A 275119-nucleotide genomic window follows, 5' to 3' on the forward strand; every position below is an offset into this window, starting at 1 on the left:
CCTATAGGCAGCATCATTTTGCAAGATAAAGCGATACCTGCAAACACCCGCGTGTGTTGGTGGCGCTTCCCCACTCTTCCTGTGCCTCAGCCCATTCCATCATATTAGGAACTATGTAGCTGCCGCCTTATTTGCCACGCCTGCTATGCAATTCTCTCGCTCAAATTTTCACTTGGCGGCCAACTACGCAAAGCTACACACAAATATAACTACTCTCCGAGTGCAGTGTCATAGCCAGGCAGCTAGCTTCCAACCCCATCCCAACTTCCTCAACTCACTAGAATTAGACAGAATTTAAAGGTACCTCTGATCATCCCTCCACGAGACAGATAGGAACTAATTAAGCACAGACACCACATGGGAGCCTCTCAACAGCGGGATACCACAATGCCTAGCAGTGCTTTCCCTCTACTGGTAAACCGCCGTGGAAGCGCCCGAGTTTCTTTTCGAAACGCGCGCAAAGGCATGAGGTCGGGGGTGTTTCTAGGGATCTCTTGGTGTGTGTGTGCTGTTTTGCTGATGTTCGGCAGGTGTTTGGCTACCGGAAAGCTTCAGGTTGGGATCTCCGAGAGTGGCAAGAATATCGGGGGTGCCGACACTGCCGAGAAAACCGACACCGCCGGAAACACTGACACCGCCGAGAACACTATCCCAGACTCCACCCCGTACGCGGAAGACGCCGACACCGAAGAGAGTGCTATCGCAGAGACAAAACTCCGTTCCAAGACAGTAGTCCAAGAGCCCACCCTACCACCCAGTTTAACAAACACCCCCCCTCCCTCTCCCACGGCCCTCAGCCTCCTCCGGAAAGGGCCACACACTAGTGGTAGATACAGAGTCTCAAAGCGGAGCACACGTAGAGATGATCTTGCCGAGATGGAGAAGATACTGAGGTCGTTGGAGGCGAAGATTGATCGAATGATGGCGATGCTGGAGGAGGTGCGGGATAACCCCGGTGTTACTAATGTGATTAATAGTTATTTGTCGATTTTTTGCGTTGACCCACCGAGCGGGGGGGTGTAGCGGGGAGGTGTAGTGGGGGTTGGGTGGGCGCCTTTGCCGACGGGTAAGGGGGGGGGCGCATTGGATCATATGGCGAACGTGTCAGGAAGGTTGCAGATGTGGTGGAGGTTATCTATTTTGAAATAAACATATTTTAGGATGAGGTTTCACGAATATAAGAAATTACAAGACCTAGGAAATATGAATATGAGAGACCGTGAATATGTAACTCAACTTGCTGGGACCCACAATATGTTCATTTGCAATCAGTCAACCTTTGGCATGCCATTCCTCTTGGACCAGGAGAAGTAGCGGTTTGCCTCGCTAGACAACTAGCATTAAAATGCGTTTAGGTGATTTATCTGGATTATCTGATTTCGGGTGTCCGCAGGGGTCGCCAATTCCACCGTTTATTCGGGTCAGATCAGATGACTTTGAGTTTCCGTCAATGTCCGGGGAAAGGCTTCACAAATAATAGAAGCCGAGTATTCCATTGAAAAAAGAAAACGGCTTTTAAGAGATTAGGGTAACCGAGATTTCTTCTTGCATACTTTATAGCGTGCGGGTGTGGGAAGAACTCCAGCTTTGAAGTCTCAGAAACATCTTGAGATCGAGAGCTAAAGCTTGGAAGATGCCAAAGATCATCACTCCTTAGCGGGTTGAGGGTTATTCTTTGCCATGACTGAACACCCGGGACGTATCGCTGTCCGCAGTTGATTTAGCAAACCTCAGTCCAGTGGAATGAGATCGGGACCAGACCACAACTAGCACCGACCATTCCACCCCCCATGATCTCCATCCCCACCTCTCCCAGTCCGCCCGTGTCCAGAGCTTCTGCTCAAACGTGGCCGCTACACCCCAATGTGGTTGAAAACGATATTTCCCTATGCGGAGATATGCTCTAGGTCACGATTCTAGGGCTGTGTGGTGTGTGTGGGAGTGGAAGTTGTGTCCGCGGGTGACCGAGGTGGGTTGTCGCGCGGGGTCTGTTGACGTCACATATCTGTCTATCCCTGCTGGGGATCACTTTAGCGCTACTGGAATGCAGGAACGCCTTGGCAACGGTTTTGGTGGTGAGTGCGACGGGGATTACCGTCGTCTTCAAAGATCACGTCTCCACTGGTATTCTCCACCGGCGTGACCGTACACTGGTGCTATTCCTTAATTACAGCAGATTGCGACACAGTACCCCCCCTCCACACACACAAATGAAAGAGAGGAAAAACATCTTCGTGGTCGCCCTAGATCATCGACAAAGCAGGCGCCACCCTGGTAGAATAGAATGAACTTACACGGTCAAGGGTAAGTACAAGTGTAAAGGAACTTTGTCTGCGTGCTTGCCACACGGCGATCAGGCGTCCATGAAGCTGCAGCTGTGTAGCGTTTGAAACGCCATGGGGCCATGGCCATACCACAAGTGTCGTACATTTAACGGCTGAACGAAGCAATAAAGTCGAATAGTTAGGAGTAGTATCATTCATAATTTCATATATAACGAGACCGGAAAACCTACCTACCGGTACAATCTGGTGTAACCCCCCCCCTTGTCCAAAAACACCGCCGGGCAAAAAAGGTCGATACCGAATTGCGCCCCCCCCCCCGAACTTTCACCTCGTCGAAAGTCCGGCCCTACATCTATGCCCTAGTGCTTCCGCATGAGGTAGTATCGCCTTTAACGTAGGCGCATTCTCCGCGCCGAGTGCGGTGCGTCTTGGCGTCTTGGCACTGCTCTTATCTTCGCCCTTACCTCCCGTCGATCGTTGTCCGCGCCTGCAGCATAGAAAGCGCCGGGCGGATAAAAGACGGAAATGGTAGCGCTTGAGCCAAGAGGACGAGGGTCGCTTGCCTTTGTCATCTTTTGAGAAAGCATCGGATGGAGGGTGGAGATAGCAGCAGGTTTCGCTACTTATCGGTTTTGGGACAATAACGGGTATGGACGTTTCGGTATGTTTCTCTAATCCACTCTTCTGTAGGTGCGAGTGTGGGGGTCAGAACTCAGAAAGCCACGCCGGGAGCTTCGAGCTTGGCCGGGGCAGCTGGAACGCCTAAGGATCGATTTTCCTGCAGCTGGCTCTACCAGCCATGGAAATGAATCATTTGATTCGTTTCCCACCAAGCGCATTTTAGGAAACGAATCAATTGATTCATTTCCCAGGGACGCTTGTGGAAAAGGCACAAAATTTTCATTTCCACAGCCAAAAACCCATTTTATTGATTCGTTTGCACAGCTTCGCCGCTTACACACACCCATTTTTGTAAGTAAAGTACTTGTATATGTATACATGATATGCCTTTTATAATGCCGAATTTTATAATGCCTTTTCTCATACAGAAGTCTTCTACCTGTGACGGCGGGTACTCCGCTGCTCGTAGCAGTCTTTAATTACTAGCTTTTTCAATGCCGTTTTCAATGCCTTTTTTAATACTTTTTTTAATACCTTTTAATGACTTTCAAGCCTCGGTTCCCTCTGATATTCTGGGAGTACAGAGCTTAGTATATTAATCAATAGTGTAGGTGATAGGATCTGGACTGTGTAATCACAGTCCTCCAGGTTCAACCCCGACCTGAACCATTTTTTATTTTTATTTTTTAGGAATATAAACTTATATATAATGTTCAGGTACTGGTAATGTGTTCATGAAAGTAACATACGAGATTTAAGATTCATTTCGGGATCCATTTCCTTGGTCACTTAATAAACACATTTCCGATGATTCATTTCACACCAAAGTTTTACATGAGTATAAAATTCATTTTTTGATTCATTTCAATAATTGGTAAAGTAGGGGGGGGGGGGGATACTTGACCGCCGCCACGTCCGCTGGTATATATACATCACTCGAAAACGACCTCTCTAGCATTCACCAGCGAGAACAGACATTCCACCTCACCAGCCCTGAACCGCAACCTTACGCGGCCAGTGAGACCGTCGCCTTAGCTATTACAAGCCGGGAGTAGAAGCACCAATGTGACAGAAGAGGGAATGTCAAGCTCGGCGGCAGATAACGGCAGATTCTCCGAGTCCACGGGCATTATTATAGACTTTACTTTCAGGCGCGCGCGGAGGCGCTTCCATGTCTGCGATGGGTAGAAACGCCGCAGGGGCTGGGGTGATCTGTGGGGGTTTTCAAGTCGGTCGGCTCCACTTGTCGCCGGAAAAGGTAGTAGCGTATACCTGAGTCTGACGCGAATCCCGCAGATGAGGGGATAAGGACAGTGATGTGCTGGCGTCAGATGGCCTGTGGCTGATTTGACTTGTCCGGGCAGGGTGTATTGTGGGCTGGGCGGAATGGTGGTTCATTGTGTTAAGGGAAAATGGCCAGTGCTAAGCGATAATTCTGTAGCGTTTAAACTGATGATATTGTAAACCGGATTCCCTTGACTTGATGGTTGATGATACCCTCAAGTCTTCGCAGAATCAAGCCCTATTTATACATGTTGGGACCTATGCCAAGGCCCGCTTTCTAATACTAACTGATACAACGATAATAGAATAAGATAACGCTCCCGAAGATAACCCAGATAGAAAAGCGCCCCCGCATAGTCCCGTCCTCCATTCTAATTCCGACACGTAACTATGGACCTTGCAATTGCCAGTCATCGGGTTGTACCATACTATTATCCTAGACCTACTTCTCTAAGTAGAACAGCCTACAGCCGTAAGCCCCGCTTACTATTCTATTTTGGGTGAGACACCCAACAGTAAGCGTGCCGTCATAATAGTATGGTCTAGCGTGGTGACACCGCGTGCCCCCACACTACCCGATACCTTTCTATGCTTGCCCTTCCGTTACCCGACCGGCCTTACATCACAACCCGTCACTCGTATTTCTCACTGTCCTAAGCCTGTAGAACAGTGCTTCCGTAGTTCCTGTAACACTACTCCCCCTTCCTAGACGTCGCCCTCGACCGTTAAAACCCTTTCTATGATAAAAACCCTGTGGGAAAAGTCGTAGAGTAGGGAAAGGTATCGAGCTTAGTCTCGCCTGTTCCGTTGTCGTTTATGAGCCCGGTCATTATCGATCGCTGGGTCTTGACTTCGCGTATGGGGTCGTATGTTCGAGGTTGGCTGGAAGTTCTTGTCTGCCAATGCCTCCTGTGGCTCGGGTGTTGCCAGTCGCTTTCGTGTATTCTGTTTTCGGGTGGGGTCTGGGTCCTCACGATAGGGTCGCAGCAACATCTCGTGAAAAACATCATGAACCTTCCATTCTACTGGAAGCTCCAGGCGGTAAGCCCGATTGCCCACCACTGCCGACACTGTGAATGGCCCTGTAAACTTGTCTGACCACTTGGAGTACCCCCCGAGGTTCCGAGTATCCAGCAAGACTTTCTGACCGATAGTGAACCGCTGTACTGCCGGTCCTAGCTTTGACGCCATCCTATCAAAGGTCTTCTGTAGCGTATCTCTCGCTAACTCATGAGCCGTAATGATCTCATCCAAGTAGTTGTTCCCGTTGGCGTCTAATCGTTCGATCTCTGCATCCGTGGGCCAATCCGTTCGAGGGTGGAAGCCATAATTGCAGTAGAACGGCGATTGCCCCGTCGACGTATGCTTCGCATTGTTGTAGGCGTATTCACAGATAGGTAACAGGTCCTTCCATTTCTTGCCTGTTCCTGCCGTATATGCCCGAATATAACCTTCCATGTGTTGGTTGGTCCGCTCTGTTTGGCCGTCGGTTTGGGGGTGGAATGAGGTGGAGAGTCTTCTACGAATCCCCAGTCTGTCCGTAATTGCCGCCCAGAATGCTGACACGAACTGCGTTCCTCTGTCTGAGACGATGCTCCTAGGAAGTCCGTGGAAACGCCAGATGTCTTTGACGAATGCGTTGGCGGTTTGTTCCGCGTTGATTCCCGTCATTGGAATGAAGTGAGCCATCTTCGTAAAACGGTCCACGACTACCAATACGTTGCGGAATCCTGATTTCTCCTTAGGCATTTCTACTACGAAATCCATTGAGATATCAGTCCAAGGTGTGGTGGCTAACTCTAGGGGTTGAGGGAGCGACAAGTGTCTCCGACGTTGCTTGGCTCTCTGGCATACATGGCAAGTCTTGACGAAGTTGGCTACATCCGTGGACATTCCTGGCCACCAGTAGTTCCTATCAATCAACTCGAGGGTTTTATCCCTTCCTAGATGCCCCGCTACGGGTCGATCATGATGTTCCTCAATGACCTGCTTGACCGCGTAGCCCGGTACTACCCATCGACCATCGTGGGTGGGGTCATTCGAATCGGGACTCCATTCAGCGGCAGGCTCTAACTTTACGATAGCAGCCTCCGGTGGTCCAAAGATCTCCAGGTTTGAGTCAGGGAGGTGTTCATCCGGAACCGTCCTCCGAACCCAGCGTCTTTCCTGTTCATACCAACCCTGTAGTGGCTGAGGCAGCTCTACGCTTGGTATGTTGTACCACTGATCCAACTGATTCCATTCCTCTTCGGGGTTGCCAACCACTTCGGACCCAGTTTCTACGCTGGTCCGTGATTTTCTGACAAACTGTTCTGCGCTGAGTAGCTGTTTTACGGGCTGCTCACGCATTACTCCCCCTTCCATTGCGAACTCCGGACGCCTTGTAAGTGCATCTGGCTTGCCGTTCTTTTCGCCTGGTCGGTAATGGATCTTGAAGCGAAAAGGTGCTATCTTCTCGGCCCATCTGGCTTGTCTTCTCGACAACTTCTTGGTCGTTGTGAAATACTGCAGGTTTTGGTGATCCGAATGTATCTGGATAGGGATGTCCGTCCCTTCCAGCCAATGTCTCCAAGTCAAGAGGGCAGAAACTATTGCGAGCATCTCCTTGTCGTAGATCTCATAGTTAACCTCTGCTTCGTTGAACTTGCGAGAGTGGTAAGCTACCGGATGTAGAATACCGTCCTCGAACACCTGAGAGAGTACTGCGGCCTCAGCCCAGTCACTCGCATCAGTTTCCACGATTGCTTCGCGGTGTTCGTCATAGTGTCGGAGTATTGGAGCAGACGTAAATCTCCTTTTGAGCTCGTCGAACGCATCTTGCTGTTCCCTGCCCCATTTCCATACGGAACCTTTCTTCAGGAGGTCGGTCATAGGTCTGCAAACCTCGGAGTATCGGTGGATGAACCGTCTTAGGAAATTGGCGAAGCCGAGGAAGCATTGAAGTTCCTTGACCTTGGTTGGGGCTAACCAACCTTCGATCGCCTGGACTTTCTTGGGTGATACTCGGTTCCCTTTTCCTGATAGTATAAATCCCAGGAATTCTACCTCCTGTTGATACCATTCCGTTTTCTCGAGGTTTCCGTATAGATGGTGTCGTCGCAGTCGCTCCAAAACTTCCCGTACAAGAGTCGTATGCTCTTCTCTAGTCTTCGAATACATTAAGATGTCATCCAAGTAGACTACTACGCCTTGATCTAGAAGATCCTTGAATATGGTATTGACCATGACCTGAAACGACGCAGGAGCGTTGGTCAAGCCAAAAGGCATTACCCTATATTCGAAGAGGCCGTATTTCGTTCGGAAAGCGGTTTTCCATTCTTCGCCCTTAGCAATCCTAATCAGATTATAGCCATTTTTCAGGTCTATTTTCGTGAAGTAGAGTGCTCCTTTCGTTGCGTCGGCCAGCTCGTTCATGAGCGGCAGTGGATAACGGTTCTTGATTGTGATTCCATTCAAGCCGCGAAAATCGACACATAACCGAAGTTTACCATTAGCTTTCGGAACGAACAGGACGGGTGCCGCTGCTGGGCTAGTGGAGGGAACTACTTTGCCGGAGGGCAAGTTCTCGTCCAAATACTCCCGGAGTGCCTTATCCTCAGGTGGGGAGAGCGAATAGATTGGTCCCCACGGCGGCTGCTTTCCTTCCATAAGAGGAATGGTATGATCCCATTCAGAGTGATCAGGTAGTCGAGCGGCTCCTTCCTTGGAGAACACGTCGGCATATTCCTGAAACTCCACCGGTATAGCACTAACGAGAGCCTCGTTTACCGATGCTCTTGCCCAAAAGGGGTGTTGCTCGATCGTCATCTGCTTCTTGGGTGACGCCCTCAACAGCCTAATGACCAGCTCTTCTGGGTCTTGATCGTATATGTCTTCGATTGATACGAAGCATCCATGAACTATACAGTTGTTGCTATGGAAGCTGACACTGTTGCGTCCCCAATGGATGGTTGGTTGATGCTCTTTGAGCCATCGATGTGGTATGACGAGGTCCTCTCCTGCAAACGAGCCAACCTCACAGGTGATAGCCCTGTCTAGATGGTTGCCGATGCGGAGGGTAAGGGGTTGAGTGATGTGAGTGCCGGAATTGGGCATAGGGGTACCGTCGGCCTGTCTGATGATGAGAGGCTTTGGTCGTGGTTGAGTGGGTATTTTCGCGCGGTGGATACAGTCCCAGGACATGATCCAGTCCTCTGTGCCACTGTCCAAGAGTGCGTTGAGTGTTGCGACATGTTTGGTACTAGTTGCGGGGTGATCCCAAGAGATCTCGATCTCGAGGCGGGTTTCTTGTGTGTTGGAAGACATGTTTGTATGTTGGTTTGATAAAGGTTTTGTATTGGTTCTGGGTGTGGTTTTCGATGGTTTTCTTTGTTGAGCGCAGGGTGAGGGGGTTTATATAGAGAGTTCGAGTGTTTGATGAAGATCATGGTACAACACTTACGCACCAGGCGTTTCGGGGTGTAACCCCATCCTCAGAGTGTGTGTAAAGAGAATTGAATTTCCGCGCGTATAACGAAACAAATATAGAAAATCTCGTGGCCAACCCATAAAATAACCTTAATACATAAAACCCTTGTTTCCATAACCCAAAGTAGAAAGAAACCCGTAATCGCAACATGAGATACCGAAAAATAGAAATACCCAATCAATTTTGATCTTCCAAAGTTGTAATCCTTGCCCTAAATGCCTCATTCTGGGGGCCCAATTTCCGCTTCTTTTCACCCTCCCTTCCGTGGTCCTTTCCTCCGGAAGGATACCGTTTCCTCTTCAGGTCGGTTAACCTGACCTTACTCGTCGCCACGCAATCTTTCGCGAAGTGGTTATCTCTACCACAACGGAAACACTTTCCTTCCTTTTGCCACTTCTCCTTTTCGTCCTTGGTGACACCTAAGTCATCCGAGGCCTTGGAGTTGTGTGCTGGCGCGCAAAAAGTTTTCCGAGGTGCGGGGTTGCGCGATTTTCGCCGTTCCGATTTTTCCTCACGAGGTTTCACGACATCCTTGCCACGTAAGATCTCTTTCCGGGCCTTCACCTCGTGATCCTTACGTCCGACCTTCCTAACCCAGGCTAGCCATTCCGCGAAATCTCCTGGTTCCTCGATCGCATTCGAGAGGCGTTGTTCCAGCGAGGAGTTTATTCCTGTTAGGATCATGGATTTCATTACGATGGGTCCGACCTTCGCGTCCCATTCCAGATTCTGCATCTCATTGATGTAGTCATCGATCATGCCAGTTTGACGGAGCTTATCCATCTTCTGTTTGGCTTGTTCTTGACTTGTTCGATTGCCGTACTGAATCCGTAATTCGTTTTTGAAATTCTCCCATGTTCCGATGCTGGGGTCTACCGATAGTCGCTCCACGAAGTTTCGCCAGAATTTTGCCGCACTCCCGGTAAGTTCGAGGGATGCCCACAGGATCTTAGTTTGGTCGTCCCACCGGACTTTCCTCTGAAGTTCAATTAAGACTTCCATTTGGTCGATCCAGTGTCGTACGTCTTCGTCGGCTTTTCCGGAGAAGGGGATTTTTGCCTGTTTTGGCGTATCTCCCAGGGTGGCGCGAGGGGGGTGCATGAGGTCTACCTCTTGCTGCCTGTTACGGCGTCTTCGCTCCTCCCGTTTTCTCTGCCTTCGTTCGCGTGCTCGGCGATCGTCCTCTGAATCGGAGGAGCTGGATGAGTCTGAGGGGGATGGGTCTCGTGGTTTTGCGCGGTTTCCGCCGTTGCCGTTATTGCCATCGCCTCCCCTGCCTCCTTGCTCACTTTGCTGGCTTCTTGCTTCGGAGCGAGGGGGTACGGGGGGTTGGTTCCCTGATCCTTCCGGTCTCTCTCCGGAATTGCTAGGGGGGTTCTGAGGGGGTTGGGGGGGTACTACGCCTCCGCCTCCTGAGCCTTCGGGGGCTGTTGCCGTTCTATTGGCTGCTACCCGCATCTGCTCAATTATCTCCTCCAGGTTCTTTTTCGTACCTGCGAACTGGTCTTCCATCGCAGCTTGTCTGTCCCGTTCCATCCTCTCGAGGGCAGCCATAACCTCCGCGGGTATCTGTACTGGGCCATCCTTTGGGAGTTGCTGGACGAAGTTGGTCAACGCGTTTATGTGCTGATCCTGTCGTTCCTGCCTTTCCTGATGTGCCCTAGTTGCTTCGACGATCTGCCCAAGAACCTGACCGAGGTTGCTGGTAGCGGCGGTGGATTCCGCCCGCAGTTGAGCCATGACCTGGTTGAGCTGATTGTCGCGCTCGGCTCTGTCCCCAGCGAACTTGGCGTGGAGGTCCTCGACGATCTTGTTGGTATACTCCTGCTGTTGCCGGGTGAGTTCCCTGAGTATGGGGATATCCCGCACGTGCATGCTGAGTTCCTCGATCCCGCGGCTGAGCTGTTGTACCACGGGGGCCCCTTGTCGCTGGACTTCTTGCCCAATAAGGTCGCCAAAAGGATTCTCCACCCGCCGTTCCTCTACGTCCATGTTGGTGTCCTCGTCGTCGTCCATTACCCGAGGCACCGAGGGCCTCTGAGTAGAGGATCTCTCTCTGATTGGGGTGACGTATGGGGAGAACTCCCGGTGGTCTACCTGCCGCCTCCTCGCCTGCCCATAGGATTCTTCCTGCCTCGTCGATGTGAAGAGGGAGCCTATCGGCACATCTCTCTCTTTCCTGTGGCGCCTCTTCGCCTGGGTTTCTAATATACCTCGATCTCTCAAGGCGATTGAACTCTCCATGTTGTAGTCTTCCTCCGACCGTTGCTGATGAGCCCTTGACATTGCTAAGTTGCTCGAGTTTGAGCTGTGGTTGCCTTATGCACCAGGGTTGAGCAATGAACCAGGGGGCCGGGTGGGCAAGTCCGAAAGATCGTTGGGAGAGAGTGATCTTGATCGGGAAGAGTTCTGGGTAGTTGAGGATTTCGGGGTCGTGTTCTTCGAAAGTAGTGGTAGTTCCTGCTTCCGCGAAGAAACCTGAGTAGTGAAGGTATCCGCAGTATAGATGTTCGGCGCTTCCTCTTCGAACGATGAAGGATGTAGCGCAAAGGTAGTTATTGATGGCTGCGGTTGCTGCTCGGGGGTGCATATAGTACTTTGGTCTTTCTAATAGACTAAGCGCTTATCCTTCTACTGAGAGCACGGTGACTATCCGCCACTAAGCAAAATACTCAGAGTATTGGTTTAAGCGAGTAGCTGTCTTATCGAGACTTCTGGTAGTGTATGCGATAGGTAAAGAGTAAAAGCTAGGGATAAGGTACAATATAGTGTTACATTCCTATAAGCCATACATTTGAAAAAATTACCGCCGATTACAACAGTAACTATGTAAAGCGTACTTAAGAAATATAATCTGGCTTTGCTCTTCAAGTATTTCAAGGATCTCTAGTGTTTCCAGTAGCGTAGAGTAAGTAGTAAATACCTCGCTAAGAAACCCGCCAGGTCCAACTTGCAACTCATCAAACAGATATTACTCAGAAATCGGCGGTCTCTACAGGTCTTAGCGAGTCGCTGTTCTGTAGTCCCCTATTCCTTTCGGATTCTTGACTTGATGGTTGATGATACCCTCAAGTCTTCGCAGAATCAAGCCCTATTTATACATGTTGGGACCTATGCCAAGGCCCGCTTTCTAATACTAACTGATACAACGATAATAGAATAAGATAACGCTCCCGAAGATAACCCAGATAGAAAAGCGCCCCCGCATAGTCCCGTCCTCCATTCTAATTCCGACACGTAACCATGGACCTTGCAATTGCCAGTCATCGGGTTGTACCATACTATTATCCTAGACCTACTTCTCTAAGTAGAACAGCCTACAGCCGTAAGCCCCGCTTACTATTCTATTTTGGGTGAGACACCCAACAGTAAGCGTGCCGTCATAATAGTATGGTCTAGCGTGGTGACACCGCGTGCCCCCACACTACCCGATACCTTTCTATGCTTGCCCTTCCGTTACCCGACCGGCCTTACATCACAACCCGTCACTCGTATTTCTCACTGTCCTAAGCCTGTAGAACAGTGCTTCCGTAGTTCCTGTAACACATTGCACATGAGCTAGGCAACTTTGCGGAGCACAAACGTTCTGCGGGTATACTATAATACCTAACGCTCCTTTACTTCATTCAGAGTTGTGAGAGGGGAGCTTATATCACTCCCCGGCTGGGTACCAACAACCTAACCCCATACAAGGCCAATATTAATATTCCAATTATTACAGCCAGACCAGGAGAGAGAGACTAGACTCCCGCGCTCGTGGTTAGGGCATGCGACCAGCTGCGGGGAAGTAGTGTCCAGTACTGAGTTTAGTAGGAATATAATTTGTGTTTGACTGCGTTTTGGATACTTTTCTTTTTACCACACCCTGGCGGTCGAAAGTTCGCTTTCTGTGGCAGGGGCGCTGATTGGCTCCCCCGGCTAATCACCCCCACACGTCCCCACCAACAACATCAACATGTCCTTCCAACCGCACCTCAACCCTTACTACGGCCGCATCCCCCCCGCCGACACAACCTACCCGCCACAACTCCCCTTCATGCCCACCCTCGACCCGTCCACCGCACAGCTAACCCTTCACACCCCCTTCACCCCCCACACCCTCATCACGCTCACCCCCTCCCGCCACACACACCCCCTCTCCCACCACCCTCCGCCCCGCCGTCACCCCATCCGCACCCTCCCCGCCCGCGCAACCCCCCCTCCACCACATCTCTCTTCGTAACCCACCGCCTCACACGCACCGTCGCCGTCGCGCTCGACCCCACCCGCCCCCCACCGACCCCGCGCGCTACGTGCTAAAATGCTACTACACCACGCCCCACGCGCTCTGGCGCCGCGAACACGAGCTCGACGCGTACACCCACCTGGCATGTCTACAGGGCGGCGAGCTACCGTGGTGCTACGGTGAGTGCGACGCGTCGGGTATGCCGCGTGGGGCGTGCAGTGTGCTGGTTCTCGAGATGGTGTTGCCGGGGACGACGATAAGTGATGTGATGGCGGAGGTTATCGCGCTGCCTATTGCGGTTGGGGACACGGTTGAGGATCGGCAGATGCGGTGGCAGCGGGCGCGGGCGCGGCTAAGGCTGATGGGGCTGCATGGGAGTGCGGTGCGGGCGGTGGATCGGGTGGGGGCGTGTGGCGCGGGGCATAATGGCGTGGGAGGGGGGAAGATGGTGGTGGGTGGGACGGGGAGGGGCGGGGAGGAGGAGGTGGTGGTGTTGGTGGGGTGGGGGAGTGCGATGGTTGTGGGGGTGAGGGGCGGGTGGAGGGGGGATGGGTGGAGTGGGTTGCATGCGGCGTTTTTGGAGGGGGGCGGGGTGGGGGAGGGGTGGGGGTGATGGGGGGGTTCATGTCATATTATAATGTTTATACCCCGCCGGTCCACCGCGTGCGGGTGTTCTCGCTACTGTTAATGCATATATTCTGGAGCGGTTGAATAAAAATATATTCACGTGTAGCCCTCTCTCTCTCTCTCACAGAGTCCTAAACACACAGCCTTCAAATGACCACCGGATTATACCCTCTACATGCTAGCAGGCGCATAGTTGAGCTTCCACTTTAAAGCAGTCTCTAGACTGTCGGTTCATCAATTCTAGCCCCGTTTTCTACCCCGCTCAGCAAAGGAGCTCGGTTCAGCTTGATTTTACCGCTAAAAAAGAGTAAAATCATCTTACGTCGCTTGTTATCAGTAGTAATTGCCCTAACTGTAGGGTTGTAAAGCCTTAGGAAGTTGAAATTGTGTATTTCTGTATGTAAAATGCGCCAAGACTGAACAAAGTGGAACAGTATTATACCCATTTATACCCCAGAAAAGCAAATCTGACTGATCCATGGCAGTCATGCAGCAGAATTGCTAGAAATGGCCCTCTTATTGGCTTATGAAGCCCTATTACAGCCACAATTGTTCCACTTCCGTATGCCATCATATCCCCTTTAAGTGTGTGCGCACCATACAGGGTGTCACGTTAAATACCGAGAACCTTGATTGATTGAATTGATTTCGTACGAGTGCTACAGATGGCAGAAGACGACAACCAGTGATATTTGATGATTTTCGAGCTCACATTCAGCCAAGCCAAATTATTTGTATGTAGGAAAAAAGTCTGAACAATATATTCGGGTAGGCGAATATGGGGTCGCACTCCCGCCAGCAGCAATTACTGTGTCTAGTCTATAGGGTATTCCCCTAATCAAACTATTTAATTTATCTAATTAATATCGTTCCAGGCATTTCTTATGACTTTTAATACTTCTGTGTCCTCCACTCGCCCAACTGTTTCTCCTAACTCAGTCTCTACCCCAACCTATAATGTTTCTATTAAATTAATATCTGATGATTGTTCGGGCCAAGAGATAGTTTCCAGCTCATTGATCTGTCTGCACCTGTTTTGTGAACCTTGCATCGACAGAGCTCCACGTTTACATTAGTATCGCCTGGAATGGCCTAATAAAAAGAATCATTGAGTAAGGAAAGAGTGAGTTATCAGAAGTTTCCGGAGGATTCATTTGTATTAATCAGTGGTTGTCATTTTCTTTACTTATAAGGATTTCCTACCCCTTGTTGTCTACTTTTCATTTCTTCTCTATACAAAATCTTGTTTTATACTTTTGGTTATTACCTTTGGGGACTTACTTTGCTTCAGTATAAACTTTATCCAATGCTACATTATATCTGCTGTTTACCATGACTCTCCTCATCGTAATCCTCATTATCCTGGTCCTCGCTAACTTTGCTGTCCCCTTTCCAGCATTTGCTGCTCTTGCTGTACTCCTTTCAGTCACTCTGATATTAGTTGGACCCGCTGCTTCTATCATTCTAATACGAGCTATTATCTGCACTCTAGTGTATACTGCTGCCTTCATCCTCATGCGAACCCTCCTAATATCGCTCACCCCTTATGCCTATGCCTCGCCCATGATTTTTTACAATCCATTTGTCCCCTCTTTATGCCTAAGGGCATTGTCCTCCATCACCTATATCTACCCATATTCTTCAAAATTAGTATGCTAGGAGAGGATAAAATTTGAATCTGGTATCTGATTCACGTAAACTCTACAGTGGATAGTCACACTATAAGGGGTGAAGACCAGCTCTGTTTTCAAGTTTCCACAGGAAGCACCCCATACCAGCACACCTTTCCTATCTGACTGACAGGTCTCTTCTATACAGTTTTGTTGCTACTCTTTTTGAGCTGTTCTGATTAACCACAGTCTATAGCCAAAGCTTAAAGTATTAAACGTAGCCTCATCTGACCAGTCAGTTTTGTTTCAGTCTTTATATATCTAATGCAGTCTGTCTTGATACCATTTCATCCATTGGAGGAGATTCTGTACTTTTATATACAATATAGTAAATGTGTTAGTAATCCAGCAGTGTATCTAGAGTGAGGATAGTAGGCTTGCTGTTTACGAGGGAGTTTTTTCAGTGTAACCTATGGAAGACATTCAACCTTTTAGAGTATGAGCAGAAGAGGCATATCCCATCTCCTGTATAATACCCCTTCAAAACAGCATTCCTGTTCTTTTATTTCTTGTAACAAACTATTCTCGTCTTTCTTTCCCTACCTTATTGAAGATATGTGATTCACCTTGTCTTCTCCTATTGGTAAGTGTGCCATTTGCTTTTGCCCTTCGATAAATTCCTAGACAGGTCATACCAGAGTCTCTTAAAGTGATGATCCTAAGTCTCTCATCCCTTGTAAGCTCCCTGCCCCATGCCTGATCACCAAAGTTATCAGAACGCCTACCTTTTTGCCTGATAGGCGTCGAACGGGTACTTCACAGCTTTGAACGGGGTCGAACAGGTATTTCACGAGGCCGAACGGGTATTAAAACGGGTTTTACGAGGTTGAACGGGCACTTCACGGTGTTAAAACTGGTCTCACAGCGTCGAACAGTCAAAAGTTCCCAACTAAAACGGAGTTCACAACCTTTTGACGTGACAGTGGCAGTGTCCTGTCTTGGCCCCAATATCAGCGAATCAGCTCTTGCATTTCAGTCTATCAGTAAAAACGGGTTCTTCACAATTACCGTTACCACCCTGTACTTCGGTATCAGGAGTAAGTGAGTAGAACGTGGCGGTTCATATTCGCGAGCAAAACAGGAAAACTACAGCTTTAGCCATGCTGCCCCGTTCTACTCACTTAGCCTTGATACCGAAGTACATAGTAAGATCAACCAGGGTTAGGGTCTTGATATTTATAGGTATTATGAGGGTTAGGGTTATTGTTAGAAAAAGGATCTTACAAAAAGTCTCATCTTGTTTGTGATGTTCAGAACCTCGAGATGGTGTGTTGATATGTTTTATCTCATATTTATCACTATATAGGAGTATGCCGCAGTTCAGTTTGTCATCCGGAACTGGGAGACGTGTTTGAAATTTGGAGTTTACTTGTAACTTTCACCCGTTTAGTTTTGATTGTTGATCGTGAGTAAGTGTAGAGTGTCGATTAGACAAGCGCACCCATACTTTGTACTGCATTAAGGTGACCAGCATATTTGATTCTAGCTGATAGTATAGAAAAACCCAGATCTAAAACGACCTGAAAAGCGCAGAGGACAAAATAAGACGCAAAGCACTGCAACAATTCCACAAAAACATAAAGCAACACATACACCACCCGCTACTTACTCGCCATCCATATCACCATCACCCCTCTCTTCCACCAAGACCATCACCTCCGGCAGCTCACCAACTACACAGCCCCGCCCCCCCACCCGAACATTCTTTGATCTCGCCATACATACAACAATCTTGCTCCTCCGTCCCTATCGTAACACACCCCATGACATTACATTAGCAAAATCTCCATCACTATGCACTGGACACAACTTAAAAAACATACCGCATTCAAACACCCGATTCCTGTAGTCGCCCTCTACTCCGCTCAGGTCGCCGGGGTAGGTCACGGCGCCGCAGCCCCAGCAGTACATGCCCGGCTTGATGCCCTTCGCGCAGCGGCAGTCTTGGTCGCATTGGCGCTTGCCGAGGGCGTCCCCGGGAGCGGGGGTGGGAGTGGCGAGGGTGAGGTGTACGGTCAGGAGGAGGAGGGTCATGGAGAGGAGGGTGGCGGGGTGCATGGTGCGTTGGTGGGTCGGTTTTGGTGTTTTAGGGGTATTTGTGGAGAGATAAGTCGCTTTTTGGTCGTGGAAAGGGCAAAGAGGTGATGGTGAGGAAGAAGATGTTGGGAGGTGGATAGAGTTTAAAAGTGAATGGAGCACGGAAGAGAAATGAAAGAGGAAGAAGACAAGCTTGTATTAAGAATGCCCTCCCCCGAGCTGCTGCCTAGCAGCTGAAAAGGAGAACCTGGGAGGTCCACCTTGGCCGGACGTTATTTTAACTGTGTCCCAGCTGGAGATAAATGTTTTCTAACACCATAATTCCATGGCAGCTGCTTATTTCGTTTCGTTTCGTTTGTCGCAGCTAGTTATTACACATGTAGAAACAAACAAACAAAATCCTACCTCTCGTAGCGCGGCGATTGGTGGTGAGGTCAGATTAGTAGAGCGAGAAGGATGGAGGTAGCAACGACGGGGGGAGGGGGCGGGGCGGGGAACAGGGTTTATATCGATGGTAGGGTTACTTCCGTGGTTTTGACAGGAAGCTTCTTTGATTACCAGTTGATGTGCGGTGCGACGACGGGATTACCCCAGGGCGTTTTGACCTATCAGGGTGCGTAGGGGTTCGCAACGGGCGCGAGCGGTAGGTACGACGAGACTACTGCCTGATTTGGACTTCACATGTGCCTTACAGCGAGAAGTAGATTAGTGACTTTGCACTGGATGCATCCAGCTTCCTTGTAGCTTGGCATTATATTTGGGAGGGTCAAAAATGGAGCCGGGTGTTGCTTGCCACTGATCAGCGTTACCCAGTTTTTGGTGATAGAGAAAGCTCAACCCCAAAGTAAATCGATTATTTTTACCATTAACGCTGTTGCTAAATTCTTGAAGATTTTATAGAAGGTGTATTTGCATAAGAACTTTACCACCAGAAAGTCCCCAGGAAAAAAATATCTCCATTTGGAGTGGAGGTCTCATTTCGCGATTAGCCCTCTCTCTGGGAGTCAAATGCAAGGCTGGATCTATAATTCCTTGGCTAATTAATGCCAAGTCTGTCAAAAAAGACTCCGGATCGCTCAGCGCAAAGTCTCAAATGATTGTGAAAGAAGGACCCCACGGCAGAGTTTGTAATATGGTGGGTTGGGCCAATGGTACAGGCCCCATATTTCGGGGGCGGGCATGAAACCCACAAAAGGCGAGCGACGATACAAAATTCTTTTTACGCTGTGACGCCGCTCTGTCCTACATATTGCCGTATCCTATTGCATTTCCTGGTTCTTTTCCGAGCTGGACTAGGAGTATGTATTTGGCTTTTAATTGCTAAGATGCATGTTGAGCCTCGATCCGAGAGATCCCAAGCGCAGCTTTTAGTTGTCTTCACAATTGGTGGTATTTCAGCGCTGCCAAGCTCGTTATTCACGGAGTTCTGCGATCATCCACACACCACTTGGTTGTACGACGACGGGATTACCCCAGAGCATTACGGCCTATCGGGCTACTATCCCTTGCCGTATGTAGGCACCAAGATACCCCCTCCTGATTTGGTGATGTCGCCGGTGGCGATCTGTGGAATTCTCTCAACGTCTATCAACCACAGCTTTCAGGCCCCCAACAGGCATAGATTGAAGCCTCACCTAATCAACCTGCATTATGAATGAGCTATCACCCATACCCAACCCAATCCAACATATACCCGGCTCCCCATTATATAAATGGATAGGCACAAAACGAAGAGAATTGGCCTCTCGAGGTGATGGGCCAGGGTGGTGGGTTAGGGTTCTGACATGTACCACTTCTATGTGATCATATATTATCACTCGAACAAGAACTACCTAGGTAAATGTTTCCTTGCAGCCAACCCAACCTAAGGTAATTTACCCGGGTTCACCCAAATATGCCCATAAGTCTAAGAATCTCCTGAGCGGTACACTTCACATCTGGTCTGCGCATAAAAAGCACCTCTCCCCCGCCTGGTGCGTGATCTCATGTACGTTTTTTATTTCAGTAGAATATTTAGCGTTTAGCGCATCAACACTTTGTAAAGTTGTGCAACCATGACAAGTAGAGGGAAAGACAGAAGTCCTGAATCGAAATCGGGATGGTGGAGATAGGCACGAGGGGAAAGGTCTCGGGCCTGAAAGAGAGAGTAAAGGAATACATGGCTAACCCCCTGGCCAAGTAGTTTACTAGGAAGAGCATATGAAACGCAGTGTACTGCGATGACTATCCAACAGACCACGCATATTGACCAGTTATTCTCAATAGAAAAAGGGAACACTCTCCGCACTCAGATAGAAGCTTCCCTCCAATCTCTCAGGCGCCGCAACGCCCCTTGGCACCGTCAAAACAATCCGTCGCCCGGCCATAGCTACAGCAAGTACCGGGATTTCCACCTAAGATCGCCCTTCTTATCAGCATTCTATCTAATATAAGAATCAAAGGTATGACTTACCGCACTGGAACACCCAGTCTCTATAGTCGCCTGTACCTCGGCCCGCGCTTCTAACTTCATCACACCCATAACAATAGACGCCGACTGCCCCTTGAGAGCATGTGCAATCATTCTCATAGGGACAAAAGGCAGCCGGTTGCTGGCGCTTCGAGAGGGCAATGAGATCGTCAATAGGGAGGGGCTCCGCCAAGGGGTTTGGGGCAGGATTGGCCGCGGCGAGATGGGCGATGATGAAGAGAAGAGCAACAGGGAGAAAGCTGAGGAGACGCATATTTGACGGTTATGATTTTTTTTTACTTTATGTGTTAATGTGGGATGCGGAGCGAGTTGGTGGTGAGAATTAGGTGGGGGAGAGTAGGACTGTATTTATAGGTTTTGAGGGGAAGTCGGAGAGCGGGAGGATGTGTCAATTGGGGTCAAGTATTGTAGCTACCCTTGGTGAGGTGGAAGCATTGGCTGGGGTGACTCTACTCGCCGAAGGTTCACGATTTTTGATGTCATATTTTCTTTGCACATCTACTCGTACCAACAGATCTCCTCGTATCGCCATTCCACCATTTCCAATAGGCCCACAAAGTGTTGCACCTTTTTACAATGTGGTATGGCCTGGTAGGCCCAGACCTGCTTAGAATCTGGTGCCCCGCAGCCTTGGCAAATTTGGCCAAAGGTTACTGTTTGTGGGAGTTTCTTATTAAAATCTCAACTGTATTATTATATTATCCGACATGGCAGGCAAACATAGGGTGTGTACAGTATGCAGAGCACCAGATTCTGAGCATGTTTCGGTTCACCAGACGATAAATGACCTCACCCATTCCTAACCCAATCCAACCTGCAAATAGATCGAGACAAAATTAAGAAAAACTATTCCAATAGTCGATGAAGGGGTCTTTCGGGCTCGTGGGCTGGGGCGGTGTCTGGGTAGTGGGTTGAGGCGTGGGTTAGGGTTATGCCAAGTATCATTTTTGTGATCATATAGTATCACTCGACCAGGGTTACCAAGGTAAAGGTTTGCTTGCGCGCCACAAAAGATACGTCTAGGATTATTCTGAGTGGTATAGAAAGACCATGCGAAACACAGTGTGTACCGCGATAGCTTCCTAATGGATCACGCTTATTGGCCAGCTATCTACAACAGAAAAAGGCGCTTCCTCCGCACTCAGATAAAAGCTTCTATCCCATTGCTCTCAGTCGCCGCACCGTCCCGTGCCACCGTCCAGACAATCCGTCGCCCGGCCAAAGCTACAGCAGTTATCAAACCTACTGCCTAAATTTTCCCCCTTATCAGCGTTCTATTAGATACTAGTACTTCACGAAGGGTATGCCTTACCGCACTGGAACACCCAGCCTTTGTAGTCGCCTGAACCATGTCCCACGCCTGTGACATAATGGGTGCCATCCCCACGCTTACATCCCCAACAATAGATTCCTGGTTTTGTCCCTGTAAGGCATGTGCAATCATTCTCAGCGGGGCATTTGACAGACTGGCGCTTCTCGAGGGGAATGAGCTCGCCAATAGAGAGGGGCTCCGCGAAGGGGTTTGGGGCAGGCTTGGCCGTGGTGAGATGGGCAATGATGACGAAAAGAGCAACAGGGAGAAAACTGAGGAGACGCATATTGATTACTTATTTATGACTTTATGTACCAATGTGGGATGCAGAGCGAGTTGGTGAGAGTTAAGTGGGAGGATTGGGGCAGTATCGATACATTTCGAGGGGAATTTTGAAGGACGGTCCAATTCTTAGTAGAGGTGTAGGAGCTATCTTTGGTGAGGTATCTGCGGGTCGTCTCGTATCGCTATTGCACCACTCACAATAGGTCCACGAGGTGCTGCACTTTTCTCAAGTATCTTTCAGCCCTCCACCGCCACCCCTCGAGTTCTCCGGTTGACGAACAGTGTTATTAGAGCTAATTGAAATTGGTAGCATGTCACGTCTTGGCGTCTTCTCCCATATTTCTACCTGTTCGCCAAGAGGCAGCTTCGTCGAGTGACGGTTAGTGGCTTTAAAGTGCAACACAGGTGCCGTCAGAGAGGGGTCCTTCTTGGATAATAGCCTGCCAGTTGGCTTTGAGCACTTTCTATGTACACTGTGGTATCGTACTGAACAGTAAACATCTGCTTTAATGAACCGGGCCGAATGAAATCCACCAGTGGGCCGTCCAATATGCAATGTAAGTACTTAGCACAAACGTGAGTCAAGGGTGATAGAGATTTCCCCGTTAAAGAGGATCTCGAACTTCTTCGCCGCTACGGTAGCTCGCCCTCACCCCCCGGGCGCTACCCTACAACAAACAAGGGTCTCTATGACCTGGCAGGCCGACACCGGCTTATAATCTGGTGTTTTAGAGATCCATAGTCTTGGTGGCAAAATTCTCGGTTTATGTAGGATGTTTTGTTGAAAACTCAATTTAATCATCACCGTACATGGCAAGATAAGCGCCAAGTCTATACAATATACACCGCACCAGATTCTAAATATATTTCGTCCTACAATAGTAAATAACGTGTAGAGCCCCCATTCACAACACATTTCTCTTTTCTGAAAAATACTATCCCTTGGACCGATGAAAGTTGTCAAATTCGCGACCACACTCTTTCAGCTATCACTAGCCTGATGTAGTAGTTGTTGGAAATTCTTGATTGGCTCTGTCGTTGTTGCCAACCGTAAAAAGCAAGATAATTCCCTTACTAAGTTGTGCACGGTCCAGGTCGCGAATTTGAGAACTTTCATCCGTCCAAGGGATAGTCTTTGAAACAGTAGAACGCCTCCTCTCAACCTGATTGGCTGATTTAATTCACGGGTTAGGGGCCAGTGGAACTTTATATCTACCTGCCCATAAACGGCTGCCGGTACACTTATTGATTGGATCTGTTCCTGCAAGCGAAGTGACGAATGTCTTTGACCAATAATTAATTTCTGATAGTTGACATGTGGGACTTGCGTCTGAGGTAGCTGGACTGGCGCATGGCGTGGATTGGTAGACCTTAGTCATGAAGTTTTCTCACTCTAGGACAACAACACAGCTCTTTCCCCTCTTTGTGGCGCCGATCACGGCTAGCTGATCGGTAGTGAATACGAGTAGTGCACTTTGTAAATTTTTCAAAAGTGTACCTTTTAGTACCGGACAACAGGAGGGGGTGCCAAGCATGCAATCTGCAGCAACAGCAGCATGAGCGCCTGCGGGCATGGATCCGATCTTATAGAGATCCAGGATCTGCTTGGCTTATTGGGAGTTTAGAAATGGCGAATAGGGGCCAAAGGCCAGTTTTCACGGGGGCGTAAAACAATGTGGAGCGGTGTGGTTGTGTACGGTCATTCATTGGGTGGCGATAGAGCCTGGGCGTTTACGGAGCAAACCAAAAAGAGAAATATAGCGCATGCGCAGTGACCAACACCCCGTGTGTATCATCGTAGTGAACCGTTCAACAGGCGGCAGATATGAGCTTAATTAGAGGGTTTTAGCTAACAGAGAGTCGAGCACTTGGGCAGAAGGTCCTGTACCTACTATTGGCTGAATTCTTGCAAATCTTTGCCTAAACCCGTTAGACATTTTGTTCAAACTGCCTGGCTTTCACTTTAACTGGTGCTAAGATTGCAAAAGGCAGCCATATCATCAAATTTGATGTGGGTTGCTTTACAGTTCTTGAAGCTAGTCTCGTTGCTCACGAGACTCTCAATCTCATAGGATAAATCTCGACCTGAACTGAAAGGCGTTTTGCCTTTTCTAAGTATACTATTTTGTGCTGGGAATGCGATAATAGGTAGAAAACGTGGTCATTATTATCGCCACCACGTAGGATAAAATATACGAAATGGTGCCGGTAAAATATCGTGATGCAATTGGACTGTAAAGTGAACTTATAATGATTTAGAAACCTGTACTTATGAGGAGGGCTTTATTGCTATCTGGGCGAGTAAAGATTCCCTTCTTATTTTAGACCTGCAGTAATTCTGCCACGCATTTCATCATCATCATCATGCAGTACGCTCAACGGTCCTAGGCCGGACGAGACTGATTGACAAAGACTGGGAGTCCGCCGTCCTACTATAGTCGACTACAGACTGTGGACGGATGATGGATTGCATCATGATAACTACTGCATTATGACTACTACAGCAGGGCTCTCAGGGGTGTCCCCTAGGTCGCTTTCTTACTAGGTTGGGGTAGCTCTCAGCCTGGAGCTCGTAGACAATATGTATCACCACTATTGGATAATAGTAAAAAGGTCTTGTCTTGTGCTTCTCACACTGCTGAAGGATTGAGATTAATTCAATCACCGTAATATTATCATAAACAACTTACAAAACCCTTTTGGGTAGTCATGCAGTCCATAGTCCTTGCAGTCCGTCCACTTTTTGGATGGACTGATCCTCCTACAGGACTGTAGTCGACTGCAGTCCTTGTCCTTTTTTTTTTTTTTTTTTTGTTTAATTCATTAATTGCATGCAACCTTACAGTTATGGCAATCTGCAGTCCTTGTCAGTCCATTTCAGTCCGTCGCACACTTTAAATGCCTGGCTTGGCATAGTCGACTGCCAGTCGGACGGGCCTGTTGGCGGCGCTGGTTTCATGTAATATTCTAAAGTCAAGCTTTTACAAAACAAGTACTGTAGGCTGGATACATGCGACTACATCAACACTTGAAAACATTGCTCCCTACTAGTTGGCACTATCTCGGCTGAACGATTGGTAAATATAATCGACATGCATGATCACATGAGCATGTCCTCATAAAGCAATTTTGACTCGGCGCTAGCCAGACAGCTTTCGAGTTTTGCGGTAGACCGCAAGGTATGCAGAATGCAGGGCGTTAGAGAAAGAGTCAAAACATGGGAATGCTGAGGATAAGGGTCCTTTATATGGTAGAACGAAATTTGAAATCGGGTGTGGCCGAAAAATCCATTCACGCAACTGCTCACCGGGAGTGCATCACGGGCTATCACTCGGTTTCCACAAGTTAATCTTGTCGCTTTGAAGCCTGGGATATAGCGCTAAGATCTCCCCCCAGTGCATAGGGAGGCAGTAATAATGGTAGAGTGTACTTCCTCTAGTATCCTACGAAACCGTCATGTCGGGGAAACCTCTGGTCAATCCCTCGCATAGGCACCCGACTACACCTTGTCACCACTCTACCACGTACCACCCACACAGACGTATGCTCTCATTGCATCCTTCCGTAACAAGGTTTACCCAGTCCGAACCACCATTTTCTCACTCCTTTATCTGTAAGATAGATCTAGAATCAAATCCCCTCGACTTAGAGAAAGGTATAGTACCAATGGCTCGGAAACCGCGAGAGAATGATATATTGGTGAGTGATAGACGAATCTTGGCACATGTGCGTTGTACACCTGTTTTGATTCGCCAGTGACATTAACCCATGAAGAGAAACATGTCGTACTAGAGTATCATCTTCGATCTGTGTCGTTATCACTCAATTTCCTTCCCTTCGCCACGATATTCGGAAGATGTGATTACAAACTTCGCGTTGGGAGGTGAAGAGTCTTTTTTTGGCCGGGCTGCGAAAAAGTAACAGGGCTAGCTGTCGACTCAACTCTCGACTGGGAGTTTAATCATGAGATTTGACCCTGCCCCCACTACTTCTAATCAATGCTGAATACCCAAACTGGCTCTTTTTTTTCACAGATCCCTTCCTAAACTTCAGGCTCAAAATTACCTGCTATAAATTCCTCACAGATTTAGCGGTAATGGTAGTCATGGTGGTGTAGATTCTTTCTCTATGGGGTTTCGGCGATTAGTGGCAAATAGTATATATCTCGGCTCCATTGGTGACCACCGGGAACTAGCGCAAATTCAATAATGCCAAGCTTTAAGTGATTCGGAAAAACACAAGCATGATTTTCTGGCTTGGCGAGAATACCCTGGTTTGTACCTTGACATCACGACACGCGGATCAGCCTTATGAGACATTCACGAACCAAAGAGATGAGAACGAACACTTTGAATATAAGTCATAACTACGTAGCATCAAAGTATTGGGATCGATATCTGTAACGTAAAAGCGAACGCCAAAAGCAAGTATTGATCAACGGATCACTATTGGCCAATGAGAGAGGAAGTGTAGGCTAGCGGTCTATGATTAGCTAATTAACTATTTGGCGTCAGGAGATCGAAGAATACGGGGAAATTGACACTTAAGAATTACCAAACACTAATACTACTGCGGGTGAGGCACCCGGATCAGTCACGCATTGGAACCAAATAATCACCCGCGGTAATAGAATCAAATACAAAGCTGTCTCACCACCGCAAGACTTCTTTCCTCATATGGTAGAAGCCACCATGTCCGTTATTAGGCCTTCCTACATATCGATTCCCTAGACTAAACCACGTGCTAAATTATAGATGGACAGGCGAATATCAGCCCTCAGTAAGTGCATAAATAGGCCAGAAAGATTTTCTCTGGCGGATCTTCATCAATGACCAGCTCAATAATTAAAGCCCTTCCTCTGCATAGGTACAGTCCAATATCCCTATAAGGGTACCTCTTATAAGGGTAATCGCCTTATAAGGGTATGGATTCTGGGGCTATAATCGCCTTCGTAGGCACAAATTCACCCTGTGTATAAGGGTACACGGCCTATACGGGTACGACTTCGCGCCACTTTTGTACCTTTATAGGGAGATTCGACTGTAGTAAGATTTCTATTATCTATTATAACGATTTGTCAAAACCCTCTGGCATCTGATTGGTCGAGGGATGTGACCCTAACCCTGACATACTCCTGCATGGCAACCGGTCTACCCCACCAAATCCTATGACATTGCTGAGCAACGGAAGCTCTACGGTTCACGCCCGAATATTCATTTAAAAAGGTCTCTGTATAGTTATATTTATTTAAAAGGATCTATGTATAATTGTAATTAAATTAATGATATGATATGATATGACTCCCTCCTCCCCTACCTCTTCCACTTTCCACCGCCTTCCACCTCCTCCAGCTCCTCCAGCTCCTCCACCTCGACCACCTCGACCACCGCCTTCCACCTCCTCCACCTCCTCCACCTCCTCCACCTAGTGCTCCCAGGTGGAGGAGCTGGAGGAGCTGGATCGAGGGGTGGAACACGGTGGAGGGGGGGGGGGGGTTGGAGGATTTGGAGGGGGGTAGGTGGAAAGAGTCCACTCCATCGAATACCTTCCAGTATTTTCAGTCCTCAGAATCCAACAGCTCGCGGTCGCGAGGTGGCACACCCCTAGTATGATGTACTTGAACACCGCTGTAACAGCAACATCAGTGTAAATTGATGTCGCACCCAGCCACTACTCAAAAATGAGTGGGGGAAAAAGCGCATTGTTCTTCATTGCAAGATAGTAAAGCTTAGTGCAATGATTCAAAATCTAATGTAGGTAGGGGAACTTGTGCCTAACTAATCACTTGGCGCCAAGAATCCTTACTCTATATAATCTCCAATGGCCGTGTCACCGTCAGCCATTAATGGCTTCTCCAGCCACACCTTGAATTATTCCTCGCTCCGTTAAGTGACAGTTCCGGTTCTTCTCCATAATGTGATAGGTAAGATTAATTTTATTTTTTTGTTTTGGTGGAGCTCAAAGTTGGGTTTCGGTGATCCAGCGAATGTCACATCTATAATTGCGAGTTTCTGACCATAGGGAGGTGTTATACACTCTCAATCGGGTATGTGACTGAGGTCAATCGGACCAAGACCCTGCTCTTCCTGTGTAAAGACGCTCCCAAGACCTTCTTTTTGTTATAGCAACTGTCCAGGTGAGGGGCTTTGTCAGGCGAGTGGTGGAAACATCTGTTCTATCTCTAGGTTGCCATGACAACCAGTGCGTGAACTAAACATCCGAGAACTGTAGCCCAATCACTTCCGAAAGTCAAGCGGAAAACTTGGCAAAGGACGGGCAAAAGCTGAAACCTCTTCACGCCGCTGGCGGTTGCGCTATTGTTGGGTGGTGCGTGTTCCCATCGCACAATGGGTAGGATGTGGGCCCTCTGGGGCACAAAGATAATTCAAAGTATGATAATTCTTTGTAGAAGAGCTGCAAGGATTTATCTTCATACTACGGGCAATTAGTGTGGTTAGCCTAGTCGTGTTAGATATCACCAATTAGGACACCGTCACATGACGTATACCTCAAACTTTCAGTCAAAATCAAAATCGTACCTAAATATGTTTATTTTCGCGAGGTTCATATCCAAGGCTAAAGAGTGAACTTCACCTGCTCGACTGGAAATAAATAGAAAATGCACAGTTCAAAGAAACAAAAATTATCGTATCGTGTTCGGTAATGACTTCGTTTTAGATAACCGCCTAAGGATATCTTATTACTCATGAGGTCATGGGACTCAAACTTCAGAATTGTACTTATAGACAAGTTCTAATTAATATGCGTAATTAATTACGCACTTTCTAAATTGATCCTTTTCAATAGTTTCGAGAGGTAGGCTAATATCAAATCGACGATCAGCCCGCTTCTTTCTAGCTTGCCAAGCGCGACGTTCTTAAATCATAATATGTCACTCGGCCTGTGATAAGAACCCTAACCCTCACCGATTCGGCCACCTGATATACAACGTTAAAACGTCCCCACCCTTAATCACTTGGATCAATCTTCTTAGTTTTCATTAATTTTCAGAATATAATGGATATTGCAGGGCTTGCTGACCTTGCCTGACCAATTCCTGGTTGTGAAATTACACTTGAGGAAGTCTGTGCTCAAATTCTAGGGCGAAGAGCTGCAGAAAAACAGCAGTGGGAGAACACGGAATACCATTCGGCTAGAATCTATTCATAACGCAGTGTTCCCAGATGGGCGTAAACTGGGTAGGATCAGGATTTCTCACACGTGTGGCGGTGGCTACGGTGTGGTGGCTTGGCACACTCAATGCTGTATGTTTTCAAATGATCCTCTCGACAGGAATAATAGAAACAGTGGATATAGATTAAGACTAAATGAAAGTTACATCTGGACGGAAACTAAACTCATGATCATGAATATAAATGATAACCTTTCAACACCACCCCCAACTCACCAAGACCTCCAACCACACTGAAAGGTTGCATGCGAGTATGAATTAAACAAAAACAAAACCAAAAAAAACCCTCCAACCACATTTCACCCCCGCCTCAACCACACAAATTCTTCGCCTCATTCTGACAACTATCTCTTGGGCCATAGTTGTGGCACACGTCCTTCCCATTCCACCGCCCTATATCACCACCCGCCAGATCACGAACACTCTCACAAACCTAAGAAAGGGTACAACATACTGCATTCAGACACCAACATCCCCTGAGCCTCTCTCGCCAATATATTCCGCCTGGTCACACCGAAAGCAGTACTGCCCACGCTTGGTACCAGGCGTACACCTGCAGCCGTTAGGGCCGCAATCGCGTCTCCAGGGTGTCTTGTCGCTCATGGGGGCAGTGCTGGCGATCGTATGATGGGCTGCTATGAGAAGGAGAACAATGGGGAGAAGCGATGGCGGACGCATGGTGAGCTTTGAGTGTTGTTTGTAGATGGTAGATGGGAGGTATGGATGAAAGGATTATAAACATAGATCTAAGAGGAGCGGCATAAGCGGATGGAGGGAAAGGATCTCTCTTCACACTAGAATCATTAAAGTTGGGGGGGAGCGGCGAAGCTATGCTGAATGTCCTTTGCTTATTGTTGGGTCTTGCATTCTGGGATGGCGTATCTTGTCACGCATGCTGCTCGTATTCTCACAGACTTGACACACACATCCACCCGTCAATTGGTATCCAACATATCGCCAAATCTCGAATTACTCGGGGGTTGCCAAGGCCAACTGCTAAATTCGTTTTGGTTTGTTCTGCTGTAGAGGGCATGATCGACTCCCATCTATATCCCTTCCGTCGTTTTCTAGGGTTTCTATTTGATAGAATTACTGTAGTACGATTAAAGGTTTTACTATCGCCACTTTAAGTACTGCTATCACCTCTCCAAGTCTACCCGTTGAGCGCTGGTATGTGACCTCCCGTTGAGCGCTGTGGCCTGAACTAACCTCCTCCGGTAGTCGTACGTTCCTGCTTGGGCCGATCAACAGGCCTAAACACCCGGGAAGATTCGGGACAAAAGGAGCGATGCGTCGGTAGTGGTGTAAGGTGGCGACTGCGGATTTTGTGGCTGAATCGATTCTATTTACGGACACAACCCATTGAACCTTTCAGAAGTGCAACTCCCAGGAGACATGCTTAGACGTGCTTTCAACGCCACTGCGGGGAAGCCGCAGTGGTTTTTACTTATCTAGCTGAGAGAAGCGAGCTACTACACGCCGCAGAGCTATTATTGGTAGATAAGGGAGTTGAGGAAAGTGTACATATCGATCATGATGCTTAGGAGACCGTTTTACGCTTGTGGATGTTCTTCCCTTCTGTGTATGTGAGGGCTAAAAATACTGTTTCTATCCCCATCAAAATCTCCGAAATCACAGTAGGCGCGACTCCCGAGGCCAAACCAAAGCCACAACCCTCTATACTCCTCCCACTGTTAGGTGGCGTACTGATCCTCACCAGAGAATCTTATCGAGTGAGCTAACCCATCATGGGAGTGGGGGAGCAATCCTTCGGAAGGGGTAGCACCCCGCGGACAGCCCGAGGAAAGCCTTCTACTGAACAAAGACGCGGCAGGGGGTCCATCAGCCAGCTCCCGTTCGGGTGCCGTAAAGTTCATAACCGAGCCCGTAGTGCATCATGGTTTATCACTCGGTCTCTTCTGGCTTAACCCTTTAGATTAGTCCAAGAGATATAGCTCTGGGTGCCGGGCGAGATTCGTTATTATGAAGGCCCACTGGCATCGATGTAATATTGCGTGTTTGTTTGGTTAATGTTCGGCGCGGATGTCTGACAACATCCATGAGGAATCGAGGGGTTTGCAACTACCGAGCTTACCCAAGGCCAGTGCAGGACTTCACTACCCAGCATACGTAAACAACCAGTACCCTAGGATATATGAAACATCCCGAAGACCTACTTAACCGCCTTTTTCCCATGAACTATAACGCTGATTTAGTGCTCTGGGCCGTATTAAAAGTTATCATAATGCTTATACACTAGTAGAAACAAAAACAAGCCCGCTCCGGGCAAAAGCATGACATTTACTTAATATTACGACCAAATAAGGATCTTCTAAGGCCTTTTCTAATATCAGAATTACCAAATAAATAAGAATTAGGGAAATCTGTCGGACTACGCTCTACTAAGGCGGGCTCATCCCCGGACGTTCTGTAGATACTAGTATACTATATCCCTTGGTGTGTTCGGATACACGCTCTGTTTTTTTTTTTTTTTTTGTTTAATTCATTAATTGCTCGGATACACGCTCCGTAGTCAGTCAAATACATGCCGCGCTCAATGTGAGCAAATAAAAGGAGGGAGAACAATCTTCCCAGGTAGTCAAATAGCGTCGTCGTCGTCGTGGTGGTATTCGGACTGACACTCTGAATTGCTGGGCAGGGGAGCTTGTTGCCAAGACATCGAGTACATCCCCGGGGGGGGGGGGGGGTTGGTTACCGTTGTGCGGAGGTGGTGGGCAATTCCCAATGCCTCTAATGAGCCTAGTGGACGCGTACATAGTCGCTTTAGTCTCCGGACCGTTAACATCTCTGGCCCCTACTTCCACCGGCCGCTGCCCGCACCACCGAACATCCCCTCCGCCTCTCGCCGCCGCCATCAAACCCCACTACCTCCCGATCATCACCATCTCCCGCCAATGGTCCACTAGCAGCGACATGCCCAACATTAACACCTACTAACCCTCAAATTCATGAATTAAACGGAAAGAAAAAAAAACCCAAATTCACTCAGCATCAAAAACCATCACTCGCCCACCAAATTCCGTGCTGCACGCCAAGATGTCTGCGCTCGCGCGCCGTGGGGCTCCGCACTGCTAGGTCGGGTGCGAAATCGCACGCACGGCAGCCTGGTGCCTGGTCATATATATGGGCGCACGCTTCGCACCCACCAGTGGCGCAACAGATACATACACCCTCAACACCGATCCTCCTCACGAGAACCACAAGCCACAGCACACAGTGCGAGAGAACCGCTATCGTGGGGGGAGCCTTGACACGGAGTGCCGCCACATTGATTTTGCTTACTAACATACAAATTACGTGCCAAGAGTGGTCTAGGACGAGGAAAAGTACTTTTTTTGACCATACAAGCGACATTGTCCCAGCTAAAATACTTTTATAATTCAACAACGAAGAATGATTTCAAAAATCTGAGGGGATAAAATGATAGAGCAGGTAAAACTAAGTAGATCTATCTAATAAAATTAAAAATCTGTGTGGTTGTTGATGAGCTATAAGCGGCCAAAGTTGAGGTGTCCAAACTACTCCGTGACAAGGCTTCCCCCACCATAGGTCAAATAACCGACACAAGCCCATCAGCACCAGCCATTATTAGGCCGCCACACTGTGCGATACCGCATTATCTAACCAAGCCCAGCGTGGTGCTAGTATCGAACCATACGCAAACTCAACCTTCCTGTGGCTTTCGCGGAGAGCCAGGTTTTTTTCGTTTCTAGCTCTATGGCTACCTGCCTTGGATCCGTCGCCGGAGGAGGCCTGGTAGGCGTCTAACTAACACATATCCTCCGCCTAGCTACAACCACTTAACCCTTGCAACTTGACACCGAGTCCGCCAAGCTCCCCACCGCTTCTATCCCAAAAACTAAAAACACCCAAGACCATTGCGCATACATTAGAGGGAATATCTTGACGGCGTAATCCTCAATATCGGGGACTCAAAGTGTCTTCAAGCGTATTTCTAAGTCTTGTGATTGAAAATGACATATCACACCTACGGTCGGTGTTAAAAGACTCTGTTGTTGTCCCTACTCCCCATCCAACCCCCCCCTCCAACCCGGGGTTCCCTGCCCCCGACTGCCCGCCTGCGCAGGTCAACACACCCAACACACTTATTGCCCAGTCCCCAGAACACACTCCCCCGGGGCGGACTCCCCAAATGTGGGGATCACCCACAAGCACCCTTTAGTAAATAGAGAACAACTAGTTTAATAGAACTAGTGGCGGAAGAATTTAACAGGATCTTGGAGGGGTGGCGCTGTGTAGGTAGCGGGGGTGTGGTACATACCTATGTGTGGGGGGGGTGTGTTGTGCTGGATCAGATTGATAAGATAAGCGAATTTAAACTGCGCTAGGAGACCCGCTCGCGGGACGGCCCGACCCGCCGCCTGGTGCAGGGGTGCTGACGTATGTTGTCACGTAGGGGCTCGTGACGAAGTTTCAAACTGAGTTGCTGACAGACAGTTTTAAACTGGTTGAAGAAACTGGCTTGAGGGAAGCTGGGTGTCATAGCCGTGAACTAGTCGGTGGTAGAAAATTCTTGGGATGGGTTAGGGTAATTTGGGGTGTAAAAATCGGAATTTAAATAAAAAAAATGGAGTAAGGGTGGGTTAGGGTAAAATTGGGGCGGACATCAGGGCTAGTTCATGACGCTGACAGTTAAAACTGCTGTTTATGACAGGCTGAGTTCACAACGCTGTTTTTGACTCGAGATCTGAGTTCGTTATGGGCCACTAATGTTGTAGCTACGGATGACGGCTGTTGAGGTTGGGTGAGAGGGTAGGCAGCTATAAGGAGAGGGTGCGATGGACAAGTGTTGGTCGTAAATCATCGTTTGTTCATGATCACCTGGCAAATAACAAACTAGGTATTGGGTGCGAATCAGCACGGATTCACTCCTTCCCACCCAAAAATCGCGTTCCATGGCATCCACCATATCACCCAGTGAGGCTCATTATGGCTATACCGCAACTGATATAATTATTATAGAAACATATCTAAGGGCTGCTCCTCCTCTTCCTCCTCCTCAAGCTGTATAAATCATTGCTTTGGACACTGATCACAATGTCACCACAGGGGATAGACCGCTCAAAGCACATAGAAGTATAAACATAAAGAACGAATAAATTAACTTTCCAACGAATATCGCAGAAATGACAAGGCGCTGGGTATGGATTCTAACCCGTAACACCATGACAATAAAGATCCCGGTATTGTTCAGTTGATCGGCACGTCGAGCTTCGTCTTTAGAAGCTTCTTCCCCCTCTGAATGATATCTGGGTGGACCTCTGGATACACCTCATCCCAAATGGCTGGCGAAAACTCCCACTCTGTACCATTAAACTGCATCTTCATCTCTTTTTCGTTCTATTACCCAATAGCCCACCCAATAGCTTCCCCCGTGGAATCTTTACCGTGGTTGCCTCCATGTCGAAAGTAATGAGTCGGAGTTTTGCATCTACCGCATTCGTGGACTTGTCATATATATACACAGTAGCAAGGATAGAAAGTCTAGGAATGTCGCTCTGCGAATCTTTCATGCTTCTCACCATAGACTGAAAACACCCTCTAGAGACTGAGTAATTTCCTCCAGCACCGGGGGTCCCTGGAACGCCGGAGCGAAGACGACCTTATGCAGGTGTGGAGTTGAAGTGGGGTAGTTTTTAATATGCATGGAATTAATAGTACTGCTCAGGCACACTGTTCGAGTGCTCAGCACGGCTTCGAGGACAGTGTTGCGGTAACGTGATATCTCGGTGTTGTATTTTCGTGACCCGGGTGTGGATTTGAAGGCGTCGGTTTTGATCATCTCGTCGACAGTTTGATCGGTTAAGCCGCTGGCCCACATTTGGAAGGTACCCATGCTCTTTTTCATCTTTTCAAGCTTGGGCGCGAGCTCGTCTCTTACGCAGGGGTCGAAACCGATGAAGTAGAGTGTTTTCAGGCTTCCCCCCCCCGTGCCGACGCCACCAACTCTGTCTCTTCCGCCTCCACCACCACCACCACCGCTACCATGATCACCACCACCACCACCATCGCCTCCTCTTCATCCTCCCCTCCTCATTGTTCTCCGTGTGAGCATGGCTTCTATAGTCCCCATTAGCACCTCCCCATGGCACAATCTAGAGCCTAATGAAGTCCAAAACAACTTCCCCACAAACATGCCCGAACGGAATGTTCAGCAACTTTCGCTCCTCCGCGAAAACCTCCGCCTCACCATCTTTTGGGCACGTAACATAGCGCAGAAGCGTGTCAGCGAGAGGCTTACCAGCGGAGAGCCTCTGGCAGGGGACGTACATGGTAAAGATATCCACTTCTCCAAGGTTATGAGCGCTGTCTTCGAGAAGCGTGCGACATGGCTCATTCCTTCGGTCCAAACGAACATGTCTAAATCATTCAATATACCCAGAGATATCTCAGCCCCCGAGAGACTTCTCACCCACCTGGAAGTGCCCCATACCCTTGGCCTAAGAGCTTTTGCCCAGAGTACCATTCAGAAGATCAGTAACTTTAGAAATAGCAAGACGGTTTGTTATCGGGACTCCGTCGTCTTTCTCAACTTTGATCCGTACACGAAGAGCTTTGAGGCAAGGCTGCAGACTCTGGAATTGTCATTGAAAGTGACTTATTCTGTGTATGGGGGCATGATTCGGGACATGGTTGAATTTATACGCAGGGCTGCCCGTCGTTGGCATATTCTCCTGCAGTTCGTGGACCGGATATTGTCCCTGATTCTGGTATGGGTGGATGTAATATATGTGGAGCCTGAGATAGCGACGGTCCAGTATGAGTTCCTGAATGATACATTCATGGAGATGGAGGATACAGTGAGGGAGACGGTGCAAGGGATGGGAATAGACCAGTCTGTGAATGATTGAGGTCTTGATTAGGGTTGATCCTCTTTGTCTTCAGTGTTTTTCTTCTTATGAATAATGACGTCAAGTTAACACTTATCACCCAGCTTGCCTCTTGCAGTTTACTGTGACCTGCTATTCCTGCCCTGTAGCAATATGAAATATCCATTCTTCAAGCAAGACATCACTATTAGGTAGCGAAAACCAACAGCAAAAAACCAAAAGGTATCAATGATAAACCTTGCTTATCTATCTCACCATTATGAAAGGAATCTGCGCGCTTAAATTGACCTTAAGATCAACTTGCGGGAAGATTAATTCTCTCGTGGGTGAGGTGTCACCAAATGTGAAATCACTTTCCGACACCCTGAGTACATTGCTGGGTTTGGCAGCCCGATCGATAAGTAGGAATATAACTACATTCATTAGTATCTATAGGCTATCATGTATGGGGCCCGGTATCCCTTGGAAGGATGAACGTTGTCAAATTCGCGATGTTCAGAGACTCACTCCGTAGACACTCACATACATGCTGCGCTTAATGTGAGCAAAGAAATCCAGGGAATACGGTGTGCCCAGGTAAGAATAAAATAGCGTGGTCCTGATATTCGAACTGGCACTCGGGTCCTGATTATTGCCTGATGTGAAGAGTCAGCGATTGGTAAATGTAGGGGGCAGACGGGGATGTTCACACCCTGGGAGTTAATCGACTCCCCATCCGGCGAGGTCTTCGCCCGCTTCCGCACAACGGCATGAGATGTTAGACCGCTTGACAATCCCGTCTCTAACGAACTTCGCCATCCCGTTCCTGCGCCATCAATACCGACTACTGCCAATCCAAAACGAGCAGCGTCATGCCCAATAATAACTGCCACTCATCACGCCCCAGGTTCTCGCGGGCATCACAAACGATCACTCGCCCACCCCAAATGAATGCTGCATGCCAAGACATCGTGCGTTCACACACCGTGCGGTTTCGCACAGTTAGGTCGGGCGCGAAACCGCACGACAAGCTGGTGCCAGATTTGCAGCCTTCGCACCTGCCTACCTGTGCAGCAAAGTTTACCCCATCAACCCTACCCCATCTTCACGGGACACATAAGCCACAGTACACCGCGGGAGAGTCGTGAGGTCAAATGGGCGGTGCACGTAACCGAGTTGGGGCTAGGGTTACTGGTTTCATTTCTTAGGTTCCCATTTACACTTGAGTGTCAAGCTTTTGTTTAAAGGCAAAGCAGGCTCCTAGAGTTAGAGCTGACCTATTGGCTATCTCTTCAAGAATCTTTACCCCGCCGGAGTGGGTGGGTGGCGCGGGATCCACCTCTTTGGTCTATGGCGGGACCAAAGGGTCCAAACATAAAAAAGAAAGAAGGAAAAAAAGAAATACAGGTAACCCTATATCAAATAACTAGCGCTTGGGAGAAATGTTATGGAACTCTCTCTTATCCCCTATGTTCTCCTTATATAGCGTATTTCGTACCCAAGCCCTTCTCGGAGATCCAAGCGGAGAACCTCTCAAGGCGTTGAGGTGCCAGCTTGTACGGTCTCTTTCTGGGAATGTATTACTTTTCATCGTTACCCTCCATGACTCCATATCCTATTAACATTCTCTACATGATTTAACGCCGGTCGGGCTGGGCATTACGCTGCACTTCTGGGCTCATGATTCAATACTTATGAGATGTGATTTTCACCCATGCGGTCTCTGCAATAAACTGATACTTCAATGTCATCTCTAGACCTCTCGGGACTAATAATCGTGGTATGGCAGACTGATTGTAGGCCATGCATATCGAAGTGCGAGTGGTGAACCGTAACCCTAACCCTAGCTCAGAAAATGCTTCAAACGAATCAATCTAACCCCTGTCTTTCTGGGGATCTGGTCATAGAAAATCGCTCTTGAATAATGAGGGGTTTGAGTGACAAGCCAGGGTTACGGAAATATGAGCATAATTTTGGCTGTTGCTCGATATGAAATTTTGATTGGCACCCCATCATCTCATTTATCCCTTAGTCCGGCGAAAAATGCGGACCCCCCCAATAGTAGGAATAATATCATCTGGCGGGTGGTGTTGGCCAACTGAGACAGGTTGTAGTGGTCCGTGCAATATCAGAAATATCCGCGTTTGCTAATGTTGAGGATCTCGCACATCAGTGTAAATAGGAGTGAAGAAGTATTTTGACCGTATTCATGACAACTACATCAATGTCAGACTCTGAAGATTCGGATTATGCGCAGCTTTCTGGTGAGATGGATTCAGATGAGGAGGATACTTCGGACTGTGAAAGTATTTGCTTGGGCGAGGAGATTTCAAATGAGGAAGTGGATTTGGAACCTGTAGTGACATTTGGTCGGGTACAGAGGTCAGAGATGTATGAGGATTCGGAAGCGGAGGTATCAGATAATACCTATATTCCTCCTTCTGTGGATAATGTACCGGAATTTAAGCCCTTGCGTTCTGAGTTTTCTTCTCACACTGCAGAGGCAAAAAACCTGCCTATCGGCCCCGGGTCCAACTTTAGTTTGGCCAGCCCGCTTTCCTTCTTTAAACTCTTCGTTTCCGATCAGGAATTTGATCTTTTTGCTGTCAATACGAATGAGTATGCAAAAGCAAAGGGTGTTGGATACAGACATGATAAAGGACAACCCCGCTTACCCCGGCAACAAAAGGCATCGCGGCCATAGAACAATACCAATGGCCAGGATTGATACTGCGCAACTCACGCAGCTAGCCATATCGGAGGCCAGAATCGAGATCAACCCATCTGATCCACAGCTACATAACTTGCCCCTACTCATTGCAGTGGCCGAAGGAGATCATACAAAGGTTAAAGGTCTGTTGGCCCGGGAGCCAAAATCAACCAATGCCATCCTATATCTGGGCACTACGCATTGCAGCTTGCTGCTAACAAAGGCGATCTTGGGATGGTTGACATTCTTTTAAGTCACGGGGCAGTAAAGTACAAGTGCCAACCAGTGACTGGTGACTTCATTATCAAGAGTGCTATCATCGGTGGGAATCCGGCTATTGCTAATATGCTTTCCGAAACTAGGTCGAGCTTAGTAAATATAGACAGCGAACTCAATGCTTTGCACTACGCTATTGAGCTGAACAAAGAGTCTATTGTTGATTTATTTCTCGATACTGCGGCTGAAAGAGGGGAAGGCGATCAGACCCAGATAACTGCGGCTTTACATCAAGCAACCCTCCTCCGCCATGTGGATATTATTGCCAACTTGTTAAGACGAGGTGCCTTACCGGACGAGACTGCAATACGGTTGACACTTGCGAATGGAAGGATAGATATCCTCAAACTCTTAACAGGTGGCGACTGGGAGAACACTGATGCTTTTTTCGGTGGTTATACCCTACTATGTATCGCAGTGTCGTTTGCAGACAGCTTTGTCGTACGGAAACTTCTCGAGGCGGGCGCTTATGCCAAGGAGCCTAAACACATACGGGACTCTTTGGAAGATAATGCCGAGGTTGGCGGCGACCTAGAGATTTATAATCTCCTCCGAGCGGAGCGTGTAGAAATAGGGCATTGCGACATCGGTTATGTATGGAATTACTCATGTATCAGGGATGACTCATAGAAGGAACGGGGGATTCAGACAAGGCTTAGTGTCAGGGATTATGTAATCTGGAGATCACGTGTTATTAAAATATCTGTATATATAGAACGCTCAAACATCAATATTAACGCTGGGACTTCAGCGGCACAATAGTATCTCCTTCGCACCACAAAAACACATCTTCATTTAAGGTCACATGTTCAAATCACACTCAAGTCATTTTCTCCTACACTCCAAACTTCAGAGCGCACTCAAGTAATCGAATGATTTTCAGGATGGAGGTGAACAAAGATGCAGAAAGTGTGGACCATTTGCTGCAAGTCAGCTGTGAGATAAAATGAAAATTTCGGGGTAGGGATGTTGGTTGTGTTGTGGGTAGTGCATGGTAGGAAATGTTTTTTTTTTAAATTTGTTTTGTTTAATCCATTGATCTGTTAGGAAATTCTTATTAAAACGGAGGAATCTTTTTCAATCTAAAGAATTTAGTAAGTTCACTGGCCTTTATTTTCTACTGAGACGAAAGTTCTTTCCTAAAGTATGGCTTCCTTAATCTCAAACCTACACGCTATATATCGGGAGGTTTCTATAAGTGATACAACGATCATATAATCATATTTTCCGGCAAAAAGACTAACCAACGAGATGCGAAGTGAATTTATAATAATTTGTTATCCGAAGATTATAGGCTTGGGAAGGGATAGTATTATCAGTGCTCATTGACTATTCTTTATGCTATTTGTTGATCGGAGGTTGTTCCTTTTGTAGTACAAGAAATCGAAGTTTATGACTTGAGAAATGCAGATTAAAGACCTGCCACATGCGTATTCTCAGAATAGCTATCCTATTCAAGTTCAAGCGTTATGTTGTGATGAAATATTGCAGGTGGGGTGCCTTTTGCCAGTGGTCAAATGTGCCGTTACTTTCAAGGATTTCCGGGTACAAACCAAAATGGTATATATTTCCCTTGGGTGGAGAGGTTGCCGGTTGGCCCACGTTTCCTTATTTCCTGACTGCACAAAACCTCAAGAATTCTACATTTTAGAAGAGTTTCAGTTGGATGTTCATAGGAACGGTTTCGGTACCTAAATTAGTCTTTGCCTAGGATATTTAGATAAAGTGTAAGTATATGTACATGATATATGTAAAGCAGTAGGTAATAAGTCATGGAATACAGCGATACTTGTTTTGACAAAACGCCAACAACATTTCATGTTTTTATTCTCATGCGTTCCATAACTTATTAACTATTGCTTTACATGTGTGTAGAATTAATCATGTTTCTAAAAAACTGTTCTTGGAAATGAAAATACGCTACTGAGTTCGTGGTTATCAGCCACTAGATGATGTGTCATTTCAGACACTCTTATGACATACCTGTAAACTAGAGCACTACACTACCTACTCTACTCTTTTCATCAGCAAAATTATACATATTCATAAGTCTCCCAACAGTCTCGCTGGTCTCCTGAGGTTCTCCTGAGTCATCACAATGGATTTGATTCTCTGGAGACACAGGAGACACTTTACAGAAATTGTTAAGCTTGCTGATATTTTTTTTTTTTGTTTTAAATCATATAAATTGTTTCCAGGTCCAATTACTGCATGTGGTCATAGACTATGGCATAAAGACTCATCCCCAATGCCAGATCACCTTGTTATAATAATTATGGTATGCTACCAACTGCACTCCTCTTACAAGGTTAATGACTAAGGAACTCCCCGAATAAGCAAAAGGGAAAAAAGTTCCGGATAACCCAAAAGGATAGAGTAATCAAAGAAAACATGCATTTTCCAAACCCAACTGTAATGACTATGTGTTTGGGGAAATGGTCAGTGGTAAGCGATAGTTCTATAGCGTTTAAACTGATGATATTGTAAACCGGATTCCCTTGAGTTGATGGTTGATGATACCCTCAAGTCTTCGGAGAATCATGCCCTATTTATACATGTTGGAACCTATGCCAAGGCCCGCTTTCTAATACTAACTGATACAACTATAATAGAATAAGATAACGCCTCCGAAGATAACCCAGATAGAAAAGCGCCCCCCGCATAGTTCCGTATTTGTACCATCCTTCAATTCCATATCTGTATCACTGTCCAACCTTTATAGAACCTGCAATTCCTAGTCATCGGGTAGACACTAGTACGTGCCTCCTAGATTCTAGTGAACAGCCTGCAGCCTAACCCCCTTTCTATGCTGTTTCGTCAGACGTCCCGCATACAACTATCGTATTCCTCACTGTCAGATTTTAGAACTGTCTCGTGTCGTAACACACCTCGCGTCGCCCTCGACTTACCCTATGATACCATGTGATCTAGTAGGGAAAGTTCCTAGTCCGCCTATTCCTGTCTGTGAGCCCGCATCACACCCTCACTCGTATTCGTCGAGCTGCAATTCCTCGCCAATCTTGTGCTCGTGTCTAGCTCTGTGACATAACCCGCCTTCCAAGGTCGTCGACCGTTAAAACCCTTCTAGAGTGCGGTAATAGCCCGATTGCCTATCCACCGCTGAGATCGGGAATGGTCCTGGTAAAATTATCTGATCCACGTTGGAGTATCCTCCTAGGTTCCGAGTATCTAGCAAGAACTTTCTGACCGGAGTTAAGGGAACCGATGCTATCGCTGGTCTGTTTATTGACACGAGTATCCTAGGTCGAACGACTTTCTGACGATAGTGGACCGCTGTATTGCTGTCCTGGCTTTGCCGCCATCCTATCGAACGTCTTTTGTAGCGTATCTCTCGTTAACTCATGAGCCGTTATGATCTCGTCCAAGTAGTTGTTCCCATTGGCATCTAAACGTTCAATCTCTGCATCCGTAGGCCAATCCGTTCGCGGGTGGAAGCCATAATTGCAGTAGAACGGCGATTGTCCCGTCGACGTGTGCTTCGCATTATTGTAGGCGTATTCGCAGATGGGTAACAGGTCTTTCCACTTCTTGCCTGTTCCTCCCGTATATGCCCGAATATAACCTTCCATGTGCTGGTTGGTTCGTTCCGTTTGGCCATCGGTCTGCGGGTGGAATGATGTCGAGAGTCTCCTACGAATCCCCAAACTTTCCGTGATTGCCGTCCAGAATGCTGACACGAACTGTGTTCCTCTGTCTGAGACGATACTCCTAGGAAGTCCGTGGAAGCGCCAGATGTCTTTGACAAATGCGTTAGCGGTCTGCTCCGCATTGATTCCCGTCATTGGAATGAAGTCAGCCATTTTCGTAAAACGATCCACGACTACCAATACGTTACGGAATCCTGATTTCTCCTTAGGCATTTCTACTACGAAATCCATCGAGATATCAGTCCAAGGTATGGTGGCTAACTCTACGGGTTGAGGGAGTGACAAGTGTCTCCGATGTTGCTTGGCTCTCTGTCATACATCGCAAGTCTTGACGAAATTGGCTACGTCCGTGGACATTCCTGGCCACCAGTAGTTCCTATCGATCAACTCAAGGGTTTTATCCCTTCCTAGATGCCCCGCTACGGGTCGTTCATGATGTTCCTCAATGACCTGCTTGACCGCGTAGCCCGGTACTACCCATCGACCATCGTGGGTGGGGTCATTCGAATCGGGACTCCATTCAGCGGCAGGCTCTACCTTTACGATAGCAGCCTCCGGTGCTCCGAGGATCTCAAGCTTTGAGTCAGGGAGGTGTTCATCCGGAACCATCCTCTGAACCCATCGTCTTTCCTGTTCATACCAACCCTGTAGTGGCTGAGGCAGCTCTACGCTTGGTATGTCATACCACTGATCCAACTGAATCCATTCCTCTTCGGGGTTGCCAATCACCTCAGACCCAGTTTCTACGCTGGTCCGTGATTTTCTGACAAACTGTTCTGCGTTGAGTAGCTGTTTTACGGGCTGCTCACGCATTACTCCCCCTTCAATCGCGAACTCCGGACGTCTTGTAAGTGCATCTGGCTTGCCGTTCTTCTCGCCTGGTCGGTAATAAATCTTGAAGCGAAAAGGTGCTATCTTCTCGGCCCATCTGGCTTGTCTTCTCGATAACTTCTTGGTCGTTGTGAAATATTGCGGGTTTGGGGATCCGAATGTATCTGGATAGGGATGTCCGTCCCTTCCAGCCAATGTCTCCAAGTCAGGAGGGCAGAAACTATTGCGAGCATCTCCTTCTCATAGATCTCATAGTTGACTTCTGCCTCATTGAACTTGCGAGAGTGGTAAGCTACCGGATGTAGAATACCATCTTCGAACACCTGAGAGAGTACTCCGGCCTCGGCCCAGTCACTTGCGTCAGTTTCCACAATTGCTTCGCGGTGTTTGTCATAGTGTCGGAGTATTGGAGCTGACGTAAATCTCCTCTTGAGTCCGTCGAACGCATCTTGCTGTTCCCTGCCCCATTTCCATACGGCACCTTTCTTCAGGAGATCGGTCATAGGTCTGCAAACCTCGGAGTATCTGTGGATGAACCGTTTTAGGAAATTGGCGAAGCCGAGGAAGCACTAAAGTTCCTTGATCTTGGTTGGGGCTAATCATCCCTCGATCGCCTGGACTTTCTTCGGTGATACTTGGTCCCCTTTTCCTGATATTAGGAATCCCAGGAATTCTACCTCTTGTTGATACCATTCCGTTTTCTCGAGGTTTCCGTATAGATGGTGTCATCGCAGTCGCTCCAAAACCTTCCGTACGAGAGTCGTATGCTCTTCTCTAGTCTTCGAATACATTAAGATGTCATCCAGATAGACTACTACGCCTTGATCTAGAAGATCCTTGAATATGGTATTGACCATCACCTGAAACGACGCAGGAGCATTGGTCAAGCCGAAAGGCATTACCCTATATTCGAACTGGCCGTACTTTGTTAGGAAAGCGGTTTTCCATTCTTCGCCCTTAGCAATCCTAATCAGATTATAGCCATTTTTCAGGTCTATCTTCGTGAAGTAGAGTGCTCCTTTCGTTGCGTCGACCAGCTCTGTCATGAGCGGCAGTGGGTAGCGGTTCTTGAACGTGATTTCATTCAACCCACGATAGTCGACACATAACCGAAGCTCGCCATTAGCTTTCGGAACGAACAGGATGGGTGCCGCTGCTGGGCTGGTGGAGGGAACTACTTTGCCGGAGGGCAACTTTTCGTTCAAATACTCCCGGAGTGCCTTCTGTTTAGGTGGGGAGAGCGCATAGATTGGTCCCCACGGAGGCTGCTTTCCTTCCATAAGAGGAATGCTATGTCCATTCAGAGTCCGGTATCGGCTCCTTCCTTGGAGAACACATTGGCGTATTCCTGAAACTCCACCGGTTATAACACTAACGAGAGCCTCGTTAGTGCTATGCTCTTGCCCAAAAGGGGTGTTGCTCGATCGTCATCTGTTTCTTGGGTGACGCCCTCAACAGCCTGATGACCAGCTCTCCTGGGTCTTGATCGTATATGCTTCGACTGATACGAAGCATCCATTGACTATACAGTTGTTGCTATGGAAGCTAACACTGTTGCGTCCCCAATGGATGGTTGATTGATGCTCCTTGAGCCATCGATGTGGTATGACGAGGTCCTCTCCTGCAAACGAGCCAACCTCACAGGTGATAGCCCTGCCGAGATGGTTGCCGATGCGGAGGGTGAGAGGTTGAGTGATGTGAGTGCCAATTTGGGCATCAGGGATGATTTTTGGGATCAGCCGTTGTGATGAGAGGCTTTGGTCGAGTGGTGGGTATTTCGCACGGTGGATACAGTCCCAGGACATAATCCAGTCCTCAGTGCCACTGTCTAGGAGTGCGTTGACTGTTGCGACATGTTTGGTACTAGTTGCGGGGTGATCCCAGGAGATCTCGATCTCAAGGCGAGTTTCTTGTGTGTTGGAAGACATGTTGATATGTTGGTTTGATAGAAGGTCTGGTATTGGTCTTGGATGTGGGTTGGTTCGATAGTTTTCTGTTGAGCGCGGGTGAGGGGGTTTATATAGAGAGTTCGAGTGTTTGTTTGATGAAGATCATAGTACAACACTTACGCACCAGGCATTCGGGGTATAACCCCATCCTCAGAGTGTGTGTAAAGAGAATTGAATTCTGCGCGTGTAATGAAACAAATATAGAAAGCTCATAGCCGACCGATTAAAAATAACCATAATACATAGAAAACCTTGTCCTTGTGGCCCAGCATAGAAAGAAACCGTAACATAACATAAGATACCGAAAAAATAGAAATACCCAATCAATTTTGATACTCCAAAGCTGTAATTCTTGCCCTAAATGCCTCATTCTGGGGGTGCAATTTTCGCTTCTTTTCACCCCTCGCCAATTCTCCCTCCCTCCGTGATCTTTCTCCGAAGGATTCCTCTTCAGGTCGGTTAACCTGACCTTACTCGTCGCTATGCAATTTTTTCGCAAAATGGTTATCTCTACCACAACGGAAACATTTTCCTTCCCTTTGCCACTTTTCCTTTTCGTCCTTGGTGACACCTAAGTCATCCGAGGGCTTGGAATTGTGCGCTGGCGCGGAGAAAGTTTTCCGAGGTGCGGGGTTGCGTGATTTTCGCCGTTCCGATTTTTCCTCCCGAGGTTTCACGACATCCTTGCCACGTAAAATTTCTTTTCGTGCTTTTACCTCGTGATCCTTGCGTCCAATCTTTCTTACCCATGCTAGCCATTCCGCGAAATCTTCTGGTTCCTCGATCGCATTCGAGAGGCGTTGTTCCAGCGAGGAGTCTATTCCTGTGAGGATCATGGATTTCATTACGATGGGTCCGACCCTTGCATCCCATTCTAGATTCTGCATTTCGTTGATATAGTCATCGATCATGCCAGTTTGACGGAGCTTATCCATCTTCTGCTTAGCTTGCTCTTGACTGGTTCGATTGCCATATTGAATCCGTAATTCGTTTTTGAAATTCTCCCATGTCCCGATGCTGGGGTCCACTGATAGTCGCTCCACGAAGTTTCGCCAGAATTTTGCCGCACTTCCGGTAAGTTCCAGGGATCCCCACAAGATTTTCGTTTGGTCGTCCCACCGGACCTTCCTCTGAAGTTCAATTAATGCTTCCATTTGGTCGATCCAGTGCCGTACGTCTTCGTCGGCTTTTCCGGAGAAGGGGATTTTTGCCTGTTTTGGCGTATCTCCTAGGGTGGCGCGAGGGGATTGCACGAGGTCTACCTCTTGCTGCCTGTTACGGCGTCTTCGCTCCTCCCGTCTTCTCTGCCTTCGTTTGTGTGACCGACGATCTTCCTCGGAATCGGAGGAGCTGGATGAGTCGGAGGGGGATGGGTCTCGAGGCCTTGCGCGGTTCCCGCCATTGCCATTATTGCCATTGCCTCCTCTGCCTCCCTGCTCACTTTCCTGGCTTCCTCTCGCTTCAGAGCGAGGGGGTATTGGGGGTTGGTTCCCTGATCCTTCCGGTATCTCTCCGGAATTGCTAGGGGGGTTCTGTGGAGGTTGGGGGGGTACTATGCCTCCGCCTCCTGAACCTTCAGGGGCTGCTCCCGTTCTACTGGCTGCCACCCGCATTTGCTCGATGATTTCCTCCAAGGTTTTCTTCGTGCCTGCGAACTGGTCCTCCATTGAGGCTTGCCTGTCACGTTCCATCCTTTCCAGGGTGGCCGTAACCTCTACGGGTAGCTGTACCGGGCCATCTTTTGGAAGTTGCTGGACGAAGTTGGTCAGCGCGTTTATGTGCTGATCCTGTCGTTCCTGCCTTTCCTGATGAGCCCTAGTTACCTCGACGATCTGCCCAAGGACTTGTCCGAGGTTGTTGGTGGCGGTGGTGGATTCCGCTCGTAGCTGAGCCATAACCTGGTTGAGCTGATTGTCGCGTTCGGCTCTGTCCCCAGCGAACTTGGCGTGGAGGTCCTCGACAATCTTGTTGGTATACTCCTGCTGCTGCCGGGTGAGTTCCCTGAGTATGGGGATATCCCGCACGTGCATGCTGAGTTCCTCGATCCCGCGGCTGAGCTGCTGGACCACTGGGGCCCCTTGCCGCTGGACTTCTTGCCCAATGAGATCGCCGAAAGGATTCTCCACCCGTCGTTCCTCTACGTCCATGTTGGTGTCCTCGTCGTCGTCCATTACCCGAGGCACCGAGGGCCTCTGAGTAGAGGATCTCTCTCTGATTGGGGTGACGTATGGGGAGAACTCCCGGTGGTCTACCTGCCGCCTCCTCGCCTGCCCATAGGATTCTTCCTGCCTCGTCGATGTGAAGAGGGAGCCTATCGGCACATCTCTCTCTTTCCTGTGGCGCCTCTTCGCCTGAGTTTCTAATATACCTCGATCTCTCAAGGCGATTGAACTCTCCATGTTGTAGTCTTCCTCCGACCGTTGCTGATGAGCCCTTGACATTACTAAGTTGCTCGAGTTTGAGCTGTGGATGCCTTCTGCACCAGGGTTGGGCAATGAACCAGGGGGCTGGATGAGCAAGTCCGAAAGATCGTTGGGAGAGAGTGATCTTGATCGGGAAGAGTTCTGGGTAGTTGAGGATTTCGGGGTCGTGTTCCTCGAAAGTAGCGGTAGTTCCTGCTTCTGCGAAGAAACCTGTGTAGTGGAGGTATCCGCAGTATAGATGTTCGGCGCTTCCTCTTCGTACGATGAAGGATGTAGCGCAAAGGTAGTTATTGATGGCTGCTGTTGTCACTCGGGGGTGCATATAGTACCTTGGTCTTTATAATAGACTAAGCGCTTATTCTTCTACTGAGAGCACGGTGACTATCCGCCACTAAGCAAAATACTCAGAGTATTGGTTTAAGCGAGTAGTTGTCTTATCGGGACTTTTGGTAGTTTGTGCGATAGGTAAAGGGTAAAAGTTAGGGATAAGGTACAATATAGTGTTTGGGGAAATGGCCAGTGCTAAGCGATAATTCTGTAGTGTTTAAACTGATGATATTTTAAACCGGATTCCCTTGACTTGATGGTTGATGATACCCTCAAGTCTTCGGAGAATCATGCCCTATTTATACATGTTGGAACCTATGCCAAGGCCCGCTTTCTAATACTAACTGATACAACGATAATAGAATAAGATAACGCCTCCGAAGATAACCCAGATAGAAAAGCGCCCCCGCATAGTTCCGTCCTCCATTCTAAATCTGACACGTAACCATGAACCTTGCAATTGCCAGTCATCGGGTTGTATCATACTATTGTCCTATACCTACTTCCCTAAGTAGAACAGCCTGCAGCCGTAAGCCCCGCTTCCTATTCTATTTCGGGTGAGACACCCAATAGTAAGCGTGCCGTCACAATAGTATAATACTAGTGTGGTAACACCGCGTGCCCCCACACTACCCAATACCTTTCTATGCTTGTCCTTCCGTCACCCGACCGTCCTCGCATCACAACCCATCACTCGTATTCCTCACTGTCCTATACCTTTTAGAACTGTGCTCCATAGCTCCTGTAACATAGTGGTGTTTTGGTTTCAGGTTGGCGTGTTTCCTGATATATGTGGTGGCTTTGGCGCCTTTATTGCTTGCTGTAAATAGGTAGAATAGAGGGGATTCCGGTGGGTGGCCATCCTTGTTATTCCATGGTTCTTATAACAAAAGAAAAAGTATGTTGTGGTCCTGTTCTGCTTCCTCCACTATTGACTTTGTTGTGAGCTCATTTTTCGCGCAGTTTAGTTGCTGTGCGATAGCCGTCGTCCTTTTGTTGTAACTCATTGGGAGTTATCCATGGCGGCGTCTTCTTGTGGGGGGTCTTGGGCCGGGACAACTACCGGAATTGGTAGCGTGCTTGGGTTTGTATCTGGTCCGAGTTTGTTTGTGATTCGGAATTTGGTTCATTCTGGGCAGTTGGTGTCTGTTGCTTTGTGGGAGGCCTTGCAATGATAGCATCGGATGGGTGTGTGTGAGCATCTGAGGCCTCCGGCGAATTCTGTGCATGGGTGGTCTTTGGTTTGGTGTTCCTCGGCACAGTGTCCGCATCTTCCATTGGTTTGGAAGCAGCGCTCTTGCCTGTGGCCGTATTCAAGGCATTTGGCACATTGGGTTTCCGGGTTTGCTGGTAGGTAACTGTCAATTTTGCAGTTTCTGTCGAAAAGGGTGAGGTATCGGAGACCGAGGTTCTCTTTGGTGAATTGTCCGGGGAGGGCGATAATCATGGAGGAGTGGGATTTTCCGATTCTAGCTTCTGGTTTTGATAGCCATCTCGGGATTTGTGCCAGTTCGAAAGTGTTGCCGTAATTATTTCTGATTTCGGAGGCTAGGAATTGTCCTGCATCGAAGGCTTCGCCTATAGAGGTAGGGATGCCGTGGAGGATGAATTTCGACCATCTGGAGTTAACCCGGATGTCGACGAAAGGTACTTTTAGTTCATTTAGGGCGGTTTCGATTTCCTTTTTATATTCGAGAACCTTTGTTGCTGGGGTTGCGAATTTTGATTCAAGGATAATGTTGTTTTTAGTTGTTTTTCGGGCGGCAATTAGCTGACAGTCAGGGTCTTGGATTTTTGCATTAATCTTGGCTCTGATGTCCAATGGGGTAACTGGAAATTGCTTGTTTGTTTCAATTACGATTTCCCGGTTGAGTTTGGTGATTTCAGGTTTGAACAGGGGGTCTGCTTTGGGTTTAGTTTTCCTCTTGTTCATGACGGTTGTGAATTCGGGGTTGGTGTTTCCTGCCGTTGCGGATGCGTAGGATTTCGGTGCCAGTGGGGTCAAGGTTTCTTTGGCTTTCCCTCTTGATTGTTGAGTGTGGTTGGCATTGTTGGCGGGTGTGGTGGGGCCGGTGGTGGTGGTGGTGTATTGGCGACGGCGGCGATTGCGGCAACTCTTCCTTCAGTAACTGCTTGATTACTGGTCCTGTTGGCGGAGAGGTTGGTAAGCTGTTGTTGGAGGCGATGGAGTTCTTCGGATGTTTTGTCTTGGTTCTTTGTCATTTCAATCATTTGTTTGGCCAGGATGTCGACGGTGTGTTTGAGGGATTCGTTTTGGGCGGATAGGAATTCGATAGTGGCTTTTAAGTCCTTGTTGATTTGCTCGGTTGTTTGGTTGAGGGGTTCAAGTGCTACAGTGAGGGCATTTCTAACTACCCAGGAGACGTAGTTTAGGTCCATTCTGGCGTGGGTTTCTTGGGGGACGATGCTGGAGTGAATATAGTCGTATTTTGGTACATATGGCTCGTTGTATTGGGTATGTTCAGCGAAGATGGAGAAAGGTTCGTTGCTGAGTTGGGTCTGTTCTACCGTGGTGGACTGTATTTGTTGAGTCGATTGGGTATCAGGGAAGCCGGGGGGGGGCCGGGGTTCCTGGTGGGGGGGCTCCTGCGAACCAGGAGCTCAGAGAAGGTTGCTGGGACATCACTGATGTTCCGGTTCAGATTGGGTTAGGAAAGACTTCTGATAGGGTTCTCTTTCTGCCCGCGATGTTTGGTGGGTTGTCTGGTTTTGATGAGGCCAGGTTTGTTGTTGTTTTCGCTGTGGTCGCGAGACTTAAGCGAGGGTTTGAGGGGTGGAGAGTTCACAACTCAGGAACCAGAGCGTGAATGACTTGCCGTACGAACAGATGTGCGATAAGATACCAATAGATTACGCGGTCTATTGACATGCACGATCGTGTTCGAGTAAAAGTTTTATCGGGAATGCAGACCAAAAGTATTGTTTGATCGAAAGTTTTGGTGTTGCAAGGGTACAAAGAAGATAGATAGATAGATAGTTTTATATTGCTTTGAAGTACAGGACTTGTCGCACGCCGGATCCACCGCCATAGACATAGGAAAAACAAAGGAGACAAAAGGAAAGAAGACGAAAGGAAAGAAGACGAAAAGCAACGAAGATCAAAGGAAGGTACAGAAAAGGAAAGAGAGTAAGCCAAAGAAACCTTTCATCATTCCTCCGGGTCCTCCTCGTTCGTTTCGTACCAGTCGAGTAGGTTGGTTTTTGATGCGAATTGTAGAATCAGGTCTACATTGAGGTTGGTGAATAACCAGTTTTCCCAGGTGTGCGGTCCTGGGATTTTGTCCATAAGTGGCCTTCGTATTTGAGCCCATCGCGGGCAGTCGATCATAGTATGTTTGGAGGATTGTTCCGAGCCACATTGGCAGGGTTCAGGTTCCGTGAATGCTGCGTGTCTGTCTATTCTGGTGGCTTGGCATCGTATGCGGTGTATGAGTTTCGCTTTGGATCGGGGGAGTTTTGCTCGTTTGGGGTAGATTTTAAGGGTTCCTGGCTCATGGTAGTTGGTGCATGGGATGGAGTTCCATTCTTCCAGCATGCGTTTGGTGAGGGTGTCGTTTTGGATCCATCGCTCTCTACGGTTGCCTGGTTCTTGGAAGGGTAGCATGAGTGATGCTATTCGGTGTAGGCCTGTGCCTTTTATGTTTTTTATTTTGGTGGGAAGGAGCTGGATAAGTCCTTCGTTGAGTGGGTGGTCGGCGGGGTGGCAAAGGATGCGCGTCCCGTATTTTCGTGATTTGTGGTTGAGGAGATGTTCAAGTGGGGGGAGTGCTGCCTCTTTCAGCAGTCTTTCGGTTTTTGTCCAGCGGGGTAGGCCTGTTATTATTCTGGCAGCTTCGTTATAAAGTGGGTATAGTGATCGGAGGATGTGATCGGCTCCCGTCCACCATGCCTCTGAACCCCATAGGATGGTGGGGAGGAAGCCTTGGACGATGAGGTGGTGGATGGATTTTATTGTTGTTCCAGGGAGGTGTGCGATGTTTCTGATTCTGCTTAGGGCTTTAAGGCCTTTGGCAATGGTTGCTTCGATGTGGGGTCGGAAGGAGAGGTTTGAGTCCAGCCAGACTCCGACGTATTTGAGTCTATCTTTGGGTTTGATTTCTTCTTTTGCGATTATTACCGAGTTTCTGGGGGTTGGAGTGTTTGACGATGTGGGTTTGAAGAAGACCAAGTCGGATTTTTGAGGTTCGTATTTGATATTGAGGGGTGTTGCTTTCTTGACCCTTTCCGCCATTCTTTCGTTGAGTCTTTTAGTGATGAAGAGGGGGGACTTTGCGAGTTGTACGAGTGCATCATCATCGATGTAGGTGGTGTTGGTTTCTTTGGGGGAGTTGGTGGGGTCTGTTATCACCCCGGCGTATATCATAAATAATACTGGGGAGAGGGGGGAGCCTTGGGGTAGTCCTGAGGCATATGGTTGTGGCGGTTCCAGTTCGTGGTTGAATTGGAATTGGAGTTTTCGATTGGTGTTGAATTCCTTACACCATGTCGTTCGGTATGTTGGGAATCTTTGTTGGGTCATGATCTCGGCGAGTAGGAGGTGGTCGACGCAGTTGAAGGCTCCTTGTATGTCGTTTGTGAGGAGTGCTGGTCTGTCTGGGGTGGCGGTTCCTGTGGTCCGTTTGATCAGGAGGTTCTGTTGGATGGGCGTGAGGGTACGGAGTAAGGCATCGATTGCCGAGATTGTTGGTCTGCCTCCGAATTGGTCTTTGCTAAGGGTTTCCAGGATGGTTCCGGCGGTGCATAGTCTTGTTGCCACTATCTTTTCCAGTACTTTGCTAAAGCATTGCAACAGGGAGATGGGTCGGTAGGCTTTGGCCGAGGAGTAGTCGGGTTTTCCTGGTTTCGGGATTGGTATGCATTTCGCCACTTTCCATCGGTCCGGTTGGACTCCATGTCGGAGCATGGCCGAGAACATATCTTGGAAGAGTTGGGTGTTTGCCTTGATTGTTGCCTGTATGAATGGATATGGGATGCCGTCTGGTCCGGTGGCCGAGTGTGTTGGGCATGATCTGATTGCGGATGTAATTTCTTCTGTTGTTACTTCCTGAAAATCGTCACTAAGGTCAAAGGAGGGGGGTCTGATTTGGAGTGGAGGGTTATCGGGGGACGTCCAATTTGTGGGGAAGAGTTGGGCTCTTAGAGCTTGGCACTTCCCCGCAAACGTTTCTTCACCTTGTATAGTTGGGATTGTAATATCCCTCTTTTCCCCTTTATTAACTAGTTTCCAGATGGCGCTTCCCTTGGCCTCTGTGAGTTCTTTCTCCCTTTGTTCTGCCTTGGCTTTGCGGATCGCTGCGGTCCATTTCCTGCTTGTTTTCCTGAAGTTTTCTCTGTCTTCGTTCTTTTGGGTGTTTCTGGCTTTCCTTTCTAGGATGTTGAGGGAGGATTTGAGTTTTTTGAGCTCTGGGGTCCACCACTTCTTGGACTTGAGGTGTCCTTGGCTCCATGGGGTGACCTGATCTATTAGGTTATCTATATGTTCGAGGATGAAGTCGACCGATTGTTTTGTATGGTTCTGGCTTTCCCATGCTTCGGGGGGGAAGTGGAGGCCTGAGATATTCTCTTCCAGTTTCTCCCATTTCGTTCGGTGCCATAGTCTCCTGGGGATGTGTGGGGGTTTCTCTATTCGTAGTTGCAGGATTGTTTTTCCATGGTCAGATCCTGCTCCATGTCGGTCTATGTTCCAGCGGACATCATGGTCCAGTACTGGTCCTTTTATGAGTGTCAGATCGATGATGGTCGGTCTGTTGTTGTTCCTGGGAAAATGTGTGAATTCGCCTGGTTCGTTGAGTAGGGATAACTTTTGTCGGTCTATCCATCTTTTCAGTTTTTTGGATCCCGATTTGTCTGCTCTAATTGTCTTGGTGTAGTCGTGGGATCTGTGTCCATATCAGAGTTGGTGGTGGCTGTTGAAGTCTCCCATGACGAGACAATTTTGGATGGTAGTTATTAGTTGGGAGATTTCTGCGAAGGGTCCGCTTCATCCTGGTGAGTATATGTTGAGGATTTGTGTTTTTTGGCGTTGGATTTCCACCGTGACGGAGACGATGAAGTTATTGTGTGTGTAATGGTGTTTTGGTTTTAGATTGGCATGTTTTCTGATATATGTGGCAGCTTTAGTGCCCTTGTTGCTGGCTGTGAATAGATAGAAAAGAGGGGATTCCGGTGGGTGGCCGTCCTTATTGTTCCATGGTTCTTGTAACAAAAGAAAAAGTATGTTGTGGTCCTGTTCTGCTTCCTCCACTACTGACTTTGTTGTTAGCTCGTTTTTCGCACAGTTCAGTTGCTGTGCGATAGCCGTGGTTCTTTTGGTGTGACTCATTGGGTGTTATCCATGGCTGCATCTTCCTGTGGGGGGTTTGGGCCGGAATAATATGGGTATTGGTAGCGGGCTTGGGTTTGTGTCTGGTCCGAGTCTGTTTGCGATTCGGACTTTGGTTCGTTCTGGGCAGTTGCTGTCTGTTGCTTTGTGGGGGGCCTTGCAATGGTAGCATCGGATGGGTGTGTGTGAACATCTAAGGCCTCCGGCGCATTCTGTGCATGGATGGTCCTTGGTTTGGTGTTCTTCGGCACAGGTCCACATCTTCCGTTGGTATGGGAGCAGCGTTCTTGCCTATGTCCATATTCAAGGCATTTGGCGCATTGGGTTTCTGGGTTTGCGGGGAGGTAGCTGTCGATTTTGCAGTTTCTGTCAAAGAGGGTGAGGTACCGGAGACCGAGGTTTTCTTTGGTGAATTGACCGGGGAGGGCGATGATCATGGAGGAGTGGGATTTTCCAATTCTGGCTTCTGGTTTTGATAACCATCTCGGGATTTGTGCCAGTTCGAAGGTGTTGCCGTAGTTGTTTCTGATTTCCGATGCCAGAAATTGTCCTGCTTCAAATGCTTCCCCTATGGAGGTAGGGATGCCATGGAGAATGAATTTCGACCACCTGGAGTTAACCCGGATGTCGACGAAGGGTACTTTTAGTTCATTTAGGGCGGTTTCAATTTCCTTTTTATATTCGAGGACCTTTGTTGCTGGGGTTGCGAATTTTGATTCCAGGATTATGTTGTTCTTAGTTGTTTTCCGGGCGGCAATTAGTTGACAGTCGGGGTCTTGGATTTTTGCGTTTATCTTGGCTCTGATGTCCGACGGGGTAACTGGGAGTTCCTTGTTTGTTTCGATAACAATTTCCCGGTTGAGTTTGGTGATTTCCGGTTTGAAGAGGGGGTCTGCTTTGGGTTTAGTTTTCCTCTTGTTTGTGACAGTCGTGAATTCGGGGTTCGTGTTTCTGCCGCGACGGCCGCATAAGATTTTTGTGCCGGTGGAGTCAATGCTTTCCCTTTTGGCTGTTGGGGGTAGTTGGGGTTGTTGGCGGGTGTGGTGGGGGCGGTGATAGTGGCCGCAGCGACGGCAGCAGTTGCGGAGGCTCTTCCTTCGGTAGTTGCTTGGTTGCTGGGCCTGTTGACGGAGGGTTGGTGAGCTGGTGTTGTAGGCGGTGGAGTTTTTCGGAGGTTTTGTCCTGGTTTTTTGTCATTTGAAACATTTGTTTAGCCAGGATGTCGACGGTGTGTTTGAGGGATTCGTTTTGGACAGATAGGACTTCGATGGTGGCTTTTAGGCCCTTGTTGATTTGCTCGGTTGTTTGGTTGATGGGTTCGAGCGCTACAGTGAGTGCGTTTCTAACTACCCAGGATATATAGTTTAGGTCCATCCTGGCGTGGGTTTCGTCAGGGACGATGCTGGGGTGAATGTAGTCGTATTTTGGTGCGTATGGCTCGTTGTATTGGGTATGTTCGGCGAAGATAGAAAAAGGTTCATTGCCGAGTTGGGTTTGTTCGATGGTGGTGGACTGGGTTTGTTGGGTTGACTGGGTGTCGGGGAAGCGGGGGGGTGCCGGTGTTCCTGGTGGGGGAGCTCCTGCGAACCAGGAGCTCAATGAGGCTTGTTGGGACATTACTGATGTTCCAGTTCGGGTTGGGTTGGGAAAGACTTCTGATAAGGTTCTCTTTCTTCCCGCGATGTTTGGTGGATTAGGTGGGTTTGGTGAGGCCAGGTTGTTGTTTTTCGCTGCGGTCGCGAGGCTTAAGCGAGGGTTGAGGGGTGAGGAGATCACAACTCGGGGACTAGAGCGTGAATAACTTCGCGTACGAACAGATGTGCGATGAGATACCAATAGATTACGCGGTCTATTGACATACAGGATCGTGTTCGAGTAAAAGTTTTATCGGAAAGGCGGGCCAAAAGTTATTGTTGTTCGAAAGTTTTGGTGTTGCGAGGAGTACAGAAGATAGATAGATTTTTTATATTGCTTTGAAGTACAGGACTTATCGCACGCCGGATCCTCCGCCATAAACATAGGAAAAAACAAAGAAACAAAGAACAAAGAGACAAAGGAAAGAAACGGAAAGCGGAACGCAACGAAGATCAAAGAAGGTACAGAAAGGAAAGAGAAATCAAAGAAACCTATCGTCATTCCTCCGGGTCCTCCTCGTCCATTTCGTACCAGTCGAGTAGGTTGGTTTTTGATGCGAATTGTAGAATCAGTTCTACGTTGAGGTTGGTAAATAGCCAGTTTTCCCAGGTGTCGGTCCTGGGATTTTATCCATAAGTGGCCTTCGTATTTGGGCCCATCGCGGGCAGTCGATCATGGTGTGTTTGGAGGATTGTTCCGAGCCACATTGGCAGGGTTCAGGTTCCGTGAATGCTGCGTGTCTGTCTAATCTGGTGGCTTGGCATCGTATGCGGTGTATGAGTTTCGCTTTGGATCGGGGGAGTTTTGCTCGTTTGGGGTGAATTTTAAGGGTTCCTGGCTCATGGTAATTGGTGCATGGGATGGATTCCATTCTTCCAGCATGCGTTTGGTAAGGGTGTCGTTTTGGATCCATCGCTCTCTGCGGTTGCCTGGTTCTTGGAAGGGTAGCATGAGTGATGCTATTCGGTGTAGGCCTGTGCCTTTTATGTTTTTTATCTTGGTGGGGAGGAGCTGTATAAGTCCTTCGTTGAGTGGGTGGTCGGCAGGATGGCAAAGGATGCGCGTCCCGTATTTTCGTGATTTGTGGTTGAGGAGGTGTTCAAGTGGGGGGAGTGCTGCCTCTTTCAGCAGTCTTTCGGTTTTTGTCCAGCGGGGTAGGCCTGTTACTATTCTGGCGGCTTCGTTGTAGAGTGGGGATAGTGATCGGAGGATGTGGTCGGCTCCGTCCACCATGCCTCTGATCCCCAAGGATGGTGGGGAGGAAGCCTTGGACGATGAGGTGGTGGATGGATTTTACGTTGTCCCAGGGAGGTGTGCGATGTTTCTGATTCTGCTTAGGGCTTTCAGGCCTTTGGCGATGATTTCTTCGATGTGGGGTCGGAAGGAGAGGTTTGAGTCCAGCCAGACTCCAACGTATTTGAGTCTATCTTTAGGTTGGATTTCTTCTTTTGCGATTGTTACCGAGTTTCTGGGAGTTGGAATGTTCGATGATGTGGGTTTGAAGAAGACCAGGTCGGATTTCTGAGGTTCGTATTTGATATTGAGGGGTGCTGCTTTCTTGACCCTCTCCGCCATTCTTTCATTGAGTCTTTTGGTGATGAAGAGGGGGGATTTGCGAGTTGTACGAGTGCATCATCGTCGATATAGGTGGTGTTGGTTTCTTTGGGGGAGTTGGTGGGGTCTGTTATCACCCCGGCGTATATCATGAATAATACTGGGGAGAGGGGGGAGCCTTGGGGTAGTCCTGAGGCATATGGTTGTGGTGGTTCCAGTTCGTGGTTGAATTGGAATTGGAGTGTTCGGTTGGTGTTGAATTCCTTGCACCAGTTGGTTAGGTATGTTGGGAATTTTTGTTGGGTCATGATTTCTGCGAGTAGGAGGTGGTTGACGCAGTTGAAAGCTCCTTGTATATCATTTGTGAGGAGGGCTGGTCTGTCTGGGGTGGTTCCTGAGTTCGTTTGATTAGGAGGTTTTGTTGTATGGGCGTGAGAGTCCGTAGTAGGGCATCGATCGCTGAGATTGTTGGTCTTCCTCCAAACTGGTCTTTGCTGAGGGTCTCCAGGATGGATCCGGCGGTGCATAGTCTTGTTGCCACTATCTTTTCCAGTACTTTGCTGAAGCATTGTAATAGGGAGATAGGTCGGTAGGCTTTGGCTGACGAATAGTCAGATTTTCCTGGTTTCGGGATCGGTATGCATTTTGCCGCTTTCCATCGATCCGGCTGGACTCCATATCGGAGCATGGCCGAGAACATGTCTTGGAGAGTTGGGTGTTTGCCTTGATTGTTGCCTGTATAAACGGGTATGGGATGTTATCGGGTCCGGTGGCCGAGTGTGTCGGGCATGATCTGATTGCGGATGTAATTTCTTCTGTTGTTACTTCCTGAAAATCGTCACTAAGGTCAAAAGAGGGGGGTCTGATTTGGAGTGGGGGGTTGTCGGGGGACGTCCAATTTGTGGGGAAGAGTTGGGCTCTTAGAGCTTGGCACTTCCCCGCAAACGTTTCTTCACCTTGTATAATTGGGATTGTAGAGTCCCTTCTTTTCCCTGTGTTGACTAGTTTCCAAATGGCGCTTCCCTTGGCTTCCATGAGTTCTTTTTCCCTTTGTTCTGTCTTGGCTTTCCGGATTGCTGCCGTCCATTTCCTGCTGGTCTTCCTGAAAGATTCCCTATCTTCGTCCTTTTGGGTGTTCCTGGCTTTCCTTTCTAGTGTGTTGAGGGTTGATTTAATTTCCTTCAGCTCTGGGGTCCACCATTTTTTGGATTTAAGGTGTCCTTGGCTCCATGGGGTTACTTGATCTATCAGATTGTCTATATGATCGAGTATGAAGTCGACCGATTGCTTTGTGTGGTTCTGGCTTTCCCATGCTTCGGGGGGGAAGTGAAGGCCTGAGATGTTTTTTTCCAGTTTCTCCCAGTTCGTTCGGTGCCATAGTCTTCTGGGGATGTGGGGGGTTTCTCTATTCGTAGTTGCAGGATCGTTTTCCCATGATCAGAACCTGCTCCATATCGGTCGATGTTCCAGCGGACGTCATGGTCCAGTACTGGTCCTTTTACGAGTGTCAGATCGATGATGGTCGGTCTATTGTTGTTCCTGGGGAAATGTGTGAATTCGCCTGGTTCGTTGAGTAGGGATAACTTTTGTCGGTCTATCCATCTTTTAAGCTTCTTGGATCCCGATTTGTCTGCTCTTATCGTATTGGTGTAGTCGTGGGATCTGTGTCCATACCAGAATTGGTGGTGGCTATTGAAGTCTCCCATGACGAGGCAGTTTTGGATGGTGATTATTTGGTGGGAGATTTCTGCAAAAGGTCCGCTTCGCCCTGGTGAGTATATGTTGAGTATTTGTGTTTTTTGGTTCTGAATTTCCACCGTGACGGAGACGATGAAGTTGTTGTGCGTGTAATGGTGTTTTGGTTTTAGGTTGGCATGTTTTCTGATGTATGTGGCGGCTTTGGTGCCCTTGTTGCTGGCTGTGAATAGATAAAAAAGAGGGGATTCCGGTGGGTGGCCGTCCTTATTGTTCCATGGTTCTTGTAACAAAAGAAATAGTATGTTGTGGTCTTGTTCTGCTTCCTCCACTACTGACTTTGTTGTTAGCTCGTTTTTCGCACAGTTCAGTTGCTGTGCGATAGCCGTGGTTCTTTTGATGTGACTCATTGGGTGTTGTCCATGGCTGCGTCTTCTTGTTGGTGTTCTTGGGCCGGGATAACTACGGGAATTGGTAGCGGGCTTGGGTTTGTGTCTGGTCCGAGTCTGTTTGTGATTCGGACTTTGGTTCGTTCCGGGCAGTTGGCGTCTGTTGCTTTGTGGGGGGCTTTGCAGTGGTAGCATCGGATAGGTGTGTGTGAGCATCTGAGGCCTCCGGCGCATTCTGTGCATGGGTGGTCTTTGGTTTGGTGTTCCTCGGCACAGTGTCCGCATCTTCCGCTGTTGGAGCAGCGTTCCTGTCTGTGGCCATATTCGAGGCATTTGGCACACTGGGTTTCTGGGTTTGCTGGGAGGTAACTGTCGATTTTACAGTTCCTATCGAAGAGGGTAAGGTATCGGAGGCCGAGGTTTTCTTTGGTGAATTGTCCGGGGAGGGCGATGATCATGGAGGAGTGGGACTTTCCGATTCGGGCTTCTGGTTTTGATAGCCATCTCGGGATTTGTGCCAGTTCGAAGGTGTTGCCGTAATTGTTTCTTATTTCCGATGCTAGACATTGTCCTGCGTCGAAGGCTTCGCCTATGGATGTGGGGATGCCATGGATGATGAATTTTGACCATCTAGAGTTAATTCGGATGTCGACGAAGGGTACCTTTAGTTCGTTCAGGGCAGTTTCAATTTCCTTTTTGTATTCAAGGACCTTAGTTGCTGGGGTTGCGAATTTTGATTCTAGGATTATGTTGTTCTTGGTTGTTTTCCGGGCGGCAATTAGCTGGCAATCGGGGTCCTGGATTTTTGCATTTATCTTGGTTCTGATGTCCGATGGGGTGATTGTGAGTTCCTTATTGGTTTCGATCACGATTTCCCGGTTAAGTTTGGTGATTTCTGGTTTAAACAGGGGGTCTGCTTTGGCTTTGGTTTTCCTCTTGTTCGTGACAGTCGTGAATTCGGGTTTGTATTTCCTGCCGCGGCGGACGCATATGATTTCGGTGCCGGTGGGGCCAGAGTTTCCTTTGCTTTCCCTTTTTGCTGTTGGGCATGGTTGTGGTGGTTGGGGTTGTTGGCGGGTGTGGTGTGGGCGGTGATGGTGGCAGCCGCGACGGCGGCAATTGCCCCAGTTCTACCTTCAGCGATTGCTTGATTGCTGGGCCTGTTGGTAGAGAGGTTAGTGAGCTGTTGTTGGAGGCGGTGGAGTTTTTCCGATGTTTTGTCCTGGTTCTTTGTCATTTCAAACATTTGTTTGGCCAGGACGTCGACGGTGTGCTTGAGGGAATCGTTTTGGGTGGATAGGACTTCGATAGTGGCTTTTAGGTCCCTGTTGATTTGTTCGGTCGTTTGGTTGAGGGGTTCGAGTGCTACGGTGAGGGCGTTTCTAACTACCCAAGAGATGTAGTTCAAGTCCATTCTGGCGTGGGTTTCTTCAGGAACGATGCTGGGGTGGATATAGTCATATTTTGGGGCGTATGGTTCGTTGTACTGAGTATGTTCGGCGAAGATGGAAAAAGGTTCGTTACCGAGTTGGGTCTGTTCCACTGTGGTGGATTGTGTTTGTTGGGTCGATTGGGTGTCGGGGAAGCGGGGGGTGCCGGGGTTCCTGGAGGGGGAGCCCCTGCGAACCAGGAGCTCAACGAGGCTTGCTGGGACATCACTGATGATCCGGATCGGATTGGGTTTGGGAAGACTTCTGATAGAGTTCTCTTCCTGCCCGCGGTGTTTGGAGGGTTGGGTGGGTTTGGTGAGGCCAGGTTTGTTGTTTTTCGCTACGGTCGCGAGGCTTTAAGCGAGGGTTGAGGGGTGAGGAGATCACAACTCAGGGACTAGAGCGTGAATAACTTCGCGTACGAACAGATGTGCGATAAGATACCAATAGATTACGCGGTCTATTGACATACAGGATCGTGTTCGAGTAAAAGTTTTATCGGAAGGCAGGCCAAAAGTTATTGTTGTTCGAAAGTTTTGGTGTTGCGAGGAGTACAGAAGACGTTGCGTAAGGAAGGAAGAAGAGAAAGGAAACAGGAACGAAGCAAGGGAGAGCCCTCTAATATACCCAAGGAAATCCTGCGATGACTAATCCAGAGTGACTCACACCCCACAACCGGACGGAAACCCATAGAAACCCATAGAAACCTCATTACTAATCCAACTCCGAATAACCTAACGACCCCATCCACCGACCCATGAAACTTCCCTACTGTCGACAATTTTACCAGCAATTTTACCTACGAAGTATATGATTTCGACCGTTTTCCTTGCGCCATTAGTTCGTACATACAGCTTTCATTATTGATTGACAATGTTCTACATGAAAATCATAGGCCCCTGGGAAGGTGTTGGTGAAATTGTCGACAGTACTTCAAAGTAGTACGTATAGGTGCTGGTAAAATTATCAACAATAGGGAAAGAGGTAGGTAAAATCGATTGGAAAAGGGACACTTACCGCTACATCACAAGTATCAACCCCGACCTTCTCACCCCCTCACCACCTCCTTCTCCTACACATCCCTATCCCCTGTAGACTCCGGCAACTCTTTGCAAGCGCAAAAACAACTGGCACCTCCTTCAAGGAAGCTCAATCATTTTGCGACGTTTATTGCAAGCTACAATCAGCATCAGTGCACCTCATTTTGCAGGTTGGCAATACTCACTCCTTTTCAGTCTTCACTTGGTCTTTAATAGCAACACTGCCGAATGCCTCTCTTTTTTTGGGTACCCTGTTACCCTCTCGAATGACAGTTGCGGGAACCTTTACCAACGATGGCGGTGGATCATACTTCCCCGCGGTCCCATTGCCATGACCCCATTAGTTGTCGGGAACACTCGGCTTATTGCCGGTGACAGGTACGTGCGCTGTCTCAAGAGGATGACCGTCCCTTGTACCCTCCAGCACACTATTACTCAACGGGCACGGACGCGGGAGCAATTGTCGTGCCTGAAGGGTAGTGCTAGGAACTGCACTAGACATAGTACCGTACTGTTGTGATTCCTGCTGTGCATGTCCCACGGCCGATTGAGTGGCAGTGAGAATTGTCTTTGATTCCTGCGCCATAAGCTGTGCCAATGTCCTATTTACATACGGTACTTGAGGCTCAGGGATGCTTGAGCACTCAGCCACAAGAGGCAGGTTCATATTTGGTGTACGTTCTTTAGTAACACTAAGTGTCCTGATAGATGTCTGCAATGGGAACGTCACCTTTTTGAACAATGTACAAGGTATTGGGGGTACTGGAAACTGTGACTCACACAAGCCACCGAGAGACTCTGGCGCCCGTGCTGTAGACTGGCCTTTAAACACTGGATATTGTGAGCTTAAATCATCAAACAATAACGTGGCATCATCAGGGGACTACTCTATTACAACTTTTGTTTTCATAACTTGAGATAGAGTTATGTGTCGCTCAACGACCTGAGAGGCAACCTTGTCTATTTCTTCTTGTAACTTGGCCTCAGCTGTTTTGACAAAAGATCTCTCTTCCGCCTCCTCCTCCGAAGACTCTTTCATAAGGTTCTTATATGTATGCTTCCACAGCACCGATAGCATTCTTTTGCCTTTGTTCTGTGAAGCAACCATGTATTGATCGTACTTGTCCTTGTCGCTCAGATGATTTTGAGGGCCTCCCGGAAACTCGTAACGTAAATTGCTATCCTGCCACTGCGCCCGGAACCCCTCATACGACCATACTTTGCAGAAGACGCACATCTTTCCATCACATTTCACATTGTACAGCGCCATGCCATAAGTCATGGGAATCATGATCGTCCCAGAACAAACCCACGCTAGAATGGACTTAAATTACAGCTCCTGGGTCATCAAAGATGCATTGACTGTCGCTATCGAAACCCTCAAGCAATATATCGAACAAAACAACAGCAAAATCAATAGCAGTATCACGGGGCTATGGGCGATGAACTCTAATGCCAAGGAATACAACCAGGACAAGGGCAAGGTGTATAAGTATTCGGAGCTATGGACTATTGGGTAGTTCAACCTGATCAGGGATCAAGGTAAACCCTATAAGGTGACATAGGACCAAGTTATATTCGTAGTGTAAAGTACAGAGTTTGCGTGAGAAGAAAAGGAAAGGAAAGGAAAAAAGAAATGGCACGAGACAATACCCCTTTATATATCCAATACCCTTGTCCGATGATGACTCATACCTTCGCCTAACAGAAACTGAAAGAACATAATAGAAATCCCATTACAAATCCTAAACCCCCTGCGCAATACCTCCTCTTCCTATTCCAATATATTACCTAACTGAACTACGTAGCTGCCATTACAGATTAGGCCCTCCTCTAAGGCCTACCTCCTGGTAGGCTTAGGCTTCTGTGGATAGCGCTCATGGAATCGCTTAACAATATCAGGTGAGTGTTCAAGGTCCGATAGTGGTTGCCAGGATGCTTCGTCATATCCTGTATATCGTACCAAATATTCGAATCTCCCCCTTCGTTTCCTTGAATCTAAAATATCTTCAACTTCCTATTCTTCCTCCCCTTCGATTTCAACCAGGGGGGGCGGCGACTGTTGTTGCACAGGTAAGGGGTTACCTACTTCGGGTGACAATAATGAGACATGAAATACTGGATCTATTTTCATCGACCGGGGGAGCTCTAATTCATAGGGATAGGGATTAATAATCCGCTTAACGCTATACGGTCCAATGCATTTCCAATCGAATTTTTTTGAAGGCCGTTTAGTTAGGATATAGCACGTTGATAGGAAAACCTTGTCTCCTAAGTGATAACGGGGAGCCGGAGTTCGATTTCTATTGGCTGACTCTTCTTGTATCCTTTGCGCCCGAAATATCTCTTCCTTTAGAAAATCCACTATATCTTTCATTTCTCGGGCGATCCGATTAGCTTGATCCTCCGCTGTGGTCTTACCATGTTCCAAAGGACCAAAAGTTATCCTTGGATTTCTCCCCGAATTGGCATAGAAAGGGGAGACTCTTGTTGTCTCCGAAGCATTGTTATTTGTTGCAAACTCAGCCATTGGTAGCAATCAAGCCCAATCGTACTGTTGATAAGATACATAGCTTCGAAGATACTGCTCCATTACGGCATTAATTCTCTCCGTCTGTCCATCCGTCTAGGGATGAAATGCGGTAGAAAACTTCGACGATATCTGTAACCGGTTACACAACGACTTCCAGAATTCCGCAACAAACTGCGTTCCCCGGTCGGATACAATGATGTTAGGTAGTCCATGCAGCTTCCAAACATTATTGATATAAAGCCTTGCCAATTCCTTTGAGTCTGCCTCTTTAGTTGTTGGTATTAGATGTCACATTTTGCTTAATCTATCTACCACAACTAGGATTGCATTGTATCCATCACTCTCAGGGAGGTCTGTAACAAAATGCATCAATATGTCTGTCCACAGTCTATCAGGTGTTCGGATAGGATGGAGTACTCTGTACGGTGTATTGCGTGGTGCTTTGCTACGGGTACACACATTGCAATTCATAACTTACTGGTCGACGTATTTTCGCATTTGTGGCCAGTAATATTCTCGATTCAGAAGTTCCAATGTCTTTGCCCTGCCGGGATGTCCTGCCGCCGGCTTGTCATGATGATCTTTTGGAAGCCTTATCCAAAGGTCATTGTCATCTGGTACATATAGTGCGCCTCGATAGAGTAGTCGACCGTTATCATCTTCCGTGCATTCAGCAAGCGACATTTTATTCGAGTGACGGATGCCATTCCGAAGCATACTAAAAACTGTATTTGGGAAACTATCGACTTGGTAAGCTTTTGAAAATAACTCCTCTACAGTGGACATTCCTTCAGCGGATTCATTTGACAAAGAACCCGCGAACAAACTTAGCTTTTCATCCAAATTTTTCCGTTTCAGAACGACTTGACTCTGATGCACCAGCGTTTCATCCCCCTCTATAGGTAGGTAACCCGACCCTCTAGTCAATGTATCCGGTTTCGCTCCTTGCTTTCCTGGTCGGAATTTTATAAGGAAGTCGAAACGTGAAAGGAATTCGGACCAACGGGCTTGCCGGCGATTTAGTCCCTTTGTGATCATAAAATATTCAAGGTTTCGATGGTCGCTAAAAACTTGGATTGGGAATTGGGCTGCTTCAAGATGATGTCGCCATTCCTCAAAGCATCGTATGATTGCTAAAAGTTCCTTGTCATAGATTTCATAATTACATTCTGCTGGAGAATGTTTTTTGGAAAAGAAAGTGACTGGATGTAAGTCTCCTTCGTTGTCGCGTTGCGATAGGATTCCTGCAGAAACATAATCAGATTCATCAGTTTCTACAACGATCCTCCGATCGGGGTCAAAGTGGGCTAGTATCGCTGCAGTAGTGAACATTCTTTTTAAAGTTTGAAATGCTTCTTCTCTTTCTTCAGTCCATTCGAATTTGATATTCTTTTTGGTTAGGGCTGTGAGTGGGGCAACGATCTTTGAATATCCTAGGGTGAATCGCCGGTAGAAATTAGCAAATCCTAGAAATACTTGGACATCATGAAGATTTTTAGGCGTCGACCATTCTAAAACATCAAGAACTTTCTTCATATCCATTCTATTTTCATTCGGAGTTAGGATAAGACCAAGATATTTAGTTTCTTGAACCATGAATTAACACTTTTCGGAGTTAAGGTGAACATGATTCTCATCAAGCACCTTGAGCACTTTTCGAATGTGTTCTTTGTGTTCCACTAAGGTCTCGGAATAGATGAGAATATCATCTAAGTATGCCGTTATGAACTGGTCGAGATAAGGACGTAGGATATCATTAATACAATGTTGAAACGTAGCAGGGGCATTAGCTAATCCAAACGGTATTACTATATATTCAAAATGTCCATATCTAGTTCGGAATTCCGTTTTCCATTCATCACCCTCCGCTATCCTGATTTGATTATACCCCCAACGCAAATCTAACTTGGTATAGTATCGTGCTCTCGACAACTTACCTAGTCTTTCTTTTAACAATGGTAAAGGATATCGATTTTTGATTGTGATTGCATTTAGGCCTCGATAATCAACGCAGAGTCGAAGGATTCCATCATTTTTCTTTACAAACAGTTTAGGTGCTCCCGCCGGTGATTCACAGGCCCGAATAAATCCTTTGGGTAGATTTTCGTCAAGATAGTCTCGTAGTGCTTTCAGCTCGATTTGAGAAAACCCATATGTAGGTCCATATGGTGGTCGTTTGCCATCTTCTAGTACTATTTCGATGTCATGGGCTGGCCAGTGTGGTGGAAGGACTGAAGCATCATATTCTTTGAACATATGGAGACGGTGATGAAATTCTTTTGGTACTAACTGTTCAATATCAAGGATAGGTTTATCATTTGTTGAATCAATAATCGTATGCTGTTCCGGTAAGGGAATCGATGTAGCATGAACAGTAATTGCCGTTCCGCTAAGTGAACAATGTTGACAACAGTTCTTAGAATTAAAAACGAGTAGGTTTTCCTTTGGTCGAATAGTAACATCATGGTGCCGCATCCAAGGTATCCCCATCACGATTGGGTAGTGTCCTAACTTTGTCACAAAACATGGCGTGATTTCTCGATGACCGTGAATGTCTAGCGAGATATCGACGATGTGGGTAATTTTTCCCGACTTGATAGGTCTGCCGTCTATGACGTCTACATGGCGTGGTATTTTGAGGGGGGTCGTTGTAAGATTATTGTAGCATACAAAGGATTCGTCAATGAAAGCATATCCTGATGCTCCAGTATCAATAAGAGCGTAGGTGGGGATAAAAGAACTTTTATTCTATGAAATCGAACAAGTCACTACACGTTGATTCCCATCTATTTCCTCCTCTGATACCAAAAAACCAGAAACAGACATCTTAGGAAAATCCTTAAATGGTACCTGGGCTAAACCACTTAGTGCAAGGACAAATCTTTTGCCGACTCGTTATCGCTTCAATCATTTTCTTCCACCCTCAATGCCGATCCTCTCATCACCGGCCTTCTTGGTTGATTTCCCATTGCCCTTGCTGGTGGACAATCCCTAACCATATGTCCAACACCTCCACAATAGAAACATGGGCCCTCAGCTAAACGGGCATTTCTTTTGGCAGGGGTTGGACGACGACGTCCCCCAGATAAGTCCATTGGTACATCTCCTCCCGGGCGGAACGAAGAATGATTCTCAGCAGCAGGTGTATTGACAGCAGGGGCGGCAGCACGGGAAGTAGGAACAGGATTCGTTGGTAGGGGACGAGGAACCAGGGTAGGGTTCCAAGGTTTTTTATTCCCTCGCTTGACTTCTGCTGCTCGACGACGATTATCCAACCGTTGCAAAAGTATCGCACAGGCATCTACGGTTGCAGGAGTTTCATGATGTATCATTGATTCATCGAGTTCTGCATTAATAACTTCCATTAAAGCTTCAATCCGAGAGACCTCATCCATCCCTGACTCGACAGCATGCCTTTGAAATTCGGCGAAATAATCATCAAACGTTCGATTTCGTTGACGGATGTTCCTAAGATTCCTCCTAGCCGTGCGCATTTGATCAGGGTCCCCGAAAGCAGTATGCAAGATTTCATAGAATCGTAACATAGAGGGCAGAGGGATGCCCTCTTCCACAACATATTGCAAAAACTGATTAGCGGCAACGCCCTCCAGTCGGCTGAATGCATAGGATAGCTTAGACTGTAGTTTGGGGAAGTGGTCAGCATTTCCCAATAGCTTAATCCTCATCTGTTGCTTAAATAGGTGTAATCTTTCTCGATCGCGATCTCCCCTAAACACCTCAGGATCTGGGAGCTTTTCCGATCGATGGGTAGGAACAATGACAGGTGGTACTGGGGGAAATTAGAATAAAACATTTTGGGCCTCCATTTCCTCCCCGAAGAATGTGAAAGTCAAATTCATACAAAACAGTCTTTCGACTTCATACTAGAACATATAGATAACCTAGTGTAACCTCATGGAGCCAAAGACACGTCAAATCCAAGAAATGGTGGACCCCAGAGCTCAAAAAGCTGAAAGCATCCTTCAAAACAGTAAAATGGAAAGCTAGAAACACCCAAAAGTATCAGGATAGAGAAACACACAGGAAAGCCGGCAGGAAATCGAGCACGGCAATCCGCAAAGCCAAAGCAGAACAGAGAGAGAAGGAATTCACAAAAGCCAAAGGAAGTCTCATATGTAATATGGTCAATGCAGGGAAAAGAAGAGACACTACGATCGCAAATATACAAGGTGAATAAATGTTTGAGGGGAAGTGCCAAGGTTTAAAAGCCCAAATCTTCCCCACAAATTGGACATCTTCCAACAATCCCACCCTCCAAACATGACCCCCCTCCTTCGACCTCAGTGATACTTTTCACGAAGTAACACTAGAAAAACTAATATCTGCAGTCAAATCATATCTAGCAAACTCAGCTACCGGCACTAATAACATCCCATACCCATTTACACAAGCTACAGGAAATGCCAACAATCAACTCTTCCGCAATATATTCTCAGCTATGCTTCGACAGTCAATCCAACCAGAACAATGGGAACTCATGAAATATATCCCAATCCTTAAACCGGGAAAATCATACTACTCCCTAGCTAAAGCCTACTGATCAATTTCGCTCCTCCCAATCTTCAGCAACTTATTGGAGAAAATAGTGGCAACAAGACTCTACACAGCAGGCTCCATACTAGAAACTCTCAACAAGAACCAATATCGGAGGTAGAACCACCGTTTCGGCAATCGATGCACTCCTAAACACCCTCATTCCCACACAACAAAATCTCCTAATTACAAAAATCACGGGAACTACTCCAGACCGACCAGCGTTTCTCACCAATGACATATAGGGAGCTTTCAACTGTGTAAACTACTATTAGCTCACCGAAATAATAACATGAAAGAAATTCCCACTCCACTTATCAAATAGTTTAAGGAATTCAACTCAAACCTAATTCTCCAATTCAAGTTCAATCACGAACTGGGAACCCCTGAACCAGACAACTCAGGCCTACCACAAGAATCTCCACTATTATCACTTTTATTCATGATATATGCCGGATTAGTAATTGATCGCACTAACAACACTGGCACCACTTACATCAATGATGATTATCAGCAAAAAACGGGTTTTGCCAGGATGAGTCCGCATGTCCAGATGTCCAAATTCGTCTTCCGTGCCCAAAACCCCATCTGTTGCTCACAAAACCTCATCCCGCTGCCCTAAAATGTGACACGTCATCTTTTGATGCATAATAAGGATTTAAATTTTGCAGATCATCTTTTAGCACCTATCAAGCGTCCAAAATATGCCCTCTCACCTTCCAATCTCTAGTGGGCTTCTCAGATATCATACGTCACCTCTTGACACCCCACCGCCTTCCAAAATGTGACTCACTATGGCTAATCTCCCTAAATCCTGATGCTAGCCCTAACCTCCCTATCAAATGGTGTCAGGTTTGACATCTCGTGGATCTCCACCTGCTTACCTACCTGCCTATCCTCCTCTCAACCCCTATCTCAACACTTATTTTCTACCTGCATCGACACCTACCTCATACCAGCAGCGATGCCCTCTTTGACACCTACCTCCTACCAGCAACAATGCCTACCTCCTATAAGCAGCGATGCCCACATTGACACCTACCCTGTATCAGCAGCGATGCATACCTCGATACCTACCTCCTACCAGCAACGATGCCTACCTCCTACCTGCAACAATACCTCCCTCAAACCAGCAGTGATGACTACCTCGATACCTACCTCTTAACAGCATGGACACCTACCTCCTACCAGCAGGGATGCCTATCTCGACGCCTACCTCCTACCAGCAATGATGTCTAGATATGTATTTACCGACCTCTGTATTTTGACAACTGTACTGAGAACACTACAGACTGCTAAACGATACCAAATTGCTAGGTAATTGCATCAAATTAGCAGCAAATCGAGGCCCAAAACGACACCAAGACATCGACCAATTGCGCCAAGTTGAAACTTAAATCAGCATCAAATCTATGCTCAAATCTACGCCGAATTAACGATTGATGTTGCACTCAATCGACGTTGATTAAGCTCCGAATTGGCTTACAGGCAGGCATTCAGGCAGGCAAGCAGGCAGTCAGGCAGGCATTCAGGCAGGCAAGCAGGCAGTCAGGCAGGCAGTCAGACAGGGAGTCAGGCAGCCAATTGGGCAGGCAGTCGGGTACAGAGATAGGCAATCGGGCACGGGGGTGGGCAGGCACGTGTGGGGTAGGTAGGGCACTCGCAAATATGTACATAGAGAATTACATAGACAGATAGACGAATATGTGTGACAGTCGTAGGGAGAACATATCCTGGTCGATGTACCTTTTGCCGAGTGATCTCATTCTGCCAGTAAAAATTGCTAGCAAAAGCCATTAACCATGTCAATGATACTAATGTGGAGATGCCAGCAGGCGACTTTGCATCTACACCTGTCGTGACGATGTCACTTGACAAAGGGACGGAAAGCTCTTGTCGCGGGGCATACAGGTGTTGGTATGCAGGTAAGAAATCGCTTTATGTTGTCCGGAGTGTCTGGGGCGTCTGGGGTGCTCAGGCGTCATAAGACAAGACTTCATTTTTTGCTGATGATGCACTTATCCAAATAGGAAAAACTCTCACCTTCATCACTAAAAAACTAAACGAAAGAATGGCAGAGAGTGTCCAAAAATCCATGTCTCTTAACATCAAATAGGAAACACCAAAATACGATCCCATCTTCTTCAAACCCACAATATCATGCATCCCCACAGCAAAGAATTCAGTAACAATCACAACAGAGAAAATCTTCTCAAAAGTCAGACTGAAATATGTAGGAGTCTGGCTTGACTCAAACCTCTCTTTCTGACCCCAAATCAAAGAAACTATCGCTAAAGGCCTAACAGTCCTGGACAAAATCATAAATATAGCATACCTCCACGGAACTACCGTTATAGACATGCACCACCTCATGGTACAAGACTTCATCCCAACAATACTTTGGGAATCATAAGCTTGGTGGATAGGAGCTGACCATATCATCCCTTCATTCTCCACACTTTACTATCAAGCCGCCCGAATCATCATTGGCCTTCAAGTTCCCCCATTGTACCTAAACGGAAAGCCTGCTAAAAGAGGCAGCACTACTCCCTCTCGAAAACCTTCTCATTCGAAAATCTAGGAAATATCGTAAAAGAATTCTATGCTACGCAGCCAACCATCCTCTAAATTGAGCACTAATACAACTCCTCCCAGCCAAAACAAGTAATATCAAAAGAATCAGCCCAAAGCGAATCACATCCCTCATGCTTCCCTTCTAAGGACTGGATACCCACAGAGAAAGATGGATACAAAATGACCTTTTCACCAAACCAATGTTGGAGGAATGGAAGACTCGAACCACTGTCAGCTATCACCACTCGGGATAACTCAAACCCCAAACGAAACTGTTAAAACTCCCACTATCCAAGGTGAAAATCATAAACCGGATACGCTGTCAAGCTATCAGATTAGGCAAACACGCAACATAGACCAACCCTGCACAATGCCAATACGGGATGGAACAATCGGTCAAATACACCATACTTGAATGCCCTCAATCGGCACAACTACAGAGTCCACCCACTGACAAGATCCCAAGACCGGCCACCTGGGAAAACTGGCTCATTACTTCTGTCGCCACTTCTACAACTGAAGTGGATTACATGGCTCTCCGACACCAGTCAACAACTGATCTGTTTACGGAACACGATATAGGACTTGAAACGAAAACTGAATTTCTCTTTTATTCTCCATAGAGATAAAAACAGCTCTCTCTTTGGTTAAAAATCCTGTCTTTCATAAAGGTTTTAATATATTGATGTACATTTTCATTTTGTTTCGGAATGGTTTGAGGATGCATTATTTGAACTGGAATATATTGCTATGAACGGCAACGTGGTGGATTTACTCACGAAGGCATTGGATACAGGCAAACATGTTTTATTTTCTTCTACTATTCACTGTTGCTTACGAGGGCAAGTATTAAAATAGGACGCTCGGCATGCTCCATAGCATTAGAGGATCCTTATTATTTTATTATAGTATTTGTCATCAGTGTATGACTCACTCATGACTCTCTTTCCTATTAGTGATTTTATTATTCATACATCTATGACTCATTGTATCTCTTTTATACTACCTCTCTTTAGTAAAAATACGGGGCATTCCCCCTTAGCTAGAACAATAACACCATGAATTACTATACTTCTCTTACAAACTTTCTCTAGTTTCTCATTTTTGTAAGAGGTAAACCCCATCTGATCCCATACAGCAGACTGGTAAGCATCATCAAGCAGGGCTACAACATTCTTTTCGGTAATAGTCCTGTGTTCTGCATCATCAAGCTCTTCTTCCTCACTGTCATTGCCATCATTGGAAAAGCCATCATCGTTTTCATCATCATTTTCATTAGAATCGTTAGAATTATCATCGTTGGAATCGTTTCCAACGGATTCAGCAACAACACCTCTCTTTCTGCTTGTAGCAGCAGCAGCAGCAGTGTTTTTTTTGGCTCAGCCTGTTACATTTCATCACATTCCAATCAGTATCCATCAATAGAAACGTGGACTTCCTCACAGTTACAGCTTGCTGTACTTTCTTGTTGTATTGTTGAAAAAGCTTCATTTGTTCAGGTATCAAAGTAGATAAAAAAGTCTGGCATTATTGTGTCCTCTTGGGCCTGACCCTCTTATCAGCAGACACCAGCAGACATCAGCGGAAAGTAGCAGAAAACAGCAGGAAACAGAGCTTCATCAAGAGACGTACGATAACAGACCAAAATCCAGATAAGGGCTGAAGTATTGTGCGTGGTGGTGAAAAATACTGCTGTTGTGAAATGTTGAGCCACAGGTGATAGACGATTGTCAGTATCCGTGTATTGAGATTGGCTGTGGGTTGTAACATGTTGTGAAACGTGTCCTCGTAAGTGCGGCACAATAGCTGCATTGACAGGGTCCACAATGCAGCTCAACGGGCTGGACTGGAGTGTCAGACTCAATATGCAGGTACTAATGTGGCCTGTTGAAGCTTTATTCGTGCCCCACCTTTTGGCAGGTACCCACCCGACAATAGCTTTTTTTATTCTTAATTCCTTAACAAACCCCACAATTTCGGTACTTTCATATATAGAGAGTACGTATATGGTTTCCTGGTCACCATCGAGATACAACAAAGATATCTGTTATAGCGCTTACTATTCAAAAAAGCTCTCACTCAGGATCATTCCTCCAATTTAGACATCGGAACCCGTACTACTACTCTAATCCCACCCCATTTTCCGCCATTGTAACTACACTACCCGTTTGATGATCTAATGTGCACTTGGTACCCTTTTCATGGAGAACACAAGGCGTCAACCAGCTGACGCCGGACATAAATACCATGGTCTAGTTTCGAAGAAAAACACAGGGCATATATTTTATCCAGTGTATAAAATCATTACAATCACACACTCATGATACTATAGCACATAGTATTCACAAGGACCTAATGTCACCCAAAAGCTCTCACTCAAGCCCCCTCTAACAGGGACATCGCATCTCTCCTCAACTGCACTAAGTGCCCCAAATAGGTTCCCAGGTTCTCTCCCCGCATCAGATCCAGTCCTCTATTCTGACCCCAAACATTTAAGCAGCTCTTCACGAATGTCACATAATTTCTGCCCATCGACCGGTAAACCCTCGTGATTGCTTTCTCCATGCCGAGCTCCGGCGCGCCCGCTGCCACCTGAAGCTCATCCACACACAATCCTCCCAGCTGGAGCAAAAGATACCCTAGCCTATAGACATCACGATTGCGATCACCTATATCGCTGTCACCTGACCGCAGTACTAGATATGGCGTCCACCGCCCGAATTCCGCGTCATCTTGCGCCGTGAAGTAGTGTATCGTTCCGATGCCCCAGTCTCGTATCCATGAGGAGCAGTACAGATGAAGCAGCGATTGAGCAAGAGATACCGTCATCAACAAGCGGTCGTGAACTGTCAACTCACTGGGACGCGTCGTGATGACCTGCTGAAGTGAGATATAGCCGCCACTGCCGCCACCTCCGAGTTTGTGCGGTAACGATGGGGCTAGCCGAAGACGAAAGCCGCCGCTGGTATCGTGCAAGTACCGCTCGTAGCCCTCACCCGCCCCCGCTACCTCCGTGCAGATGTTGGCGTGCCCGCTCCTACCTGGCAGAGAGGCAGCCACCGCACCGCCGCTGCCGTCGGGTTGGAAACAGACCAGTGCGGTTCCCTGTCTAATAGATTGCCCGCTCCCGTGCGTAAATAGGAACGAGAACTGGGCCAGTATTTCATCAGCTGGGGTTTGTAACTGCTTTGATTTCCCCTTCCGATCGACGACCACCGGGGACGAGCTGCCAATCTGCCCGTCGAGACATAGATGTACAGTGTGGCACTGACATATCAGTGCATTGGAGATAGCTTTGTGGAGCCGGACACCAGCTGCATGGACGAACTCTGTATTCCGGCGCGCTTTCGCTATGTCCGAGGCGGAGGTCGCAGGACGTGATACGTGTTCGTCTTCCGCGCTGCCAGGGCGCAGTGATATCTTGATTAGGTTGAAGATCGATTCTAGGTCAGTGATATAATCCCGGAGTTCTCGGCAGAGACTCTGAACCTCTTCAACAAGCCCTTTGACGAGGCTCGAAAATCGCTCGAGTGGGGACGGGTGCTCGGTGCGTGGGCCAATGCATGGCATAGTCGAGAGGACGGACTGGAGTGCGCGAGTCCGCTTCCTCATGGGGGCCCCTGCCGGTATTGGTGGGGGAACTGGTTCTCCCGCTTCTGCCAGCTTTGTTTGCGAGAGGAGCTGTGACTTGTGGATCCTGTCTAGTGTGCGTGAACAGTTTTGGATGGCGCTCTTGACCGGTTCGACGTACTCGCCTAACTTTTCCTCGAGGCGGGCATTGAGGTCCTTCTCATTCCACTGCGTGCTATTGAGGTCGTCCAACATTGCACGGCGTACCTTCCTCTCGACAAGGCTCCTAAGAAAGAGTTCTAGGTTCTGCTTCAGGACCGATTCGAGAACGATGACCCTACGCATTGCCTGCTGCGAGTCCTCATCGTAGGATTTATAGTTGGACACAAAAGTGGTGACTTGCTGGTAGCCTTTAAAGACCGCGGCGACGAGGGGAAGAACCCCAATGACACCAAGGGTGAGTTCGGCCATGCCAGCGGAGGTATCGGTTTCTCAGCTGGGGTAGAGATAGAACTGCCAGCGAGCCCGGGCCGCTTTAGCTAAGGTACGAGGAAAGGGGACTGCTGTTGCTGTTGGGGGCCAGGTAACTGAAGTGCGCTCGTCCTGCGATCACCGTCGAATGAGGGGACCAATCAAGATCTGGCACATCAGCATTTTCTGTTAGCCGTGATGAGTGCTTACGTAAGTATTACCGTCCAAGGTCGCTTGAAACTTTCCCCACACCAAGGTTTTCCTTAAAATCATCGTCAATCCCATCAATCTCATTGAATCTGTTGCTTCATCTGATTAAGTTTGTCAAATCTTGAAAGAGTCACATCGTCACCTCCCAACTGTCTGCCTCCTGTCACGCTGTGTATTCGCGAATATGTCTTCCCCGGAAACACCTCCCATTATTGCTAGTGGCCTCATCACCGCATGCACCACCCACATCCGCGAGCTTTCCAAACTCTCCGGCAAAAGCATTAAAAATGACTACCGAACACCGCTTTGTCACGAGTTTGGGCGCTTCCGTCTGTGGACGCGCGCCTTCGACAATACACCCCCAGCGGATGGTAATATACTGGAGGAAGTGCTGGAGGACGCTATATACCTTAAGGAGCCTATAGTCCTACTCCTGGCGTCATTTGCTAGTTGTCTCCTTGATGACTGCCTCCGGAAAGGTATGATCGCGCTCTGTGACATTGGCGAGCAGTGCTGACATCATCTACAGTTGGCAACGACTACACCCGCACGCTCCTGCGGCTATCCCTCAGCGAGGTGGCTAAGGCGTATCCACAGTTGGACAGCAAATTGAAACGTGAGTGGAAAACACAGGATGCTGCCATTGGGGAGCTGCGCGAGTGTATCGATGCGCTTTTTGACGTACTATCTACCCTTGACAAAGTCATGGAGGAGATGAAGGAGGATGAGACGACGGGGGTAAGTCACATGGAACGACCCATAACTAGGACAAATGCTCCACAACCTAGCGAACACACCACCTCCCCAGAGACTTCTCCTTTTGGAAAGGGGCAGGAGATACCGGAAGGACTCGGATTTGAATATCCACTCACAATGGTGGGAGGGGGTGCCTTAGCGGAGGGTGAGTCGGCCGCTATGACCGGATCTCTGGAGAGGCAGGCGTCGTCGGACAGATGGTGCTCCTCATCCATCAGTGGTGACATGGAGGATCAGGAGGCCTTGGAGAAGGCTTTTTGGGAAGAGAAACCAGCACCCCGAGCGATGTGATGGGTAAGCACTGGGAGATATACCAGCAATATATCCGGGACAGATTCCCTCACGCAATTGAACAGCTGGATATTGAAGGGTTTTCAAAGGGGAATGTGGACTGTTACGACAGGTTGGTGAGGCTGGACGAGGATAGGGGGAAGGAGAGGGAGGAGAAGAAGGAAGAGCAGAAGGAGGAGCTGAAAGAGGAGAAGTTGGTATTCGAGAATGTCGGACAAAGGTTAGTGCGCCCCCAGTGCATATATTAATCAACAGCACTTACTATTTCTTCTTGACAGTGCCCATCTGCCCCCCGTGCTCGAGGAGTCTGAGATGCACATTCAAACAGCCCAGGATATGCTGGAAGGAATGAAAGATTTACCAACGGCAGGTGTCGCCACCACGTTCAAAGACTCCGGACTCGGTAGCTCCGCTCCTCACAGCCTCCCACCAGTCTCAATCCACACTCCGGACCCACTGCCAGCTATTATCATTCCCCAGCCTACGGTCCCCCACGCCTACACGTTCCTTGCCCCACCCCCTTCCGTCTCCGGCTTGACGCACTCAACCATCTGCTCAGTGTCGTCGGAACCAGGCAAGAGACGCCTCCTTCCCCGGGTCCCCGAACATTCACGATACGGGACCGGTTTCGAATGCACATTTTGCGGATTGAATCAACGCCCCACTACCCAAGGCCACACGTGGAGGTATGGTCCCATCTTTCCCTGACATTCCCCGCCTGCAGTGTCCAAGCCTGACTCGTCATCGCGACTGGCGCCGAAATGTCCAGAAAACATGTCTTTGCCGACCTGTCGCCATACATGTGTATTCGCACCCGGTGTTCCAGCTCGGGCAGGTTCTATAGCTCAAAGAAGGCCTGGGTCGCGCATGATATGGCCTGCATACGGAGCCCACGAGAAGGCGGCGAGGCGTTTACGACAAGGGAGTGTCCGTTCTGCGCGAAGAACTTCGATGGAAACACTGGAAGGTTTTACAGCCATGTCGCGCACCACATGGAGGACATACGCTTGTTCGCGCTGCCGCCGGCTTACCGTGAGTATGAGGAAGAAGAATACGGAAATGGCTCAGAGTCAGGAAGTACAGACGGGGCGAGAAGCATTGGGGGGGACAAAAGCGTGCTGGGACAGTATCTTGCGGTGAATAGCGCGGTACATACCGTGTCCACAAGTGAGTGGGCCTTAAGGACGCAGGCCGAGACCGATGGTGAGTGATCCTTCGGACCGGGTTTTCCCATGCTGTGACCATCCGTCAATTGACAAAGAAAACCTTGTAGTCGAGCCTTGGTACCACAGTGTCGAACCTCTAGCTGCTCCTACACCATCTGGGCTTGCTGGAGGGGAGCATGCATTATTGGATACTGAAGAGCAACGTCGAAGCAGGCTTGCGAAGTCTCGATGGCTTATTCTGACGGGGACCTTCAAGGCCGTCATGAAGTTTCTTAAACCACTGCTTGCTGAGAAGCAGCGCCGAAGCAGGCTTGCGAGGCATCGATTGCTTATTCTCGCGGGGACCTTCAAGGCCGTCATGAAGTTTCTTAGACCACTGCTTGCTGACGAGCAGCGCCGAAGCAGGCTTGCGAGGCATCGATTGCTTATTCTGACAGGGACCTTCAAGGCCGTCATGAAGTTTCTTAGACCACTGCTTGCTGAGAAGCAGCGCCGAAGCAGGCTTGCGAGGCATCGATTGCTGATTCTGACAGGGACCTTCAAGGCCGTCATGAAGTTTCTTAGACCACTGCTTGCTGACGAGCAGCGCCGACGCAGGCTTGCGAGGCATCGATTGCTTATCCTGACAGGGACCTTCAAGGCCGTCATGAAGTTTCTTAGACCATTGCTTGCTGACGAGCAGCGCCGACGCAGGCTTGCGAGGCATCGATTGCTTATCCTGACAGGGACCTTCAAGGCCGTCATGAAGTTTCTTAGACCATTGCTTGCTGTCGAGCAGCGCCGAAGCAGGCTTGCGACGTCTCCACTATTTATGCTTGCTGAAGCGCAGCACCGAGGCAGGCTTGCGAGGCATCGATTGGGTATTCTGACGATGACCATCAAGGCCTTACTCATGTTTCGTAGACTATCGTTTTCCGCGCGACAGAGGCTTGCGTGGTCTCGATGGCTTATTTTGAGGGGGACCTTCAAGGCCGTGAGGAGGTTTCGTGGACTGGTTCCAGACCCTCTAACGGTTACTGAGCGAAAACGGGAACGGGATCGTCCTGACCCCACGAGGTTTACTTCTGCCAACACGATGCCCCAGAGGGTCACCAGATCAATCCCACCGAGTCAACGCCCTGAAACGGTTACCGCTGAGGGGGGGAAATACCTCGGCAACGATCATGCGTCGACTGAAAGGCCTTCCCCAAGCGATAGTGAAAGGGATCGGCTTTTCACCAGACTGCTTCGACTGAGATCAAACCCTCCAAAGGTTACCAATGAGGGGAAGGGAGGACCTCAAGAACGATGATCCGTTGATTGATGACCCTGCCCAAAGCAAGCTTGCAAGGGCTCGGATCCTTGGCCCCAGGAAAGGGGGTTACTCAGGGCCACCAAGAGCTGAGTCTATTATTCATACGTCTATAACTTTCATTATATTTCTGTACTACCTTTCTTTAGTATAAATACGGGGTTGTGCCGCCTTAGCTAGAATCAACACGTGCAATATCTGCATTCCTTTGCGTTTATCCTTTCTAGATTTAAATTCTGTTATGCGTGTGGGGGAGTCTACTGTGTACTGCACTTGGATATGTACTGCAATACCCTATGTTTTAAATGTTGGGAAACGAGTGTTCTGGTCCGTTGAGCAAGACGCGGATTTGGCCAAATGATCACCAGGGTTTCGAATGGTACGAACCGGTTTATATTTGGGACGGAACCATACCAACTGCTCAATATGTACAGTACGATGCCAGTCGTGAGGGTCAGGCGCGGCGTCGCAACGCCCCCAGAACCATCACGGGTACCAGCACAGCAACCACAATTGATCCTTTGGAGAGCTGTATAGTTGTTAAATATTAGATAAATAACAATGATTTGACATTTAATATCTTGTGTACCAACCCACCGTGAAAAGGTTGTGGAAATCTGGTTGCGCCTGACCCTCACGACTGGCGTCGTACTGTAAGAATAAACTGTACCGACTGTACCAACTAGATAAGTGCACGGTTTGTACTGGTTTAACCAAGTAAACTGAAAGGGTCTATGGCCCGTGACTAATGATATTTAAACATGACTGACATATAGTTCTCAAAGACAAGAGTATGAGATAAAATAGAAAGCGTAGAGTATTTACAATCGGACAGAAGTATTAGATTTCTTAACAGAGATATGGCGAAGCCTATTCCAGTCACCATCTTCCTAATTGATACATTACAAGCCTGTTGCCCGATCCCACGACTTCAGGTATTCTTGTGCTTCAATGGTTTCAGTACCAAAACGGTTCTAGAGTGTTCCAATGGTAAGCTTTACGGACGAGAATAACCACTCTGGTTCAGCAGAAATCGCCGGAATTGAATGAGTATCAATAGCCATCTTGCTCAGACTAGGATAATGCTGGCGCACCCGGATATCCATCCACTATAACCTGGAGTCTGCAATTGCTAGTTCGGGTGATGTGCTACCATATTGAGTGAGCTCGTCCGTCTCAACTGAATCGCCGTTGGCATTTGCACTAGTACCAACAGTCATCCATGATTCAAAATCATCTGCTTGTGGCTGTTCTTCATTTCGAGCCCGTTCCAGTTGTGTTAGTGAGGAAGGACCCAAAGCCTTGTATTTGGCTATCCAAAATGACTCCAATATCTCCCTTGCTTGCTTTACATCTGCTTCACTCCACCGCTCTTCAAAGTAATGCGACTTGAATTTGGGATTGAGAACCACGGCAGTAATATAAGGTGGTGATGATTTTGCGAAGATATAATATTTGTTAAGTTCTGAAAAGATTAGGGAAAAAACATAGTCCGAATGCAAATGCGGTAAAGGCGAACAAAGTGTAACCCACATACTTACTGAACGCGACGCAACGGCGGAGACCCGGGCGAACTACAATGAACACACTGGCAGTTCAGCCATCAAACTCCTCTGGAAGGCCAGCGGTATTGAAGCAGTGACGAAGATATAGAAGCAGTTTATAATTTGGAGATATGAGAGAAACAGACAGGACTAGATCGTGGAAGAGGAAAGAAGAGAACTGGATATGGGCGGGGAACTTTGAAGGACGCTAGAGACGAGGAGTACTTCAAGAGTATTTATGCGATTCTTTTTCATTTGTCTAAATACTACGTAAGCGACGGTGGATGAGATAGGGTAGTGCAGAAGTCATTGCCATAACTATAATGTTGCGAGCAATTAATCAATTAAACAAAAAAAGACAATATTTGTTGAATTTGGCTTTTCCATTGAGGACCATAATAGCGAATACAACATTATGCGTGAGTTATGCATTGTTGTAATGAGACATCAAAAAATCAATTACAGGCAGTACCTTCCCGAGTGTCGCATTATGTCCTTCAGTGGCAAGTGTACCTTTGAATCATCAGTGGTATATCCCACTCAGGTTTTGATAATCGATACTCCTATGGTACATGTTCATAGATGTAAAGATCAATCACTACCCGAACTGCTGAGCATAACATTGATATAAGGAGAGAATACCACGGATTCCATTTTTTACTATTGTTTCTGTACGAGATCAGTACATATCTTCTTGACGATGTTATTCGCTTTGCCTAATGGCCTTTCCTTACGACAGTTATCAATGCCTTCAGCGGTCTTTTAGTAAATATCCCATCCTCCACCATATCGCTACCAGAGCCAAATAGAAAATCGTTGACACTAAAGTTAATTATGTGTCCTTTATAACGGAGTCGGCACTGTTCATGGTTCAGTTGCATTCTGGCTTCTTGTAGGAACGAACGAAGATGTTGAAACGGTGTATCATTGTTGGATGCATAGTCCATCATACCATATCCGAACTGTGATTTGATACTGTAATCCTCGATAATAGTACCAATAATGTGTGCCATATTCTGATCCATATTTGATACCTTAATACCCTTTAGTCTGTAAACTGACTCCCGTAGCACCCTATCTTCGTCGGTAAAGTTAGCAATAATACCAAGTAGCGTCTGGTTATTTGGTGATGTCCCACTTGAACCGCCTAAAGTAAAACGGATTTTGGATTGAGCGTGTTGTAAGGACACTATGATTTTCATTTTCTGTTTAGTAAATGCTCGTAGTTCGCATGCCTGTATCATAGTCCATGAGGTTGGGAGGTATGTTACTGCCTCCATTCAGAAGTATGGAGCGGTGTCGTGGGGTTGGCTCCGGGTTCAGAATGTAAATGGTAAGCTATGTTGGGAAATCAATCCAATCTGTATACACGGTTAGAACTTATGAACAACTGCGGTTGATACATGTTTCTCACTATAAGATCTGAAATTACCTCCGAGTTTAACTGAATTTGTAGCCCTTACTCCTTTGCATTTTCTCTCTGATGTTCTCCTGAATGCCAACTCTTTTCATTGACTGCTGTATAGCCCTATTCTTGTTGGTAAGCCTTGCGTTCTAACAAGCAACCCATTAATCTTATGAGCTTTATTCACGTGGTTTGAACACGGTTTAATGCCCCTTGTATGTTGCTTGTTAGGATTGCTGGTTTGTCAGGCGTGACACCTCTGACCTTTTTATACGAAGATTTTGTTGTATTGGGATTATGGTGTGGAGAAGTGTGTTAATAGCAGAAATCGAGTGTCGCCCTCTGAACAGGTTTTAGGAAAGTGTTCATGGATTGCACCAGGCTGTAGAGTCTGTATGCAACATTTTTCTCTAGTACCATGCTGAAACGTAGTCCAGCTTTCCTAGCGTTGGTATCTGGATGCATCTGACAGCCCCTCATCTGTTTGGGTGTGTTAAATGTTTTAAAATAGTGAAGAATATATTCTGGATTAGTAGGTGATTTGACTTAATAACTGCTTGAATGAACGTATATAGGAAGCCGTCCATGCCGGTTCCTGACTGCTTGGGGTAGCGGTTCGGTGCCACAAGTAGTTCTTCTAGGGATAGTTTCTGGAAGGTGTTACTAATGTCAAAGGAAGGGGTTTGATTTGGATCTGGGGGAGGGGTTGGGAATGTTCGATTTGTTGGGAAAAGTTGGACTGTTAGAGCTTGGAACCTACCTGCAGACGTTTCTTCAACTTGTATGGTAGGGAGGATGGTATCCCTCATGGATGGATTGGGTAACACATTGGGTTACGAGGAGTTTTATTAGTCAGCATCAGCAACAAATGGATTTAGACTGGACGAATCCGTGCGCTCAGATGTCCAAATTCGTCTTCCGCGCCCAAAACCTCGTCTGTCGCTCAAAAAACCTTGTCCCGCTGCTACCAAAATGTGACACGTTGTCTTTTAGCGCCTAGTAAGCATACAAAATGCGACCACTCGCCTTTTAACGCCTAGTAGGCCTCCCAAATATGACACCTCGTCTCTTGACGTCCCACTGCTTCCCAAAACGTGACCCACCGTGGCGAATCTGCCTAAGACCTGGCGCTAGCCCTGACCTCGCTAGCAAATGACGTCAGATTTAACATCTCGAGGATCCCCACCTGCTTACCTACCTGCCTACCTGCCTCCTTCCTCTCGATGTCTACCTCGACACCTACCTCGACACCTACTACCTACCTGCATCAACACCTACCTCGACACCTACCTCCTACCTGCAGCGATGCCTACCTCAACACCTACCTGCTACCTGCATCGACGCCTACCTCCTACCTGTAGCGATGCCTGGATACGTATTTACCTACCTGTATTTTGATGCCTGTACTGACACCGCTACAGACTGCTCAATAGCAGCAAATCGACGCCCAAATTGACACCTAGATTGACGCCCAAAACGATACCAAACGTCGACTAATTGCACCAAGTTGACACCTAAATCAGCATCAAATCTACGCTCAAATCTACGCTCAAATCGAAGACTAACGGTGCACGAAATCAACGTCAATTAAGCTCCCAATAAGTAGGCAGGTGAGCAGGCAGGTGAGGGGGTAGGCCATCGGGCACGTGGGTAGGCAGGCAGGTGCGGGGGAGTCAGGCAGGCAGGCAGCGGGCGGAGGTAACAAATATGTACAGTACGATGCCAGTCGTGAGCGTCAGGCGCGGCGTCACAAGGCCCCCCGAACCATCACGGGTACCAACACAGCAACCACAATTGATCCTTTGGAGAGCTGAATTTTTGTATAGTTGTTAAATATTAGATAAATAGCAATGATTTGACATTTAATATCTTGTGTACCAACCCGCCGTGAAAAGGTTGTGGAAATCTGGTTGCGCCTGACACTCATGACTGGCATCGTACTGTACATACCACCCGGAATGACGTCCGTGATATCATAGGCGCGGATGGACTCTGTGAGACCTGCCATCCCCCACCGTTGATAGTGGTATGCCGCAATCCGTTTGGTAAAAGGCTACTGTGGTATGGGTGCGACGGCCCCCATATATCTAGAGAACGGCAGTAGTAGCAAGCGGTGGTGAAGTCCCGTGGCTTGACGCCCTCCACACAGCTGTAACATCATGTAAGATATACTTCCCGAGGATTCAGTACCCCGCAGTTGATTTGTAAAAGTTAGTGTTCCGTGTCTGAATGAAACTCACCCAGCTACATACCCCTTGATTGTACCACAGCTTCGGCAGATTTAAAAGCCACTCCCCGCCACCAGAGTCCTCCCATTCTTCACCCACTTGACGAAAGCTCAGCAGCTACTGCTCCAGCCCCCAAGCCCCAACACACAAGCCCAGATATCCCAAAACGCACTTCCGCACCATGCATTGCCGTCCCCACCCGCTCCTCCCGCTGCTCCTGCTTGTCTTAGCCATCACCACCCCCACCCTCGCCACAGACCTTTTCCCAAGCAGTCTCATAGGAGTCCCCAGCATCCTCCCGAACCCCACAGACCTCATCCCCATACCTACGATCCTTATCCCCAACCCCACCAAGATCATTTCTCCCGTCCTCCCCAAGCCCTTTGCCGGCGCTGCGGTCGGTATGACACCTGAAGTCGGAACCGATGCAGACATGCGGCTCGAGAGCGGCGCGGTGGCGGGCGAGACGGCGTTGGGCTCTGCTGCATAAGTGGGTGGGTAGGTTGCTGAGTCGATATGGAGGGGCGGGGGGGATGTCAAACTCTGAAGGCCCTGTCAACAGGTGGCGAGAGGTACTCCGGGGCGTCGGGGATCATGTGGTTGTATGGTACGAGCGGGAGATACAGGCCAGGAGGGAGAGAGATTGCTGTAGCTAGCTGGACTAGAATACAATGTGACCTTCATTACCCCCTGTCCGTAAGTCAGTGTTGCAGAGCTAGTAGATTGTGCAGACGGGGATGTAGATACCTGCAAGTACCTGGTGGTATGAAATAATGAAACATCGCCTGTACCGCGTTGCCGGAACGGATGAGATCTGAAATCCCCCCAGTTGGCCATAATGGCTAACCGTTGATATCCGTCGGGTGTCGGTAGAAAGCCCCCTCCCCCCCGTTCTCTGCATGATGGCCACTATGCGTGGTAAGGATCTTTAAGTTTGGTGTGATGTCTTACATATACCCTCACACTCCCGCTCTTTCAACTGCCAGATATGCTTCCCGTTGTTCCACCGCCCCAGCGGGTGATATGTGGGGGTGTTTTTGGAAGCCTGATTGAGTAGATTAGGTTTCATTGAGTTGTGCTACCAGGAACGTCAGTAAGCTTGATCTCGGGTGGGTTTCGTAGGTAGTGTGGTATGAGTCACTATCTGGACTGTAATAGGCATTGTAGCGTCGTCTTGTCGCCCGATAGGGTTATCTAAGGACGTCAAGATGATGATTTGATAATTTCGTTTTGGTATTGATCCGGCCTCCATGTATGATGATGCCCCAACTTGAAACCTCCATCCCGTCCCGCGGCTGCGAGTAGAGTTCCCACTGATCCACCACCCTGCTATTTGAGAGCATCCATACTCCACTCTTCGCTCAGGCACACCTGCCCAGCTTAAACCTTCTTGCACTATATAACACAGCGCTGCAGCACCTACAGCACAAGCTGCTCACCAACAGGTCCTATAGCTACTCCTCCACTCAGTCCACACCCTCACTCTTCCAATATCATATCAACAGAGATACCCAACGCCCCACTCCCAGCACCTCGTAACCAACCAATGCACCAGCACCACCTCACCCTAACTCTCCTCCTCACTCCCTTCCTCCTCCTCCGCCTCAGTCCGTCCCTTGCACTCCCGCAGCCGCTATCTCTATTCCTATACACACCGGGAATCGCCACCTCTGTTCCGCAGCTAAACAAGCACTCCCACCACAACCCTCGACCTCGCCGCTATCGCGGCGGGTGCCTGAACCGCCATCCCGGGTCTGGGGCCGGCGAGTACACCTGCCAAGTTCGGTGATGAAAAAGAAAAAGCAGGTGGAAAGCCCGTGGGTGATGCTGTGTGTACGCATGTCGACGGTGTCAAAGGATGTGACGCTTTGGGAGACGTGGGTCTTGAGATAGTACGTGCCCATAGGAAACGGGGGGTGCATTGCTATATTGGTCATCATGCCGACTGTGAGTCATTTCTGTTGGCCAGAGTGTTTGTCGTAGATCTGGTTCTTTATGCTTTTGTATCAGTTTTCCTTGGGCATAAATATGGGACCACTCCCCTTTAGCTACTCGCAGTAAAACATACACAACTACTACAGTTCTCTACATACATTTTCTCTCGTCAGGTTTCGTCCGGGACCAGGCCGGGAAAGTAAATCTGTTCTCCCTATGGTACAAAAATCACCTATTTAATTTAAACAACACCTAGGCCGGTATTTAGGATAAACATCACATATCCGGGTACTAAACTGTAGAAAGGTAGTAGATAACCTTCTGAATGTATGGCATAAATCCTGTGCTGTTTCTTATTTTGGCCCAGGGGAGCAAGCAAGTAATTGCAATTCATCGCAGAAAATCGACCGCGCTTAGTGTCTGGTGCAGCATCACGAACTAGTATCTTCGTAGATAACCGAGGCAACCTGGGAGCATCCTGAGTGTGCAGTCTGATAGAACTAACGGTGGGTGTACCCAGGCCTCACAAACAACAAATGCTATCCATCTTGATTGGGTAAACTGTGAGCGAGTGATACCTTGTGATGTACCCCTGGTTCATTGCACCCTCTGCTTGGCATCCGGATTAGATTTATCCCGGGAATGAGGTTGTGCAGTTCGACTCTTGAGCTAGGGAATTCTGCTGCTAGGACATTTGTTACGGTCACTCCGTTATCTCATGTAGGTGCGGGATCGGGAGTTGTGTCGGATTCCAATTCAGTAGTGCGACAGATAAAGGTTTCTTTCGCTTCCGGCGTGTGTATTAGACTTTATTCTACCCTGATATCCGTCAATCAAGCCCTCAGCACCGGGATCAAAGAGCAGAAGCCACCAAGAGTGGTCAGAAAGTTAATGTTCCAGACGCTACCATGTTTGCGCTGCGCGGCTTGCTCTCCGGCAACGACACTTCCGCGCAGTCCCCACCTGCCAAACATACTTCCCGATGCTCCACTACCGCCCTGCGTGGCATGGTATCTACACCCATACCCGGAAGCAGATCTTGTATGCACTATCGCCCCCTGCGTTAAAAATCAAACTCAAAACTCCATCCCTCAAACGACCAACAAGGCGGCCAACCAGTCGGCGACGTACCATCTATGCCCTCTCCTCCCCCTGTTTCACCGGGGCTTCTCTACTACCGCGAATGCATTCCCCTAAATAGCGGGCGACTCCATAGCGAAGGCATGCCAGCCCACCGGGTTTCTTCGCTGCCGCAAAAACTATCATTGTGATTCTCAGTGCTGTGGTGGGGGGGCTGTCTGGTGATGGAAGTGGCTGCCGGGCAGAGTAGGTTGAGTGCACGGTGGTGGACAGGGGGAGGGGGGGGGGTAGTGTGTGTTGGGATACCCGGGGGGTGGAAGATGGTGGGTTCGGTGGTTGACCCGGCGCGATGTTTTTCTTCTCTATGCTGCGGCGGAACCGCGATACTGACGGGGTCGGGGCGGTTTGTTTTGGTTTCTATCTTCTGTTAACCCCCCATGTGAACCACACCCCTAATGCAGGGGATTCGGATACTAAACCCCCGTTGCGCGCGCTACATTGCATGTCTTTTTCGTGCGGTGTTTAGAGGTGAAGTGCCGCCATATCTGTTTGAAACGTTACCAGGGATATCGGCTTTTGTTTCTAAAGTTACTTCCCATCTACCGCTTACCTAAGGAGAACGACGGGATTGTGGATAAAGGTAGTTCATCTTGCTATGGATAGTTTTCTCCGTAAACGCAGGTATGGAAGCGGGGATGCGTCATGGCGGATCACTCGGTATCTGAAATATTTGGAAGGGGAATGCGCGGTGAGCAGAGAGTATCTGCTGCGTAATGATGGGAGATAGATGTCTTTTATATAGCCCTGAACTTGGAACTGTTAACCCTGCTGGAAGGTGGGGTGTTGGTGTGAATAGTGAATTTCCGGTTCAACGGTGTCGAAGGTCTTGGTTTGTTGTGTTTTGATACCGGGCCCGAAGCGGTAATTCTCAGGTTATCTACATACTTTTAGGAATAGTGGATCGTTATGTAACTATAGGGAGTCGGGATGATGACAGGTTTCTCGATAATCAGTCGCGTCTGTCGTCTCCCGTGTCGTCTTATACCTATAGCTAACTCGCGAAGTCGGTAGAAACCACACCCACACCGCGTCTCTGAACATGCACCCGAAGACACCTCCCCGCGACGATGTTTCCCATAGTCATCTAACCACCGCTATTGTATCTTCGGACTTTGAAACAACAATATCTTTTTCCACCGCCGCCGCCGCCGCCGCCGCCGCCGCCATGGACCCGGAAGCCGTTGAAATAGGTCGCGCAGGGTGATGGCGCGATACATGCGGTATTTTGCTATGTCTCGGGCCCGGGAGGAGATTGTAAATGCGACAAGTGATTGAACATTCAAACAGGATTAAGCCAGAATCCTCCGATTGGACCCCGAGAGAAGGTCGCATGCAAAACTTAGAGGTAGAGAGGGTGGCTCATAACCTTTCGATAATTCCAGTACGGTTTTGTGTTTTAGGGGCGGCAGAGCATGTTGTCGCGATGTAATGTGAAGGAATCAACGAGTTGGGTGTGGACATCCCAGCGGCGCACAGACTAGCCGTCACACTTGGCGCTTGGCAGGAACAGTGACGGTCGGGAGATAAGCGAGTGGACAGGACCCCTGCAGCTGATCATCGCTTATCTCACGCCAACCAATGCGGCCCGCAAGATCTGTGGGGGTCTTGGCAGCGGGGATCTCCGCGTGTTGTTCATGCGACATCATGCGGCGAGCTTGCGGGATCTTTCGGTCTCGTTCGTTCAACCAACCACATGTTCAGTCGACAACAGCACCGGAGTTAGTCCAACGGCGTTTGATGTATGATTCTTCGCATTGCATCTATCGTATAGGAAGAGGATGCTGACAAAGCCACAGGATTCATTCACTCATGACCGATAGGCTTCGTTAGGATGGATAGCTCCTAGTTATTGGGCACTATTATACCCCCGGCAAAAAGGGTGGGTACTTCGGCGTTGTCGCAGTCTTCCTCCAATTGCATGTGATCAATAACCTAGGCCAAGAAACCGGGATACCGGCGATCTCACGGCCAGAGAGCGGGAGAGAGCGGACCAGTAACCAGTTCTATCTCCGACTGCTGGCGATGACCCGAGCATAGTCGGTGCGTCCAATCTATCCATAGCGACGAAGCATAGGTGGTTGTATCATCCGGCGGAGATCTTCTCAGTCTCCACCAGCGGGGGTGATGGGTTGTATTTCATCAGCAGGGCCTATCAGCACTACGGCTGACGTTCTGTGCCTTTTGGTCTTGAGAGCGCCGCTTGTCTTCCCTGTGGGGCGTTATAATAAAAGTTTCTATCATCCACGGTTTGAATTTGATGCGGTATGATACCTCCTTAAAATATGGCCCCGGAATCCGCACTGATAACTGTGCAGTTTACTCCCGACACCTCCAAAGTGAGGACTGGACCGAGCCAGAAAACGACTAACTAACCTATCGGCCACCCGCACCAGCAGCGATGGGTCTCGCATTATGATTACTGGCTATTATCATAATGCGAGACCCAACTGAGGTGGTAGCTCTCTCATTGACCTCGTAACACCGGCCCCTTTGCCGCCGACAAGATCTATTCTCCACAACGGTGCTTTCGAAGCAATTCCAAACAGGATATATCACTACCACCGCTGGGCCTTACGGAGAGACAGCAAGGTGCCCGAGCGTAAGACACTCCCGCGCCTTGGCCAACTTACTTTCCATGTGGCGGGCTATGGGAGCATACGCGCCAATAGGCACCGGAATGATAATTGAGTGGACTAAAAATGCATACACGATGAACTACCAATCAATCAACTAGTATATATGAGCTAAGGTTGTGTTATGGGATATAACTGGGTTGCGATGGGGTGTTGGAACGGTGAAATATAACAGCACGCGCGGGCGCCTTGGCTTCGATCAATCGCGTGGTTATCAGGCAGAGGCGTATATCAAAACACTATTGTCGTATTGCCAATGAGGGTGTCGCCTTGACATATGGTATTGTGATCTGCTCCAAAAAATATCGCCATCCTCCGGACAAGACAGGGCTAACCGCTTGTTCTCAGAATAGTTTAACATGGGATAACGGGTCATTGGTTGACAAAGCTAAGACAGATCTCATGGATTCAATAACCTGATTTCCGCCCTCGAAGCCCGGGGACGAAATCTAATGTGCCCGGCCCCCGGCCACATCGGATTGAAGTTATAATTATGCATGGGCTATATTGCACTGTATCCCGCCCGTCTCCGGCAATGGTGAACTAATATACCTCGGTTTTCCTTCACCGCAGTTGCGCATGTGTCAAAGTAGCCACCAGCTGTAGAGATGATGCCAGAGCGGCATTCGTGAGCCCTACATATCCCGGTCGTCGACCGCTAGATAGGACCGGTCGTCCGCAGCGGTCTAACACCCATGTATAGTATGCCGTCTTTATCTGATTTCTCGCTTGGAAGGCAATCACTGCAGTAAGTAGTTCATCATTCTATCGAACCCGCTGTTGTCCGGGAATAGGTTGGAGAGTACGCTGGTAGTGCTCAATTTATACATAAGTAGGAGTTTGTTTTCCCTCTTGAGAGGAGGAGGGATGATGGTGTAAAGAAAGCATTGTCCACTGATCGTAGCAACGCCATGAAGACTTATTCCCCAGCCGGCTCAGGGGTGGTGAACATTCCGGCAAAACAAAAGAACAACCATCCATGCTCGGGATAGCATGCGGCCGGTGAGGAAATCCCCCGATAGCCCCTTATTTGTCGACCACCGGAAGAGCTAAGCCACTAGGCAAAAGAGGAGATTGCTGGAAGGGGGCCTGGGCTTGAGGAGAGCGCGTAGGGCTGTTGATGATTTAAAGCTGCATATACCAAACCCACCGCCTATCTCTTCTATCATACGTATCCAACGTGCGCTCTCCTTAGATCGCACGGAGATACTAGTCGGTCGGAACGGCTTGGCGCCAAGGATACTATTACATCTGTACATAAAGTATCACTCGACCCCCCTCCTTCCCCACCCTGACCCCCGACAGGGTCCCCTCTCACACACGCCTCCTCCGTGGCCGCCCCAACCCACCCAAAAAGTGGAACTCAACGGCAACGAAGGGTGTGGCCTACCTCCCCATCGAACATCTCTGCTCCCTCCTTCAACACCCAGTCACAAGAGGAACAGACCACAAGCTCCTCCCAAAACTAGCAAAGTAACAAATGCTAGACAATTGGGCACACGACTTTCCAACACCCCCCTACTACACTTTCCCCCTTACCTCAAGCCCTGAACCCTTCATGGACCTACACAAATTCACAGCTACTCGAATCCATCAAATGAGAGCCCAAAAAAGCTACCTCAGAGGCCACAAATCCTGGCTCAACCTCCACCTCTCCGATAAATGCGACAGATGCGGCGAAGGCCCTGAAACCACGGAACACGCCATCCTCTTCTGCCGAGCAAAGGCAACCCAACGCACCCAACTCCTCCCAGGGATCAAAACCCTTGAAGAAATCTGGAACGACCGCACCAACTCACTAGCTCTAGGAGCCTTCATCACCACCACCAAAACGAACTTCCCCAGAAAGGAACACATCTCCCCCCTCTTGTCCGGAACTGAGGTGTCAAGCACACTCAGCTCCCCTCCCTCCACCAGCTAGCCGCCGCGAAACCCAACTCAGAATTGTGGTATCCCGCACCCACAAAAGACCCTTAAGGGGCAACAGGTTATTTGAAACCAGCAGGAAACTTTCTTATGTCGGATATGGACCGCCAAAGCGTCGTTTTTCCTTGCAGTCAGCCAGCCAGCATGTCAACGTTCTTTGTTTCCTTTCATTATTTTCCTTTGTTTATCTGGGGTTGTGAAATTTGGTTCTCTAAAGTCGGGGAGAGGTATTTTTATGCCATAGTCTATGACTGCATGCAGAGTTTTGTACCTAGAATCAATTAAAACTACATGATTTAAAAAAAAAAAAAAAAAAAAAAAAGTATCACTCGACCTCGGCGCCAAGCCCGCGGTTCCCCCACCAGGACTATCGTCTGCACTTTGCCACCTCTTGTGCGAAGCTTAATCTAACGACAGGGGGGAGAAGCGATGATATGCGCCTCGACGTCGCGTAATACCGGGAGTGCCCCACATCAGCGGCATACGATTATGTCTTTTGAAGAAAACCATCCCTGGTTATCACCGGTCTCCGTTTTTGGACAAGATCATATTCGGGCCACGCGTACGATGCCGCTGGTTTTCAATGCGCAGTTCAACATCGGTGGTGTGTGTTTCGATATTAGATCGGAAGAGATCACCGGATCAATCTCAAATACGAGGAAAGGAGAGAGAGATGAGATTAGGATGGGGCGGGCGTAGAGAGGTGTATGGACTGCGCGCGGACATGAGGACGAACGCGAAACAATATTTGGTTTATGGCTTTGTGATTCTCTTTGTTTATTATGCACATTGTGAGCGGTAATGGTGGTAGACGGGAGGGTGAGGGGCGTTGGTGTAATCTTGTCACCCGTAAGGATGCATATAATGAAGGAACTAGGGGGGAGGAATCTGCAGACACGTGCCATCTAGTTCGTTTCAATGGGGTCTACTAGGGAATGGACGGGTATGACGGAGGGGATAGTGAGCAGTATGGGTTTTCGATGTTATCACATGGAGATGACAGAGAAAGGATCTACTCTAAATTCCGCATGGCGCTGTTACACCAACACCTGTGCAGGTTCCGGCTGACGAACGGGCTCGTAAAATATCCCGTATTGGGAATACATAATCCTATTCGTGTGTAATAAATGCTCCCAATTCCACGGACCAAAAATATGCCCGCCTGAGTCGTAGCATGAACCTAATAAAAAGAAACTATCCAAGATCAAACCGCCCGTAACACCCAACACGGAACTATCAATACCGCTCAAGTATTCCTTTACCACCCCGTATATCCTCAAGGTTTCTCACTCTTAATCCATTAGTTGCGGAGTTAGGAAGGGTGATGAGCACACATACAAGGAATTATGTTAGAGAATGCTCGGCGTAACTATTTTCCACAATCGCTACCTCGGCCATGGATTCGTCTGTTTCACTCTCCGAGGTCCCGTTCGCGGATTCGTCTGCTTCACTGTCCCAGGACCCGTACTCTCGCTTTAGATCGGCGGTTTCCTTATGTTTTCCAAGTGACGCGTACGTAACCGACAGGTGCCGAGCTGTGTTGACAGTATTTGGATGTTTACTACCGAGCACCTTTTTCTGCCCTTCGAAGGCAACACGGAACAAGCTCTCCGCATCTGTATACCGACCTAAAATGTGAGTGGTGGAGCCCAGATTGGAGATTGCACGAAGAGTGTCCGGATGGAGTTCCCCTAGCAGCTTGCGCAGTCTCTCCAGGGCCTCCAGCTCTAGTCCCTCCGCCTCGTTCCACCGACCGAGATCCCGTTAAGTCGCAGCTAAGTTAGCCATTGCCTGGATAGTATCTGGATGCGCGTCTCCCAGAAGCTCTCGTCGTCTCTCCAGGACCTGCAGCTCTAGTCCCTCCGCCTCGTTCCACCGACCGAGATTCGAATAGGTCACAGCTAAATTAGCCATTGCCTGGATGGTATCTGGATGCGCGTCTCCCAGAAGCTCTCGTCGTCTCTCCAGGACCTGCAGCTTTAGTCCCTCCGCCTCGTTCCACCGACCGAGCTTCGAATAGGTTACAGCTAAATTAGCCATTGCCTGGATAGTATCTGGATGCGCGTCTCCCAGAAGCTCTCGTAGTCTCTCCAGGACCTGCAGCTCTAGTCCCTCCGCCTCGTTCCACCGACCAAGTCTGCGATAGGCTCCGCCCAAAAGGCCCATCGTATCGACTGTATCAATATCCATTACAGGCCTAAGCCTATTTCACGCCCGCAAGATCCCCATCAGGATACTGGCCTCCTTTTCATAATGTCCTTTCTTACGATATATTTCACTTATCCGCTCTACATCTGTGAGAAAATTGATATCTTTCTGATCTAACATTTCGAGGACCCTATATCTCTCCATATGCACCCTGACAACTTCCAAATGCGTCATCATTCTATATTGATGATGCCATTGAGTATACCTATCCATGCCCGTGTGTTCAACAGCATTTCGAAGTATCAACACAGCTCTTTTCACGTTTTTTTTTTTCTCTTCCGTGTTCAGGCGCTCATGCCCCCACAAGTGAACGAGTGGATGTATGTAGAAGCTGTCACTAGTTTCTTTGCGTTGTGCCAAGGAATACGAGAATAAAAGTTGAAGAGATCCTCTTAGTTTAATCTCTATCAGTCGTGTCAGTGAACTTGGAAATGTACCCGTGCAGAGCTGTTATAATTCTCAATTAAAGGTTTGTAAGATTGGAGGTCTTCTTAGAGGGAAAAAACAGAATAAGGACTAATGTATACCATCTATCTGTTTTCCATGCTGAAGCATAAACTCCCATATGTCCTCATTGGAAAGAAATGAGCAAACAATCAAAAGATCAGAAGCATCACTTGATGTACGCTTGATAGCATCGAAGGATGTTTGCCATGTGGTAAAGACGGTTTTGTCATGCTGCGTATAGCTACTTCCATGTGGTAAGTCACTGAAAGCCAATTTGAAATGCGCATCAAAAGTATTGATATAGGAACGAAGGGTTATTCGATTAGCGCTGATGTAGGCTCCAGCCTGTACGAGCGCAAGCGGTAGATTCCCAAGCTTCTTGGTAAGTTCCGCTGCCGCTTCTCTCTCTATATGCTCCCACGTTAACGAAATATCAAACCAACTGGGATTGACTACTTTCCGTCATTTTCTGGTTCTCTTTCATTGAGTCGAGCAATCCTTAGGAGTAGATGCACTGCATCCCCCGAATCCATTTCGGTCAGTTCAACCGACTTACTCAGCCATTCAGGCCGCCTCCTACTCGTCGTGATGATGACCGCACCATGGTCGCATGTTGGTATAAAGGAGTCTATATTGAAGCTCTCCAGGTCATCGACGTTATCGAGTACCAGAAGCCATTCCCGGTTGCCCTGTTGGCTAAGCCACTGCTTCACTGAAGCTATTATAAGATTTTTACTTTCATTTCCTAGCGAGAGCCGCCCATTCTCATCAACTAGGCCATTGAGGCTGAGGTCCAGTGCAATGCGGTTATAGTTCGGTGTAGCATCTATCGAATGTCGTGCATAGTGATCTATCAATCGACCCGCGATGCTTCTGAAACCATCAAGTATTGTCTCTTCGCTTGATCCATTTACCCAGAAAACAGATGTGAAGCATTGCTGGTATCTATATGCATATTCCAACGCAATGTTGGTTTTACCAACGCCCCCGAGGCCAGAGAGTATTACTTCCTTAAATCCTCCGTGCATGATTCTTTCATGAATATTGACTAGCGGATCCTCCCCCCCCGTAAAGTTCGAATTTCTCGAAAAGACCAGCTCAAAGGGTAGTTGATAAAGCTTGGTGGATGCGGAACCGAGGCGGGGGCATTCTGCGCGAAATAAACAGTTAAGGTTGCGAATAGCTTGTACCAGATTTAAATGCTTCTTACCTTGCGTGTCGCTCAGAAATCGAGTTCGGATCGTCCTGACTGATTTATCCACACAGTCGAATATTCTTCCACGAAGATTTTGGTAATCTTCATCTCTATAGCTGAACTTTGCCAGAGCAGAATGGTCCACATTCCTCGGCAGCTGATCGCGGGATGCCTCCGTATGAGCTGACCTTGTCGCTGATTCTCTTGGTACCATCAAGCTAGGTGCGCCGCCCCTGTTCCATTGACCAGATTCATTCATCTAGTTCTAAACGTCAGGAATATAAATTACGTAGTACTGGGCAGGCCTTACCTGAACAGTGTTTGATAGTTGTGTCTCGTAGACGGAGATAACATTGGAGTCTGTGACGGAGAATATTCTAGAAAAGGCATCGTGCAATTGTTGTAGAGTCTCTGATCTCATTCCCAGGTCCGATATCAACCTCTCGTTTGGCTGTCCCTTTACCATTTTTTTTAATTCGTCGTTCCTCATGCCTCGGTTTGGCACGCCCAGACAAATCAATGCATATGTGGCCCGAAGTACCTTTCTATGATGGTCTGTACCCCTTGACGCCCTAACCAGAGCCTAGATTAATAGCGTGAGTCTCAGTTGTCGAAGTATAATCAATTTGCGATAAATAGGATGTTCAAAGATTAAGACATAATCATACGGGGCGACAACATAAAATGGGAGCTTTTCTAATGGTAGGGGTCCACAGAAATGTCATATGTGTTGACGAGGGATGTTCTGGAAGTGGCGGGTTTGATTGGCCATAGGTATGCGAACCCGGGCATTTATAACGTGTAATGAAATAGAGATTACCTTTTTGACCACAATACCTCCAAGGCTATGCGCAACAAACACAATTGGACGTTCCTGTTGCTATAGTTGCCAGTTCTATTAGAGACTCACTTTCCATAACATTGGGAAACGCCACAGGTTAGAGCATACATCAGACAACCGGCGAGCATTCGTCACAGATTCTAGTAGACCTTGCGCAAACTCTGTGATGCCGGCTGTGGAGGTGTTGCACAGTAGTGGGGAATCATATCCATAAGTGAGGATGCGAACTCGAGGTGCTTGGCGGTGCTCAATGTCTCCCTCCAAGAAATCTCTAATCCACATTATATAAGAATTGGTTGCTTTCCATGATCCAAATGCATGGCCCGCCAGCCCCGTAACAAATATTAAGCTAAATTGACACATATCTTAGTTAAGGATATATTAGGTTTTTATGGGACCACTTACTCAACATCGAAATTCACGTTGCTATTATCATTTAGGGGTGTCAACCCAATGAACGCAGACTCAATGAATGTTGTCGATCGATGATTTCCCAGGGGTATTTGGAAAGGATTTGGTATTTGGGACCCTAAGCAATCAACTAGCGCAGATGGCACCTTGTCGAATGTTACAGTCGCGACCTGATATCTATCCTGATCCACCGGCGAAGGCGCAAGCGACGACCCTTTAATTTGAATTGATTCATCATTATCGGTCAAAAATCGTTCTTTCACGTGCCGCAACACATCATCCTTGGACAATTTGATATCGATATCCGAGATGCGAAATGTGGTTGCGTAAGGCCTTCCGACTGTCTGTTTGCCTTTATCTTCCCCGATCTTTTGTTTTTTGCTGATTTCAAGTGTGTTATCGAGGAATGAACCACGGCGCTTCTGCAGGGCCATCGTCGACTGATGAAGAGTCACTTAGATATAGATAGTTGTTTGAGTTTTTTCCGGGAGTTGGTGATCAGCAGAGTGCGGGGTCAGCTCAGCCTTCACTACATACGTGTACTCCAATCAATCCACATCGAAAGATTATGCACTATAGGGGATAGTAGTGAAAAGGATTATAGTAGTCCCTCCGGCGATCTAAATCGCGCTATTAAATATGATTCCTATACATTATTAATTCTAGGTAATTTGGCTTATTATTGTGATTCGCTAGAGGACGCTCATCCTGCATGAAATTTGAGGTCAAGCTGCCAAGCCTCGTTGGCTCCGTATGGGTTGGCAGCGAAAGGCCTCTGTGGTGTTCGTCTGGTAAACTTGTTTGATTAGTCTAAATACAGAATAGGACCCTTATATAGGGGCGGGCAGTACAGGCAACGGTGGGCAGTGAAAATAGGCTAGGGATTGTGGGTACGTGCCGGTGATGGTTTGTTTGTGGCCGCACCCGCTTGTAAGAGCCCTTGGTAGCAGTTCGCACCCTAAACCCTAGTACGACACCTCGAGTCCGTAGGAATCCGACAACTGGCTAAGTGCTATGTAACAAGGTACTGATTTGCCCTGCTCACGATTAAAACTAGTGCTTCGCACATAAATATCACCCACTTTTATAGCTACATATTGTGTTTGGCCGCAATTACTTCATTGCGATGCTTTGTAGGTCGCCTGCGGCTCTCGTCCGCTTAGCGCCGGGAAGGACCCGCTTAGCGCCGGGAAGGACCCGCTTAGCGCCGGGAAGGACCCGCTTAGCGCCGAGGAGATCCGCCGTTTCTTAGCAAGACACAACTCGCTCCTTCCACTACTAGCTAACGTCAACGCCCATCCCCGCCCGCTACATTCGCAATCATTACCAACCCAAAGCGCTAAGATACGCACCCCAATAGTGAGCCATCCAACCATCATGGAAACCCAAACAGCCGGGGATCTTTGCATCTTTCGCTCCCATTGTCGGGAATAGTTCTTGGTGGGTCTGAGTCTGCCGCCCCGGCAAACGGTGGTATATAGATTGTTTTGCATGATGGTGGGGGCGCGGGTGGGTTGCGGTTGGTTGGTATAGGCATTCGGGGGAAGATCCTTGCTGGTGAAGTGAGGGGGATGCGCGGCGGGGATATCACTGACGACTGGATAGAGAAACTATGTAGGACAAGTGAAGTAATTGATCGTGTTATTATTCTAGCTAAGGGGGAATGCCCCGTATTCATACTAAAGAGAGGTAGTACAAAAGAAATACAATGAGTAATAGACATATGAGTAGTAGAATGACTAATAGGAAAGTGAGCGATGAGTGAGTCATGGGCCGATGACAAATACTGTAATGAAATAATGAGAATCCTACAATACTATGAAATGTGCCGAGCGCCCTATTTTAAGACTGGAGACAGTACCGAGCCTTCGGTGGTGTGTGTTGGAGGGGGGTGGGTGAGAATAGGTAGGGATGGTATGGCTGGAGTGTCTCTGGTTCGGCAGTGCGGTGGTGAGCGGTAACGCGCAAATGTACAGTACGATGCCAGTCGTGAGCGTCAGGCGCAACCAGATTTCCACAACCTTTTCACGGCGGGTTGGTACACAAGATATTAAATGTCAAATTATTGTTATTTATCTACTATTTAACAACTATACAAAGATTCAGCTCTCCAAAGGATCAATTGTGGTTGCTATGCTGGTACCCGTGATGGTTCGGGGGGCGTTGCGATGCCGCGCCTGACGCTCACGACTGGCATCGTACTGTATCACAAAAGAAACGTTCTGGCGGCGCGATAGATATACTCACCAACATCTCTCTAGTGTCCGATCACGAATCGAAGCGGGGATGAGCGTTGACACCGTTCGTTAAGCGTACGTTCCCCAGAAGGTTAATTATCGTTCTCCTGTGAGCTAACAATTTAATCGAAAATCACATCATGTCTTCCTTAGGTTCTCTGTCAAGCTTTTCAGACGCGACATGAGATAGGGGGAATCGAAGAACAGAGTACATGATAATGATCCTGGCTGTCGACATTGACGAAATCACCGTTATGGAGCGATTCTTGATACCTGGCTTTCAGGTTTTCGACCACTTATAATCGGCGACATGGCGAGATCACTCTGGACACATAACACCCCCCCCCCCCCTCTCGGGGGGAACCTATCGCCTGTAAGTACCACAGAGCCCTTCTTCACCTCCACCCCCGTCCCTATACCATCTCAAAACTCATATCACCATCTAAACACCTCAGAAGCAAAACAAACAAGACACAAAGAAACCTAAGACACAAATAAATAATGAACAAGCAACACGCCTCCGCACCATCCACCTCAGCACCCTCCACACCCCAGCGCCGCCACCTCTTCCCAGCCACGACCCCACGCTGCCTCCCAGACACTACACTGCACAGATTCACGCCCCATATCACGCCGCTGAAAATGCCGCCGATTCGTCCGCTACCATCGGCGGTGCGGGGTGCCGCGTCGGGGAGCGGGTGAGGCAGTTGAAGGTGCCGCCGGTAAGGATGATGGGCTTGGTGGGCATGTCGGGGTTGGGCTGTGGTGTGACAGTAAGGAGGGGGAGGGGTAAGGGGAGCCCGAGATGGGTGGAGAGGGGGGAAGGTCGTGGCGGGTTGGTTGCAGGAGCGGTGGCAGGGGCTAGGGCCGGGGTGGAGAGTGGGGTGGATTTGGATGATAGGGGTAGAGTGGAGGTGGCGAGTGAGGAGCGGTGATTGTTGATGTATTTTTTTGTTGTTGGAGCGGCGGGTTATGGGTCGCTTTGGGCTGGGCTTTGTGTGTTTTATGGCTGGTTTGGAAAGTTTCTAGGAGTATGTATGTAGGTTCTTGTACGTTGTTGATATAATCAACAGCCCTAGTTGTATCCTTATCATTCATCTACGGATAGTAGAATAAAATTCATCTTCACCGAACCTATTACTTAAAACTTGGTTTTATACGGTCCAATGTATATATGTTTATTCCCATCGGGAAACAGCCGCACGTTGGTATTCCAGTAGCCTGCTTGTAGAGAGCTGGTATCGGGAATAGTAAAACCCATGTAAAGTAAAGAGAATCCACCCGTATTTATACCAGGCTGAAATCATAGCCCACGTTCGTTCCCACCCCGGATTTTCTGGAGTGTGCCTTTTGGGTGGGAGGTTGAGGTCCTGGTTAGTTCTAGCGGCGTAGGCTGGTAGTGATGAGGTGAGCTGGTTAGAGGCGTGGCGGTGTAGTGTGGGGGTCGCGTGGCGGTGGCGTGGCAGTGTGCGTGGGGGCGCTGGGAGTGAATGGGTTGGTTGGTTGGTTGAAGTGTTACGGGCGGGCAACGGTGGTGGGGAGGGCCGGGTGGGCATCGCGTCCAGACTCCCCTAGCATCAAGACCTAACATCCAAACTCCATGGCTCGCACATAAAACGCCGCATTCCGGTCACCATACATACACCCCCGAAACCGCGGCTGGGATGGGAATCATGTCTTGTAACTCGGAGGTCGAGCGACGGTGTGTGTTCAGGGGCGGAGGTTTGTTCTGTGGGCGCTGGTTTGTGGGGGGTGGAAAGGTGGCTTTGGGTGGCTTGCTGCGGTGCGGAGGGTGGGGGGTGGGTGTAGTTGATGGTATTGGAATGTGATCGGGAGTGTTTTAATGGAGGTAGGAAGGCGGTGACCGGCGGTGTATTCCAAGAAACCCCGAGTGTCATGGCGCAGTGGATCAGATCGGTATTTAACACAAGTCTATCATGTATTACACTAAGAATACCAACACCCGCGCACCAAGCGCACTAAAGATAACTAGCAAGAACAGCATGAGAGGTCCCACAAGGAAATAGCAACACAACAAAAAAAGTAAATTCCCCCGCCCAGAGCCACGGCTTATTATACCCTATGGGCGTCTACCCGCTATCACCGGAGGTCAGTAGCTCCGGATACCCTAGCTTCCGCATCGTCTTCTGCACCCACATTTCGGCGGCGGCATCCATCTCTTCTGCGGTGGCGGCGGTCATGACTTGCCGGTCTATGCTGTCGTCGCTGGGAGCGGGCGAGCGGGCTTTGGCGCCTCGGCGGCGTTTCTGGCGGCGGCGTTTGCGCTTGTGGGTGGTGGTGGAGGGGGGTGCGTGAGTTGATGGCTGGGGTGGGTGGGGGCTTTGCGTTTGGGGCGGCGGAGTGGGCTGCCGCTGGGGAAGAGTGGGGCGTGGCGGATGGCGGGGGTGGTAGTGCTGGGGTTAGCGGAGGCGGGGGTGTTTTGGTGTTCTGGAATGGTTATCTGAGTGAGGGCTTTCGGTGGAGGACCTGTAGAGCCGATCTCCATCCGGGGTAAGGAACCACCGAGCGACAGGCGAGATGGAGTTGCTGCTCTGGATCCCGGCTGATTCCGCAATGCCGATTCGCTGTCACCGGAGGAGGGCGGCTTCACCTCGGTCCGTTGTTGGAAGGAAAGTTTAAAAGGGATAGGTGAAATGATGAGATGGGACTTTCGATAGAGCCGGTAGTCGAACGAGGATAGCGAGGTCGAGACGGTGGCATCGAGGGAGAGGCGGAAGGGGATGGGCGTTAGGTTGCGCAGCTCGACGAGGGAGACGGGGCGGTGGGGGCAGGTATTCATTGTGATGGTGATGATGGTGGTGATGGTGTAGCTGGGAGCGGACTGTGGGAGGAAGAGGGGTGTGGGATAGAGTGGTGGGGTTGGTTGGTCTCTGGCTTGGTGTCTGGAAGAAAGGTGTTGTTGTAACGCATGCAGGATACACGCTGTGGGCTCCGGTGGTTCGATATAGTTGTCTACATTACCGCGGATGCGGGCTCCGGCAATACGGTCTCTGAACTACCGATGACAGACGGTTTTTCCAACGCTGAAATAAGAATATACATTGCAATGTAGGATTACTGAGACGTGTCGCCTGGAGACAGGGAAAGAAGCCGGGGGGCGGGGGGGGCGGCCAGAGTGCGTGTATCTCAATTAATCTTGACATACTTGGCATATGCTTGCTTTACTATGACACGCACAGATAATGTTGGGGCCACACCTAACTAGAATCTGTGTCTTACAGGGGTTACAACTCACGAGTGGCCTCTCAAAGTGTAGAGGTAGGTCTTGGGTAGAGTCACCACAGTTCTACAGACTGAGTATGTTGTAGAGAGTAATAGTATGGATAGGCATGGGAATAGAGGAAGATTATGGCGAGTGATAGCCTGTGATGCACCCCCGGCTTTGGGTTTGATTACTTTGGTTGATAGGTCTGTAAGGTATATGTAATGCGGAGAGTAGAATACGGTATGTGATCCTGTGGGAGTGTACTCAGGCGCTCCTTGGGCTGCTGATGAACGTATTGGTGGTAGTGGGTGTGGTGTGAATTTGTTATTGCCTGATTACGTTGCGATTTGATAATCTTAGTGGTAAGATACAGGGTTGTGGAGGGCGTACTGATCTGAGACGAAGGTAATTTATTTGCCCTTCTCCTTCTGTCCCGATCTAGGTATGTAGCTATCTTGCGCTCTCTCGTCCGTCTTTGTATACAGAACTCGCATACCCTCCCGAGAAAATCTGCCGCATAACCTAATATGTATGTAACAGTTCCCACCTCGAAACTCACAGATTATAGCATATTCCAAATCCGCCTCCTCTTACCCTTCAAGTATTCTATCTCAGCCTTATACTAGTCGTTTCTCAGCAGCAGATCCAACACAACACAACATGTACCGTAGAGGTGAACTTACAATATGCAGCTTCCGCTGCACCTTTTTCATCCTCCGCTCATTCTGTCGCAACTTGCGATACACATTCCGGAACGAATGCTTCATCTCTCCAAGCGGGTAGACGATGGGTGTATCCAGCGTCGGTAGCTTCTTACGGGCAGCTCTCGCTTGACGCGGGCGGGGAACAGACCGATTTAAATCAGCAGCTGCGCTGGCCTCAGCTTCAGCTACTAGAGCCAGAGCATCACCGAGGAGGGGCGGCGTATCGTTCCCCCCTTCTTCCCCGTCGATTTTCTCCGCTTTCGCCTTCGGCGGTGTCGACGGCGCCCCCGCAGCGCAGCTGCCCCTGGTTGCATCCCACCCCCAGATACTCTCGATGTGCTCGAACTCTGAGCTGCTGCTGGAAGAGGCTCCGAAGGCGCTGCTGAATGTGATGGCGCACCCTGTAGATGAAGTAGTGGTGGAGGTGCCTCTGCTGCTATCTTCGTCTTTGAGGCCTTCGGTGTAGTCTTCGGTGGTGACGTGGACGAAGTCAGTGTCAAAGTCGTCGCCGAGGTCAGTGATTGTGGTGTCCGAGGAGGGGGTGTTGTCGGTGGCGTGGTCGCTGGATAGGAGGGACTCGGAGGTGTTGGCCTTAAGTGGCGGGCGCGGGGGCCGGGAATTGCGGCGGGATGGCGTCGGGGTCGGGGTGGGGGTGGAGGTAGAGGCGGGGGTGGAGATGGAGATGGGGGGTGGAGGCGGAAGTGGGCGTGAAGGTGGGGGTCGGGGTGGGGGTGGGGGTGGAGTTCGTGCTGGAGCTGGAGGTATTCAGGTCCTGGTACTGGCTGAGCGGGGCCTTTTTTGGGCTTGCGGGCGCTGGGATGCATTTTTGTGGATGACGCGGGGGATGGGGTTGGTTGTGGGTCGGTGGTGTGGAGGGGCCAGTGGGGGATGTGGTAGTTATATATCACTCAGAGGTGAGCTATGACCACAGTGCGGGAGATACTTGAAATGTGTGGGTACGTATATCGTGGAGTGGTGCTTGGTGGGGCAATTTGGAGTTACTTGGTATGAGTTTTGTGTATCGTTGATGTGTCCTCCGGGATCCTTCTCCGGTATGACTGTACCCAACACCATCCAATCTTACTCTCCGAAACTGTCCCGGAAGCTCTGAAACTGTAAAGGAAATATAATATAAATAAAGGTGTATGACTTTAGGTGTTATCTAATTTCAAGAAACCCTAACCCTGAAGCTATAAGCCAGGACACGATAGATCCGGCGGGCTCTTGAGCGGAACAGAATACATACACAAGATGTGTTGATTGAGAGTGCGAGGATATGGGTATCTGGCTGTATGGATGGTGGAGCGACGTTGTTGGAGATGTATAGTGTTTCTGTCGCCCGCTGTCCTTGCTCGTGGAAACGTAGCAGGGGCAGGTCTGTGGCGAATCGTGTAAAGATGATATCCTCTATCCCCACCTTTGTGCATTGCTCAAGCGGTAGGGCTTACTGTGATTGACACGGTGCCCTAAGGGGTATCATACATCCCGCAAGTCTATTCAAAAGCCACGCGGCTTCTCCCCGCTGCACCTCATGGCACCCCCGGCAATAGCCCGGACCTGCAACATACTCCACTACCAGTCATCGACGCCATGTGTCTACAGCAGCCGGGGTATTTAAACCCCTCCTCGTCCTCCTCTTCCTCTTCGTTATCCATCATCCACATCGCAGTCGCATCCACGACCATCCCTTCTGCCAATCCTTCACCCTTCAAGATTATCTTGGGTATTTCCGTTCGACATGCTTTATTCTTTGATAATTCCCCGTACTCGCCCCGTGCCGTTTCTGTATCACTGGAGGAACTCCCAGGACTATGGCAACCCTCAAACCTTACCTCACTTTTTTCTTCTCACGGGGTTTCAACATCCATCATCATCACCTTGCATCAGTTTGGACATACACACTACAAGAAGCGTGGCCAGAATAGGCAGGCCTTTACCACACACTATGCAGGCCTTCGCAGTAAGGCACAAGGGCAAAGGAAGCCTGTGATCGACATGAGGATCCTCAACGAGCTAGTTCCAGCAGATCCGTGCCCACTACCGCGTCAGGAAGATATACCTTGCGAAGATTAGTGGTATGGGATTCGTCGGCGCCCTGGGTGTGGTATCAACATTGATGATCCATCCTGACGATCGTTACCGTACAGTTATGTCGCCCATAGAGGTCATGAGATGTTCACCCTCTCACCAATGGGTACTAACGCTCCGTCCAGCACCAGCAAAAGCTAATGGATACGGTTTGAGAAGCCAACAAAGCCGAGAATATCTGACGCCTCGGCAAGTGAATGCCGGAACACCAAAGCACCCCAATCTCGCTGGAGACCCTAATATAAGTGACGGCGGACACCTCTTCTGCTTCCCGGGAGGGCTCCGGTGGCTGTATCTCGCTCAGCATGCCTCTATAAAGGCAATGGTAGGCAATTAAACTTTCCCCGAGTCAGTCCCTTCTGGTTTTTTTGAAACATTTTGTAACTCATCTTGGAAGTCTTTAGCAAATGTAATTTATACAAGGGCGACCTGGTTATGGTGTTCCGCGTTAAGGTCTGCACCTTTAGTACCTTCGGCAGAAAACTCATGGATGGCACCAGCGCCAGTTGCATACAATCCGTAAGTTCCATTTGACTAATCTCAAGGTTATCTTTGTTACTTACTATGAGCAAAGTAGTAAAGCTTACCACTAAAGAGGAAAGGTCACTTATTCTCGAGGTTTCCGCTTTGGCCCCACAGGACGCCCGGGCAATCTCTATGGAATCTCAGCAGGGGTTATGTTGCTCCACCGGGTAGCTCCTGGCACGAGCAGACACAGCAACAGCACAGTGCACGGTGCCATCTATTACTGTGTTGGTCTGACGGTGGTGACAATCCTTGTAGGCGCCCAACAGGTAACCAAAGTTTGGGCAACCTTTAAAGATGTTCAGGGCCCCGCTCCAGCAGCGAGTGACAAATGCTCTTTTGCATTCGAGATCGCAGCAGTGGCCTTTCGGTGTTCACAAGCATTGTCGTCGCAGTAATTGCTTGCAGGCTAGGACGTCTGCCCAAGGCCGATACACCGCAAGTTGTAAGGGAGTACATTATCCTCGGAGAGCAGGGGTGTTTCTCTCCAATCTCAACGGTGAGGATATAGCTCCACTGTTGAGGAAGGCTTGTCGTTCGAAAGTTGCTGATTCGGAAAACAGTTTGCAGAACCCATAAAGACAATTCAAAGGCCCAAGACCAGTGATTCCAACGGTTGAAATAGGTTATATTCGGAGGTCATACCATACCGAACTGAACCGAATTACATGTCCAAGTGAACTGAACTGAACTGAACTGGATATTGGTTCTCTAAACTGGTTTAAAAACTACAACAGTTCCTTTGTTTGGTTTGCAGGTTCATACACTAGATATTTTTTCAGAGTCCGTTTCTTGGTTTATTAGGTGCAATTGAGCCCGCCCAAAACCGGTCAAGGCCAGGAAATACGACCTCTATGTGACGGGTACCTGCATGATAGAACCGTTTAGTAAACCGGTTTGAACCGGTTTTTGATTGTGATGAACCGTTCAAACTGAATTAGCTCAAAGTCAAAAACTGAACCAAAATATTAACTAAACTGGATTACTAAATCGGTTTGATTGGTAGAACGGGTGAACAGTTGGAAACCCTGCCCCAGACCAACCAGTGTTGTGCAAATTAGATAGCTCTTCTATTATCAACATTGAATCTTACTCTATAGTATGTAACTTGAAGTGTAGAGATGGTAGTGGGAGTATTTCACGACCCGGAAGTGTAACGCATGTATTAAGTAGTACGATGATAGGGGGTCTCTAAAGAGGAAGCGCAGGACGGATAGGGAAGAACGAGAATACCTCGAGATTCGGACTCTTTTTTTCTTCTTTTTTTTGTTCATTAATTGCATGTAGCTTTACAGTTATGGCAATATCACATATGTGATTCGGACTCTACTAGCAATGTAATAAATAAACTAATATATCACCCGAATTAAGATTATTTTACCGGGGACACCGTTTGTAAATGACACAAGTGATTATTTACAGCGCCAGGGGACGCATTTACAGCGTGACTTGTTGTCATGATTTAAGCAGCAGCATTTTCTGTAAACATTTCGCATCAAATTAGCACACTTGCACTGTATTCCTCTTACATCTGCATAGACTTATAATAACTCCGTGTACTTGGCGCAAGTGGCAGTATAGTCTATCAACGGTTTCTGCAGGCTTTGAGTCCAACCTCACTGTCAGTATTACACTTGTGAAAAACGTGTCCCACCACCTACAATACTCTTCTCGGGAGTAATCAAGGTTTCCAGTGGTTTACCAGTTATATGGTTCAAACCGGTTTAACTGAACCGTTTAACTTAACAGTTGGTGCAGTTATTACCGCCCTCAATAAATAGTTTGAACGGTTTAGAAATCTGCAAAACCAGTTATACCCACGGTTTAAACGGTTTGTACACCTCATGTTCGTGAGCTCGAACACCCCAGTTGTTGGGCAGATTTCTCGTCAAAGCATTTGTCATACAGATACGCGCGGGTTAGCCTGCATATTCGCCGTGGAAAGGAAATGTAGTCTTAAGCGCTGGCGCCACTGTGTCCAGGTGTCAACCTCTAGCTAGTTCTCTTTTGTTCGCGCTCTTCTCTCGGTCTCCCATCATCATCAATATATTCATGTTTTCTGGCATTAGGCTAAAACATCTATTCTCGCATTCGTAACGTCGACGAAGAAGAGATAGTGAACAACAGCCGGCCAACACCGTTCCTGAGCTTTAACGGGTTAGTCCCAAGGCTCGAACACTGTGCTCGAGAACATGAAGATTTATTCTTAGGACTGTTAATGCCAAGACATAAAACCGCGGTTCAAACTATCAAGATAAACAGTTGGTACGGTTTGGGGCTCCGCTTTCGAATACATCTCTTCCATTTCACTAATTTCGCTTCGCTGCAGGCCGGGCAGGCCGGCGAAAGAGCAGGCCGTGGAGAACTAAGAGTAACGCACAGTCAAGTCGGGAAAGTTTCACTTGTGTCTTTCATCTCTATAATCTCTTCTTCTATCCAACACAAACGATGTGGAAGTATTTATTAAGAATGTTCTTTGTGTCTGTTAGTTGTGTTTTCCGACGATGTGTTGCGTTATTTAAGTCTCTCACTGGCCAGGCTTCTGTGCTGTGTGCTTGCATAGGTCGAGAGATGTGTGAGTGTTTGCGGGGTGTGGGTTGTGTATCCTTTGTATGTGAGAGACTTGTGCTGTTGCTTGTGTTTGTTTTGTGGTGTTTGCTACATCCATTTTTTGCAGGAATTAGTTCCCGTATAGTTGTGTTTTTTTTTGTGTATTTATTCTCGAGTGTGACGAATGTTTTTTTATTTGCGCGGCCGCTGGTTTGTTGGTGGTCGGTTGGTGACGGTTATTTCTTTCGGCGAGTTTTTGTGCGTTTGTAGCTATGTTATTAGGCGATTCCTAGGTTTTGGGCTTGTGTTGCAGCCTTTTTTCTTTGGATATTTATTATCGTTACGCCCGTTTTGTTTGGGTTGTTGGTTAAGCTGTTCCATTTTTTTTTTTAGTGTGTTCTACCCCCGGGGTCGTGTTTAGTCGCCATTTTTTGGGCGCTGTCTGTGCTTTTGATGTGTGAGTTTGTGATTGGTGCGGGTTGCGGGTTGCTTATTGATCTGAGAACTGGGTGGTCTCTACAGTTCGGACATATCGCTTTCTGTGCCGGGGCGGTGATATAAGACTGGAGCATTTTTTTATTTATTGGCTTTTGTGTGTCTAAATTTTTATCTCACTATAATGTCATCGTAACCTTTTACCAGTGGATGGAAGAGTTATTTCTCTCAGGTTCCTGAAGGTGATCCTCTGGCTCCTCCTCGCACGGCGAGCACTACACAGTGTGGACATTGGATCTCAACAGGATCGGTTGAATAGGTAACTCAAGCGATAGGCACGTACGTAGCTTTAAAACGAGAACCGTACCCCACATTGAGTCACCCGAGGCGGATGCTGTCGCTACGATGTTTGGATCTCAGATCTGTCAATACCTCGCGGTGTCTCTCTCTGACAATATTCTGGTATCGATGATCTCCTTTATCTGGTTCTATGTTTTGGTGAGGTCGTGCACTTTGTTTTCTATTTGAGATTGAACCTTAATTCACTGATTAAGACGCTGACTCTTGTTGAGTTGTGGCGAGGGTTTAACGTCTTGACCGCGGCGAGTGAATCTTGTGAATGTGCGTAAGCGGATTCAGTTCGGGTTGGGGCTTCGACTCGTCCCAACGCAATAAAAGAAGGCTCAGATCAGGTCAATGCCCATAGTACAAATCCTTCTGCTCATGCTTCTGTCATTTATTGGGTTCCTTCCTTCACCTCGGCCTGCCAGTTTGAAGTGGGTTGTTCACCACCACTAACTTGCATCACGATCCTCGAACCCACATCCACGACCCCACCCCCTCCACAACACCACCACACCACCAGAGCTCAAAATGCAACCCCCCACATCATCCCACTCATCATATCCCCTCACTCGTCCGTCCTTAACCCCCCACACTTCGCGTGCAACCTTCGACAACCCGGCGCTCTGTTTAAGTAAGCAAAGCGGTAGCACCCGTCATCCGCAAGCCCGGATGGCCAAGTTGGTAAGGCGTCGCACTCGTAATGCGAAGATCAGGCGTTCGACTCGCCTTTCGGGCATTAACTCCTTTTTGTCTATTTACGGAAAGTATAGGATGGTGGGGATGCAAGGGGTGAGTGGGGTGTGGGAGAAATAGATCGGATGAAAGGTAGTGGGTTAGGGTTAGGGTTGGCGGTGAGTAGGGTGGGCATGAGCGGCCCGCGGGGGAAGGCGCAGAAGGGAAGCTGCTCAACGGCGTAACCTGGCCCGAGCACAATTCTCGTTTTTACTGCTTTGGGCGTAATAGTAGAGAATTTGGCAGGTTAGTAGTGGGAATTTGTATTTCGAATCGAAAGCTATTGTTATTTCAATTTCATTATTCTTTGTTCGTTCTGTTCCGTTCTTAATTTATGAACCGACCAGACCAAACCTGACCGGCCTGACCGGCCAACAAGCAAGACCTCGTAGGACCATATTAGACCTGGTCATTAACACCTCTTCCCCACGACCGCCCGCCAACAGGCTGGCTAGGCTGGAATGGTCGACTTTAAAATACTATATATACTATTCACTTATTTATTATTCGCACTCGATTGGACAGTTGGCAGGAGATGGATTGTGGGCTCTAATAATCTTAGTGATCGTTTCACGGTTGGAGTAATATTCATTGGATCAAGAGTGGTTTTAAACTGTTAAGTCCTTGTTAGATCTAAATTCGCTCAATTAGTTTGAGGATTTTCTCAGTTGTCAATCTACTGTCCCAGTTGTCAACGTTGACGGCTGGGATGCGGTCGGAATGGGTATGGAGTGAAGTTTGAAATGTGGGAGAAAATGACTTGAATGTGGTTTGAACACGTGACCTTGAGGGAGGATGTGTTTGTAGTGCGAAGAAGATACTATTGCGCCGCTGAAGTTCCAGCGATAATGTGGGTGTTTGAGCGCTCTATATATACAGATATTCTAATACCAACGTGATCCCCTGATTACATAATCCCTGACACTAAGCCTTGTCTGAATCCCTGTTCCTTCTATGAGTCATCCCTTATACATGAGTAATTTCCATACATAACCGATGTCGCAATGCCTATTTTCTACACTTCCCCTCACTTGCCACATCGTATCAATTCTGACAATTTTTGGTGAGCTGGTTTCGGTAGTCCTTTGGTCATTATGTCTGCAACATTGTCTTCGGTTGGGACATAGAGGAGTTTGAAGGTTTCGGCTTCGAGTTGTTCACGTGTGTAGTGATAGTGAACGTCGATGTGTTTGGACCGGTCGTGGATACGTGGGTTCCGACAGAGTTCGATGGACCCTGTGTTGTCGGCGTGGATGTTGTATTGGTATTGTTGTTGGAGTTCGCATAAGGCGTTGCGAATCCATACCAGTTGTCGAGCTGTTAGGGACAGAGCCATATATTCGGCTTTCTGTTGTTGAGACTGCGACTGATTTCTGCTTCCGGCTTCTCAGCTATGGCTGATTTTCCTAGTCTGAACACGTATCCTGAGAACGATTTTTCTGTTCCACCTACTCACTACTCTCTTGAAGTCTGCACGCCTGTAAGCCGTAAACTACTCCCTACGTCTGAGAACCTCTCGACCTATCCCTGATGTTCTCTACCTACTCCTACTCCCTACTCCTACGTGTTCTATCTTTCGCAGCTAAGTGCCGTCTATCCATTCTCTCCTCGGTATCTTCCCCTACTGCGCGTATTGTACGCGTTACTTCGCCTAGAAGTTCTTTGGCTCGTCTCGAACTCGCTTTCTCGCCCCCGTTCCAGGCTGCACAGCCTGTTGCCAGGACCATTCCAGAAGAGCGCCAAACAGTAGATTATGAGCCAGAAGAGCTATCCAGAGTCTAGACAAGGTCTTTCACCTTATAAGAGGGGTATAGATAGATATGCGGTCTCAAGCCGTACCAGTTAGTATCGAGTTGTCCCTTATACAACAGGGCTGTGACAGTCATATAGTGCCTACGAAGAGTGGCAATTATATAGCCCCAGAGTATATGCGCCAATTCTCCGATTAATTAGAGGCGAGTTACTCTCTGTTATTTACATCGAGAATTACTTGCACTTTCTTACCTGGTTCGGCAGATTGGAATTTTCTGAGCGAGAGTCACAACTCAGATGTCAATGTCGTAGGCTGGATAACGCTCAGACCCAGACGTGAGTTCTACTTGTCCAGTGATACTATGCTTGACATATATGCCAAACACTATGTACACTTAGATTTGGATTGATCAGATAAGAGATAACTGGTCTGAAAAGAGGAGTAAAGTACCGGAGGAGGAAAGTGCTTATAAAGAGGTAATACCAGTACAAAACTAGCAGTAGCAGTGGATGTATTTATTGTCACGCTAAAGTTCGCTAAGTTGGTAGTGTGAAGTTTTCGAGGCATATCTACCATGCAGCAGGAGGCGTGAGGCAATTGACGCTAACTCCTTTGAGCCCAAGACTACTCGCGTGCTACGTTGCTTCAGGTTACAATATGTGTATGAATCATCATATCGTGAACTATCTTGGACAGTGGACGGAGTCTGGGTACGGATGTATATGCAATTAGAGAATGTTGTCATACTCATACTCACTCGATACTTGTATGTTGGAGTCGTCTCACCTAACTTAATGATCCATGCACGCGATAATAACACAACTGTGGTGTCCACGCACTTCATCTTCGAGGTCTGTGGAGACAAAGTACTTTCTCCGTGGTGGAGTTATGGATATAGGGAGGTTCTTGAGCCGCAAGGGGACACCGCGCCTCACCACTATATTATTACACTGGCAGGTGAGTTGCCAGTTCGATTGTTTAGTACCAATATCTGATTGCAAAAGTTATTCCTCGAAAGGTCCATTGTCATTCACATATCGCGCTTTGGTTGCTGCTTGACCATTGTAGTTTCCACTATGCAAGGTCAGGTTTCTATTACACCCTCTACTCTCCTTGCAAGATACATCCACCACTACTGGAAAGGCCTCGACCTTGCAGACGGTACTCTTTGGATTGTCTCCGGTCGTAGGGGCTTATGCACACAGCCGTTGTGTGTCTGCATCTTAAAAGTTGGCCGGTAGGGTGACTAATCTACTCTCCTAGCTGTCATTGTGAGGGATAATCGTTACATTCGGAGTTGCGAGCTAGGTGACGAGCTATGATGAGGTTAGGTCATCGACTACGATGGCCATCTGAAAGATACGCACGAGAGTCTGCTCTTGCGAGCGTTGCTAATGGGTACGATTTTAGCGCCGTATCGTGGAGTTTTTCCTAAGCCTATACTTAGGATAAGATCTATGCATCGATTCATTGTATCCGCTACCGCGTCTGGAGGGATTCTTTGTCACCTAAACGACATCCATTCACAGCCGCCATCCAGTTTCTTTCCTAGCCTTGGAAACATAAATAAGTGGCTTTAACCGCCGGATCATATCGAGAGTCCTACAGACCGCTTACCTGTCACACAGGGGGGACACGGGCATTAGCATTTGAATATAGAGTTCCAGGTGATAGGAGGCTCCTTAGGAGAATAAGAGGGCGTCTTTACTGAGACTCCTGGTAAGATGCCTCTATCACATATCACGGAATTGAAATCTCTATAGGTCCTTTCTCCTAACGACCTTGCCCCTTGATCTCGAAGGATCGGCCACATATGACGCGTTTCAGTCTACTGAGGCGCACATGTAACCGTCGATCGTAAGGTGGAATCCAGGTGTCGTACTGGCTTTTGGAGCTTTGCTTGTCCTTTTGTGGTCTAGACTGACCTGCTTCCAATGCAGTGCTTGGTTTTGTTTCGGTCGCTCCTCACGATCGCAGCTTCATTCAGTGGCTAAGACTATCTTGAATAAGCACACGCGATCAAATCCATCCAGCGGCTGCGTCCTGTTCCAATTGCCGATGATTGTCTTCGCGTAAACGGTCCTCGCCAGTATATAGCTGTATTCATACTCCACCTGATACGAGTGCTCGCTCTTAGTAATGATCTCTCCGTATTCTCTTCACGGTATGCGCGAGATTCACTCTTCGCTTGTTGGGTTGCGCCTCAGCGGAGGATTCCTGCGGGACTTCGCATGCCAGTCTCGTCTCTCTCTCAGTCGCGTTTCGGTGTTCTGAGGGTCTCTCAGGGATTGCGCGGTCGCGATGGAAGGCAGCTCCGGCGGATGCGAGTTCGGTGTATTTCGTGGTGGTCTTGTTTCTATCTGTGTCAGCGTCGTGTGAAATCTGGTACCTTAGTCTCGGACGTGCAAGTTGTCTACGGAGTGGGCCTCTAAAATGGGTATCCTATTCCTTAGAACACCCCACCGTCGGTGAGTCGTGTTAGTCGAATGGAGAGGGACGGTTCTTCTTGCGTATGGTCTGCGGATCACAGGGTGCGGTAGTTTGGAGCTTTTTCACCAATCACAAACCTAAAGGTTCTCCTCGGCGTTACATTCCCTTGTTCCTGGATTCATATACTCGTCGTACTTCTTGCAGCGGGTGCCCATCACTCGCATCGTGTTGTCGATCTTCTCACGCGCAGGACGGCGCGAGGTTGTACACGATCCGACAGTGCAAGCACGCCGGCGCAGTACTTGCCAAACGTGCTGATACGCGGGAATAGAGCAGAATACGCGGGGCGCGAAGTGTTTCACGTCTCCCCGAAACATTAAGACATATCTCAATTCTACGTGTCTGTGCGATTGGGAACATCAACTACACCTTCTCCAGCGTCCAGTACAGCGGCGTTCGGGATCAAATATGGTACCAACTTGGCTACCGTCGCTCCGCGCCGCGGCGGAACTCAAACACGTCAAACAGCATCGAATACCCGGCGGTGATCTCATGCTTGGCGTGCGTGCTCGGCTCGCGGGTGCGGTGGAAGTAGCCCAACCAGAGCTCCTTCCCCGTGGTGCGCGCCCAGTCGATGGGCGTCGTGCCGGGGGCGACGTATTGGGTGTAGCCCTCCGCGGCGACGAGGTGGTGTCCCACATTGCGCAAGCTTGGTCGGGTTGACCCATCACTTTGTTGTTCTGCCGTTTGCCCGGCTCCAGCGTTCCGACTGCCGTGACGCCAAGGTGTGATACGAGTGAGGTGGCGATGATGCGGAACTGATAGAGGTTTAGTGCGCTTCCGGCGGACTTGGCAGGAGTGCTGGACGGAGCCTGGAGTTTGGAAACTCGGGATGCATTGAGATCCTTTCAGGCTGGTGCTCGTTTTTAAAGCGTATTCGGTTCGCGGGTCCATCACGGTCGGCGCTCGGTGAAATGGCTATGATGGCGGTTCGAGGTGAATCCGAGATGCTGAGGGAGGAATGCAGCCCAGATGCATCGAATTGTATTGGGCATCGTACCTAGGTTTATTGCAAGCGTGAGTCTCGAGGGCTGTGACCGAAATGGTTGTCGTTTATGGACACTCCTGAGGAGGCTCCCGCTGGTGTGAAGGCGGACTATGCTGCACGAGCTAGCGCATACCAATCGCGACGCGCGAAGAGGGGAGGTATCGCGGAGTTGATTGTGTTATTGTGTGTCGCAGGACATGGGTAAGGTCGAGGCGTGTTTGTATCGTGAGGGAACAATTTCCACTCCCGTGAGGGTTGGGGGGTTAAGGAGGATAAATGGCGGACTTGGGTGTGGCTCGATATTATGTGCTGGTATTACTTTCTTAATTGTTTTAGTGGCTAGTGATCATAATCCGGGCCACGCAAGAGGCGGGATAGCGCGGTAATCCGATATGATAATAAGTGGCTGATTTGTAGGTTTGATTGGTCATGGGTTGTGATGGGTGGATGTCGACTCGGGAGTATTATGTGCCGTTGATGATGCCCGGATTGGTGGTGATACCTTGTATCATGTAGTTGTGCTTCCTTGATCGAACGCAATCATCAGGGTTCGTCAAACCGTCGCCTTAAGGGTAGATAAGCATGTCTTGCACCTTCAATCTGAAGGGCGGCGCGCGTGTCAGTACATGGGTTCTGCCGGGCTGATATGATCCTGGATACCGCATTATACAGTGTAATGACACGGTGGGGACCGTTGCTTTAATGACGATGGAGCATATAGGTAGTGCGAGCCGAAAATGACGTTTCTTCTTCTGCTCCACTCATATTTAGGCTCTCAGCACCCCACCCAATTCGCGCACTGGCAGCAAAGTCTCTTCTCTTCTCCAATATTATCGAAATTCTCGCTGGTCCCCGGAATCGATCCTGCGTCCAGCTCTAACTCTGATTGGTAGGTTTCTTTAGCTACCTCTATCTGGTTGCACACTTTATTTGATAAGTGCGCAATGCCTGCAATGAATGCTCTTTGGTTGGCGGCGCCGTGCTTAAGCCTTAAATCGCAAGTTGTTCTTTTTCGGAGTTTCACGTCCCATCTCTGGTGCTGCTGATACCACGCACGATTCTCGGGCCTCCTCCGATCTCCCGCACACAACGTGGCGCGATGCCACTGAATGCAATTGATGAATGAACTTGTGCCATAGGGCAGTAGAAAGTCAACACACCGAATATTAACCGAGGCCATTATATTAGAATATAGTGGAATATTCCCCTCTACAATTACCTATACAGACACACACCAACCTACCACTCCCCATACAAACAATAGCACATAAAAAATAACCACCCCACTAACAACAAAAATACCAGAAGTATATCCCATCACAAAATCAAAAATAATACCCAACCATCCCATCACCCCAACAATACCACACCAAATATCCACACAATTCCCACCAGCCAACGCCCAAGCACAACCCACCTATAACAGACATAACAACCCGAAAAAAACCATCCCTAAGACAACAATAACCAACACAGAGCAATGTCAACTTACTGCACAACACATAAATAGCAGCAAACACCTGCGCAAGAGATCGGTTCGTGCCCGCATAAACAAGTTGAAACGACCTAAGTGAGAGAGTGGCTTAATAAAGACAGCACGTCCTCACCGCAACCCACATATTATTGATAAAGCAACCACTACTTAAAACACCGCGCGGATGGGGTAGGATGTCAAAAACACCTTATTGGAAATTAATTAAGGCTTTGTTTTTGGATTTGCGCTTTGTTTTTTAATTGTGGTAGGGGGGTTGGTAAATATTCCCTAGGAATATTTTCAGCCCCGTGCTAATGATTTGATATTCATCGAACACGGTAGGCGTGGTACAGCTCTCACAGAATCAGGTGAATAGACCCGATACTTTGGAACATCCAGACTAGGGCGGAGTCACCGGTGCGTATTAAAAAACACTACAATGAAAGAAACGTCACCCCGCGTAACTCGCACTTCTCTCGCTGGCGCCTGTTCAGGAGTATTATACTAATCTCTTTTTCTTCTGTGCTCTAATTCTTAGATTTCGTGTGGGATGGTACAAGGTGCCTAGTTATACTCGCTAACGTAAGCTGTCTATTTCTAGGTTAGAAACAATTGTTTTCTCCTTCTTGCAAGATGGATATCACTATTGTTATCGTCGAGTAGGGAGTATCTTTTATTCTCTTGACGCCCCCTGTCCCGCGCAGAAGTGGATCTGTAGACTCGAACTGTTGTGCGGGCGGGTGTTGGCCAGGGTGGGGCATAAAAAATATGCTCAAGACAAAGTGCTACGAATAAGAGAATAGGAGGACATATTGACCAGCTCGTGGTTTTTTGTCAATTGAGTTCTTTTGCTCTCATTTTGGGTTAGGGTGTCTAGGAACTTTCTCCTTTCTTTTTTGTTTTTTCGGGTCCCGGGCGTATAAAAACTACAATGAAAGAAACCCGCACCCGCGCCCGCTCCTCGCTGGCTGTTCGGAGATTAAATACCTTTTTTCTTTTCTTAGATTCGGGAGGACAAAGGTGTAGTCAATGCAAGTAAGTCTATTCTAGAACAATTGTTTTCTCCTTCTTGCATGATGGATATATAGCATGGAGATCTTATACTGACGCCCCCTAGTCCCGCAGTGGACTGTAGCCGACGGGGGCGGTGGCCAGGGTGCATAAATATCAAGTCCAAAACAAAACTCTTGCACTCGTGTTTTTGTCTTGAGTTTTGCCTTTTTAGGGGTGTCTAGGAACTTTCTCTTTCTTTCTTTTGTTTTTTTCTTCTTTCCCCGTGCGAGGAGGAAGGTGTGGCAAACGTAAGTGTACTCCAGAACAATTTCTACCCCCCTTCATTGATTGACACGTTATACCAGCACTCCTCAGGTCAATCTGCTGCAGCAGCCAATTGGCGGGGTTTCGGGGGTGCATAAACACCGCAAACAAAACACCCACACCCGCGGCCCCGCCCCGAGATGTCCGTTTTTCAGACCTCTAGTGCTTCTCTTTTCTTTTGTCTTTCCTCTTTCTTTTATCTTCTTTTCCTTTGTTACTTTGGGAACAAACAGGAAACGTAATGTAAGTGTCTTCCAGAAAGTCTCCTCCCCCTTAATTGATTGACTCGTTATACTAACACCTCCCAGTCAGTGTAATCGACTACAGCCAAAAGGCGGGTTGCCCGGAGGTACATAAATACCACAAACAAACCAAATGCCTACACCCTCGGCCCCACCCCTCGGCCTTCCCTTTCCAGGCTTGTCTGAGGTTCTGTTCCTTCCTCCTTTCTTTTTCTTTTAACTTTGGGGGAGAGTTGTAGATAGTGCAAGTATTGCTTCTTGAATAGTATTTTATCGATTCTGACGGTATACTAACATTTCTCAGTGCAATGGACTAGCCGACGTGGTCCGGGTGCATAAATACCAAAATAAAAGACTCCCATCCGCGGCCCGCCACCTGTTCGGAAAGACAATATTTTTTTATTTCTTTCTTTTTTTTTCTCATTCTAGGAGGGGTCGGAGGTGAGGTAGGTATATTCTAGAATAACCCCTACCCCCGAGACGCCATAGTAATAGACAGTTGGCCCAGTCAACTGCAGTATCCAGTGGGCGGTGGTGCGGATGCATAAATAACAAAACATAATACCCACACCTATAGCCCCGCCTTGACATCTGCCTCCTCACGCCAGCTTGGAAATCTGTTTTTTCTTCTCTTTTCCACCACTTGCTGTTTTGGGGGTAGGGACAGGAAGGCGAGCTCAGTGTTTTTGCTGGATCTTTTTTGATTGATTGAGGAGTACTACTAACAGCTCCCAGTGCATTCGACTGTAGGACCAACGGGCGCGGTTGTCCAGAGTGCATAAATATCAAAAACAAAAACACACACGCCCGCTCAAGGGATAATCGTGAGCACCTGTTCTACTGCCGTCAGGCAGGTTATTGAAGGGTAGCAGGTGGAAAGGGCGGATACGCATGTTGTCATGGGGCGCGGAGGAGGAGGACTAACGAAGGTACTAATCGCATCTTGACTTTGTCTCGATTAAAGGAAGCACGACAATTTATTATAACCAGATACCGGCCGCCTGGAGGAGATGAAAACTAACCTACTAACTCATCTTGACCATGTCTCGATTGAAGGAAGCGCACCACCTACCCTACCCGGACCAAAAAACAAGACACTTCCGTTAAGAAGGGGTAAAGCAAGCTCTACCGATCCTTATCCCCGCGCGGGGGTTACGGTGGGCGGTGGGCGATGTAGTAAATCCCTTGTAACCTGCGATAATGGAGTGCTCAGATACGGCACTGCCACAAGGAGGTAAACCAACCAAGGAATGTACTAATCACATCTTGATCATAACTCAATTAAAGGGAGCGCGCCAACTCATTCTATCCGGACCATCACATACCAATAGTCGTTGCCAACTCATCACAGAATTGGATTTATAAGGATGCCCGCCGCACGGCCGGAGGTCATAGGCGGACGACATAGCTCACGGAAATTCTGGGTGCGTGCCGGCATGTCTATTATTACTTTAATCGGGGATCGATATGGGAAGGCGTAGAAATTATCTACCTTCCCTTGCCTGCCAGGGTTGTTGTTAAAAACGATGATCGTTTTATCGATCTTTCGTGTTTGATTGAGAAGGGAAGGGAAACAGAGGTCGTTGACAACCCTGGAAAGTATGACCTGTCCTTATCATCGATCGTGTTCACCAGTCTGAGCCTATCCTCCCCTAGTCCTCCTGTCTGCACCTCCAAACAATAGGCAGCGCAAGACCCTCGATTCCATGAGTTATTCCGATAAATCAGGAAGCAATGTGTAAATGTTGTAGGCGGGTAAGGATCATTCGTACTACAACTTATAGGCAAGTAGGCAGTTCCTTTACGGTACGCAGGTGAGCAACGCCAGTATTGTAGGCAGGTATGTCATATACCGGCACTGTAAGCAGGTAGGCCATATCGGATCGGAGCAAGGTATACAAGTTCGCAGAAGCGACTATCAGATAACGGTAAAAAAAAGAACGAAATGCAGTCATGTAACAGGCCTCCTCTCGGGGCACTCCGTAAGGGTCCCAATTAGTTGTAGAATCGGGAGTGCTGCGTAAGCAAGACGACACGATAGCGCTCTGAAATACTGTATACACGCGTAAGATGAGAAAGTAGGTCAGTCTACATAAAACGACAATCTGTAAATTCCTACCCTATCCCGGTATATACCTCACTCCTCCGCGGGGCAAGGCGATGGTAATAAGAAGGTAGGAGAACTCTAACATACTAACAACTAACTATGTTCAATACATTCAACGATTAAAGGAAGCACAAAATTTTTATGTGCTCTAGCACTGCGACCAGAGAGACCGGAACAGCCAGTTAGAAATTGAACAGACCCGCTCGTCTTTATCGCCATGGGCGTTCGACGTACAACACGGCCATATTCTGGAAGATTAATAATACTTCTTTATCTGGGCACCGCCGGAGTGTTCTGACATTTGCGATAGAAACATTTCCCACGGTTTCAACCGGTTCCTATTGTCAGTAAAATTGAACTGAAACAAACTGAACTGCATAAAAAGGCCTACAAGTGAACCGGCCGAATAAGAACCGGTTTATACTGCAGAATCGTCCTGAGGTCCTGGCATTAGTTTACCAGCACCAAAGGTGCTCTGGGTTAGAATTTCTCCTAGTAGAGTGTTCTTATAAGGAGTTCCAACCGCACACAACACCGGTTTTGCCTACGGCAGAAGATGAGCCGAACCAAATAGGAAGAAGACGACAGTACTGAACTGAAGTGTTTTCATAAACTGTTTTAGAAAACCGGTTTCAGCTAGCCAACCGAAGAACCGTTGGAAATACTAGCCGGACCTGAACCCCCTTTTTATTTCCAGGATATTGCTAACAAATATTTTCACATTCAAGGATTTCCCTATAATTAAGTACTGATCTCTCCGGATGACTCTACACCGGAGCACCACCCCGAGTAAGTCCCAGGCCTGAATTCCTGTTATGCGTGATCCTATCGAGCATTTACCAGGCCCTTTCCATGGTGGTACATATTAAAAGAACATGCACAGGTTGATTGATTCATGCTTGCAGAAATGCAATTTCTGGGTACCTTGGTTCTCGAGTGTCGAAAATCTTTATCTGAGAGGACTAAAATCCCTCCAATTGGATAACTGTTAGATATCTGGAGCTTTCGCCCAGCAATCGCAATGATAAAAGCCACTAGATTAGGGATTGTTCCCTAAGCCATCTTCGGGGTCGATAGGTAGGAGGCAGAACCACAGCTGGAGCCCGTGAATCCCTCATTTCTTTGGCCAGGTCCTCCGTGCCTGTATTAAGGGATCTAGAATAGAACTGTAGATAGGGCTGATTCTAAATCACTTGTTTTCAATTCAGCGTTATTCTAGCTGCCACGATTCTATTTAGGTTTATCGCATTCTCTTCCACAACTCTACACCGTTACGAAGTTGGCTAAAAAACGCAACACATTTGGCCATTCATAGAACGACTCTGCAAACAATTTTGTCTCCTTTCCAAAGGTTGCACTCCAAGGACTGTCGGTGATTTGTGATCAGGCTTGAAACCTCCCCTTCCCAGCGAGCCAGCAACAGTCCACCTCCAGGGTCGGACCACCGAAGCTATGATAATGAGAACCATAGAAACTACATATTCTGGGACAAGCAAGCCGAGTGGCCGCAGGAATGAATGCAAGCGATTGGTTTCGATTCCAATACGTTTGCACCACCGCTCTATTCATGTTAAACTCATCTGCCATCTACCTTTAGGCCATCCCATACGATCGCTCTTATGTAAGGCTCTGATTTTAGTGCTAGTGAGTCTTTCGTTCTTTCCTACACTACAGCATCGAATATATCGTTGTACAGAAGACCTGGAGTTGTCTAGTGATGTTCTCTTCGGTTGTAGAACAATGCTAAGTAGTTTGGTCTTCACATTGAATGAAAACCTGGGAGATCGGCGAAAGAGCGATACGACTCTGCCGAGCCTTTGAGGCCACCTCCCCACACCCTGAGAATTAACTTGTGTTATTCCCAGGTGAGGAGAAAGCTGAGCATCGACTTTTCTGTACATCGAACATTCACTTCCCATGGTTTTGTTGCGCTTTTGGGTGAGCTCCACGCTCGGTAGGCAATGGATCGGTACACCTCGATTAATTTCTTTCCGAAATTTTGAGATATCACATTGACCGCCCCCGAGGGAGTCAACAACCAACCTGAGACAAATAATACTCGCAATTCTAAGAATATTCCAACTAACACCCGAGGCGTAGGTGTTTGAGAGTTCGGCGAGATGACATTCTAGCACCAAAGGGTCAGCTGGTATGACATCGTAATAAAAATGGACAAAATACCATTAACTTTCGTATGCCTTTTTGAGATTTTCACTGGAGCCTCTTCAACGCATTCCAAGATATGACAGCGGAGGATTTCATAATCATGATCGGCGCTACTTGTGAACTTCGCAAGTGTCGAGTGATCTACGTTTCTTGGTATCCGAATGTGTCTTCTGTCTTCCACTAGCCAGTCTAGTGCAGACTCTTTGGTGACCATCTCCACCATTGGTCCTGTCCTCTCCCATATGCCGCACGAGCCCCGCTTTATTCAAGTTAGCGATAGGTCAAAATGATGGCGTCAGAACTGTCATACCAGAACCGTCGCAGATAATCTAGTTTCATATATCGAAAAAATGCGTAGGCACTCCAGAGTAAACGTATCGTTGAATGACTTCTCGAGGCTTTTAAGAAACTGTGAACCGATGCCAAGATCTGATACAAGGGCCTCGTTAGGCTGCCCCTTCACCATATACTTTAGTTGTTCATTATTCATGCCTCTGTGTGGTACCCCAAGAAAGAAACAAGCATGCACCGAGCGAGATATATCACTGTCTCTCTCTGTACCTGTTGCTGCCTGTAATAGAGCCTTTCCTTCCCCAATCAGCGAGGCCATAAATAACCACACGTACATCTATTTACCTTTTTTACTACAAGTCCCCCCAGACTATGAGCTACAAATATAATTGGCCGTTGTTGTTCCTAGTAAAAGAGGTGAGCGTAATCCCTTCAGGTACGGCTCCGGAGTCCAAATACTTCAGGATATCTTCTAGCATTTCCCACCGCGTCCAGCAGACTACATGCAAATTCTCCAATGCCTGCAGTTGAGCTCGACGCAAGTAGCTTTGCATCATATCCGTATGTGAGAACGCGTACCTTGCCACGATGCTGGTATTCAAGGTCTTTAACAAGAAAGTCCCTCACCCACATTGTGTGTTCTCCCCTCGCCTTCCACGATCCGAATGCGTGGCCGGCAAGGCCAGTCACGAAAAAAAGACTAACAATCACAGCAGTAAAACGGTTAATTGAGTCTTCGGATATAAATCAATATCGGACGGGGTGTATTACTCAACTTGATAATCACCATTGCTATCCTGAAGCGGGGTCAACCCAATAAAGTGGGAGTCAAAAATTAACTTCGTTGCCGTAGAATCGATATTGGCTGTGAAAGATACCCACTTCTCATTGCCGCAACATGATTGAAGCTGGGTAGGGATAGACTCAAAAGTCACCGTTGCAATCTGGTATCTTTTGCTATCCATAGGTGAAGGAGCAAGTGAACACTCCAACACCTGGGGGGAAACCTCAGGTTGTCCGTGGAAGGATGTTTGAGAGAATAGCGAGCCGAGAATGGATAGTAAGTTTGCTTTCGAGACAGTAACTGGAATCTTATTTATACGGAAGGTTGTCCTTCGGTCCCTCCCTATCGATATAGAGTTACCTTCGTGTGGTCGACCACTTCGAAGTATGTTTTCGTAGTTGAATCCTAAGACTGAAAACCGGTTTACCATCGCGATACCCTAATAAAATGATATCTCCGACGCTTGGGGGCTCATAGAGGTAATGCGCAGCTAGAAACAGGTGTATTTGAGGAGTCTGTCATAAACAAAATTCTCAGCACTGACTGACACCTTAAGATCGCAGTGCGTCCTGGTCGCCACAAATAGAGTCTTCAACGTTTATTACTGGCGATAGTTCTAAAGGAATAACTGACACATGGATTCCTTCCAGGCAAATGTGGATATCCTTCTCAAATCCATTCAATGGTGTATCTTATCCCTTTGTAAACATTGCCTTTTGTGCGCAGTTATTTAGGTGGCTGGTTGAGACAACCATCCATTCCAAGATAGTGCCGCATAGACAGAGCACAGGAGCGACCCGGCGGGCTTCCTTCTTTATTAAGGAAGAATGATGTGTCTTGGTGCGTGTACTCGCCAAAAAATAAAGTCTGGGGGTGAATTAAGCATCTGGCCGAATGGCTGCAACACGGCTGTGGTCCAAAGATCCAGGCATACACCAGGACCCTCCAAATCAAAGTAGGTTTAGCTCTGCACTTTCTTTAGTATTTACTACATAGATGAGATTAGGGTGATATGATACCACTGTCTCCGACCCCTACAGAAACGCGGGTATCCGGCGCACGACTTCCCGGTTTATAATTTATAACAGAGAATCAACCCTGTTCCTTCTACTATTATAGTCTACTCCGGACATATCAAGGGCCATTAAGTTCGGCTGTCCAAACATCACTCATCAACGATCGCTGGTGCGTTAAAAATGCATGAATAGACAGTCTCTGGATAAAACAAAGATATAATACATGGTAATAGATCCAACCGATAGGGATATGTACGTGATGAGCCGGGTGAGCCGCAGAAAGAACGCCCCCTGAGGTTTCCTGTGTTGGGGCTACATGTAGATTTATGAGCCGCTAGTTCAATGGCATGCAGGCAACGTACATTGGACACTACAATGCGGTTTCCCCGATCTCCTTTCCATGTTCTAACCCACTGTTGGTATAATGCTGTGGATTCGACGGGCGTTGATGCAGAGAGTAGTGGGTGTGTACAGCGAGTCTACGCATGTATGTACATGCACCCATACCTTTAATAGCATATACCCGACTTCATTATTTAATGTATATATAGGAATCACACCTTCCCGACACAACAGGCAACGTTCATGAACAAAACTTCTCAGGATCGATCAGTGGATGAATACGCATAATTCTAGGAGTAATTCAGTGGCCGAACGAGTGATATTCCATGATATATCCCCGAGAAAGTGGAGCGTTCGCCCGGGCCAGAACCCAAGAAAAACGGAGCAAAATGACTGAACAAGACCGCTCACTATCTACTATGGGTACATAGGACGAGGATGAGAAGCGTACGTCGTGTCTAGATAACACGTTTTTGCGCCCCCCATGGAAGGCAGTTGAGTCCCAAAGGTCAGCAGTTAACTCGAGCATTAGCTTCATGTCAAAACCGGTTCTAACTCTAGCAGGGGCGAGGATCCAGGTTATCGACAACCACTTGTGTATATTCCGCAAGATTGGTATATCTACTATTATCTCTCTCAGCGCCTGCCCGCGCTCCCGCTCAATCACTCATTTCAAAGTGCGCAGTACGGTGTCCGCAGGCAATGTGAGAAGCGCACAACGTCAATTGCATTGTTTCGAACATCTTTCGGTAGTGCCATTCTACTACTAATGCCTACTATCGTACGCCCAAATGATCAAATTAGAGTTTACTTACAGCCTTATTCCTCTGTCCTGCGTATCCAAAGATCTCCTCACACTACCACCTAGGGCACAGCCCAGAATGACTAACATTCTTGAACTCAGAATAAAGAGAAAGAAACGGCATCCATGCCTTAGTCCCATAGATCTTTACCAAAATTATGAGATTAACCCTGTCTACAACATGGCACTCTACGTTGTACCGCTGATTACCGTCCTTGGGCCTTTCCCCTTGATTTTAAGCCTCTAAGCTAATCACCTGAGAAATGGACGAAGGTGATAAGCCTAGCCCCGGCCTTTTCAGGCTCGCATTGATTGGTTAATTACCAACTGTAGGTCAAGAATAGATATTGAAAGTACGAAGCCGGATTACTCTGCTTATACGGTAGATAATTACTCCCAGACCGCCAAAGATATACCCATTGCTATGATAACTTTACATTTTCTATGCCACCCAGGTACTGGGGTGAGAAACTAATCGTATCGCATGAGAAGAGTCAAAATACAATCAGTCACTGGTAAAGCTGGAGGCGCGTTCACGCGAACCACCTAGCACGCACGAGACACCCGATAGCCTTGATATTACCACCAAGATATCACAATAGATATTGAATCTTCACAGATCGATTCCCTTTTTACTAGTATATGCGACGGAACGCTCATCGAGCGGCAAAGTCCATCAATTTATCGCCATGAGGATTCGTCCTCCTCCTATCACAGGATTAAATACGATGAAATTATATACCATTCTCGTCTAAGTTAACCTCGAGACGCTAGAAATTACGCATAGCCGTACGTCAGGCAGAACCCTATGTTACATGGACGTGAGCATGTATTTTGTAAGACACTAGCTGTTAGCGCTGTCTCACCTGGCGAGGCGCCGGGAGGCTCAACTTGCTTACGCATTTGAATAAGGGTCCCTGCATCAACCAACCAGATCACGAGCCTTGTGATGCGCATGCGCCCTGGACACAGAGCACACTTATACCGACGCGGGGGCTGACGACCAACATCACTAGAAGCGGACCCCGCTGCAGTACCCCCTGCTTGAAAAAAAATAAACGCTGAAGAAAATTGGTCTCTAAATACCGCTAAATCTCGAGTAATTCGGTGGGTTGCCAAGCTCAGCTGCTATACTACATTTAGTTTAGATCCTGCAGAAGAGGGCTGTTTTATTAAAGATCTCTGCCTCTAAAGGTGAAGATCCTCAGCTTTTTGCCTTGGCAACCCCCCGAATAACTCGAGATTTAGCGGTACATCTAATAAGTATATAATTATAACCTGCATATGCAATGTGCTTTTATAGTCTTCTGATTGGTTCATTGAGAGCTGTTTTTGTTTCACTTGAAACATGTTGTGTTGGATATTAACATAGGGTATTGTGCTGAGTGTTGTCAGAGTGTTAATAAGGTTTCTCCTGGTTCTGGGAATCGGTTAGTAGTTCGATTTTAGCAGCTTGGTGGCTGCTAAAGGGATATACCTGTAGTTTTAACTAGAGAAATTATCTAACTTATCCGTTGATATATAGGAATAATATATCAGAAAAGTCACATATTGACCAGATCAGATATAGTGATGGACTTTGCCTGTCAGTCGGGGCTCTCAGGCCACAGCGCGGCCCTCGACCCCTCCTGGCAGGCAAATAGACAAATAAGCTGCAAAGCGGCTTGCCTGTATATTGGACTGATTGATATATATATAGTACCGGCCGAAGGCCGGAAACTACTTGTACATGTATACATAGATACGGCTGCACGCAGCGGAACGCCCGGCGAGCATGAAAAATTCACTTTACTATTGATACATGTAGTGTGCCCAAAGATCTACAAATACGAGACGAGACTCAGGGAAGTCTCGTACAGTTTTATCTTGTATTTTCTGAAGTTTAAATCTTGAGACAGTTGCAATGGCCTAGTCCCTTCAAAGTCTCGAAATTGTTCGCCATGGGACTTTTAGATCTAGGAAAGCTATTCACTCATTACAATGGAATTAATGAAAATCAAAACCAAGTCTTTCCCACTTTCTTCTTTTATAAGGGTAGGGATCATATATCGGCGAGAAAGAAAATATAAAAAGCGTCGGGACTTGTCCCTCTACCCCCAGGTCTCGTGCCAATCACGACCACCGGCCATGAACAATCATAATCACGACTTGACAGAATGGAAATTGGTTGAAAAACCTATTCCAAATATTATATTTGTCCAAGATATCTTCCATAGAACAAACTGACCTCCGAAAATATATATTGAGCAGTACAATGCAGCGGAAGGCGCTTCTGATCATTATTTTTTTTTTTTTGTTTAATTCATTAATTGCATGCAACTTTACAGTTATGGCAATACCCCTGAACTGCCCCTTCTCCTCCGCCTCCTCTCACATATTTCTGACATAGGAAAATAACGCCCACAAAGCCCTTCTTCTTATTCTATTCCTCGTTCCCTGCATCTTTCAGCATCCCCCACCCGTACCCTAGTTCTCTTCTCTCCTCTTTTCTGATCATTATTACTCACGCAGTGTATGTATGAACTGTATTTTGGATTCTACACTAGCCAGACAAGTTAGCCTGATTTAGAGTCAGAACGTGCGGCCCACCAAAGGACAAAAATGCCTCTCAAGAAACCTTAGGTGAGTGATACCGCGCGATTTGGATGACGAGTGATACCTTGTGAGTGAATATGTGGAAACTGGCTAGTTTGTTGACTCGCAAAAAGATTTTCCTGCGAATAAGCGATATCCAAAGTGTCTTGTATTCGATTATAATTCATTCTAGAAATCTTGGACATATTTTTCGATATATGTACGCGTCCAACGTGATCCACACGCCCATACAAAAATACACCAGGAACAAAAAGCACACGCTATCAGGCACTCTCGGCTAAAGAAAAACAGAAAGCTGTTGCTTGATTTGGGATATCGTGCTGTCGTGACTCTAGCATAGTCTATATGTATGGGGGGATGTTATCCAAAAGGATTGATGCCATATCGGAATACAGAAGCTAATGACATTTGGGAACGAGTGATATCCTATGACCACGACTACCCCCATAACGAATACCAGCCACAGTATTTCAAAGCTACTAATTGTTTGAAACGATAACTAACTAGTTTTGGCTCATTGGTAGACGTAAATTCAGTACTTTTCATTGACTTAACCGTCTGGCTGATCATTGCTGGCGGTGATGCGCTCGACTTAATCCGGAGACCTGAGAAGTTCAACTCTGAGGTTGTGATTATGTGTACCTTTAAAAGAATAAAGCTGTTCGGTCCGCTCTCCGATGCCGCTTTCACGTGGATTAGATACCACCCCACCTTGAACAGGCCCCGGATATTCCGATAGCGACCAAAATTAGGACCTCCGACCTTGAGTTAATGAGAATGGCGACGGCCTCGGGATCTGACTCGAATTGACGAAGGGTCCGATACGACGCTCAGGCTTTGATATCTTCTTACTTACCCGAGACCTGAGAAATTTGGATCACAGTCAACGCAACACGACGAGTAAGTACTCCCTACCCCTCAGTACCACAACCAAAAGTCACGTCGTTGCTCTACCATCCCATAATACCTTTCTATAACTCCACATGATCGAAAATATGCATAAAAACATAGCCAACTACCCTACTCCTACAAATGCATTCCTTATCTGTCATTATCACGTGGCCAACGTATCTCTTTTTTCCATCTTAAATTCCCTTCGTAGGTGGCCCTCATTCCCCGCTTTTACACGAAGTTATTCCTACTGTGATACGCATTAGAAATTTCGAAAACTACTCCCATAGCCAATCCAAATATACATATGTACAAGTAGTTTCCGGCCTTCGGCCGGTACTATATGTATATCAATCAGTCTAATATACAGGCAAGCCGCTTTGCGGCTTATTTGTCTGTTTGCCTGTCAGTCAGGCCGCTGCACGGCCCTCGACCCCTCCTGGCAGGCAAAGTCCATCACTATATCTAGATCTGATCTGGTCAATATGTGACTTCTCTGATATATTATCCCCATATATCAACGGATAAGTCAGACAATTTCTCCAGTTAAAACTACAGGTATATCCCTTTAACAGCTACCAAACCGCTAAAATCGAACCACTATCAATTCCCAGAACCAGTAGCAACCCTATTAACACTCTAACACCACTCAGCACAATACCCTATGTTAATATCCAACACAACATATTTCAAGTGAAACAAAAACATCTCTCAATAAACCAATCAGAAGACTACAAAAGCACACTGCATACGCAGGTTATAATTATATACTCATTAGATATATATCTCTTTCTTACCTTTCAATTAATGAATGAAACAAAAAAAAAAGATTGCGAGCTTCAAGAAAACGAGTGATACATTATGACTATGCCACAACTCCGAGGTTCAGAACAAGGACACGTCTACCCCACAAGGTTATGCTGTGGATGAAAATATTCCCTACCCTATGAATTAGGGGCATGAGTGCTTTCGATACCACCCTTTCGTCTAAATCTAATCATGACGGTACCCACGAGCGAACACTCCCCCCCCGGGGGCCTCGAAACATATTTTTGTACAGTCCCTCTTATCAGAAACCAGCTCTTGGAAGTATGAACTCAATACTCTTGATAGGCTCTTATTATGTTACACCTCTCTGTCTCATCGCTCTTTCCCGGTATCTTCGGTGGGTATCTCAACCCACATAAGCGCAGAGGGAGGAAGAGAGAGATGCTATGCAATACATTCGCTGCCAGACATGATTGGGCGTCTTTTGTGATTTCCGGATGGCCTTTGCTCACCCCCTTTATGGGGTTGAGAGCAAATGGTTGTTTGAAAACGCCGCGGTAGCCCGGGCTTTCACTCGTGCTTGGTGGGGGGAGTGGTGTATCTGAATATCACGGTATATCTATTCATAGTAGAATATTCTTCTATTAGCTACGGCACGTATTATGAGTGGGTCTCTATCGTACAATAGTCAAGTAGCAATCAAGTCTCATACATCCCACAGTTCCTTATCCGCGGGACACACCGGAAATTCATACAAGATGACGCAACAGATCAATCAGCTAATAATCAATATACTTATTCTACCAATCCTACTGTCCATACTGTCAGATTTCCATAGCCTCCGGGCTGCACACAAGTAATAGGTGGGTATCAATCAGTCCAGCAAAGAATCTATCAATTCACCGATACCCCTCGAGAAGAGCGATATCCCATCGCCTGCTTCCAGGTCAGGGGGTGTATCACATCCACACGCACTTCCCATAAAGTGGCGCTCCTAGTCTTCTACTCTGTTATCGTTTGCACTGGGGTGGTGTCACTTACCTCCGAAACCGGTCTTCATAAAACACAGCCCGCGGTAGTGTCGTTCACAATATGCAACCCACCTCTTCAACCCCGCCATCTATTCCATGATGAAGTAGTATTCCTTCCCGGAACTCCATATCACCCCCACCAACCGTGTAGGATCGCACAGGCCCGTCGAATTTAAGCGCCCCGCCAGGTGACAACCCTTCTGCATCCGGAGGTGTCCCATGACACCTCAAGCTCGAAAGTCCCAATGGCCCAAACACTATTACCGTTGCAACCTCAAAGTGCTCTCCGTTGCGTCATGAAGAATGAAGAACCGTGCCAGTCACAGCCACTGTGAAAGTTGGCCAGTTAGTGATAATATGCGGCTATTGTTCGTGGCGGTTTGGATGAGGATGCTGGGGGAAGGGAGGGGGGGGGGGGGTGGGTACGTACCACGGCGTGTTTGTTATCGGATACCCCCATCTCTCAGGCTCACTCGTAGATTCCAGCGGAAAGGACGCGGCGGATGGCCGTCGCAGGGTAGAAGGGCTGTGTTTCGAGGCGTATGGATGCCGAGTGTAGTATTCGTAGAACTATGCCTCGAGATAGCTACCTATCGCGAGATAGAAAATCGTTAGCGATTAAACTGCGTGGTGGGATCAAATGCACTTACCCGCATCCACAACCGCCTGACGGATAAAAAAAAGACCACCTCCCGCTCCATAGAATTGGCTACCCGCATCCGGAGTATAATACCACCACCCCCTCCCCCATCTCCCTCCCTCCTTCTGCCCAAACCGTCTAATATTGTAGTCCTTTAGCTAAATCTAGCCGCTACTGCCTCTACTGCCACTATCCATCCTCCTACCACCGACGTAGTAGCTGAGAGTGATTTAGTGGCTGAGAGGGACCATGTTGATACCCCACCGTCTCCATCGTCACCCAAGGTTCGTCCCCCACGGGTCCTCAGCTGTCCAAGTAGCTAACGGCGCGACGACAATGCTCGTCACCAGCGGGTACTAGTTTGTATTCTTTACCGACGCCGGTAAAGCGTTCGAGGCCATGCGCGCGATGAATTGTGGGACTTGTCTGCGAGGGAGTGGCGTTGGGTGCGGTGTTGAGGGTTGTAAAAGAGAGGCGTGGTAGAGGGGGTGGAAAGTGAATGATTAGAGGGAGGAGAGGTGAAGAGATATAATGATGGAGTGTAGATCGGGAGTTATTGTACCTAGAAACAATATATATGATTTAAAAAAAAAAAAAAAAAAAAAAAGATCGGGAGATTAGGAGGTGGAGAACAAGATGTTGAGGGGAGGTTTTCATTGAGGCTCTGTAGGTTGCCGAGGCTTGGCAGCAGAAACATATGCCGTACAGAGTAGATGTCTCGGCGCTGAGAACACCAATTCATATTTTTCTCCAGACCAAAAAACCATCGTCCTTTCCCTTTGGTGTGGGCGAACTTCATAAGAAAAGCTCCGTTTAGGAATTTAGGGGGGCTTCAGGTTCCGGGCGCTCTGCCTATCATGAGGCTGAGCTAATGCTTGTGCAGATTGCCTTGCATCTTTGCCACAGAATTGCAGCTCAGACATGCTTACAGGACATGGATGCAGAGGCGCTATGGAGAGTTATTGGATTATTTAGCGAGAGCAGACCAATCATGAATCAAATGTGAACGGGCTCCCGGGGATGCGGAGAATCTTATTCGTAAGTGGGTAGAATACAAACCAGACGGTATGTACTTAAGGTAGCCTTGATGTCTTAACGTTATCCTACGGTTATTTAATCTACTGTTAGTATTAGAAGCGTCGGGGGTGTAATCCAAAGCATTTCCATTTTGCTGCGACACTCGAGCCCGACAAATAGTTATAGATTCCTCGTCGCGCGGCGGAGCCATTGAACACCAACAGAGACTGACAACGACAAAACTGCTGAAGGAACCATTAGGCAACATCACGGACGTGTTTTCTCGAGTAGGACAAATATGTTAATACGAAGAGCGCCTTCTTCCGCTAGTGAGTTCGGCAATGTGTGGTTATTTTTGCCAAGCTAAGGAGAGATATCTTAATTAGTGGTTGGAACAAATTGCCTTAATTGTCGTCGACACATCGGATGGGGGGGTTTGAGCTGAGAACATCCCATCTCCGTTCATTCTAATTTGAACCGAATTTTCATCACCAATCTGATCTCAACCTATAGAATTAAGCTGATGAAGTACCGCCAATGGACCGCGATTGTATACCTACGTTTTTTTTTTTTTTTAAATCATGGTTTTATTTATTTCTGGGTACAAGAATATCGCATGGAGCCTAAGCTATGGCGTGAACAACACCCCTCCCCTACCAAACCGCCAAAGAAAACAAGACAAAAGGAAACAAAACAGATATGAGCGTGTATACATGAAGCAGACGCAGTGGAGAGACCCTGACATTCCTCCAACAGGCCAGCAAACAAAGAAATTCGGACGTCCCCCTCAGGGGCAGTATACTTTTGTACCAGCTACGCGTGATATGACAGGACATAGGAAAAGAGACAATAAGGAGAGCGACGAGAGGACACTTTCGGTGTTGAGGTTGTTGAGCGTACAGTTGGCTTTTGGGCCTGATGTGGGTGGGGGTGGCCTAGGCCGAGCTTGATGAAAGGGAGGTGAGTTCGGAGTCTGAGGATAGGTCATAAGGTGGGGACTTTGGGGGGCCCATTTGTGGGGGGAACCCGGTTTTGGTTGCCCTTATGTAGGAGGAGAGAGCTGCGAGTGAGGCGGGGGGTGACCAAAGGTCATCGAGGGTTTTTGCAAAGGGTATGTGGGTTGCCCTCTGGGGACTGCGCGCAGGGCAGCGTAGTATGGCATGTTCGAGGTCTTCGTCTTCGAGAAAATATCTGGGGCATGTTGGGGGGAGGTCCTGGGACATCCATGTTGGGTGGGCCGCTAGGTAGCTTTTATGAGCCCGCATTTGGCATATCCGTCCTGCGATGAAGCGGTCGAGCTTGAGGTGGGGGTGAGGGCGAGTGTTGATTGGGAATTTGTAGTAGTCTGGTAGGGGGTTATTCTTCCAGATTTGCATGGTGTCTCTTTTGATAGAGAGCGCCAGGCCCGGGTGGATGGTATTGGGGTTCTAGGCGAAAGTTGGTGAGTTGGTGAGCAGTGCGTGGCAGAGGTCATCTATGGGGAGGCGGGCTACCCCTTTCCTGGTCGAGTTCCAATTGACGGGGGGGTTTGAGCGGCCTCTTAGTAGGTGTCGGTGAGATGTCTCTCTGTAGGCGGAGAATGTGTGGAAGGAGTCTGGGGTGCGTGCGGTGACTGGGTTGTATGCGGGGGATGCGGCTTGTATTCTCGCGGCGTATCTGATGCGTAGGGAGGGGATGTATAGGGCGAGTGGAGGGAAGGATGTTTCGGCTTGTAGTATTGAGAGGGGGGTTGATCTGAAGCAGTTGGTGACCCATCTGAGGACTGAGTGCCAGGTGGTCTCGAGTCTCTTGAGTGCTCGTGCTGTTGGGACGAGGACGGAGGCTCCGTATGTAAGCATGGGGAGGATTGCCATGACTGCTAGACGTCGGCAGTTGAGGGGGGTGAGGCCTTTGCCTGCTGAGGCAAATCCTCTTATAATGGCGAAGGAGGTTTGCGCTGAGGCACACCTTTTAGAGAAGTGATTGAAGGTGTTGAGGTTGTCGGTGAGCTGGAGGCCCAGCCAGCGGATTTCTCTTTTGGGGTTGAGGGGGGTCCGGTTGAGTGTAATGGGGAGCGTGGAGTGTGCACTCCTATCAGCGCTGGTGCGCCAGTGGATGAGCTCTGTTTTGGGGAGGGAGAAGTGGATGTTGCGTTGGGTGCCTGCGTCTGTTGCCTTGTGGAAGGCATTTTCTAGCAGTGCGATGTTCTGTTGGTGGGATGGGGAGGCGACTGTGAAAGCGAAGTCGTCGACGTATGAGATGGTGATGCCGGGAGTTGGGTCCGTGTGAAGTGGCGCTACATATATGCAGAATAGGAGAGGAGAGATGGGGGAGCCTTGAGGCACCCCGACAACTACTGGAAGGGAGACGCGTGGGCCACCTGGGAATAGGAGGGTACATTTGCGGTTCGATAGAAATGAGAGGACCCATTGGACCATGTATGAGGGAGTGTTTTTGCTGCGGAGGGTGTCTGCTAGGATTGAGGGGATGATATGATCAAAGCCCCCTTTGACATCCAGAAAGAGGGAGGAGACCTTCAGTCCTCCGCGTTGGAGGAGCCTGACTTCATGTAGGAGGGTTGTTGCAGCGTCGGCTGTGGACAGTCCTTTGATTGAACCGCATTGGTGGGGGTGTATTAGGCGGGATGAGGAGGCGAAGGTGGGGAGGCGATACGTCATTATCCGTTCGAGGATTTTTGAGACTGTTTCGAGGAGGACTATGATCCGGTAGGCGGCAGGGGAGTTATAGTCCGGCTTGTTGGGTTTGGGGAGGATGACTCCGAGGGCACTCTTGAGCGCTATCGGGTGGTATCCGCTTCTGAGGAGGGGGGTGAGAAGTTGGGGGATGAGGGATGGGTTTCCTTGGTGGATTCGTTTCCAGGCTAGGGGGGGAAAAGTGTCCGGTCCTGGTGCCGAGTTGTTTGAGGAGGCGGCTAGTGCTTTGGCTACTTCGTCGGCTGTTACTTCTGGGGTATCAGGGAAGAAGCCCGGCTGGGGAGCTGGGGTGGGGTTTGGTTGGGGGGGGAAGAAGTGTGATATGAGGGCTTGGTTAACCTCGGCTGGGGAGGAGGCATTTGGGAATTTGGGGAGCTTAGTCTCCTTGTTCCGGGTCACGGTTTTCCTGAGGGCCCATACCTGTTGTGAGTCGGCTTGGGCTATAAAGTCGTTCCAGTGTCTTTTTTTGGCTTCCTGGATGGCGGAGAAGTATGCGTTGCGAGCGGCTTTATATTCGAAAGGGGGTGATAGACCTTTCCTGTATGCTCTGGTGACGGAGTTGAAGATCCGTCTGAGTGTTGAGAGGTATGGGGACCACCATGCCTTTGACCACGAAGACGGCCTTTTGGACGGGGTGGCAGCGAGGACTGGTTCGGTGATGGCGGCTAAGGCGCTTCCGAACCAGTGGTCGATGGGATATGAGATCAGGGGGAGGGAGGTTTTCCGGAGTGATTCCTGGATTGCGGGCCAGGGGGCCTTTTTCCAGTCTGGGGTGTGTGTGGGGGGGGAGGTCATGTTGGGGGAGAGGGTGAACAGTAGTTTGATTGGTGTGTGGTCGGAGCCTGCGTTGGGAAGTTTGTTGGACCATGAGTGGAAGAGGTTGAGGGCAGGGGGGTTTGCGAAGGCTAGGTCAATGACCCCGTGTCTTTGAAGAGGGTTGGGAGAGATTCGGGTGATCCTGCCGGGGATGTTGAGCAGGGAGTAGCCATTAGCTGCGGCTGTGGAGAAGTAGGGGGAGGAGAGTGACTCCTCTCTTCTGTTTATGGTGCGGTGAGGGTCGGTGCGGATGTTGTGTATGTTAAGGTCACCGCAGATAATAGAGGAGTTTCTAGTGTTGCGGAATATCGTCACCGGGGAGAATTGATTTTCTGCTGGGTGAGATGTGTCGGTTATAGGCGTTCACTATTTCTAGTTGTGCAGGGAGGAGGAAGGTGTCGGGGTTTCTCCAGTAGATGGCTATGCCAAAGACGTCGCCTCTATCGAAGTTGATGGGGAAGTAGGAGGTATGCTGCAGGAAGTCGAGGTGTATGTAGAAGGCGACTGATACGGGTTCGTCTTCTGCTGTTGGGGGGTAGACGCATTCATACCCTGGTGCGTTAAGGGGTTGGTTGAGGAGGGTGAAGGGTTCTTGTATTGCGACAATCTGGGGGGGGCGTTGTTTGGAGAAGGAAGAAAAGAGTGAAAGAAAGACTGCGTTGCTTCTTGCGCAGTTCAATTGGATTATTGTAAAGAGATTGCTGGAAGGATCTCCGCTGGATATGTCTGACCGATGGGTGATTGAGGGGGGGGGGAGGAGGGGAGGGAGGAGGATCGTGCTGGCATTACTGCGACATGGTTAAGTCCTGTTCCGCAGGCTCTTCTTGTTGAGGTGCGGGTACTGATGTGGACTGGGGGGTGGCGGGTTGGAGATGGTTGGCCGGTGGGGGGCTGTCTGGGGAGGTTTGGGGGGCGGGAGCGGAGCCCTGGGGGGCAGGCGATGTGCGGGTACACCTGGCGGGGCACTCTCTGAAGGAGGCGATGTGGTTGCCAGAGCAATTGATGCATTTGGCTTTCCAGGTGGCGCAGCAATCAATGACCGGTTTGAGGTGGCCGTTGTTGGGGCAAGTTTGGTTGGGGCAGCGGTGGTCTTTGCGGAGGTGATTGCCTGCGCAGAGTGGGCATGTTGGTGAGGATGATTGGCATCCTTCTGTGGCGTGTCCTAGGCGGGCACACTTGCGGCAGAGGGTATTGGGGGATGCTGGCCAGAGTTTATTGCATCGGCGGGAGCGTCCGAATAGGCGGATTTGGTCTCCGATCTTGTCGGTATCGTTGGCCGGGACGGAGATGACGATTGAGGTGGTGGTCTTCCCGATTCTGTTTTGGGGCTTGGAGAGGTAACGGGCTCTGGAGACAGCTGCTCCCGTGGTGAGGGCAACAGCTTCAGCGAGGTGGGGAGTGAAGAGAGATTCTGGGACGTCGAGGGCGAAGATGGGAACGTTGTGGATGGCTTAGTCGACGTTGGTTGGTGCGAGCTGGAAATCGTTGAGCGGGTTATCGGTAGCACTGCAGGTGAGGTTCAGGACTGCTAGGAGACCGGGGAAGTAGGGAGCGATGTCTTTGGCAGGGGTGGAGGGGGAGGCGGTGCAGGTAATTGTGCCATTACGGTTGACCTGGACTTGTAGGGCGGTGTGTGGGTGGGTGAGGCCTGCGTTGGCTAGGACCCTTCCGAAGTCGGAGGGGAGTCTCGCTTCGAGTTGTTGATGGTTCGGGAAGGGGGCGGGGTTGGATCTGGTTGCGAAGAATCGGCGTTGGGCGGCGGGGAGGTTTGTTGCTGGTTGAGGAGCTGTGGTTTTGCGGGGGCCTGCGTTCCGAGTGGCGGGGGAGGGGGCGGCGGGGCGGGAGTTGGTCTGGTGTTGTTTGAGTTTCTCGGCATAGGTGAGGAGGCGTCTGTTGCCATTTTGGTCGATGGTTTCGATGGGGTCGTTGAGGTAGGGCTCTGCTCCTTCGGTTATAGGGCTTTGGGGGGGAGGGACGGCCGGGGCGGGGCGTGAGGGCTGGCGGGACTGGTGGGTAGGTTGTCGTTGAGCGGGAGGGCGGGCCTGGGGGGCGGGGGCTGGGGAGTGCTGAGGGGTGCAGTTGTTGATGCGTGAGTTGAGGAGGGTAACGTCGGCGGTGTGTCTCGCGGATAGGGTGTGGACCTCTGTAGTGAGTTTCTCGATTTGGGTTGAGAGGCTCAGGAGGAGGGAGATGATGGCTTTGACCGGGTTCAACCCGGGGTCTTGGGTGTGGAAGGCGGAGGCGATGTGTTGTAGGAGGTCATCAGTGGCAGGGGACTTATCCTCTAGGCCCATTTTGCTGAGGAGCTTATGCTTGTCCACTAGGTGGAGTAGGGGGGCGGCGAAGGCTGCCTTTGCTTGGAGGTATTCTGGGAGGGGGTGGCCTGCCAGCTGGGGGGGGGGGTTGGTGCTCATGGCTGCAGGGGGGTATTCTGGGCTGTGAGGCCTAATGGTTAAAGACTTTTCTGCCTGTGTAACGTGGTTGCAACGTAAAACTTGGAGGAGATTTCAAAAACTCGGTACAATGGTTTGTATACCTACGTAAAGTCTACCGACATATATATATATCACTGTCTAAATGAACTACTCCTGCATTCTGTAGGTATGTAGAGTACTCGTATTTCTCTGACGTTTGTGGACGCGACTGATATTGTATACCATACAAAAATACGCCAAGCTCATGATTTAGTTCAAAAACGTCAGCGAAATACTAGTAGGTCCCGGTACATTTCACACTTCGGTTAGCTTGCTTGAAAACTTTGCAGCGGATCTAACCAAAAGCCTATCTGAGGCTGATCTCTGTGCTCCCTTGCAGCCAATCATCAGTGGAACAATCCCTGCACGAGTTCTTGAATGGGTACTCTGCGGTATGCATGCATGATCACAAATCATACCTGCGCATATCATGCGCAGACATGAGTTATGATTTGGCACGGTGGAAAATATTACGTGACAGTCGGTTGTGCCGATGGATAGGTGACTCCGGTACTATAAGAACCAACAGTTTCGCAGCGGTTCTCGACGATTTCTTTAGTACGAAACATTCCATCTAAATATCCCCCCGCTGAATTCGAGCGCCGGCGTAATTCAGTGTTCCTACCGCACCCAAGCACTTTAGTTTTTGGAACTGTCTCCCCCAGTGGTAAGTGAGCCCCCGAGAGAATTTGACCCTACTCTAATATATAAACTAGATCGTATATCTTATTGCTATCAGATATTCAAAGTTCTTTTTCCGCCGCTGGCCCCAACACCTTTCGAACAACAGCCGCCGACCTGACCATGTCAGCTTGTGATGGGCAAGTGGTATGGGGCACTCCCCGTTCGCTTTTCCGCTACAGCTTCCAGAATCGTGCTGATATATCAATTATGTATTCCAGTTTATCAAAGGCGTCATGTCCGCAATCGAATCACAACACGAAAATGAGTTGAACCAGTGTGAACTCGAGAAGCATCTAGTATTGGCAGCCGAGAAGGGTGATCTAGACGCGGTTAAACGCCTGGTGCAAGCTGGAGCTGACATCATGGGGCGGTACCTCCCTCCGCCAGGGACTCCCTTGGGTGGCGAATATGAAATCCTTAAAATCTTTGACAACCGACCGCGAGCATTAGTTAAAGCGAACTATTATTTCGAGGTGGAAGAGCAGGAAATGGGCGTGAGACAGCTCGGTTGGACCGCTCTCCAGGCTGCTTCAGCTGGCGGCCATCTTAGTACTGTGCAGTTCTTATTAGAATCTGGTGGTGACGTAAATGACCCAGTGAGTCCCGCAATCGCCGGTCGGACTGCTTTGCAATGGGCGGCAGGGACTCGAAATCTTGAGCTTATTCAGTTCTTACTTGATCATGGCGCAGATGCCAACGCGAAGGCCGAGGCTTCAGGCGGGAGGACGGCTCTACAGATGGCAGTAGAACGTGGATGTCAGGAAACAGTAGATCTACTTCTGCTCAGTGGTGCGGACGTAAATGAAGATCCTGCGCTCTCTTACGGAAAAACAGCCCTGCAGGCTGCATGTGTTCACGGTCAGCTACGTCTAGTTCAAGCTCTTCTTGATCGTGGCGCGCGCATCAACGAGTGCTCATCGAGCAATTCTACCGTGACGGCACTATCAGCGGCGGCGGGAGGAGGCCATCTAGATATCGTTGAGCTATTAATCAAGAAAGACGCCAATGTCAACGAGAAGGCGCCGAACACGACCGACCTGACTGCACTACAGGCTGCAGCAAGAAAAGGGCATTTAAAGCTGGTGGAATTTCTTCTCGACCATGGAGCTGAAGTCAACACCAGTATTCACGATTATAGTGGAAGGTCGGCACTACAGACGGCTGTCGAGCAGGGGAACAGCGATCTTACCAAATTACTCATTAGCCGAGGCGCGGAGGTCAACACAAATGCAGCGAACTACTATGGTAGATCTGCATTGCAGGCTGCTGCTGAGAATGGAAATATCGAGATGGTAGAATTATTGCTCGCTGCGGGTGCCAACATAGGCCAAGAGGGATCAGGAGTGGGTGGAAGGACTGCCTTGCAGGCGGCGGCCGAGAAAGAGCACATTGATATCGTCAAACTACTTATTGGCAGGGGCGCAAGTGCCAACGAGGAGGTTATGTACTCAGGCGGCCGAACCTCGTTACAAGCGGCCGCGAGTAAGGGACATATGGGGATTGCCCGGTTGCTTGTCGAAAAGGGTGCTGATCTTAATGCGGAGGCATCCTCTTCTCATGGATTGACAGCACTGCAAGCGGCCGCAGATGGAGGCCACAAAGAGATGGTACGCTGGTTGTTGTCTCTAGGGGCGGATGTTAATTGGCGTGGTTGGTTTGGCCAGGGTCGAACTGCATTGCAGGCGGCGGCGGAGCACGGCCATATGGATATTGCTCGCATTCTTCTTGAGGGGGGTGCTAATGTCAACGCGAATATAGGGTCGGGTCTTGGTAGCATTGCGTTACAGGTGGCGGCCCGGGAAGGGCACATTGATATGGTCAAGCTACTTCTCGACGCTAAAGCTCGTGTAGATGGACAGGCAGAATCCGACCCGAGTTACCCCCAAACCCCATTGCAGGCGGCAGCGAAGAGGGGGCACATCGAAATTGCTAAGTGCCTACTCGCTTCCGGTGCGGATATCAACGCTGAGCCAGCGGAGTTCTACGGTCGGTCCGCGTTGCAAGCGGCGGCAGAGCAAGGTCATCGAGAAATGGTGCGGTGGCTTCTGACAGAGAAAGCGGACATCCATGCAAAGGGCGCACAGCACGGCGGAGCAACCGCCATCGAGGCTGCAGTTAAGGGAGGGGATAGAGAGATTGTTGCGATGCTTGTGTCGCGAGGTGCAAGCAGGTCACTGGCGTTCCGCAAAGCTGCCGCTGAAGGAGAGCTGCATATCGTGAAAATGTTACACTCTCAGGGAGTAAACGTCGACGGAACGGCTGATGGAGAGGAGAAACTTAATTCTCCTCCTGAAACCCCACTGCAATCAGCAGTGTCATGGGGTGTTTACGACGTAGTCCGGTTCCTTCTAGCCAATAAAGCCGATATTAATGCCCCCGCATCCGGGCCCGGTGGAATGACAGCATTGCAGAGTGCTGCATCGAACGGGCACCTACATGTGGTTCAGTTTTTGCTGGTAAAGGGTGCTGATGTTAATGCGCCGGCATCGGAGACCGGTGGAAGGACAGCATTACAGGCTGCGGCGGGGACCGGGAATCTAGAGGTTGTCAAACATTTGCTGTTAATGAAGGCAGATGTTAATGCGCCGGTATCGGAGAACGGTGGAAGGACAGCATTACAGGCTGCCGCGGAGAGCGGGGATCTAGAGGTTGTCAAACATTTGATGTCAATGAAGGCAGATGTTAATGAGCCGGCATCGGAGACCAATGGAAGGACAGCATTACAGGCTGCCGCGGAGAGCGGGCATGTAGAGGTTGTCAAACATTTGCTGTTAATGAAGGCGGACATTAATGCGCCAGCATCAGAGACTGGTGGAGCGACAGCATTACAAGCTGCTGCACGAAGCGGAAACCTCGACATTGTCAAGTCTTTCCTATCAGAGGGGGTGGATGTTAATGCAGCAGGGGCAGCAGACGGTGACGGTAGAACAGCACTCGATGTGGCGTTGGAGTATAACAACCACGATATCGCATTACTCCTACTCAAAGCAGGTGGAAAGGTTTACGGCACTGTCGGCGCTGACGGACAGAGCGCATTGCATAGAGTATGTGACGACGAAACCTTTGATCTATTCCGCGCGATAGCAATGGAATGTGCAGATGAGGCTTTGAACAGAACAAACCTCTCGGGATCTACCGTACTCCATGTCGCAGTAGAGGGAGGTCATAAAAAGGTTATAAGCTGCCTTCTCGGGATTCCAAACTTAAATAAGGAGATACGCGACATACAGCGCAACACACCTCTCAAAATAGCGATACAAAAAGACGATACAATAACTGCAAAGCTCTTGCTCAATACGGGAGCAAGAACTGATGGACTTACACCCAATGAACTACAGATAGTTGCAAATATCCTCAAAGGTAAATCAACAGGGTCCGCGAAAAATGAGCATGACGATTCACCTCTTATACTACTCGGCCATGAGTATAGCAGTGGCACGCAAGTTAAACGTACCTGCGCAGAGAGGTTTGAGATTGACCATTGGGGTATTCATGAGTGGGAAAAGAATGCAAAGACATCTATCCTCTTTCCTAGGTAGGATTCTAACTCTTTTACCTTACTCGTGTTCTGGTTGCCTTCTGAAGGCCATACGCTGATAGGTGCTGGCCTGAAGCCCGGATACACAGCCCGATGGCACCGAAACCCTTAATACCTTTGTAAACCCAGATTCTTTCCTTCCCAATATAGAATACGAGACTACGACTAGGGAAGACTCCTTGGTCCAGTGGGGCTGGTTAACATTTCACCAGAGATATGAGTGGATGAGTACAGAGTTTCATGGGTTCCGAAAAGGCATCCCAACTAACCAGGATATGAAGTCGAATGCGAATGGTACGAGTCTTGCGTGATAGCGTTTGTCACTTTTGGAAGGGATTGTAGTTGACTTATTAGTTCTTCTTGCGCCATACATTCGTTTCGATTGGCCTCTCATAGTCGTTGATGCTCCCAAACTCAAATATGCGTATGCAAAGGCAGGGCAGACGACAGTAATTCCATTCACAAATGATGTGGCGGAAGTTTCAGGATTTACGTCTGAGAAATGGAGGATCGAAATTTCATGGATAATGGTGAAGCGAAATTGTAGCAAAAAACAAGTAGCAAGCCCAATGCAGGCCATCCACTTTAGAGGAAACATTCCCCGGAAGGTTCCCTCTATTCCTGGGAGTGCAGCGGAGTTTGTTGTGTGGTTTGTGGCGGATGTGTGCGATCATTGGATTGCGTTATTAGACAAAGCGGGGCAACAGCTTGTTGAAATAGTAAGTCATTTGATCTATAATGTACCATTCTCAATTCCACTAACATACTCACTACTATCTTCAGCGTGATTTTCAATTAATTGCAGAGGGAAGGGATTCAAAGGTAATCAAATCTTTACTCATGCACAGTCGCGAATGGAACAGGCTTCGGGAGACGCTCGGTAAGCATGTTGAGCAAGCGAATGACCTCGTAAAGCAGTTCAAGGAAAGCGAAGTATTGTTCGGTGAATTGATGATACCACTTAGAAAAAAGACGAAAAAAGACCGGATTAATAAGGACAATAATACCAAAACAATCCGTCCAACACCTTTACCCCCAGCCACCCTATCCCAAAGTGATGGTCCGGTCGCGACTGATAACCCGAGATTAGTTGAATCTTCTATGCCGGAGCCTGGCATTTTAGCTCGCAGGGCAACACAAACGATTATAAAACAACCCAAGAACGTACAGCACGTCGCATTAGCTCCACCTCCAACCGCTAGGGCGGATCAGGCTCCCAAGACTACAAACATTAAAGATCTTCCGAAAATCCGAGAGCTGGAAAAAAAGGTTAATCAAATGGAGAAGCTGGGAGAGCGCTTGTCAAGACTAGATAGGGAAACAAAGGAGATGATCGAGCTTGTGAGTTATATTGATCACAATACTACGAAGTTATAATGATTCCTAATGTATGAGGTAACGCAGGAGTTTAGTCTCGTCTCTATACATGAAGCAAGAGAGTCGGTGAAGATGTCACAGAGCATGAAGCGTCTCAGTTGGATCACGGTATGTTTCGGTCTTCTAGCGCAGGTAACATACCATGCTAACAGTTTATTAAGTTTATTTTCCTACCTTTGATGTTTGTAGCTGTAAGTAATGCTAAAGCTTGACATGGGTAATTCCCTGGCACTACTGATGCAATAAAGGGGCTGTTCGGAATGAACGTAGATATTCTCGAAAGCAACCCTTCATGGAAATGGTACCCAATCTCGGCAGCTCTATTCATGGCTTTCGTCATGTTAGCATGGGTTTTATTCAAGTGCCGACCTGTCAGTGTGCCCCATTGCACCCCAAGAAGATAAAACTGACCTGGGTATTAGATTTCGAAGTCCTTGAAGTGGTACGAAACTAGAGACCCTGGATCAGTTATTCGTAATCCTAGGGGCTGTTTGGAAGAATGAGGATGAGGAAGAGGGATGAGGAAATGGCTGACGACACGAAGGAACACAACGACTAATGCTACTTTTTGGGAGGTGAAGATTTTAATGTTACTTTTTTGGAATACTTTCTTTTCTCTGCCTGTGAGGCGAAAGGTGGTGTCCCGTCTATACACGATATTTTTCTTTTATGGTTTTATATATCTCCGATACATCACTCTTCTCTTTTGACCAGTAAATAACGCTCATCGTCTCCGCTATACTATTCTGTCCCTAAGTCAATCCTTCGCCGGTGTACAGGTCCATCCCGTGTCCCTTGCTCTGATCCCGTCCGATCCAACATCTAACGCATGATGCACACAGATACAGCGTGTCAGAAACAAGAGCACCTCCGTCTCCGCCCTAATTCCCCGCTAAATTTGAGTACTGGCTTATAATCGATATTCTCCTACTGCTGCTTATTTAACTCTTCGGCACAATGCTTGTCAGAGACGATCATATTCTATAAGTTACTATTGGTTGTGAGCTCCGAGCCATGGACTATCACTCGGCTTTTCGATGTGTGGTACGCATCTTTTTTTTTAAGTCATTAATTGTATACATAGTTGGGATCTATTTTTGGCTCGAGCATTGTATGCTGCGGTTCAGGTCCGTTTAGTTCAGATAGTGTTGGGGGTTGCGCGGTTGCTGGCGGGTTTCGATCTGGGGCGTGCAGAGAAAGACGCGTGAGATAACTACATTTCCTGGATGTGATAGAAGTCAAATACATACTTCCTCCTCAAGACACTAGACTGTACGAGTTCGCGAACAGATCCCGTGAGATGAAATACAGAGAGTACTAGTCAACACAACGCCTCTGTCTGGAGACATGAAATGTCACTCGAGCACAATATATCACTCGTCTTGGCAGCTTGTTTTGGTCTTGGCGAGATGCAGGTCCGGAGGCGTGCGAACGGCGAGGACTTGTCGGGGAGAAGCTCGGAGGTTATGGCTTTGACGTGAAGTTGCATGGGCCATGGTTAGTGGGTGTAAGTTTAAGGTTGACAAGCAGAAGGATTTGTTTCTGTTTTTTTCTTTGGGTGGGGGATTTGTAATATACCGGCGCTTTACTATCAGAAAGAAAGTATAAATACTGCCTATCAGGCACGATGAACTAAACTAAAACCAACTTGGCTTGGCTTGGCATGGTTTTGATACATTACACATCCGAACAACGAAGCAAAAAGCGCCGATGGATGGTATTATCAGACCTACAGGCAGTGGAGAAGAGATGAAACAAATTAAACTATGCGGATATGCTCCCTCCCGCCCTGCCGCGTCGGCACTTTTCTCAGTTGCCTTGTCTGTATCCCTTACCAAGCGCTGTAACGTCTGGTTCGAGGCACCCAACCCACTCACCATACTGTGCTACTTAAAACCGCCGGATATTAAACTACCGGAATAGGACACCGAAACCTACCACAATGATGACTTGAGACTGGTTGCTGCACTGAGAAATTGCGCTGTCATTAGGGCGTACTAGTACCAATATGGCGAGACGCGAATCCAAAAGGCTTGCCTGGGTTAGGGTTGATTGCTAATAATAAGTGTTCGGAGCCGTAGGAGGGGGGGTTCGCTGTTCAGATATACTCCTAAAAGTTTGGAGGGCTTTTGTTGAGGTGGTATGTTCATCCGAGCTGGATTTGGATGATGATGAGGGGCCTAACACATAACCAGGAACGAAGATTATTGATCACAACGCAGGACCCGGTCGATGACCTTGGGGCTTTGCCTTAAAGTCTCCTTACTCGTCTCATAGATATGAGGTCCCTATATCCCAGACAGAGGTGGGTAGTATCTCATGAAATGATGGATTAGGTTCAAAGGTACAAAGCTAATTATAACCAAAACCTAGGCAGTGGTTAGACGGGGATGCAGCAGAACCCACCGGTATACTGCAAATATAATATTCACGGTAGCTAGAGTTTATAATTCACTGGAACATGGAATGATCATGTGTGTCGAATGTATCGAGAGGTATTTAATACATGTTTTGTTCCTTTTGAACCCCGGGCGAGTTCATACGGTCGAATTGAGCATGATAGGCTTTTCTGTAGGTCTATTAAGGAGACTTCTAAAAAATGTTTAAATGCCCAGGTAAAATAAAAAATGCCACCATGAGTCTTTCCAATCATCTCCTCACCAGAATCGATTCTCCCCTGTGGATTCACAATACTCCACCATGAACCGCGCGAGTACAACAAATTTTTGAAAATAGCGACTCAACCACAAAGATATAAGACATAAAAACAGTATATTCGGAATCAGCAGCCCCAGGGCTATCTCCCCATCCCAGAAAAATTTACAACCTTTGACTTTTGCAAAACTTCACTACTTTCAACCGGGTTTTTGGCGGGGTAGGCTTCCAGGTGGCCGAGGTCTCCCGATGAGGAAATTTCCGAGGGTGGGCAAGGTCGCAGGTTCGAATCCTGTAGGGGGCGGTGACCCAGGGGATATTAATCGTGGGTTCTTTTGCTGGCTTGGTATGTGGGATGGTTTCTGCTCCTGGGGAGAGTTTTCCATGTACCCAGCGCCCAAATGGGGCTTATGGACTGGTGATGGAGTGTGGCTAAATATGAGTGCTGGCCTTGAGCCGGTTGGGGTATTCCACATCCTGCTGAAAGGAGCGACTAGTAGGCATAAAGGGTAAAACCCTGTACTTGTACTGTAGATTGAGTGCTCCCACATAACCGACAGGTTGCATGCGAGTATGAATTAAACAAAAAAAAAAAAAAAAAAAACCTGGGTTTTGGCGGATTTCAGGCCCAAAATCCCCGATTTTCGGGTCTTTTCAACAACAACTCAACAACCGAGCCAGCTATAGAGAATCTGAATATATACCTATAATCAGGCAAGTATTCTCTGTCAGTCAAGTTAATCATTTGTGATAGTAGGGATAAAACTCACACCTACCATCCCCTACCCCTTTGTATCACTCTCTCCAGAGGAGGACATTACTGCCAGCGCATTATTGTCTTGGCAGGCTTGGTGCTACCAGGAAGGTTAGACGAAGATGATAAGACAATAGTATTGTGAAGGACAAAGGCATTGTTTACAAAAAAAGAGCAGGGACCAAACAAAGAGCAACCGAAATAGCAACCAACAAAACAACCAAAACCAATCGAATATGCCACCACCACAGATCGTCTATGTGGTGACAGGGCTCGGAAAACAACCATTGTATTTCGTTGAAAATCTCGAAGGCAAGGGTTTTAGAATTTTAATGCATGATGAAGAAATCGAAAAGATAAGCACGGTATACCTAAGACGAGCAGGAGCCCAGTACGACCCAGTACAAGTCAAATATATGAATGGAGACCTCCAAACCCCAAACGAGCTCCGGAAGCAGTATGAGGCAGAGGCGGCAATGATGCGACATATTGACGAATTCTCCGACTTTTAAGGCATACCAAAACCGGAAGAGAAAAAGCAGATGGATGTAAAAGGAGAAAAAGGGAGTGAGGGAATCGCCGACGGAGAGTAGGAAGAGAACGACTATTCAGAAGAGGCCAGAGCAACCAAAAAAGGAAAAGAAAAAGCGATTGAGAGCGACATCAGCCAAGCGGTCGAAGAATCAAAGATGGAATGAACGAAACCTGACTTGTGTGACAGGATTGAGCTTGCAGTAGGAGCCATCTGGGAATATAGGGTCAGTATTATCAATGAGACGGCGTATAAAAACCTGGATGTCGATATGGAGACTTCAAAGGACATGGTAGATGTCCTGGGAGACCAAGATGCAGCTATGATGTATGAGGCAGCGATGGATATCATTGAGGAAGGAGGGGGGAAAAAGGGAAAGATGCACGAAGAAAACCAAAGCAGTAGAGAAGAGCTTTGGGATGCATGGATGAATCCGAGAAAGATTATACAACCCGGGAAAAAACATATTATCGAGAAGTTGGTTACGAGACTAAGCTCAAGTAAATGGGCTACGATAGCCAAGGAAGAAATTCGACAGGGCCTGATGGCATCCAGACATGCACCGACACGCACCAAAGAAGAGCGAGAGCGAAGAGGAACAAGGCAGCTCACGACTATCACGATAAGCAGCCAGAGCTCGAGAAGGAGCACACCGGCATTGGAAGAGCTCAAGAAAGAGGAATTGCCTGACTGGGCAATGGCAATGATCGATACTATCAAAGTGTTACAAAAGAAAGTGGCCAGACTAGAAGATGAAAAGCTAGCAGCAGCACGAGTAAAGGAGCGAAGAGTAACAAAGACCGAATAACCTGCCAGGAGAGAAATAAGAGGACAGAGAGCAACAGGAAGAAGCAAGCTGAAAGCACAAACGAGAGCAAGAACCAGCTCAAGAGCACTATTGACGAAGTCTACTGATGGGCTGCCAGTGGCGCAAATCTCACCCCCATCGGCGAGAAAAAACCAGAACCAAGTAACCCAATAAAGAACGAGGAAAACTGGAAGAAAATAGGGGAAGACCGCAGGAAGAAGCAGCTGGAACGCATTGCAGAACGAAGAGAGAAAGTGAGAAAGAAAGAGATTATTGTGGAGGTCAAAAAGAGCGGCCCAAATGAAGCAAACAGCGAACAACAACCCCCAAAAACAGCGGAAGAGCTAATACAGGGGCTAGGATTGGACAAGGAACAGGTCGCTAAAACCATGATAATCTCAGACGAAACCGGAATACCAAAAACCTTGATAGTAGTCTTCAAGAGCGAGGACGCGACGGAAAAGGCACTACAAGAAAAGAAAGCGGATACAGAATTGGAAAAAAAGCTCGAGATAAAAAGAAAAGAAGAAGACTGGGCAGGCATAGTTGTGTACGGGGTAGATACACAATCGGAAGGTAAATTCGAGGAACTTAAGAATCACATCGAAAAAGAGAACAACATCAGTCTTACAAAAACCCTCCGCTGGATGATCAAGGTGGATACAAGAAAAACAGGCAAACTAAACCTCGTGATCAACTTGGTTACAAGAAAGGTGAGCGAAGCAATACAAGGTATCAAACTGGCAGATGGATATACCTATAATACTAAAGAAATCAAAGAGCACTACACCAGGCAATATATCACCAGAGGAGCAGCGAAGGAACTCCAGTACACAACATGTTGTGAATTTGGATACTGGTGGGCAATTTGCCGAGCAAAAAGGGCGAGATGCGGCATATGCAGAAAGGAGGATCATCGGAAGGACCAATATAAGTACGATGAAGAAATATGCATTTCCAAGGGATGGTGCAAGAACCGCAGACAATTTTAAAGTGTGCAAATTGGAAGGGACTCCACGGAGCCCGATCTAAGTGGTGCAGGGAACGCAAGAACTGGTTCATGATGTCGATAAGAATGGAGCCGGAGAAGAAGGAAAACAGAGGAGGCGAATCTAGCGCTGTTAAGGAAACCAAAAAGAGCGATAATGCTTAAATCTTTCGTTGGCATATAGTACAACTCCAATGCATCCACCAATGTAATGCAGGGGCTGATGGAAAGTGGTTGAAGGGCGCACATGATAGCAATACAAGAGACATATATAGGAAAGGCAAGAGCGAACAGAACAATAGAAGGGGCAGTGGAATTAGGAAACGGGGAAATCACTGTCGGAAACAGCAACCTAAACATAATATACAGACCTGGAAAAGACGGAGAGAAAAAAGGGAGATGTGGATGGTGAGAAAAGATAAAGGCATTAGATATGCGGTGAGAGACGACCTGTGGAAGGACTGAGATCCAAGCGTTATCGATATATTGACAAAAGACAACTTAACGGCACTTCAAATTATAAACATCTATAATCAGACACACAGTAGCCGAGAAGGATGGTGTGTAAGAAGAAACCCTGCCAACATTTGCGAAGGATAAAAAACGATAGTCCTGGTGGACTTTAAAGTGAATGGAAAGTTATGTGATTCAGTGTCAGAACCAGTCAGAGGAGACGAAGTTATGTACATGGTGAAAAACCACAGCCTTATGCTGCTCAACACACCAGGTGTAACAACGTGGCAAAGATGGAACCAAGAATCTGTATTGTACCTAGCATGGGGCAGCAATAGCATGCATCTTCTCACTAAGTGGGAGCTGGTGCAAACGGAGGACACTGGGTCAGATCATTCGCTTATAAGACTACGAATCGGAAAAGCAAATCTGGAAGAGACATACAACCCTCTCGAAAACCAATATAATTTCAGAAAGGCAGATTGGAAAAAGTCAGTAGATGCAGCCAGAGAACAACGCTCAAGATTAAAGGAAGAATGGAAAATGGCTCAAGATAATGAGGACGCAGACGATATGGCACAAATCATAGAAACAATCATACTGGTGTCAATTGAAGAAGGAGTTCTACAGACAAGAAGCAGCTGGAGAAGCAAGAAATGGTTCGCCCAAAGGGTAAAACAAAAAAGAAAGGAAATGGCGAGACGCCACAGGTGGTGCAGGGTGAGGGAAAGAGAAAGCAAAGAAGCGGAGACAAGGAGAGCTGAGTGGAGGTTGAAAAGAAATGATTATTTCCAGGAAATAAGAAAGAAAAAGAAAGAATGTTGGGACAAATTTGTGGGCGATGCACAAGGCAACGACCTATGGGGAGTATTGAGACTATTGTTTAAGAAACGATATGCCAAAACGCCCACTATCAAGAATGAAAACAAAACGGCGGTCAAATTTAAAGAAAAAGAAGAGATCTTTATACAACAACTCTTCTCTAAAGCGCCAAAAGATACAGACACCGCTAGGATGATACCCCAACACGATGAACAACCTAAACATATCCTGTCAGAGGAGGGGGTGGGGGCAGCGATCTGAAAACAAGGAGCCTATAAGGCACCCGGCCGGGACGTCATCTGCTTTATCGCGCTGAAAGAACTCTGGTCGGAAATCAGACACCTAATAACGGAAGTATATCAACTAGCAATCAACCAAGGCTATCACCCAACCGCGTGGAAGAAAGCCATAGGCGCAATCATCCCAAAACCAGGAAAGACAGACTATTCGAAAGCCAAGGCACATAGACCAATCTAACTATTGATTAGATTAGGGAAGGGATTGGAAAGGCTATCCACAGACAGGCTGGCAGAAATCAGAGAACAAGGAGTACTCAGCTCACATCAATGGGGTAGGCAAAAGGAAAGATCAGTAGAGGAGTGCGTAGGAGATACGCTGGACTGTGCAGAGAAGAGAGAAGAAGAGGGCGAGAAGGTTGTGTTGGTAGCAATTTATATCGCCCAAGCTTTTCCGAACGTAAGCAAAGTGAAGTTGTCAAATTTCGTATATGAACAAGGAAACGATGAGAGACTGACGCGTTGAGTATATAGTTTCATGAGCGACAGGAGAGTCAACCTAATATTTGATGGAGAGATGGGATAAGAGCATATGGTGGAAACAGGGATACCGTAAGGAAGTCCTGCATCACCGATCCTTTTCAACCTTTACATTGCCCCCCTCATTAAAGAAGTCAACAAGCTAATTGAACAGGAATTCGAAGGAAAAGCAATCACACCCACCTTCATCGTCGACTTTACAATCGCAGTAAGCGGCAAGCACTGGGGACAAGCAATATCGAAGGCAGAGAGGATGATAGAAGTCACCTATAAATGGGTAGAAGACAACCATGTCAGATTCAAGGAGGACAAGATGGAGTGGATTAGGCTAGGAAAAGACAACGAAGAAGAGGAGGAAATTGAAATGCCAGGAGGAGGGGGGAAAGGCGAAAAACAGGAACTAAAATGGTTAGGCGTTTTCAGGTTATTTCGTGATCTATGATTGTGATGATGGATGATTGTCTTGATTTTTGATGATCCTGATAGGATAAGCCCAGGGGAAACTCTCTTGTACGCTAGTGACAAATATGATGTGACCTTAATTTGCTGACCCGTGTCTTGATCCGTGCTTCTGCCAAGACTACGCTACAGCATCTGGATAGAGAATAAGTTGACGTTCAAAAACCACATAAGAGAAAAAGCTGCGATGGCATTCAGAGCTGCGAAGTGTCTGATAAGCTTAGGGAAAGGAACAAGAGGAATGGGGGTCGGAAATGCGAGAATGTTTTATACTGCCTGCTCTAGGCAAATTGCGGAATACAGCGGAAAAGTATGGTGGAAAGGAAAAAAGGGACTCGGAGCAAAAATCGACAAAGTCAATATACAAGCAATGAGAAGAATCGGAGGAAACTTCAAATCAGCCCCCACAGCTGCAATAGAGGTGGAGAATGATATGATACCTACAGAAAATAGATTCAACCATTAGGAACGAATGAAGGCAATCAAAGGACTAAAACGCGCACCAAACCACCCTACTTATAAGGTAGTCAAAGATGAGATCAGCGAACTCATTGAAGACGAGGACACATAGCGGGCAGGGAGAAGAAGGGGGCAAAGAAGGAGGCGGGGAATGAAAGGAGCAGTTAAAAATCTGGCAGAGATAGTAGGAAAAGACTGGAAGAAAATTGAGAGTTGGAAAAGCTATTACGAAAAGGAAAGAAGATGGGAAAAAAAGGCGAGGGAAGAGATTGAAATAGATATCAGACCATATGATGAAAAAGGAATAGAGAAAAAAAGGCAGGAGGAAAGGAGGGAACAGGAAGAAGAGATCGTCATTTATAGCGATGGTAGCAAGACAAAGGAGGGAGTAGCAGCGGGGTTATGCAGGATAGGAAACGATGGAGGAGTATTGAGGACGATCGGCTACAGTTGGGGAAAAAGATGGAAATCATGGGCGTGGAAATGGTGGAGATCAAGAAAGCCATCGAAATCAGACTAAAAGAGGCTGCAAAGGAAAGGAAGAAAACGATAACGATCAAATACAACCACCAAAAAACAATAAATAAAATAAAACGTAGACAACAGGCATCAGAAAAGATGATGGCCCACAAGATACGCTACTGGTACAATACTAAAAAGACACAGAAGATCCGAGTAAGACTGGAATAAATCAAGAGACATAGCAAAATAAAAGGAAACTTGGAAGCAGATAAAGCAGCGAAAGAAACCATCAATAAAGGAAGAGTCGATAACGAGTGGTTCGTCTCGTTTGCGTTTTTAGAAAGAGAATCCCGGGAGGAAACAATAAGAGAATGGGAGATAGAGTGGGAGACAAGAGCGAATAAGGAAAAGGCGTTGCTCAAACCATCTCAACGAAATACCATTAAATTCGACGACACGGACCGAATCGATAGAGTTATTATCAGCCGCCTCAGGACAGGCAACATAGCCATCAGAAGATACCTAAAAAGAATAGGAAAGATCAAAAGCACTGAATGCAAATGTGGCAAAGGAGAGCAGAGTGTGGCCCACATACTCATCGAATGCGATGCAACAGCCGAAACCCGCAAAATTTTCAAAGAACATAACACGCTCATCAAACTCCTTTGGAAAGCAAGCGGTATTGAAGCAGCTACAAAAATTTGGAAACAATTTGCGAGATGGAGATGTGAGAGGAATGGACAAGACGAGAATGAAGAAGAGGAGAGAAGGGAGCTAGGGTACGGGTGGGGGACGTTGAAAGATGCGGGAAACGAGAAATAGAATAAGAGAGGGCTCTGAGGCGTTTATTTCCTATGTCAGAAATACGTGAGAGGAGGCGGAGGAGAAGGGGCAGTTCAGGGGTATTGCCATAACTGTAAAGTTGCATGCAATTAATGAATTAAACAAAAAAAAAATCACAATACTCCACCCCAAACTAATCCAAAACTTCCCGAGAAATAAATACCAACTACCGCTGACTGATAGGCTGCAATTGTTGAGGAAGCTAGAATATTATCCATGTAATGAAAAAACACTTGTCTATCTATCCCCCCCATACCCTTTTTTCTTCTCCCGGTATAGGCAATTGCTTTGGATTGCTAATTAAATAGCACCACGAGAGATCAACTAGGCTACAGCTGGGGAAAACGGAGAAGACATATGCGAAACTAGACGGTGCTCGGCTTTGTGCATATTTGACAATGTACCACGGGTCCTACGACAGTAGGACTAGTTTTATTTGTCTAGCACTAGGCAAGGCATCGCTCTTTTTGTTCATGCTCAAGGACCTCAAAGACTCAAATTATGGCATCAGATCGTAGTCTCTCAGCCTGTAAAGAGCAAAATCCAGACATCTTCCACCACCGGCCATGACCGAGACGGCACGAAACCTTCGCTCCACAACCAGCAAAAAGTAGAGAAAAAGACCTAACTACGGCGAGCTAGGTCTTGGTCTCTTATTGCGTCAGTATCCTGCCCTCAGCTATGCATGGGTACCCATCTGCAGCCCGGACAACCTTACACATTGGCATCACAGATGGTTACTCGGAAACGAGTGATTGACCAAGATTCCTTGACCCAAACGAAGTGGTTGTATTTACGTGAAGGTACTGACCTACGAGCCCGATAGCACTTATCTCGCTTCGGATACGATCCATTATAGGTGTATAAGGTCGTAATTTAATCGCACTACAAATAACTCTCACCACCCAGACCAGCTGTGGCGTGGGAATACAACGATTGGGCTGATTTTATTTGGATTTCAAGAGTGTCAATATTCTCCATACATATTTAGGATTTGCCTTTAATACCTTGGAGTCCTGCTCACTTACGTTTTTTTCGCAACTCCCGCTACCGCGATTCTGGCCCGCCCCACCACGCTATACAGTGCCTATCCCCCACCGGGATGCGTTGTTTTGTCCCCTTGCTAGGTGGAACAGACTCTCAATCTCTCCATCGCAATTAGGTACTAAAAATCCCTTAAATACCCCCTTCAAAATCTTCGTCCATCATGATCAAACATACACGATTTCTTTATCGGTATTTTGCTTACTTACCAGCACGAGATCGATCAGTGGAGCACCACCCTGATCAAGACATAGTTACAGTAGAGGGCCGAACTAGAAATGAAGAGTCTCCCCTAGCAGTAATGCTAGACTTGTCTTCGGTTTCTTTGATAATTCCCCAAGACCGGCCACTCGCTCACCAGACGAGTGATAAACCATGACCTAGAGTAAGAGTAACAACACTGCCACACAGAAGAATCCCAACCGCGCCAGATCTAGAAAATACTATTCACTTCTCGCTACATCAATCGCGTTATTTTAATAGACTTTGTCAATCATATACAATGTTCCAATAATATCCGCCAATCAGTACCCCGGCTGGACACCTCCACTGGCCCGCGATACCAACCACTTCCAATGTCAAAAAACCATCACTTTCGCGGGAATCGCTTTCTGTCACACTTTTCCCGAGTTGAACAACCTATATTCGGGTGACCCAGGTTGTATTCCAAATTTTTAATCGATAAGTACCTTACCGTCGAAACGCATACAATTTTGAGCCTTATCTAGTCGGTTTATCGAGATCGTAGGCTCATAATAGCCTTATGAATCCAATAAGGTTCAAATACGTATTATTTAAGCATGTTTTAAGGATGAAATAGGGCTTAAAAAAGGATATTTGTACTGATAAAGCTATTGTGAGCCTACATTCTGGATAAGCCGACTGAATAAGGCTCAAAATTGTATGCGTTTCGACGGTAAGGTAACTAGATGTGAATCGTCTACTCATGGGGAGCGCTGAATGTAACCTCCGCATGCAAGAAGGTCTAGTACCTTTTGTCGGCTAGCGCCAACCGGATTCCTCCAATCTAGTCCCTCCCCATCTCACGAAGAACACTCCCCCCACCAGATGAGCACACTCCCCCCGGCCCCGCTTCAGTTCCCAACGATGAACCAAACAGCACGGTAACCCCACAACCCCCCAATCCTAAGCTATGGACCTTCAAAATCCACGATAGAAAGTTTCTTGTTAGGCAATTTAATCGCAAAGTGATAATGGAGATTTTATTACTCCACGTAAACCGTGTATCAGTCATGCCAGGGTTAGGGTTATGCATCGAGAGATCATGGCGAATAATGTTTGGGCTCTTTGAGGTATAAGAGGTCTGGGATTCACAATCCAACTTCTTATGGCTATCCTCATCTCCGAATCCGGCCGGCTTTGGTACGTTCAAGAGGTAATTAAAGAAATATCATATGGGCCTCTAATATCATCGGACTCTGGTAATGAGGTACGCGTGCGTTCGGGGGGGGAAGACATTTGGGATGACGGGTTTTAATGGGCGTGATGAATGTAGTTCATCATGGTTTTGTGCTTGTGATCGGTTGTAGAGAAGTGGTGATGGCGACCAGGGAGAAATCTAGTACATGCAGGACTAGACTATACGGGCCACATCGATAACCATTAAAATTTGACATTCATGGCAATGGAGGTTCAAGAGGAATGAGATGAGAGGGTGATTAACTAGGTTGTGCAAAAAGATACTACAATAAAAAGGATGTGTTCTATATATTATACCACTAAGTTCCAGTAAAGCGCTCCCAATGAATACTTCTTAGAATATATCGGGGACATGATCACAAAAGTATGTCATAATGACGGAATGACAGGATAATAGCAAAAAAGAAACAATAATTTCCAACATCCCCTTCCTATTCGCTGACTCCCTCTATCAAATAGCTCGAGAAGAAAACATCCAGTCAACCAGTCAACACTCTAAAATACACATCCCATACTTGTTACATCTATATATAGATTAGATATGCCCTTGATCACGGGCAAATATACTTCACAGTTGATAAAAAAATAAGATATTTATATCTAGCACCCCCGACAGATATGCCGCCCTCCCATTCAAGGTAGCATCCCGGTCCACCCGGTCTTCTCCGAGAGCGATAGATAACAGAATAGCCTCAAATAGAAAAAAGCCTGAGCCGCTAAAGTAAAAATAAACGTTATATAGACCAGGCTGTGATCTTTATTATTCGCGGGAGTAGAGGATAATCAGAGCCCAAATAAAAATGATCACCGCGATGCCTACTAGCGTCAACTGACTCAACACAGAGCCCATCGGGCTCTCGAACCCTATTTCCAGTATAATAACCAACACAAACAGAAAGTAACCTACAACCCCCATTAAGCCAAATACCGCCGAGAGATACTGGGCCGTGCCATCAATGGGTATCCTACGGCTATTTGTTTTTTTCGGGCTTTTCTGCGGGAAATCTAACATTTGGGTGTAGTTCGCTGTGTAGTATACAATTTCGAGGATTAACCAGGAGACGAGAAGAAGTGCTGCCCAGATGAAGTAGTTCCCGATGTTCCAATATCCGCAGAGCTTGACGTATTGGAGAATAGTGATGACTGAGATGAGACGTCGTGAGCTGGACAGCAACCCCTTCAGTGATAATCCGGTAGGGGCCTCAGTGGAATTGGTCTTCGCGCGGGCGTCTGCGGTAATTTGAGTGGCGCGCTTTAGTCTCGCCCCGCGAGTATGGTGAAAGATCTCCACTAACAGTAAGGGCGCATCAAGGAGAGGGAGATAAAATGAAACGTAACCGTGATACTGGTAGCATGGCCGAGTCCACAATGATGCATTTAAAGGATGGGTGATGTATGTAAGGTTGAGAGCTACGAGTGCCCATAAAATGTTGAAAGGTGTGACCTGACCAGTCGCCGGAGGTTTATCGCCGGCATCCGTCCCTATGTTTTGGAGTACCTCCGCGAGAGTACTGTTCCGTAGCTTAAGCGAATTTGTGACTGTTAGTTCTGTATCTATTGACTTTGGATTTTCGGGAGGGGTTGCAGCCCCGGATGTAGGCAAAATGAGTAAGGCAAATAGGATCGCAAGGTAGAGTATGGGAGAAAACATGACTTTGACGAATGCCATGGCTGGCAAATACGAATGAAAGTAGCCACCATGCATATGGCGAACTTATGCTCAGTATATATTAGCACTTGGAAAGCCCCGGAGATGTCTACCAGCAGGATGGAATTGATGGTGGCATTGAAGGGGGGGGTATTGGAGGTGGCAGTAACATCACTATTCACTGAAATAGCTGAAACATCCCCAAGCTTAACTAGATCACTACTAGCGGAGGGGATACCTGCACTGAAGATGGCTGGTACTACATTCTTTGTGGGAGATACTGAGGCAAACCCCGCGGTCGCGATCTGGAGCAGTTTGGTGCGGGGTAAATCGAGGGTTGGTACCTATCCCTTGAACTGTCGGAAAATTCACTGCTTTTTAGCGTTGGCGATCGATCAAATTCAGATCACAACCCTTCCTAAATAGGAACCACAACGGTTCACGGCGCAACGGAGAAAATTTTGTAGTAGTGAAAAGTGAACTTCAACCTTCACACCCATCAGTACCTTGCAAGATGGAAGAAGGAAGCAGTTCTCACTGGCAAGCGATCGGCTATCAACACCATTGGGACGCGAACCAGATTTTAGAGTACCGAGAGGGAGGTACTGTTTTGGAATTGAATGTGGAAGGTGACGCGAGGATTGAGAGTGCGAGGATTGAGAGTACGAGGATTGAGGGTGCACAAGACCCAAATTAAAGTGATGAGGGCGAGTTGGAAGATTTACAGCGGAATCATCACGGTGCAGATGAAGAGGACGAGTAGGAAGAAGATAATTATGATAGGGAACCTGCAAGAAATATTCCAAACTTGCCAACTCCTCCTATGTACGAGCCTTATGTTAACCCAAATCCCCCGCATGAACGTCAGACGACACTACCAGAAAATCTTGACTCTTTTGACTCCCCTAAAGCCTTTTTTCAACTTTTCTTTTCTGATCCGGACTTTGAGAGTTTAGCGTGCAACACCAATATGTACGCCGAGAACATGCATGCAGGAGCAGCTGGACAGCGTCCCTAGTGGCCTGGTATTGTTGCAGATCTGAAAATATTTATCGGAATAATTATTTATATGGGTGTGTTCTGTTCTTCACGGTGTATGGATTACTCCGCCAGGAATGTTCGCTATCCTCAACATATAATAGGTCGGTACATGACACAGCTACGTTTTGAACAAATCAAGCGGTATTTCCATATATCACCACCTGAAAATATCACTACTGAGGAATGATACCTCAAAATGAAACTGTTAGCATCCAGTATCTCTAATAAACTCTGTGAATATCTTCTTCCTGCAACAGATATAGCCGTAGATGAAATGATGGTGCATTTTACTGGCAGATTAGTTCATACTCAATGTATACCGGGAAAGCCAATACCCTGCTGATACAAGATCTTTGCTCTCTGTCAAAATGGGTACACCTATAATTTTCTCTTTACCTCCAGAATCTATTCCATTGCAGGTTTAGATACAGCTCTTTACAATTGTCCCTTCAGTCTAAAGAAAACCTCCAAAATAGTGTATCAACTTGCATTTTCATTACCATGTGGTAGTCATCGCTTCATCATTTATAAAAACATTTATTTGAGCAACATCCGTCTTCTTAATACGCTCACAACAGTTGGAATTGGTGCTTTTGGAACAACAAGAACTAAAGTTCTGGAAGGGCACATGCTTCCCTCATAATACAATATCAGGTTCAATAGTTCAAGGAGTCTTTTCCGTCCTTTGGCAAGACAACAATCTAAGACGGTTCTTGACCACAATACATCAAATTACTAGTGGGCAACAAAACCGTGCAAATTGTCCTTTGAAGGATCGGAACAGGCCCCGTGTAACCCAATACAATCGTCACAATGTTCTGAACGCATGTGGGGTATTAGGGAGAAGGATAATTCCAATACCTTAAGTGGCTCTGGTGTATAAAATGAAGATGAACGGGTTAGATATAGCAAATCCATATAGATGCTATCATCCGATACAGCTATGGCTGATCCGCAACTGGATAGCTCTGTTTTTTTGGTTATTAGATATTATTATTATCAGTTCCTGGATTATTGCTAATGAATCTCAATCAAATCGACCGACAAAACACTCTTTTACCTTCAAAACTATTGTCCAACAACATGATTTGAGGATCAATTTCACTTTGGAACTCATACTCGACGGTACAACCAATTGAACCCAGACAAAACAGCTTCATTGGAATTATATGTCGACCATAGAGCGAACTGGAAATATTCTCCTGTAGCTGTTCCGGCTGGCAATAATACAGAGAGTCGCAGTAGAGGTAAAGTAACAAAATATTTTTTATTTCAAATACTAAATATGAATAGTTTAGATGAGAAAACACACCACGCTACGACCGAACCGCAAAGAGGTTGAAGTCAACCACTGTCGACAATGGAAAACAGTAGACAGAAGTTTTGCTTCTTTTGCAGTATAGTATCAAAATCCGATACTCGTAAAAATATAGTATCTGTACATGGTTGGTACCAAAGGGGAAAGAATATGTACACGGTGTTCCAATCTTCACATTGTCAACCCCCGCTATGCAAGGAACATTGTTTCCTCCTGTTTCATGATCTACCTGATGACTTTTCAAGTATAGCTATATTGGTTTTAAGCTATTTCATCCCTTAGTAAGTCTCAAATACATGAAACTCTCAAGGAAATCTGAAAAAGTAACACATAGGTTTGTAGGCAACAAAAATAGTTTGCACGCATTTGGTTTTGCTAACGGGTGAATTCTGAACAAAAAGTTAGATTCTGCATATGTATTTAACTCTATATTTAACTCCATAATGTTATCATATATAAATATTTGGATGTGGTCTGGGCAATCAGTTTTGTTACTATTGCAGGTGCAATTTGCTGAACCAAAATCTGATGCTACTCTATTGATATTGCCAACGGGTCAAATCTGAGTAGTAAGTTAGATTCTACGAATTTTTCTACACCTACATAGATATCCACCACTTATTTATGCCTCAATTTTGTCCTTGAATGAAGAGTAAATGATTTTTCCCCGTTGAAATGGTAAATATCTCGTTTCAAAAGTAATTATAAAATCTTGAATATGGGCAGCTAGTTAAATCCCACTAAATGCTCAAATTCTATGAATCTTTTTGCCCGTATATAGAATACACTATCTATATTCAACACTTTTGTGTTGCTTTTCGATGTAATTTTTGTCATCCTCACCTTTCTGTCAATGATGGAGTGTCCGGTTCCCACAACCACACCACCCCTATTCGGGCCCTCATTGAAAACAGAAGAAGGAATTGCTAGAGAGGAGGAATTTATATCCGATTTATACTATTAGTTTCCCAATCATATAATGAATATAGCCTGAATAGGCAATTATGGGCGTGATATTGGATGGGTTTCCCACCAAAAGCCCAACTTTTTGAAAATTCATAGTGCCACTTCAATAAAAGATATAATTCAATTGGCCTCGTCGTTTTGTGGGGAAGAATCAGAACTATTGAAAAACAGAAAGCAAAATAAATTAGTGTATGGTTGTGGAATGTCATCAGTGGTTAAAATTGACTTCCGATACTAGTCCGTCTCAAGTGTCCCCAGTCATAGAGTTTTTTAGTGCAACCTCGCTGATTTTCGGAGCAAGAAGGAAACTCATGCATACAAGCATGCGCTACAATCGCAGGTGACATATCACTTTATCAAAAATTAACTGTTCAGATTCTTCAGTGCTAATGTATTTCTCAGCATGCAGCTGCAAGGTCTTCCTCCGCCTTGAATGTATAAAATATTGGTAAAAGCTTTCATGCATTAGCGTGGCCTATCCGGGAAATGATTGAGTAAGGTAAGGCAGTCAACTGCGAACTTTACTGCACCGTTAAGTATTCTAAAGACCGATAAAGGCAGCAAGCTGATTACTAGGAAATTTTCTTAAACAAATTCGAGGTTAAATGAGGTTCATGAATAAGAGAGATTTTACCAATATTTCATAAATATAAAAGATACTTTCCTCGTCAATAGCTTCATTGAATCTTATTTGTATAAATTTGGCTTTGGACTTTGAAAGTAGGTTAAATGATTGAACTAAAATGCTTCAATGTGTAAATCGAGACGTCACTAGATGAAAACCAATTGGCCACATCTGAACATATCCGAAACAGGTTAATGCAGGATTGATGTAGGATTTCTGTAACGGAGCTATTCCAACTGTCTGCTGTATAAGTACACAAAGTGCCCATTTAAATTCTGAGGGTTATTGATAAAAGCCAGTTGCACAGTGATATTCAAGTGCCGGCAGTGTGGTTGGTTGCCTGCTGTTCGAGTAACTACATTCTGAGGGCTAAGAAGAGGTTCTATTAATGATAGCAATGACTGACGAGGCTATTCGTCACCAATGACTAGAAGGCCATACAGAGTGGAGCTCTCAGTGCTCGGCGATACCCTACATTCTCTGAGGATGATAAGTTCAACAGTAGTGGCAGGGACTATGCCTGGGAACTCTACAATAAGCGAAGAACTCTACAGCAAAGATTAAGCTTAAACCTGAGCTGTAGTCCATTCATTCAGGGCCCGGTTGTATGACAACAAAGGCTGCAGGTGTTACAAAGGCTTCGACTAAGGGTAGTTGCCTACGGAACTGGAAACACCCACTAACACTTAGAGAAAAGTGGGATAGGTTGGGATAGTTTCCTTTTCCGCTAGAAAGAACAATCGGAATTTAGTAAGAAAGTAGTAGCAGCAGAACAGAATTCTTTTGGAGTATAAGCACTCAGCATCCTTCCCGCCCAACTATCCGATTTCTCCAGTCTTTGGAGATTTATCAAATTCTGTACTCGGTAACAGAGCCATTAAAATTATTGAGTTCTAGCGATAAATCTTTGAATAATCTAAATCTGATTTCTGTCTTGAACAGCTAAATCTTTATATTGGATTCTAGCGATACGTGGAAAAACTGTTCTCGTTACAATTAGTTATAGGTATTACTCACCGGGATTTGGCTTGTGGGGAAATATTTGTTTAGTTTCGCTCCAATCACACAGCGTCAAGGTACTGCCGTTCACGAGATATTGGTGTAGGACCTTATAGGTATGGAAGTAGCCCAAGGATTTACATTTTGAATTTCTCGACAGTATTTGATTTCTCGGGCTGGTGTCTCGGAGGGATTGGCTATAGTGAAGAAAAGCTTTTTGGATAAATATATATGTAACCAATGCGGAGAAGTGGAGAGTATTCACGATATGTATTAAGAACCCTCTTTTAGGAAATTTTGTTATATATCAATATGCCAGGACTTGCATTTGGTTGAATTTTTAGAAAGGGGTAACTTCGTAGCCAAACAAGTATCTGAAGAGTATGTGCCAAAGCTTTTAAAACTCAACTTCCACCATTGTAATTTGAGTCCTTTTCAATCCTAATCCTCTGGAACTTAAGCAAAAACTCTTCTGAAATATTCAAAGTATGACTCGCATCAATCAAGACACGAGCTCTATACTATCGTTATTTTTTTCTTTTTGTTAGTTAAATATTTAATGATTATAAATAAAGACATATGAAAATTCTTCATAATTCTTTCCAATGGACGACTTGTTTGGCTAAACCTATTGCAATACATTATAATGGTGAAAGCTATTGGTTGGTGTTGGCTGCCACACATGTCACCTATACAATTTTAAACCAATTGATGAATGTTCTCAGTATTTGACGTTCAAACCCTGTAAATAGTAAGCCCGTCAATACCTAATAAGAATGACTCATAACAGTATTAGTGAAAGTATGTAGGAGGAGTGGAGTGATTGGTCATTTTGATGATTCTATATTAGGGCGGATGCATGCGTTTATACTGAAGAGAGGGGATATAAAGGAAATCTAATAGGTTAGAGATATATGAGAAATACTACAATTGCTAATAGTAGGATGAGTCATGAGTGAGTCATGCGCCGATGACAAGTACTATTAGGAAATAATGAGGTGCTTCCAATATTATGAAATGTCCCCAGCGTCCTATTTCCACTAAACACATACCATTTACACTCACAAATGCCGCTGCCAAAAGTCCCACTGGACTGCTATCTCCATTATAGGTATTAAAAATATAAATTATAGAAAAAAATAGTAATTATAAAGCTAGAGTTCATAACCAAGTGATATTCCAGTAGTGTAAAGTATTCTTTATAGGAATTGTATTAATAACTATTCTAGGTTCACGGTATCAGGATTAAAAAGAGTGTGCTTATAGGTTCTCAGCAATATATTTTTGAATTTTCTATTGAGTATGGAGGATCGTAACCCTCATCATAATGGCAAAACTCCAAATCAGAATATAATTATCCCCCTGCAATTAATTGTTATCTGTTGTAATGAAGCTACTCATATTGTATGGTGCATGAGTACACACAGGTCCCGGTTACATGCTGAGAGCTATTGTTAGAAGACAGTCGCTCATTAACATGCAAATACGAGCAGTGTGGTTAGCTACCAGTTACCAGAGTAACTATATTTTGTTCAGTAAGAAGAGGATCTGTTTACTTGATTATTGACTGATGAGTCTATGCTTTGCTGATGAATAGAATGCCAGCTAAAGGGAACCTCTGAGTGGTCGGCAATCCTCTATATCCTCTGTGTATTGTGAGTCCCACAGCAGTGGCAATGACTATTCCTGTCATATCTACAACAAGTGAATACTCTACAACAATGATTCAGCCTACACTTGAATGATTACTGATTCTATGCAGGCCCGGTTACGTGTTAACACACGCTGCAGGTGCTACAAAGACTTTGACTAAGGGTGTTGGGCTTTGGAACCAGAGGCACTTCTAACGCTTAGAAAGAAGTATAGTAACGATAATATTGCTTCCCTTCAGCCAAAGGAAAACGTTGGAACTTAGTAAGGAAGTAGGAACAGAGAACAGAATCCTTTTTAGTATAAGCACTCAGGGTTCTTTCCGTACAGCTGCTCGATTCTCCTACAATTTTGAATGTAGCTATTGAATATTTTATACTGAGTAACGGAATTTTTAAAGATTGTTGCGTTCTAGGCGGTAAGGATTTTTGAACAAACTGAACTTGATTTTTATCTTGCATGACTATATCTTTCTCGCGAATTCAAAAAATACGTTTAAAGATCATTTCCGCTATACTTGTTTAGCAAATTCTCAGTAGAAAGAAAATTAGAAAGGGTTAAATACTAGAATCTCCAGTCTGCAAAGTGTAATTATTCTTACCGGAAACGTAGAAGCTGAACTAAGACCGGAAGGCTGATCAATAGTAAGGAAATAGTTCTACAAATCTCTCTACCAAAATTTTGAAATTGCAGGTAGTAAGTGGGAGTATTCTAATACTTGACAATAGCATAAGGTTTGGAGTTAAGAATTGGTTGATCATTTACCTTGGTGTATATTATTTTTGAAATTTAGCCCATATTTCGAACAAACAGTAACTATAGCGAGAGTATCCGATCCTGATCTCTATTATCTAAAAATTCCAAATATGTTTACCTCAATCCTTCCCCACCCCCATTTTATCTATTATTTCTATTCCCGATTTTAATTAATTTAATACTAACACGTGCTTGAATTGGAGAATGTAAACTTGTTGGCCAACAGAAAATGTATATCTTTGAATTCTCTTATAAAAGACGTACTAGTGGGAAAGGCGGTACAGATATAGACTCTCTCCATAGATTCTTTATAATAGGAAAGTTCCTCAATTATCCACTTCCCATCTTGATTGGGAACTTGGAGTAGCACTCAATCTTGCATTTTAAATTTTGGACTTTGGAGTTCACTCGGCTTTCATTGGCATTGCAAGATGAAAAAAGCAATTGATCCATACTCCTGATCTGCCGACTCATACGATATAGAAACCAAACCTAGTAAGGCAACTTGACAATACAAAAAAACACGTAACCATTCACTCGTACCCATTCTAGTATTTGTAATTGCGATTCCAAAACTTTCTGCGAAAGTTCACACAATCAAATAATACTCTGCTGCAACTTATTTCCAAGGAGTTCAAGTGGTTTTGTATGGTTCTGAAACCTACCAACACATTCCGGCCCAGATAGCCCCTATATATTTCGTCTTTTTGTCAATTATAATTGCATCAGAATGTATAATACATAGTAGCTATCATCAATCTCTTTTTCCATTTAGTTCTAGTCAATATTGAGTATTTTATAGCGCTATTTTAGTTTTACAGGAACCCAATTTTGGTTCCGGTAACTCTCCGGAAACCTTTCAACATTCCAGGTCAATCTTGAGGTTTCGGTATTACACGGTACTAACAAACTTTCACGAGTCGTACCAGCCCCAAACTTCGGCAGAAACTTTCACTAGTAGTACTGGCCCCAAACTTTGGCAGAAACTTTCGCAAAATGTCACGTGACTGCCAAGAAGTTTGGGGCTGGTGTTGAGCTCAAGGTCACCCCCTCAAATACCTCCTAAAGATTACGGTTGCGGCTTTCCAGGGTTAGGGTTCATTATCACAGGAGTAACGCCAAGACATCTGATTAATGGTCCAGACTGTAGTATTTACATACGCTGCCGGAGATGCCTCTTTCGGTTGCAATGTAGGTCTCAAAGACACGTGGATCTGGGATGATGTAGAGAACATGGTTGCAGAGATGTATGTTTCCTGCAACGCCGCCCCCCCCCTTTTCTCAAATCGCTAACATCTTTGTCGGCATGCTTGCTTTCCGTCGTTCTCTCCGTCTTTTTTCAGATCTTTATTCATTATATTTCACATCGCGGGAGCACGAAGACGACCTGCAACACCCCACTCGACACGACACGGGGCTAGGAATCTTTCGGATGGAGGATCTGTCAAGGCCCCCGCCAGCTCCAGGTGAAATCGTACTTTAGCAACGTAACGCCAACAATGAAAAGATGTTATGATCAACTCATCATGGCCGGTATACAGTTTACCTAAAGACCAAGATTTGCCTTCTCTTACAACATAATGATATAATGAGAAGGCTGATCGAACTGTGTTTGGGGGTTAATGAAAAATGTTAACACTGCGCCGTCTAGAACGACATTGGATCCCCTGCCTCTTTACCCCCATACAGCATTGGAGAGACCATGGCATGGATCTCTTTAGGTATTTAGAATTCTACTATGCTCCTTTCCCGAGCTAATGCCAAATCTCGCTCGGGGGTTACTACTGGCTCCATGCTTATCTGGTCCTATCGAACTGTGCCAAAATGGACATCACGTTAATTTCTAAGTACACTGACATAAACGGAGGAGAAATCAAACAACAATTACAAAAGGAACTGGATGCTAAAGAAGGAAACTATCAAAACACCTCAATTACAGCCTCCGGCATGTCTTTTCTTCCAACATCATCTTAGCCACTACAACAAATCCGCCCATCGTCGAAACTGATAAGAGGGCAGTGACGAGGGCGGTGACCAAAAAGGCTGGTATCGGGTGCTTTCCGGCAAACCTCTGAAACGAATTAAGCCCAACGACGAAGGATAACAACGTTGAACCCACTTGGCCAAGGACAAACCAGCACATGATCCATGACCGCTGACTGACAGTACTGTGGCCTGGGTTGAATTTGGTGAGAAGATATAAAATTATGTATGGTGCAGCCATAAAACCCAGAGAAAGCAGCCACAACAAATACGTCCAGAGTGGGTTTTTCTGTGGCAGAATTAGCGCCTTCCGCATCAAATATTTTGTACCTGAGATAGCCTACTTTCTTTGTTTTGATGAACGTGGTAGACCGTGTGAGCCACCTAACAATGTTCACCGCCTTTTTGAGATTTCCATTTTCGCGATACAACCTTTTGAGCTCATCAATTAATTCCGCCTCGTGCTCACGGTCGAGAAAGGCTCCGTAGACCAGTCCGACCACGCCACTTGTCTGTTCCTCTACCTTCTTCCTTTCTCCCTTGCTCCACCACCCCCGAGGATAATTCATCTCGATCTCATCGCTTGGTGTTTTATTTGCATTGTCGGGGTCCTCCTCACTCTCAGGGGCTTCAATGCCGCGGTAGTGAACTAAATATCTCGATGGGTAGCGGGGACCTGTAAGGCCAGCGACAAGGTTCGCTAACGACATGAGGATATATGGGATGACAGTTAGTTGGTAAGTGGCATATCCATACTGACTCAGTCGTGGTTTCCCAATCTTGTACAGTTCAAAGGAACCATATATTATTTGAACAATGGCGGCGATGGTTTTGACGAAGTTAAAATTAGAGGCTAGATTGGTATCAGCAACGCCGGCCGTTTTCGATGCATCTCCGAATTCTTGGGGGGTAATAGAGTCTCTCGCTCCCGATTTTCCAAGCGATGTCGAAGTAGAATCCCTTTGCGATGCTGATAGTTTGTGCTCCCCTGGTTTCATCATGTTTAAGACTAGCTCCTTGAACCAGCCCTTAATAATATCATAGCGAGTCCTCTCATCAGGGTGACCTAATAACCGGGAAACCTTAAAATTGCGCGGTACTGCTATCAAAGAGTAATCCAAATGTGAAGGATCTTCAGGTACTCCGGCCTCCAGAGTTGTGGCCCCGACGTCAGGTTGTTTGAGATCCGGAGGATATTCGCCGTGTACCTGGGTCAGGTAAGTGGAAACCGGAAGGAAAGTAGCTGTGAGCGCTGCGGCATAATTACTCAATCGCTTGGGCCTTCTATGAGAATCCACTGGGTTACTGCTGAGGGGTTGGTGACTGAAAATCATGTCCTTATCAATCGGCGACGGAGACTCATAGGAACCATCGGAGATAGGGGTTTCTCCAGTCTGTGGTGATGACTTCTCGGAGTCTGGGGAAGCCGTCTTTGAAGGATTCTGCATCGGCAGGCGACGGTCAGACGGGTGACGAGCAGATGGAAATGCTGGGACCAGCATGCAAAGGGCACCCGCCCGCAGCGCGACTTGAAGATCTGTCCCTCCCCATATTGCAAAGCGACTTATCTCGTCAACGGCACGCGCTATGCCCACAGATGGCATTAAGATAGCTGTGAAAGATGCAAGGGCACAGGCGAGGGGCGTGCTCCCAGGTTCCGTAAGGACAGTAATAGCGTGTAGTCCATAATTCAGCAAAAAGAATTGGACTACGTCTCTCCAACCTGAGGGTCTGCAGATAGTCTGACCCCGCTCATATTCACCCGTATTGTTCATTCCGGGGAGATTGAGAAGGGAATGGATTCGGGAAGAGCAAACTGACGATGTAAGGGGGAGCGTGCGGAGGTTTTGGGGGGGGGGTCAAGGGGTTGAGAAAGGCGGTTTGTTGAGAGAATAGATCAGCGGGAGAGAGGCAGAGGAGCAGTAATATAAGTTAAGAAGACGATCAGTAAGGCAACCTACCCCGATCCTTCGAGGGAGAGTCTTATCAGCAGCACCAAGCACTAGATCGAGAGCAACAGAAAGCTGAAAGTTAAGTTTTATTTCGAACTGCCTCTTAGTTCGGTAAGCATACATTTCCTAGATCTCATTGGCCCAATTCCGAGGGGCAGAGGCAGCTCTGCGCTTATGAAGGAAACCATTAGCGCTGGTGATGACAACTTCATTTGATATGAAATCTCACCAACAAACGCCAAGAGACCTGTTCAAATGCCCTGGTTGCTGTCTCTGCAGACGGAATCTTGAACTAAATCTTACATCTCCCTTGGCTATAGTTGGTTCGGTATGTGCTGAGCTGCAATTTGCTAAGTCACATCATATGAACACTTCACGTAGGACTAGAGGCTTTCAGTTCGCTCGAATTTTCATTTTCAAAGTGAAGAAAACTCAGGCACCTAAGGTTGCGTTTACTTCTGCAGTTCACATGCCACTTTGAGATGAATATTTAAAACCAAACATTCCGCCCTTCAGTATTCCCAGTCTACACCTACAAGATCAGCTTAGGACAGACTCCTCGCTGCAGAAGTTTCCTTTTGAAAATGGAAAACAGAGACCAAGTGAAAGCCCCGACTCCAGCTTTATAGCGACTGGGGCTGGTATCCCCTGGTGGGCCGAAACATGCTCAGAATTACAAATCTGGCGCTTGCCTTCCCAGATAGGGTAATGCCACAGTTGAAATTTCAACAGGAAACTCCCACAAACAGTAAGTTTTGGCCCAGATTTGCCAAGGCTCCAAAGCACCAGATTCTGAGCATGTTTCGGCCCACCAGGCGATAAGCCTTTCGCATTATTGTCGCCAGGATCTACGTCGTAGGGGTTGGTGGATCGCAATACTGAGTGAGCGACAGTAACATTTTCTGACATTACCAGGGTTGCTAGTCTCGAAACGAACAACCAGATCTGCGTCTATCGGATAAGTAGGTTGCTCAGCTCTATCACCTACAATAAACTGATTGGAGAGAGGAGTCCTAACTCGTTAAGTGCTTCCATATCATGCCACAGCAGCGGGTTGAGTATTGTGCCTTTACAATACATACGGTCTGTGGAGTTTGACCCAGACTCAGGGCGCATAATAATTCAACGTGTGTTGGTGAATCTGTGTAATCACATGTAGCAACGATTTCTGCATTTCTTTGCCGACCACCTTTCTGCAATGTTAGTCCGGACGCCGTTTATTCATTGGCGTGTCCAACTAGCCATACATAGGCCACCGGTAGGGTCACTTGAATTATCAAACACTGGGTCTCCGATCCCCGATCCCCGGGATATTGGGCACGGGTGTAACTTAGTTTTAGGTTTGGTTACTTACCCCGATCTTCGCTACATGAACCAATAGAGACTGATCACCCAGCGCATGAGCTTATCTCCTCCGGCAACCAAATATCCTACACATCGTTAACTGCGAGAAAGTGTAAGTGAGGCATAAGTGTATATTGTTACGTACTTGGACGCCATGAAACGCAGCCCGCATTTCTCGATTAGTCGCGTGCGTATTTGCCGGCTCTCCCTCGATCGCGATTAGCATCAATAAACATGTTTAGTCATCACCTCAGTGCAGCGAGCAAAGAATATTTATTCTTAAGACTTTCAAGATTATCCCTTGGGCGCGTGAGGCATTTACGAAATCTCCCTCATGCATTAGCGTGATCTGTTCAGGAAGTGATCGACTGAAATAAGGCAGCGACCTGCGAAGTTTCTGGCATATAGGCGTACAGCGATGGGTAATAAGCCATCAGACCGTACGCCACCAAAATCCGCGTTTGCAGGCAAAATTGTGGCTAGGACGTCCGATGACTTATTACCTACCCCTGTACTACAAGTACTGGAAAACGCAGCGAACAGCTTACCCTGATGTTTCCTCACTCAAATTCGAGATCACATGATATTTATGCATGAGAGAGATTTCGCAAATGTCTCACGCGCCCAAGGGATACAAGTTAGATGCAGAAAGGATGAGACATTGAATTTTCGACTGCAGGACTCAATGACGCCTAGGGATATATTCGATCCTAATGCGTAAGATTTCCCTCTGAGAGTAAGTGTGGGACTATGCCAGCTAAGGAACTAACGCACGCAGAATGGCCTTGGGACGATAGGCGCTCGGTGGTTTCGGCGAGTATGTGCGAGTCTACATACCATAGGACCTGAGAACAAACAGGAGAAACGGATTATATGTAGGTACTACAGAGGTGCGCTGTCATTGGACTGACCCAACTTTCGGCGGACCAGTGACATACAGATTGAAATTCTGGATCCAACAAGATCTAGGAGCCGCATAAGCCGTGTTCTTGATACGAACAGGGTTACATACTCTCCATTAGAAAATGATTTTCTATCACCAATGAGGCGCAACGAAACTCGGAAAGTGGACGGCGATAATAGGAGAGATAAGCCAGTCACCCCCCCAGTCCCCCGCCACGACACCAGACATCCCCTCCCGATGCCAGTGACCTCCCGTCAGACACAGGCTCTTCCTTCTGAAACCTGGCCTTTCAGAGCCTTTATTTAATAAATTGGAGTCCTTCCATGCCAAAAGACGATGCGTATTGATGCTATGTGTCCCCAAGACCCATCATCTGGGAGTGGAGAGGCTCGCGAGTGGTTGATGTGGGGTGCAGGGAGTGGTGTTTTGGAACTATGCAAGCTCGCTTAAATCAGCCGGCATTAGCGTGCGTATCCATGCAACCTGTCATGGTCCGTGTGCGCAGCGCAACTCAAGACCCGAGTAACAGCGTCCTCCACATACCAGGAAGCTACGGAGAAAGTCACCGAGAAGATTTTTGCTGAGGGTCCAGTGACGCTAAGCGACCCCGCAAACACCTAAGTTCAATGCGTCTGAATCAAGACAAACCGCTATAGTGGAGAATGACAATTCCGGGATGGGGTGTGTGTGCCGGGTTTTAGGTGTACCGGGGGTTCTCCGACTTCGGAGTTGTATTGAGGTACATAAACACACAGGGATGAGGTTTATTTTGTTTCCGACAAAATTCGGGCTCCTATATCACATTCGTAACTTCAATCCCTTGGCCTGGTGAGACATCCAGATTCGGGAACCTTCATACTCGCGACAGGCAACAAGAACCCGAAAATGCAACTCTTATGCGTGTCTGGAACATGCATTCGAGCCGGGGTCATGATTGGGGGAATGCGAGACAGTATATAAAAAAATATAAAAATCATTGTTTACATGCTCTACCAACCGGTGTGTCCTCCCTGCGCTTCAATTACAGCAGCAATGCGTTCTGGCATGCTGTCCACAAATGCTAGTATTTCCTCCTCCGTGATACCATTGTTCCATTCATCCAATATTGCTGCCCTAATCTCGTCAACTCCCCTAGGGCGAGGTCTTCTAGAATTAAGTCTGTTTTTCAACAGATTCCATACATTTTCAATAGGATTAAGATCTGGTGACGAGGGTGGCCATTGTAGAGAAGGCATCTGATACAAATCCCGCTGTTCTTGGGTTACTTCTGCTCTATGTGCCGGAGCACCATCCTCCATAACCACAATTCCGCCTCCTACTGCTTGATTTTCCCAATACCAAAAGGGCCATAGGACCGGAGTAAGAACATTGTGGATGTAGGTGTTTGCCGTGATTGTCCCCCAGTTCTGCTTGTCCCAGAGAATGAGTGGTGTTTTTTTGCCGCCTAGAACACCGCCCCATATCATGACAGAGTTTTGTTTTCTGAACTTAGGCACGATACAGTATTCTGTATACACCTCTTCTGGCCGTCTGGTTACCCATATGTTGCCACGGCCACCACCAAGCCAAACATAACACTCGTCGGTCCAAATGACGTGTCTCCAATCGTGTATTGTCCAGTGCCGATGGCTCAAGGCAAAGTTAAGACGCTTCTCCTTAGTTTCGGCCTTCAAAAAGACTTTCTTTCGTGCAATTCGACGTCCGTATCCTTCTAAAGTAAAGGCTTTACGGAGCGTTTTTTCTGACGCGTCAACTCCACATATTTCCGCTATTTCACTGTAGGATTTCCGGCGATTTTCAGAGTTCAAGGTAGCTGTATAAACCAACTGACGTCGTGTAGGTGTATCAATACTAAAAGGCCTGCCCTTCTTCTTCTGCGGTGTAGTTGGTCTATGACAGATATCGAACACCGTAGATATAGAAAGGTTTTGATTTGCAGCAATTTTGGCATATATCCATCCAGATTCGAACCGGAGACATTTAACATAGCATCGTTGCTTGTAGGAGGTTTCTGCAGTCTTAATGGCAACCATAGCTCAATAGTTAGGGGCGTTTGAGGCGTTGGGAGGAGGTTTGGAGGCGTTGGAAGGAGAGTTCACGGTTTTGACAAACAATTCACGGCTTTGGAAAGACTCTATCTACTCTACTCCGCTCTATCTACTCTACTTTACCTCGGGCTCACGATCATAACAAGTTGTACTTTTGAAATGGTCGTGATTCCCTCCAATCATGACCCCGGCTCAAATGCATGTCCCAGACACGCATAAGACTTACATTTTCGGGTTCTTGTTGCCTGTCGCGAGTACCTAGTGAGATACCTACACATTTGGGAGGACGACTTAAAAAGCGGGGAGTGTCGGAACATCAGATTGACAGGGCCCTGCGGTAAGTAGCCTTGTGGTCTTATCGGACGAGGTTATACCGCCAGAGGGAGATTGTCGAAGCAACTACTCGCCGCCGGTGGTGTGTCTCGATTAGTAGGTAGGTAGCGAGGTGTGAGTGGGAGTCTTCCTAGAGTAAATGCCTGGATTTGCCGCGTTTGGATATGGTACCTATATACCTGGTTGCAAGCGGTTAAGCGTATTAGGGGGGGGCTGCAGATTATAATTGCGGGGACCGATTTATCCAATCGTCGTTCCCTCCATCCTCCAATTATCGGAGCACAGTCCGAGCGACAGACAGGCCTGAGGATGCTCAACACGTGAAAAAGCACATATGAAAGGGGCTGCTGGCTAGGGCACATTTTGTCCCAAGTGACCCTCAATCGGTGATATGTCTAACTAGGCTTGCGGGGAATCGGTTGAAATCCGGTGCCCCAAAAAGCTCTGTTTTGGTCATACTTCTCTTCCAACCCCTCTCCCAGATGAGAACAGCTACACATCGTACTAAATCTTCCAACACCCTCCAAACCCTATCAACTCTCCCCCAATATCATAGACACCTCTCTTGAAATAGGGTGCTCAACATGGGTGATAGTATTGAAGGATTCTCTTTATTTCATTACCCTATTTGTCGTCAGGATATGACTCACTTATGACCCACTTTCCTTATTAGTTACTGAATTACTCATACGTATATTACTCATTGTATCTCGTTTGCGCTACCTCTCTTTATCATGAGTATGGGGCATTCCCCCTTAGCTAGGACAATGACACGATCAATTACTTTACTCTCCTACCTACTTTCTCTAGGTTATGAACCTGGAGACCACTCACGCTTACACACTCCTTACTATTTTCACCACAAACCACACTTTCTTATATCACCTTCAATTAAGATTGAGAAGAGCATCAAAATTCATGCACTCCCATGTAAGCTGTATGGTCAAGGCCATTACACTTTATGTAGAAACCTTGCTGCGTGAATGTTGAAATTTCATGATATGTGGAACTTGCTCAATGGCTCGAGCAAGCGTCCCGTGTTAACCACCACCACTACTATATCTACCACACCACTATAAGCATTGTGAGCCACGGCTGGGGCTGAAGAAGATGAAGAAGAAACCTCCGACAATACCGAAGAAATCGGCAACTGGCACAAAAAGGACAATCTTGTAGTCACATTTGTATTCCTTCAATCTAATATCGAAATTCAACTTCTTCTCACGCCCAGACTGGCAGACACCCTAAACCATCTTTGGGCTCAGCTTGAGGACAGATTCGATCGGAAAACTGTCTTCTCTCTCCACTCATTCGTTGCCAATGTCTTCACCCTACCGTACTCACTCATTGAGGGTATCAAAGAAAATCTAACCGAGTTCATCACCCATTGGTAGTCCCTCCTCTCAAGGTGATAAGCGGACAAGTATTCCACATGGTACGTAGAGCAATGGCAGAAGTTGGCGAGTGAGTGTGTTATAGGGATCCAGATAGGGGATCCTGGTGTCAATGGGGATCAATAGGGTCAAAGGGGTAAGAGCGCGATGGTCTCATTATAACGGGAGAGAAAATAGTTATTATATAGTGATAGACAGCATAGATACTGAAGATAGATAGATGACTAGAATTTATTATCCGACTAGAAGCACAAAGCTTCTCGCAAGGGTCAAAAACAGATCAAAACAACGGATAACATCCAGAAGGAATACAGAAAGCGAAAGGGAAAACACAAGTAACTAGAGCTAGGATACAAATAGGTGCGAACAGGCAGAAATGTGAAACAGAATAGGTACAGGTAAGCAAAATTGAACCGAAAGAGTAAGAAACTTTCTCATAGTTAATGTAAATCAAACACCTCTACCAATTACGACCTTGTCCAAACCTAGTATCCAGAAGTGACTTGTCCCACTTAGTGAATTCCGGAACCAACTGAAGTGTTACCTATTCTAAGTTGTTAATCTGTTGCTGTTGTAGCATCGTCATTGGCCGTCTTGACTGCCAGCCCGGCCGACAGAATAAGAAGATGCGAAAGTGAAAGGCATATGTTAAAGTATCATAGCCTGCGAGGCTCCTTGTCAGACAGCAGCCCATTTAGGATGGTAAACAGGAGCTGCAACCTGTCGGTGGCATTTGCAGTGGTGAAATTCGAACTTGATTCCCGGAGTTGGCAGGGTGGTTGCAATCGTAAGTATCGACAATTCTTGATGGTGTGTCATCAGTTGTTGGGCCGAGCCAAATAAGGAGGGGTAAGTGGCTCAGCTAACTGACTTAAAACGAGTTGGCTGCCTGGGGCTGTACAGTGGGGTAAGGTCCAACAAAGGGGCGTCGCTTAGTGAGGAGAGGGAATGTTTCGCGACTGTAAGGTCGCTAATATCGTAGGTTATGATAGGCTTTGGTAATGCGTATATGCTAACCTCTAGATTATTGACAGAGTGCCGATATAATGTAGGAGGTGGTAGCCTCAAAAAGCCGGTTGATATCACCATTGGCGGTGCCAACGGGGTTGAAGAGGGGTTGAGAAGAAGGATGCCTACTCCTGAAAGGCTTCAACTCGGCAGATAGGGGGATGTATTGCTCAGAGCTTGAAGCAATTTGAGAATCAGTATATGGAAACGGAAGGAGTCATGCCACGACAAGTGGTTGAGCGAGGAACAGAAGATAGATAGATAGATGGATTTTTATATATCTTTGATGTACAAGACTTATCGCACTTTGACACTACCTAATAGAAAGGAAATGAATAAATGGAAAAACGAAAGAAGAGAAAAAAGAAAAGAAAAGAAAAGAAAAGATATCAAAGTATGGAGCTTTAGAGCAAAACGAAAACCTAAATCTTTCGCGCCTTAATCCAATTGGTACCAGTCCAGTGATTTCGTTTCCATGGGAATTACAACACTAGTTGGATTTTCAAGTTTGTAAACATCCAATTTTCCCAGGTAGCTGGTGCAGGGATTTTTTCAAAGAAAGGTTTTCAGATCGGTACCCATTGTGGTCACCCGAGGAGGGTATGGGTGGCCGTTTGTTCCATCCTGCATTCCCATATTTCTGGCTCGGTATAGGCGATGTGTCTATCTATTTTGGTGAATTGACATCGTATTCTGTATATGATTCTCGCTTTGGGCAACGCGAGTCTGATATTTTCAGATGGGGTTTTAGGTCTTCAGGGTGGTAAAAGTTGGCAGTGGGGCAGGAGTCCTATTCTTCCAGCATTCGTTTGATGAATATGTAATTCTGTATCCATCGTTCTCTTCTGTTCCCTACTTCTTATAATGGAAGCATTAAAGAAGTGATTCGGTGGAGGCCTGTACCTCTGATGTTTGATTTGTTGGGTGGTAGCAATCTTGTGAGGTTTTCGTTCTTTGGGTCGTCGGCTGAGGAACATAGGATCCTGGTGCCATACTGTCTAGAATTGTTGTCCAGGAGGTATTCAAATGGGAGGAGTATTGCCTCTTTTGTGAGTCTTTCTAATTTGGTCCGTCGGGGGAGGCGTATGATAATTCGGGCTGCTATGTTGTAGCGGGGAGAGAAAGAGTGGATGATATAGTCTGCCCTGTCCACCCTGCAGGCTATTTTATTTAGGGAAGTAGATATAGGACAATGGTATGATACAGCCTGATAACTGGTAATTGCAGAGTTCAAGGTTATGTATCGGAATTAGAATGGAGAACGGAACTATACGGGTAGGCTTTCCTATCTGAGTTATTTTCAGGCCATTATTTTATTCTATTATCTTAGTATCAGTTAATACTAGAAAGTGTGCTTTGACATAGATTCCAACATGTATAAATAATGCAAGATGCTTTTTCAACTTGAGGGTATCATCAACCATCAAGGCAAGGGAACCCGGTTTATAATATCACAAATTTAAACGCCACAGAATTACAGCTTAGAAATGGCCATTTCCCAAACACATTGTCCTTCAGCTGCGAAAGGAAGAATTCTTCCCTTTTCTTGTTCAACTCCTGACCAAAGATATCTTCTTTTCCTGGTTCTTTCTCCCTACCAGGCTTCGTAACGGGTACACCCGGGTCGCAAATATCCAAGGACCTGGCCCGACCCGCCAAAGCAAAGTGAGGACCTAACCTAGGGACTTTTGCCTGGGCTTGACTTAGGTCGGTTGTGCCGGACCCAGGTACGCAAAATACTATAGTATAGGAGAACATGGCGATCCACACTCATAAAATATCAACCAAACACCAAATTCAAATTATATATGATGCGAACAGAGATTTGCACCCAGTGGGAATTACCCGGGTGAAATATTTCGTCGGACCCGGCCCAAGGAATTACTAACTTTGAAGGACCCGACCCAGTGGACATGCATCACGACCCAGGTCGACCCAAGTAAGGGAGAACCCATTGCGAACCCTGCTCCTTACTCATCTCACGTTCCGTATGATGAAGGGAGGCTGCCATTGATTTATTCCACTATCGTAGCGAACCTTCCATCGCTTTGGAATGAGTTCGGAAACAAATCCTCCAAGCTCAATCACCAGACAACGCTTGTCCCGACCCAGATATCGCCAGGTCATACATCGCGTTTCCAACTCCAATATCGCAGACTAGGGCCTAATATCACAGCAGAGAGCCCGAGATCATATTACATACCCCCAGTACCATAGATCAGAGGCCGGTATCAAGATCCAAACTCGAAGCTAAACGTGTATAGTGTTATGTTTTTCCGATACCTGCAATTTACGAAAAGTTGATCTTCAGGTCTAGACCCTACGGTGAGATGTAGACCACACCGCCTAGTCGTAGGACATTGCTCTGAGACTGAACTTTACATTCCTACCGAGTCCCATATCAGATCAACGTTTTTAGTCTGCCTTGGTCGAATCTTGACAAATCACACTCATCCGGACAGGTCTAGCAATATAACTTCTCCGGATACTCTTCATTCGTCAATGACTTTTGGGCTCCAAGATCCCCGGACCACCACCGAGTCATATCGCACGATCCAGACAAATACATTCAAAGGTTTAAAAGATCACGGCGTACGGGATCCTCAGTACCAGTGTTGAGTTGACTAGGTGGATTGATCAGTGGTTTACGTTTACAGAAAGATGAGGTAATGACACCCGTAAAAAACACTCGGGATCGTGATATCACCTCTAAAATAACGGTAATGAAATCCCTGTTGATTGAGTGATAGTTGGTGGCTCATCCTGCGGCCATGAAAGATCACTCGTCACCTGTGAGACTCACCGGCGGTCATGGTCCATCACTCGCCGCTCGAGTGAGGGTGGGTTACCGCTCCTTTGAACGTGGGCGATCGCAATTATTTCCTTATCCCGATGGTGGATGCTGGGCTGGTTACATACGCCGAATAAAATTTTTGGGGTGCAGAAAATCGCAGCCATGATCAGTCCTTGATTATATTCCTTGTGGGTTGGCTTGGCACGCCACTGACGCCCTAAGCTACCATCATAGCATGCGGCCCTTACGTACGGGAGGCTCATGCAGCAATACATCTACCAGCTCCTCTGCCGTATGAGGGCAGTAGCGCCCATGTGTCCTCTATATGACCGCATCACCGCACCTACCAAAAGCTCTTCTTGTATAGTAATCCGTTTGTTAAACCGAGCCGTTCAATGCCTCGAACACTGAGCAGTCACTCACAGAAGCACTTTTTGGGAGCGCCTACCCGGGTACAACCTTAGTCAACATATGTTGGTAGCACGAGACCCGCAGCCTCATCAGTGTTCCATAGCGCTTCCTTCGTCCAACACCTCGATAGGAGAAAGGGATACTCCACCTTCAGACATCCGCGTCCGGGGAGGCCGGGTCAGTGGATGCAAGAGAGCAAGAGCGAAGGTAGTAGTTTCTGACTTCGACTTGATATCACCGCCTCGATGACAGAGCCTCCTTGCACTGCTACGCGGAAAGCTAGGTGCTACGCCTGATTCAATGAATAAGAACGTTCCGCATTCAGCCACGGAGGATAGAAATTGGCACTGGACTATGAGTCTAGACTCATCCATCTTACGCCACGAAGGGATTGGAACTCCCAAACGAATGGACCGGGCCAAAGCACACGATTTCTATTATAGTCATACGAAGACGAGGGTAGCGAGTGATAGCTCGTGAAATGGTAGTGTCGTGTCCACTACTCCCGGTTCATAGGCCCATGGCGAGTTAGATTTGGTGCACTCTGGCTATAGGACTCAGGATGGGAAGGATGTCAGCTTTCTTGTCCACTTGAGATGAAAACTTTGCCTGAGAATGCGTCCAGAGGTACACCTAACCCATGCCAAGCCGCCAAGGCTCTTAGTATACAGCTTGCGCTAAGATTATTGTAGAAATATGGGAGGAGTCCTATTGGCTTGCCCAGCCACAGAAACCCTGTTTCTACAATAATTTTACCTCCCGCTGTAATGGAGGGTTGGTTACTTCCCACCCCAAGCATAGGTGAAACTATGCTTCACATCACGGTTCATGGTAAAAAATATCGCCTCACGTTATTCCAAGGCGATCGATCTAGCAGAGGTACCCTACAGGTCAACCTTGACCACACCCAGGCTGATTTAGGTATTAAGCGGAACATGATGAAACGGCGTGTCCAGATCGAAGCCACTGATACCATAATTCTGTAGAAATTAGGCATTGCGACATCGGTTATGTATAGTAGTTACTCATATACTAGGGATGACTCATAGTTGGAACAAAGGACTTAGCGCTAGGATTATGTAATCAGCGGATCACGTGGTACCAGAATTTTCTGTTGATACTTAACGGCACAATTGGTAAATTCTTTACACTAAATACATATTCCTGTCAAAGGTCGCGTGTTCAAATCCTCTCCAAGTCATTTTCACCTACCACTTATTTCCACAGAGACTTGATAGGTTATTATAAGTTGAGAGACACGCACGATACTGCCTTGGGTTATCGTGAGGAAACAGTAACTGGACGGGATGGCTTGTAGGGTAGTCTGCGTCGACAGGGAGAAAGAGAGGTGCAGGAAGGTCCCTTGCATAGGTTTTCTACCAGCTAGTGCCAGTTTCATTGGTACCAACCACGAAATAATCCGAACTTGGCGTTATAGGTCATATGGTGAGCATTAGCACGGAAAAGCTGTGGAGAAGACGGGATCACATAGATATTGGCTGCACAAGAGGTTACCTCTATCCTAGGCGGTCCTCACGCGCTGGAAATAAATTCAAAAAGTTGACTTCCTCTCGAATTACAGCTCCACCAATCCCCCCCCACTGTCCTCCCCCCCACCGCGCCACCATTTGCAACTCGACGCGGTCATGGGATATCACTCGCAGAGCTCGCTGATTCATGATAAATCACTCGGACCCATAGACATCACCTATCACGTGTGCGGTCGGTCTTGGTATTGGGGGAATAATTAGTGATTATCACTCGGGGGCTGAATCATAGTTCAGTATCCTATGATTGAGCTATTGTGTGGTACTTATCCTCGATATGCTTAAGTCGGCACGTGTGACGGTGGGGTTATGGTTTATCACTCACTCCGCCGAGCGCTACATGGTTGATGACTTGTTTGCGGTTTAAATGGGTACTTGGTAAGGGTACCATCGTCTTTTTGGTTTGGAGTAAATGTTCTCAGCGCATGTCACTCACGAATTCCCTAACCGATCGATAAAGTTGTTTTGTACCTTTTGTCGGAAACCTCACGCAATTGCGGTCATGTTGTATCACTCGGTGTAGCATGCATTGATAATCAGCGGGATGGATAGCAAGTACCTGCGATGCCGAGCGAGGTTTTTGGTTCCGTCTACACGGCAGCCATCTTCGAAACCCTCTGGGAACCAAGGCGACACATCCGACACTTCAGGTCGGACGATCGCCCAGTTACGAACTGCTGTAGGATCATTTCCGGGTTCCGATAGGGAAGAGAGTAGTATAAGGCATTATAGACGCACACAATAGGCCAACCATAAACTCCGGCGAACTATTATTCGAATCCACACAGAGCTTTGTAATTCGACATCCTTAACAGCGCTGCTCTGTTGCCCCGGTCTCGGGAGAACATAGGGCACCCAGTACCTTTGAGACGTGTAGAGGATGATGATATCACGATGCCACTTTCCTCTTCAGTTTAATGAAGCCCGCGGCCGAGTGGGTAATTGCTTCCGCGGCACTTGGCACTAAAAGAGATCTTCCTTTTCACCTTCATTTGTATTTATATAGCAGTCTTCTGCCGATTGCAACTCACAGGCATTGCGAAAATGTTCTGACCCATACGCCGGACTCTACCCATACACTGATATCATCGCATAGGTCGACCCATAGGGCCGCTGTCACTCGATGGCGCTACCAATTCATGAATGGGTAGCTACGGCTCTATGGGCTACCCAAATGCTGAATCTTCCTCTGGGCCACGGCGGATCAATAGCGTTTTTCACTAAATCAATCAATAATGTAGTCCGGGACTTAAAATAAAACCCTGATTACATGATTGGACTTACAAGCCTTCGCACTAGCGTGGAATTGTGTGGTCGAATCATTGCAATCAGGTGGTATTCATATTTGATTGAGAATTGGTCAATTGAGTGATGCATTGAGGTAGGAAGACTTTACTGATTCTGGCAACGAATGTCTGATTCTGTCATTCTCATTCTCATTTGATTTTATTTTTATGTAAAATGATGAGAGCTCGAGCCCAGGCTCGAACAACTCGAGCCTTTACTTCCACCTACCGAGTCAGCTCGAGCTCTATGTCAGGCTCGCGCTCATCACTAGTTCAATATCAACGTATGGGTCGGAAGAAAGAGCAATATCAATCAATTGGCTACCCATACAGGTTACGGTACCTATCGGTGAACAGGTCATGCCATCTGTAAACGTCAGGGGTTTGGGTAGCGTTCACATTTGGGTCAGAGCAATAACAATCTTGTCGCCTCGACAACAACAGACTTGGAAATGGTGGTCATCGCAACTTGATGATAATCCCAGAATTATACATCACTGAAGAATGCCAAGGGCGGGGATGATTCTGAACAGAGAACACACCCAGAGGACTCTGCGCGCTCGCTGCGACATCAAACCTTCAGGTCGCGTCGCCACTTCCTCAACGCCCCGGTGGGTCAGAGAGGGTTCACGACATCGCCGTACTCGACATTCTCCTAATTACAGCATGATGGGGGTGTCGAGAACTGCAATTCCGCAGGTGGGAATGGAATTTCCAATTTAGTCCTTAAGTATCTATCTCGCTGCAGAGCGAGGAGCCGTGCCTGGATCGATGGGTATTTGAATACCTTCGCCTAGATTCATTCATCTCAGCTCGGCCCCGCGCTCTCCCCGAATGTACGCTTCCCGCTTAAGCCCGTGCCCACCGACCTCGGGAATGCCCGACTTCTTAATCTTCCCCCGCGGTGGTGGGTTTTCTTACTGCTCTCTTCAGGAAACAGCTGGGGAAAGAAAGATTTTTGCGCCGACCTCGGGCATTAATATTGTTGTTCTCGTGCGGTATTTGCGGGTGAGCTATCACGGAAATCGTGAGGCGCAAGTAGGTCCCTATATCCTTTGCGGTAGTCTAGGGAATATAGGGGGGGTATTGTTTGGTATCCTGATAGGTGAGAATGCACCGTACATGCCACGAATCTCAAGGTTAATAAAGGTTGCCTATTAGAGGCATTACCGTCGATTGAACCCGGATCATTAGGACGCGCAATCGTACAAGCCTTGTACTCCCCGCCGAGTGTTATCGCAATGCAGAACTTCAAGAAACAAACGGAAAACTGCCCTCGGCACATATCGAGGCTGGGAGAATATTCGGCAGCGGTGGTCATAACTCTCTATTATATTGGCCATTCCAGGTCGTAAGGTATCCAGAAACCTGAGCCCATCCCGTTTCCGGTAACACAATTTTTCATGTTTAATTATTTTAATCAAAATTATCCGGACGCTCGCGTTGCAACCACACAGATTGGCTAGAATGGCCAAATTCCGATTGGGCTCATATTGGAGATCGGGATGACAGAGGCATAACCAATAGCAGAAGTCAAATCTCTTGTCTTCTCTCCTTGTGGTTGTGGAGGAAAGCGACGTTGGTGTTGGAAATGTGGTCGCTACAATGTCCGCAATATCTTGGCAACGCAGATTAGATCTATTAATATCTGCCAAGGCCGCATCTTGGTATGATGGGCCAGAGCCGCACCCCCATCCACGCACCCGACCAGAATGTATAAAACAAGAGTATTAGGGCTTCAATATGTTGGGAAGGATGTACAGAACGGGGCAATATACCTAAAGCAGACTCCTATGGATTATTGAACATGTCCCTTTGCACCGCCACAAACATGTATCCTCCTAGTACACGAAGTTGAGACTCTGGCCCCCAAAGACAAGGCGCCGACCTGCACACTCCCTATCACCCTCGACAATCAGGTCTTCCACCCAGGACATCAAGTCAGATGGGTCGGCTTCTGGCTATCCCCAAATTTCAACCCAAACACCCACTTCATCCGCCGTCTAGCCTCCGCCCAGGCCAGCTTCGGAATCCTTCAGAGATTCTCCTCCCCCGGCAAAGGCCTCTCCTCATCCAATTGCAGGAAAATCGCCCTTCTCGCCATACACCCAATGCTCACATACGGGGCATCCGTCCTAACCCCCACCAGCTCCCTTAAGGCCATGAACAAATTCTGGAATTCTGTACTCAGATGGGCCACTGGCTGCTTCAGAGCGACCAACCAACGCGTCCTCTGGGCCGAGGCACACTGCCCCCCACTCATCAACTACATCCACTACCTGAAAACAAAGTTCGCCATCCGCGTCCTACTTGCCCACCCTCTCAACAACCCAGTGACAGGGCGTTGCCACCCCTCCTTCCCCACCCTGACCCCCGACAGGGTCCCCTCCCATACACGCCTCCTCCGTGGTCGCCCCAACCCACCCAAAAAGTGGAACTCAATGGCAACGAAGGGTGTGGCCTACCTCCCCATCGAACACCTCTGCTCCCTCCTCCAACACCCAGTCACAAGAGGAACAGACCACAAACTCCTCCCAAAACTAGCAAAACAACAAATGCTAGACAATTGGGCACACGACTTCCCAACACCCCCTACTACACATTCCCCCTTTCCTCAAGCCCTGAACCCTTCATCGACTTACACAAATTCACGGCTACTCGAATCCATCAAATGAGAGCCCAAAAACGCTACCTCAGAGGCCACAAATCTTGGCTCAACCTCCACCTCTCCGATAAGTGCGACAGATGTGGCGAAGGCCCTGAAACCACCGAACATGCCATCCTCTTCTGCCGAGCAAAGGCAACCCAACGCGCCCAAATCCTCCCAGGAATCAAAACCCTTGATGAGATCTGGAACGACCGCACCAACACACTAGCTCTAGGAGCCTTCATCACCACCACCAAAACGAACTTCCCCAGAAAGGAACATATCTCCGCCCTCTTGTCCGGATCCGATGTGTCAAGCACGCTCAGCTCCCCCCCCTCCACCACCTAGCCACCGCAAACTCAACCCAAATCAGGGTACTCCACACCCACAAAGACCCTCAAGGGGCAACAGGTTATTTGAAACCAGCAGGAAACTCTCTTATGTCGGGTATGGATCGCCAAAACGCCGTTTTCCTTGCAGTTAGCCAGTCAGCGTCTCAAAGTTTTGTTTCTTTTCATTATTTTCCTTTGTTTATCTGGGGTCGTGAAATTTGGTCTTTTAAGTCGGGGAGAGGTATTTTTATGCCATAGTCTAAGACTGCATGCAGAGTTTTGTACCTAGAATCAATTAAAACTACATGAATTAAAAAAAAAAAAAAAAAAAAAAGAAGTTGAGACTCTGGTAGTTGGTGATCTATAGGAACAAAAGACTCCTCTTGATTTTATGATTATTCTTCCATTCCATATTGGAATATTGGGGTTTATCGAAATTATGATATCTACAAGTGTTGGCGGCTGCTTAGAAATTTGAGCTGAACCCCTATTGGTGGTTGTTTGTGCCGGCTTACCCCGCCTTGTTGAAAGCATGAGCACTACTCACCCTACGCGACGCCTGAATAGCATCAACCTCAATATACGAACAAGAATCGAACACGAATTTTCAAAAACATGGCCGAGTTTGTCGGGCTGGCTGCTAGTATTGCGGACTAATCCAGATCACGGGGGTGGTCGTAGGATTCAGCTACAGCTACATAACTAAAATAAAAGACGCCAAACAGGATATCCAAAGCCTCCACAGCGAACTATCATCTCTTGTCGTAGTACTGTCGATTCTCAAACATCAGGTGGACAGTAATAAAACCGCAGCCAAGCATCTTCTGGCTCTCGAAGGTCCGTTAAAGGAATGCAGACGTGTGCTGGAGGATATCCAGGGACGGCTTGAACCAAGGAAAGGTTCTTCCAGGAGGATACTCCACCGGGCCCGTTGGCCGCTGTTGCAAAGTCATACATCGGCGGTCCTATTAACAATTGAGCGGTACAAGAGTTTATTCGGCCTTGCGATGTCCGCCGAGCAACAGTAGGTTACTGTCCATGTCCACGAGATCTCTACCTAACTATGGGCTTATAGCTACCTATCCACTGCGATCGAGGTCTTTGCTCGGAACACCGATATGAATGTGTATGATATCTTGGGTCGGGTTCAAGTGGGGTTTGTTGCTGCAGAGAAGGAGAGGAATAGAAAGATAGAATCTGGCCTAGGTAACACATTTTACTCCACAGTGTGAACTCCTCTGCTGACCGTTGTTTAGAGAAGAAGCGAGCTAAGATCCTGAACTGGGCCTACCACACTCGCTTTGATGAGAAGCATGTTGAAATTAGTGGCAGGAGACAGCTAGATACTCGGACTTGGCTTGCCCTAAAACCGGAATTTCAGCGTTCGATATAGGAGAATCCGGATTTTAAAATACTGTGGGGCAATGGTATACGTGAGTACTATGGTGTTTCTATTCCTAGCATGATTTGGAATCGGTTTGCTGAGCAGAATCATGTGCTGCATAACGGGCGCTGGAAAAATGTTCCTCAGGTAAGCAATTAACATTTATCCGCTGCTGCGTCCACTCTCCCTGATGGTGAATTGACTTCTTCGAAGCTCGCGGGTGATTGACGACCTGAACCACATGGCTTCCATATCACCGGACAACATCGGCATTGCCTTCGTATACTTCAGTTATAAAGAGCGAGAACAACAAACCACTGCTTTGGTACTTTGCAGTCTTATTCATCAATTATCCTCCCAACTATCCACCATTCCAGTACTCCTTGAGTCATCAGACGATAAGCTTTCTCCACTGAACAAGGCATTAATATCTGATGAGGCTACTGCTCGCGAAGTGTTACTTGGAATCCTGAAGGCTTTCAAGCGGGTATTCTTTGTGTTTGATGCACTAGATGAGTTTGATGAGGAAGACCAGCGCCAAGCGTTGATTCCCATCTTTCATGAGCTTGGAAGTTCAGGCACAAGTGTATTCGTAACGAGTCGGCCATACCCACTTGATATAGTTCACTCCTTCCCGGCCATAGGGGGCGTTGTAGCTATCACGCTTGCGGCACAGGAGGAAGATCTGAAGATCTATATCCAGAGGAAAATTGACGATAATCGACATGCCAGAAGGCTCATATCATCAAAGGTCGAAGAGGATATTTCGACAAGGTTGGTTGAGTGTGCGAAGGGAATGTGAGTTTTGAACCCGCTACCAGGACGCTGGGCGCGGCTAATTTTCCAATGTATAGGTTCTTGCTGGTCCACTTTTTTATAGAGGATATTTGCAAGCAGACCACTGTGAACGAGATCAAGTCATCTATGCAGAATCTTGACTCATCACTGGCAGAGGAAGATGCACTCTTTGATATTTACCAAAGGGTGATACAGGATATCAAGGAGCAGCACAAGAGTAGAAGAACACTTGCATTGAAGTCTCTCTCGTGGGCAGTCAATGCTTTTCGTGCTCTTACTATTGAAGAATTTTGCCAGGCGGTTTCAGTTAGTGATCACATCAAGGACATTGGCCCCGGGGACACCCCTGATATCAGTATGATATTAGAGGTTTGTGGGGGTCTTTTACTGGTCGATTCCACTAATGGGAGAGTTAAACCTGCCCATTTCTCCATAAACGAGTATCTCACAGGCAGTTGCGGCGCCATACCTGATGCTGCGAAGACTGTTACCACCGACTGTTTTAAGTTCCTTGTTTTGGGCTGCTTCGAACAGCCATGCCTATCATACAAAGAGTACAGGGCCCGCGTAGATCTGTATCCGCTTTGGGAATATGCGACATTCAATCTCTACAATAATGTGTATCTCTGGGACAAAGATGAGTCTTGTGAGCCGTTTCTGAAGTTCTTGGGGTCCCCGGCGGTAGATGTATACATTGAAGATCGCCGTAGGCTATGGCGTTATCAGACCTGGCAGTTCCTTCCGCCGTTAAACCCTCTGGTCTTGCCTTTTTCTCAGGTGGTGGAGGCAAGCTATTCAGGGCACGTTGCCACCTTTGAATACCTGTGCAACGGCCTGCAGCAGGGTTCAAAGGACTTTTGCACCCTTTTACAGGCTGGGGTGTTAGCGGCGGTGGGAATGGGGAATAGAGATATGACGGTTGCTCTCTCTAGGACTGTGAGATTAACTGATGATCAGATTGTTTCAAACCTAAGCAGCGATTTAGAGCATCTTATGAAGCTGATGTTGTTTGCCGAGTTGTTTGGGATTTTAGTTGGGGGTAACAAGGACTATTTAGTTGACATAGCGGCTCTCGTCACAGATTCCGACATAGGTGCTGTCAGGATCTTCGTTAAGGATCGGGTAGGGAGGTTTGAGGAGGTTACGGGATCAAAGCTGAAGTTAAGCGACTTCACGAGACACTTCATCAATGCCGAGTACTAGGGCTTTGGGGTCTCGGATTTGTGCCTAGGGAACCTGGAAAGACTAGCTCAGAAATTCGAATTATCTCAGCCCCTGATTATCCTACTGCTTCCGGGGATTATTTGAACCTTTTGCTATTGTACAAGATGCTTTAAAGAGACATTAGAGAGATAAAGTCAGCTTGTAGGTAACGTGTTGCACCGGAAAGCGATCGTCACCGGAAAGCAACCAAGGCCAGTTGATGAGCGATGTTGGAACTAATATTCAAGCTAAGAAGCCAAATGTCGGAAGAGTTTTTTAGGTGTCTTTTAATTGTTTTGTAGTGAATTTACAAAAGGTATATGCGGTGTAGGGTGCAGAAAGACCTCAAAGGAGGTTATCTTTTAAGTAGTAACTATGTATTATTATAATCATTCAATCTATCGACAACTGTTAATACTGGTTGTGAGTTTAAATTAAAGTTATATAGCTTGAGATAAAGTATTCAAGTCCCCAATATGTATCCTGCCCTTTGCTTTGTTATCACAGTTAACTTTGCGAAAAGGTGATTTTTTAAAGCATCCCCGGCGGAAATTGTGAGGCGTATTTTGGCACAAGGACATGCTTGCGAGAGTCAGAAAGAAAGCTAATAATCTATTTAATCTATTTTAAAGAATGTACAGGCTTGTAGTGGACTCCACGTAATATTTACTGCCAATATTCTCTATCATGGTACGAAATGCATCAGTAAATGCATCAGTGAAAGTCGTCAGTCAATTTATCAAATCTTGTTCCTAAAACGTGTGGATAATGCATCAATTAATGCATCAACTAATGCATCCTTGATGCATCATAGTCTCCTTTGGCCGAGAGGTCGGGAAATACTTATATCAGGAAAATAGAAATACAAACAGTGCCGGACTCCCCCTAAATCACGGGTTGAAATGCATCAGTAAAGGCATCGGTTAAGGCATCGGTAAAGAGATTAGTAAATGCATCATACCGAAGAACACTTCTGCTAGTGTCCCGATCCAAAACAAATGTATATGGAGGGATTGAACCCGAATCATCTCGATTATGATCTAGCTTCAAGTTAGACTTGGAGCTTACCATCTGTACCATCATATCTTTTCAATATATAGCACTTACTAGTACACGCAATACATATAAGCTGACTCAATAGGCATAAGTAGCCCAACTGGAGATCCAAAAATATCTGAATCAATAATCACTAGACACAAGAAATACCAAGAACAGTAGTATTCGCGGACTGACCGCTTTCCCTACTACACCTTTACCTACTGCCGACGATTTTACCTATACTTTTGCCTACTGCCAGTGTTGACTATTTTACATACACCTTTCCCTACTTCGAAGTGCTGTCGACGATTTTACCAGCACCTTTCCAGGCCTACTGTCGATGATTTTACCTACGCCTTTCCCTACTGTCGACGATTTTCCCTACACAATGACCTAGTACTTACAACCTTCCCTACAGTACGCACTTAGTAGGGAAAGGTGTAGGTAAAATCGTCGACAGTAGGAAAAAGTGTAGGCAAAATTGTCAGCAAATGTATAGCCTGATGCATTTATTGAGGCCTCAACAAGCTTATGCATCAACTGATGCATTTGCAAGCCACTTTCATAGCGAAATGCATCAATTGATGCATTTCCTGCCATGGTAAAGAGGGCGAAGCTCCTAATATAAACCCATAAGCGAGTTCAATGACGCATCCAATAGATCTACAGTTAAAGAAATCCAAAGAACAAAATAGAAATCCAATCCGGATTTTGATTCTTATTTCCGGAACTCTCCAGTTTAAACTCTGTTGAACAATAGTATAATTCTTTTCTTTTATAAGTATTGACAATTCTGCTAAATATGAATTTTACTCTTTTGAATTCAAACTGTTAGTATTAATATTTTATATATGAATATTTTTACTGAGAAGCTCATTGCAGCAAGGAAAGACAGAGAAATAGGTTAATTTTATCAACATATCTTCTCCAAAATATTTTACTTCGGATTTGGGAAACTTTTAACAAGCTAGAAATTTTTCTTCTCAAAACTATTCCTATACTGTCCGATATAGCAAATTGTACTACCGAGCAATCACGTCAAATTATAGTTGTTTTGCCCTCTATTCTAGCAATTATCTCATAACTGATTAGTAGATGAAGTAAGAGTTTATCCTCTCCGTAGGAGCAGTTTTATTAGCATTGATGATTCAATCATCACTCCTGCAAAACTATAACCATAATCGTTAAAAGCATAGTTAAGAATTTCAAATTTCAATATTGCAGCTATCATATTTGATAGTCAAATGAAGCTAAATCTATTTAAAGTTTTGTCCCACATCTTGTTCAGGCTGCAGCTGAATAGCTTCGGAGATTATATATTTTGAAAGGTTACGCTTTATATCGAACCTCAATATGTTCGGGGAATTCAACTAATTACTGTAAAACATAACGATGTAAAAGTAAACCTCTCAAAATCCCAACGCCTCAGGCCTCCTTATTCGGCCAGTGCACTTCTCAGAATTGGCAAATACCCCCTCCCCCAAAAAAAAATCAGTCGAGTTTCTTTAGGATTCCCCACGCTTATATTATTATGAGGCCTTGTGGGTAGAAGCGAAATTGACAGAACATTTATTCTGTTTTTCTTTCTATTGCCCAGGGGACATCCTTGACTGGTTCAGTTGGCGTATAACAACCAGGAAATCATACTATTGATGACCCAACCGCGGATGTCCATGATTGGGGCGTCACAATACCCCCCCCACGCTAACCCCTCACAGCCCCGATCAACCAATCTCAACGCCGTCCAACACCATCCAAACACTCCAAACTGGGCGCCACTAACGTTATTGCACCCATCACTCAGCAGTACCTAACCTGCCTCGCCGAAATGCCAAGCCCCGGCTGCTTGGTGCCGGATGCTTGGTGGGGGCAGCTATAAATACACAGCTGTGCCCACGGCTTTTGCAGTTTAATAAATACTGACGCTGGGGGACTTTAATAACTACAAATACGGCTAGACGGATAATCCTACTCCCGAACTAAGAAAGAGCTGACAAGACAAGTATATAGCTCTCGCCCTCTCTCACTCTCGCGCCCTCTCCTACCACCGCAAGCTTTTCCGCACAACCTTTTTACACGCCCACTTCCCCCACCAGAACCTTTCCCGTTCCTCGCTCTAACCACCAACTGCACCATGCCTCCCCGCCAACCGCACCGCCAACCACCTCACCTCCCGTCCCAACAACCTGGATAACAAAACCCTGGCCAGTCAAGTGTATCCTCTCCGAGACCTACACCTCGTACCTCATCCAATGGGCCGGCTGCGACCCGACAACGGGCACTTTGTGGTTACCGACTTGGGTTTGTCCCCTCTCCTTCTCATTCCCTCCCCTTGATCCACCCCCCATGCCCGCAGGGCGTTGGGTAGTTGCACTTATGTTTTGTGTTAGTGTGTGGACAGAAGGGCTAATATACGAGGTGTGCAAAAACAGGAACTCAAATCCAACGTCAACGCCGCCGCAGTACAACACTGGGAGGGCGTCAAGGCGAAGAAGGTGGAGTGTAAGCGTGTGAGGGGCGAGCAGAGTGACGGTGGGACTTATACCGCATCTGTTGCCGCGCCTCGCTCGGTCGCGGGGGTGGTGCCTGCGTCTTCGGCTGGGATTGGATCTGCGGGTGGGAGTGGGGGTGTGACTGGGTCTGGGTATGGGAAGGGGCTTAGAAGGGGCCGGAGTGCGAGTGCTGCTGCTGCTATGGCTGCGGGTGCGGGTACAGTGGTAGGTACAGCGGGGGCGGGCGCAGGTGCGGGTGAGTGGAGCATCATCGAAGCTACCGCGTTAGCTGCACGTACCGCCAGAGTCAGCGCTGTGGAGATCGCGGACTCGGTTACCTCTGTGGAGAGTGAGGAGGAGTCTCACCATGGGCAGGCTGCGTCCAACGATGAAGACGTTATCATGACTACCGAGGAAGCTGGTAACGTGGACATTAGTGGCGGTGGGGGTGAGTGGGGTTTTATTGAAAGTGCACATAATGCTGGGGGTGTGGAGACTATGGGCCCGGTCGCGTCTATGGGGACGGAGAAGTCGGTTCTGAGTGAGGTGTCGGATAATGGGGATGTCGATATGACTAGCGATGAGCCTCTCAATCCCGGTGTCGGTCAGCGTACTCGTGAGTGGAGCTTCCTCGATGTCCCTCGCCCCGCTGGTGGGATAGAGATCGCAGATTCCGCCGGAAGTGCAGAGAGTCAGTGCTCAACGACTACCATCCACGCCGTCGAACTCCCTCGCGTGGCCACTACCCCTGCGTCAGCTGCCAACGCCACACATCCTACTCCCAACCCCGACCCCGCCTCCAACAACAAAAACCACGCCATGACCATGGAAGACCCCTTCCTCGAATCAGCCGTCAACGCTATCCTCGCGGAAGCATTCTACGGGGCTGCTGTTTCTCAAGTTGGCCGTGATATGGAGTCTGGGTCCAGTGATGATGATGACGAAGATATTCAGATGGGGGATCCCTATACCGCTGGTGGTGCGCCGCCTATGCCGGTGGTTGTTAGACAGGCTGTCAAGGCGGCTGAGATTACTGGGATATTGTATGCGGTGAAGGTGGTGCATACTGCCGAGTCTGGGGCCACAAGAACATCCGTGTCTTCACCCGCTACTACGACTCAGGAAGCGCCCATCGAAACAGCGGACGCTCCGGATGCCGCCTCCTCAGTTGGAGATGTCATGGTCGCAGATTCAGTCTTCTCCACAGCCATAGAGGACACTTTCTCCGACCCTGCCACCACCTCCGATGAGCAGCCCCTCACCCCCTCTCCCACATGGCACTCCAACGGCGGATCCACCTACGAAGACGACAGCAACTCCGACGCCTCCCGCACCCTCACCCCTACACACATGCCTCCTCGCCCCACAAACAGCACTGACGATGAGGAACGCCCGGCCTCGCCGGCGACAATGAAGCGCAGCATCATCTTACACCACATGATCGACCTCAACAACGAGTTTGATGAGCTCGAGCGGGAGTTCCACGCTTGTGTGCGGGGCGGGGAGATGGCGAGGGCGCTGATAGTGAGGGAGCGGATGGGGGGGATTGTAGTGTGCATGAATGGGGCGAGAATGGCGTTGGCGTTGGAGAGCTGGATTTAGATGGGGGAGATTGGGAGCGCGTATGGGAAAAAGCGTGGTTGGGAGTGGAGGGTTAGGGTGAAAGGGATGGGAGTGGGAAGGGGAGGGGGTGCCTGTAAGATCACCTGTAGAGCGTGCGTAGCTTAGTTCAACAAACGTCTCCTTTCCTGTATCATTCGTAGAGATACGCTGCACCGCAGTAATGCGCGGGATATGATAGTGGCACTGGCGATGTGCGTGATGTCTTGTGGTGTCATGAAATGTCCCTGTGCCTTCTTTCAAGTTTATATTTTGCTCACCTCCCGCACGGAGTACCATTAATCCGCCCACAGCCACATCACCCGCCGCCACCCACGCACCGGGGATGAATCACAGAATCCCACTCGCCATCGAGCATATTTTCTTTTCTTTTGATTTGTTTGTTTAATACCGTCTCACCGGGAGGGCAACTCACCGGGCCACCTAGCTCCAGATATCCCGCTCATTCTCCTATCTTGTGAGCGGCACAAGCGCGTCTAGTGATGATATCAAGCGTAGCTAGCTAATATGGAGATGCGTTGCCCCACTCATCAAACCCCCCATAGAATTGGTATCAGCGTCTAACCGCGCTTTCTATGGTGTTTTTTCCCCCATGCATCCCACCATGAACTTGTTCAGGTATTGAATCACTCCGCGCTTGGTTCACTCTCTTGAAATAGGACGCCCGGCAGGTCTCATAGTATTGAAGGATCCTCATTATTTCATTATAGTATTTGTCATCGGCATATGACTGCCTCATGACTCACTTTCCTAGTAGTCATTCTACTACTCATATGTCTATGACTCTTTGTAGCTCTTTTGTATTACCTCTCTTTCGTATAAATACGGGGAATCCTCCCTTAGATAGCACTATCAACACGCTCAATACATTACTTCTCTATATATCCTTTCTTTCGACGAAGTCTATTTCTTTCTAGGTGTCACTACCAGTGGGCGCATATCCACAAGAGAAGAAGTGGGGGGGCGGAGGCTCGGTTAGTGACCAGGCTTTAGATTGATCGCGAGTGCTAGCTAGACAGTACCTGGCCAACACCTGTCTCCTGCCCAGCCTTTGTCTAATTGGCTGATAATTCAACTTCGCTCTGTCACAGTAGTGGGAGAAGCACACCGTTGGCGCTACGTGATCTCTGTGCTACGGTGGGGAATGTATCGTGATAATGAATCAGGAAATAAATCCCCCTTCCCTGCACCAATACCAGAATAATGCATCCATATAATGCATCGGCAAATGCATCCCCATTCCTACTTTACGATTTTACTGCTGAGTTTATCATTTAAATCTCAGTCAATTCATCAGTCAATTTGTCAGTCAATTTATCAGTCAATTTATCAGCCAATTTGTCAGCCAATTTGTCAGCCAATTTGTCAGCCAATTTGTCAGTATATGGATCAATAAAAATAAGCTTGAATACAACATCGGAATCAAACTTGTACTATTTTGCTAACTATTTCACGTCGTGCCAACTAGGCGATAGCTAGCGTTTAATATATTGAGATAATAGATCGGTACTATATCAACCACAAGCTATTAGTAGAGGTACGTATAGCTAGGAAATGCATCAAAACTTGAATCTACTAAGTCCAAAATTGGGATAGATGTCACATACTTTGACGTAGAGCATATTTCAACAGTCGCCTGTAAGGCAACTGTGAAATCACTAATCAGTTTTCAGACGATATATGTATGGCTTTACTGACGATTCTCTACCAAGAATACATTTACTGCTCAGGTTTGTGCGGAAATCCTTGAGGAAAGCCATTGAGAACACACTCTACCATGGTACGAAATGCATCGGTAAATGCATTATAAATGCCTCAATAAAAGTCATCAGTCAATTTATCAAACCTGGTTCCTAAAACGTGTAGATAATGCATCAATTTATGCATCAACCAATGAATCCTTAATGCATCACAGTTTCCTTTTGTCAAGAGGTCGGGAAATACTTATATCAGGAAAATAGAAATACAAACAATGCCGGACTCCCCCTGAATCACGGGTTGAAATGCATCAGTAAAGGCATCAGTAAAGGTATCAGTAAAGAGATTAGTAAATGCATCATACCGAAGAATACTTCTGTGAGTGTCCCGATGCAAAACAAATGAATATCGAGGGATTGAACGCGAATCATCCCGATTATGATCTTGCTTCAAGATAGACTTGGAGCTTACCACCTGAATCATCATATCTTTTCAATATATAGCACTTACTAGTACAAGCAATACGTATAAGCTAACTCAATAGGTATACGTAGTCGAACTTGAGATCCAAAAATATCTAAGTCAATAATCAGTAGACTCGGACACAAGAAATACCAAGAACAGTAGCAATCGCGGACCGACAATTTTCCCTACTAAACTTTTACCTACTGCTGACAATTTTACCTGCACTTTTCCCTACTGCCAGTGTTGACTATTTTACATACACCTTTCCCTACTTCGAAGTACTGTCGACGATTTTACCAGCACCTTTCCCAGCCTACTGCCGACGATTTTACCTACACCTTTACCTACTGTTAACGATTTTCCCTGCACCATTATCTAGTACTTACAACTTTCCCTACTGATTGACAATATTCCCCAGAAAAGTCACGGTCGTAGAGAAAGGTGTAGGTAAAATCGGCGACATTACTTCAAAGTAGGGAAAGGTGCTAGTTAGTTAAATCGTCGACAGTATGTATTTAGTAGTAGGGAAAGGTGTAGGTAAAATCGTCAACGGTATGTACTTAGTAGGGAAAGGTGTAGGTAAAATCGTCGACAGTACTTCAAAGAATACTATGTTGTCAATGTCATTTAGAAGCTTTGTTCTTTTTACGTAGTATTCCGGTGGGCCTTAACCACTCGCATTCAGATCCGGCGGAGGCGGCTCAACTTACATATTAAATATTTCCCGCCTCCCAAGCACGAATATGATACCAGATGTGATTGACTGCTTTACAATGTAGATTTATCGTGATGGGCTACGCTCTACATACCGCAGAAAACGCATCAGCATACCTCCCCTCCCAGTCGAGACACCCCCGAAATCGTTCAGTAAAACCTCCCACCCTCACATAATCTTATGGACACCTCGATTGGCGATGTCGAACTAACCATTACGCACATCCCCAGCACAAACCCTAGTCCCTGTGCAATAATCTTAGTCTTAGTCCTAGTCCCAGTAACCATCACTCATAGACCCACCCAACGCATCAACCGAAGTGTCCCTGTGAAAGTGCATCCGATGCTACCCTTCCCCACAACCTCACGCAGGTCTTCCCATCGCGGGCAGCGCCGCCCCAGAATCACGACACCCTCCCTATACCCTCCCCAGCGCCAGGTCACCGCCGAGAAGGCCATCCGTCGAACCCTATAGTCCACGAACACAGACCACCCGACCAGAAAACACGACCGGGCACCTTAACTACCGCTGCTTAACGGTTGTCCTATATCGTTATCATGAGTCGTATCAGGGCTCTGATACCGGCGAAACATAATCCTTGCATGAGCGTTCGAAGCCATGTATAATTGGGTCAGGGTTAGGGTTGCTCTGGCCAGGACCAGGACCAGGGCCTCAGTGTATGCTCTCGCCTCGTCTCGTCTCGTCTCGTGAGCCTAGCTAGGCTCTTGGTATTTGAGGCAGCGAGACTGACTGATCGCCGAGGAAGTGCAAAAAAAGTAACATAGGAATTGCTTGAAGGAGACTCTAAATTAATATCCGCGCCGGCCTCGGGCTCCAGTATTTGGGAGGAAAATCAGATTCGCCCCCCCTTAACTTCGCAACATTCCGGCCCACTGGAATCAAACCCACCCTTTGCCCGCACCAAATCACCGCAGGGCTCTGCTATTTCTGTAGGTGCGGGTTCCCACCCACACCTGCCACACTAGCCCGGCTCAACCAGCCACAACCGCCGACTCGGCCCAAGCCACCGCCACCTTCCAAATTTGATACTTGCAATGATTAATGCCGGTATTCCGGCGATTCAACATCTAGGTGAGAGTTTTGGAGAAATATACGATATCTTCTGACTGAGCGATTATATCAGTTTCTTGTAAATGGGTACATAAAAGTTTAGATAAAGAATGTGGTATGGGTGCCGGGGGGTGCGATAGGGGGAGACATCTTCTCATACTTCAGTGCGCCACCATCTGTATGGCGAGGTTTGATGGGGAAAAACGGGTAACTATTTACTTCTATTATAAATGTCTTTTCCCATGGTTGAGTACGTACATTTCCATATCTGCTTAAACACCCAACAGTAACACCTTGGAAAAGAATACCGGGATATTTTGCTATTATAGAAACGTCACCTTCCTAGACGGGGCAAAAACCTCCCTCCCGCACATATTTACAGCTCTACAGCTTGACACAAATCTGATCCTTCAGTATCATCTGCGCGACCACCACAAACCCCCCCAACGCGGGTGCTATTTGCCAAAGGGTAGTAAACACAAACACTGAGACGCTGAACCACCCACTGTTCCTTATATACTCCATGTCGGCCGCGGAGGGACTCCTCAAAGGATTAAAAAATGCGAGACTTCCAGTCTTCCCACACATGGAGCTAATAGGCCATGGAATATTGTATTTTATCATCGGCCGCTCGTATAGCTTACGCCCTCTACGGCTGAATGCCCGAACGTTCGGCTTTTTGAAGCGGAAAACAAATTGCCCAAAGAGGAGAGGGCCGATTGTGAAGATGCGCTCTACGATGGTACTTTGCCCGCCGCGAAAGCCGGTCAGGGCGAAGATTAAGAGGTAGGGCAATATGTAGCATAAAGCCAATGCAATCCCTATCAACGATAACTTGATGATGCTTTGAGTCTAGACTTTATTAGTCATATTTTAGTTGAGCGCGCGGTGGTAATTTACCTGATGATAATCTGCGTGTGAACGTATACCCTTCTTAGTCAAGGAATAAGCCAGGCCAACTGCGCCAGCCGTCTTAGATTCTGCATCAACCATCCACTGATCCCGCTCTTCACCGTGTTCTCGATCCGTGGATGCCTCCTCCACGTCTTCCAGCTCGGAATAGTATCCACTACCCTTTGGCTCCGAATTGGCTGAAAATATCGTCGACTGCTTCTTGCAGCGCCGAGGAGGTTCGTAATCCATCTCACCGCGATAGTGGACGAGATACATTGCACTGTATCCCGGCTGACAAAGTGAAGCACAGAGATTTAAAAAGGACATCATGATGTAGGGGATAACTGTCAGCGCATACGACGCATAACCCAGCTTTTCCAGCTTCCCTTTGTACGCGTCATACAGCTCGTAGGAGCCGTAACAAATCTGCAGAATCGCAACCCCGGATTTCAGTATATTGGAATTACTACCCAGCTTCGTTTTATATCGGGGCGTATCAGAGGATTTGGCGGTGGTGGTGCCTTCCGGGATCAAAGGCTTGACGGTAAAGAACCCTGGACAAGAACCAGCTCATATGCGTGCGGGGTCTCCTCTGCATTCTCAGCCGTGGTTTGAGAGGACGAGGAGGAGGAGGGAGCTGGATGGCTCCCATGGACATCTGTCATCGCCGGCGATATTGGATCGCTGAATACACTGAGTATCTTCTCGCTATCTAGAATTAGACAGACTTACCCACACCGGAACTCCTCACGCTTTGGCACTACCATACACAACGCTGTTGCCCTCAAAGCGCTCTCGAAGTCATTCCGAGGCCTCCGTGTATTTTCACAGATGATAAATAGGGCGAAAAAGACTCCCGGGAATGGTAAAAGGATTGACAAAACGCTGTGAAATAAGCTCGTCACGATTCCTGAGCCGGGAGCATTGATGATGGTAAAGGCATGGAGCGCATAGTTGAAAAGAAAGAACTTGCACACATCCAGCCAGTTTGTGGGACGGCAATAATAGGTACCCTCTTGCCCCTCGACATAGGTTCGGTTGCCCGTCATTGTGTTCGAGAATGATTGAGGGGTGTATAGTGGGAAAGATGTAACAGAAATGCGACGATAATCTTATTCTTATCAAAGCAGATCTCTGGTCGCGTGTCTAACCCGACCGAGCTTGCTAGATGTATTCAAAATAGCATGCACGATAGATCATACACCTAAATCTTAAAGTTTGGTTAGCATCGGACCTGTGGAGAAAGTGTATAATTACTTAGTGTCGAAATAAAGGTTGAACCAGTAGGAGAAGGTACGCGGGGGGGGGGGGGGGGGGGGCGTGGCAGTGGAGCGCTTACACCTCTAGCGTTCTTGAAGCCTATCATGTCTTGTAGGGAATCCATTAGTCAATCACTGACTGGGAGTTTCCCAGTGAGATCCTGTACTATGAGATATCATGACGGGGTCCAGCCTCGCCGAGAAGCAGTCCTCTGAAATCCGCGCTTCGAGTTGTGCCCCAGTTATTGCACGCCCCCCTCCCCGACTCTTGCTCTGATTGGAGTATGATAGATGCAACGAAAGACGACAAGAGTTTTTTTTAGGCATGTGAAAGACAACGAGCCTATTTGTTGGATAGCACACAGCGCATCAAACTAACACTTATCGTTTCCTGTTCTCAGTACGTTCCTTCCGAAACACTCTCAAACCCCGCACTTAACAGTGCGCAGTCTCAACAATCACGCACCGGGACGGCTGAGAGAGTGGGTACTTCTTGCTGTCCGATTTGTCAAATAGGCGATGAGCCTTAATCACAACCACCGGAGGATTAACATTCCTTGGTTTCTACCAGTGAGAGTGCAGTATTCCAACCCGGCCCCGTTTGCTATTGTCGAGTTTGTGCTGTACTCGAACCCCTGCAGTTTTCTTAGCGCAAATCGTCGAAGCATGTCCCCTCGTCTACCAGCATGATGTCCGACTATCTCGTACCCTCGCTTTCTCGACCCGGGTTCAACGTCATATCTTGATATCGCGCTTTGAACGCGCTCACGGTGGTGTAGGAGACTTTTCTCGGTGACCACATATTCGGGGTAACAAGTTGAAGCACCTTTAGCGGAAGGGATCTTCAAAATGAACATGTGGTCTTGGCAACCTGGTGTGTGGCGTTCTGAGGTCACAACCAAGACTCAAGAGTTGAACGAAGCGAGGATGATGTATTAGACGTCTAGGTGGTCTAATCTAGTTATATCGTTCTAGATAGCGAGTTAAATGGTGTTCTCGTTCTACATTATGACAGAGCCGCTCAAACCGCCGAATAATGAAACCTGGACATGGACCCTAACCCTGAAATGAAGTTCTTTGTGTTCTCGGCAGAGAAATAGAACTTCATAATTCCAAGTGACAATTCCAATATAGCATAAAACGAAACACCCCGAGCGAATGAAAACATCATCATGGTGACCCCAGCCTTAACGGTCATCTTGACCAAAACCCCAAGCTTACCAAGGCTCTTGCAAGAATTATAAGTTTTATATTTAGATATATGGGTAGAAATCGCTCTGCCATTATACTATAGCTATCTCGTTCTTATGAGGATAAATTTCAAAAGCCTACTGTGGTTGAAAAGGTTTGGTGATCTACGCGGTTTTGAAAAGATCCTTAAAAGGTAATATCAGCACCACGCACGCGCCACAGCGTCCGGCGATACATCACACATCAACATCTAAACAGCTCACTGACTGATTCATAAAAGCCAATGTATTGATTACACTATATATCCATAGCCACGAGGATAGTGCATCAGTCAGGGGCTCAGCGCTAGAGACTTTGCCTGAGGTAAGTTTAGGGGAGGAACAATAGAGAGTCGAGATTCACCTAACTCTAAAGGGTGATCGTGGTGGCTCGCCTGGGAGGTGGATATTTCAAATCAGTACCCTTTCTGTGCTTTCCAGTTTTTTTTGGCGCCCTGCGGAACTAGAAAGGAGAGGCGGAAAAGCAAACGAACCATAGATTGCATGCAGCGATTGATCTTTACCCACCCCCCCAAACCTGATATTCTCAGTTTTTCGCAAATGAAAAGTGAAGTGAGATCTATCATATTCATGGTCGATAAGTACTTACTGCCCCTTTCAGATTACGGGATGAGATCGTGTTACACGCAATTAGTTGATTATAAGTTATGGGTTAGTACAATTAGGGACGGGTACGAACCTGGCCCAGAGCTTGAGCCGACTCGGATCCCGGAACCAAAGCATGGAGATGTTCGAAGATTGCAACTAAAGTCGACCTCACACGATAAAGTATACCTGAATTTAGACCTCGCAGTAAGTTGGGATAAACAATAACTATTACGATCACCGATGGAGGACACAGGATCATATAGATCACCCGGCAATAATACTTTTATACCGACAGTGCGTAATGATGTTCCAGGCTCGATCCTTCTTTAGTTAGCCAGGAGCCTCGGCTAAACAGCAAGAAATCTCAATCCGCGCCCGAGTAGTACCCGTCACTATTTAGAATCATTCCATCAAGGAAGCTGAACGTTTGGCGAAGCAACGGGACCACATTCGCTGCACAGATATATAAAATATTTTTTTTAATAAGCCCATTTCGTGTGGGTTAGGGTTAATGCTCCCGCTCAAATAGCCCTAACCCTGAGAACATACCTCACCTGGTTACATACGCGCTAACTACGACTGGGTCCGTGTAGCCTGGAAGAGGAAATTGCGCTTTCTCCCGCTTTTTTGAGGACTCCCCCATAATATTTCTTCTACGCCTCGTGTCCTGCAGCGCTGGGCTCGAAGGACACCCTGGCAGAGCCCGAAATACTCATGCTTCTGGAGTGTATCGGTGGGCTTTGCTTTCTGTGTCTATGAAGGAATGCCTACGAGGGGTGGCCGGGTAAGTGGTACACCACGTATCAGCTCCGACGACACACCGTGTGTTCTGGCGGTGGCCATGCATGTGCATTGTACCACAGATGACAGTTGCCTTCTCCGGCGAGGGCAGACCCGCAACTTTCTATCCGCCGTTGACAACCCTCTTACCCTTACGACTCTAGCTGACTAGATCTGGATGAAAAGCGGTGGCAATGCCGTCTTAGGCACCTAGGTCAGTCACCCCAGCGAGATCCGGATAAGCTTGGGCGCGCCTGCAGAGGTTCGCGTTCCACCGCGACTTCCGGCATGGTGGATTTCATGCATAAACACGTGGACCCAGAAAGCAGCCTCTTAAGGTACACCCTGTGCAATGCAGTCTTACTAACCCGACTTGAGCTTATCGCATATTCAGTGTACTGGAATCGATGCATCTTTAACGTATACAAGAACTCTACCAGCTGGAATCATCAAGATTGAAACACCACTATGCAAGGCATCTAACAGAGGGAAAACATTTTTTTGTTGATCAAGGGGTTGGATTTGTGTTCTTATTAATAGATATATCACGTCCGGGCTGTGATGGTGTCTACTATTACACTCCCGGGGTGGCCGGTGACCTAAGTCTTCTGGAGTTTTCGTTCATGAGTTTCATCGGCTTGAGAGCCGCACAGGGGGACCATTACCGGCAAAGAGCGCGTAGCATGCTTGGATGCCATCTGTTGGTAGTTGGTACCCATCTTGCTGTTCGAACGCTTCGAGGACCCCCCATCCGTGGCAGATTCTACATCTACTCAAACACTACCCGATACTAAATCACTGGCGGATACTTAATAACGGGACGGAATCATCCATCTGCCTTGTGCCTCTGTTCACTTCGTCGGTTGAGTCTCTACATCTACCCCCCCCCCCGTCCGGATGGCAGTAGCGTTCAACGGAAGGTACCAAATCGAACGCCACCATGTCAATGAATCCGTTCCCTAGGTATAGTTTCTTCAGCAATCGTTCCTTGGGCAGCAGCGCAGATACGGAGAGCGGGAGAATCATGGGTTATCACTCGATAATCCCAAACAGTGAATCAACGGCGTCTCTGCGTCTCTAGTACATCTACTAAACATAACTGACGATCTCCAATAGTGCGAGTCTGCGGTATATCCCTCGAGTACCTCTCTCTGCGGAGTTTCATACGATATGGGGTTTATCCGGCGGCTTGAAACGAGCGTCAAATAGGACTATATTTCCCGACGGTGGGCTTGCAGGTTGATGAAGAGTAGGCGAACACGCGCTAAGAATGGCCGGGAAGGTTGGAGGCGAGAGCATGAGGAATGTATTTGTCGCGGCTTTGGGGCGCCTATACATTTTTTATCTTTTATGGGCTAGTATCGTGGCTAGGTGAGTTGCGCATGCATGAGTGGAGGTTGCTATCCCCGACCACCGTGAGGAGTACTCCCTTTCTATATTTCAGCCCCACGATAGGTGCCATGACCTCACTTATTAGTTGTAGTCCTATCACACGAGAAAAGCCGATTGAAAGAAATCGCCCCAGTGCCACTGAACCGGCCACGTTGTGCCGAGAGCAACGACACAACCCCGTAAACTCTCCTAGGGAAAGTCCCACTGTTAATGGTTCACTACCCACCCCAGATACTACCTCCATTCTGCTTTCTATTGTTTGCCAGCGTTATTCACGAGCCGAGTGATGTCGTATGACGCACCTCGGGATTCCGGGGGGAGCTGCCAGTTACTTTCTTATTCGAGAAGAACAGTAAGCACTTATACAGACAAGAGCGACATATTTAACCTCCTATTTCGCGGTGGAGGTTGTGCTGCCATATGTTATACTCCGTTCATCAAGACATGGATTTTGTCGAGTGGGCGCCCTATCGAGTGGCCTGGGGTTGAGGGAATCAGGCGTGCAAAGATACATTTAGCGAAGTTGGGGGACTAAATTATTTACTTGAGGTTCCAACACTTTCTCCTCTTTGCTTGCTGCTTCAGCCGTGCGGGGGTGCTGACTACGTGAACGAGATAGGATGCACGCACTCTTAACGGTGGCCGGCGGTATCCAGAAGTGGAACAAGCGTCGCTGCAAGGTGAACTCCAAAGCCAATGAGTAGAGTTATTCCTAACCGCTGTGCTGCATTCCTGCCGCAATTCACTTTTGACGGGATATAAATGGATATAATACTATTCCACTTTCCTCAACCTTGCCCAGTTCCAATTGCTAATAACTTCACAGCTGGGATAGATCTCAGCAATCTGTAAAGAAAAACTAAACTTCGTCACTAGTGCTTGACCTTTTCTTTACCGATTTCTTTTAACCTCTTTCGCCAAAAAGCTATTTGCCACCGGCTTCCCGCAATTTCCCGATACCTTTAGGAGTGGGAGCACCATATGTACCTAGCAGTGCTGGAAAGTGATGAAAGGTTGTGGCGCGTGGCACAGGATAAGGCGGAACATGTTGCTAAAGGGGTACGAATAAGGAAGATGTGTCTGGTAAACGAGAGGGAACATAAGGTAAACACACTAATACATCTTCTGTTTCGTTTTGGTAAACACAAGTTTTGATCGATCATTCTCAACAGTCCTGTTCAGAACTACGGGAAGCAGCCAGCAACGTTTGCCTAGCAACGCAAAAAAGTACTCATGATTTCAATTTTTAACAATAATTGAGCGGGGTGAACAACCAGTGATGTGCATGATATATACAGGAGTCTTTACAATAGAGTCTGCATTCTTTCAGGTGATAGATTTGGAATTTTGAGCCTACAAAAGGGAAACTTGTGGCAAGGGACTATAAGAAAGGGAAAGTGATCCGTATTGTTATCAACCCTTACTATAAATATAATCTCCATCTTCTAAATAACAACAAACCCGCTCCACATTCGTTCGCTACTCGTGTGACTTGGATGTTGAGAAATATGGACTATTTGATTGTTGCGTCACTTGCCGGCACCCCAGGGTAGATGTATGTATGTTCCTAAAACACTAGATGGAAAGTTCCCATACCTGTGCCACACAAAAGAAACGAAAGGAACTCAAGGAAACCAGTGGAAGTCCACCATCTTTCCTCTCCTTCCCCCAAGTGTCCTCTATAACTTGACACACACCTGATCCTTCAATATCATCCTCGCAACCACCACAAACCCACCCAACGCCGGTGCCACAGCCATTAGCGAGCAAAACACATAAACACAAACCCTCCTCCACCCCAGATTCCAAATATACTCCAAATCGGCAGCGGACGGATACCGATACGCAATCGGGAACGCAAACTTGACGCGCCAGCTCTCTGCACCGCACGACAGGTATCTCCTCAGGAATCGCGGGACGTTGACAGCTAACGTCCGCTCCGGGAGCTGGAAACGGGTGCGCCCGCTGCGGCTGAGCGACCCTGTGAAGTGGTCGCCGAAGAGACAGATGAGCTGGCCGATGATGAGCTGGCTGAGGGTGAAGAGGCGCTCTGTGGTGGTGCTCTGGGCTGCGTGGAAGGAGGTCATGGCGTAAATCGTGACGTAGGGGAGGATGAATGATATGGTCGATGTGGTAAGGACGAGGAGGGTCTGCTTTATCGCTAGGGTCTGGGCCAGCACCGTTAGAGATACATGGATGTTGGGCGAAGGAACGATGGTCACGACGTATATACCTTATGGTACTTCAACCACGACCGCACGCCGTCCTCCGTGAGGGAATAGACCCGCCCAACCGCGCCAGCCGTCTTCGACTCCGCATCAACCATCCACGGTTCCCGCACCCCGCCGCCGCCTCCTTGCCCAGTAGACACCCCACCTACTGCCGCCAGCTCTACGCAGGATTCTCCACCCTCCCCCTCCGGTCCCGAAACACCCGCCGATGTCCACGGCGATTTCCGCTCGCGCACACCAGCAGCATGCTCGTAGTCCCTCTCGCCGCGGTAGTGCACAAGGAACATTGCATTGTATCCCGGCTGACAAAGTGACGCCGTAAGATTCAGGAGGGACATCAAGATGTACGGGATAACCGTCAGCGCGTACGATGCGTAGCCGAACCGCTGCAGTTGTCCTTTGTAGGCGTCGTAGAGCTCGTAGGAGCCGTAGCCGATCTGGAGCATTGCGATTGCGGACTTCATGATGTTTGAGTTACTAGCGACAGCGGTCCTGTATCGAACTGCACCGTCGGTTGTTCTGGCGGTGCTTTCGCTTTCCTCCAGCAAGAAGGGCTCGACGGGGGCATATCGGGGGACAAGAACTAGCTCATATTGACCTGCCGTTTCGTGGGCCTCCGGAACGCGGGCCGAACTCGGGGTGGTGCTTCTTCCCGGGGCTGCCATCCGACCAACGTGTTCGAGGACCGGAAACGTACCATGCACGGTTGTCATCGCCGGCGAGATCGGCTCCCTATTATATCCACAGTAAGCATGTCCCCCCCCCCCCCCCCCAAACGCCACACCAGAAAGCCGGATCATAATCAACTTACCCTCTCCTCAGCCTCGCCGGCACCAGAAAACACAGCGCTCTCGCCTTCGCGGCCCTCTCCAGGTCGTTGCGACACCTCGCAATGCTCTGGCAGATGACGTAGCTCGAGTACTGGACACTCGAGAACGGGAGGAAGACCGCCAGCGCGCTGTGGAACAGGCTCGCGATGGGGCCCGCGCCGGGCTCGCTGATGACGGTGAAGGCGTGCAGGATGTAGTTGAGCAGGAAGAACTTGCAGACGTCGAGCCCGGTTGTGGGGCGGCAGTAGAGGTCGCCCTTTTCCCCTTGGATTGGGGTTGGGTTGTCCGACATCGTGCTTGGGGAAGGGTGTGTAATCTGGAGTGGGGTCGGGGAGCGCGGCGGCGGCGGTGGGGTCGTACTTATTGAGAGCAGATCTCTGATAGCGTGTGGGATTCAGAGGAGCGTGCTGCATAGGTTGGCAATCTGATGGCGATAGGGTGACGCATAGTGAGGCTGATACCTATATTGGTTGTTGGATATTGCAGATCGTTACCCTTTCGTCAGCCGCAGGTGCACAACCCAGTAACACGACCGTGATAATAATAGAAAATTCGCATTTCTGGCATTATGGTGACTGCTTGGAAATCAATGCAAATAAACAGCTACTCACTCGACAATGGACATTATTCTCCAGGAGCTGATATTCTTTTTTCTCCGCTCGCCTACGTTCTGGCGGCCGTGGATCCTTAGTATATGTGAGTGTTTTGATGTCGTCGTCTTTAGACCTATTGCGTCTCGTCCCCTGTTCTGTAAGTGAAAAGAGGAAGGAGGAGGACCCTGGAATTTTTATATCCCAGAGAACGAACACCTAATCTGCTTACTGTAGAAGTGACCACAGCGGAAACTCACAGAAGCCCTAACCCTGAGTAGCTACCACACACGCAATTAAGGTGGATTGATTGCGGACGTCTCCGTTCCGCGAAACATCAGAGTTGGAAGAGAGCAGACATCCAAGCTGCAGTGGGCGGGACGGCATCACCCCCACGGCTGTGGGGTTTTGGCCTTGCGGAGTCTCAACTAACGTCCGGAAAGGTGAAGAAGGAATTAAACCGCCTACGCCATTGCCCCTCTTGAGAATGAGGTCGGCTGTGTCTCACGAGGTTTAGGATATAAAGAAAGTGGCCATATATGGAGTCTTAGGTATCTCGGCGGCCTACGCCAGCGGAAGTCGCATGAGAGCGAGACGTGTGCAGCGCAGTCGGCATGAAGCCGTATTCGGTCACTACCTCCGGTCTCCGCATCTCATCCACTAACACTACCCATTAATGAATCCGGCGGGTATCCCACACAAGGGACACTTGCGACGATCCGGAGAGTTTATAGGTGGCAAGTTCGATCTCGGATCGTCTGGAAAATGCTGGAACGGCTGCAGGGCCGGGTGCTTGATAGCCATTGAGGCGCCGTGAACATTCTGCCGGCAACGTACTGCTGCAAAAAAGAAAAAGGTGTTCTTTAGTTGGAGAGATAGGGTTTTATTGCCCGTGAGTGGTGTAAGATGACTGGGGTGTTGTTTGTCGGAACGTTCTGGGGTGGGTTGCGACTTGCAGGAGGTGCAAGGAGTTATCGTTTGATCGAGTAATCTGCTGGAGACACTGCGATAAGCTTTCGAAATCTATTATTTTAATTGAATTGATACCTACCAATAGATCTAATATGGCTCCTGTATCAGCCATGAACTGGCTCAATGAAAATCAATCGATTAATCATTAAATGGTCTTATGATTTCAAAGTATCAATGTTATTTTTTCTATTGTACTTTGATAGTTACAGCAACCACCTAGAGAATTCCGATATCACCTCTATGCATGGTATCAGTGGGGATTGAAGGCCCAGAGACATTATAGAACCGAAAAATCAATGAATTTGAAATTTGAAATTTAATATATACGAACAAAGTCGTGAGAAGCTAGGAATGATAGGTATGAAACAAACATAAATGAAGTCTCTAACACGGAGGCAAACTAGTAAGGGATGAGAAGGTATTCAGGCGGTGCGTAAAATAATAATGGAGCTGGAGGTTGCCGTTACAAGCACCTCACTAGCAATTAGTAAAGCCTTCCAGTGAATCCGGCTTAACACTAAACGGGCTGGAGGGTGCTGTCACCAGCACCTCTCCGGCCCGAAGATTAGTAGTTCCCAAAAGCAGGTCCTAACGCTAATCGCGTTGGAGGGTGCCGTCACCAGCACCTCACCACCCCGACGATTAGTAAAAAGTTTCAGTTCATCGGACTGAGGGGTTTTCTGGTCTGAAAACCTCCCTAGTTCGAAGATTAGCAGATCAGATAGTTCCTAGAACTCTTCGAACCGAGGGGTTTTCTGGCCTGGAAATCTCCCTAGTTCGACGATGATTCGGTTCCTAGAACCGATCCCTATTAGCTCAGCGTTCTGAAGGGTCCCGCTACCAGACAAACTCTCTAGTCCGAAGATTAGCAAATAGGAAAGCCTGTCCCTTTGGGCACTGGTCGAGTATTTCTAGGGAGGATTGATGATGAGAGGATTCCATAGCTACTATTACTCACCATTTCACATCGTAACTGGTAATTCATGTTTATGTAATGGTTTTCGTCTGAATGTATGAGGAGTGGAAGAGGGAGAGGGAGGGAAGCCCTGTATATATACCCCTGGCATACGGAATTAGGGCTATCAGGGATTAGACCTAGAGGGCAACGAGTTCTAGGGCTAGATAAGCCTGGATGGTAGTAGATATTCCACGAGAATGTTGCGGGGGAACAAACGTTGGTAGAGAATAGAGAAAGTATGTAGGAGAAGTGAGGTAATTGATCGTGTTGATTGTTTTAACTAGGGGGAAATGCCCCGTATTTATACTAATGAAAGGTAGTACAAAAGAAATACAATTAGTCATGGACGTGTGAGTAACAGAATGACTAATAGGAAAGTGAGTCATACGCCGATGACAAATACTATAATGAAATGATGAGAATCTTCCAGAACTATGAAACGTGCCGAGCGCCTTATTTCAAGACTTCCCCTCGTGAGCCAAAGTGAATAGTAGAAGAAAATAAAACATGTTTGCCTTTATCCAATTCCTTTGTAAGTAAATCCGCCACGTTCTCGTTCGTAGAAACATATACCAGTTTAAATAATTCATCCTCGAACCGTTCCCGAACAAAATGAAAATGTACATCGATGTGTTTAGATCTTTTATGAAAGACAGGATTTTTAACTAAAGAGAGAGAGCCGTTGTTGTCGCCTCGAAGAATAAAAGAGAGATTCGGTTTTCGTTCCAGTTCGTGGATTGCATTCCTCAACCAGATCAGTTGTCGACTGGTGTCTGAGAGGGCCATGTATTCCGCTTCTGTTGTAGAAGTGGCGACAGATCGTTGCTTATAAGAGCGCCAGGAGATTAGAGCGTCCCCTAGCATGAAGCAGTGGCCGGTGAATGAGCGGCGATCGTCGATATCGGAGGCATAGCTTGCTTCGCTTTAGCCGATGAGTGCAGTTGGTTGAGTTTTGGTGTAAAAAAGTGACCAATCGAGGGTACCTTTGAGGTAACGGAGGACGCGATGGACTGCTGCTAGATGGGCCTTGGTGGGACAGGGGGAAAATTGTGAGAGCATGGTGACGGTGTAGGCGAGGTCGGGTCTAGTGCCGATTACTGCGTACATGAGTGAACCAATTATCGACTGATAGATTGTTGGGTCGTCGATTTTCTCAACTTCCGTTCCTTTTTGGAGTTGGACGTTGTTGTCGATAGATGTTGCAACAGGTCTGGATTCGTTGAAACTGTATTTGATAAGTACACGCCTGAGATAGGCTTCCTGTGAAAGGATGATGCCGGTCGCAGTGTGGATCAGGTGGATTCCGAGTGCCCAGTTGGCTGTGCCAGTTTCTGTCATTTCGAATTCAGAGTGGAGGAGGAGGCTGACGCGGTTTTTGCGTTCAGCGGACCAATAGAAGATGAGGATATCGTCCACATAGATTGCAATGACAACTTCCCCTGTTTTGTGTATGAAGACACAAGGGTGGAAGTCTGCTTTTCTGAATCCTATTTCGATTAGCGCTTTTGAGAGGCGGGCATACCATTCCCTTGATGATTGTTTGAGGCCATAGATGCATTTGATTAGTTTGCATGCTTTGCCTGGAGTAGGGTATCCTGGAGGAGATTTCATGTAGATTTCTTCCTTGAGTTCGCCGTATAGAAATGCACTGATGAAGTCCATCTGATTGCATTGGCCACCGGTTTGAAGCCAGCGAGCGATGAGTAGTCTAATGGATTCGTATCGGGTGACGGGGGCATAGGTTTGATCGAAATCTTGACCAGGTACCTGTGAGAAACATTTTGTGACTAGTCGGGCTTTGTACCGTATGGGGTTGCCATCGGGCCCGAGTTTGATTTTATATACCCATTTGCAGTCGACCAGTTTGCGGTGATCCGGTGTTTTGACCAGATTCCATGCGTTATTCCTTGCGAGTGAGTCTAGTTCAACTTTCATAGCATTCTGCCATTTTTCGGAGTCAGGACTGTTTATCGCTTGGTGGTAGTTTGTTGGTTTTGTTAGGGTAATGTCATGCTGAATGTTGTGTCCGTATCTGACCGGGGCTTTTCGTTCCCATGCAGGATTACGTCTCGGTTGATCAGTATCTGTTTCATTATCATCATGCGGGGTACGTTCAGTGGCGGGCCTCGTATAGCCGGCCCCCACTATACTTGCGTGGTATTCCGAATTAGTGTCGGAGAAATGTTACATGGTTTCGCGCATTATTTGTTGATTGATCATGTCGTCGTCACTTGGGTCGTCGTCATATGCACTATGTTGTTTTGGTGTTGACGGACGTGAGGGTGGTTCTTGTTTGATCTCGATTTGTTTTGGTTTAGGGGGTGTATCAGTTTTTGTTTTGACTTCGATTTCTTCCCTACGGATGTACCTTTAAACCTAAAATGACGAGAGAAAATTACTTTCCTTTGTGATGGTATGTAGACGCGACAGATTTTTTCAAAGTCTCCGTATCCGCAGAATTATCCCGTTATAGCCCTTGCATCCAGTTTTGTTCCTGATGGTCATGCTTCGATGGGTATGTGTATGAACATGGTTTCACCGAAGGATCGGAGGTGCCCAATAAAGTGTTTCTTGCCAGTAAGTGCTTCGTATGGTGTCATATTCGGGAGTGATTTGTGCGGAAGGCGATTCTTGACGTGTACCATGGTATTGATCGCTTCTGCCCATAGATTTTTTGGGAGGTTGTGGTTGAGCAAGGCGGATTGTGCCATTGTTGCTATAGTCCTGTTGAAGCGTACTGCTGTTCCATTTGACTCGTGAAAGTAAACTACAGTGAATTCATAGTTTATACCTTTAAAGGCAAAAAATTGTTGAAGGTCGTTGGAGATGTACTCGTCACCGTTATCGCTTCGAAACCGTTTATCCGTTTTATCCAATTGATTTTCCATGTAAGCGATATATCGTTCTGTGGCAGCTGCTGCATCTGACTTCTTTTTAAGGAAGTAGAGGTGAGCGTACCTGGAGTAATCGTCGATGAAAGTGATATAGTAACTGAAACCGCCCAGAGAAGGAGTCGAAAATTTGCCGCTCAGATCTGAGTGTATTATTTCCAGTGATTGTTTGGATTGTGGTTCGGTGAGGGGAGCGAGGTGAGACTTTGTTAATGTAGCCAGTTCACATGTGTTGCATGTTTCCATTTGACCAGATGTGGGGAGAGACTTGGGGTCGGCGACCATGGTGTGAAGCCGTGAGAGTGAGGAAGCGGGGAGATGTCCGAGCCGTTGGTGCCAGTCATAGAAGCTGGTGGCGGCAGAGAGGTGTGCGCAGACTTCCTTGATTTCAAAAATGTAAAGACCAGTACTATTTGCGTTAGCGATCCCGATGATTTCCTTGCTGTTTGGCTTGTAGATGGTAAAGCCGTCTTCCGTCCCAATTGTTGTGAATCCCTTTTTAGCAATGCAAGACCAAGACATCAGGTTGGTGTTGCCTAATTCGGGGATCAAGAATACGTTCCGCAGAGTGATAAGGCCATGTGATCGGTTGATGGCAACGTTGCCAATTCCGGTTATCTGGAGTTTGCGACCTCCTCCTACAGTAACTGTTCCAGTGTGGGGAGTCGGGTCGGTTACCACCGTTCCGGTCATGTGGTTGGTTGCACCAGGATCGAAGATGCATGCCTTGTTATCGGGGTTGGAAGGTCCTGCAATAAAGCCAAGGTAGTCTTCCATGGTTATGTTCGAGGTGTTATCTGAGAAGTTCGTGAGGTCGAAGTCAACCGGCATTGTGAATACATCGGTTTCTTCGAGTGCAGGGAGATCAGAAAGATCGGGGATCCAAGAGAGGTCAAGTTTTGTGTGAAATACAGTACCAGATACGACGTTAAGGTTGCCAGATGCAACGGACTTCTCTTTGTCTCTGAAAGCTTTGAGTTTCCGGCAGTTTTTGTGCGTGTGGCCTTTTGCATATTCTCCATTCTTGGTGCACCAGGTGCATGTGACGTCCCGATTTCCTGTTTCGTTGTTACGTGGCCTCCTGACTCTCTTGTTGTTTCCGTGTCCTGGGTTTCCTCACCTGATTGTGTAGGCTTCTCCAGCCGCCTGTCCATTGTTGTTGCACCGTGAGTCCAGATCCAACAGCTTTTCATAAACGTCATCAAAGGTGACATTGCGCTTGGTTTGCAGGTTGTCAACGACAGATTCGAGGGATTCGTGCCGGAGCGAGAGGAGTAGGAAGGATGCCTTTGCTTCTGAAACAGATGCGAGTTGGTGAAGGTGGTAACCAAGTGGGTCTTTGGTCTTGTCCGTAGAGTTACTGGTTCTAGTGAGGAGAGATGACCAAAGAGTTTTGAACTGGGTTAGATGTTCCTTGATACCCTTGTCGGGTGTGGACTGTAGTGTGACGACATTGGCGAGGAGCGAATGGAGGGATGCGACGGTTTTCGGATCGAATCTGTCCTCAAGTTGAGTCCAGAGATGGTGAGCAGTGTCGGCCGGTGTCAGCGTGAGAATAACTTCGAATTCGATGTTAGATTGGAGGAATACGACCGCAAGGTTATCCTTTTTGTCCCAATTGCTGATTTCCTCGGCATTGTCGGAGGTTTCTTCTTCGTCTTCATCAGCCTCAGCAGCGCTTCCTGATGCTTGTTGTGCCGTGGTAGGTACAGTAGTGGTGGTTGTCAACACGGGACGCTTGCTCGAACCATTGACCAAGTTCCACAGATCATGAACTTTCAACATGCGGGTAGCAAGGTCCCTCCATACAGTGTAATGGCCTTGACCATCCAGCTTGCATGGGAGTGCGGGAATTTTGATGCTCCTCTCAGACATGATTGAAAGTGAAACGGGAAAGTGTACTTTGTGGTAAAAATGGTGAAGAGTGTATAAACGTGAGTAGTCTCCGGGCTCATAACCCAGAGAAAGTATGTAGGAGAAGTGAAGTAATTGATCGTGTTTATTTACTTAACAAGGGGAAAATGCCCCGTATTTATACTAATGAAAGGTAGTACAAAAGAAATACAATGAGTCATGGACGTGTGAGTAATAGAATGACTAATAGGAAAGTGAGTCATACGCCGATGACAAATACTATAATGAAATGATGAGAATCTTCCAGAACTATGAAACGTGCCGAGCGCTTTATTTCAAGTGAGAAGTCCATACAATGTTCGAAACCCACGGCTGGAGAGGCCTAGAACCCAGCAAACATCACTGTGGAATCATCTAGTGCCTCGCAAACATTAGCAGAGACACTTGTAGAACCCATTCACTAAACCTGCACTCGAAAGGTCTAGAAGCTGGCAAGGATTATCAGAGCCTTCTAGAAGCTAAGCAGCATTGTCTCGAAATGCCTAGAGCACAGCAAAGATTCCTCGATAGGGTTCTATTCATTACGAACTATTGGCTGGGATCACCCCTAATATAGCAAACCTTTTCTAGAAAAGCGTAGCTAGTTGTAAACATTTCTGAGGCACCTTATAGGGTGTCGCAAACAATGTCAGGTAGGCATCTAGAGCGGGAGAAGCTGCGAATTGAATGCCATACAACATAATCCCCTCGGCTAGAAAGTCGTAGAGCCTAGATCATTTGGGCTAGAGAAGCCTAGAGCGTAGCATACAACGATATAGAATCTTCTAGATCGTTACATACATCGAAATAATTCTGTAGAACCGTACAAACATTGCTATGAAACATAGTAGAGCGTAGCAAACATTACGACAGAATGTTCTAGTGCTAAACAAACGTTACCGAGGACCATGTGGTGAGTAGTAACTATCTCATATGCGTAGGGTGTAACATAATTAAGCGCAAGGTGTACGACAAGGTTGATTGAGTACGACTCTACTAGGAGTAGAAATGCATCAATTTTGACGTTTCGCATCCAAAACGTTGCGAGATACTCATTATTTGATGCAATAACCGACCTACTTTGTGTTAAAGGCATCACTGTCTCATTACCGACGAGTTTACTAATGCCCTTTCCGTGTTCAATCCAATAAAATACGACTTTACTGACTGTTTCCGGGGTTTCCTGTTTTCCGTCGGAAAATCAATGTTTTCCAATGAAGCCCCCCTCTAGATCCAAGGATAGTTTAGTGGGGTCGTCAAATCGTATCTGACAAAAATTGGCGTGTAACAGTTGGGGAATACAGTTTCATTTTGGTAGATCCGTTGTTTGGCATATACAAGCAGGTAATTCTTGCTTAATGCTCCTGGTATGATAATATGGTGCTCGGTGATGATCCGTTTCATTGCCGATGGCCTTCATTAATCATGTGAAGTATCACCGGTGGCAAAAACTAATCCCCCCATGTGTATACGCTCAAAATATGTGACAGAAGTGTGACAGGTAAAGGCATCAGTAAAGTCATCTGTAAAGTCGTCTGCAAAGTCGTCTGATTTCCCTTAAAACGACTTTCTCTCTACCAAAATATTGACATTAACCACGTAAATCAAAGCTCGAAAAACGACTTTACCGACGACTTTACTGAATATTCTAGGTACACACCCCCACCCCCCTAGAGAGAGAGGGGAGTTGAACCACGTGCAAGGTCAGAGAAATGTGTAAAAGCCACTTAGTCAGCCACTGGTGGATGATGTATGTGTTCTTCGTAAGAGCATCCTATCCGCCAGGAAGTATCGCTCGGACACCCTATCCATCAGGTACCTGTATTATCGGAATGCACTTAATGCATCACCCCCCCCCCCAAAAGGTAATTCCTACCCTGTTCAGCAGTGGCCAGTAATGTTTACAGACTGGATCACTACCACTACGGACAAACCACAAGCTGAAGGGTAAGGTGTACGCAAGGCCATATATCGATAAAGTTCTGAACCTTTTTTAAATTACCATAATATCTCAAGGTCCCACTTTCTGTAAATATCCTGCAATTGCGGTCATAAAGCCAGGCTCATTAAACCTATTCAGGAGTGCCGATTAGAAAGCTGGATATAGATGGATGGGTGGAGAGGGATCTCACAAGTGCGACACAATCTTGAAGCCCATACCCATATAACAGTTTCCTGGCGGATAGGGCACCCGGCCCGTGTGTCCTTGTAGATAGGACGACTTACAGGTCAGACAGAACATAACGGAAGGATAATATGGGTATGTCGTATGGACTTAGGCGGTGGTATTCAGAGATAACACCCAAAAAGCTCGACCCTTTTAGCTTAAGTAGTGGAAAAAGCTGGAGCCAGCTTGACTCGTGATGGCAGCTGCTCGTGGCTGTTCGAGCTTTGGCTCGAGTTGAGGACCCGGGTAAACTCGTTTCATCGACCTCACTAGTCAAGGGAGCGACAGGAAGCTAAAAGACCGCCCTCTACCACTACGTTACCCCACAGGGGAGAGGGGGTGCATAACAGGGAGGAGCATGAATCACTGAAACCAATTTCTGCTTTCTAGTCCATTATTGATGTCCCGAGTTTGACAAGCCGAGGTGTTTGATAGCCCGAGATGGGAGAACCCCGTGCACTTTGGCAGTTCAAATACCTCCAGAGAGTACGAAGCGTGGTTCCGAGGGCCCGGAACGTCCTAGATTGTAGCCAAGTAAAACCCGATAGTCTCGAAGGCTCTAGGTACTGAGCATGAGGTGGGGAATCTTGGATTGCGAAACACCACGAGGGGAAGGTAGGGCGCAAGGGTGCCAAAGCGGGATCTGTCGCCTTGAAGCACAGGAAACGCAGAACCCGAAATTCATCACAGAGATGCTTACGGGGATCCCTCGTGGGATTGGACGCCCAGCCAACGTCCTTCGCATCAAGGGGTACCGCCGACGATGTACTCTGGGCAATCTTTGGTCGCCGCTGGCGTTCGTGTTGAGGGCCGGCACTCTCTCAAATCCAACACACTACCTGTTTGAATTATCAATTTACCAACCAACCAACCAACCAGCCAATCAATCAATCAATCAATAAACAGACAGCTCACCTATTCTGAGTCATATCATGTTTTTCCATTACCACACCGTCCTATCATCTCCCAAAACATATCTTTTGATTCACGTATGATTTTTACCACTAATCAACCAATTATCAGCCCATCCTATATCTTTACCAGCTCGTGCGCACTGATAAAATCATACAGTAGTACTCGGTGCTCCGAACCATGTACCGTCAACCGCCGCGCATCATCACTTAGTATCTCACGCTGCTTCATCCCTCGGCCAGGCTTTAAGGTCACAGACTATCAGCCGGCTACTCATCACATCGGTGGCGAGAGTCTATGCTCCGCCCCTCGTTTCTCCTTGAAGGAGCTCATGCTACTGCGGTCCTCGCGCAGCCAACGGGTAGTGATGGCCTCAAGACAAGGTCTATGGAACCAACCCCGGCCCGACGAGGGAGATACCAAGCCAAACATCACAAAGCAACGGATACCAACATCGACTGAGAATCATTTACTTACCTGTAGTGAGTGAATTATGTAAATCGAGTGAAATACATGTGGTGGGGTAAGATCTCCTACCAAACGGGGCCTAGGCTGTGGTCGGTCCTGCCCGGAAGATTGGCGGTAGGAGGTTGTAGCTCCCTGCCGTGCATGACGTAATCCTTACACACCCCAAAGTCATGCGATCTTGAACGATAGACGGCTTAAGATACTTGCTGACAGGTGCACAATCATGCAACGATTACAACACCTTCACCCGTGATCTCAGGAGATTGTGATGTTCCAATCAACAGTTCATTCATGCACACCAATATTATACACGCTTTTTAACCTCCTTTCGCAATTTTTGGTTTACCGGCAACGCTGCACACATGCACACACACGCACACACAAACAGAAGCCAGATGACGGTTTCCTACTACTACAACAACTACTACTACCACCACCCACAGCACATCCCGCCACCTACTACGGTGCAAAGACCCCCGTATCAAAAACCCCAAAAACTACATCTTGCATGCATGGCCCCACACCCGCCACTCCCTTTCCCGGTGGCATCGGTGCCCCTCCCTCTCAAACTGCCAAATACGTAATCGTACAATTCCGCGCCTTGGGGGCAGGTACAGTCAACACACTCCTCCCCGGTGCGTTCGGCAGCTGTGTGCCGACCTCGAGCGCCAAACTCCCCGAGACTAGGGGACCGGTCCATACCCCTAGCGGTCCAGCAGCACTATCACCACCATGAGCAAGATTCCATCCGCACCAAAAAAAGAGGGAACGCAAAGAAGAGGCAGAGGGGAAATATATACCCAAGTATCTGCGTAAATCCGTCAACACTGAGCGGGGACCCCGGAGCGCCAACGGGGCCCAGCGTGGCGGTGGCGCCGACGGTAACGCCGAAGAGGAGCGGGTTCAAGCCGGCGAGGACGGTGACGGTTGTGGCGTCGGTACTGGGGACCAGGGCTAAGGTACAGCTGGGCCCCACCAACGCGGGGACGAACGCGAGGAAGTTGGCCACAGCGCAGAGAACAAAGCCGTCTAGGGCGATGGTTACGATGCCGATGCCGAGAACCATGGTGGTGGAGGTGGGGTGATGATGGTGGTCGCGATGAAGGTGGTTGTGCAGGATGGGGTTTGGAGTGTGCGGTGGGGAAGTCGAATGTAGAGATGGAGAGAGAGTTAGATGACCTCAGGGAATGGGGGCGAGAGCACTGTTTTATACGTACCTTGGACGCTTTGGACGTTCAACTACATAACAGCCTTCCTCCCTCTCTTCCACCACCTACTAGCTATCAGAACCATGGACACGACCTGCCACTGCGATAACAGCCTGCGATCAACATCAATGTCATTTCCGAGCTGATTACAAAGGTAGTATCTACGAGAACGGAGAGGTGTAAACATCGGTTACCGCAACCTATATCGCGGCGAGCGCGATAATGCCTTAAACGCACCTATCCCTACAACTTCACTGTGTGTGGTACGAAAGACTATTGTATACCGCAACTCCTGCATTAAGTTGAAGGTCACCCAGCGTTGGAACGGTTGTTTCTCACGACTATTTACTAGTTTCACCGTTTTACCATATGACCTCAGGAGGTGGATATGGAGCATTGGTAACTGCCCATCAAGATATCTGACAGCTGGACCCCTCACCGAAATAGGAATGACCACCGCGCTCCATACATTCTCAACCTCGCATGTACGGGCATATAGTCGAATAACCGTTCTCATCGGTGGTTATGCCTCCCACTTAGTGTGGTTCACGAGCCCGCTCAAGAGTCTGGACGAGCAAGGGGAAAGGACCAAGTCTGCTCATGAAAACGACTGCTCGTCTCGATTCGACTTGTAAATCCTAAGGTACTCGAGCTTTGCAGTGCCCTCAAATTGGCCCTTAAGGTGATTCCAGAATCTAGATATGATTATTGGAAATCATTCCGTTAGGGTTGGGCCTCCTTAATACAAGATTCTCTAAATTCAGTGCCGATGATATAGTTGGCAAAACATCACCCAAGACGCTCGGGCTCTCATATGGGGTAGCGCTAAAGGCTCGGGCCAACTTGACTAGTGAGGGCTCAACCCGCCGTTCCTCCCCCTCCGATCCCTTCTCCCTGCTGTAGTTCTAGCTGAGGTGCAGGCGGTGACAGAAAGCCTTTAGGTCTCTCTACCGGCCGCCAAGGCGCCAAGACAAGCATACGACTACACTTCTCTATCTCTCCATCACCACAACAAACACAAAGACTTACTTGCCCCATGTCCAGGGCGACCCCCGCTATACCACGGCAATAAGTCAACTAACCCTCCCCAACCAAGTTCAGGAAGAGGGCCATATCTGGAACATAACTCAGAATGACAACCCTTCCCTAGTTTTGGGTACGAGTCTGTTAGAGCCCGAGTTGGCTCGGATCGTGCAAACGAGGGCTTGGGATGTTCGAGCTGGTGGGTATGGCTCGAGCTTGAGCTCAAGCTCCAATTAAAGAAAAATGTTCCTCTCGAGATAAGTTTCACTTTCAGGACGAATTCAAGGGGTTTATTTTGTTAGATTTTCCAATTTTGCCATTACTTATAGTCAAAAACGCTCGAGCCTAAGCTCGGGCCTCCCTAAGACTAGTGCGAGTTGACCCCCGCTCGTAAGGAGAGCTTGAGGTGTTTGAGCCCAAAGCCCGAGTTCAAAGCTCGAGCCCGGTTGGCCCGTGCCTGTTCTGATCTGTTACCAAGACGTGGATTTGGCCAAGTGCGCGCACAATTCCTCAAGATTGGTGGATAGGGCGATCCTTTCAAAAGGCCTATATTATGATGAATAGGGCGCTCTATTAAACACGCTCGCTTATTAGCTCTATTCCAGTCTTCAACTATAGAAATATGGAGGTTCTGAACCCTATCATGCAGCGCCTATCACTTCAGCTGTCGAGAAGATCCTGACCCACCAAAAAAAAGATATATTTGGTGTGGATTTAGTTACTGTTACTGTTACTGCTACTGTTACAGTCATGGGAGGCAGGGAGGGTGGGATTATATAGATTTCTCTCTATCTGAACCCATTGACACATCCACTGGAAGGAAATATTATACAGTGTAAAGAATATGTCCGGAAGTGCGACTTGATCATTTGGTCAACAATCCATCAAGATGCCCATTTGGCTAAGAGGTCGCCCCATCCATCATCTTGCTTGATACGGCGCACACTTGGCCAAATGTACGTCTTGGCCAACGGATCAGCACAACATCCTCCCCTATTATGAACTAATCTGAATAGAGAATTCTATTCAGATACCTGGCATTGTCCCCCAGTGCTATTTGGCTATTTACTGTTGTGAGAATTGCGATATCCTTCACTAAATTAGTCAGTGTGGAGTAGTTCTGTCGGGCAAGTTTGCGAACGCCTCCTGTTTTTGTTTTGTTTTTGGCACAATAGTATGCTCGCTGGTGGAGATGTTAGTTGTGATGAGTAGAATCCAGATAGTATTTATTGCAGGTTTCCACAAGTAAGTGTACACCGGTCATTGACATGGCAACGCCGTCCGAGCTATCAATATGGATGGTCATTAGAGCAACCAACGGGCCTCTAAATGTAGGAGAATACTTCGATAGTAAAATTTAATGTACGTTAATTCTTGGTATACCATCCTTCAGTATCAATTACTGCCTGAACCCCATGAACCATGGATTCTGCCAAGGACTCAAAGACCTCAGGTTTTAATAATTCCCAACAATGTTCGATAGCATTCCCCGATCCCCCCTTCTACATCTCAAACTTGTGCTTCATAGAGCATAGGAAACAGCTTATACCATCAATACTTTATTAGAGCCCGAATATGTTCGATAGGTTTGAGACCTGGAGAGTAAGGGGGTATAGATTGAAGTGAAATACCCTCCCCCTGGAGCTACCTGTGAAGTGGTAAATCTATTTTTACATTATCAATAATAAGATAGATCTCCCCTCCTTCATTTTCTCTTTTAATTTCTTTACAGATATTTAGAAAATATGCATCAATAACAGTGATGAAATTTCTGGAAGTAACCACTCCTCCACGTGACTCTGGATTAGAATATACAGATTAGATCAACTTTATTTCTACCCAATAAAATAGCCAGTTATCATTAGACTGACTTTGCGTTCACTAATCCTTGTAGGACCCCCCACATTGTCCTTCAACCACTTGTCTCGAGGGCATCGGAAAATACATTTTCGTTGTTTCTCTCCCCCTTCTCCATTGTGACATAATCCCCCTATATACACCTATTCTTCCAAATTAATTTGGAACCATACTGCTGCTCCAATGAACTATCTAGTTTAGACTGACAACTTGATTGTATAGGTCAGTTTTCTCTCCCTTCTGTTACTCTTTTAAGTTTGTTTCAAGTATATGACATCGAATAGTCGTGAAGGACAACTAATGGCTTCGGAGATCGGAAACAACTAGGGAACACATTTGAAATTATTCAAATCCCCATATGGCTCAGCAAACCCGAAGCCAGAATTGTGAAAACCCACTCATCAATGATAATTGCACTGCTTGGGCAATATACTAAGGAAACCTAGGGCCTCCGATACCTCAGACTTTTCACCAGACAATACAAAATTGACAATTTTCTCCCTGCCAACCCAGACACCCAATGTTCCAAATGCCTAGAATACGGACACTGACCAAAACGGTGCTCACACCCTTCTCTAAGCCGAGATGACCTAGCTATCTACCACATACCGACACTTCAGACGGGTGCGGGAGCCTTGAGCTCGGTGCTATCTTCCCACCTGTCCGACTTCTTCACCCCCGCCCACTCCGCCACCATGGCCCTATGCACCACCGTACCCCAACACCCAGCTGCTGTATCGTATCATACCCCATCATCGGGACCTTCACTACGCCCACCCGTCACCGCCGTCACCGCCGTTGCCGCCGCCTACCGCACTACCCCCCAGCCCCGCATCTACGCTCCCCCAAGCCCGCCCTCGAAATGCCTGTCACCGCAGCCGCATCCTATCCCGCCACGCGCCGTCCTTCGACCTTCATTTCATAGCCAAGCCGTCGCTGGTTCACGCACGGTAGAGTAATCTTGGAGTGTCCGGTGGGTACGGACTGGCGGGCGGGCGCGCGGGGTGGAGTAGCTGGGTTTGTGCCGCTCTGGAGTCTATTACAGGCAGGGGTGACGGGGGGAATGGATAGCAACTGGGCTGGTTGGCAGTCATGGTGCGTGTGGGGCGTGGAGAGAGGTGGGTCTTTTGGAGTGGTTAGATGTGGCCGGAGGTGGGGCCGGAGGTGGGGCGGATGAGAGAAGGGGTGGTATGCACTCCGCTGTCTAGAGGTATAAGATGACCTCCGGCGGCGGTAACGGATGTGCTCTGTGTGCGCTCTGTGTGTGTTTTGTGGTACGCGTAGCAGAACGGGCGGTAACAACGGAGATAACTTTCTGATTCTGATGGATAGAGGTTGTGGGGTTTGGGGGTGCTGTGTAGCTCCTTGAGCTGTAGGGATAGGGTCGGCATATAGCTGCGGGTTGCCACTTTCTGTTTGCACGTGCGTTACGTGTGAGGGGATTGGGGTCGTAAGGATATTGCTTTGCTGGTTACTCCACTGATAAATTCACATACACCTTTTTCCTTCTCTCGTTTCGTTTTCCCGCATTGGCGGGGCATTTGGGCACCAGTGATACCACCTCTGGAGGACACCCAAGCGTTCACCAAAAGAACCCCAAAACACCCACGCCCGAGGTCCTTTTGAAACTAATCATGTGCTACGTTCTGCCAGCTGCGGATATCATCAATTCCGCGGTCGGGAAAGCTGTGCGTTTTTGATGGAACTCGGTCGCCGGGATCTATACTTTCATATTTGCAAATTGACAATTCTTAACTGTCTTTGCTGGCACCTTTTAGTGGTACTTGTCCGTGGGATATTTGAAACACGCTACCGAAGCCAGCACAGAAAAACTACCGCAAGACCTGCGAAATGGCTTCATCCCAGATTTTGGGGAGGGAATGAATGGGGAACACAGGAAGGGGATACGCTGGGGTGCCTGTGATGAGACGGAAGGGGCTTTACAGGGAGTGGTTGGTGATGGGGGGTTCTGTATATATTCACATCCGGGAGCGGTTCCTAAACTTGCCTATCAGTGCCGAATCAGTCCGTCAAATAGCGTCCTGATATGTGGAATTCCGTAACTATTTTCATAATTATTCGACATGATGGGTAATTATAGAAGTATAGGCCGCAGAAATCGGTGGCCGCGGTGGTTCCAAGTCCAATATAAACCCACACAAAAACAACTCGACCCGGCAACCCCAAGCGAAGGGCTGCGCGCAATTAATGAATTAAACAAAAAAAAAGGAAAAAAAGGAAACAAGAAAATCCGACAATATAGCTCCATGACCGGACCGAAATACAAAGTCAACATATACATCAATCAAATCAACACACCCCCACCACAGAAAGAAACCGATCCCTCACTGAACCCCACAATACCTGTTCGGCGCAAAGCACCCACCAGTAATGTGCTGAGTATATTATTATATTTAGTAATGTTCTGATAACACTCAGCTCAGTAATGTACTTGGATTGGATTCCTTTACGTACCACATCAGCAATGTACACCCCATTGACACGGTGGTGCACTGGAGCTGCATCCGCATTGAACCAAGAATGCAATACCCGCAAAGTGGCTGAAACTAGTAGAACAGGGTCAAACCCAGGCAAAATATAACATGACTCAAAGAGGATCTGAACCTGATTCTTAGATCATGATACTTGGCTATATCCGACCCGCCATACAACACTTATCATACATACGCCCTTAATGCGTGCTACAGATCCAGCACACAAGGACAGAAACACATCACATACCTACGTCTTCTGAGGCATTGTGAACCCTCAAGGCTTGGAAAATAATTTTTTTAAAAAAATATGAATGGTTTCCAGAAAGAACCCACAAACTAACATGCATCAGACTATTCATGTACCAAATGCCTCTATAGTAAATGTATAGATAAATCGTTTTCTCCACTCAGGAATGCATCATGGGATGTGCAAACCCCCGTAGTAGGGCCCGAATAAACAACACAAAAATAAGTGTCAACACATCGAGCACTGCCGAACCCGAGTGATAATCTGTGACCCTCGTGACATCGCGACTCTACACCGTGGCATTATCAATGGCCGATAGCTAGTTATTACTCGGGATTCCTGGCCCTCGGTAGGCACAGCAAGAAAAGTGTGGTACCCACAGTGCCTTTTGAAACACGGTTACAGAACGGACTATAGTGATACCCGAACGCGCTACCCGTTGGGGAACATCCCCGCGCCAAATCGCTGGTCAAGAGGATATCGTCCTAGCCAGGACGACTCTGGCGGTAATCTCAGGTCTCAAGATGCAAAATCACGAAGTAAATATCCTTTATACGTATATTTAAGAAACATAATCATCAAACTCTATCCACCTCCATTCTTTGTCTCAACATTCACCCCGTATACCTGATATTTACCTTACAACCTATATCCTAATGATCTTTCAACTTCATGGTCCATCGCCTCTGGGGGCGGGTAAACTGGAACGTTTCTCCCAATTCCAAATCATGCTCGCATGCTTCCTTCCGCCAGAAACCCCATCCGTACCACTTAGGTTGGGTATTCCCCTTGAGCTTTGCGCTATTTGCCTGTTCTCTATGCTCTCGGATCCATTCATCGACCTACCAGTACGATTAGATAAAAGTAACTAAACGAATGGGCATAGTTACCGGGAAGCGCTTCAATAAGCTCCAGACTAGGATGACAACGGTAAACAGGGAAATCGCGAGGACGATCACCCACGTCCATTTGGGCCCACCGCTTATGATGTCTACGTTCATCCCAAACAATGACTAGTGGTTTATAATATTAGCTTTGTTTCAACAGCAGTGAATGATCTCCCCGGGGTGATAAATCTACCGCAACAAACATCAAAGGCAGGAAAATGAACTATAACACGTTAGCTTATACTCTTTACGACAATGAGGGGCCTCCAGTACCGTGATCCAGCTCAGTCGCTTCATGCTCATACCCATCTCTTTTGAAGTACGACTTTCATAGATCGAGACTAGATTGAACTCCTATATTCCATGTCAAACATTCAGTGTGGGAGCCTTTCGCCGGGTCCAAGGTGTTTTGAACTTACAAGTTCGATCATCTTCTGCGTTTTGTCATCTAAATCCTTAATCTCCTTAAGCACTTCCTCTTCCAATCTGTCGATCGTTACTGATAAATTATCAAATGATACGGGAGGGTCGACAATCTCATCTTGAAGATATTTTGTTTCGCGAAAGTCTGTTAAGATGTCCCTAGCACTGCGCACCTGGGTCTGCAACAGAGATCGAGAGTCACTCCATGTTTGAGCATCTAGCAGGAGGATTTCAATAAACCCCGCACTCTTCCCCTGCTTCTTTAAAAGTATCCGTCTCTGTAAACACCAGGGTTAGCGTCTATGAAGGTCAATCTTTTAAAGTCCATGTAGCCCATGCAGAGTGTTTCCAACGGTTGTAACCGGTTCTTACGTTCAGCAGGACTGAAATGAACTGAATAGAGATGGCCGGTAATTGAACCGACCAAATAAGAACCGGTTTATATTGCAGAATGATTCTGAGGTCTTGGCACTAGTCCGGCAGGAACTCTACAGCAAAAGTGTTCTGGGCTAGGTTGGGAAAACCGGTTTACCCCAAACCACAAGCTGAACTGAACCAAATCGGGAATAGGCAAAACCGAACTGAACTGTTTTCTTAAACAGTTCTAGAAACCCGGTTTGAACTGAGAAACCGAAGAACCGTAGGAAACACCGCCCATGCACAATGGCCTTTATTCGAAGAGGAACTTAGACTTACGCTGTGATCAAGGTGAGTGTCTGCTTCCTCAAGGAGCACCCTCCATTTCTTGTGTAAATCAACCATGAAGGCGTTGAAGAAATCAACAGCGTCATCTGGCACCCACCCGATGTCTAATGTACTGACGAAATCTATTGTCCGTAGTATAGGTGTGAACTCTTGATTCGGTTCTGGGGCCCTCTTTCGCATAGTCCAGTTTATTGTACTTTTCGCTGCGGCTACTTTGAACGCGTTGCCCATTTCGTTCGGTTTCGCCTCCTGTCCAGCAATTTGGAGCAAGTAATCAAAAGATACAGAGCAGGTTAAAAATGCTATACTTTAAGTTAGAATTGCCATAGAGAAACCTGTGGCATAAAACAGACCTCCACGTACGGCGGTGGTATCCATTTTCAGATGAGAGGGAAGGCCGGTTCCGCCCTGGTCCTCAAAGCGATAATCGCTCTTTACGCGGCACCATCTCCACTGTCTCATACATATTACCCCCCCTCCTGCCCCAACATCTCCCAGCGCGTAGAACCGTCTCTCCTCGGTAGCCACAACTATCTGCCTAGGGTTCCGCAATATTTCTTGAATATCCCTTCCTGAACTATGAAAGACTTAGTAGGACCCCATGACTGCATTATCCCCAGGTTAAGGAATACACACTGATGAAGACTCCTATGACCCTCCCATTCTACGCTAGGCAGCGTGTCGAAAGATGTGATTTGAATTGACGTCTTTTGTAATTTACCTGACTGAAGCTGATCACCACCGGCAGCAGGATGTGGCTGTCCCTCGGAAAGTGGAGAAATCCAGCTTGGATGAGGAATTGGTCGGGCGGTCAGTGTTAAGAAACACTTCCGTGCGTATTGGTTATATTCCTGATGCCATAATTGGATTGGACGACCTCTGGTCTCGCAGCCTAGCCAGAGGAATATTCGTAAACATTGCGGTCGAAAGAATCTCTCACTTCCTCGTAAAAGATCGAAAGGGGTAAGATTATCCTGATCGCGTATATTTGTGTCGACCCCAGAGAGTAGGAGAAGTGCGATGGACCGAATGTTCCTTTGCTTCACGGCATAGTGCAAAGGACTTGAGCCCTCTTTAGATAGGACAGAGGTGCTTATACCTGCCTGTAGTAAGAACTGAAGGATTTTAGGTTTTGTAACGTTTGAGATTAGATGGTCTGTATTAATAGCTGAGAGGGTATCCTTGGGCGCTGAAATCTGCTGGACAAGTGAACCCGTGTTAGGCAAAGCGCCAGGATCTTCAACATACCCGTTCCTTAATCCTACACACACCGCGGTATTAGTAGAAGCGCGGCGGACTGGGTCTAGATATCTCTACCTAGTGACAGGAGACTAGCTACAATCTTCACATCCCCCCACCTGATTGCCGCCAGTAGAGCAGTGGCACCGGCACCACCTGAGGGAGAGGGGTTCACATCTGCGCCTGCAGCCACCAGAATCTCTACGATCACCGCATGCCCACCCTCAGCCGCGGCCTGTAGCGCTGTTCTACCACCACGTCCGGCGGGTGCGGCGTTGATATCTGCGCCTGCAGTCACCAGACTCGCTACGATCGCCGCATGCCCTCCTTCAGACGCGGCCTGCAGCGCTGTTCTACCGTCATAGAGTGCCGGTCCGGCATTGACATCAGCGCCTGCAGCTAATAGAATCTCTATGATCGCCGCATGCCCACCCTCAGCCGCGGCCTGTAGCGCTGTTCTACCATCATTTCCACCAGGTTTTGCTTTCACATCAGCGCCTGCCGCCAACAGAGCCCCTACCACCTCCGCATGCCCACCCCCCGCCGCGGCCTGGAGCGCTGTTCTGCCATCCTTTTGCGCAGGTTTGGCGTTGACATTAGCGCCTGCCGCCAACAGACCCTCTACGATCGCCGCATGCCCACCCTCAGCCGCTGCCTGCAGCGCTGTTCTACCACCATATCGAGCCGGTTCGGCATTGATATCAGCGCCTGCCGCTAGTAGTTGCTCTACGATTACCGCATGCCCACCCTCCGCCGCGGCCTGCAACGCTGGTCTACCATCGTTTTGCGCAGGTTTAGCATTGACATCAGCGCCTGCTGCCAACAGACTCTTTACGATCGCCGCATGCCCACCCTCCGCCGCAATCTGCAGCGCAGTCCTACCATCATTTTGCGCAGGTTTGGCATTGACATCAGCGCCTGCCGCTAGTAGATGCTCTACGATTACCGCATGCCCACCCTCCGCCGCGGCCTGCAGCGCTGTTCTACCACCATATCGAGCCGGTTCGGCATTGATATCAGCGCTTGCAGCCAAAAGTCTCGCCACGATCGCCGAGTGCCCACCCTCAGCCGCGGCCTGCAATGCTGTTCTACCATCATTTTCACCAGGTTCGTCATTGACATCAGCCCCTGCCGCCAACAGCCTCTTTACGATTGCGGCATGCCCACCCTCAGCCGCGGCCTGCAATGCTGTTCTACCATCATTTCCACCAGGTTTGGCGTTGACATCAGCGCCTGCTGCCAACAGACTCTTTACGATCGCCGCATGCCCACCCTCCGCCGCAATCTGCAGCGCAGTCCTACCATCATTTTGCGCAGGTTTGGCATTGACATCAGCGCCTGCCGCTAGTAGATGCTCTACGATTACCGCATGCCCACCCTCCGCCGCGGCCTGCAGCGCTGTTCTACCACCATATCGAGCCGGTTCGGCATTGATATCAGCGCTTGCAGCCAAAAGTCTCGCCACGATCGCCGAGTGCCCACCCTCAGCCGCGGCCTGCAATGCTGTTCTACCATCATTTTCACCAGGTTCGTCATTGACATCAGCCCCTGCCGCCAACAGCCTCTTTACGATTGCGGCATGCCCACCCTCAGCCGCGGCCTGCAATGCTGTTCTACCATCATTTCCACCAGGTTTGGCGTTGACATCAGCGCCTGCTGCCAACAGACTCTTTACGATCGCCGCATGCCCACCCTCCGCCGCGGCCTGCAGCGCTGTTCTGCCATCGTTTCCACCAGGTTTAGCGTTGACATCAGCGCCTGCTGCCAACAGACTCTCTACGATCGCCGCATGCCCACCCTCCGCCGCAGCCTCCAGCGCTGTTTTACCATCATTTTCACCAGGTTCGGCATTGACATTAGCGCCTGCCACCAACAAACTCTTTACGATCAGCGCATACCCACCCTCCGCCGCGGCCTGTAGTGCTGTTCTACCACCATATCGAGCAGGTTCGGCATTGACAACAGCACCTGTAGCCAATAGAATCGCTACGATCTCCGCATGCCCTCCTTCAGCCGAGGCCTGCAACGCCGTCCTACCCTCTCCGGCGGGTTTGGCGTTGACATCTGCGCCTGCAGCCAACAGACTTGCTACGACCCTGGCGTGCCCACCTCTAGCCGCGCCCCCTAAAGCTGTTGCTCCTTGATGGGGGACCGGCTCAAAATTCACGTTGGCCCCACGCTCCAACAAGAGTGAAACCAGGCTTTCACCCCCTGTGTTTGAAGCCTCCTGTAGCGCCGTCCCTCTGCATTCACACCTCCATCCACCTGTTCCCTTACTCCGGGTTATATCCTCATCCCAGCGGTCACACAGCTTGAGTGAGTCAAGTGTCACACCTTCATCAAGCAACAGTCGCACTATATCTTCGTGGCCATGTGCTGCAGCTTCCGATAGTGCATCATCCATATCGCACACAAAGAATGGGTTGAACTGGTCTGTTTTCTCGATAAACCTGGCCACTGTATCTTTGTCTCCGTCTCGAACAGGTTGCATGAAATCGACACTTCCATACTCGAACGGGTCGGAACCCGGCGCACCATACTGGCTGAGAAATTCTCTTGTAGCGTCTGAGTTTAATCTTTCGGGAATAGAGCTGGCAGGACCGGTATTAGGCATGGCGGGAGAGTATGAATTTCGGGTGATCGTATATTTCCCAGCTGAAGGCAATATAGTTCAAGTTTCGTGCTTGAATAAAGGAATGGAAATTGACTCCGTCGATGCGTGTGTAGCCCCTAGCAGAAATGCTGTCCTGTTGCTCTAATCGTATTGACTTACAAGAAATCGCATTTAGCTGGTGCTCTCGACCTTGCCAATATTCAAGAATGGGGGCGAGGGGGGTCTACTACCTTGTGTCGAGGGGGGAGATAAGTTTTGCGCAGCTCCAGTCGTCGAACAGGGATGGAAAGTCGCTCTTGAGTAGGCGTTTTTCGATATGACAGAACCTCCGAGGGAGAGCGGTTTGCTGTTATGTCCCTACTAACGAATATTGAGAAATGCCGATCAGTTAGTTCGCTGTTCACAAGGTTTGAGAAAGCCGGAGGTCTTGCTAACTAAGAGTTGAAGAAAGAAATTAGGTATAAATACTTGCAACAATCGTAGATAAACCCGGAAGCAGAGCTGTAATAATGATTTTGCTATTTCATCTACCCTGGGAATGAGAGAATAGCCCCGAGATGGTTTTTTAATCGACTTCAAAGAGGAGGGAGGTTCTCTCGGTATGGTCTCAGATGAGGGGTCAGCGTTGTGCGCACTCAAAAGGGCACGGGCAGAGATACCCATGTTGAGAACAGCGAGCAGTCGACCTGCACTTCTCACTCGCGATCGGTGGATAAATGCACTGTACACATGCAGGCATGTGCAGACGTCTGTTCTCGACCAAATAGATGCTGACATCGAGGACGCATGTCTTGTATCGCATGTCAGCCTCGAGGATGCATTGGGGAGTAGTGGTTGGCCGGCTTGCCGCTTACCCGCTCGATGAGCAGTTTCTCTCGCCAGATCAGAGCCACTTGGCATTGAAAGAATATCCGAATTTTCGAGCTGGCTGCAAAAACGCAAACTACTTACCACTCTGAACCCTACAGGCTTATTCGCTCGGAACACTTGACGTAATATTCCTAAACTGGCATTACCGGAATCGCAAGTCGAGCTAGACATTGTTTTGTGACAGCGGCATTGAGGCCCGGAGCCAGTCCAGCTCGACCCAGGCCCCCGCATCTCTCAAAATAAGATAACATTTATTGACTGATACCCTGGGAAACGCCCCAGCCAAGATGTAAGGTTGTCTGTAGTGCGTGCGCGAAAATATTTTCAGCACCACCTGAGACAGATAGAATCGCTCAACCTGCGGCTGAAAGACTGAGGCTAACCGAGGTCTTGGCATCTCTGTCGAAACCATCCCCCCTCAGGCACTGTGTCCACCACCTGCATACCGTCCCCTCTCCATTCATAGCTCAGCCGCGACCACTCACCGGCCACTCAGTCGACTGCACGCTGACGGTGGTTCCACCCACGGTTGTTCCACCCACGGCACCCCGCTGAGTTATCTCGTGTCCATGCCGCTGAGGCTTCCTTCTACTAACATGGTCTAGAGCCTCTACTGTTCGTACTCCACACCTACCAACTCGGTATTTTTACCAGACAGCTCTCCGGAGCGAGCGCATCGAGTGGGGTAGTGCTGTTAGGCCATGGTAGCTGGCTAAGGCCTGGCAGTGCGGGCAGCAAGAGATGCTTATTACACCATAACATTCTGGACGGGACCACGGCGATGGTAGGAGCAGGGAGCGCGCGGGGAGCTTGGTGGCTGTATGCGTCCTCCTTCCCCGTACCCCCCCAGTCCAATCCAATGCCCCAGGTGACTGCGGAGAACGTGCCGAACTGACATTCTAACAAGCACAGCATTCTACCCGTGATAGAGACCACCGAGCCCTACTCCTCCCGCGAGCTAAGATTGAACAGCTACAACACTATTTATCTGCTCGGCGGAGGTACCTCGACTCGCACACAATCCAGCTATACCAACCACCACTATCACCATCCATCGCCCATGACACCACCCTAACACCCGATTCACCATCCTACCACCTCAGCCCCGGTGGCTATGTCCCCGATCCCCAACCCATCCACCACACAGGACCTTCCCCAGATCTCGCGCCAGCTAAGACACTTCATCCTCTACCAGAGAGCGGAACTCACGCAGCGGGGATAACTAGCTAGGAGGTAATCTCACGGGGTGAATCCCCATGCTTCGGGCATGGTGAGTGAGAGGACCGGCGGGAACGTGCGAAGCGTACACCGTTGTTGGGGGTGCCGCTGTAGCAAGATGGGGTACGTACCAGCGCCCGATGCGTATATATCGGCAGCCGGACAGTTATTAGGCGGAGGACGCGGCGGCGGCGGATGTGTGCTGTTTGGATGAGAGGAATCGCTGCGGCGAGCGCTGGTGCCCTTAACAAGAGCGGGGGAAGGGTCTTTGAGAGATTGATGCCTGGTGGAAGCGGCGCAGGGTCGAACAGGGGCGCCGGGCTATAGGTGCAAAGCTTAGAACTACCACCTAACGGTGCGCTTCAACTCTTGGGCGGTAGAATACGCATTTGGAAGCCCGCCTCCTGGAGGACTGGTGGTCTTGGCAATCTAGGCGTGCGTGCATGGCATGGAGCTAGTTCTAGTAGCGGGAACTTGTCAGGTCGACGGTCTTGTACATTGCTTTGTTAAAACCCGTAGAAATACATCATTAAATTTTGAGAGATCTGTGGGGCAGTACTCTAGCAGCGTTCCTTACCTGTGACCAAGCAAATATTGAAGAAACAGCGCCAAGGAACGAGGCTCCGGGATGCGAGGGTTCTTGACTGTGGCAACGGGTAAAAAAATAAGCCTCCAATCACGATTTACTAGCGAAAAAGGCATATATAAGCGTTTTTTGGTGATTTTAGCATTATTTTAGTAAGAGGCTATATTTTTTCTAAGACTCTCTCCAGAATAAGGCACATATATGCCTTTAGCTATACATATACATTATATACAGGTAATTCTTAAATAAGTCTCGATACGAGATCTGTCTTTTTCATCAATCAAGACTCTCTGGTAAATAAGCCTTATTTAAGGCTTAGGAATTCGAATTTTATTGATTATTTTAGCCTCATAATAGTTCTAATATCAAAATCTTAATTCTCCTATAGCCTAATGGGTAGCTTGAGAGCTCGGGCTCTAGTATACCCGTAATGCCCTGGATTCAATGGTTTGCCTTTTCGTTTCTTCTTAAACTTAGAATAAGTTTTAAAATTGAATCAGCGTAAATTGGATCAAGGCTTACATAAGCCTAAAATCGATCAAGGCTTATATAAGAATTAAATTAAATAAGGTTTAAATAAGCCTTCAATTAAATAATTTGAAATATCAATAATGTTTAATCACTGGAGTTCGCTGTTAACGTAAATCAAGGGAAACTCGGATATCCTTTTGAAGTCGGGCGTCTCTGATTACTCATTCAAGTTGACTCTTGCAATTAATCATCCCTGTAAAAAAGATCAACATCGTGATAACAAAACCACAACCGAAAATAGTGAGAGGAAAATCGCAACCTAGTACTTCATCACAGCAGGAAAGAGAGACTTTTATACATCGAGCACTGTCAAAGAGGGCAGAATACAACTCTCTTTGGTCAGTTTTTACACTGGAATTTGGTATTGCTGTATCTACATTGGACCATCGATTTAAAGCCAGAAAAAATAGACGCGAAGCGAATCAGGACCAGTAGAAACTACCATCAAGCGTGGAAAAGGCATTTAAGAAATGGTGTCGGGATATGGACGATACAGGTTTTCCGTGCAGGGTGGATCTGCTACGGGGTATGACGACAGCTTTATCGGAGAATATCGTGGAAGAGGAACATCTGGAGCGAGATACAGCACATATTGGACGAAACTGGATAACGCGTTTTTTTAATAAGCATTCAGATTTTTCAGCCAAAAAGAGTACGCAATTGGATCATCAAAGGCACCTAACAAATAATCCCATCACGTTAAGAAACTACTTTAATAAGCTAAACAGGTTTATCCGCATCCTAATCCCTAAAGGGTTTGGCCCCAACCAGGATACATACAATTTTAGAGACAAAGGGTTTATACTTGGTTAACTATCAAAAGCGAAGGTGATCTGCCGGCCAGGGAAAAGAAATCCAAATCTTGTACGAGATGGTTCACAGGAGTTGATAACAGTCATTGAAGCAGTCACTGTAGCAGGTTGCGTTCTTCCCGTTTGGATACTTTATAAAGGGAATAGTCATTACATTGGTTGGCACCAATCGACAGATAATTCGGAAGCGGTCTTTTGTTTTAGCGACAATGATTGTACAGACAATAATATGGAGTTGCGATAGTTGAATGAGAACTCGCACTTCGACATTCACTCCAAAAAGATCAGTCGAGCCCGACTACGACTATTGATTTTAGATTGTCATTGTTTACACCTAACCTATGAGTTTTGCTCTTATACCTTCTCTCAGAACATTCATATCATGTGTCTCTCTGCCCATTCAATGCACTCTCTTCAACCTCTAAATATAGGCCTATTCGGGTATCTTCAACATTATTATGGTAAAGCAGTAGATACACATCTTCGAGAAACCTGTACCAGTACAAATAATTGCACTTTTTGGTCATTCTTTGTTGATTCTGGGAAAGAAACATACACTAAATCCGCAATACAGACGGCTTTCCGAACCACTGGTATTTTCCCATTCGACCCCAACAAAGTATTAACAAAACTAAAACCGAACCAAAACCCCGGTCCTGCAACTCGCTTGAAGTCCAATCTCCAAATCCTAGATCATCCATTACTTCAAACATCAAAGAACAGACGTGACCTGTGCCATCAAGCTCAATTTGCTTTAAATCCCGGAATCCATTATCAAAAGAAACAATCTGTATAAGTTCAAGTTTCAAATATCAACTAAAAGGCAGTACCGGGGCTCACTCAAAACGAATATACAGACATTATTCTTCGAATGCCATTTTCAACAAAAGAGTCCCTCACTCAAGCAGAAATTGCCAAAATACAACTCCAGGACATTAGGGTCAAATATATGGGGAAAAGGGCAGTAAGAACCGACAGAAGAGTGATATCTAAAGCGCAGGAGATTACAGGGGTGGAGATAATGAGACTGAAGGCACTTTTAGAAACGAAAGAGTCGGACAAGTTGAAGAAGGGGACGCACAGATCAAAAATAAAGACCGGAAAAACCAAAAGTAAAGGTTAGTCTCTGGTACCTCAACCTATACACATTTCTTTATGGCGTTCAAATCTCGTCCAGAACTCCTACTAATATTCTTAATTATCATCTCAGTATTAGGGGAAACTTGAAGTTTGTTACCGTATTGGCATAATATTATTTCTGTATAGTAGTTGTTAGTTGGGATTGTAGTGCGGGTGAGAGCAGTTGTTAGGATCATAGTAAGGGGGACTCACCTCATATCAAAATTACGAATTATGTTACCGTTCACCACTTTTATGTGTAGATCATATTGGTGTTTACCACCCTTCAAGTTAATTATGTTTGTATCTTGTGGCGGTTCACCTTATGAAAACCTGACTGACATTACAGTGAATGAATACTCTGAGACATCAGACTTCCTGGTCATATCCGAGTTCCACGTTATTTACGTTAGAGACTTAAAATTAGAATCATGAATACATTTCCAAAAAGGTGATATTTGCCTTATTTGAGACTGCCCTAACGATTATTTTTTTTACTGCTTCCCGCAGTCAAGTTGGTGAACCCCAGTTATCTTGACACTATGCAATCACTAAATGATAACCTCAAATTCGATAGAAGCAGGACGAACCTTCAATGTGTATGCTGTAACAACAATCCCTATCAACAATGCTTTACCTTGCAACACTGAAATACACTAGTGCATCGAGCAAAGCTAGACTGTCTCGACCTTCAAATCACCGGCTCGCCTCTAGTTGAGACTGCACTTCCCCAATGGGTGAGTAGGTAGCCTATACTATCAAGATGCATTGTGTGAATTGGCAAAGGCTGTATTGTGTGTGGTACTAACCCTGTTACAACTGTCTACTATCCCACTTAGCAACCAATCTACTGCCGCATTTACAATAACAACGCTTGCTGAAGTATAATGCAGTACACATTGAGGTAGGGGACAACGACTCCCCTGAATGACTTGCTTTGCCCGACTGACTATTTATCCGATGGGTGCTTCGTATCCTTTATGCTGCGACCTTTATTTAGAAGGTGAAGAGATCCAAAATATCGTCTTTACATCTCTCATAACCAGAGGCCTCGCTGTGTAAAACTATCTTCTAACAGGATATATTTGTGTACAATAAATCCACCACTTTCACCCTACTCGTTCGGCCGGATTGAAACTGCTCAGACTAAAGAAGTAAATGATTGTAACGTTGATTTTTGCATAGCAACAGTGCGACGCCTCCCGATGAACCAACATGGTCTGACCTGATAACCCATAATCAACCAAGCAAAATGCCATCAACACATACAGTAGAACTTGGTACTGCTGCTAGAGTTCCTATTCTAGAGAGCTCAGTAATTCTGATGCTTCACTTACATGCTGATATCTCTTTTTACACGACAGAGGAAAAGTTGGATTTTAAAAGTAGTACTGCAAATGTTATAGTTAGAAAATAAAGGTATTTGAGATTGTAATTGTTATAGTGCTCGGCTAATTGTGAATGGGAAAAAACCTATAATTTGAAATGCTTGTAGGCTATAGTAGCATATTTGGAGTACAAGCATGTTGATGTAAGGAGCAAAACTGTCTAGAAGGTTCAGCTGAATCTGAAGCATTACGGGCCTGTTTTCAACAAGATGAATAGAATTAGCAGATGCTATTTCCCAAAGTTGAACAAGAATTAGGAATGCATAAGGCGAAATCTACTCTTAAAAATATATACTAGGAGTAACATCAACATCAGCAAAAAATTACATGTCGTCTTGGGGCACTTAGCCGCCCGAGATACCCCACATGCCACAGATGCCCCAAGACCTTTGCTTACCTCTATACCAACGCCGGGGCACACCAACACGGAGCCAGTGCACCTCTTTGCGAATGGACGTTGTCGCGACTGGTCTACATGCAAAATCGTCTTTTGGCGTCTAACGCCGTCTGAGGCAGTCTGTACGCTAGTATATTTGGCCCGGTTAACGGTTTTTGCTAGCAGTTTTCGCTGGCAGAATGAGATCACCCGGCCAAAAATACATCGACGAGGACATTGTTTCCGCACGCCAGTCATACATATTCGTCTATCTGACTATCTATTTCTCTATTTACATATTTGCTAGCGCTCTACCTATCTCTGGGCTTGACTGCCTGCCTACCTATCTCCGTACTTGACTGCCTGCCTACTTACCTCTGTACGCTGCCTGCTTGCCTGCCTGCATGCCTGCCCACCTACCCCGCCCCTGCCTGCTTACCTGCCTACCTCCACACTTTCTTGGTTCCCTACATACCTATTAGGAGCTGAATTGATGTTTCTTTCGTTCACCATGGGTCATTGATTTGTGTGTAGATTTGAGCGTAGATTTGATACTGATTTAGTTGTCGACTTGGTGCAATTACTTGACATTTTGGTGTCATGTTGGGTATCAATTTGGGCGTTGATTTGCCATGGATTCGATGCAATTTGGTCTCGATTTGTGAGTCGGTTTGAGTGTTGATTTGCTGCTATTTAGCAGTCTGTAGCGGTGTCAGTATAGGCGTCAAAATACTTGTAGGTAAATACATATCCAGTCATCGCTGCAAGTAGGAGGTAAGGATCGTTACAGGTAGTAGGTAGGTATCACTGCAGGTAGGAGGTAGGTGTTGAGGTAGGAATCGCTGCAGGTAGGAGGTAGGCGTTGAAGTAGACATCGCTGCAGGTAGGAGGTAGATGTCGATGCTGGTATGATGTAGGTGTTGATTCTGGCAGGAGGTAGGTGTCGAGGTAGGTGTTGAGAGGAAGGCTGCAGATAGGCAGCTAGGCAGGTAGGTAAGCAGGTGGAGATCCTCGAAAAGTCAAATTTGACCTCATTCGCTAGCGAGTTCAGGGCTAGTGCTCGGCCCTATGTAGGTTCGCCATGGTGGGTAGCAATTTCAGAGTCGGTGGGGCATCAAAAGGTGAGATTTCATATTTGGGACGCCTACAAAGCGTTTAAGGACGAGAGGTCATATTTCAGATGCCTAATACGCGTTAAAGGAATATCTATCAGATTTTGTACGCTTACTAGGTACAAAAAGATGACGTGTCATATTTGGTGACAGCGGGATGAGGTTTTGTGAGAAATAGAGGAGGTTTTGAGCACAGAAGATGAATTTGGACATCTAGGCACTCGGTTTCATCCTGGCGAAACCCCTTATTTGCTGATGAAACCGGTGGTTAATGCGATCAGATGGACGTCACAAGTGCATTTCTATACAGCAAACTCAAGGTATAAATCTACATGAAATCTCCTACAAGTTACTTTATTACCGGTAAAGCATGGAAAGTAATCAAATGCATCTATGCCCTCAAACAATAATAAAGGGAATGGTATACCCGTTTCTCCAAAGCCTTAATCAAAATAGGATTCACAAAGGCAGACTTCGACCCTTGTGTCTTCATAAACAAAATAGTGGAGGTCATAATCGCTATCTATCTAGACGATATCCTCATCTTCTACTGGTGCATTGAATGCAAGAACTGCCTCGACCTCCTTCTCCACTCTGAATTCGAAATGAGTGAAACCGCAACAGCCAACTAGGCACTAGGAATCCACTTGATCCACACTAAAACTGGAATGGTCCTATCATAAAAAGCCTATCTCAAGTATGTACTCATTAAATACGGCTTCGATGAATCTACACCTATGGCAATAACTATTGACAATAACGCCACCTTTAAAAAGGAACTTGAACGGGAGCTGAAAAATCGACAATCCAATAATTTATCAATCAATACTCAGTCCACTTATGCATACATCGATCGGTACCAGACCTGACCTCGTGTATACTGTCACTATACTCTCGTAATTTCTTTCCTGTCCCATCAAGGTCCACCTAGCTGCAGTCTATCGCGTTCTTCCTTACCTCAAGGCAATCCTCGATTGATGGCTCTTCTATTAGAAAACACCACCAACTCCACTCATTGGCTATAGTGATGCAAGCTATGCCTCCAACATCAACCACCACCGCTCATTCACCGGTTAATGCTTTATTCTAGGGAAGCACTCATTTCCTGTCACTCTTATAGGCAACGATCCGTCGCCAACCCTACGACTGAGGCGGAATACATATCCCTCTTGGACACCAGTCGACAACTGATCTGGTCAAGGAATACAATCTACGAACTGGAATGAAAACTGAATCTCTCTTTTATTCTTCAAGTCGATAACAACGGTTCTCTCTCTTTGGTGAAAAATTTTGTCTTTCATAAAAGGTTTAAACGTATTGACGTTCATTTTCATTGTGTTCGGGAAAGGTTTGAGGATGTGTTATTTGAACTGGAATATATTTCTAGCAACAACAACGTGGCAGATTTACTTGCAACGGGATTGGATAAAGGCAAACATGTTTTATTTTCTACTATTCACTGTGGCTCACGAGGGAAAATCTTGAAACAGGACGATCGGCACGTTTCATAGTATTGGAGGATTCTCATTATTTCATGATAGTATTTGTCATCGGCGCATAACTCACTCATGACTTGATTTCCTATTAGTCATTCTATTATTCGTATGCCTATGACTCATTATATCTCTTTTGTACTACCTCTCTTTTTGTATAAATACAGGGCATTCCCCCTTAGCTAGAATAATCAACACGATCAATTAATATACTTCTCCTACATAGTTTCTTTACAGGCATCTTCACCGGAAGTGATTACACAGTCTACTAGCGGATGCGGATGAAAATTCAGAATTTGCATAGGAAGCCTACCGCTGTTGCAAATAGTTGAGAACACCCCCTACCTCAGAAACTACACCACCGCCCGACCGCTTATCGAAAAACCGCCCATCCTCCTCTGATCTGATTTTAGTTTACGATCCAGAAGCACTGACCAGCTAGTTTATCTTTAGCTTCAACCAACAGACAGACTTTGAAAACACACGTGTTTGGTATTCTATATACAGTACGATGCCAGTCGTGAGCGTCAGGCGCGCCCCCCGAACCATCACGGGTACCAGCACAGCAACCACAATTGATCCTTTGGAGAGCTGAATTTTTGTATAGTTGTTAAATAGTAGATAAACAAAAACAATTTGACATTTAATATCTTGTGTACCAACCCGCGGTGAAAAGGTTGTGAAAATTTGGTTGCGCGCGCGCGTTGAGACGCCGCGCCTGACGCTCACGACTGGCATCGTACTGTACAATTTGGGCTGTACTGAACAACGAACTTACTGGTTGAGCGCACTACCGCCTCACACTCAGATGCCGTGCTCTCGAAAGATGGAAAGGATTACTGGTATCAGAAATCATATCTTGGCTCCGCCGGATATCTTGTCAACTTTGCCTTTCCGGTTGACAACAAGAAGGTTGCTCCTTGCACCTTTCAGAACGGGGTCATGTAGAGAGAAAATACTTCCCTCGGAGTCTTGTCGCCTATCATCGAGAACGTATTCTGGAGAAGCTATGATCCCGGTGCTTTCTGTGTTGCGTTCTGGTGCTTGAAGAGTGCACAATCTCCTTGCTCTCCCCCACCTTTCATTTCTACCCGTCTAGATTCTTCGCAGCTGTGATCTCACGTAGGAGCCCCTAAGCCCAGGTTATCTGTTTTTCTACAATGGGAAATGTCTTCTTTTCTTTCGCTGTGCTATTTATCCCGCTCTCTGCATCGTGGTGTGGGGCTAGGTAGTGCCTTGGCCGAGGTGCACCGAAGGTGGAGATACACCAGAACACCTGCCAGGGTGCCGCTGGGCGCGGGTATGGCGGGGCCTAAGCCCCGAGCGCCGTTCTTATGGGAGAACTGTGGGGGGTGGGCATATGGTATGTATGAATTCCGTCACCGGATGTCACTCGTTTTGGGCTTCGAGATATCAGAGATCAAGATAATTCGCAGACCTGTTCGGGTACAACGCGAATGATAAGAGAGGTTTTGGAGCTTCGAGAGTGGGTTCAGATATCGCGCAATACTTCTCTGTCGCCGTACTAGAGACTATGGCCCGGATGGTTAGCGTTCGGCACGAGCTTGTTCAAGACCAGCCTCGCTCTGAGCTCGAGCTGGCTCGGAGGATTGGAATGAAAACTCGAGCTATTCAAGCTCCGGAGATAGGCTCAAGCTTCCATCTTTATACTGGGAATAGTTATCTCGCGTATGGTTCTCCGCCGGGGGTCTAGTGTGATTTTGGAATCCCATTTTGCCATTATGATAAGATCAACTAGTTACTAATAGTTCATAAGTCTCGAGCTTTCCCAATGTTGGATCGAGCTGCTGGGCTCGTAGGAAAGAGGACATGAGGCATTCGAGCCTAAAGGTCGAGCTTAAAGATTGAGTCAGCTCGGCTGGTACCCAACACTAGCCCTGTGGGGGTTTAGTTATGACCAAGTGGGAGGAGCGATTGTGACACAGTGAGCTAGGTCGGTATCGAACTTATATACGCACTGTAGCTGCCGCTCTAGGAACAGAATACCGCATCCCGCACCGCTCCGGTGGTCGGAACTAACATTCTTGCAAACCGGAGACTTAATCCGGAGGTGTCTGAGCCTCGTGCATGATGCGGTGTATGATTATACATTCCGGTAAAGAGACATGGAAACCGCCTATTTCGGCGGCGGAATATGGGATAGGTTTGAGATTTATGGATGGAGTCGTTCACCTCACGTATCCTGACTATGATTATGTACCTGGGGGTGCCGGAAAGTGATGCAACGATCAAATAGTCCATATTACTCAACAACCAAACTAGCTAACAGAGTCTGGAGCCTATATGTGGTAGTTTAGAAGCTGGATAACCTGGTTATGGTAGGAGTTAATATGAATAGCCATTGCATTGCTTCTCCTTTTCTTACTATCGTTTGTCACAAGTTGTTCTTTTGCAGGCTAAAAACCCCAAGTCAATGACCTGAAAAAATGCACTCTATTCTAGAGACTCATGCATCATGCATATGGCTAAAATATCGATCTTGTGCAAGCATTGTGTTGTGTTAAGAATTGAAATTCTGAGTGGCTTTCCGCGTTGCTAGGTCAAGCATTGCGTCACTTTCTGGCACCCCCGCGTACACACTACCAGTATCTCCCATCACCGGGCATGTCTGTGATATATAGATACTTACCTATATATATATATATATTCTCCCGTTTACCAGTGACCGCTAGCTAGAAAAGAGAAACGTTACTGTTTTGAGCCAAGCCGTTCAGTTGCTTTATCACTGAGTGATAATGGTTCCCAGTGTCTTTAGCACTTTGCCAGAGTCTAGACAGAGAATCACCAGCGACACTTATTTACCTCTTTCAACTCCGAACACCCATCTACTTTCCTAGCAGGTAATGGCAGCATTTAAGCTTCCTACTGAACCAAAAGGGTTAGGGTCGAATGCTGCCTAAACCGTCTAGACACCGCCAGACAATCGGAATAGTGCGAACCATCCGTTGCCAAACAAGAACGGATGTTCTGTGTGGCCGGTGGGCCTTGGGGAATTTAGAGGTTGCTGCCGTACAGCATGCTTCAGCAGAGGTCTACTAGAAACGTATACGTGGGCATATCGGAATTAAGAAAGGGGATGACAATGTAGTGCACGAAGGTAAAGTGGTCTAGCTCAGTAATAGTGTGCACGGTCTTGTTTAACTACATACCCGTATCACCGCAGGGCATATAGATCCTTCTGCGCAATGGACGCGTCTATCATAACCGCGATCAACCCCCACAAAGAAGACAGAAGTCTTGAAAGAGAGCGCTCGGCACGTCTCATAGTTCTGGAAGATTCTCATCATTTCATTATAGTATTTGTCATCGGCGTATGACTCACTTTCCTACTAGTCATTCTATTTACTCAGACGTCCATGACTCATTGTATTCCTTTTGTACTACCTTTCATTAGTATAAGTATGGGGCATTCCCCCTTAGCTAGAACAATTAACACGATCAATTACTTTACTTCTCCTATATACTTTCTCTAGGTTATGAGCCCGGAGACCACTCACGCTTATACACTCTTCACCATTTTTACCACAAAGTACACTTTCTCGTTTCACTTTCAATCATGTCTGAGAGGAGCATCAAAATTCCCGCACTCCCATGCAAGCTGGATGGTCAAGGCCATTACACTGTATGGAGGGACCTTGCTACCCGCATGCTGAAAGTTCACAATCTGTGGAACTTGGTCAATGGTTCGAGCAAGCGTCCCGTGTTGACAACCACCACTGTACCTACCACGGCACCACAAGCATCAGGAAGCGCTGATGAGGCTGAAGAAGACGAAGAAGAAACCTCCGACAACGCCGAAGAAATCAGTGATTGGGACAAAAAGGATAACCTTGCGGTTGTATTCCTTCAATCTAACATCGAATTCGAAGTCATTCTCACGCTGACACCGGCCGAAACTGCTCACCACCTCTGGACTCAACTCGAGGACAGATTCGATCGAAAAACTGTCGCTTCCCTCCACTCGCTCCTCGCTAATGTCGTCACTCTACAGTACACACCCGACAAGGGTATCAAGGAACATCTAACCAAGTTCAACACTCTTTGGTCATCCCTCCTCACTAGAACTAGTAACTCTACGGACAAGACCAAAGACCCACTCGGTTACCACCTTCACCAACTCGCATCTGTCTCAAAAGCGAAGGCATCCTTCCTACTCCTCTCACTCCGGCACGAATCTCTCGAATCAGTTGTTGACAACCTGCAAACCAAGCCCAACGTCACCTTCGATGACGTCTAAGAAAAGCTGTTGGATCTGGACTCACGGCGCAACAACGATGGACAGGCGGCTGGAGAAGCCTACACAACCAGGCGAGGAAACCCAAGACACGGAAACAACAACAGAGTCAGGAGTCCACGTAACAACGAAACAGGAAATCGGGACATCACATGCACCTGGTGCACCAAGAATGGAGAATATGCAAAAGGCCACACACACAAAAACTGCCGGAAACTCAAAGCTTCCAGAGACAAGGAGAAGTCCGCTGCATCTGGCAATCTCAACGTCGCGTCTGGTACTGGATTTCACACAAAACTCGACCTCTCTTGGATCCCCGATCTTTCTGGCCTTCCCGCACTCGAAGAAACCGATGTATTCACAATACCGGTTGACTTCGACCTCACCAACTTCTCAGATGACACCTCGGACATGACCATGGAAGACTACTTTGGATTCATTGCAGGACCTTCCACCACCGACAACAAAGCATGGATTCCTCGACCCTGGTGCAACCAACCACATGACCGGAACGCTGGTTACCGACCCCACTCCCCATACTGGAACAGTTACGGTTGGAGGAGGTCGCAAACTCCAGATAACCGGAATTGGCAACGTCACCATCAACGGATCACATGGCCTGATCACTCTGCAGAACGTAATCTTGATCCCCGAATTAGGCAACACCAACCTGATGTCTTGGTCTTGCATCGCTAAAAAGGGATTCACCACAACTGGGACGGAAGACGACTTTACCATCTACAAACCGAACAGCAAGGAAATTATTGGGATCGCTAACGCAAATAGTAATGGCCTTTATATTTTTGAAACCAAGGAACCCTGCGCACACCTCTCTGCCGCCACCAGCTTCTATCACTGGCACCAACGGCTAGGACATCTCCCCGCTTCCTCGCTCTCACGGCTTCGCACCATGGTCGCCGACCCCAAGTCCCTCCCCACATCTGGTCACATGGAAACATGCAACACATGTGAACTCGCTAAATCAACCAAGTCACACCTCGCTCCTCTCACCGAACCCCAATCCAAACAACCACTGGAACTAATACACTCGGATCTGAGCGGCAAGTTTTCGACTCCTTCTCTGGGCGGTTTCAGTTACTATATCACTTTCATCGACGATTATTCCAGGTACGCTCACCTCTACTTCCTTAAAAAGAAGTCAGATGCAGCAGCTGCCACGGAACGATACATCGCCTACATGGAAAATCAAATGGATAAAACGGTTAAACGGTTTCGAAGCGACAATGGTGGCGAGTACATCTCCAACGACCTTCAACAATTTTTTGCCTCCAAAGGCATAAAGCATGAATTCACTGTACCTTACTCTCACGAGTTAAATGGAACAGCAGAACGCTTTAACAGGACTATAGCAATAATGGTACGATCCGCCTTGCTCGACCACAAACTCCCAAAAGACCTATGGGCAGAAGCGATCAACACCATTGTACACGTCAAAAATCGACTCCCGCACAAATCACTCCCGAACATGACACCATACGTGTTACAGGAACTACGGAGCACTGTTCTAGAAGCTTAGGACGGTGAGGAATACGAGTGACGGGTTGTGATGCGAGGACGGTCGGGTAACGAAAGGACAAGCATAGAAAGGTATCGGGTAGTGTGGGGGCGCGCGGTGTCACCACGCTAGTCCCATACTATTATGACGCCACGCTTACTGTTGGGTGTCTCACCCGAAATAGAATAGGAAGCGGGGCTTACGGCTGTAGGCTGTTCTACTCAGGGAAGTAGGTCTAGGATAATAGTATGGTACAGCCCGATGACTGGCAATTGCAAGGTTCATGGTTACGTATCTGAATTAGAATGGAGGGCGGAACTATGCGGGGGCGCTTTTCTATCTGGGTTATCTTCGGGAGCATTATCTTATTCTATTATCGTTGTATCAGTTAGTATTAGAAAGCGGGCCTTGGGATAGTTTCCAACATGTATAAATAGGGCGGGATTCTGCGAAGACTTGAGGGTACCATCGACCATCAAGTCAAGGGAATCCGGTTTACAATATCATCAGTTTAAACGCTACAGAATTATCGCTTAGCACTGGCTATTTCCCCAAACAATACGAAGCACTTACCGGCAAAAAACCCTTTATTGGGCACCTCCGATACTTCGGTGAAACCATGTTCATACACATACCCGTCGAAGCATGACCAGCTGGAACAAAACTGGATGCAAGGGCTATAACGGGACAATTCTGCGGATACGGAGACTCTGAAAAAATCTGTCGCGTCTACATACCATCACAAAGGAAAGTAGTTCTCTCTCGACATTTTAGGTTTAAAGGTACATCCGTAGGGGAAGAAATCGAAATCAAAACAAAAACCGATACACCCCCTAAACCAAAACAAATCGAGATCAAACAAGAACCACCCTCACGTCCGTCAACACCAAAACAACATAAGACATATGACGAGAACCCAAGTGACGATGACATGCTCAATCAACAGATAAAGCACGAACCCATGGAATATTTCTCCGACACTGACTCGGAAGCCCACGCAAGTATAGTGGGGGCCGGCTATATGAGGCCCGCCACTGAACGTACCCCGCATGATGATAATGAAACAGATACTGATCAACCGAGACGTAACCCAGCACGGGAACGGAAAGCCCCGGTCAGACACGGATACAACATTCAGCATGACACTACCCTAACAGAACCAACAAACTATCACCAAGCGATCAACAGTCCTGACTCCGAAAAATGGCAAAATGCTATGAAAGTTGAACTCGATTCACTCGCAAGGAATAACACATGGAATCTGGTCAACACACCGGATCACCGCAAACTGGTCGACTGCAAATGGATATATAAAATCAAACTCGGGCCCGATGGTAACCCCATACGGTACAAAGCCCGACTAGTCGCAAAAGGTTTCTCACAGGTCCCTGCTCAAGATTTCGATCAAACTTATGCCCCCGTCACTCGATACGAATCCATCAGACTACTCCTCGCTCGCTGGCTTCAAACTGGTGGCCAATGCGATCAGATGGACGTCACTAGCGCATTCCTATATGGGGAACTCAAGGAAGAAATCCACATGAAATCTCCTCCAGGCTACCCCACTCCCGGCAAAGCATGCAAACTATTCAAATGCATCTACGGCCTCAAACAAATCATCAAGGGAATGGCATGCCCGCCTCTCAAAAGCGCTAATCAAAATAGGATTCAGAAAAGCAGACTTCGACCCCTGCGTCTTCATACACAAAACAGGGGAAGTCGTCATCGCTATCTACGTGGACGATATCCTCATCTTCTACTGGTCCGTTGAACGCAAAAACGGCGTCAGCCTCCTCCTCCACTCTGAATTCGAAATGACGGAAACTGGCACAGCCAACTGGTCACTTGGAATCCACCTGATCCACACCAAAACCGGCATCATCTTTTCACAGGAAGCCTATCTCAAGCGTGTACTCATCAAATACGGTTTCAACGAATCCAGACCTGTGGCAACACCTATCGACAACAACGTCCACCTCCAAAAAGGAACGGAAACTGAGAAAATCGACGATCCAACAATTTATCAGTCAATAATCGGTTCACTCATGTACGCAGTAATTGGCACTAGACCCGACCTCGCCTACACCGTCACGAAGCTCTCCCAATTCTCCTACTGTCCTACCAAGGCTAATCTAGCTGCAGTCCATCGCGTCCTCTGTTATCTCAAGGGTACCCTCGATTGGTCACTCTTTTACGCCAAGACTCGACCAACTGCACTCATCTGCTACAGCAACGCAAGCTATGCCTCCGACATCGACGATCGCCGCTCATTCACCGGCCATTGCTTTATGCTAGGGGAAGCTCTCATATCCTGGTGTTCTTATAAGCAACGATCTGTCGCCACTTCTACAACTGAAGCGGAATACATGGCCCTCTCGGACACCAGTCGACAACTGATCTGGTTAAGGAATGCAATCAATGAGCTGGAACGAAAACCGAATCTCTCTTTCATTCTTCGAGGCGACAACAACGGCTCTCTCTCTTTGGTTAAAAATCCTGTCTTTCATAAAAGGTCTAAACACCTTGACGTACATTTTCATTTTGTTCGGGAACGGTTTGAGGATGAATTATTTGAACTAGAATATATTTCTACGAACGAGAACGTGGCGGATTTACTTACAAAGGAATTGGATAAAGGCAAACATGTTTTATTTTCTTCTACTATTCACTGTTGCTCACGAGGGGAAGTCTTGAAATAGAGCGCTCGGCACGTTTCATAGTTCTGGAAGATTCTCATCATTTCATTATAGTATTTGTCATCGGCGTATGACTCACTTTCCTACTAGTCATTCTATTTACTCAGACGTCCATGACTCATTGTATTCCTTTTGTACTACCTTTCATTAGTATAAGTATGGGGCATTCCCCCTTAGCTAGAACAATTAACACGATCAATTACTTTACTTCTCCTACATACTTTCTCTAAGAAGCCGCCCGGTGCTTCCAACCCCTCTCAGTATTCAACTGGTCGGCGGTGTATCCGCTGATTCTTTCGGGTTTCGACAACTAACTGCACTTTTCACATGTTGTTCCCCGGTCGCTGGGGCAAATAGTTCTGCGACCGGGTTACCAAAGACCATGCGGTGTTCATCTAGCATTTGTATAACTCTGTCGACAGAGGCTTAAGGATCGGAGAGAGGAGGATAATCCTCGTAGGCAAAGGATTTGGAACGATTATGGGCTGAGGTTGATGGCCACCTTCGCTTCATCCCGCCGGGTTTCTTTCACTGTTTTTCAAGACCGGCTAACGGGTTGAGACGGAGCATCAGAATCAGTATTTTGCTCGGCAGTGCCGATTACACTGTTTTGTTATAGGAAACAGCATGCGGCGCGGTTACAGAACCCTCAAACCACCTCCCCCCACACCCCCGCACCCCCCACCTCCAACATCTCCCCCACCGTCACCAAAACGAAACCTGCCGCCCCAGATACTGCTCCTGCAGCAACACCCACTACGCCGTCAGCATAGCCCCTCCGTCCGCCCACGCTCAGCGTACTTGCGCGCGTCCCACGAGACGACGAGGCCGTACCCGCGCAGCGCAGCGTGTCCTTGGCCCCGTACTTCCAGTGCGCGACGTGAAGTTGATGAGGTGGGGGGGAGGTGAGCGTGGTGAGGTGTGAGGCTGTTGGGGGTGCGCGTGCGTGTGGGTGCGGGGGGTGCGGGTGGGGTGGTCATTGTGGGGGTTTGGAATGCAGGGGTGTGGTCCGGGGAAGGACAGTCGGATTCGTGCTGAGGGTTGCGATTGGTGCGGGTGGCGATGGGACGGGGAGTGGCTGAGGCTGAGGGTGGGGTGGGTTAGGGTTGTGTTGTGGGTCGGTAATTGTTGTTATTTGGGTTTGGGGGGGGGGGGGGGGTGGGTTTGGCGCGTTGCCTGGAGGTTGATGTTTCTAGGTATTGCCGGGTGACAAAAGTAACCGTGATTTTGTGTAGCAACCAGGAAAGATTGCCCAAATCGACCAACTCCCAAAATCGGTTCTCGAGATTTATACCCAAGGGATAGGTTCTGTCAATCTAAGGATTTCTAATTAAACAATCCTTTATTTCATATCTATTATGGTTGTGGAGTTACACTTGTTTCAGGACGCATTCCCATACAAAGTCTGGTTGCACAGCTATACTTCTTTATGGGATGAACTGTATCCGGAAGAGAATCAAGAGATGGATGAGGAGGTTATCCCTCGGTAGCTATGTCTCTATAGGGCGGTGACCCAGCAGGACACAGTATATGACACAGTATACAGTAACACGAGCGCAAAATCCTAGCAAAGCGGTCACTCGCGCACAATCCCAGCTAAGCGCTCACTCACGCGACAGTACGGAGTGAACCTCTCCCGGGAGTTTTTTTTTTTTTGTTTAATTCATTAATTGCATCCTCTCCCGGGAGTGCTGGTGGCGGGGTGGAACGAGTAATCATAATGTCCCATAAAGAACAGCCATGACTCCACCTCCAGACTACACAGCGCCGGATCGGGTATGGGAATTCGGTCAAATTCCATATTCTGTGATAACTAACATCACTCAGCCTCAGCTCATCCTCCGGGAGGCGGTATTCCTATTATGATACTGTTCGGCGTCAATATTATTGTATTAGATGTTATCCCATAGCTGGAAGGTGGTCGAGGTGCTACTTTAATTCCCACTTCCCCACGTCGCCGCTTCCCACTTCCCCGGTTGTCCTCCCCGGCAAGAACACCCCCGCCAATACCACCCACCCGCAGGCACAGCAAACCGCAGTACAACCACAATTATCATAACACCACACCCCCCCCCCACGCACGCCCGCGCCGCGCGAGACCTATATCCAGCACTCCACCATCAAACATAGCAACTCCATCATCACCAGATGGAATATCAACACACTTGAACGCCAGTGTTAGGGTTAGAGAAAGTATGTAGGAGAAGTAAAGTAATTGATCGTGTTAATTATTCTAGCTAAGGGGGAATGCCCCGTATTTATACCAATGAGAGGTAGTACAAAAGAAATACAATGAGTCATGGACGTGTGAGTAATAGAATGACTAATAGGAAAGTGAGTCATGCGCCGATGACAAATACTATAATGAAATGATGAGAATCTTCCAGAACTATGAAACGTGCCGAGCGCCCTATTTCAAGAAGGGTTACTCCACTTCCCGGGGCACAATGGCCGCCGGCGGTATGCTAGACGTGGAATAGTCATCCTCCGGCGTAGGAGGCGATCGGGGTTGGGTTGTGATATCTCTGGCTTGGGGTTGGGTTCGTGGTGTGGTTGTGGTGGTGGTGGGTGGTGGTGTGGAGTAGGTAGGGTAGTACGGTGTGTGGGGGGGGGGGGGAGGGTGCGAGATGAGGGTATGGTAGATTTGGTCCCGGTTGTGGGGCGCGGAGGTATGGGCGCGGCGTTGGTATGGCAGTTGGTGTATAGAGGTTGTACGGACACGTACCAGCGGGATGCTGGAGGTTGTGGGACGCGAGGGCTGGGGGGTTGTGTGTGATAGGCAGCTAGCCGGCGATCTTGAAACGGAGATAGTAATCCTGTGAAAGCGGGATAGGCAGCAGTATCCAACACTCGCATGAGGATGAACCTATGACCACCGAGTCTGATCATAGGCGGAAGCGGTGGAAGATCGCATTTGAGCCTCATCGCCGCTAACTAACACACTTACTCCCACCCTCCTCACAACCATAGACGTTCATTATTACACCCGCATACAGCTTACTCATCGCCCCGCCACCGCACCACCACCAAGCACACCTCGCGGCGATCTTCACCCACATTATCTCACCCCCGCGGTGCAGTGACTCTATACCCACGCGCACCACCGCCTGCGCATCCGTTCTATCCCCACCTCCTCCACCCGCTTCAGAACTATGCCACCACCCTCACCCCCCCCCCTCACCCTCCGACGCCAGCCGCAGCGGCTCCATCCCCGTCCTACCCCCGTGCCCGCCCGAGTGACACCCCATGCGCGAGTGACAGCCCATGCGCGAGTGAGACAGCATGACACGAGTGACGGCGCATGAGCGAGTGATGGCCCGTGAACGGGTCATACGCAGTGAGCGTGTGATCGTTGATACAACTCAGGTGCGGTTCCCTTTTTTTTTTTTTTTTTTGTTTAATTCATACTCGCATGCAACCATTAGGTGCACTGCCTAGATAGGCCTCAAGTGCAGTCGGTGCCGGTGTTGGAGGCGGGTTAGCGTATCTGTTCTTCCGTCCAACCAGGGTGCGGGCGTATGTGAGTTCTGGGTATGTTGACGCACCCAGAGAGAGGTGGACTCCCGGGGGGGGGGGGGGGGTGGGCAGGAATATTCGCCTAGAAAGGTACAACGAAGAAACCAGATAGCGGGCCCAGGTGTTTGTAGCTGTAGTCACTTTTAGACCACCATGCCACTTGCTTGAAATCGGAATATTATGAAAAACTGACAGAGACTGATATTACTACAGATGAATCTCATCTGGTACCGTCGGGCTTTGTGTGTACATGTAGGGTTGGGCATGGCTGGGGGGGGGGGGGGGGAAGGTAAATAACGATAACATACAGATGCAGCGAAGCTGACTACCGACGGAGAGTACTGTTAGGCACGAGCCGAGCTGGCTCGAGTTTTGGACTCGAATTTTGGGATCGAATACTTCAACCTCTCCTTCTCACGAGTGCAGGCCATGTAAGGCGCAGGTTCGCCACAGCTGCGAGTACATAGGAGAGCCAACGGTAGCTAGTATCACGTGGTGGATACTTGTAGCTAGATCATGGCGACAGAGTGTCATGACCACAGCAGCTATAGGAGGAGGGGTCGTCCTCCGAGACTTCGCCTCTCACTATCAATGAAGACAGGTAAGAACCTATTACAAGCCGTCTCGAACTGGCATTAGAAAGACTCGAACTTAGGCTTGAGCTTTTTGGGATATCGGTAGTGGCAAATTGGGACAAGATAACGGAGGTAAACGGTGACGGTCCAGTGTTCCTAGCCGTCCCGGGCGCCCTGCAGGGCACCGTCCAGTCCTGTGATGTGGGAGAAGACTGGACGGACGGCAGGGGGTAGTCCGTCCAGTCCTTGAAAATAGAGGACTGCAAAAGAGGGGCGGGCCGTATACGGCCCTGTAAGTACGTGCGTATAGATGGATGGCTATAGTTGACCGCAGTTGACTGCAGTTGGCTGCCGGGGACGGCGGGGAACGGCAAATGACTGCATATGAGCGCATATGACTGCAGAAGACCGCAGTTGACTTCAGAATCACGGTCTATGGTTCGGAATCCACTTCTCCAAAGTACTACTCAAGTCGGTATACTGAACGCCAACAGAACTCCTCTCTCCGTAATGTGATTAGTCAGTAATGCCAAGAGCCCGGCGGTCATGACGGCCGTCTTCAGTCCTGTGACACCGGGGCGCAGTCCGTTCTAGAGCGCCGCTCAAGACGCGCGGGACCCTTGGGAACGACTCATAAACCCTTAGAGTTCGTCCTTAAAGGTGACAGGGACGATGCATCGAGATGACCTTCTTTATCTCTTGAATTGGAGTTGGAGCCTAAGCTCCAGCTAGCCATCCTCCCGAGCTCGAATATCTACAGTCTTCGTTGGCACAACCCGAGCCGGCTCGAACTCTAAACCAGGCTCGTCTCGAACAGGCTCGTGCCAAACACTGACAGAGAGAGATATTCCGAAACATTGAACGGCAGAAAGCATAACCTGAACGTGAGGGTACTCCTGTAACATATCTAGGTGTATTCATAGATCGAAAAAAGAATAAATAGCAAGGAGTAAGAGGTAGGGGAAAGGAATGAAAAGAATCATTAGATAAAAGATAACAAATTGGAAATGGAAAATACATAGAGAGGCTGAAAAGTAATGTACAGGATTAAGATATTAATAGAAAATTAAGAAATACAGTAAAAGGATATAGATAATTAAACTATCACCAGGAGGTTAAGAAATACAGTAAAAAAAATAATATAAAAATAAGGGTTTATCCACCAATATGCCGCCAGCTCCTCCCCACCCAGCTCCTCCCCGCTCCGGCTTTCGGACCTCCATCCTATGCCACACCACCCTCCCCCTCCGAGTTACTCCCCTCTGGGCGGCGAGCTAGCTCTATAAATCAGTAGTAGGGAGTAGGTAGTCCACAAACGTAGTATACCAGAAAGCACTGGTCTTCTATGGTTGTATACTTTAATACCTTGGGGTCATTCAGGGAGCCAAAGAGCTCTCCTCGGCGCCCCAAGGTAAATGCTGCCGGTTCCCTCTGGAGCACTATGACATTTCCAAATGACTGCATACCGCAGCCAATCTGTAGGCCCCAAAGAGCAAGGTTTTGTTTTGCGCCACTTGGGCTGCTGCATGGTATAGTGTATGCTACCAGCAAGCGAGAGGTTGTGGGCAGCGCAAATGAAAGTACACCAAGAAGAAGTGCAAGGACCCCGTTTATCACGCGGGACCGAGAGGTGGAGAACCTATCAGCGACGCTCATCCCCGCCAGCGCCGCTGATAGGCACCCTATTGCCCCGACGGTGGCGTCTATCACCTTGACACAATCGGGTTTCTCAACCCTGTGTGGATAGGTCGACCAGATGGCGTCGAATAACAAGAAAAAAAAAGATAGGAACGAACGCAAGACTGACGCATAATTTGTAGTGCTCGAAGTACAGTCGTTTGATGTTCCACCAGGATAAAGTACGATGATTGTGTATCAATTGACGATTGAAGAATAGCCGTGTCATTTCCGCGCGGACAAAAAGGACTCGCATTTTGTCAAGTACATGTCTCCTAGAGATATTTTTGATTTAGTGACCACCGTCGATAAAGTGACAGTTTATGTTATTATTACCTGTTTTCTTCCTTTTTATCTTCTGTCTCCATGTACTTCTTGAAAGCTGCCTGCGTCTCCCTTGCAAGTTTTGACACTCTCTTACTGGCTAGGAGATCCATACTCTGCTGCGTAGGAGTTGAAAGGAAGCAAGGGTTTGGATGTGAACGAAGGGGGGGAGAATTTGTGCGATCTCCTGGAAGTGATCAGTGTAGTGATGATGGGATGGAGGTCGCTGGATGAGGAAGCACAGATCACAAAAGATGATTGCTCGCTTGTCCTGCCTGCAGCCACTCTGCAGGGTTGTTTGTGATTTGACTTTAGCGTCTTTGCGCGGTGTGGCGCGCACGCAATGTTGATACATTGTCACTATATACGGGTGAAGGTGGAACATCGAGCTCTACCCACACCGCCAATCATGACTTCATGTAGTCACGGCTGGGACTGGCCTCGAGCACCCTTCATAACGAGGGATATAGTATGGTGGATTATAGAAGAAATGCTGGAAAGAACAAAGAGAAATCATGTTGAAAGGTAGTGGTAGTACTAGTAGTATTTAAGGTACCGAGGCCGGTCAGATCTCATGGGACGGGGGGATTCAGACCGCTTATAACCCTCAAGCTAATATTTTCACAATCAATCGAGACTTTATCGATAGACTTAATTCACGTATCATGGGAGATCGCTGGTGCAATCCTACAATTAAATCGCTTCAAATCGTCTCAAGAACCCCGAAAAAGCGTGCATGCAAGCAGATATTACAGTAGGTATTGGACTAGCAGTAGGTGACCCGACGACTGTGAGTTGTTACTCTTTCGACTTATCTTTTTGATCAAGTCAATTGTATATCTCCCCAGAAGGTGGAAGGTTATTTTCATATATGATTGCCCCAATTGACCCTCCTTCGTCCCCCTTTGTGAACACGCAGCCCTGAATTGGTGTAGTAGATGAGTCTAATTGAGCACTGGCCGTGCTCGACCAGTTCGTAGTTTGGAAGGGCTGCTCTGCTCGGCTTGTGTAATGACCTCAGCTTGTGAGGAAACCTGAGCTTTTGAATAGGAAAATGATCATTCATTGTTCAAGTACACATTCTCTCCATCAAAACTCGCTCCCTATATATATGATCGCTTGCATCTATCTTGAGTCTTCCCTGTATTCCGAGTGTCGGCGTATCCCATCTCCACACCCCCCCCCCCCCTCCACCCTCAACGTCATATCATTCACGTTCCAAGGATCCTATCTAGCATTTGACCAGGAGTACAGAACTGCTGGGCCGATCCATCAGGAAAGTCCCCTTTTTGGTGATTATATCTCCTGTCCTAGAGAGCAATCTTTTGGTAGGATGTTCTTTGTAGGAGTTGACATATAGCCACCGTACAACATGCCGAAACGTACTAATTACCTGTTCCGACGCCTCTCCCCCCATGGGCCACAGAATATGATCCATTTCCTGATCCTAAACTACCTCATTAACATAACGCCTTTCTTCACGAGGTCTGTTGCCGCTATTGATAGACCTTATATACACTCTATCTATAGGCTAAAAAACAAGGTCCCGAGGGTAGGTACGCCTTTGACGGAGTGGCAATGCTTCCCGCCTGTTCAGAGTCAGTAACTTCGAATACGGTAAGAATATTCGAGTAGTGATTGTTTAAGACATGGTTGGCTGGAAGATAAGATTGACATTGTACTCCAGCCTAGGTTGTTAAATACGTCAAACCGCAAGCATGGACCTAACATGTAACGACGTTTTGACATGTCTGTAAATCGTTTGGGAGCGTGAAAAGAAACCAACTGGTATGAGGTCTATGATTTGTAATACGAATTTCTTTTGGTTTCTGTCAGCTTCCTCCGCGGAAGACTCCTCATGACGTCATTACCCGTCATCACCTCCCCAGCTTTGCCCTATCGTCTACAGGAGTCTCACCTACTTCTTTCCAACACCTATCACCAAAATGACATCCTCGCGCTGCTCAACGCCTGAGGAGGAATCTCCCCCTCTTCTCCCCGCGATTGACCCCATCGAATACCACTGCGAAAGGTGCACGCCTTCGTTCGTTTTACAGCTCCTACACTGGTATTTCACGCGTACCACATGCATCCCCCACGACCCCCGGCATTATCTACCCCCGGCATTATCTACCCAAACTACCACGTCAGCATCCACACCCACCAGACCCAAAGCCACCCAGCTCTTTCTCCTTAAGTTTATTCCAATCCTCACGGCACCCTCCAATCCCGGCCGAGCACTCCATTCGACGAATCCGTAGAACGCACGAGGACCTCGAGACTCTTCAGCGTCGTCTCGCGCTCCACGGCGCCACTATAATCCTCCGATATTTTCCCGCTTCCCGAATACCACGCTACAGGTACCCCTGTTCCTTTTACACACTATTTGGAGATGGAATGGTGGATCGTGTGCCGGATTGTAGAATTGATGATATAGAAATCGCAAAGGTGCGGCTGCGTGGAGTCTTTGCGGCGTTGGAGTGGGTCGATGAGGTAGAATGGATGGTAAAGATGGAGCTCTATAAGCTTCAATGGCGGTATGAGGGGCATGAGGGGGCGATTTGGGCCTGGGGAGAAGGAGCAAGGGAGAGGGAAATAAGACGCGTTATGGAGGAGATGTCTTGGTTAACTCCTGAAGGGGAGAGGTTTATGCCTGAAGGGAAGAAAAGGCTAGTTAACCCGGATTTGAGCAAAGGTGAGCTCGAGTTTGACCGGTGTCCGAAGTTCAAGTCTCGGGAATGAATCGATGGAGGGAGATCAGCAGGTGGTATCTAAGCAATTCCTTTTCCGGAATCCAATGCGCGAGTTCCAATATGTAGATACTTTAGAAAAAGACGTGAGATATGTCGCCAGCGTGACTGATAGTCTCGCGAGTTTCTCTTTAGGGTCATATTAAATCTATTTTCCTTTAATTGAGGTAAAATCCAGTGCAAAGCAGAATATACAGGTGGGTGGCCGGAGACCAATCATCTAAGCACGAGTTCTCAAGGAACCCCAATGAAATACCTAGGTCGCTCTTCCTAGGTATCTAGATAGAGGGTGCGCGCCGGGGAGGGGGGGGGGGGGGGACTGAATCAGAGAAGCTTACATACCCACTAATCAGCTATTGGCGCAGCAAAAGCAGAACCTCCGAAGAGACAAGCCCCCCGGAGAAACGAGACATATAAGCAAGGCCTCTCGTTCATAGTTATCTGCCTAGTAGGATAGTTTCGAGTCAAGATCAGAATCCTGCGCTCTTATACAGGGACCTATCATGCAGTAGTAGACAACGGGAGCTGGCTTGAGTCCTCGTCTCCCGCTCAAAGCTCAAGTAGCTACAAGCAGCCACCCTCACGGGTAACGTCAGCTCGAGCTTACTCTGCAGCTGCTCTTCGACTTCAAAGCTTCAAAGAGAGCTACTATACTGACAAAATCGATGGTAATTCATTTTGCGCAATGTGTTTGTAGTAAATCCTATTAACCCTAGGAACATTTATCTCGACAAACTTTCAAAGCATGAGGGATCGGAAAGAGCAGCATTCTGTTAAATAAAGGAATAAGAACTGCTTTCCCTTTTCCTGACGGCGGTTGAGCAGATCTCAAGTGAAGAGTTGGAGAAAATGATATTTGGAAATTTGAATGTTCTAGGAAACCCTACCCCTACCTTAAGAGTCCCAATGAGCTAAACCAAGGGGAAAGTGGAAGGAAAAGCTTCCTTTGTATAGGCGCCGGTTGAGCAGTTGGTTTACATGTAAGTCGAAAGAGCGGAACCAAGGGAATAAGAACGCCCAGGGGAAAGGAGAATTCTTGGAGTCTACATTGCCGGTAGCTGGTAACGGGAACACTAGAGAATGTACAACAAATATTATGTTCGTATAAATACCGGCCATGTAGGATAGTTCTAGGAAGGAGAGCAATTTGAGCGAGACCGGCGAGATAGGAGATATACGTGAAAGAGCAAGGTTCTATGAAAGATAAGGGAGGAAACGTCCCCCCTCTCATAGGTACGGACTCACTACTCTACCCCCACAAAAAATGCATCATTTGATGCGTTACCCAGAGATAATCGTCAGTTAAATACACCGATTGATGCATTACACGTCGAGGCCTCTGTTTAATTGTCGGTTGAACGATTTTACTGACGAAATTCAAGCTCAAATTGTCAGTAAAATTGTACGGAAATTTGTATGGTGCCAGCTACATAGGCTAACTAGTAAAGCGTTCAATGTAATGTTAATGTATCAGGTATAATATCAAGGAATGCATCGGGAAGGTCGTATGCACTATCCGCTAATATTAATACATTAGTTAATGAATTAGGAAATGTATACCTAATGCCATTGCAGGTGAACGAGTTCACATACGATTCCCCATACGATTTCGCGGTAGGAAGTGTGTAGGAAAAGTCGCCAATAGACGCATATACTTCACTGGTACATGAGGACTATCCTTCGTATAAACATTATGGTGTACATGGTAAGCTCTATGTTGGATATCGAGAAGTGTAGGAGTTCGATCTCGACCATCTGCACGAGATTTATACAGTTCAATGTTGTCTGGAAAGTTGTCTGTAAGGTTGTCTGGAAGGTTGTCTGGAAAGCTGGAAAGTCATTTGGAAAGTCGTTCAATCGCGATTGCACTCGGGATACACACATTTCCCGATTCATTTCCTGATACATTAATATTACCGTATGCTACCCAGGGCAACGACTTTCCCCAGATATTTCTTGATTCATTTCCGGACACATTTACTTCGCTGGTCGACCCAGAGCGGATACATTACGTGCGACTGGGGATGCATTATCGATGCATTTTCGGGACTAGGCTCGATGCTTTTACTGACGGTTTTCACTGATGCATTTTCTGTGATGGCAGAGCGAGGAGAGTTCTATAATTAAACGGTTTTCGCAAGGAGGGACTACCTAAGAGTCACATGCCAAAAAGGCCTGCCATCTTATTGGTGCAAGTCTAGTAGAACTAGGAAGGATCGTTTGTTGAAGGTTAGGCCTCTCTTTTAGATATACCGGTCTAGCAAAAGACTGTAAAAAGAGGAGGCAGGTCCTGCGTTTCTACGGGCGTCGGTGAAGCTAGAACCTATAGCAAGGCAAAGAGGTTCAGTGCGAGAAATCAGATAGTTGTGACAGAGCATACCTCTTTTACAGGCACCGGTCGAGAAAAACTAGAAAGTCTACGGAAAAGAGAAATATTCTGACAACCATGAAAGTCTACTATTTATGCGTGCTGGTAGACGAGGTACGTTAGAAAAGAAGGAGGCGAAGTCTGCTTAAGCGGCGCAGATCGAGTCAAGAAGAATCCTGAGAAATGGTCCAGAAACACCTACCTGACATAGATTCTTGACTAGGGAATTATTTTAAAGGAAATGAAGTCCTCGTAATACTGATATTTCAAGAATAGCTACCTTTGGAGATGGCAGTCGAGCAGTAGTGAGAAGAAATAGGGGCGTATATATATTTGAAAGACTGTGTGTATAGCACCGGTCGAGGAGATCCTAAGGAGAGTATGGTAGAAAAAAAGCCTGCCTTCTTATAAGCACCGGATGCGCAGATATAAGTCTTGATATAGGGCGCTCGGCACGTATCATAGTATTGGAGGATTCTCATCATTTCATTATAGTATTTGTCATCGGCGTATGACTCACTCATGACTTTTCTATTAGTCGTTCCTATTCCTACTCATACGTCTATGACTTATTGTATCTCTTTTGTACTACCTCTCATTGGTATGAATACGGGGCATTCCCCCTTAGCTAGAACAACCAACACGATCAATTACTTCACTTCTCCTACATACTTTGTCTAATAAGGAGTGGTTCGACGAGACAGCGGAGAAAAAGGATTTGGGTATGAATGCCTACCCTTCTCCAGGTGTTGGTCGAGCAGAGGAACAAGCGGGGCAAAAAAATAAGTTTAGGAAGAATCTAGAAAAACGTACCCGCATGCAAGGCGCCTGTGGAGTGGTATATTTGAGACATATGATTGTTCAAGAGAAGTCTACCTTTCCATATGCACCGTCAGGCAGGAAAAAAAGAAGGATGGTTGGTTTTAGGAAATCTTGCGTATTTGTGGGTGTTAGTCGAGCAGAGGAATGTTACCTAAATGAATAAAGAGAACTTGCCTTTGATTAATAGGCGCTGGGGGAAGAGATAGAAAGCTAAGCCCTAAGGGATGAGAGTTCGAGGGGAGCCTGTTTTTTATAGGCGCCGGTAAATGAAATAAGATAGTAACAGGGAATACGAAGGTTCTATGAAAACCTACCTTTCCATCGGCACCGGTCGGGCAGGAACAGACGAGAGTTAGGGGATTCTAGGAGAGCCTACCTTCTAATAGGTACCGGTCGAGGAGAAAGGTGCTAGGAACGCCTGCTTTGTGAAAGGCGCTGGTCCAGCGGAAGGTCTAAGGAGAAAGGGATGTTCTAGGAAAGAGGAGGATTCTAGGAAAGCCTACCCCCGCTGGGTGCCGGTCGAGCAGTAGCGAAAAGCTTTAGGAGAATATATATGAAAGCCTACCTTTTTACAGGTGTCAGAAGAGCGGAAGAAATAAAGAAAAGCATACCTTTTGTTAGCTCTGGACGAGCAGAAAGATTATAGGAAAAGGGAAGACTTAGGAGAGATAAAGAGGGGTTCTGGGAAAGCCTCTTTTTCAAATGGTGCCGGTGGCGCAGATGACATAAGAGATGGATAGGTAATGGAGAACGTCTAGGAAAGCCTGCCCTTACGAGGGTGCCAGTCGAGTAGAGGATTTTAAAGAAAAAGAGGTAAAGAAACGTAGGGTATGAGAGTCAGCTCAGTTTAAACTCGCCTGTGGTCAACTATGTCTGGAAGAGACTCAGTTCCCCACATACACAAAAAAGCGGGGCTCGAATGACAGGAAACTTGGATATCGAATGCGCTGAATCCGCAGCCCTTCCACGGTAGAGTTCGCCGCTACAGGACGGTTTACCGTTCTACCCTTTAACCGTGTCTCTGTCCCTAGAGGTTTTGGAACGCAATTCATTTCAAATGTAGTGACAGGTTCCTAACGCAGTGCGTGAAGAAGCTGGCACATAGGTGGGGGGTGGAGGGGGGGGGGGGGAGGTGGTTCTTGACAGCGCATGCGTTTGATGTGACCAGGGTGACAGATACTAATCGCTTTCAGATAGGATGCCAAGTGTTCATAGGAAGAGGCACGGAAGACTAAGCTCCGCGCCTTCTTCCCTGCCCTCCCCCCCCACACATCCGCATCCATACCTACATCTACATCCACATCTACATACACCGCTCATTGCAGTTGCGCTATTGGTCGAGCTGATCACGACGTCCAAAATTCTTCACTTTTATGCGAGGCGCCCGGGATTGACGCTGGGGAGGCTGTTCCAAGATAACATGTTTATAAACTTGCTTTATCCCCGCTAAGCGTTCCCCCTTATGACTCTCAGCACCAATCCCGATCATCTGACAAATAATAATAGACTAAATTGGGTATAAACCACATAACCTCTCCCGTGATAACATAAATAAACCAAGTTTCCAGGTTTTCTCACAAACTGCAAGCACACCAAACAGACTGGATACCCCTACAGATACTAGTATTTCCACCGTACCCAGACCTCAGGCGATGCTCATGTTGTGGCGTGCGAAGCCACTCCCTCACCTGTTAGGATCATTCAGCAGCCGATACCACCCCGGCCGCCTCCAAACTCTTCAGATTCTCCCTCCTCACTCCCGGAAACTTCATCAGGAGCGATCAGTTCGTGATCCATCACCAGCTGGATTATCGCATCCCGGGCATGCGTGTCCCCCGGCTTCTCGAACCTACAATACCTAGCAAGCTCCAGCAACGTCTGACCCCCCTCTATCGTCACAACACCCCCAAGCCTTGGCCGGACCTCCTTCATTAGCCACCGTACCAGTTTCACATTCCCGTGCTGAATCCCGTAGGGCAGCTATTCAATCCCAGCTATCCTATCAACCCCGAACCAGGGATGATCGCCGAAGTCGTGCCTGAGCAGAATAGGTATTATACCGCGCGCCAGCGCCATCGTAAGGACATTAGCCTTGTCCTCGTCAGCAGGCAGTAATATGAGGCGGGCCAGGCCTATCTTGACGTACCCGTAGATGATGTCCTTGTGGGTGCGGGGGTCGCGTGTGCCCGGGAAGAAGCGGTCACGAGCGTCGAGGGCGGCCGCCCTGACTCGTGCGAATGTTATGGGCCGGTGGTTGAGCACGGCAATGGCCGCGATCCATGGGAGTTCAGCGGTAAAGGTCTTTTCAAGCGAGGGGTTGAGGAGGGTATGCAGGGTGCGGGAGGTGCGGGAGAGGGCGGAGAGGGTGCGAATGTCAGCATATGAGCAGATAATGGTGATCACTTCAAGTGGGATGGCGAGATTAGTAGGGCTCATGGTGGCGGTTTGCGGGAGGATGGTGATAGTGTTTGTGGTGCTGAGGCTGATAGCAAACTACAATGGCGATTGGTGCAGCCCCGGAGGACGCCACGGATGAGTAATCACTGCTCGGAATTGAATGCAGTGACCCGCGCCCACAGCAGAAAAGAAAACAAAAATGGAAAGCCTTTTTGTAGATAGCAATATCACCTGCAAGTTGGTCAGTTTCACTATTTCATCCGACAGATTCTAAAAAAGAAAAACCTTTCACCAATACGAGACATGGATCCACCACTACACCTAGTTACGGTTGGGCACAATATTGTCTCTCATAACCTCAATCACTGGCCTGGCCGTTTCCGGAGGCCTGCAACTCTCACCGTAACTAAACATGATACATGATCACAGCGGGGGATCAGCAATTCTGAGAATCGAAATGGCAAAAGGGTTAATACACTTGCCTTCAGCAGTTCGTTGTGGTTTTATCTGTCTCTTGTGTGTTTAATGGGGCTAGCTGGTTGCCAGTATAGACCATTAATAGGGACAATATCTAATTTCACTGCAAGCATCCATCAAAGCAATCCATTCCGCAGCATATCACATACTCCCCAGAGTTGCCGGTGGTCTCAGAGGAACTCATTCTGACCGCTCTTAGCTAGGAGCCGGCCCCGGTGGCCCATAGCAGACGCGCGCGCAACCGGCGGGAGTCGGCTGTCTTCAGTTAGTTTTGGGCCAGACCACGGTCGACAAGTTGAGAACAGAGCGCCCTGGATTGCCCTACCCCTTACCATTGTGGATATTACGGCGACATAACCCAATTGGAATTGAAGATCGGCGGTCATTGAATTGATATGTTTGCTTAGGGTTAATGTGGTCCCGCTTGTAGAAGATTGTTCGAAACTCACGGCCAGCAGCGCCTCCATTATATACCAGATACCAGCAAATACAAATCGACCGGTTCAAGAGCGCAGGACACGAGACTAACCTATACCTACCGGCAACAACCAGGGCACCTCGGCACTACCCTGCCGACTATAACCCTGTCATGGATGCTCCGCTGGTATTTGCAGGTTCCATACAATTAGTGAAGTAATCAATGACCTTATAAGGGTACTCAGGGTTAGGCTTTATCTTATATGCTGTTCGCTGTTGTGGGGGATGAGAGGCGGATGCACTAAAAGCGATAATTTAAGGGGCTTTTCTTCTAACTACATATGGAAAAACGGTTTAGGCTCGGACACTGGTGATTGATTAGAAAGGTCTACGCTCGGTGAGGCCGGAACGCGAGAGTGGGTGAGGCGCGCCGCCGAGTATACACGATGAGCGGAGATATAATAATTGTATTCGCCTCGATAAGACATCTAGGTCCAGTCTCTGCTAGATACGACGTCTCCGCTTTACCGTGGCAGACTGGCTTCGGGAAATATATGTCGTCGGGATAGGAGGCGGTGAAGAGTTATATCACTCGGAGAAGAACCGCGTATGAAGCGCGGAAGGGCCTCACCGCCTACAGTCCATCACGACAACACAATGGTATTTGTTAGATATAAGTCACAGATTTCGACAATCAGAGGTGTGTGATACCGAGCTTATGTGCGCAAAAAGATTATTCCCGACCCTATATGATTATTTGCGGCAATGGTTTGTCTTCCTATTGAAATCTCCGGTTCGTTATGATCTCAAAGGAGGGGTAGATTATCTCCTACGGCCAATACGTAGCTCCTCCTCACCACACCCCCTTTTCATTCATCCTGTTTCGGTATACCCCCTCTGCTTTTCAATTTATTCATCCTTCTAAGCTTGAATGTAATATTATCGAGCAGAAACATCTTCATCACACCAGTCTAAAATTTGGCTGCTACTCTGCGTATATTCATCCTTAGCCCTCCCTCGAATCTGTACAGGTTTGAAAATGGTGCCCGGTAGTACCCAAACAATTGCGATTAACTTACACAAGGTTTCCAACGTGGGAATTTATCTATTACCCGCGGTAGTTGCAGCAGAGCGCCCTTAACGATAATTATTATCCTTGGCAGAGCTTATATATAGTAATCTTCTGCAGAAGGGAACTCGTGAATGGTAGAATTGTAGCACATCAATGCTCGAATACATCAGGTGGACCGACAATAGGATTGCATTTTTCAGGGGTCGATGAATTTAGGTTTTACTGCATAAATCTCACTTAACATGCACGCCAAAATAGAGGACGTAGGAGGATGCAGTACCTCCTATCAACTTCACATTTCCGTTACCTCGATGCTCACTTTCTAGATACGTGGAGAAGCAGAATATACATCACTACAAGAAACCTTCTCTATATTGAGATTAGGTACTTCGAGTTCTTAGAAGGATCTGTTCCCGAAGTATCTCTCTCATTGATCACGATCCCGGCTCATCAACCTCTTTCATGACCTGCGGATCTAAGGCCAGGTACAACGGAATGATGAACTACGAGCCATTAATGTTAGGAAGAGTTCAATCCTCCCAGTCTCTCTTTTGGGGGGCTGCTTTGATTTCATAATTGAAATCCCAGTCCACCTACCTATACCATTTCTCGGCAGTTTACGCCCTAAGTGTTCCGGCCGCATAGGGCAGTCCTCCTTACTGTAAATGAGAGATCGACATCACATCCAAGTTCCATAAGCAAGAAAAAATGACATTTCACGACGCAGCAGGTTAGAAGTACGATATTTTCATAGACTACGGTCTGCATACAATTAATGAAAAGAAAAAAGAAAAAAAAAGTATGGTGCGGTCCGCCGGTAAGGTGTACCACGATCCGGGGTGGTTATTCCGGAACTTTGAGGCAATGAATTAAGCTGAGAAAGCTTGGAGAGCCTATTTGTAGTATAATAAATGTTCCCAAGTTTTTATCCGTCCATAGTGTTCATAGTTATTGTGGAATAAATACCTATATTTCCGTGTTGAAATCGGGATTTAGAACGTGCTCAGATATACACACCCATGCTCAGATGTACACATTTCCCGGGTGAATTACTTTTTAGCCATAACCCCACCCCACAATGTCCTACTAGTTCATACTATTTTTTTAAAGCCAACAGATATATTCTTCAAACATGGGCCGCATTTCTAAAACACAAAAATCCCGACAGGACAAAGCTAAGAAGGGAGGTAGAGGCAGGAAAAAGACAGTCATTCCAGATACTCCTCTCAAAACCCTATGGAGACCCAAGACTACCCTTTGGCTCCTAAAAGGACATGCTGCCAACCCACAAAAGACTCTATTTGCCACCGCTTTCCAGATACTTGTCATTGACGGAGGTACAAGACCATTTTCTCCATTATTATATTCTTTAAGCAATTCAACCATGTACTCTACTGGTAATAGGAGTACAAGAGCAGTAGCTGGCAGTGAATTAGGTTCAAATACCCCGGCAGAAATACCAGGGGTAGATGTAGTAAGAGAGGGGGGGAATACCAACACTTTAATTTCAAATTGAATCCAGAGGAATTTGAACTCAGGCTTGAAGAGGGAGATTTTGAACACATTGAGGATGGTGTTGAGGACTTTTTATATTGAAAAATATGGCAAGATGGAGCTTGAGGAGGCGATATCCAACTGGCCTAATGTCTAATCGTTACCAGTTAGGTCTATGATATTAAATCAAGGTAATTCAGAAATTTCAAACATGAATGATTTTTGTGCGGGCTTTTGAAATACTGATATATATCACATCAATTTCTTATAGATATTCGGGATATACTTAGAGTGCTTAACTCTAATTATTTCCCCAACAGGCAGAACTATATCTGGCATCAACAGGTTTTGTTTTTCATGAACTGGCAGCTCACTACACTCAAAAAAAATAAGCTTAATAAAGATTTAAAAGAAAAATATACAAGGAAGGAGTTTGCTATGAATGTAGCAATATACTGTCAAAACGATCGGTAGGTACAGGAGAGAATATTGAGACTGGAGAGAGGTTGGGTGAGGCACCGGAAAATGCCAATTAGTGGTCAGGGAAAAAACTCGAAAATGTTATGAATGTTACAAAATGAGTGGACCATGATTGCAGTTCAGGAGTTTTTAGCTACTGCAGGACAAGGTAAAAATACTAAAATTATATTCATTTACGCATACTAATTATTGGCAATAGAGTTAAGGCTGACATGCTTGTCAAAGCAGTTTCCGAGTATTGGAAATCTACACAAATTGATATCAAAAAAGATTCGGAATTGGCTCTACTATCCAGCTCCTTAAAGGAGATTGAACAGCACAATACTACCCCTACTCTCATTCGGAAGAATCTCAGTATCTCGTTTAGCACTGCAAAAGACTGGCTTCATTGACTGTGGTATCACTGGAGGGAGGTCAAAAAGGCTGTATATAAGGATGGACATGAGAGACCGGATGTGGTGAATTATAGTCAGGAGTTATTCCTTGAAACATATGAGGAGCTGGTGTCGGTAATGCCCTATTCTGTTAGACATGAAAATGGTTATTTGGAGGTGCATATACCAATTGTCCCTGAGGGTCAAAAGCTCATTATTCCAGTCACTCATGATCAGTGCATATGCAATGCCAACGACGGCCCTCATTATCAATGGGTAAGAGGCGACCATATACCATTGAGAAGCAAATTTAGTGGACAGGGTATGCATATTTCCAAATTTGGTACTCCATGGGGGAGATTGATGGTAGATGAGAAAATTATATCAGATGAGGATTTTATCAAATATGGGTTGGACAAGAGAAAGTCAACCGAAATTATTCAGTGTGGAGGAGATATATGGTGGGATTAGGAAAAAATAGTGCAGCAGACATTAACAGCTATAACTATTTTCGAAGCAGCGCACCCTGGTTGCTGTTCATTATTCCTCTTCGATAATGCTACTAGTCATAGTGCATTTGCTTCAAATGCATTGAGAGGGACAAAAATGAATAAAGAACTTGGGGGAGCACAACCACATATGAGAGACGAGTGGTATATTGATAAAAACAGAGTCTGAATGGTGCAGAAAATCTGTTATGGACAGAGGGAGAGAAAAATCCCCAAATCCTTATGGGGAGAACCTAAAGGTTTAGAGGTCAGTATAAAGAAAGAGGCTTATGGCCCAAAGAGGGTCTATATTTGGACTGTACCCAATGGAACAATGTCACCAAAAATCAAAGAAAACACTCTGAAGCAGGAGCCAATTGCTGTTCCCGCAAACTCATATCTCAACAACTCGATTTCCTATAACAGAAAGGCAGAGTCCAAGAGGTGGTGGAGGGAAGAGGAAACAGAGTTTTATTCTACCCTAGGTTCTATTGCGAGCTCAATTGGATTGAGTACTTCTGGGCTAGGGTAAAGCTTTATACACGAGATAATTGTGTTTATAATATAAAGTCCCTTAGAGAACATGTATCCCTAACACTCATATAGGCATCAGACTTGATACCCAAATGGTGGAGCAAATCGTTGAGAATTATTGAAAGATATAGGGCGGGAGTCATATATGGTACTGAAGAGTTCAAAATTAAGGCTTATAAGAGTCACAGGAGGGTCAGTAGTAAGGTATAATTTTTTGTAGTCACATGGGTGCAAAAAATGTCAAAAAATTAACGTCAAGCAATTTCATGAACGATGCCCCCAATTACATACTAAACCATATAGGAACGTATACTGAAAACCCGGAATCATTTCGATCTATATTCATAATGCTAGTACAGTTTAAAAAACTTCCTGTAATGGTACCAAAATGACCAAAAATTAAAATCAAGGAATCTCTTGCTCGAACATCTCAATTACAGCGGACAAGCCACAAGTACCCACGTTTAAAACCTGGCGGATTTAGGAGTATTATTCATAAAGTTAAAAAATATTTTGTATTTCATGTATTGATGGTCGTTGACCACTGCTTGAAAGTCTTGGCGTTCCAACCCGTTGTCACGGCGGTACACCTTTAAGACCAGCCGCACCATAACAGGTTAGAGGGCCGAGTGATACCCTGTGAGCCAAGATGCGAGTGACGAAAGATGACTCGAAAGAAAACCTAGGAAGCGGAAGTGTATGGCGCGCATATCTACATGGGGCTGAACCGTGGACTGTCTGATCAACGCGTCTATAGTATAATTCTAGCAGCTCCAAAGAAGGAGTCATGAGTTATAATATACGCTCGCCTTCGGAAAGTTGAATATGCAAGATCTCGACTTTCGAGACTTTCGGGAGTTGCCTTTATTTCTCCATGTCGAAGATCTTCTTAAATTAATAAACCTAACCATCGCCAATGCTCTCACTGTAAAGATAGTTCGGTCGTTTAGCTGGAAAAGTCCGGTATTGCTCTAGTCGAACTAGTGAGTTCGTCCGCTCGATGATATCACCCAGTGGTGACGTCCGCAGAGTGATATATTTGTAATCTCAACGGAATCACCAGGCCTTGGGTCAGATCCCCGGTTCGAGGAGGCCAGCAGCTGATATTGTGACTTCTCCATTGGCTAGGCCAATCAGCGAGATCGGGAAACCTTGAGTGATATTCTATGTCATCAATGCCCCTAGGCAACATTGAATCTTGATATTTCCCTGATCTAGGTGGCATTTTTTCATTGCCACGTACTTGACCTTATATTCATCTGAATTGCTTGCCTTCTTCGCACAAGTGAAAACATCACGGATTAAAATTATACTTTCCAGAGAGAGGCAAAAGCGAAGGTACCCACGCCACGTAAGTCGAGAGTCTTCAGAGAAAGGAGTAGCTGGAATGGATAGGGCGGACATTTTTGAATGGCTGATTTCGTGGCTGCTGATGGTAGTGTGTGCTCTGATTGGAGCTCGCTGACTTTGGCTGATTCGCTGGCTGTGATATGTTTACCACTCTGGTCCCTTTGCCACCCAGAAGAAAATTGTCAAAGTGGGTCGGCTAACACTAGCAAAGTCCTTGAACGGACTAGCCAGTGAAGAATTCACAACCTAACTAACTGGCAAGGGCAGTTCAGTGATATCAAGGATCGAACGACACCATTCATCGATAGCACCGAGCGGACGAACTCACTGATTCGACTAGAGCAGTATTTACAAAGGATTGAGACATTGGCAAGACTGGCCCTTGTGTGTTGGCAGCTTCAGAACATGGTCGCTATTATTCCAAGACGAGAGCAGATTCCCCTAAGCGCGAGTATCTCATAAGAGCAACATACACAGAAGCTACCGCCCGTTGTTTCATTGATACAGCTCGAGAAAACTGGATTCATGGCCCATCTGGGCTTGTAGGGCTGGAGAGAAAAGCACAAGTCCAGGACTGGACAGCTCGACTCGTCGACTAGAGTATTTGTGCCCACAATAGGTACTCAAAATACGCGCACGATCTGACCAATGCTTTGGAATTCCATCACTACGGGAGCTCCTATTACCAGAATTGCTTGGAATTCAGCTGGGACTAGTACCTTACGTGCAGGGATCCACCTGGAATTGCTCTGAATCGTACTTACCCCAGTTTCCTTCCTTGTGGAACAGGTCCAGAACGGAACAGAATAAGCTCGGCACACAATGTCATTTGTCAAGTCAGCGGAGCATGCAGTTCACTCACGCGTATGGATGAAGCACTGGTTGATGTCTGTCAATGAAACACCAATGATACGTTATAATAGTTGCCTCTAAAATAACCCCGATATCTCCTTCCTACGTTTATCCATCGTTCTTACCGGGTTCGTGTGCGGGTCTTGGGTCTCTATTGTCAAAACAGGGACCGATATACCGAGACTATTTCAAATTCCAATTAGGTTCTTTTTCGGTTTCTGCAATCCCACCAATCGCATTGAGCGTGCTTCCCTAGGTGTGAGAGAGGAATATAGATTTCTCACCTGATATGGAAAGTCACTGGTGAAACGTCTTCGGTGTGGCTGTTCAAGACTTGGCGATCATACTAGCTGGATATTCCGTCAGTTACTGGTGGCTCTTTAATGGCCTCTGGTCATCCAGAGCCTTTTGGACATTTCCGGCAGGAAGGTATGTAGGCGAGGTTGGGCGCACCCAGAAATCTGAAGTAACCTTCGCCCCGTGCGTAGCTAATATATGCTAGGTGAGATACGCGGCTTCTACCCTGCGCGGAAGTGGTATGTAATCCAGAGGGGTGAGACGTCTGTGACACCGAGCAGAGATATAAGCGCCGCACCTTATAAGTGTTCCAGCTATGCCTGGAAGGTTTGACTCTGTTGCAACGTGCAAATGGGTCATTCCTGACCCATCCTGTGTGTTAACTTTAATCCCATGTGCAAGTAGTAATTTTATACAGTGCACATAACTATCCACAGTGCCCCAGCGAAAGCTTGATATGAAACTCGGCTGACACAGGTAGTGTAGAAGTGTCCTTCCATCGTTATCTGTGATATCGAACCTGGCTCCAATCCTAGCTAGGTACGGGACCGTCTTTCGCATTGCATCTTGACTGATGGCATGGAATATCGCTGTTCGTCCCAGATCATCCCCTTGCTCATAATCACATCCTCTTTGCATGAGAAATTCCGCAGCATCGCAGACGCCATTTCTTAGGGCCAGACATAATAATCTTTGTGGTTTCATAGACGGCTCAGAGGACAGGGTCCATGAGGCCCTGATAAGTCGATTTCGTTCCAAGTATACCTGAGGCACAAGCGCATACGGGAAACGCAGGGCACGGAGTAGGGAGGACGTAGAAGCCCTGAAGACCGAGGTTTTCCTGACAGAGAAACCTGACGGACGCGGACCCCAAAACAAGTCGGACCTACTTCGATCTAGTGTGAAAGTTGCATACATATCTGCGCCTTGCTCTAAAAGGAATCTAACGGTGTCGGCCTCTTCCGCTCTCGTAGCGCCGTATAACGCGGTAACTACATGATCCCCATCCTCATCGCTCAACTCTAGATGTTCGTCTACGCTATATGCCGCGCCTAGTATCGCTCGCATTGCACTCACATGTCCCCGGCAGGCCGCGATATAAAGTACAGTGGGATGCGGCAATACCTCCGTTGAGTGTTTGAGATTAGGTGTGATAAAATGCCTAATGCTAGGTACGTGCCCTAGGTATGACGCCTTGTCTAGAGAGGTCTTCAAGTTGGTAAACCTGCCCGAGCCCCAACGATGAATAACTGATGACCTAGGATCACCGGGGGGGGAAAGAAGCAGCGTAGTGATGACATCCTCGTCGCAACTTTGGACATGGAAATCTAGGTTATTGGAGATATACTGTTGCAACGTTTCTGGAGTCAACATCCAGCCAGGCAGGGTAAATGACCAATAATCCTGGTGTATATATTTGATTCTCCACACGAGGTAGTCAATGCAGTCTTTTAATACCTGGAAGCTCATGTGGATCCAATCTTTACCCACTGGCAGTTTTTCAAGATACACTTGGATTGAATAGTGGGCCAGCTGCACGATCTCGGCTCTTCCTTCTTCAATCTTCACCAGTCCCGCACATACCCCCACTATGACTTCAATTTCGGGCACATTATCCCCTGTCTGGTCATACGACCCTACGTGATCGCTGACTACCAAGCAGGGTCCATGAAGATTCACAGGGTTTCTTGACTTGACAAGCTAGGAGAGAGAGCCTTGAATGCCAGGTTCCGTCGTGATCGGTGTTGTTCAATAATCCTTTGTAACACACAATCATAGGTTTAATTCAAAGCATTCTATGACCCGGTATTCACAGTCGCATTTAGCCCTCCCAAGGCTTTCCGAACTTCACTCTGTGGTACACTGGCATAAATGCTCAACATGGAAATGGGCTAGCAGGAACCTAGAATGATTGTTAGACCGCTGACCGCCCCTGAGGGCTCTCTAGGATAAGCTCACATTTCTTGACAACCTTTAAGCAACGTGCAAATAACCTCTTTTCTCAGTTCTCCACATATCATCCTCTTTGCTGATGAATGACCCACTATTGTACTCTCAACATATGCAGCAACATCCTAATCATGTGCGTACAGCTTTATCGATGCAATCCCGAAAGAAGCCACCCAGACATCGATATCACGGTGGAACCGCCGCCCAGTAATAAAGATGCGTGCGGATTTAGATCTAAGGCTCTCAAATAACTGCAACAGATCCTTCCGCTGGCTCTTCTCATCGCATTCATCTAGTGCATCAATACAAAGAAAGCAGTGCTGAGCTCAGCTACCATACCTTCAAGACGATACTTAAGCTCTGAGAAGGTTGGATAACGCGCTTTCTTCAGACAGAGGTTGTAGAGCTATAGTTGTGGTACTGGGATGCTGTATTTCGGCTACCGGCCTCTAGTCCAGAGCTGCCTGATACGACAACGCACAACCATCAGTGGTTCCTGTTAATTCCAGTATTAGTAGCTGAAATACATGCAGGCGACCGCAGAACTCGGTACCGTTACAAGACGCTCCTGAAGCCTGTCTATCACAATGGAACTGTGCCCTAGGGTACAATTTCGAAATGGTAAACTACCATTAATACCCGCTGACCTATGTCACCCGAATTTGGGGAAGAAATTAGCAAACAATAGAAGATCTTTTGGATGGACTAGCTGATCGAGATGGTATATCATCCTAAAATCATGACATGAATATTACTACTGTATTAAAAGAAATATATGGCTGGAATAATCGGCGGTTGAACCTGCATCATTCTGTATGTACAATAGAAGCTGTACCATCTAGGGCATGGGGGAAGATATTAGGTATGTGTTCAATCACTATATTATATAGAGTAATGATAGGGAAAGGGTAGTTCACCCTTCCCTCTCGGTGACCGCCCAGAGGCTAGCCGGGATACCTTGAAAAGATTCGCTAAGTCCCAAAACAGCAGGCTGAACGTTATTTGCCCCTGTGCTCTTATATTTCTGTTAAATTACCACTCAACAGCAAAAGACCACCCCCTACATCTCATATCTCCAGTAAATTACCGAAAAAGTGCAAGATAGTACGACCTTACCTTACTGCACCGATTATCATCCCTACCACGAGGATGAAATGACCCCTCTGTACCGGGGAAATTGTACCGTAGGGGTCACATGTTCAAGAATGTTTCTTTAGTATTATATTTATTGAATTATTCTGTATTTGATAACAAAATCAATTACATATAAAGGATTTTTACACCACATACTGATAATCGAAATATTTGACATAACGCCTAATATGGAGGGTGCATTTCGACTAGCGCCTCAGGAATTAGGTAAGTAAGTATCAGGGAATAATAACCGTGCACATACATATTGATAATTGATCTCAAATTTCAGAAGAAACCAGAACGTAAAAAGTAGTTCCCCTTGCGATGGCGAATATTAGGAATAAAAAGAAACATTATGTATACTAAGATTTAGTGGCGGAACCAACAAGGCCAGAACGTGCCGCGGTGAGAATGCTCGAACGAAAGTTTGACCCTCTGGAACACTGCAGACAAAGCCACAAAACTACAGAGAAGATAGACTCTAACGCTATACAGGAAGATGCATGTCAAGTTACAGTGCAAATGAATATTTTGCCCATATGTACTAGAAGGTAAGAAATGGATATTAAATTGTAATGCTTTCAAATTGTTCTCAATCGGGAAAGGTTAAGAGAAAGAGGTACCTACTTACCTTGGGACTCACCTCTTCCTAGCCGATCATAACATATCCTCTAGTTAGCAACGACTTGCAACATGAGCTTCCATGGAGGGAATAGCTATGTGGGCCAATGAAGACATAAGACTCTACTATGGTGGGAAATGTATCGTGGTAATGCATCAGTAAATGTATCCCCGGGCCCCTTTCATGCACCATGACCAAAATAATGAATCCATAGTATAATGCATCGGCAAATGCATCCGCAGTCCCACTTTACCATTTTACTGCTGAGTTTATCATTTAAATTTCAGTCAATTCGTCAGTCAATTGGTCAGTCAATTGGTCAGTCAATTGGTCAGTCAATTCGTTAGTCAATTCGTTAGTCAATTCTTCAGTCAA

The 275119-nt window shown here is 47.4% G+C and overlaps 40 protein-coding genes across 40 annotated transcripts; 17 read left to right on the plus strand and 23 right to left on the minus strand.

Annotated features, from left to right (window-relative positions):
• Positions 1–387: 387 nt before the first annotated feature.
• On the plus strand, positions 388–1023 carry LAJ45_10114 (uncharacterized protein; the record flags this gene model as incomplete). Its single annotated transcript, XM_046119645.1, has 1 exon — positions 388–1023. The coding sequence occupies one exon, from the start codon at positions 388–390 to the stop codon at positions 1021–1023; it is 636 nt and encodes a 211-aa protein (XP_045967095.1).
• An 11590-nt stretch (positions 1024–12613) lies between these two features.
• Positions 12614–13496, plus strand: LAJ45_10115 (uncharacterized protein; the record flags this gene model as incomplete). The annotated part of the gene is made up of 2 exons (XM_046119646.1): positions 12614–12876; positions 13103–13496. 2 exons carry the CDS (start codon positions 12614–12616, stop codon positions 13494–13496), a joined length of 657 nt encoding a protein of 218 aa, XP_045967096.1.
• A 3289-nt stretch (positions 13497–16785) lies between these two features.
• Positions 16786–17238, minus strand: LAJ45_10116 (uncharacterized protein; the record flags this gene model as incomplete). The annotated part of the gene is made up of 3 exons (XM_046119647.1): positions 16786–16853; positions 16906–16926; positions 17004–17238. 3 exons carry the CDS (start codon positions 17236–17238, stop codon positions 16786–16788), a joined length of 324 nt encoding a protein of 107 aa, XP_045967097.1.
• A 3741-nt stretch (positions 17239–20979) lies between these two features.
• Positions 20980–21285, minus strand: LAJ45_10117 (uncharacterized protein; the record flags this gene model as incomplete). The annotated part of the gene is made up of 1 exon (XM_046119648.1): positions 20980–21285. One exon carries the CDS (start codon positions 21283–21285, stop codon positions 20980–20982), a length of 306 nt encoding a protein of 101 aa, XP_045967098.1.
• Positions 21286–34036: 12751 nt separating this feature from the next.
• Positions 34037–34366, minus strand: LAJ45_10118 (uncharacterized protein; the record flags this gene model as incomplete). The annotated part of the gene is made up of 1 exon (XM_046119649.1): positions 34037–34366. One exon carries the CDS (start codon positions 34364–34366, stop codon positions 34037–34039), a length of 330 nt encoding a protein of 109 aa, XP_045967099.1.
• Positions 34367–34571: 205 nt separating this feature from the next.
• On the plus strand, positions 34572–35369 carry LAJ45_10119 (uncharacterized protein; the record flags this gene model as incomplete). The annotated part of the gene is made up of 1 exon (XM_046119650.1): positions 34572–35369. One exon carries the CDS (start codon positions 34572–34574, stop codon positions 35367–35369), a length of 798 nt encoding a protein of 265 aa, XP_045967100.1.
• A 2182-nt stretch (positions 35370–37551) lies between these two features.
• Positions 37552–38943, plus strand: LAJ45_10120 (uncharacterized protein; the record flags this gene model as incomplete). Its single annotated transcript, XM_046119651.1, has 3 exons — positions 37552–37946; positions 38017–38180; positions 38261–38943. 3 exons carry the CDS (start codon positions 37552–37554, stop codon positions 38941–38943), a joined length of 1242 nt encoding a protein of 413 aa, XP_045967101.1.
• A 22994-nt stretch (positions 38944–61937) lies between these two features.
• Positions 61938–62264, minus strand: LAJ45_10121 (uncharacterized protein; the record flags this gene model as incomplete). Its single annotated transcript, XM_046119652.1, has 1 exon — positions 61938–62264. The coding sequence occupies one exon, from the start codon at positions 62262–62264 to the stop codon at positions 61938–61940; it is 327 nt and encodes a 108-aa protein (XP_045967102.1).
• A 216-nt stretch (positions 62265–62480) lies between these two features.
• LAJ45_10122 (uncharacterized protein) lies at positions 62481–62888 on the minus strand (the record flags this gene model as incomplete). Its single annotated transcript, XM_046119653.1, has 1 exon — positions 62481–62888. The coding sequence occupies one exon, from the start codon at positions 62886–62888 to the stop codon at positions 62481–62483; it is 408 nt and encodes a 135-aa protein (XP_045967103.1).
• Positions 62889–73634: 10746 nt separating this feature from the next.
• On the minus strand, positions 73635–75299 carry LAJ45_10123 (uncharacterized protein; the record flags this gene model as incomplete). Its single annotated transcript, XM_046119654.1, has 1 exon — positions 73635–75299. One exon carries the CDS (start codon positions 75297–75299, stop codon positions 73635–73637), a length of 1665 nt encoding a protein of 554 aa, XP_045967104.1.
• Positions 75300–75693: 394 nt separating this feature from the next.
• Positions 75694–79013, plus strand: LAJ45_10124 (uncharacterized protein; the record flags this gene model as incomplete). The annotated part of the gene is made up of 6 exons (XM_046119655.1): positions 75694–75988; positions 76039–76410; positions 76503–76776; positions 76835–77242; positions 77326–77759; positions 77830–79013. The coding sequence occupies 6 exons, from the start codon at positions 75694–75696 to the stop codon at positions 79011–79013; spliced, it is 2967 nt and encodes a 988-aa protein (XP_045967105.1).
• A 2260-nt stretch (positions 79014–81273) lies between these two features.
• On the minus strand, positions 81274–81759 carry LAJ45_10125 (uncharacterized protein; the record flags this gene model as incomplete). The annotated part of the gene is made up of 1 exon (XM_046119656.1): positions 81274–81759. One exon carries the CDS (start codon positions 81757–81759, stop codon positions 81274–81276), a length of 486 nt encoding a protein of 161 aa, XP_045967106.1.
• A 2612-nt stretch (positions 81760–84371) lies between these two features.
• Positions 84372–84680, plus strand: LAJ45_10126 (uncharacterized protein; the record flags this gene model as incomplete). The annotated part of the gene is made up of 1 exon (XM_046119657.1): positions 84372–84680. The coding sequence occupies one exon, from the start codon at positions 84372–84374 to the stop codon at positions 84678–84680; it is 309 nt and encodes a 102-aa protein (XP_045967107.1).
• Positions 84681–93168: 8488 nt separating this feature from the next.
• LAJ45_10127 (uncharacterized protein) lies at positions 93169–94014 on the minus strand (the record flags this gene model as incomplete). Its single annotated transcript, XM_046119658.1, has 2 exons — positions 93169–93551; positions 93705–94014. The coding sequence occupies 2 exons, from the start codon at positions 94012–94014 to the stop codon at positions 93169–93171; spliced, it is 693 nt and encodes a 230-aa protein (XP_045967108.1).
• A 415-nt stretch (positions 94015–94429) lies between these two features.
• On the minus strand, positions 94430–97360 carry LAJ45_10128 (uncharacterized protein; the record flags this gene model as incomplete). Its single annotated transcript, XM_046119659.1, has 8 exons — positions 94430–94479; positions 94560–94882; positions 94936–95629; positions 95690–95933; positions 95985–96257; positions 96495–96554; positions 96624–96864; positions 96921–97360. 8 exons carry the CDS (start codon positions 97358–97360, stop codon positions 94430–94432), a joined length of 2325 nt encoding a protein of 774 aa, XP_045967109.1.
• A 2113-nt stretch (positions 97361–99473) lies between these two features.
• On the plus strand, positions 99474–100098 carry LAJ45_10129 (uncharacterized protein; the record flags this gene model as incomplete). The annotated part of the gene is made up of 2 exons (XM_046119660.1): positions 99474–99536; positions 99622–100098. The coding sequence occupies 2 exons, from the start codon at positions 99474–99476 to the stop codon at positions 100096–100098; spliced, it is 540 nt and encodes a 179-aa protein (XP_045967110.1).
• A 1277-nt stretch (positions 100099–101375) lies between these two features.
• On the minus strand, positions 101376–101963 carry LAJ45_10130 (uncharacterized protein; the record flags this gene model as incomplete). Its single annotated transcript, XM_046119661.1, has 1 exon — positions 101376–101963. One exon carries the CDS (start codon positions 101961–101963, stop codon positions 101376–101378), a length of 588 nt encoding a protein of 195 aa, XP_045967111.1.
• Positions 101964–102951: 988 nt separating this feature from the next.
• LAJ45_10131 (uncharacterized protein) lies at positions 102952–103917 on the minus strand (the record flags this gene model as incomplete). Its single annotated transcript, XM_046119662.1, has 3 exons — positions 102952–103011; positions 103073–103684; positions 103873–103917. The coding sequence occupies 3 exons, from the start codon at positions 103915–103917 to the stop codon at positions 102952–102954; spliced, it is 717 nt and encodes a 238-aa protein (XP_045967112.1).
• A 1121-nt stretch (positions 103918–105038) lies between these two features.
• Positions 105039–105774, plus strand: LAJ45_10132 (uncharacterized protein; the record flags this gene model as incomplete). Its single annotated transcript, XM_046119663.1, has 4 exons — positions 105039–105053; positions 105117–105506; positions 105579–105700; positions 105756–105774. The coding sequence occupies 4 exons, from the start codon at positions 105039–105041 to the stop codon at positions 105772–105774; spliced, it is 546 nt and encodes a 181-aa protein (XP_045967113.1).
• Positions 105775–114434: 8660 nt separating this feature from the next.
• On the minus strand, positions 114435–114905 carry LAJ45_10133 (uncharacterized protein; the record flags this gene model as incomplete). The annotated part of the gene is made up of 1 exon (XM_046119664.1): positions 114435–114905. The coding sequence occupies one exon, from the start codon at positions 114903–114905 to the stop codon at positions 114435–114437; it is 471 nt and encodes a 156-aa protein (XP_045967114.1).
• A 2597-nt stretch (positions 114906–117502) lies between these two features.
• Positions 117503–119716, plus strand: LAJ45_10134 (uncharacterized protein; the record flags this gene model as incomplete). The annotated part of the gene is made up of 12 exons (XM_046119665.1): positions 117503–117508; positions 117591–117604; positions 117709–117774; positions 117832–117932; positions 118099–118139; positions 118462–118478; positions 118768–118856; positions 118905–118961; positions 119023–119266; positions 119320–119420; positions 119514–119631; positions 119689–119716. The coding sequence occupies 12 exons, from the start codon at positions 117503–117505 to the stop codon at positions 119714–119716; spliced, it is 882 nt and encodes a 293-aa protein (XP_045967115.1).
• A 5411-nt stretch (positions 119717–125127) lies between these two features.
• LAJ45_10135 (uncharacterized protein) lies at positions 125128–125606 on the plus strand (the record flags this gene model as incomplete). Its single annotated transcript, XM_046119666.1, has 3 exons — positions 125128–125161; positions 125234–125246; positions 125303–125606. The coding sequence occupies 3 exons, from the start codon at positions 125128–125130 to the stop codon at positions 125604–125606; spliced, it is 351 nt and encodes a 116-aa protein (XP_045967116.1).
• An 11836-nt stretch (positions 125607–137442) lies between these two features.
• LAJ45_10136 (uncharacterized protein) lies at positions 137443–138405 on the minus strand (the record flags this gene model as incomplete). Its single annotated transcript, XM_046119667.1, has 1 exon — positions 137443–138405. The coding sequence occupies one exon, from the start codon at positions 138403–138405 to the stop codon at positions 137443–137445; it is 963 nt and encodes a 320-aa protein (XP_045967117.1).
• A 500-nt stretch (positions 138406–138905) lies between these two features.
• Positions 138906–144567, plus strand: LAJ45_10137 (uncharacterized protein; the record flags this gene model as incomplete). The annotated part of the gene is made up of 13 exons (XM_046119668.1): positions 138906–139023; positions 139082–139132; positions 139182–139184; positions 139256–139293; positions 139368–142684; positions 142764–142981; positions 143042–143406; positions 143471–143509; positions 143606–144028; positions 144092–144172; positions 144226–144255; positions 144313–144435; positions 144487–144567. The coding sequence occupies 13 exons, from the start codon at positions 138906–138908 to the stop codon at positions 144565–144567; spliced, it is 4887 nt and encodes a 1628-aa protein (XP_045967118.1).
• Positions 144568–147709: 3142 nt separating this feature from the next.
• Positions 147710–149845, plus strand: LAJ45_10138 (uncharacterized protein; the record flags this gene model as incomplete). Its single annotated transcript, XM_046119669.1, has 4 exons — positions 147710–147930; positions 148195–148728; positions 148932–149526; positions 149594–149845. The coding sequence occupies 4 exons, from the start codon at positions 147710–147712 to the stop codon at positions 149843–149845; spliced, it is 1602 nt and encodes a 533-aa protein (XP_045967119.1).
• A 7474-nt stretch (positions 149846–157319) lies between these two features.
• Positions 157320–158228, minus strand: LAJ45_10139 (uncharacterized protein; the record flags this gene model as incomplete). The annotated part of the gene is made up of 1 exon (XM_046119670.1): positions 157320–158228. One exon carries the CDS (start codon positions 158226–158228, stop codon positions 157320–157322), a length of 909 nt encoding a protein of 302 aa, XP_045967120.1.
• Positions 158229–167495: 9267 nt separating this feature from the next.
• On the minus strand, positions 167496–169320 carry LAJ45_10140 (uncharacterized protein; the record flags this gene model as incomplete). The annotated part of the gene is made up of 2 exons (XM_046119671.1): positions 167496–167834; positions 167890–169320. The coding sequence occupies 2 exons, from the start codon at positions 169318–169320 to the stop codon at positions 167496–167498; spliced, it is 1770 nt and encodes a 589-aa protein (XP_045967121.1).
• Positions 169321–170329: 1009 nt separating this feature from the next.
• LAJ45_10141 (uncharacterized protein) lies at positions 170330–171013 on the minus strand (the record flags this gene model as incomplete). The annotated part of the gene is made up of 5 exons (XM_046119672.1): positions 170330–170442; positions 170516–170686; positions 170852–170862; positions 170920–170927; positions 170987–171013. The coding sequence occupies 5 exons, from the start codon at positions 171011–171013 to the stop codon at positions 170330–170332; spliced, it is 330 nt and encodes a 109-aa protein (XP_045967122.1).
• A 16052-nt stretch (positions 171014–187065) lies between these two features.
• Positions 187066–188930, plus strand: LAJ45_10142 (uncharacterized protein; the record flags this gene model as incomplete). Its single annotated transcript, XM_046119673.1, has 3 exons — positions 187066–187076; positions 187143–187727; positions 187784–188930. The coding sequence occupies 3 exons, from the start codon at positions 187066–187068 to the stop codon at positions 188928–188930; spliced, it is 1743 nt and encodes a 580-aa protein (XP_045967123.1).
• Positions 188931–192220: 3290 nt separating this feature from the next.
• Positions 192221–194062, plus strand: LAJ45_10143 (uncharacterized protein; the record flags this gene model as incomplete). The annotated part of the gene is made up of 2 exons (XM_046119674.1): positions 192221–192256; positions 192401–194062. 2 exons carry the CDS (start codon positions 192221–192223, stop codon positions 194060–194062), a joined length of 1698 nt encoding a protein of 565 aa, XP_045967124.1.
• Positions 194063–198413: 4351 nt separating this feature from the next.
• On the minus strand, positions 198414–199972 carry LAJ45_10144 (uncharacterized protein; the record flags this gene model as incomplete). The annotated part of the gene is made up of 4 exons (XM_046119675.1): positions 198414–198881; positions 198930–199349; positions 199490–199607; positions 199656–199972. 4 exons carry the CDS (start codon positions 199970–199972, stop codon positions 198414–198416), a joined length of 1323 nt encoding a protein of 440 aa, XP_045967125.1.
• A 5665-nt stretch (positions 199973–205637) lies between these two features.
• On the minus strand, positions 205638–207545 carry LAJ45_10145 (uncharacterized protein; the record flags this gene model as incomplete). Its single annotated transcript, XM_046119676.1, has 5 exons — positions 205638–205705; positions 205789–205871; positions 205927–206360; positions 206426–207155; positions 207235–207545. 5 exons carry the CDS (start codon positions 207543–207545, stop codon positions 205638–205640), a joined length of 1626 nt encoding a protein of 541 aa, XP_045967126.1.
• A 15342-nt stretch (positions 207546–222887) lies between these two features.
• On the plus strand, positions 222888–223151 carry LAJ45_10147 (uncharacterized protein; the record flags this gene model as incomplete). The annotated part of the gene is made up of 1 exon (XM_046119677.1): positions 222888–223151. The coding sequence occupies one exon, from the start codon at positions 222888–222890 to the stop codon at positions 223149–223151; it is 264 nt and encodes an 87-aa protein (XP_045967127.1).
• A 2436-nt stretch (positions 223152–225587) lies between these two features.
• On the minus strand, positions 225588–230802 carry LAJ45_10148 (uncharacterized protein; the record flags this gene model as incomplete). The annotated part of the gene is made up of 10 exons (XM_046119678.1): positions 225588–225776; positions 225825–225947; positions 226015–226044; positions 226095–226175; positions 226241–226522; positions 226941–227251; positions 227313–227357; positions 227414–227526; positions 227586–228210; positions 228267–230802. 10 exons carry the CDS (start codon positions 230800–230802, stop codon positions 225588–225590), a joined length of 4335 nt encoding a protein of 1444 aa, XP_045967128.1.
• Positions 230803–231367: 565 nt separating this feature from the next.
• LAJ45_10149 (uncharacterized protein) lies at positions 231368–231843 on the minus strand (the record flags this gene model as incomplete). The annotated part of the gene is made up of 4 exons (XM_046119679.1): positions 231368–231408; positions 231462–231592; positions 231657–231676; positions 231754–231843. 4 exons carry the CDS (start codon positions 231841–231843, stop codon positions 231368–231370), a joined length of 282 nt encoding a protein of 93 aa, XP_045967129.1.
• A 530-nt stretch (positions 231844–232373) lies between these two features.
• Positions 232374–232902, plus strand: LAJ45_10150 (uncharacterized protein; the record flags this gene model as incomplete). The annotated part of the gene is made up of 3 exons (XM_046119680.1): positions 232374–232376; positions 232461–232491; positions 232580–232902. 3 exons carry the CDS (start codon positions 232374–232376, stop codon positions 232900–232902), a joined length of 357 nt encoding a protein of 118 aa, XP_045967130.1.
• Positions 232454–232747, plus strand: LAJ45_10151 (uncharacterized protein; the record flags this gene model as incomplete). The annotated part of the gene is made up of 2 exons (XM_046119681.1): positions 232454–232491; positions 232585–232747. The coding sequence occupies 2 exons, from the start codon at positions 232454–232456 to the stop codon at positions 232745–232747; spliced, it is 201 nt and encodes a 66-aa protein (XP_045967131.1).
• Positions 232903–249538: 16636 nt separating the features above from the next.
• LAJ45_10152 (uncharacterized protein) lies at positions 249539–249754 on the minus strand (the record flags this gene model as incomplete). The annotated part of the gene is made up of 1 exon (XM_046119682.1): positions 249539–249754. One exon carries the CDS (start codon positions 249752–249754, stop codon positions 249539–249541), a length of 216 nt encoding a protein of 71 aa, XP_045967132.1.
• A 13032-nt stretch (positions 249755–262786) lies between these two features.
• On the minus strand, positions 262787–263242 carry LAJ45_10154 (uncharacterized protein; the record flags this gene model as incomplete). Its single annotated transcript, XM_046119683.1, has 1 exon — positions 262787–263242. One exon carries the CDS (start codon positions 263240–263242, stop codon positions 262787–262789), a length of 456 nt encoding a protein of 151 aa, XP_045967133.1.
• Positions 263243–271239: 7997 nt separating this feature from the next.
• Positions 271240–272106, minus strand: LAJ45_10155 (uncharacterized protein; the record flags this gene model as incomplete). Its single annotated transcript, XM_046119684.1, has 1 exon — positions 271240–272106. The coding sequence occupies one exon, from the start codon at positions 272104–272106 to the stop codon at positions 271240–271242; it is 867 nt and encodes a 288-aa protein (XP_045967134.1).
• Positions 272107–275119: the final 3013 nt, after the last annotated feature.

Source organism: Morchella importuna, assembly GCF_003444635.1.
Source record: "Morchella importuna strain M04M26 chromosome Unknown Morimp01GS042, whole genome shotgun sequence".
Lineage (NCBI taxonomy): Eukaryota > Fungi > Ascomycota > Pezizomycetes > Pezizales > Morchellaceae > Morchella > Morchella importuna.